Source organism: Schistocerca nitens, chromosome 1 (assembly GCF_023898315.1).
Source record: "Schistocerca nitens isolate TAMUIC-IGC-003100 chromosome 1, iqSchNite1.1, whole genome shotgun sequence".
NCBI lineage: Eukaryota > Metazoa > Arthropoda > Insecta > Orthoptera > Acrididae > Schistocerca > Schistocerca nitens.
This window is the reverse complement of record NC_064614.1, coordinates 1125985349-1126245118: the sequence shown is the minus strand read 5'-3', so window position 1 is coordinate 1126245118 and position 259770 is coordinate 1125985349. Positions and strand designations below refer to the sequence as shown.

Genomic DNA, 259770 nt, shown 5'->3' with positions numbered 1-259770 from the left:
TTATCATACAGGCCAAACAGAGTAATTATGGCTGTTTTTGTCATCTTCTGGGGTGACTGGTATTTGTTAGTAAATTTTCTCACAGTCAATGACGCAAATTATCTGGGTGTTTCAGTTATGTTACGGTAGTCTATTACATTGCAGAATTGGGTATATATACAGCACCACCCTTGTGTCGAGAGCTCTGTAGTTGGGGCACAAGCGCCACATACTGTTCTCTTTTAAAACCACATGGAGTGATGAGGCACACTAAATGTCAAAGGATGCCATTATGCCAGCCTGTATTTAACGATTTATGTCTTCTTAGGCTACTAAAACTTCTAGGTCGTGAGCTGACAAAGCTTTGTTGATACTGGTCGGCTTGGCAACATCCTAACATGAATGCAGGGTGTAGGGTTTGCATGTCCCCACTGCCTTCGCAGCGAATGTGAGCTCTGGGACTTCTTTTACAATGCTGTATAAAGTAAGGTTTACTTGCACTGGCGCCAGCTCTGCTAATGGCAGAAGCGCTCTATTATTGAGATCAGCATCAAGTTGGTCGTTGTGGTGGAAATCGGCCCCTATAAATGGCCCCATGACATGTTACTATGAAGCACCATCAAAATATATTCAGCATGTTGAGTTACAGCTCCATAAATTTCATTCTCTACTTATGAATAGACGAGCTGTTAGCTGCTGTTAATATCTGTATCATAGTTGTATCCTCTATATCAATCCAAGCTTTTGTTCTCATACTCCTTCATAAAAGTGATACAATGGCCCACTGTGTTTGTAGTTTGGGTTAGTCCACCTTTCATCATGGTATCAGACCTGTGACAGGACTAAACTTCTGCAGGGCAGTTCTAGTATTTGTAGTCGAACTGCCAAGCCCTGAACTGAAGAGGGTGTTTCCAGGCAATGTAGGCATGAAAATAGATTGGGCTGTGTCAGTCCAAACAGTTCGCCCCCTGTAGTGCCCGTTGATATTCCAAAGCCATACTTTATTTTGACCAAAGGCACATTGCAGTGTAGTATCCATGTCTTCTGTCATGACAACTTGACCAAAAGGGAGGGGTAATTGTGATGAGTGATTTATGCACATCTTTTCGCATGGTGCAACCAGATGCACTTCAGGGGTGTGAGTGCGAACAAACGTCTCCTTTAAACCTGGCGCAATAGTCCCAATTTTTGAAAAGATGGGACAGGGGGAGGGGGGGTTGCTACCACGGTGTTTTTGATAGCCGTTGGTGCCCATTAATGGCTGTCTGTGACGTTTGGGTGCCACCAAGTTGCTACACTTTCATGTGCTTGAATTGTTGATGATACCAGCACTAGTTACTGCCCTTTTCCCTTCCCTCGTCATCCTGGTTTAGAGAGAAATGTTTGCTGTGCTACTTGGTTGTGTGCTCTTGCTGCTGTTTGTTGCACGAGTTTTAGCACTGCCAACTGTACTTTCAGTTCATTCTACTGACTGCCGGCTGACCTTTTGTTGCTGTATGTGTTGTGGTTACACATGGTTCAGGTCCATTGAGCTGCCACATTCCATCATGCATGTTCCTGGTCCATCCGCCTTGTTGTCATGTGCCTCCACACAAGAAACACTGTTTTGTGGGCTGTTTGCAATAGCTTCAGCTTTATCCACAAGAACTCTGAAAGACATTTTCCTGTTTGCTACCAAAACCATCTGAACGTTAGGCAGTAGCTGCTTAAGCCACAACATGTGAATGGAATCTCAGGCAGCAAATCTGTTCCCACCGATGTCCTGAAGTCCTTCAAAAATCGTTTTAGGGACTTGCCTACTGATATTTTGTCACCGAGAAACTTTTGAAGGCGTAGCTAATGTGTCAGTGTGAATTGTCAGATTAGACAAACTTTTAATGCTTTGTAGCACTGATAAGGCAACAGTTCTCCAGCTTGCATAACTTGAGTTTTGTTTAAGTGAGCTGCTATGTACTGAAATTTGTCCACAGTATTTCTGGCACTGTGCTATTCAAACATGCTTTTGGTTTGCATGAACCATAATTCCTATGTTTTCGATCACAATGGTGGCTGTGAGACCTGTCTAGTATTGCACTGTGAAGTTGCCACAGGTGCTACAAATAATCATTTGTCCAAATTTCCTTGGTTTTCTGCATGTCTGAAATGCCCGGTCATGATTGCTCCTGCTTGCGAGCTTTGCTTGTGGCCTCCGCTTGCGGCAGTGATTGTCAGTCATTGATGGTCCAACCGAGTAGTCACATATTAATGTGACTGCTTCTGGACTGGGAGGCATGCTGACCCCAACTGAACCTGCCCAGCAGATTAACAAAGAGCGATCAGTGTGCTGACCAACTTGGATGTGGATTTTAGGTGGTTTCCCACATCCCACTACCTCTGCCTCAATTACATGCTATGCTGACATTTAGTACGCTTTCTCATACTTGTACTCACAATTTACTGTAAACTCAGACAGACTGGGTACACTGCTTCTGGCCTAGGGGGGTGGGGGGGGGGTGGGAAGGTGAATAGAAAACTGATGTCCTTGACTGTTTAGTCTCCATAAAGCAACTGCTGAAAGTTCTGAATTAATGTCATGCTAACTTTACAGGGTCACTATTTTTGTGTGCTTGGTAAGCAATGAATCTTCACAGAATGATTCGAGAGCAGTTTGAAAATCGCTATTATTTGCACATTCTGTTTGTCCTTTACATCACATGACACAAAGTTCTGTGCTTAGGACGACAGGACAAAGAACTGGAAGAAACTAAAGATATCATAAACTGAAACAGTTACCACTGTTCATGACCGACGTGCCGAGGTTTATACAAGTGCAACATTACACTTCTTTTCTATAATTCTCCTCAAGTCATCACTTACAATGAACACGTCATTTGCAAATGCTACCAGTCCACTTATATTATCTTTATTGTGTAACGAATGTAGTGCAAGCCATAATGCTACATCCCAAAACTCTGGAACTAATGAACAGGACAGCCTGCTTATATAAACTGTCAGTTTGTCAACATACCACTAATGGATGTTTCAATGTTAGATTGTGTACTCATATTTACTGTATGGCAAGAAAGACAGTAAGCCGTGCCTCCACACAGCGACATTGTTCAAACATTCAATTGTGTTTTGTTTGACTTACTCTACCGTCATCCCGTTCCTAAGCCATTACATAAGGAAACTCAATACATCTTTCTTGCACTCACAGTGCCAGATTTGCACTTTGTGACTGAAATTGGTACTAATTTTTTTCCAATGTAAATAGGTTCTGCATTAAAGAATCAAAATATACACCAAGTTTCACTGCCATGTGATAGTTACAGCTAAAACTGGACCTCTGTGAGTAGCTCACTTTAAATGTAATCCCAGATCATGTAAGAAACATGATCTGGGGTATAACCACCCAGTACATTCAGTATTGCCAGTTAATCCTGTTTGCTCTGAATCCCACATGCTTAAGCAATATATTGGGATAGGACACCTGAGTTTTTTGTAAGCAGTCTCTTTTAGAATGAATGCATTTTAGCAGTATCCTAACAATAGATCTTCCACATGCTTTAACTATGACTGAACCTAAAATATCATTCAATTTCACTGTCCCAAAAATTGCTACACCCAGATATTTGCACAAGTTGGCTGATTACAATTTTGACTCAAAGATACTGAAGTCATATGGGACACTACATTTTTGAATTTTGTGAATTGCACAATTTTACATTTCTGAACATTTAAAACAAGTTGCCAATCTTTGCACCACTACAAAATCTGAGTGAATATTTGTGCAGCCTTTCTCAAACAGTATTTAATATACACTACCGGCCATTAAAATTTCTACACCAAGAAGAAATGCAGATGATAAACGGGTATTCATTGGACAAATATATTATACTAGAACTGACATGTGATTACTTTTTCACGCAATTTGGGTGCATAGATCCTGAGAAATCAGTACCCAGAACAACCACCTCTGGCTGTAATAACGGCCTTGATACGCCTGGGCATTGAGTCAAACAGAGCTTGGATGGCGTGTACAGGTAGAGCTGCCCATGCAGCTTCAACACGATACCACAGTTCAACAAGAGTAGCGACTGGCGTATTGAGATGAGCCAGTTGCTCGGCCACCATTGACTAGACGTTTTCATTTGGTGAGAGATCTGGAGAATGTGCTGGCGAGGGCAGCAGGTGAACATTTTCTGTATCCAGAAAGGGCCATACAGGACCTGCAACATGCAGTCGCGCATTATCCTGCTGAAATGTAGGGTTTTGCATGGATCGAATGAAGGGTAGAGCCACGGATCGTAACACGACTGAAATGTACCGTCCACTGTTCAAAGTGCCATCAATGTGAACAAGAGGTGACCGAGACATGTAACCAATGGCACCCCACACCACCACGCCGGGTGATACGCCAGTATTGCAATGACGAATACACGCTTCCAATGTGCGTTCACCGCGATGTTGCCAAAGACGGATGCAACCATCATGATGCTGTAAACAGAACCTGGATTCATCCGAAAAAATGACGTTTTGCCATTCGTGCAAACAGGTTCGTCACCGAGTACATCATCGCAGGCACTCCTGTCTGTGATGCAGCGTCAAGGGTAACCGCAGCCATGGTCTCCGAGCTGATAGTCCATGCTGCTGCAAATGTCATCGAACTGTTCGTGCAGATAGTTGTTGTCTTGCAAACTTCACCATCTGTTGACTTATGGATCAAGATGTGGCTGCACGATCCGTTACAGCCATGCGGATAAGATGCCCGTCATCTTGACTGCTAGTGATACGAGGCCATTGGGATCCAGGACGGCGTTCTGTATTTCCCTCCTGAACCCACCAATTCCATATTCTGCTAACAGTCATTGGATCTCAACCAACACAAGCAGCAATGTCGCGATACGATAAACCGCAATCGCGATAGGCTACAATCCGACCTTTATCAAAGTCGGAAATGTGATGGTACGCATTTCTTCTCCTTACACGAGGCATCACAACATTTCACCAGGCAACGCCGGTCAACTGCTGTTTGTGTATGAGAAATCAGTTGGAAACTTTCCTCATGTCAGCACGTTGTAGGTGTCACCACCGGGCCAACCTTGTGTGAATGCTCTGAAATGCTAATCATTTGCATATCAAAGCATCTTCATCCTGTCAGTTAAATTTCGCGTCTGTAGCACGTCATCTTCGTGGTGTAGCAATTTTAATGGCCAATAGTGTACGTAATTAAATCATCTGCAAATAATCTATGATTAATTTTAGTATTATCTCTTTGCTCATTAATATACAACATAATGGCAGACATACGAACACACTTCCCTGGAATGCTTCTGAAGTTACTTCTACATATGTCAATTAATGTTCATCCAAGATAAGAGGTCATGTTGAGTAATCCTTATTCATGTTAAATTGTACTTTTACATGACAACTGTTGCCACTCTCTACAGTGTAAACTCTATATGTTTGTCTACAACTCTCTATCCTAGATCACTTGTTACATTCTCCTTACCAAGAAATCTCAGTCCAACTACAAATTTCATTTAATACTCCAAATATGTATACTTACATTAATAACCATTGCTACTGAGCCAAGATGAAGGCCTTCTGAAAGTTAAGAAATACTGCATCCACCTGATATCTGTGATAAACGGCTTTTAGGGTGTTGTAAGGAAAATGAAAGTTGGGTTTTGCACAACAGATAACTTTGGAATCCATACTGGTTGACATGGATGAGGTCATTCTGTTTGAGATCCTTCATTATACATGAGCTCATAATATGTCTAAGAGCCTACAACAGATGGATGTCAGTTCTATTGGACAGTAATTTTGGGGATTACTTGTACCCTCCTTCAGGTAAGTGACAATATCTTTTTTTCGACTGCTAGACACAGCATTTTGTTCAAGGGATCTACAGAATATTTTGAATAAACATTTGGGTATCTCTGCTGCAATTTCTGTACAGAATGTGACAAGAACTCATTCAGGTCTGGAGCGTTGTTTAGTTTTAACAATTTCAGTTGCATCTCAACACTGCTGACACAATATCTATATTACTCATCTTTGATTATTAGGAATGCCTCCACATTTGATCATTGGAACTTTAATAGTCTCATCTTTTTGGGGAGGGGTTGGAGTAGTGGTCCTAGTTTTCTGATGGTATTATTTCCTGAAATAAATGGTGATGTTTAATTATGACCAAGAATCTGCATTTGTTTCTGTCAAAATTGGAAGTTTTTATTTTGATGTAGGTCTCAACGTACATGGATTAGAATTAGTCCCTTATTTTGTCTTTATGGATGGATGTGCTAAACCTGCCAGGAATTAGCTGGAGGTGGTGTACTGCCGGTTATTACATGTTCCCAGCACAGGAGAGTAAACATTTTTCCACATAAGAAACTTATCATCTGCACAATTCATCGTTGGTTTGATTGGTCAACATGCAATGGAAATGCGCAGCAAACTACAGATGAGGACATTATAAAAGTGACAATGTGTGTCATGAAGAACCTTATTATCAAAACTCCAGGTGTGCACATTTGGAAATGAGTGAAGAAATGTACAGCTTCATCCAACATACATAATGAATAATGATGTAGTGTTAAATCTAGACAAATCTGAGACCCTAAGGATGGGTACCAACAACTTTTCTTCCTGTGTACAATCTGTTATACTTAGGAGGACAGGGTGGGGGAATGAATCTCGTACAGTATGTGTACTCCACCACTACACACCGAATGCTGGCTTGTGAAACACCCATGTTGATGCAGATGTTATATTGTGTTATGGATTAATTCATGAGATATCACAAAAGGATACACACATTATATCTTGTTCACTGTAGTCAGAAATAAATAGCATCATCTACGTTGAACTTAGTAAAACTCTTATTGAGTCTTGAGATTCTAGAATAATTAATTCATATCAGGGAGATGCTAAGTCACAGATAGTCACAACGAAAAGACTGTCATAAAATAAGCTTTCTGCCAACAAGGCCTTTGTCAAAAATAGATGACACACACACACACACACACACACACACACACACACACACACACACACACACACTTACTCACGTGAATGCAATTCATCACATATGACTGCACTCTCTGGCAGCTGAAGTCACACTGCGAACAGCAGCTGCAGCACTACTGCATGATGTGACAGGCAATTGGGTGTTTGTAAGGAGGAGGCTGGGGAGGGGAGGGACAGCAGAGTGGTGTGTGTGACGGTGCAGTGCTGCTGGGGAGCATGCAGGGACAAGGTGGAGAGAGGGTAGGGCAGCTAGGTGCAGTTGGGAGGTTAGACAGAGTGCAAAGGAGAGGTGAGGAGAAGGAGAGAAGGAAAGAGACTGGGTGTGTTGGTGGAATAGAGGGCTGTGTAGTGCTGGAAGGGAAACAAGGAAGGGGCTGGATGGGTGAGGACAATGACTAACAAGGTTGGGCCAGGGGGTTACGGGAACGCAGGATATACTGCAGCAAGAGCTCCCACCTGTGCAGTTCAGAAAAGCTAGTGTTGGTGGGAGGGATCCATATGGCACAGGCTGTGAAGCAGTCATTGCAATGAAGAGTGTCGTATTGGGTGGCACAGCCTGCAACGGGGTAGTCCAGTTGTTTCTTGACCACATTTTTTCAGTGACCATTCACGGGGACAGACAGCTTGTTGGTTGTCATGCCCACAGAATGTAGCACAGTGGTTGCAGCTTAACATGTAGAACACATGACTGGTTTCACAGGTAGCCCTGCCTTTGATGGGATAGGTGATGTTTGTGACCGGACTTGAGCACTTGGTGGTGGTGGTGGTGCTGGGAGTATGTATAGGACAGGTCTTGCATCTAGGTCTATTATGAGCCATGAGGTAAGGGGTTGGGAGCAGGGGTTGTGCAGGGATGGACAAGTATATTGTGTAGGTTTGGTGGATGGCGGAATACCACTGTGGCAGGGATGGGAAGGATAATTTCTCATTTCAGGGGACAATGAGAGGTAGTCGAAATCCTGGAGGTGAATGTAGCGCAGTTGCTCCAGTCCTTGTTGGTACTGAGTTACAAGGGGAATGCTCCACTACGGCCGGATGGTGAGACTTTGGGAAATGGCGGCAGACTGGAAAAATAAGGTGTGGGAGATCTCTATTCTATGTGGGCACGACGACCAAAAAGTCTGCATGAATGGCCACTGACAAACTGTGGCCAAGAAACAAATGGACCACCCTGTTACTAAACATGCTGCCCAACATGACATTCTTCATTTCAATGACTGCTTCACAGCCAGTGCCATATGGATCCTTCCCACCAACACTATCTTTTCTGAATTGCACAGGTAGGAACTATCCTATGTTCCTGTAACCCTCCTCACCTCAACCTTTGTTAGTCATTGTTCTTGCCAATCCAGCCCCTTCCTTGTTCCCATTCGAGCACTATAAAGCCCGTTATTCCACCAACATACCCAGTCTGTTTGCTTCTCTCCTTTATGGCTACCCCCCTTCCCCCCCCCCACCTCTCCCCTGCCCTCTGTCTAACCTCCCGACTGCACCTAGCTGCCCTACCCTCTCTCCACCTCGTCCCTGCTAGCTCCCCAGCAGCACTTCACCATCCCTCACCTCACCCTGCTATCCCTCGTCCTCCCTGCCCTGCTGGCCAACTCCTTACCCCCAACCAGTGGTCTCTCCCTTCAGGCACTGCTGCTGCTGTTGCTGCTCGCAGTGTGGCTTCAGTTGCCAGAGACTGCAGTTATGTGTGCGAGTTGCGTTTGCTTGTGTGTGTGTCAGCATCTCTGCTATATGGTGAGGAGAAACTACCCTTTTCATAACTGTGTTACACTCCCTCATAGGTTTTCGTTGTTCAATTCATATGGGGTTAATTATGCTAAGGAAGTTCAAACCAATATACTGATCTGAATGCCTGCAGGTCACTACAAGCCATTTAAAACATGCTACAGAGTGATGAGAAAAGACAAATATTGGCTGGCAGCTAAGAGAGCAATAGTTTCCTAGTGTGTTTCACATGGTCACAATGGAGACTCACGTCATTAATGGGTTATTTTCGTTAGTGGACTGAGGCTTAAGAAAAGGAAGAATGTTACTGCCTTCAGAGCCCAGTTGATGGAGTGCCATGCAAACACAAGAGGGCTGCGCACAATGGGGGTGACCTGCAAAAAGAGCTGTCTCTCTCTTCCTAGTTTTCACTAGTGCAGTGCATTGCAGAGCATCACCTTGACACTGTAAGCAAAAGAGTCTGGAAGGTGTGGCACTGGAAGACTTTGGTTACCATCCCAAAGCAGCAGCAGCAGCTAGTTAGGCATCTTCAATCCAACAGAGAAGCACTCTCTTTGCTAAGCAACCTTCACCAAGGCTTCAACTGAACACAGATATATGTGACACTGATCTTCCCCAAGGCTCCAAAGTTTTCTGCTGCCCTGGCTCTCCTTCACCCATGGTTTACTCTCACTGGTTAAATAACTTAATATTCTCTATCCAGTTGGGTGTGGCATTACAAACACAAAGTCATCCTTGTGCCAGTTTGTTCATTCGATAAACAAATTCCCCAAAACATATTTGATTGCTACATGCATCTGACAACGGAAAAGTATCTTTCAGGAGATGCAAAATTTTCTGCAGTTGCCATTTCCTGTTGGCTTCTTTTGTGTACACATGACATCCTGATGCAGTTGTCCTCTAGAGACCATCACTTCTTGTATCAAGGTGGATGGCTGGATGACCAAGTGCATAATAATCAGGGATCAATTTCAGCCATGTCCCTCTCCCTTCTCAACCACTGTTTCCCTTCCATGCCCCTTGGCTTTTATAACTACCACCTGGTTTCTGTTGTACATAACTTTTCACACCCTATGTTTTAACACTGTTATCTTCATAATTTCCAAGGGTGAATTCCAGACACTTTCTTGAAAAATACAAAATCTGTAAATGAGAGGAGTTAGCTATGATGTAGGTTTGCCTTTCTCTAACCTATCTTCTAAGTTAAGTCATAAGATAAGTATTGCCTTGTGTGTTCCTTCATTTCTCTGGAATCCAAATTGATCTTTCCCGAGGTTGGCTTCTACCAGTTTTACCACATTTCTGTAAATAATTTGAGTTTATATTTTGTAACCATGACTTAGGAAATTGATCATTTGATAATATTCACACCTGTCAGTACTTCTTTGGGACTGGAATTATTACATTCTTCTTGAAGTCTGAGAATACTTTATCTGTCTCATACATCTGGCATATCTGTTGGAATAGTTTTGTCATGGCTGTCCCTTCCAACAACATCAGTCGTGCTGATGGAATGTCATCTACTCCAGGAGCATTGTTTCAACTTAGGTCTTTCAGTGCTCTTTCAAATTATCCTCACAGTATCATACCTCCTTTCTCATCTTCATATGTATCCTCTTCTCTTTCTATAAGATTGCCTTGAAGTTCATTTCCCTTGTATAGCCCCTCTATGTACTCCTTTCACCTTTCCCTTTTTTGCTTAGTACCTATTTTCCATCTAAGCTCTTGATATTCATACAGATGCTTTTCCTTTCTCCAAACATATCTTTAATTTTTTTCTATGCAAAGTATGTATCTGCCCCCAATTATAGATGCTTCTATATCCTTGCACTTGTCCTCTAGTCACTCCTACTTGGACATTTTACATTTCCTGTCAATCTCATTTTTTCAGATTTTTGTATTCCCTCTGACCTACTTCATTTTTATGCTTTCTCCTTTCATAAATTAAATCCAATATCTTATGTATCTCCAATGGTTTCTATTAGACTTTGTTTTATTACCTATTTTATCCTCTGATGCTTTCACTATTTCACCTCTCAAAGCTAACCATTCATCTTCTGCTGTACTCTTTTCCCCCCATTTTACTGGACCATTGCCTAATGCTCACGCAGACTCTAATTTCCTACCATTTTGTAGTTTCTTACTCTTTAATCAACAGTTCATAACCAATAAATTGTGGTCAGAGTCCACATCTGTCCCTGAAATTGTCTCACTGTTCAAAACCTGGTTCCAAAATTTCTGTCCTACCATTATATAATCAATCTGTAACCATTTGGTGTTTGCAGGTCTCTTCCATGTGTATAACCTTCTTTCAGAATTCTTAAATGAAGTGTTTGTGATGATTAAATTGTGCTATGTGCATAATTCTAACATGTGGCTTCCTCTTTCATTCCTTTCCCTCAGCCCGTATCCACCTACCATTTTTCCTTCCGTTCTTTTTCCTACTATAAAATTCTAGTCTCCCACCACAATTAAGTTTTCGTACCCTAAACAATCTGAATAATTTCTTGTACAAGTTGGGATCACAAATTTACTCCAAACTTTGCACACTTCTAGTAGACCATTAAAACAACATAATGTGCAAGTAGTAAGGTGCACTACTCAGGAAATTTTGAGAAAATTGCAAGAGAACTTTCATGCATCTACAGTGTAACTGATGTATCTGTGCAAAGATGCTGGCCATAAGAAGTCAGTGTGGTTAAGTGGTTAGCATTAATGCTTTGCAAGAGGGTCGTGGATGAGGTGACGGTTCGACTCTCACTCGAACGTAATTTTTACTCTATATTTTTTTCATCACTGTTCATATTATTTAATGTGCGTGCGGTAAATGCATAATCATGAACTTTGGCGATGTTATTTCAAATGTATTCACGCAGGACTAAAATGCTATTATTCTTTTCTTCACTACCAAAGGGCAAATACCAGTAGACATCCATCAGAGAAGAAAGAATGAGTATGGGGCAGCATGTCTGCCAAAAATCACATTTGTGCAATGGTGCACAAGTTCATGCTAATGCACATCCCTACATCACAAATGTTGCAACGCAGAAGGTATATTGAACTCAAGTAGGAGACATTCTAGTAACCTCGCTATAGTCATTTTCTCTCCCCATGTGATTGTCTCACCTTAAGAAAAACACCTTGAAGGTTCGACGATTTCATTCAGATGAGGATGTGCAGCAGGCAGTTATGGACTTCTTCACACAACAGGACACAAGTGTTTTATGAAACATGTATCTTCAGCCTGGTACATTGATAGGATGATTGCTACAATTCTCGCAGCAATTGTGCCCAATTGATTTACTGATTCTGAACTATGTGACCTTTGAATGAAAACTTTTTGATCATCCCTTATATGATGGTTCATTGACATATAACAACATTCACACAAATGACTCACTTTGACAAAGTTGGAAAGATGCAGTTAATGTTGTATTCACAGGTAGTTCACTGAATACTCTCTCTGCAGTTTCTACGTAAGTTGATTGTAAAACCACGTCTTCCAGTGATAATTCATGATTGTGTCTCTCAAATGAATGTGCACTTCTGTAGGCAATTTCTCTTGATTCTGTTGTTGAATAGCATTGTTCTGCCTCTACTTCCATGTACAACTAAAAACTGTTGAAATAAATGACAGGAATTGGTAACATGATTGTATCTCGTCTGATTATGCGATATGAATAAAATTCCTTCAAAGTTAATTTTTCTGTTTGTTACTGCACCAGTATGAGGGTTCACCTCTTTTAAATTGAAATGGCAACCATCTACTGCTCTTACAAAAATTAGTAGATCCACAGAATTGTTCATGTTCTCCAACTAATCTTTAGTTGGCTTGAATCACAACTTTAATCTTACTGGATATCATTTAATCCTGCATGTATTGAATATGTGGCCCAATTGATTGTGCTTATGTAACATCATCTGCAGTTTTCAACAATTTCCCATCTCAATCAACTTATTTTTCTGCAACATTGATTGATTTCCATTTGTTTCTTGCCAATGAAATACATCTCCAAACACTTATACAATTCATTTCTCAATGGTAACTATGATCCCACTCTACCGCAAATTTGCCTTTTCACTGAAAAAAACAGGACTGACTTTATGTTCTTTGCTGAACATGGAAGTAGCACCTAATATAATCTTTAAAAGTAAGCACTGTATGTGCTCACACTTTGTAGAAAATGTTTTGACTCCATTGTTTCTACAGTGATGAATGATATAATTCTGGTGGGGGCACTTCCAATGCTGCTCATCCATTTTTTTACTCTTGCACAAAATATTACTGGTTTTTTGTTCTGAATTTCTTGTCAATCCAGAGTTGACATGCTTGATCCACTTTGCCAATGACAACATGTTTGTTGTACTCTTTAGTGAGATCATAACAGAATGTTTCATCTACCAAATTCTACTCTCTTTTGTTTCACATTTGTACTTCTCATACACTGATCTTTGGTTCCTGCACTTGTGATAATCTTTCATGAAACTCACTCATTGAAATCCTACTTACTTCATTTCACAATCTTTCTTCAGCAGTTTCTCTTTTTCTGCTGGCTGAGTGTCACTTTTAATCCTATTCTCAAATTTCATCCCCTTCATCTATTAACTCTTCTCTCACTCTGTTCATGCTCCTCTGTTGTGAAGTTAAAACTCTCCTCGCTCCTTTCTTCATTGTTCTTTCTGTTTTCTTCTTTCCAATTTGCCATTGGCCAGATTTGCTCCACTTTTATGTTTTGTCATCCTGTTAAATGTTAGTATTGCTTGAGCTGGAACATATCCTGACCACAAGAGTATAATTGAACATTCTCAAACATCCTGGAACAATTTTCAAATTTTCTGGAACAGTCTGTAACATTTTTGAACCTTCTGGAAGATTCTCAGGCATTCTAAAGAAACAATGCGGCCAACCTCTGTAACTCTGGCATTTGATTGCTAGCTGCTTCACTGACTCCCCATAAGAAGTCCATTGGTGTTATGCCCTCTTTTAATACCCATATCTTTGAACCCAATCACTGTAGCTCCAAACTGAAACCTTATTCATGGATGGGAGATGGAGGGCTACATAATTCCCAAGGAGCTGTGGGGGTGTGTTGCAGAGTAACACTGGTGCATACAGACAAACACACTTACATTTATCATACATACACTGACGAGCCAAAACATTATGACCACTGCCCGCTGTGATGTTGAATGTCTCCTGATGGTGTTGTGGGCACATGATACAGTAAGGAAAGAATAAAGGTGAAAGAGGAGAGGAATGAGCAGTCACTATAGTGAAAATACGGGCCACAAATGCAGAAATCCACCGATATAAGGAGTTTTGACAAAGGGCACATTGCTGTGGCACTGCAGCTGGAAATGAGAATCTCTGAAATGGCGAAGCTGGTTGCCTGCTGGCTACTACAGTCATGAGCACCTATGGAAAGTGATTGAAGGATGGTGAAATAACGATTAGGCTGTATTGTATTGGATGACCACTTCTGATGACAAAAAGTAGTCACAGGATCCCCCACTGTGTAACCTTGGATAGGGAGCAATCTGTGGCTTATCTGACAACAGAGCACAATGCTGGTGCAGGCACAAGTGCTTCAGAGCACACCATTCAAAGGCCGTTCTTGAACATGGACGTCCACATCACACGACCCCTGTGTGTCCTCGTGTTGATCCAATGACATTGTCAGTTATGACTGCAGTGGGCACAATACCACTGAGTTTCCATCAATATGTCAATGGTTGGGTCCTTACATGCCGTAAATATGCACTGCGCCACAAATGCAGGCCAGTGAGGGCAGAATTATGCTCTGGGGTACATGTAATTGTGCTTCCATGGGATCTGTAATGGTTATAGAAGGCATTATGACACTAGTAAACTACAGGAACAATTTTGCAAACCACAAGCATCACTTCATGCTCGAAGTCTTCCCCTACAGCAATGACTCCTTCCAGCAGGATAACTGTGTTGCAAGGTCAGAATTGTGCTACAGTGGTTTGAGGAGCATTATAGTGAACTCATATTAATGTCTTGGCCAGCAAATGTGTCTGGTCTGTACCCACTGGAACACCTACTGGGTGCCAGCTGTGCGCCTGTAAACCACCATCTCATAATTTTCAGTGATTCTTGACCCTTGGGTAGACATCTCATGACATGTACTTCTGGAATCATGTCAAGGACTTATAGAATTCATGCCAAGCATAATCTCTGTTGTCCTGTGTTCGAAAACTGGAAGAAGACACTATTAAGCAGGTGGTCATAATATTTTGGCTCATCGGAGTATTAACACTGGTGTTGCGAATGCTATAGAAAGTAAGTGATTTTTTCAAAATCTTGCATAGGTTCATTAATTTTATTCCATGTTCCTAATTACACAGTAAGTTGTTTTTTTTTTCATTGAGATTTACAATGCCTTGCTTGTCACAAACTTACATTGCACGGATAGAAAACATTTGTGTTATTTTTTCTATATTAATGAGTAGACATAGATGCTGTTCATGGCCTATGGCCATCTGTATACTGATAACAACTTTTGTTACTCTTCAAGTTCCAGAATCTCCTCCGAGGTAAAGAGTGACGCACGAGTCCAGCAATGTGCACCTAGGGAAACAGTACAGCAAGTGACAAGGCATAGTTACCAGCCACTGCCAGACAACCTGATGGAGGTCTCGAAACATCATCAAGGAAGGATGTGTACAGTTTATGAGTCCATGCAGTGGCATCACAATACCCATTTAATTACATAAGAACTCTTGAACAAGATCACAAGAGTTCAATTTGTATACTTCTGGCAATTGTTGTTCAATCTATAAACTGTTCATCTCAATTGTGGTGCAAGTTACTGTCAATAGAATAAACTTGTGGTATATTAAATATTTTTAAGAGTCTGTGCGAGGAAGTATGAGGAATCAAATTCCTGAATAAGAGATAGGTGCACAGTGTTGATAATAGGATCTCAAAAAAGGAAGAATACTTTGAGAACTGGATACAATGAGGCTGAATCCATGCAACATGACAATAACAAGAAGCTGCCTATATTATTATTATTATGTTATTATTAATTATAACATTATGTTGACAGGAATGTCTACTGAAACAAAAGTACAAGATCTCAGCTTTCCAAGGATGATCACAGAAACTTGCCATTCCCTTACAATTAAGGGAGCAATTCTGGTTTTTGCTCTAATTCATTCAAGCACATCTAATGAACTGGTGATTTACCCTGGCATTTCTAAAATATGAATTTTTCCACAGCATCATCTCCTTTGGTAATGCTTCTGTGGTTATCAGTCTGAAGTACCTCTTCATGCTGGTCTATCCTGTGCAAAACTGTTCAGTTCTGTTATAACTATTGTAGCTTACATCCACCTGAGCTTGTTTTCTGTGCAAATTTTACCCCCACCCACCTCACAACTGTCCTCCATTACCAAATTCACTATTCCTTGTTATCTTAGTATGTATTCTATAACACTGTTATTTCATTTGGTCAAGTAGCGCCGTAAAGGTCTTTTCTCCCCAATTAGAAAAATACCTCTTCATTAGATCTGCCCATCTTATCTTCATTATTTCTCAGTAGCATCAGATTTCAGGTGAAACAGACTTGTTTGTATAAGTGCTTTGAATCAGTTAACTGTGGTTAATCAAGTATGGTGGTATCGGTTCTCGAAATACACTGCTCCTGATTACCAGTCCATTACACCAGTGTGCAAATTTAGTCTGTAATGTGCAGTTCCTCACAGAAATGAAACCCTTACACTAAAACATTGACTTATATTAAATCAAAAAGAAAAATTAAAATTATGGCATGATGATACAGGAGAACAGAACACAACTTAAGCAAGACAAATTCTGCAAGTAACTATCATGGAGTTCCAGTTCTGACTCTGTTAATAACCAGTGTAATAATGACTTTAAAATCATTTTATTAAAAGAAAAACTCCTGACTCCACTTTAGTTTTCCTCTCCCTGATAGCTAGGGGATAAGGTGGGGAGCAGCTCCCCCCTCTTGCCCCCGGGGTTCACTTGTTTAAGAGTATGCTAACAAATGTCTCCAGAATTCCAGAAAATGCTAAATTAAGGTAACTGCAATTCATCCTAAAATACTGTATGACATAACAAATCCATTTGACTGGTATTCAGAAAAATAAACCAACCCATAACTGTTATAGCAAGATTGCAATGTAATTTGGATGATAAAAGAAAGACATTCTTCACCACCATTATAAAATGTTTCATTAACATGGGCAGTATTAGTCTCTTCCAGGGCATGCAGACAACACAAATCTCAACACTGAAAAGTGTGTGCAAGGGTGTGAAATCAAGATATCACTTCCCAAACTTTTTGATTATGTGTAGGCAAGAATTAAACTGAATTCTGAAACCAGCTCCTAATTATTAATTGAAGAAAGAAAGATAGATTAGAGTGTAATGTCCCATCGACACCGAGGTCATTTGAGATGGAGCACGAGATCTGAATGGTTAAAGGATGTGGAAGGAAATCAGCTGTGGCCTTTCAATGGATCCATCTTGGCATCTGCCTGAAGTAGTTTAGAGAAATCACAGAAAACCTAAATAAGGATTGTCATATGAGTAAATAACTTACAGTTTAAGGGGCAACCACAAATTACGTGAGGCGTTTTGAGGGGATAGGGTTGACCCAAATCTCACCCAGTCTCACTTGGGGGAGAGGTGAAGTACTGGGAAATACCACACAAGTTTTTCTTTCCACAAGAAATAGTGTAAAATTGCTGAAAAAACTGGCTTAAATTATGTAAAACATGTGTCTCCACTAAAATATGGCTATATCATGCACAATAATATTCATCACAGTTTGTGACTGCCACAAAGTAGCACAGTAGCTCTTCGATTGTTTAGCCGCTACCGACCATCCAAACGTGAGCCTCAATGAAAGCTGCACTGTATGAGCTGGATGGTAGTGACGCATAGACAGGTCCCGCCCATAAACGTTTCATTACTCGACGGCTCACTCAACACTGTCACTCACTCATAACAAGTTAGCATGATTATTATGTTGCATACGTGAAACGACATGTCCACAAAATGAAGAAGTGCTGAAACGAAGAAGTTACAAAGTTATGGAAAGCAGTGAAGCAGAAGTTCTCGAAAAAGGAAGATTTGATGCTGTACGTTCAGCATGAGCTTGAACAGCTCCTAAGAGAAGCAGCAGAGCAAAAGGCCCGTGCTACTCTGAAATTCTTCAATAAGGTATGCTAAACACCTCTTTCTAGTGAGCTTCTGTGTGCAAGTGACAATGGTTTAAAGTGACTAAATCAGTGCAAGGTTGAAGGAGCAGATAATCTTATTGAAAATTACATGGACATGTTGGTTCCAGTAGTCATTCTCGAGACCACATGTATCGCCGTGGACTGAAGTAGAATGAATATTGTTTAATGAATTTTTGTAGTTCCTTTTACATAAGCATTTTATTGTTCTATTTCCTCACTGTGATTCTAGTCTACGTTGTGTCTTAAATACTAGCATCAACTACTCTGAGATAAAAATAATTATGCAAATTATGTTCTTTAAATAAATCCAATGCAATTAAGCACAGATTAACATATTTACACTAAAAATATGTATTCTGAAAAATCTCACATGAGGTTGTGGGGGCGGGGGGAGGAGGATGGGAGGCACCGATCCAAATCTCACACCTCACAAGGTGGGCATGTGGAATCGAAAAAATGCCGAAACTGCCTCACGTAATTACAGATGCCGCCTTACCCCAATATCTCCAAATGTTAATACACATCACAAAACAGTATAAAATATTTACAAACAATATTTTATTGCATCACTTGGCGGTTTGACAAATAATGCAGTTTAAATATTTAATGCTCTTTACTAAAAAAAAAAAGTCATAGTTCATCCAATAATCACATCCAATTTGGTTTAGCAATGTGACCTTTGTATTTCTTCTTATATCTGAGCCCAGTAACTATAGTTGAGCTTAATGGAAATGCGCTTACACCGCCAAACATGGTGTCTGTTTCTGTAACAGAAAGTTCATGAATCATTATTATTAACAGCAATCTATACAGCATAAAAATATTACTCAATGACACTCATAACATTCATTTTTTTCTAGGTCACTGTTTCAATTTTATCCAATGATTCTACATCTGTTCTCCACATTACCTCCTCTTGCTTCATTTTTACTGCGTTAGCTGCTGCTTAAAATCTCCCTCCCAAATTGTAACAGTTTTGTAATAATTGGATATGAAATACTTCTATTAGTATTTCTACAGAAAACAATGATAAGTCTTAAACAGTCAGTAAGAAATAAATGACAACAGTAGAGTCACTTTCTCCTGAAATATTCATCACACAAAACAGGGTGGAATATATATTATACTAGAAAAGTACTCAAAAGAATTTAAGAAAAGGTTTCTGCCATTTTAGAGTGTGTAACTGAATGAAATATACATCACAGCAGGTTATTTACTTTATTCATTACAATTGTATGTCCATACCAACACCAACAAGGGATGAGTTGCCCAAGAAGTAAAGTCCTTTCTATTTTGAAACGTTCAAAACATCAGAACATCGATTACGAAAAATGATAGTACATAGAGAAGCATGTAATATTGTCAAATGGTTCATACTCATAATACTTGTATCAAATGGCATAATGAAACAAGTTTACTTATCTATTTAGCTTACAGAGTCATATTTTGCAACTACAGAGTATTAAGACGATATAAGGTAAGATAAAATGATGTGAATAGGACAAGCAGATACAGCCGTATGCAGGGTGATTGTAACTAAAGTAATGATGAGAATGAGGTTGAATTTGAACGAAATATCATCAAAGAAGGGGCAAATGTTATGGAAAAAAATTACTTTAATGAAAATTTTAAGTGGTACAATATGGAAAATAAAAGATGTGGGATACATGACTGTTCCTTAATTTGAGCCTGAGACACTCAGCACAACTGTCTCAATGCCAGATTGCATACTACTAGTAAAACTCTTTTTAAAAAAACAGTGATTGTGTGCCAGTAGCTACAGTAACTATGTGCCAGTAGCTCTGCAGAAGTTCCTAACACTCAAGGGTACGAAAGAAGGCATTGGTTCAATGTCTGCCAAGAGTCTGGAGAAAATAATTACAAAATTCAAAAAGACAAGTACAACATGTGACATAGGGATGAAAACAATATATCTGGCATCAGTAGAAAATGTGGTCACAGCATTGCAAGAGAGGTCAAGCGGTGGCGTGCAAAGGTGCCGTGCATGGAGAATTGCCCGAACTTTGGACATGCCTGTAACTATGGTGCATAAAATTCTATGAAACATCCTGCATTGCTATCCATACAAAATTATACATATTCAGGAGTTGCTACCAGTAAGACACACATCTGCTTCAGAATTTCTTGCTTGCAGGGAAGTGGACAATAACAGAATGGCCATGGAACTTTCTCTTCACAGACGAAACCCATTTCCATCTCAAAGGACAAGTCATAATACACAGAATTGCAAAATATGGGCAGCTGAAAATCCACTTGGATATCAGCTGGTGCTTCATTCCACAAAGATAACTGTGTGGTGTGTGATGATACCATTGTTTATTGTGGCACCACATTTTTTTTGAGGAGGTGGGTCCTTGTTACCTGTATCGTCATTGATAAATGGTATTAAGAGTCTTATGTGCACCAATGTCATTCCAGCTCAACAGGGTGGATGTGTGGGTAGGATTATTTTTATGCAAGATAGTGCAATAACTGCTGCAGAGGCATTTTGGAATTGCTAGAACTATAAGTCACCATTTCCCTACAGCGTGGCCATCCACATAACTTTTTCATTGCTGCTTCTTATTCGGTTTTTGCCCTCAGAACAATTAAAAACTGATGTCATTGTTGTTTTTTATGCAGTTTTTGGCCTCAGGACAGTTGAAAACTGATTTTTCCCATCCGATTTGATATGACCTTGCAGTGGTGGTCGGTCTTACTTAAATAACATTGCCACAACTGTCGAATGTCCAACTTGTCTGGTCATGCACACTGCACAGGATTGTTAGTTTAATGTGCAACTTGCTCATAACTGTTGTATTACGATTCATCTGTTATTTATAGCTGAACCCATTTACATTACAATGCTTACAGCACCATCTGGTGAGAAAATTTTCATTAATTTTTTTGTTTCCATAACATTTCCCCCTTCTCTGAATATATTCAATTCAAATTTGACTTCATTCTGACCAGCATTTTTTCTGTTTTTCTTTCTTTTATTTTTTAACACCATTTTGTAACTGGAACTTTAACTGTAGTCACCCTTTGTATGTAAGTATGTATGTCTAGGTAATAAAGAAAGCTGGAGAACAGGCAGTAGCTAAAAGAAGTTCAGATATCCATTTTTTTTTTATTATACTTGGATATCCAAAGACTCCAACCAATTAATTGCTGCAGGTGCTGCATTTACGAAGTCTTTTCAGATAATGATGAATTTACTTTTTGGGCAGTCATGCAAAATGTGCTCTTAGTGTTTGTTCTGATGTTCTGCAGTTGCACTGGTCACTATCTGTCAGTCCCAACTTGTTTGATATTGTTGGAGATGGTGCAGTAGTTCTGACAGAATTGAGAAAGCTCCAGATTTTTCTTGTTTAGTTCACTCCTGGGAGGTTGGATGGTCGGATCTGTTTTACCTTACTTCTTATGACCACGGACAGATGTCCACTGGGGAGAGGGACATCAACTTAACCTACCACAAAGGATGTCTGCTTTACCCTGTGATATAATGGTGTTGCTGCATGTGACATCAGATGTGTGCAAACAGAAAGAGAACAGATCAATATCAATGACAATTTTTTTGTGTCTATATTATTTTTTGGAATACAGGCTGTGGTGACAGACTGATCTGTAACATAGCCTATACTATAGGTTAGGTCGAAAGCTGACAAATATGGTTGTGAGCTGGCCAAATTGGAAAATGTGGACTGAAGTGTACTTGTAGTGTACTGAAGCTTTTCCAGTCATGCTGGTGTTAGCAATTCATTATAATTTTTGTAGCCAATCGGGTGATAATATGTGGTAGCAAATGAGAGTCACTGAATCTAATGACTGTTTTGATGGAAGATACAACCTGATTACTTCTGTTTTCAACATGGCGCACCAGGTTGATGATTACTGATCTGGGTATTATGAATTATAAGGTTGGTTACTGGCTTTTTTTTATTGACAGTGGAATAAATGGAAATGGCACTGGATGGATAGCATGAAATGCACCAGGGATGACGAAGTAAGTGTCGAAATATTGAAGCTGGTGGGGGGGGGGGGGGGAGTGGTAAACAGCCTGTATTGGCTGTATCGGTATGATGAGAGTGGTGTGGATTGAGAGAAAGACTTCAGAAGATTGGAAGATGGCACTATTATCCCTATATTCAAGAAAGGGAGTAGGAAGGATTGTGGAAACTACAGAGGAGTCACACTGATACCACACTGTGCCAATGTACACGAAAACATACTGGAAAGCAGAATCTGAAAAAGTATCAACAACAAGTTAAAAGAGGAACAAATGGCTTCAGACCTGGGAGGTCAACTGTTGACTTCATGTTTGCGGCGAGACTGCTCTAGCAGCACCACTATGAATTTTGGGAATACCTCGTGATAGCCTTTCTCAATATGGAAAAGGCATTTGACAGTGTCTGTAGAAGAAAAGCCCGGGAAGCACTACAAAAGAAGAGAGTGGAAAAAGAAACAACATGAAGACTGGAGAAGATGCACAGTGTAAGTCTGAGTTGTGTGAAAGTGGGAAATGAAAGGACCAGCAAACACAGCATGTGAAACAGGGAACTGCATTGTCACCTCTCCCTTTCATTGTGGCCTTGCCGAGATAAAGACTAACATAGATGGAAAAGGCTAGATGAAAGCAATGGTGTTCATGGATGACTTGATGATTTGGAGGAACAGGGAGGAGAAGATTCAAGAACAGCTGGATGCTTGGAAGAAACTGTGAGAGAATATGGAATGAAATTTAATTTAAATAAATGTGAGATCCTCATTACAACCAAAGAAAGATACACCAACTCGCAGAAACTGTTCAAAATGATAATGATGAATGTGAATTTTCACATTTTAAGAAACTACGCAATACATATATTTATACACTACACTGAAATCAACAATGTGCATGGCACAATGTTGCTTATCTTTATAACTCAATAAAGTGTCAGCACACTGCTGCACCAGTGACACTTAAGTCTACTATTTTTGTAGTTTGGAAGTTATATAAGAAATATATCCTGCACCAAAATAAATATGGTATGTGATGCACTGTTTCCAAATTGTGGTTTTGAGAAGATGTCATCATAGCATTGCATTGGGACAAACCAGCTGCTACTTAAATGCTGTCTGACAATGAAGACGTATATCAAAGGAACAAATCCATGGTATCTGAATCTATTTTTGTATAAAATGCATGGTTGACCATCATCTGCTTTTATTATAAACTCAATGATAACTGGTTTCAGTCATGGACCATCTTCATGGATAAGGGTTAAAATGATTTAACCCACCACATTACATTTGTCATTACTTAATAATGTGTAGAGCATGTCATGAATATCAATATAGAACACAGGACTTTTAGAAGCAGAGATAGTAAGTGTTAGTTTTAACCATTGTAAGGTGATTTTTATCATTCATTTTACCTACCAATCTTCTTCCTGGTCTTCTTTACTTGGATTTTTTAAATTGAAATTTAGTTTACTGATGTGCGTATACTACTCAAGTTGACATTTTACATGTTCACATTCTTATTTTTTAGTTACTGCCATATTCTTAGTGTTGTTTGTTTCAATTTTTGGTAAGCCACAAAAAATGTCACAATTATTTCAATACGAAGGTTGTGCAGAACAGACAATAGATTGGTTGGTTGGTTTTGGGGAAGGAGACCAAACAGCAAGGTCATCGGTCTCATCGGATTAGGGAAGGACGGGGAAGGAAGTCGGCCGTGCCCTTTGAAAGGAACCATCCTGGCATTTGCCTGGAGCGATTTAGGGAAATCACGGAAAACCTAAATCAGGATGGCCAGACGCGGGATTGAACCGTCGTCCTCCCGAATGAGAGTCCAGTGTCTAACCACTGCGCCACCTCGCTCTATGACAAGGAGTGGAGTGTACAGAAGTATTAATCCAGACTTGTGTGAGGCTTTAGTATACGCTGACATGCCAAAGAATGTGCCAAAGAATCCTACTTTTAAAGGCTTCATGGTTAGTATCACTGGCCACAGTACACCAGATGAATGAAAATTGTGCAATTATTATTTCGAACAAGTGTGTGAAAAGGCTATTACCAGTATTAAAACAGGCATTGGTGACCACTATATTAGGTTTTCAGTCAACAAGACCACTGACAGATGTGGCAGATTTATAGCTAGTGTCATGGCGGGGAAATAAGATTCCACGGCACGAGTAAAGCCCCTCTACTCTGATGCAAAGAACTGGAGAACATGAATCACAGTATTGTAGTGTGCATTGTCAGGGATGCCGTAGACATCCTACGGCCAGGAGATAGTAGGATTGAGAATTTTTAGCTATTGGTGACAGACTGAGCTGCTTATAATAAAGTGGGAACAACAATGAAAAAATACTGTCATAGAAAGAATTCTATCCCATTGCTCCTGCCTTGCCCACAATAAGCACCACCTAGCACAGGAAATGAGATATAATTTTCCTGATGTTAATAGTACCATTCCCTCTGTTAACAAAGTATTTCTCAAAGCTCCTAACTGCATTCAGTTATTTAAGCTAATAGCTCCACACAGTCTACCACCCATCTGAATCCCTACTTACACACTGGCACACCTGGGTCTTAGCAGTGTTACACAATGACAAACACTACCAGTCAAAGACTTATACAGTAGTGAATCAGCGTTTACTGAAAAAAGCCAAGAGAGCCCTTAAGAATAGCAAAAATGTTGCATCATTGTCATTTTTAAAAGCTCACATTCAACATCTGTCTGTTGAAATTCAATGCCTGGATTCCGCATCTCTGCCACTGAAAGATGCTATAATGTGATCTCTAAGGGCAAAAGTATCTGGAGGAAATATCTCATTCAATGGGTACAGCATGTTCCACTAAACTAAGGACTATTATTCTGAGGAATCCTGGACATGCAGAAAGTGTCCGCCATTATGGGAGGACGAGGTGGAGAGTTTAAAGGTGGAGTGTGTTGGGGACCATGAGCCATTATGATGATGAAATATGCACCACTGACATCTAGTGCTGTGGAGGGATCTTTTTCAGTCTATAAAAATGTACTGAGAGAGAATGTTTCACTTTCAAAACTTAGAAATGAGGTTAATTGTGTATAACAATATCAGAATGAAAGATAAAATTTCTTGTTAGTTACTGTGGTCTCAAGTGTGTGTTTTTATGAAAGTGACACACAAAATAAATATTCAGTAAAAGTCATTTTTAAATATTATAAAACAGAGAAAATAATTATAGGAAGGGTAAATATCTCAAATTTTTATGCTTTTTTCGAGTACTGATATAAGGAATATCTAATTGTTTTATTTTTCACAAAGAATGAGAATAACCATATCAAAGTTGTAATAAAATTTTCTACATTTATTCCAAAAAGGCTAAAATAGTTTACCTGAATTAAAAAAAAGGCAATTTCAAGAAAATAAAGAGCTGAAATCCATTTCATAAAAACCTACAAATCTTGGCCCTTGTCATAACATAGGTACTGATCTGCAGGTTGGTTTTACAGTTTACAAAGCACTGTTGATAACTTTTAATCCAAAAAGGGACCTAACATAACCGCAAACTCTATACAGAATCTAATCTGGATTCTAGCAGGCCCTAGAGATTTGTTAAATTTTAATTATGTTAGCTGTTTTTCAACATCACTGACCCTAATATCAATATTACTCATATTTGCAGTAGTTTGAGATTTGAATTTGGACAGTATTTCTGAATATTAATGATCACTACATGAATGAATTACATGAGACTGTTCTACTAAGTCACTTATCTATGCAGAGTTGACAATAGCACAAAATATTTTATTTGCGCTTTCTGGGAAGACTGACAGCTGATTCTCAATTTAAATAAATATAATACAAATATCTATAAAAAAGATACACTGTAACTCAACAAATAGATGATTCAATGAGCAGCACACAGGTAAGTAAAATGAAAGATTTGTAGGCGATGCTCAGGCAAATACCTGGTTCAAATTAATTTGAACACTTCTCAAAAATATCACCTATAAAGGCTTATTATTGTTCTCCATCTTGAATTCACTCCAAATAGAATTCGTAGGTTTGTAGCAGTTCTAAAATCTTTACGCAAGTCATATGCAGACAATCAACAAATATTTATAAATTTTGGCCTGAAAATTAGATTTTGGAATTTTCCAAGTAGGTTTCTGCAATGTGATAGCTGTTTTTCCTCAAAACTGGCCATATGAGAATTTTCAGTGCTTTGCAAAGTTCCATGAAACTTCAACCTGATATGAATTCCACTCACTTGAGCAATACTCCACTATAGGCAACAAGTGTCTCATAAGCAATTTCTTTTTCAAATAAATTCCATTTGCAATTAACCTGTCAATAAACCCAAGCATCCCATTTGCTTTACTCTCAACTTGGCCAATCTTTCCATTATATCTCATATTCCCATACATTTTTACAAACCACTATTAACTCTAGTTATGAAACTTCCTGGCAGATTAAAACTGTGTGCCCGACCGAGACTCGAACTCGGGACCTTTGCCTTTCGCGGGCAAGTGCTCTACCATCAGAGCTACCGAAGCACGACTCACACCCGGTCTCACAGCTTTACTTCTGCCAGTATCTCGTCTCCTACCTTCCAAACTTTACAGAAGCTCTCCTGCGAATCATGCAGAAATAGCACTCCTGAAAGAAAGGATATTGCAGAGGCATGGCTTAGCCACAGCCTGGGGGATGTTTCCAGAATTCAGGAGTGCTAGTTCTGCATGGTTCGCAGGAGAGCTTCTGTAAAGTTTGGAAGGTAGGAGACGAGATACTGGCAGAAGTAAAGCTGTGAGACCAGGCGTGAGTTGTGCTTCGGTAGCTCCGATGGTAGAGCACTTGCCCACGAAAGGCAAAGGTCCCAAGTTCGAGTCTCGGTCGGGCACACAGTTTTAATCTGCCAGGAAGTTTCATATCAGCGCACACTCTGCTGCAGAGTGAAAATCTCATTCTGGGAACTCTAGTTATGTCTCATAAACAACGTCAGCAACTACTGCAAATATTTTTGTCTTGTTAAGAGCATTAAGTTCTAACAAGAGAAGAAAAATACATAATTATCTTCCACAAGTGCATTACACACTGACCAGAATAGCATATTTTGTGCAGGTGGTATCTCATACCTCATAAATATTTGAAGTGAGAGATATTCCAATACTGTCAAGAGCTACTGACAAAAAGTATTTATTTACTACTGGTTTCTGATTATCTTCATGTAGGCTTCTGTAAATAATTTTATGGTACTGAAGAGGATCAGATAATTGAAAGTGGTGGTAAACACAGAATCATACCTATCTCTACAAACAATTGTCATTCTGGAGAATCTTTGAATTGGCAAGACGCCAAATTACACTACAATATTACACAATTTCACATACAGGTTGTGGAGTATAAAGGCACAATGTGAATATGCACTATTGCTTAAAGTGTTAAACAATTCTGAACACACAGCCTAACGAAACTGTGACACAGAAGATCATTTGCACTAACCAAGCTCTTGTAAATGAGATCAATGGTAACAAACTATTCGGACAGAGAATGTGTGTGTGTGTGTGTGTGTGTGTGTGTGTGTGTGTGTGTGTGTGTGTGTTTTAGGGGTGGGGAGTGCAAGTCAAATTCCAAGCAGTACAAGTGTATAATCCTTGTTCAGTGAGCACCCAGGAACCAATCTGTGATAGTCACTTGCCAAGCTAGTAAATCTAAACACACTGCCTGACAAAAAAAGTAAAGCACCCGGAAGACATGGCCATGGTCAGACATCAATGTAACTTTGTATGTACGTACATGTGTGTGCATCTACACACACACACACACACACACACACACACACACACACACACACACACACACCATCAGCAGGCAGTTAAATGAATTTAAACAATTAGATTGGCAGTTGTATGTGGCACGTAGAACGGACACCAGAGTGCCCGAGTGTTGTTCATGTTTAGTGCTGTTATCTGGCCTGATACGATTTATAAGAGGCCGCGTACTAGTATTTCACACAGTTTGAATGGCCCCACTGTGGAAATCTACATTTGGCCGGATGGGTGTGCAATATCCATATCTGTGCGGAATTAGGACATGACAGTGAGCTGATGTTAGAATGCATGGGAACATGAAAAAAAGCACCTTTGACAACTAGGTTCCCATCAACTGCATCTAACCCACCTCAAGAGAGGATCACAATATTGTGCAAAAAGCAAGTGTTAATTCCTTCACTTGTGCACCTGTCATCCCAAGGAGGGAGGGAGATTAGATTTTAAAATCCCTTTATTAAAGACAAAGCACACGCTCAGAATGTTTCATGGATGGGGAAGGAAACTGGACGTTTTCAATGGAACTATCTAAGCATTTGCATAAAGCAATTTAGGGAAATAATGGAAAGCCTAAATCTGGTTTGCCAGACACAGATTTGTAGCATTGTCCTCCCGAATCAAGTGCTAACCACTGAGTCACCTCGCTCAGTGTATGAGAACAAGTAACTGACGCCCTGCAACATTCTACGTCATGGCCCACCATTAGCTGCAGAGTATCAGCAGCTGGACTAGGGAATTACCACCCATGCATAAGATGCTGTTAACATAACAGCTCAAAACAAAGGGCTGTGTCTGGAGTCGTGTAAAGACCAGGAAGCAAAAACTGCTGATGAACTGTACCATCTTATGTTCAGTGATAAATTGTGTTTCTGCACTACCCCGGTTGAATGTCACCGGCAAGTATGGAGGTGACCTGGTGAGAGGTCTCATTCTTATAATGTTTTGGAGAGGCACAGTAGGGTTACTACCAGCATCATAAGTGTGAAGAGCCACTTGTAGACTTCAGATAATGGCTGGTAGGGAGTGAAGGAAATCTTGACAGCACATCAGTAGGTCAATGACATCCTGTGTTCTCCTGAATTGCATCTCACATGACTGTAGTGTGCCGTTGTTTCTCAACACAACAATCTTCGTCCACCAACACCACAGGTTTCTGTGAAGTATCTGCATGATATTTTCAACTTTTGTAGTCCTGTCTTTCTCAGTTGCGTGTAATATTACGGTATATTGATAATTTTCACCTATGGACCATCTGACAGGAACTGAAAAAAACACAATTTTAGTGTGGCACTAAAATTGTGTTTTATTCAGTTGCTGTCAGTCGGTCCATAAGTAAAAATTATCCATATACCATAATATCTGCATAATGTTGAGATAATCTTATGGCCAGCAAGATCCTCAGCTCTATCTCCAGTACAACTTCATCCCAGTGCCATTATCCTAAATATCAAGGCTCATTTAAACAGTTGTAGGCCAACTTGCCTTCAGAAGAGTATGCAACATCTTTATGATAACCTTTCCAACTAAATCAGTGCATATACCCAGGCCAGAGAAGTGCTCATACTGCAAAGTTCTTTGTAAATTTGACTCATCTTTGATACTAACTGAAATTTCATTACATACTCTCTCAAGCGATGAAATTCCAGTCTGTTTCCTCCCCTCTCCTCACTGCTACACTTTTTTGCGCGTAATGTATATTGAAATATCATATAAATGAGCAAGAATAACTAAGAAAACTAAATTGCAGAAACAAAACTTTTTGATTGGTGATGAGAACACATTATTTGAAAACTATCATGCTGGGAATAGGAAATCCAGGACCTGGCAGCACATAGTAATAAATTTATCGATGCTTCATATGCCCCATTCTTGCTGACATTATCTCACCACAATTTTCCCACACAAGCGGTCTATGCACCACTTTCCCCACAGATGGTAGGCTACTTCTAACATTTAACTCAAATGGAGTGCTTATAGCAAAGAAACTGCTTGGGCATATTTGTATTTACAAAACTGAATAAAGCTGTACATCTATTCACTTCAGAACATTTTCTGTGCTCCATACAAACCTCTTTGTTAAGTAATTCTCTCATTATAATAGAAGTATTTCAGTAAAGAATATTTTCCAAAAATTGAAATTCAGTTCTTAGTCCATACATAACCTGTATTCAGTAACAAAGTCAGAATAGTTGTATAAATGTTGATCACCTGGGTGAAATCTGTGATATTCATACTGTATATGAAGGTTCTCTGGCAGCTCCACCTTTTTCAACGTATCAAATGGAATAGTCACATCTACAGGTGTTTCATAGAAATTTATTACATCATCTGCAAACAACATACAAAATCTCATTTACTAACAGTGCATAATAGGCTTATAAAAGCTCTAAAACTAACATTACTGGAAAACATGACTGTTTCATTTCTCAATGTTTTAGAAAGGCCCCCTTTAAAATCACAAAAATGTGCAATCTCAGTTTTGCAACTTGATGTTAAGGAACATAAAACTTTGCAAAAGCAGGCCTCACAAAATTCTATTACAGTTTTTTTTTTTACATAATTAGTTACTTACCAAGTGACTCTATTGTATGCAAGAGTGAATTAGGCACTCCGTGTTGGAATTCTTGGTAGCATTTTGCCAACAATCTGAACTTAAATTCTGAATCTGCTACTGGATTGCTGTGTTTCAAGATTTGTTTCTTATCTTGCCATACTGACTTACAGATATCGTCAATTTTTTTCTTAATGTCACCTTCTGGGATGTACTGTTTCTGTGGCCGCGCGAACCTAAAGATAGTCATTCGATAGACATCATCAAACTGCTCTATCTGTAACGAGATGATAAATATTCATCGTGTGTCAATGAGTACCCTCGTGAAGCAAGAGATTCCCCTGTCGATTCAATTGTTCTAGCTCTAGGCCCCTCTTTCTTCTTATTTTTGGAGGCCAGAAGCTTTTTGCTAGCTATAAACTAAAAGCAAAACAGTTTGTTTACATACACAATTCTTTCAACATGTCTCGGACATCGATTACAAAGGGGCTACCACACAGTTTTCACTCGGTAAATGTATTACATATCTCTCAATAACCATACGTAAATATTACTACCTACCATACACATCACATTTCCAAAGCTATATTTAATTTCGTCCCCTTTCATCAGCCCATGCCTCGCGAGCGCTGCCATGATACAGTTACATGTATACCATGTGACCATAACAAGCCAATAGAAATCACAGAGTCTCTGCGCTTGTTGTTTCCCATCCGCCATTTTACAGTCGCCATTGGAACGTAAAAACCCTTCAGACGGTACGTGTATATTATCAGATTTTATGTGGTTCTGAGTAGGCTATCCGTGTGGTTGGTGATTTAAACGAAATATAAAACGATGGAGAAATCATGACGCATTTGAATCATCAAACAAACGGCGCAAGTTTGGAGGACTGCCACACGAATTTCTTTGCACTGGTAAGTTGATTTCATAAGTGTTCCTGTTTCATTAAGAAATTGAAGTCAAATTATTACTGTGTAATTTGAGTTATTGTTTCACATGGAAACGTTATTTTAGTAATATGCATAATTTTCTTATCAAAATTTGAAACATTTTAAAAACGTAGTAGGAAATGAGGACAGTGAAGTTTCATCTGTCTATAGTGTCACGCTTCGTGTAGCCCGGTACTTGAGTACGCAATTCGCACCTTTTTGGTACATTGCCCCAATTTGTCATTTACATGTGCATTTGTTACTGATAACAAAGTATGAGACTCCGATACGAGCGATACACTTACTGCTTATATTATGACCTTCGTATCACGAAATAGGTAAATTTAATTTTATCTGCAAAGTACAGAAATATGTTTACTGATACTAATAAAGATATACAGCAAATGTCACTCACAGAGAACATAATGTGGGAAACTCCTCTACGTTAACTGGGGAACTTAAGACCAGCTTTCAATATAAAGTATGACAGGTATATTGTTTGCTATCACTTATGACAGAACAGTATGTCACGGTTTTATACTTTCGGACTGGTGCTGTGGATAGTTAAATTGTAGGAAGTTAGATCATCGTTTCTTCCTTAATTATGTGAAAAGTAGGAACTCAAAGCGGTGACAAATAAAATTAAAGTTTAATTGCAATATTATGTAAATAATACGACTCAATTATATTTGATAGAGCTGTCTAGTTCGAATACGTAGGAACATATATAGCGTATTAAAAAAATCTTACACAAGCGGCAAATTTTATGGAGTACAATTAACGTCCCATTTTCGAGGACCTGATTTGTAAAAAGAAAAATACAATTTTTGTTTCATACAGAAGAGCACATATTTATACCTAAGTTGTACAAAATAAAACAAAAACGGAATACAATATTCATTTTAATTCTGAAAAGGTGTACTTTTATTTCCTTGATGAGTTTAAAGTTCTCTTTGAGCAAAGAACCCGTATTTATATAAAAAAGTGTGTGAGAGAGTATTTTGATTCTCTCGTATTACGCTTTTTAACAGCGCCAGATTTGTCAGTTGCGTCGCAGTGAGTAAAGTGATATTTAATGCATTACGAAGCCGCGAATGGAGGTTGTACCAACCATTAGTTTTCTGCTTGTTTGGTAGTACTGCAAGGAAGTGCTGCCTCCCGTCGGCCCTTACGAGAAACAGCACAAGCGATGGACAGCGGCGCAATGTTGCAAGATGACCTCGTCCCATGCGTCGCATATGTAAGGCTTCTAAATAAACTGGCAACCACTTCGCCTCGTGCACACAGTGGGACGGACGTTATTTGTAGGAAACGTCAGAGGTGTTCATGAATGACACGTCACTCAAGTCTAGTAAAATTAGTACGCTTGGCAACACTGCTTCCGACTGACAGCAGTGCCGCAGCAGAATAGTGGCGGGAGAGACAAGATTTGTAAATTGATGTCCACATTGAATTCAAGAACCGATAGAATATGTAATTTTTCAGTGGTTAGAAACTCGTAAAGACGTGCATACGGGTTGGCAAGGCCTCACTGATTTAGATCTAACGCACATTGTTTTAGGAGCAACTATGGTATCTAATTTTGAAACAGGGATCTTTCTAACAGAAATTCCAGTTGTAAAAATTGGACGTAAAAATTATACGCAGTTAGAACAATCTCACGCTTTTGTAGGTTGCTGGATCCAAGTGCGTAGGCAAACATACCACACAAAGACGTTTGCGGTAGAAATAAATCAAATTTTACCTGTAGCTTATGTTTATGAAGCATGATCGACTCAAAATAGCCGCAATCCTTTTTTATACTTACGGTACATTTCTAGTTAGAAATTTCTGATAACATCAATTAACGAGTCTTGGACAGTGCGTCAATAAATACGAGTGCCCACCTAGTGGGTAGTGAGTTGCTTACATTTGATGTTTGTAATGGAGACATTTTCACGGATCAAAGGATAAGCTTGCACAGTTTTTGTTAACACTGACCTTAAACGAAAAATACTTGCATCTACCATAACACTAAAAAAATTTCAACGCTTTTACATTACGAGTTTGAAGACTATGAACAAGCTCAATTATTTCAGATTATGATATCTTTTTTTTTTTAATTTGCATAAGTATATACTACCCAGCAAGTGTTTGTTTCGGAAGCGGGAGTTGTTTAGGACGTTTTCCTAGACAGCTTGTCTCAGTTCGGGCTGTGACTCGAGCCTCTTGCCATCAAGAAATGCTAGCTCCATAAAATGTGTGCTATACTTTCGAGTGAGCATATGAAGGATGGGAGCGAGAGTCTTGAAAAGTTTATCGCTATTTGGCTAACCCAGACTAGCATTGTCAGTTGAAATCAGCCACGGGAACTCGATTGTGTGCCTACTGAGGGATCCTGTATCAGATTTCAAAACAATTCGTGTGCGTATCGCCTAATGAAATTTTGAACTAGCTAAACTCGGTTTGAAACGATGCGTTAAAATTCGAACAAAAGAAAATAGTCTTTAACGAATGAGTATAGCATCACCTTTTTTTATAGGAGTTAATCTAGCGGTGTTCACAGGGACTCCGCGCATTACATACTTAGCTTTAAGGGAGTTTACAAATCGTGGTATCTTAATTTTGCTGTAAATCGGACACAGTCACTTGTGGTTTGTCTGTTAACTTTCTAACAGGTCACTAACTTTAACTGCACGCGGGGCAGGAACGCGGTTCTCCAGTAACGCAATAGTACTTCCCAAGACTGCACACCCTATAGCCATAAGAGTTCTTGAGTACAGCTGAAACGGTAACCACATCTTCTCCTCCATAGTTGATAGTGGCTACTGATTGCGCCCCTTTTTTTTATGTAAGTCGAAGTCTTTACTCATAAACGGGACACATTTCTTCGGAGATATAACCTTTACTGCTTTCATGGTTGGTAAGATTTGAAGTTCATAACACCATAATGTCGTGCCGTGCTAAAGATCGTAGCAATAATTAAAATAAGTTCGAAGTTTCGTTGCTTAAACAGCAGACCCAAGATGTATCCGATGAGTTCAGACTTCATTGTCATTAGAGATGTTGTTGTCCCAATTTGCCTCAGGAACCCGGCTAGGCGTTAGGATAAGTTTCTTACCTCTTGAATTAAGAGGACCTATCTTCACATTACCAAAAACGCAAAATATGCAATTTGCTATCAGCAGTGTGTTTATGTGGTATCCATCACAACACATTTAAACCTACTAGGGTCAGGCAGACATTTGTCTTGACTCACTCCCTTTTTCTTTTGTAATGATTATTCTTATCACTGTCAGTCTTTTTTTTATTTCTTGGAAGTACGTACTATGAGCAAGGTGCCTTTGCAAAGCAAATTTCTTAATACATAATCCTTCAGTATTTAGAAGCGCGCCCAGAGGCAACGCCTGCCAAAGAAAGGTTATAAGAGATCCCCCTCGTAAAACTATGTTATATTTGTCTTAGTTATGACAAAAGAAAGGATTGTTTGTGATACAAACATCTCGTTAACGCAGGTGCTGATATGTGAATACAGGGAGTGGGACGATTAGTGATTGCTATGTCTGCGGACAAGGCGGCCTTATCACAGTGAACACTGTGTACAGTTCGCAGATACGGAGTGCTGGCGGAGAGCTAGCCAGGAGGGGGGACGGCATAGGGACCCTTTGCTTTAATTGATCTACATGTACATGTATATACTCCGCTAGCCACCAAGCGATGTGTGGCGGAGGGCACAATTGGCGCCAAAGTCATATTCCCCCGCTCTGTTCCACTCACGGATCGCACGAGGGAAAAACGACTGTCTGAACGCCTCAGTACGAGCTCTTATTTCCCTTATCTTTGAATGATGATCATTGCGCGATTTGAAAGTTGGTGGTAATAATATATGCTCTACATCCTCGGTGAAGATTGGATTTCGGAATGTAGTGAGCAGCCCCTTCTGTTCAGCGCGTCGTCTATCTGAAAGTTTGTCCCACTTCAAACTTTCTAAGAGATTTGTAACGCTCTCGCAATGGCTAAATGTACCAGTCACGAATCTTGCCGCTCTTCTTTGGACCTTCTCAATTGTGCACATTTTTCCTTTTTTTTCACGTGGGTCGACTCTGCCGAAAATAAAGTCAAGCATACATAACTTAGGCTTTTTATTTTCGTGAACGTCTCAAGGATTTCAGTATTTATTTCAGCAATTATCGTGATCCGGAGCACGCAGAGCATAGGGTTTTCTTTCCGCTTGTTACCGATTGTTTTACAAACATCTTGTTCGATATCGAGAGTTTCATTGTTCTCTCTTATCGCTAACTCCTCAAGTGATATCGTTTATTGCGTAGTTCCTCTTCGTGTTATGACATTTCGTAGAATCTGTACGCCTTGTCACTTTCTCCCCACAAGCGATATTCTTTGCTTAATGTTTCTCGTGAATTTATGAAGTACGTAGCCGTGCAGTCAGTTTGATCAATATGACAAACGTTTGCGGCTTGTTTCTAATTGGTAAGCTACAGATGTTTCAGGCACAATTCCTTACATCACAGAAATGACCTTGATAACACTCTCTCACTGTCTCCAGTCCAGCTGAACGACTGTATAAAGATCTTAGATTTGTTGGCCGGTTGTCATAGCTAGAGCCGATCTTGGCTGACAGTGCGGTCCATTAATTATTTTGATAACGATAACGCGAAGAGTGGCATGACGGAGAAGGAAAAAAAATTTAGTCTCTCAGAAATTACCAAGAACCCTGTAACGCCTCTTTAAACTGTGATTATGAAACGACAGTGTAACGCTGTATCAAAATCTGCAACACACAAGAACCTTTATCAGAAAAACGCTCCGCTACTGTACCTTCCGTCCTGTCATACAATTTAAGGGACTGATATAGAATAATGCTAAACAAATAACAAGCTTTTGCTGGTGCTGCTTCTACGGGGTAAGAGTCATGGGAAAATGCTGGTATAATAGTATTGACAACATGCCCAGTTCTTATTTCGTGTGATGGGCTCATATACTACATCAGTTGCTCATAATTTTCGTCAGCAGTTAGTCTTTTGTGAAAAACAAAATAAAAAATTTCACGTATTTGTTGTACCCTCGCTAGCACTGTAATTCGGCTGGTGTGTTTTGAACCCGGCAAAAAATACCTTAAATTTGTTCAGCGAAGCATGAGAAGTCCAGTCTTTAGGCTGATGTCAACGATTTCTAATGGTATCTGTCTGGTTTTATTTTTTTTATGGCAGCTGACCTTATCGTAGTTCTGGTTTATGTGCAGTGCTGATATTTTGAACTTGGTATTTGTAGAGCTATTGAATGAGAACTGTAGATATAGTGAGAGTGACAGTCCGTTGATAGTAATGTGGAATTTACGAATCGAACTTAGAGCTCATTTGCGGCCATCAAATTTCTATGTGCAGCATAGAACAACGACAGACAATTGTTCAGGAATATACCGGATGGCTGTGCCTTCCAAATTGCATTAGTTGTTTGAATATATGCCTTACCCTGGCAAGCTCCCGTGGAACAGGGTGGCTGCAAAATTGTGTGTGTTCTTCCTGGTGACACGGAAGCAGAAGCAGTTTGCAAGGTTCAGCAAGCTTTTGTTGACAAAGCCAAAGGGTTACTCAATTCAGTGAGACAGTAGGCAGAAACCTGATCCCACAGCTCCTGGGGCGAATCTTTAGTGATGAAAGAGCACAAAGGCAATGGACGTGCTGTTCGACCAAGAAGCAAATTCTGGGTAGCACCCGTACTTAAAAAAAGCAAGTCTCAGTTTGTCAGAGGAATTACTTAGAAAAAATATTACAACTAGTCAGCCAGTCAACATAGTGCTAATACTATTGGCAAAGAATTCCGGAATGCATCCAGTAGAAATAAAATCTTTCGAATATTTTGAAGGAAAAAAAAGCACATGCAGTTAGGAACTCAGTGCCCAGCATGTAATAAAGAATTAGAAGTCAAATAAGAATAACGAATACATGTAAGGATGATGACAGCTACTGACTGGGCATACTCGAAAAGTGTAGATCAAGCATATACAGACGTGGCGCTGAAAGGATCGTGCAGATCACGAGTTGCAAGGCTGGATGGAAAAATATCTGCGCTAATCTGCTTGCACGTGTTAGATTTAGCCACCTGAAATTTCGTGAATGATTATTCGAATTTGAGCTAAATATATCTGAATTTGTAGATTTTATGTGCTTATATAACTCGTCACTTTCAACATATGGTCTGATTTAGGAATCCTGTCACAGCATTAAACAAGAAAATGTTGTTGATCAGAACTAGAATACGTTCGTTCATTAAATTTTCTCTCTCTGTCCTTTTTTTTTTTAATTGCTAGAAAGTTTCCTTCAGATTACTTGTTGTTGTTGTTTTTGTCTTCAGTCCTGAGACTGGTTTGATGCAGCTCTCCATGCTACTCTATCCTGTGCAAGCTTCTTCATCTCCCAGTACCTACTGCAACCTACATCCTTCTGAATCTGCTTAGTGTATTCATCTCTTGGTCTCCCCCTACGATTTTTACCCTCCACGCTGCCCTCCAATGCTTCTTTGGTGATCCCTTGATGCCTCAGAACATGTCCTACCAACCGATCCCTTCTTCTAGTTAAGTTGTGCCACAAATTTCTCTTCTCCCCAATCCTATTCGATACCTCCTCATTAGTTATGTGATCTACCCATCTAATCTTCAGCATTCTTCTGTAGCACGACATCTCGAAAGCTTCTATTCTCTTCTTGTCCAAACTAGTTATCGTCCATGTTTCACTTCCATACATGGCTACTTACTGACACTTAAATCAATACTCGATGTTAACAAATTTCTCTTCTTCAGAAACTCTTTCCTTGCCATTGCCAGTCTACATTTTATATCCTCTCTACTTCGACCGTCATCAGTTATTTTGCTCCCCAAATAACAAAACTCTTTTACTGCTTTAAGTGTCTCATTTCCTAATCTAATTCCCTCAGCATCACCCGACTTAATTCGACTACATTCCATTATCGTTTTGCTTTTGTTGATGTTTATCTTATACCCTCCTTTCATGACACTGTTCATTCCATTCAACTGCTCTTGCAAGACCTTTGCTGTCTCTGACAGAATTACAATGTCATCGGCGAACCCCAAAGTTTTTATTTCTTCTCCATGGATTTTAATACCTACTCCGAATTTTTCTTTTGTTTCCTTCACTGCTTGCTCAATATACAGATTGAATAACATCGGGGATAGGCTACAACCCTGTCTCACTCCCTTCCCAACGACTGCTTCCCTTTCATGCCCCTCGACTGATCGACCACATGAATGTAACATGATTTAAAAAAGGCAAATACTGTAGGATCAGCAGAATTTCTAAATGGAATATATCTGCTAAAAAAGTAACGCCAAATTAAAAACTGCTGAGCTGATTATATATAGTGGTGGAGAGAGGCAAGCAATATAACTCAGTTGCTAAAACAATGAAACATAGTGAAACGAGCGAGGCGACGCACTGGTTAGCACACTGGACTCGCATTCTGGTGGAGGACGCTTCAAAACCGCGTCCGACCATCCTGGCTTTTGGTGTTTTCCCTAAGTCGCTTCAGGCAAATGCCGGGATGGTTCCTTGAAAGGGAGCGGTCGTATTTCCTTCCCCCATCCTTCCCTAATCCGAGCTTGCGCTCCGTCTCTAATGACCTCGTTGTCAGTGGGGTGTTAAACATTGGTCTCTTCCTCTGTAAAGTGTTCATATTCCCATCCAGCCAACGTGACTTATATTTTCAGAGGTTCCCGAAGCCAATAAAGGAGGTGAATGTGCGATAGTTCCTGAATCAAAACCGTGGTAGGCCGTATCGAGTCCGACGTAGGGTTCCGTCTCGATGGAGTGATACTGCCGTTCTTTCCTTGTTCCAGGGATAAATATTTCAAACTGGGTGCTGTGCGCCTCGCCAGTGACTCACACACTCGAGAGATGATTCTTCGAAAGAAATGTTGTCTAGGTCTCTAAACAAGAATGCCTGGTAAACTATCAAAGCCGGTGATGTTCTTTGGATACCAAATGTAGTTACACGAAGTGAAATGAGATAGAAGTAATACCGAAAATCCGTAATAGAAGAGGGATAACACGATACCTTTTGGGAATATCTTGAAAAGTGCAAGGCATCTGTTATGGGAACCACAATTAAAGACTGAGATGCGACTTACACCTAGTACTACTCTGGTGCGTCGTTTTTATATCTGGTGGGCATGATAGCAGACATCGAAGGAATTCAGAGACTCACTATTAGGATCGTAGTACATCTATATCAATGTTTCTCTACGGAAAGTTTCGCAGAGACGCTCTAGGAAGTTAGTGGAACACAGAATTAGTTTAGGAAAGTGGTATTAGAGATGGATTACACAACAGTTCTCCAGCCTCCATTGTGTATCTCTTTTAAGGCTCTTCAGAGCTGTGCAGGAGTAAATAAAAGCATGTACTAAGGCGTCAACACAATAACTTTCTGTAGTTACATGAGTAAGACAGTGTGTTCAATACTTGTACGAATTATCTTCCAGCATGAAACCTTTTTTGCAGACACACATGGGCATCTGCATATGTTCCAACAGGTATAGTATGCTGCAATGTATTAAATAAACATGTTTGTGGAGTACATTTGTTACTCATATGGCAACATATCAACGGCAATAAAAACAAAGGAGTCACACGCATAGCATTGAACACCGAGAATGTAGCGTTGTTTAAGAATTACGTGGCTGACACGTATTTTATTGCTGTTAATAGGTTGGAGTGTGTGCAACAAATAGACTGCACAAATATATTATTAGTAAACACATGGCAACACACTATACAACGTGCCGGCGTCTTTTTAAAAACATAATGCTTTTTACTGTCTATGACCGTTGATAACTAATGTTCTGAAAAGATTCTATAACATCTAAAAGGTGATGAACGTGCCGTCTTTCAAAAATATTCTCGTTAACTGCGACGCGCTGTGTCTAGAAAACTGTGTGTGTAAGAGGACCTCGGCGACAGCCTAATAAGTTATTTCTTACATGAAAATTGTCTAGTACTGTAATGGAGTGAGGAGGAGGACGATTGTGAAGGTTATTCTACATTTGTGTAGTAGCTCAGTGCTATTCAGGACGGACAGTGAGGCAAAGCGCATCCGTAGATAGGAAAGCGGCCATGGTGCGCGACGCAGCGAGGCAAGCGAGGGCAAGGCGCATTCCCGGCCCCGTGGCGCTTCACGCAGCGCAGCATCCCACGGTGGTCGGCGACGCCGACGCTGGCACGGACGCCACGTATTGATTGTTCGGCCCGGCGCGAACCGCCGCCCGCGCGTCTTCCAGCGCGCCGGCGAAAAAGCGCAGCGGCAGCGACACACAACACGCCAGCAGCGTGCGCAGCCGCCGCATCATACCGTGCGGCGTGAAGTGCGTGCCAGAGGGACTTCCACATTGTACCACTTATTATAGCTTCTTCCCGTCGCGTTCTCGTATGGAAGATTGACTGCTTAAATGCCTCTGTCCGCACTGTAATTAGTCTGACGTTGTGGTCTTCGTTGTCCTACGTAGGGGAATGTTGCATATTCCTACATCCCTCACTTAATACTGACCCTTGAAACTTTGTAAATAGGCTGAGGCAGCATGATTGGTCTATATCTTCAGGCGTCTGCCAGTAAAGTTTTTTCAGCATCTCTGTGACGCTCTTCAGTGGGCCTAATAAAACATGTCTTGAACCAAACCCACTTGTGACAATTCGTGGTGCCCTGTTTGTTCAGTGGCTCCTGTTAGTCCTGGGTAGTACCGATCCCAATATTCTAAGGTTTGATGTACGGATATTTCGTAAGCAGCCTCCTTCGTACATTGAATTTTTTACCTGTATCTGCCATGCACCTCCCGGTCATTTGTAGGGTACAGATGTAGAAGAAATTAACCAAAGTCTGTTACCTACAATTGAGCATATGTGATCATTCCACTTCAAATTTATGCAGATTGTTACAACCAGGTATTTTTAGTAGTTGACTGATTCCAGTTTTGATTCATTGATATTGTCATAGGATATTACTTCCTTGATTTTGTGAAGTGCAAAATTTTAAATTTATAGGCATTCAGAGCAAATCACCAGTCTTCTCGTCAGTTTTAAATGTCATCAGGACCTGATTGCATATTTGTGCAGCGTTTTTAAGATATCACTATAGATTACAGCAGCATCTGCAGAAAATCCAAAGTTTCTGTTAATATTTTGTGCCAGACCAGTAATAGACAGCACAAACAACAAGAATCCCATCACAAGTCCCTGGGGCCATCTAAAATTACTTCTGCATGTTTTAATGACTCTCCAGCCAAGATAACATGCTATGTTACCCCTGCCAAGAACACTAATTTCATTAGATACCCAACATGATTGTATCTGGTTACCTTATTCATGGCTTTCCTGGAGTAGTTGAAGAAAAGTGTGATGTTTTCAGAATCCGTTGATGTTGGCTTGGAGATCATTACGTTTGAGTCCAGACTATGTTCTGAGCCTATACAACAGATGGCTGTTTAGTGCGTGTCAGAACTGGGTGAACAATACTAGAACATTCAGTGAAAAATATGTTAGGGCATAAGGTGGATGGAGAATATACTAGAGAGGTTCGGAAGGCACCCTGCGTTAGTGTGTACTTCATTAGAAAAATCTTAACACCCCTTTGTAATATTACTGTACATAATAACATTTCGTGTTTATGCATACACCATATATGTCTTAACGATTTGACAGATTCCCTTTGCACAAATTCTGCCGAGTGTCATCACAGCCAGTTTTTTACATTTTTGCATGTTGCCATAATTGTTTAGTAACGATATCATGCAAAAGTTTGATAAATCTGCTAAGTGTTGTTCTGTAGAAGGTATTTAGTCAGTTGTCTGTCTGTCATGTTGAACATTTGGTCTTCCACTCTTAAACAGATGAAATCATTCACGCACACCACCTTCACTCGTCAGATTCCTTCAGTTTAATGCGATGTGAATGTCAATGGCTCTGAGAGTTGTTGCTACTAAAAACAGTTTTATCGAACGGATTTCACATCTTGCCGCCTTTTCAACTTCAACATTTATTTTCAATATTTGCTGCTGAAGGTAGGTGAATTGAAGCTCTTGGCACACTGACCTGTTGCATGTGCAATTGACCAACTATTCAGTTACTCACTGCTTCCCAGGCTACATAGAAGCTGAAGGTGTGTTATGGGTATGTCTCATAATCATGAATTCTACACAGGAAAATGCAGTTTCATGTTTATCTAAGTACAGAGAAAGAGTGGTGCAGTAGCCAAGTGAGTAGGTGTCAGGAGTTCAGTGTACAAGGTCTGGGGTTCAATCTCGAGTCGTTTGTTTTTTTTTTTTTTTTTTTTTTTTTTTTTTTTGTTACTGACTGCTTCTTTCACCTCCAGAAATTATTTATGTATGTGAGAAATGTTGAGGTGCTGTGCTTTGTAGCTTACATTAAACTGGAATTCTGTAACTGAGTGCTCGAGTCTCTTCAACAGCCTATGGCATATCCCCGTCCGCAGGATCAAACCTAGTAAAAGCACTCTGGTGTTCAGACCAAGTTTCAGTTTGTAGACAATTCTATTTACATACAGAGAATGTGTTGCTAGGACGTTCGGGTATGATGGCAGATGATAGACATGTCAAAGAAAATAGTGACAGGAGCATTTTCATCATCAGAAAGCATGTTCGATGATTACAATTCTAGATCGATGGACCACTGTTTCGATGGATCGTGCCAGAGAGGTGATCTAGGTATGGAGGGGAGCAGTGGAAAGCAGAGATGTAAGGAAGCAGTTAATGGGAAGAGGTTATTTTGTTTGCAACTGTCTTTTCACAAAGCACATGCATTTATATGGACTAAGCTTTAAGATAAGCACTTGGACAGAGCTTAGATCTATCGGTAGCAGTATCTTAGGAGACGTAATACTAGTGCATACACAGGTATTTTGTCTCTTAATGTTAACATTTCAGATATTTTAAAACTGTATGATAACATAGTCTTTTCAGGTGGACGTACTGGTGAAATGTTTGTATGCTGTCTCGTCGGGGTATCATTCTGATTTCAGGGGGAGGGGGGGGGGGGAGGAAGGAGGATAACTCGACATTTCTTCGATCCATCAAAGTACCACAGAACTGCGTCTCGGTCTGACAGAGCAGTAACGTGCTGTTTCACTATTTCGAAACTAACTTGGCGAATATTACGATTATGGATTTTCTACAAGTAACGGCCTAGTTGTTGAGGCCAAGGTCAAGCGTTATTGAGAAGAGGGTCTGCGCTAAAGGACAACAACCTGTGGTTTGTGAAGTTAACATCCTTACCGTAACTACTCCTGGCCACTGAAGTGAGGGAAAGTTCACCCGACCGGGCACTCTCCTGTGAAGTATGGGTTCTTTCTGCGGCGATAGAACTCGCCAATATGCAGTTTATGTGGACGTTGCGTTTTGGAAGACTGCGTCAGGTCCCAGTTTGCTAATGACAGCAGATATGAATTTGGCTGAGGACTTGCCCTTGTTTCAGATGAACAAAGTATTGTAATTACATCGCTGCAATAGCTCTGATGGGACATTTTGAATTGCCATACTTGCGACAAATACCTAATGTTTAAAGCAGTGTTTAAAAAGCAATGATCGCGAAGTTACTTGGGTCACGGAACACCAGAGGACATCACAGTATTTTCAGGTTCATCTAGAAATGTGAAAACGGCGATATTCGTAGATTGGTCAGTATTTTACGTATAGACATGGTACTGCAGGAGGCGCGAACTTCACACAGACTAAATTAAAAGTTTTTGCTGGATTTTGTAGTAACGTGAACTTTTGAACAAGTGCGTATCAATCGGAACATTTATTTTCAATATTTACTGCTGAAGGTAGGTGAATTGAAGCTCTTGGCACACTGATCTGTTGCGTGTGTCAGTTTAGCAACTGTTCAGTTACTCACTGTTATTTGACACTTTCTAAATAACTGCTTGCCCAATGGCCGATTTAAACGCAAAGTATCCGACCCAACTATGATCTATCAGAGTCTATTACTGCTCCATCAATTCGTCGTATAGTGCAGGCATAAGAATTGCGTTTAGTCAACAGGATCGTTTATTATGATGAAATTCTAAAGTTTATAACTGCATTGTAATAGATGATAATGATGATGAGGAACTTCCGAAATAGAGAGTACTGTGGAATCCAAGAATGCTTAAGCAAAGACGATGTTTATAAGTTTTCTCCGATTTGCGTACATTTTGACGCAGAGCAAAACACAGCGTGTGAAGAGATGTCTCTCCTTGACGGCATGGCCTCTCCTCCAAGGATGCAAGCTGGCGCGAGGAAACGCCCGGCCGTCACGTTATGCGAGGCGGCCTTTGCCTCTAGTTGCAGCGTTAGTCGCCGGAAAGCGCGCTAGTGAAAACATCCACCACCTGTTGCTGCCGCACTCTAGCCACTAAAGAACGCGTCGACGCTTGGCACTTCTGTCAATTAATATGCGTCAGACATTACTTAGGACGCCCGTCTGTACCGAGTGCCCGCGTTTTGGCGACTCTTCGCAGTATGTAGGTACTAAGGGAGCTATCGCTGGCGGCCAGCGTTGGAAGGTAGTCTGAACCGACCTCCAACGAGTCGGCCGCGGCAGTTGTTTTGGCAGAACGCTGTATCGCGTAGCCTTGACTGTGTCGTGCCGAAGGTAAACATAGCGGCTGCAGTCGGCGTAGCTGGCGAGGTACGCCGTAGAAAGTTCCGTCACCGCTGGTGTATTTAAACGTACGGCTGCAGCGGTTTGCATTCCGAGTAGTAAGAGTTCCCCTGCATGAGACATTTGATTGGGGTTCTGCGTTATCTTGACTGTCGGCACTGTCGAATGTCCCTTCATCTATTTAACTTTTATTCGCATACGAGCGGAAACGCCGCACGCATATTTTGGGATCCCCGACTGCTCTGGATTCACTTTTGCGCAACGTATTGTAACTAATTGCGTGTTTATTCTCTACAGACCGTGCTAGCTAGGCACTAGTTAGCACATTTAATTCACATTTTGGGAGACCGCAGTTCAAATCCCGCTTCCAGGTTTAGATTTTACGTAGTTTCCCTACGTCGTTGAGACAAATAGCAGAATGTGGTTCTTTTGAAATCCACAAGGCTGATTTTCGTCTCCCAGTGGGAACCAATTCTCCATTCTAATGACTCCGTGGACGTGACATTACATCATAATTTATTTTCATATTTTATTTTTATTTATTTTGTTACATAGCTACAAGGGTTTTTTGCCGCAAATGGTTGTCAGACTAGGACAGTATTGTGTCTCATTAAAATTATAGGAAAATTAGCTCTTTGGTAATTCTGTTGGGCAGTGAACTTTGAAGTGTAAATAACAAGATGTTATAGTCACGATTCCTATTGGGAACGAGTCTCATAGGTCCAGAACTGTTTTTTTAAAAAAAGTCTTACGTATGTACATTTTCGTTTATATTGTCGCTTTGTGAAACGAGCATTTCTTGTAAAGTTCCTGCTTAACTATTTTATAAAAATCCCCACTTTATGTGACTGCATGATGTTATAATATGGATCAATTTCTGCTCCTTCAGGGCCCTGATATTCACTCGCGATGCTAACCAAAACATCATATTACGTCAGGTTTCTACCGATGTGTAATGAGCACGTAAAGAAATACAGGGTGAGTCAGGTGGAAAGGCACATGCTTTGAGGGGTGATAGTATTAGTGATTCTGAACAAAAAACTTCATGTGGACATATGCCCTATACCGAATGGTTTCTGAGATAGAAAACATTTAATTTCACTTTTGTACGTTTTTCTTGAATAGCCCGAAAACCGCACCCTCCACCGAAAACTTGTCGCATTACAAAATTAAACTATGTTAAATTTCCTACAAAACAGCTCATATTCATTTTTTTCTCTGGAACTAATGGTTTGTGCGAAGAGAGTGCGAAATGAGAAACTCACTCGACGCGCATACGCTGTAGCTTACGTAGTTCTTGTAGGCCAATTTGAGATAGCACGTTGAGACGAACAGTTTGATAGGGTCACTTGGGGTCTATCAAGTCGAGAAACTACCCGAAATTGGTCTACAAAAACTACATAAGCTATAGCGCATGCACGTCGAGCGAGTTTTTAGACATTCTCGCGCTCTCTTCGCACAGAACATTGGTTCTAGAGAAAAAAATTAATAGGACCTTTCTAGTAGGAAATTTAATGTAGTTCAATTTTGTGCTGCGACACGTTTTCGCTGGAGGGTGTGGTATTCGGGTTACTCAAGAAAAACGTACAAAAGTGATATTAAATGTGTTCTATCTCGGAAACCATTCGGGATAGGATGTACGTCCGTATGTAGTTTTTTGTCCAGAATCACTAATACCATCACCCCTCAAAGCAAGTACTTGTCCTCCTGGCTCACCCTCTATATTTATGCTCACGTTAATGTTGAAGAGGAACTGCGCTTTAAGGGAGACATTTCAGGAGGCAGTTTCTTCCGTAAGAAACTCACATACCAAGTAATACTTAAAAAAGGTATTTCATAATAGTGGGAAATAATTACTATACAACGTGTACCAAAAAGAATCATCCGATTTTACAGGCATATATTGCTGAATCTAAGCAAAAACAATGAATTTTGTTTTTTTTATGACCGGGAAACTCAGTTTTTTAGGTGTTCAATATACCCGTTTTTGACATGCACAGCATACATCAATGCTGTATTCACATTGTTCCCACATTGCAGCGAGGATGTCTAGAGTTACAGCTTCCACAGCTGCTGTTATGCGATATCTCTGTTCATTCATTGTTGGTAACGGAAGCACATAAACAAGTTTTTTTAATATATAAACCCTCACAAGAAATAACATAGTCAGGTCCGGTGACCTTGGAGACTCGTAATGTAAAGCTGAATCATTCGATCGAGTCCGACCGAGCCAACGTTCAGTAATCCTTTGATTTAAAAATTCCCGCTCTCCCAGATGCTGGTGTGGCGATGCCCTATCCTGTTGGTAAATTGATTCTTTCGAAACAGTCTCCAACTGTGGAATAGCAGGTTCTCAAGCTTATCGAGGTATGTGCTTCCAGTAACGGTGTTCTCGACAAAGAAAAATGGACCCTACGTCCTTCCCCGGAAACTGGACAAAACACATTTTGGAGAGCCCCTCTCATGTTGTACAAATTCATGTGGTTGTTCCGTACCCCATATTCTCACATTATGACGGTTTACCTTTCCATTTAAATGGAATGTTGCCTCGTCACTAAACAATAAGCGTGAAAGGAAACTGTCATCCTCCGTCTCGCCAAGAACGAAATTACGGAACTCCACACGTTGTTGTTTGTCACTTCACGAAGAGCTTGCAGTAGCCGAGTGAAAACGTCGACACAACACACGCAAGACGGACATCGGAGGATGTTGAGCCGTCGGGCTGCTCGGCGAACGGATTTCTGCGGATTCGTGGAACTAGGCGGATGCGTTCGGCGTCTGTGCCAGACAAGGGGGACAGCCCGGCGATTTGCCTTTACAAAAAAAAAAAAACTATTTCTCGGAATTGTTCATGCTAACGTCTAATGCTCTGTGCAGTAGGAGGTTCTACACAATACGAAAGTCATGCTGAACAGTTATTACTGACCCGCACTGCGCGAGACGTAGAACACAAAACGTTTTATATTGTCCCGACACCATTTTTATTAGAACTGATATGGGAGCACATTGCTTCTGGGCGCTACAGTCTGGAACCGCGCGACCGCTACGGTCGCAGGTTCGAATCCTGCCTCGGGCGTGGATATGTGTGATGTCCTTAGGTTAGTTAGGTTAAGTAGTTCTAAGTTCTAGGGGACTTATGACCGCAGCAGTTGAGTCCCATAGTGCTCAGAGCCATACCTAGCGGGAACCGTGTAAAACTCGAGAGTTCGCTCTTTACAGAAGTACGCTGTTCACGCTCATATCTCAAATAACATAATTACAATTTTTGTAGTCGGATGCTTCTTTTTGATGCACTCTGCATTTTGTATCTTGAATTGTTCAGATTGTTTTATCATTAACATGAAAGGTCGCCTATGTTATGTACACACGTTTCATCCAGATTATTGTGTGTTAAGCAGATTCTGATGTACACATCTGTCAGTTCCTGTTGTCTTCTAGACAGACACACAGATCAGTTCACTTTCACAAGCTGCGACACTGTCGCGAATAAAACAGTGACCCATATATAGAATAAATTTCCTTTACTGTACGTCTGTGGTCACAAATTTTTTTGTCAAATCTGTTGACAAAAAATTTCCCGACAATAGACGTAAAGTAAAGGAAAGATCAATTGACTGCTCTTGTCCTATGTATCGGGACGCTAAATAGAAGTTTGATTGTTACAGGACGACAGTTTTTCCCGATACAGTTAACATAAATATTGTTCTACTATATTACCCCACGAAAACACTAAACACATGGATTGTTGTACGGGTTGTGGCAAAAGCTCTTAGCCAAAACTTCACATTGGTAGTTCGTTTCGTTGTTCCTTTAATTTGTGCTGACGGTAGTATTGTATCCACTGGAAGCGCTGGTAAACAAAATGTTACCTACACAGATTTTAACATGCTTAAGAGAGGTACAGTATTGGAAATAATCCATTATTAGATTCGTTGACGTAATATCTTGATGAGCATATAGAACTGCATGAAGTAAACAATCGTGCGATAATAATGCAATGCAGATTGTTACGGCTTGCCATCATGCAAAATAATGATTAAAATGGCTCTGAGCACTGTGGGACTTAACTGCTGTGGTCATCCGTCCCCTAGAACTTAGAACTTCTTAAACCTAACTAATCTAAGGACATCACACACATTCATGCCCGAGGCAGGATTCGAACCTGCGACCGTAGCGGTCGCGCGGTTCCAGACTGTAGAGCCTAGAACCGCTCGACCACTGCGGCCGGCCCATCATGCAAAGGAATTGTTTCGAAATACCAGTCCTGTGGGGAAGTTGATGCACGGACGAGAAGTACATTTTCTTCACCGTTGATGTTTTAATTTGAATGACAATGCCAAACAATGGGAGATTTGAGTAGAACAATCCCGTTAATTATACCCATAAAAGACTATATTATTATTCCTTGTTTACACCTCTCCGTTAAATGCGATATGACGGAGTTGTGGTGAGATGATCGTGTTCCAGAAGCATTGTGTTCGCCACGTGCCCGGCCACAGCGTAGGTGATTTGTGTAGCACAAGACGCAATGAAATCGGCAGTAACGAGGCAAGTAACCACGGACGGCAGGAGCACGCGGCGCGCGGACGCGGCCTTGGCTTCTGCGTGACGTCACATGGCGGCACTCTGCGCAGGCGCACAGTTCTCCCGCCCCTCTGGCTGGTGCGCCGTTGATGTTCGAATGACATTCCTGCGTGTGCATGCACGTTCGCAAAACGTAGTCGCGCTGTCTACTCAGAAGACACTATTTCTTCGTATCGGCGGCTACTGAGATCGTTGTATTGAAAGCTTACATTTTTTCCTCGTTAACCTAATTGGTATAGCCCGCATCTCGTGGTCGTGCGGTAGCGTTCTCGCTTACCACGCCCGGGTTCCCGGGTTCGATTCCCGGCGGGGTCAGGGATTTTCTCTGCCTCGTGATGGCTGGGTGTTGTGTGATGTCTTTAGGTTAGTTAGGTTTAAGTAGTTCTAAGTTCTAGGTGACTGATGGCCATAGATGTTAAGTCCCATAGTGCTCAGAGCGATTTGAACCATTTGAACCTAATTGGTATCACGAATTCAATTACATGTTATCTCGGCTATTAACGGCGTGCAGCAGTCTGTAAAAAGCATTCGGTGTAGTGGGGTTAGGAACTTTTTCAGAAAGTACCTAGCCGAGTTCGGGATTAAGTTTTTCTTAGCCACTTGATGAAGTTCTTTCGACTATGATTAGGAAAGTTGTTGTTGTTGTGGTCTTCAGTCCTGAGACTGGTTTGATGCAGCTCTCCATGCTACTCTGTCCTGTGCAAGCTTCTTCATCTCCCAGTACTTACTGCAACCTACATCCTTCTGAATCTGCTTAGTGTATTCATCTCTTGGTCTCCCTCTACGATTTTTACCCTCCACGCTGCCCTCCAATGCTAAATTTGTGATTCCTTGATGCCTCAAAACATGTCCTACCAACCGATCCCTTCTTCTAGTCAAGTTGTGCCACAAACTTCTCTTCTCCCCAATCCTATTCAATACCTCCTCATTAGTTACGTGATCTACCCACCTTATCTTCAGCATTCTTCTGTAGCACCACATTTCGAAAGCTTCTGTTCTCTTCTTGTCCAAACTAGTTATCGTCCATAATTTTCATTAATTTACTACAGTACTACGTCCGATTCGTTAACTTCATGTCAGATATATTGGCTTAATTAAAATGTGTTTTATAGTGAGTGTTCCGCAAGCTGCAATATCAAGCGTTTACTCATTAGGAAAAGTATATTTAAGTAAAAATATTTAAGACACTGGAATCGTAATCGACTTCGTATCTGCTGAAGTCTCTTTACAGTTCATACCTTCACAGCATAAAACATATCGTTGGCCCATACAGTCAGTTCGACATGCATACAATCTTTGTCGTGATATTGGGCCTCCTTACAGTATGATTTCTAGTGTTACAGAAGCATTAGTATAATATCTAATCGGGGAAGTAGCTAGCTAGGCTAGCTACTTCGCTGCCTTTAGGTCACTATATGAAACCAACAACGTAGGTATACATCGGAAATTCCAAAATGAGCCTCCTCTTACGCATGTACGGGCTTGCAAGCGGTCCATGGTACTGTAACCTCATGTTACAGCTAACTGCGAGTCATGTCAGCGATAAAATAGTCTATATCTGCGCTATAACTGCAGTGCGACGTGGGTCGTCCCTGAGCAAACGAAGGAGGCAGCCTCCCTATATCTTTCCTCACTAGAACCAGAGTAAGGATAAGTGATCGTCGTGATAAGATAATGTTGATTTGTCGTTTAAATTTCGCAGCCTAGACTGAATCGGAAAAAAATCTGATATTCCTATTTGACCTAGTCAGATCGATGCTCAAGACTGTCCTGAACTTACGTAATCAAGCTATTAACCTTAAACTAGCTTCGTGATTTGTGTGATATCGCTCTCTCTCTCTCTCTTTGGGGGTGATTGTCTCTCTAATTTGTTTTATCTTCAATATCATTCAACTTTTATTTTAATTAATTGTGGTATTAACCATTAAATACTGTATAGGAAACACTTACGGTAGAGGCTGTACGTATGAACAGTACCATATCTGTTTTTCGCACACGGAGACAATAAGTTCACATTATGGGCCTAACATAAAAGGAATAACTGCGCGCAAACGTGTTTCAGGCCGAGTCCGTGTATCTCTACACACATCTTTTAGCCGCAGATGTTGCAGCACTGTACAGTAGCGTGGGAAGTATTTCCTCACGATTGCACACGGCAATCTACTGAGCTCAGTCTACGAACAACATGGACAGCCCTAACAAAAAGAAAAGAAAAGCTAACTATATGGGTGACGGAATACAAATCCGAAGGCTTGGGGTTTAGTCTTCGGTAAATGTTTTGGATTTTCCCTGTCACCGCATATTACACCTATCGTAGTGATTTGCACATGTGAAAAATGCCAAGTTGCACCATGGTTGGGAGTCCACTTTAAACAGTTAGTTTCCCAATATACGGCCGTATAAGTAAATTCAAATTACGCGGGAAGGTAGAGGCGTATCACCACCAGTTGGACTATGCCGAGTAAAGCATCGCGATGTTCAGACCACCCTTCGTATTGATGACAACTTTATCCTTACCTAAGCTGTGGTGACAGGACGTCACGAGTGTTCATGGACCTGCGCTCACATTCGTCAATTCGTACGCCACATAGAATACCCAAATGCGATCTAGTGGATTTTTCATTCATTCGTTAGGTTACGCGCGGCTAAAGGCAGGTGTATCGGGGGATTATGGAACTGACGAACCTCCAGGTCGCGTCAGAGACGAGTTAGCGTATAATATGTTCGTTGACACATCGGAGCACGGCAACTGCGAGATGAGGCAGCGATGGCTGCAGCAGTGACTTGTCGGTGGAAGTTTTCCGTTGCAGACGTGGCAGTAAAAGTCCGCGCTGTGGGCCTTGTCCCGCTGACCTACTGCTCAGCGCGCGCTCTGGCCCCCGCCTATTGATTCCACGGTATACAGCGCCACGCTACAGCGCGCTACGCCCCCGCTGCTGACACCGACCCCCTCCATCCTCCCCCGCGTGTAAGTAGTGGCCCACGTGTGCAGCTTACACGCCCGCGGGCCGCTACGTTGACGCGCGTTAGGGCCAGCCGAAGCCTGCCCGATCTTCTTATCGCTTATATAACGTACAACGTCATGCTAAGACTGCTATACCAGTCTGCCGCTTCGTGTACCTCTGGTCCAAGATCTCTAGTGTGGCGCTCTGTTGTTGAATTTATCACTTTTTTTAAAGCTGCGTGAAATGGTAGGGGTGAATTTTATTATGCAGTAAGATCACAGATAATGGTAAACCATCTACTCGGCTACTGAATATCTGTATTGATGAGATCGGAATCAAGATTATAGACGACAATGATGTCGACACACATTATGAAAGGAAGCCTATCATTTGCCCGAGTTCGGTAGACTGCTCCAGTAGAAGTAAGACGAAAGAAGAGGCCACCAGAAGAAAGCTATACAGCGGGCCGCAAACGGCTATACTGCTTGACCTATTCTGGTGGTGATGATCGTTTCGAAATCACTTTCATCGGGTGAGTTACGAAAGTCGGTCGGTCGATGCAGGTTCTAGTATTAATAGTGGGACTGTTAAATTGTGTTCTCGAAGATCAGGTCCCTGCACCAGAAGGGGGTTGTCTAAGAGCTCAGCTGTGTTTAAAGGCGAATGTCCTATTGTGTAAAGCTCGATCACCTGTTCTCAGCACGACAATTTCAGTCACAGCTCAATGTTTGTTACTAATCTTTATACGTTTTCATCACAATCTTTTTACAGATTTAAAAGTTTCTGTTTGGAAAACAAGGGCAGGGACTCAGGTCATTTCTCTGTATTTTATGAGGTGGTGGTGGTGGTGGGGGTGGTGGTGAGCCCAAAGAGTAATGTGGTGCATCTTGTCCCCCTTTGCAAGTATTTTCATCTGCTTAACTGCTGCATCCTATATCCATGTGAACCTTGTTGCTGTGTTTAAATATCAGTCTCACTCTAGCCTATTATTTTTACTTCCCGCACTTCTTCGTATTACCAAAATCACAATTCTTTTATTTCTTGTGTCATGTCATATTATTTTATCCCTTCTTTTAATCAAGTTTTACCTTTAAGCTATTTTCTACCCAATTTGGTTCAGTACCTCTTTTTCCTTTACTCCATCTACTCATCAACTTTCTTCTGTTGCGCTACATTTCAAAATGTTTTTTTCTCCTCATTTGTGCTGTTTGGCATTCACATTTCACTCCCATAAAAGACTGTACTCCAAAGTAATACTTTCATAAGACACTTTCTAATACTTAAATTTACATTCGATTTTAAAATACTCTTTTTCGTACACTCTTATCTTTCTTTTACTACTTTGCAATTTTATATCCTCATTGCTTCTGCCATTTGATTGCCTAACTAGCTAAAGTCATCCATTACTTTCCTCGTCTCGTTTCTTAATCTACTTTCTTGAGTATCGTTTGATTTAGTTGACTGTATGACATTAATGCTGTTTTACTTGTGTAATATACTATAAACTCTTTTTCAAAACAGTCAATTCCGTTCAGCTCAACTCCCATATTCCTTGTCATCTCTTTACAAAATTACAGTGGGATCAGTAAGCTTAGTTCTTATCCCAACAGTTCGAAAGTTCTCTGCGTCTTCTGTACAAGTTTTACACGCTCTTTTGCCCATATATTTTATCAGTAGTAATTTCAGATTTTCAAGTAGGGTATTGTAAGAACATATATGAACTATATATGTTTCGATGTGCATATTCAGTATATACGGTGATGTGAAAAGCTAAAAGATCAGCGATGCCTATCGTTGCTTGCGTCTCTGGTGATGATGAACCCACTGTAGGGGCTCGATCTTACGCGCTGTAGCATACTTTTAATGGGTAGACAATTCCTCTGCCGTCGCAGTGTGCTTAGCGCGGAGAAAGATACGGGTTAGGCCGGCGACGCGCGCTGGGCGAGTAATTGCCGGAGGCAGCTATGGACCCGACCTTGGCCCCGTTTCGACCGCGCGCCCAGTTCAGAGGAAAGCAGGAATCAAGAGCACGCGTGCCACACCACAACTGCATCGCGTCCTTTCACGTCTCCGTCCGCTGATTCACTCTACAGCCCGCAGATTGACGGAGGCCCCGGAGGGAGGTAGAAAAGTAGTTTCCCTTAGACTGCGTTTCGTAAAGGCGCATTGGACCGCGTAATTGACTTAAAATACGGTGCCTATCCGAAATATACTAGAGTAGGTAAAGCAAATTTATTAGAAAAATTTTAAAACAAACTTTTGTATTACTTCTCAGTATAAACACAGTTCACATTTGAGCATTTAACGGGGTTTTTACGAGCTGACCAATTCCCTGTGTTGATTGAGAAAGCGCCGAGCACAGAAGTTTCGAGATCCTTGTTGTTTAGTCACGATCTTAGCCAAAACCCTCAGATGAATATCCACTAAGTTGTCTGGAGTTGAAATCTCTAAAGTGCCTGTATTGTTAATTTTCTGTACCAGTTTGTTGACACTTTTGATATGAACATTCGTCGTTTCCTCTTAAACTACGTAATTGATGCACATCTGCACCCACCTATTCAGCAGAAGCTTCACTGCGCTTATCAACAAGCTTTGAAATTTTTTTGCTATTAAAACGCGTGTATCACGACGGATTACACTTCTGACGGGACTTTAATTTGCAACGCTCGTTTTGAACGGCCAGTGCAAAGAAACAAGTAGGAATGTGGCTTCCTCGCTATCGCAAGGTTTGTCCTCCAGCTTCCCGCACGTGGCATTACTTTGGCATTACTTTCTATGCTACATGAAAACAGAAGTAACTTTGCGGATTGCCCTTATATACTGATTTCTTAGATCGTCTAAATAAATTGCCTCAAAGAAATGACATTTACACGCTACCGTATGTACAAATAAAAAATGTCCTACTTTAATGCACATATGATGTCTCAGCTTCTGTCTTAACACATCGTCTTCCGTCCGTTATTAAAAAAAATCCTCACTTGTTTACTGTGATAGAATAATAATTCAGGACACGTAGGCGTCTAGAGCAGTGCGTTTATCAGGTCTTCAACGGCAGACTTTCAGGAGACTGTAAGCGAAAAGGTGGAAAATTATCTTAGAAAATTATTATTTAGCGTAAATCCGTATTTTACACTACACAAATTTAAATGTTTAATTACTAACAATGTAGTATTGTAATAGGTAGGTACAATGATTTAACGTTTTTGCATCGTAACTCATTTATGGGAATTATTTTTTGGTAAAATTAAAGTCGAGGAATGAGCCTTTGACTGCCATAGGTCTCGAAACTGTTAAATTGGCTGCAACTCATATTGTAACAGCAACTAAAAATGTCCAATAAACGTCTCGCCTTAGTCCAAATGGGATTGTTTTTATGCACTGCAAAAGATATAGAAAACAATTCTGTGGTTTGTTTCGAAGTCACAGGTAGTCATATTGGAAATTTTTACCATGATTATACAAGGTGTACAACTTTGCTTCCACCATTTTTTCCCCCAACATTTGAAGCTTTAATGAAACAAGACTGGTTACACATGTATCATTCGAAGTATTTTCCATCGCTGGCCACAGCTTTCTCCCATCTTTCGGGCAGTGTACGAATCCCGCATCGAAAAAAATGTTCGTCTTTTGAAGCGATCCACGAATCGATCCAATTTGTGACTTCTTCACAATTTGTGACTTCTTCATGAAATCGGAAGCGTTGGTAAGCCAGACCATGCGCCATTGATCTAAACAGGTGATAGTCAGAGGGAGCAATGCCTGGAGAAAACGGCGGGTGGGATAGGACTTGCCGTTTTAACGTTTCCAAGTACGGTTTGACCTCTTTTGCAACGTGGGGTCGAGCGTTGTCGTGCTGAAAATAACTTTAGAGTGCTTCTCGCTGTATTACGGCCGTTTGTCTTTTAATGCTCAGCTCAAACGCATTAATTGCGTTCGATAACGAGCACCCGTGATTGTTTCACTTGGTTTTAATACCCCATAGTACACGACGCCGAGCTGGTCCCACCAAATGCAGAGCATGATCTTGGAGCCGTGAATATTCGGTTTGGCCGTTGACGTGGCAGCATGGCCGGGATATCCCCATGATTTTTGCGTTTAGGGTTATCATAACGAACCCAGTTTTCATCCTCGGCCACAATGCGATGCAGAAATCCCTTCTGTTTTTGCCTCGTAAGCAACTGTTCACAAACGCCGTTCAACGTCTCTTGGTTTCGGCTCATACGGGACCAAAGTTCCATCTTCCTGAATCATGCCCATAGCCTTGAGACGTTTTGAAATGGCTTACTGTGTCACTCCCAATAATCGTGCCAATTCTTCTCGAGTTTGACGCGAGTCTTCACTCAGCAATGTCTCCAATTCGCATCTCGTGGTCGTGCGGTAGCGTTCTCGCTTCCCACGCCCGGGTTCCCGGGTTCGATTCCCGGCGGGGTCAGGGATTTTCTCTGCCTCGTGATGGCTGGGTGTTGTGTGCTGTCCTTAGGTTAGTTAGGTTTAAGTAGTTCTAAGTTCTAGGGGACTGATGACCATAGATGTTAAGTCCCATAGTGCTCAGAGCCGCCGTCTCCAATTCTGCATCTTCGAAAACATTCTCTCTTCCACCACTATGCTGGTTACGACGTTAAAATCATCGTTCTTGAAGCGTGAAACCACCCACGACACGTTCTTCCGCTAATAGCCTTCTTACCATACGTACTTGAGAGCATTCCATGAGACTCAGCCGCTGTTTTCTTCATGTTGAAACAAAACAGTAACACCTCCCGCAAATGACGAGAATTAGGCTCGTAAACTGGCATTTTCAATTAAGAACAACTTTATGATGCCGACACAAATATACTAATGTTTGAATGAAGTTATGTTGACCGAGGTCCAAGCTAACTGCCTGACGTCTGCGATCTGTTTCTTTCGACCGCTACTTACCGTTGTCGCCACCCATCGGCAAACGGCGGAAGCTAAGTTGTACACCTTGTAATTAACTGTTGGTTGCAATAAGTATGTTGAACCACGATTGATACTTCATGCAGACTTCAAGGATTTGAAACGAGCTCTTCCAAATCTGTCAGCGTGTTTTTACTGTGTGACCGATCGACGTCTGTAAAGTCTGGTATCTTTCTCAATCTATTTCAGTAACGAGCTGTTGCTTGGGAACATCGCCAGTACAATATTTCGAGATACTGCTTGCATAGTGTGATTCCCACATTGAAAGACGGCCAAGTATTCGTAATATGTAACTGAAGCCACTATCGTGGAGAATTCTTCGTAACTGCTGCTTAGGTGTCTTACAGCAACATACAATTACAAACAGCCGTTCTCGCTACGTCACTACATGTCGAATAAATAATAGACTTAACACCTCTTTATACCTAAGAATTCACATTTATACAGACAATAAGGCGTGGGTATTTGTGGCTAAGATTGTTTTCAAATATACCATTCCTTATAACAGCTGTGGGGATATTTAGTTGGTTGCTGCAGCTGCTAATTCCCTCCAACATACATCCATCGTGTACTACCCCACACTTTATGCCCAGCTTGCGGGGACCTATTAGAAAAGAAATAAAAGCTGTAATGCAGTTTTCTCGCTCTATTTGGCTAAGCAATCAAATGCGCATGAAAAGAGAACAAATTTTTTAAAAATGCAATTGAAGTTTTCATTGAGTCGATGTAACTTGCATAGTAACTTATCGTAATTCGCTATGCGAAAGTAATTTACTTCCCCGCAAAACATATGTAAATAAGTAGCTTCTCATACCCACAGGTTAAAACGTTTCCAAAATTAAGGATACCAGATTCAACCTTGAATTAACAAAGGGCTCGCTCTCAGCGTTTGCGATTACAATCCACGTACGACACGTCTAGTACTAAGCCGTTTTCCATTAGAACTTCCGTTCATAAATGAAAAATGTCTGTAACTCACTCCCTATGATAAAAGTGGACCAGTACATTAATAAAATCTTATTCCACTGAAAAAGCCTTCCACAAAGTAAAATTCACCAACATGTGTTTCTAAACATGAATGCAAACTATCTTATTTCTAACATATATGTACGAAATGGGAAATAGAATATCCGAAAGAAGTAATTGGATTTTAGTTTTGAAGAGAATGCTTAAAGATATAGAAAATCGCAACATTATCTTATACATCATTTTCAGTATCTTTGGTAATCTGCGCGTATCATTGTTTTAGCTGCAGGCGATGTTCTTCATGCAAAGAGGCGGTGTACTTGCTTGGGACTCGTGTAGAGAACGAGCGTTGTTATGAATGAAATATTTTTGGATGGTAGTATTAAATAGTATCTAGAAACGTATCCGTAAGTTTGAAAGGAAATCAGACCACAAAAATATCTCTTAATTTATCCTCCTTGAGCTAATCTTTGTTATTAAGTTGTGAAAGCCGATGTAATTGAGGTAGATTGCTCATCTCCCGTTCTCTTATCAAGAGAGATGCGTATTATCTTGCGATATCTCTTCAGAAATTACTCGCAGTATCTATTTTGACAGCCTTGTGTTGAAAGTACGGTTCAGTTTGGTGCTGCTGCTGCTGGTTTTTTCACCTGCATAGAAAGTATTACAGAGAGAAAATACCCGAAAGTTGAGACAGTCTACTGTTTTTGTTTTTAGTTACTGAATTTACTAACATGGTGTGGAATTTTACCTCCCATCCAGGATATTATTGCACTTTCCTGCTACCTTCAGATCAGTTGTGCATGTACGATGAACCTTAATTACGCGCTGACTCACGATAAGGGCCTCCACTCCCAGGTGCAATAATATTGTGGGCGAGTAACAGGTGATTCTGGAAAGAGCTTTCCGTTCCTGTAACTGTTTCACATACAGGAGCTGTTCATTCATCATTCGGCGGATGAGCAACAGATTTCTAATACCTTCGTGAATGTCATTTTCTTGTTTATAAGTATGCATCCAGTCGACAAATGCTTGCAACGACTGTATATTGTTGCAAAACTGCGTTGAACTAGTTGTAGTTATATAACTTTTTCGTCACAGTAGAAAACAGTTGCCTAATATTTAGACCCAAAGCTCTACAAGTAGCAACACTTTCATTGGGGGAGCAAGTACGTGATTCCTCTACAGTGGCTTAGTACAATAGCCACAATTTTCAGAATGTCGACCATCGCGTTTGGATAAAACGTACTCGCAAACTAAGAGTTATGAGCATGTCATTCGTTCCCTTATTAGCGGTTGAAATTGTGCTTTGGCAACTTTACAACGAACGTAATTTACACTTTTTTTTTAGATGTGATATCGTTGCAAGATGTGTATACAGTTTACACCAGATCAGATTTGCTGATCAATTTAGACTGAATATTTCGTTGCGTTTAATATATCTTCTGTGCTATCGCAAGGCCACGGTCCCGTATCTTATTGTAGCTTCGACCTCATTTAGGCGAAGCAGAACTTTTGACACAGGTTCCATGTTAACTTTTGTCATATGGAATCCCAAAACCATAGTACTATTGGAAATTGCCTATTCTCAGCCCTGCTATATGGAGACGAGACGTAAGATTTAGTCAGATAATGAGAATAATGTATTCAGGGAAGAAGTTAGAAGACGGAGCGGGAATGATTGTTTATAGTATCGAAATTGAATAGAATATGAACATGGGACATAATACGAGGTAGAACAAAAAATGAGAAGGGAAAAAATTACGTAATCGTATCTACTGCAGCAATGCGAGAGAGAGAGAGAGAGAGAGACTAGATACGGCACATGCGTATAAAAAGCGTGGGAGACAGCGAAGTTACAGATATTGCCATCGAGCCGCCGTTGTCAAATCTGGCGGGCAGCCAAGACGGCGCATGCGCACCAACTAATATGCCGCCTGTCGCGGGGGTGGTTGACCATCTGCGCTCTTGCTCGAAACCGGCCCCAGCAAAGGGAGCGCTGCGGGCACCTGCGCCGACAGCTGCGCCTTGGCGGCTGGCAACGTATCGAACCACCCAAGAGCTTAAGTTACGTCGCAAGCGTGCCACTTTATTTCATGGCCAACGTCAGAGCCCGGTACGTAGTCTTCTCCTACGAACTTTTGACAACGCAACGTTGTGTGTGTCACGATTAGATGTAACGGAGCCTCAACTATTGCTTCGAAAGCTCGGAACTTCCGATTGAAATTGTACATAGGGTTCCGACTCATTTAGTGTTGAATAGAAGGTTTCGCCGAAGGTGTAGGTTCAAAATTTTGAACCTCAAACATAAAATATCAAATAACCGCAGCAATGTTACCATGTGTTTACGTCACACCAGATACATAAACAGATGTTAGATGAATGTGACACACTGTGAAGCAGCAGTTGTTTTGTTTCTGATTGCGAATGGAACATTATACGAGAACTGAGATCGGCTGACGTGAGTTGTACCGTTCATCAGTTATTACTTTGTAGAAGAGAGTCGAAAATAAATAACAAAAAGTAAACAAATCTGAAAGCTGTTCCTTAAAATTTCGGGTGTGCAGCCGCATCAGTTCAGCTTCTTCTAATATTTCGGCTGAATACCATCCAGCCATCTTCAGAGTGAGCTGAGGTGACTAACGCTCCAGCACTTGTTCCGTCCTTTTAAACCCGAGAGCCGAACCACTGCGTATGCGGCCAGAGACGGTGATAGGCGGCAAAGAGGTGTAACATATGCACCGAAATTAAATCTATGGCTGCGCAGTCGATTTCAGCCGAAATACTAGAAGAAGAAGAAGAAGAAGAAGCATGAATTTATGCGGCCGCACGCCCTAAATTTTATGGAACGGTCTCTGCACCGCAAAAACATGAATATGCAAATCTGACATCATTTGAATCATTTATGAAGAACACAGACTGAACTACAGAGAAAACAGAACAACTCAGCGAAGCAGCTTTGGGCGCGGAGCACTAGTGTTAACACGCGGTTAGCTACTAATTACAATTTCGTTTTCAGGTTCAGGACGGGAATAAAGACAGATCAGGTTCAGTAGCATTTGGACAACTATTTAATGGATCAAGGTTCTTACATGACCCGGGATCAACTCCGTCGGGTTTGTTTCAACTCATTCGGCAGGTTTTTTTTCTTTGTTAGTGTTTCTTTTTATTTAAATAACACTCATTTCCATTACGACATGTCTTGTAATCGTCAATTATATAAGTAATTTACGAAAAAACTTATTTTGTTATATGAATAAATAAATTGTTTTACAGTGCTGCTATTCAGAAACGTAAATGCCGACTGCAGCGAAACAGTTATGCAGTCTCCAGTTTCGGTAAAACCAACTCCGTCGCATTCGTAGTAATGATCAATTGGGTAACTTGCGTACGAGCTCGTCTTTTTCATCATAGTTTTTCCTCGCTGCGTTTAGTTCTTGCCCATGTGGTGTCAACGTTGAGAGAGCCGATATCTTATTCCATAGAGTTATTCCATTTTCCACATTATGTATTTTCTATTCCGTGACTGTAGTACCCACGCAATGGCTTACATTGAGTTAGTAGTAGATGAAAGGCTACACGAAACAATCATGCTGGTTACAAATGCGTAGTTCCATATGTAAGACTTGAGGGCGCTTGTCTACTGTATAAATCTTTTTGTCTTATTGTATTTAAATTATTATCTTTAACAAAACATACACACTTGTGATCAAAAGTATCCGGACACATGGCTGAAAATGACTCAAAAGTTCGTGGCGCCCTCCATAGGTAATGCTGGAATTCAATATGGTGTTGGCCCACACTTAGCCTTGATGGCAGCTTCCATTCTAGCAGGCATGCGTTCAATCAGATGCTTGAAGGTTTCCTCGGGAATGACAGCCCATTCTTCACGGAGTGCTGCACTGAGGAGAGGTATCGATGTCGGTCGGTGAGGCCTGGCACGAAGTTGCGTTCCAAGACATCCCAAAGGTGTTCCATATGACTCAAGTCAGGACTCCGTGCAGACCAGGCCATCACAGGGGTATTACTGTCGTGTAACCACCCTGCCACACACCGTGCATTATGAACAGGAGCTCCATCGTGTTGAAAGATGCAATGGCCATCCCCAAATTGCTCTTCGACAGTGGGGAGCAAGAAGGTGCTTAAAATATCAGTGTAGGCCTGTGCTGTGATAGTGCTGCGCAAAACAAGGGCTGCAAGCCCCCTCCATGAAAAACACGGCCACACCATAACACCACCGCCTCCGAATTTCACTGTTGGCACTACACACGCTGGCAGATGACGTTCACCGGGCATTCACCATACCCACACCCTGCCGTCGGATAGCCACATTGTGTACCGTGATTCGTCACTCCACACAACGTTTTTCCACTGTTCAATCGTCCAATGTTTACGCTCCTTACGCCAAGCGAGGCGTCATTTGGCATTTAGCGGCGTGATGTGTGGCTTAGAGCAGCCGCTGGACCCGAAATCCAAGTATTCTCACCTCCCGCCTAACTGCCATATTACGGAGGGTGTTCAATAAAGAACGATCATAATTTTTTTTTTACAAGGTATCTTTGCTCATCCTCATACCTTTGATGGTCCTTCTCAAAGAACTCTCCCATGTATGCGATGCACTTGTCGCAGCGTTTCCGCCAGTCTTCAAATACATGGTGGAAACCATTTTTTGAGAGGACCTTCAAAATCGCCTCCGCAGCCTTCACCACTGTTTCTGATGATTGATAATGCTTCCCACGAAGGCGTTTCTTCATGTTAGGGAATAGAAAAAGCAACATGGGGCTAAATCCGGACCATAGGGAGCGTGAGGGATGCACTTCACGTTGATTTTTGCAAGATATTCAGGAACGACATTGGCTATATGCGACCGCGCATTATCGTGGTGCAGTATCCAGCCTACTTCACGGAAAAGTGATGTTTTGCGCCTTATATGGACTTGCAATATTTTCAGGACATTCCTGTAGTATTGTCCTCTTACTGATGTGTGTGCAGGTACAACGTGCAGATAAACCATTCCATGAATATCAAACAACGAGATGACCAGCAGAAGCAACCGCTTTTGCTTTTTTGGAGGTTGGCGATGGAGATTTCCACACTGAGCTTTGCTGTTCGCTCTCAGGATCAAAATGATGTAGCCAAGTTTCATCAGATTTGAAAGACGCTCCGGATCTTCCTCTAACACTAACTTAAACTGCATGCAGACCTGCACACGAATGTCCTTTTGTTCGGGAATCAACAGTTTTGGAACCCATCGCGCTCAAACACGTGTCATGTGTAATTTTTATGTCACCAACGTGTGGGTGACACTCTGAAATGTTCTGTATTTCAGAAAGTGATCTTAATGTAATTCGTCGATCCTCTCTCACAACGACAGCCGCTGTGTCAATGTTTTCTTCCGTAAGAGCAGTAACTGAAGCACCAGGTCCACCTTCCTGCCGCATATTGTTCCTCGCGTGTTACCACCGCTGCAGCGGTAGGCGATGCTGAACATGTCTGACCTTGCTGCCTCTCCCCGCCGGGAACCAGGAGTCCCAACAATGAAACTACTGCGGCATGTTTGTTGCACATTAAGCTAACATAAATCATAAGATTAAATTTTAGCGCGAGAAATTATGACCATAAAAAATTATGATCATTCTTTATTGAACAGCCCTCGTACTTACAGTGTCTCCTGATGCGGTTTGGAATTCCCGTGTGAGGGTCTGGATAGATGTCTGCCTATTACGCATTACGACCCTCTGATCAACTGTCATCGGTTTGTGTCAGTCAACAGACGAGGTCGGCCTGTAAGCTTTTGTGCTGTACGTGTCCCTTCACGTTTCCACTTCACTATCACATCGGAAACAGTGGAACTAGGTATGTTTAGGAGTGTGGAAATGTCGCATGTAGACGAATGTCACAAGTGACACCCAATCACCTGATCACATTCGAAGTCCGTGAGTTCCGCGGAGCGCCCCATTCTGCTATCTTACGATGTCAAATGACTTCTGAGGCCGCTGATACGAAGTACCTGGCAATAGGTGGCAGCACAATGCACCTAATATGAAAAACGTATGTTTTTGTGGATGTCCGGATACGTTTAATCACATTGTGTAATATCTCAAAATACACTCTCGTGGGTTAGCACTTTTACTGGCGACTCATTTAGTTTTGTAAAATTGGCATACGGAACTAAGAGCTCACACACAAAAAATTGGAAACACGGCACATTGTGCGAGATCATCTAAAATGAGCTGGCTGTTTACATAAGCGGAAATACAGTAGTGTGAAATTGTCTGCCGGGGTCCTTCCGTCGACGGAGAGAATGGCGCGCAATGACAGCGCTCCGAAACTCGAATCCAGTCAGGGATCTTGGATATCTTATCCACGGATAATTGGAAGACCGTACTATACTATACTATAACATTGTAATATTGCGTTCTGTGTGACGTAATGTCTCTGAGTTTGTCGCAGGTTGTGGCGACGATCATGTTTACTTCGTATGTTTCCTAAATTTCTCTACCCTGCGTATCGTTATTATCTGCTACGAACTATCATTGGTATTTTGTGTATATTCCTCTCACGCCTCCGTTTACGCCAAGGACACAAAAGCGTACTTAACAGGTTAGGGGGCCTCGCGAGTATCAGTGGTTCAGTAGTGTTGCTATTTAATGGGCGTTTTTAATGATATTGAGAATCTTACTTTCGCCTAAAGTACAGATAGCCAGTTGACTAATTAGCTGTAAAATAGTAAGAGGCTCTGGATATTAGATTCGCATGCTTTATATGTATTTTCGGAGACATCAGTGTACATTGCATTCTCTCTCTCTCTGTTGCATTGAATATGAATAAGATGCAACAGAACCTTCTAACTAATGGGAAGACCTATCGATGACCATCTTTGCTTCTTACTAACTTGTCTTACTCTATTTTTATATACACTGAAAAAAAAAAATCATACCACCAAGGAGGAGTTGTACGGCATAAAATGATGTGTAGTATGCACGAGATACCAAATGCATCCATCGCCCTGAGTGGAAAGCACAAGTTCGGAATAATGTTCAACTACCTGCAGTCTTCTATAGTTGCCCCCTGCGCAGAAAACAGCACGTACATCCTGATGGTGTAACGAACTGGTGTGGTATAAATAATTAAATTTTGAAGTGATATGTTTAAACTGGACGGAACTCATTTTTATTAGCAGAATACGAGAAACTGCACAATTACATACCGCTGTTCTAACCCAACATGCTCTACCAAGTGTCGAATTGTTTTCGTGGCCTACTCGATCACCAAATCTGTCTCCAGTCGTGCTCATATCGGACATCATTGATCATCGGACGACATCTCCAGCTTCATCCACAACCAGCATTAACCGCCGCTGTATTGACCGACCAAATGCAACAGGCATAGAACTCCATCCGATTAGCTGATATGCAGCACCTTTACAAGACCGAACGAGGTGGCGCAGTGGTTAGCACACTGGACTCGCATTCGGGAGACCGACGATTCAAACCCGCGTCCGACCATCCTGATTTAGGTTTTCCGTGATTTCCGTAATCGCTTCAGTCAAATGCCGGGAGATTCCTTTGAAAAGGCACGGCCGATTTCCTTCCCCATCCTTCCCTAATCTGCTGGCACTGATGACCTCGCTGTTTGGTCCCATCCCCCAAACTAACCAACCAATCTATCTACCTTTAAACAATGAATGCATGTCTGCATGCTTGCACTTAACATTCTGGCGATTACACCAGTTATTAATGTAGCGTTTCACGTATCTGACGGCTTACCTCGCCCTTACGTTAATCTGTGATCTTGCAGCGTCAATCACTTAAATATGACACCTAGACAAATGTATTACCGAAATGTCATTACTTCATATTAATTATTTTTTGGTATTGCAATTTTTTCCATCTGTGTACGTCGGTGGGTGAGAAACAGCATACTGTAATAGAGTTTCGTATTCGAAGAATTCGTCCACACATGGGCACCCTCTTCAGCAAGACAATGCCAGACCACAAAGAACGCTGGGACATCTGCAACAACCCGACGCCTTGGGTTCACTGTCATCTATCGTCCTCCGTACAGGCCCGACTGGATCCCATCCGATTTTCATCTCTTACCGAAACATAAAAAACGCCCTGGAGAACTTAATTTGATAGTGAGGAAACAGTGCAAGCCGAGGTGAGATTGTGACCTCCGTCAACAAAGCCAAGTATTCTACAGTATTAACAAATTGATCTCTCGTTGGGAGAAATGTGTTCGTCGCCAGGGTGACTATGTTGAGAAATAAATAAGTAGACAGGAATAATAAAGATGTAGAGTGTTAATAGTGTTTGTCTTATTTAAAAAAGTCTTATTAGTTTTCATATAAATAATTCGCGCGTATTTCTTTTCCACACGCCTTCGTATAATTTACTCCGCAATTACTCAGTCCTACCCATTTTCGACCGAGCATGGTGGCGCAGTGGTTAGCTTACTGGACTCGCATTCGGGAGGACGACGATTCAATCCCGCGTCCGGCCATTCTGATTAAGGTTTTTTGTGATTTCCCTAAATCGCTCCAGGCAAATGCCGGGATGGTTCCTTTGAAAGGACACGGCCGTTTTCCTTCCCCATCCTTCCCTCATCCGATGAGACCGATGACCTCGTCGTTTGGTCTCTTCCCGCAAACAACCCACCCCATTATCGAAACGTGTAGTCACAGTTTTATTGTTGTAGAATGTGTCATACAAGTAACTGTCCGTAGCATAAGCAGACGGAGCATTTGAAAGCAAACCACCACTGTACGAACCTTTGCTCGGCACATCAAAAGTGACATAGTCCTTTCAAATGCCAGGGTTTAGGGGCACAACCCAATTTGTAGAAGTGATACAGTCACTTTCTCCTGGGCCCACCTAGGGAATATTTGTGTCGTTTGATGACACTTCGTCGTGGACAACGTGCTGGGTTCGGTCTCATGAGTGAGAATGTACATCCGCAACAAGGCTGTGAGCAGCGGAATTGTAGGAAGTAGCGACTACTGGCACTGTGCTGTTGTTGAAAGGAGAGGTGCGGCGCTCAGCGCACCACTTTCTCCACGGAGTTCACAGACGGCGGGAAGATGCCTAGGCAAAAGCGAGGGGAGCCCTTTGCCGTTGTTGTCAAACTGCGCCGCGCTCTACCAGACCGCACCGCACAGCTCGGCGCGTCGCGTCCTCCAGTCTCCCTGGCGATCGATTCCGCCGGCGCGCACCGTTCCCAGCCGACGGCCGCCGTCGGCTTGTCTGCCGCCTCCTTGTTAGGCAACTCGGATTGCAGCGCACTGGAACGGAACTGCTACTGTCTCAGTTCTATTTAACTGAGTTCTAAAGGGAAGGAAACGAAGGTCTTGTAGGAATTGAATGAGGAAAGGCATTTTTGTATGGACGAAATATTTACTTCAAAACTTCGAGAGAACATTGCAGCATCGATGTTGGGCCAAAGCTGTAAGAGACGGCCACAAAATGTTGCTTTGTATTGTGGTTTTCAGTCCGAAGACTGGTCTGATGCAGCAACTCACAACGCTGTTCTTACTTTGTTCAAACCTCTCACCTCTCACCTCTGCATAACTGCTGCACCCTACAATCATTTGAAATTGCTAATTTATTCAAGCCTTGCTGTCTCCTAGTACTGTTACTCCTTAAAATGCCAAATTTCCTATTCCTTGATGCCTCCAGATGGTCTTAAGAGTGTGCTCTTTTTTTTTTTAAGTCAAATTATGGTATAACAACGTTGTCAATGTAGAGATAGAACAACCTTCTCTATTGTTACCTCTTTTTAATGTTCTGAGACTCGTAGTCCGGTTTCTGTAAAAGTTGTAAGACAGCCATTTGGTCTCTCTCTTTTATCCGCGGTAACTTCAGAATTCCGAACAGTGTATTTGTCAACATTCTCCAAATATTTTTCTAAATCTACAGATGCTGCTGTCAGACTATTGTACAATGATAAGCAAAAAGATTGCCCGGTCCGAGTAATTTAGAATCGGGGAACAGAGTATTGCGCATGGCCAAGTTCAGAAGTGCCAGTGTTCACAACTCTAGCTGCGGCTCGGTGTTCACATCGTGAAATATAAGCAACATATTAGTTAGGATACAGTATATATCGAGATTCATTGCAATTTGACTCATCGTACCATGTCTTTTGAGCCATTGCTCGAGCACGTAGAAACGGTTGAAATACAAGAACTCCGCGTCGGCAGAATTACTAGAACGACGAGCGTTTCACTTCCATTTCAATGGCTGGGTGGATAGGCTGACGATTTACGAACGTAAAGCACGACAGTTCTAATCGAACTGGAGTCACTTGTCTTTTTTTATTTATTAACTTAGACCTATGCAGTTAATACATTAAACCTTAATTTGCTGCAAATTGTGCAGTTGTAGGCTTTTCTAGGTTCCACATTCATTCAAGCGAATCCATTTTATAGCAGTATTTAAGCAAACAGAAAATTGCTCGTAGTAAAAAATATTGAAAATAGATTTATTTACTTGTAATTACTTCGAGCGCCACCTGATGTCTATAGTTGTCAGCTGACAAATATGTCATAGGTCTGTTTCAAAAGGGCTGCTGTGAATGTTCGCGAGCGAATAATTGTTCTCTCTGAAAACGGTGTTAGTGCAGCTGAGGCAGGCCGTCGTTATGGTAAAATTTTACCTGCCCAGGTGTAAATAAAACAAAGCAGTTGACTCCTGTTAGATCCGAACGCTCGTCCTATACGTTCGTAAGCCGTCAGCCTATTCACTTAGCCATTGAAACAGAGGGGAAATGCTCGTCATTGTAGTAATTCTACCGGCGTGGAGTTCTTATATTTCAACCGTTTCTGCGTGTTCGAATAATGATTTTCAAAAGAAATGGTAAAATGAGTTAAATTGTAACGAATCTCGACATATAATGTATCCTAACCATTATATTGCTTCCATTTGACGATATAAACACCAAGACCGCCTCAGCTGTGAACACAAGCACTTCTTAACTTGGAACATGCACAATGCTATGTTCTTGGGCTCTTACATTATTCGGGCCGGGCAATCTTTTGGCCTCTATTGTATATTCCTGTTCTAGCTTACTAATGGCATGGAGTGCTACTTCTTCAAAAATGGCACCAATTCCCTCGAGAGACATTTGAAAGGAAGTTTTTAGGTACTGACAAAGAACACACAACCACATTGGTACAATGGTATAGCAGTAGGAGTCTTGTTGTTGCCGATAGTCGAGTAAATTGTAGTTTAGGATATGCAAGATGCCATTTTCTATGCTACCAAAGATACAAGGAGAATAAGACAAGAGGTGCCTGGTAGTCAGTATGTAGAAAACAAAATGTATGGGATAGTCAGACGAAAACTAGACAGACTATATATAACCTTCATTGCTCGGACGTTGCTAACGCAGGTAGGAGTGTGTATAGAAGTGCTCTCCATTGAGAATCAGGAAACAACATCGCGAACGTTCACCGCTAATTTGTTTCTTAGGTCAACTCTGTGGGAGGTCAGGTAGTCGTGTGTGCGTTCGACTTCATTATGGAGGCCGGGAAAGAGGAACAGCGAAATGCAGTGTTGTGTTTGCCTGCGAAAGGAGTGTCTGGGGGAAATTCATGCCCTAATGTCTGCTGTGTATGGCGAACACTGTATGTCACGTGCGCATGTGTTTGCGTCCAATAAACTTTTAGAGAAGACCGTCGCCACTGAAAGACAGCAGTGAGCGAGGACAGACTCATTTTGTCATTACGCCTTCTATCATTGATGCGTTGGGTGCTGCCGTCATAAATGACCGTTGGCGGACGGTGAAAGACATTCGGCTCATGTCCATCGTCAGTCACATTACAGATAAAACCGTCATGGAAGAGCATCTGAAGTTCCGGAAAACATGTGCGCAGTGAGTTCCCCACAACATGACGGAGGAGCAAAAGTTGAACAGAATTTGAAACCACAGCAGCAGTTGGAATGATATCACGATGGAGAACATAGTTTTCTTTTCCGTATTGCCACGGGAGATGGAAAATGGTGTCATCGTTTTCAGCCGGAGAGCGAGCGTCAGGGAAAAAAGTGGAAGCATATGAATTCACCACCACCGAAAAAATCCAAAGCCTTGCACACCAACTTCGGGGAAGTCATGATGACCTTTATCTTTGACTGAAAGTGTCCGCTAGTCATTGACTTTCAAGAACACGGGGTCACTATTAACGCACAACGGTCCATGAACAGTTTGCAAAAATTGAAGGGCATCATCAGATCCAAATGCCCAGGAATGTTGACGGACGGCATTATTCTGTTAGAGGATAATGCTCACCAACATGTTGAAAAGTTGCTTCGATTACGCTGTAGAAGTTCCGCTAGGAGACCGTAACACGTCCTCCGTACAGTCCCAATCTCTCCCCATGCGACTTCCATAAGACCATGAAAGACTCGTGGCCATCGGACAAAAGGGTGCGCCCCTGAGTACAATCATGGTTCCGTAGGCAACCGCAAATATTTATTCATGAACGCATTGAGATCTTGTCTCACTGTGAAATAAAAATATTAACAGTTATGGCGATTATTTTTGAAATGATGACCAGTTTACATACTTTTTCCGTCTGTATCGTTTTCATTTGAATACCCTTTGTACACTGAAAAGCCAAAGAAACTTGTAAACCTGCCTAATATCGTGTAGAGCCCCCGCGAGCACGTAAAAGTGCGCAACACGACGTGGCATGAACTCAATTAATGTCTGAAGTAGTGCTGGAAGGAATCGACAGCATGACTCCTGCAGGGCTGTCCATAAATCGTTAAGAGTACGAAGGGGTAGAGATCTCTTCTGAACAGCACATTGCAAGGCATTCCAGATATGCTCAATAATGTTCGTGTCTCGGGAGTATAGTGGCCATCGGAAGTCTTAAAACTCAGTAGAGTGTTTCTGGAGCCAATCTGTACCAATTCTGGACGTGTGGGGTGTCACATTGCCCAAGTCCGTCGCAATGCACAATAGACATGAATGGATGCAGATGACCAGACAGGATGCTTACGTACGTGTCAGCAGTCAGTAATACCTAGACTCCAACTGCACACGTCCCGCACCGTTACAGAGCCTCCACCAGCATGAACAGTCCCCTGCTGACATGCAGGTTCGTGGTTTCATGACGTTGTCTCCATTCCCGTACACGTCCATCTGTTCGTACAATTTGAAACGAGACTAGGCAACATGTTTATCCAGTCATCAACAGTCCAATGTCGATGTTGACGGGCCCAGGCGAGGCGTAAAGCTTTGTGTCGTGGAGTCATCAAGGGTACACGAGTGAGCCTTCGGCTCCGAAACCCCATATTGATGATGTTTCTTTGAATGGTTCGTACACTGACACTTGTTGATGGCCCTGCATTGAAATCAACAATTTGCGGAATCACGCTGAACGATTCTCCTCAGTCTTCGCTGGTTCCGTTCTTGCAGGATCTTTTTCCGGCCGCGGTGATGTCGGAGATTTGATGTTTTACCCCCGATTCCTGATATTCACGGTACACTAGTGAAATGATGGTACGGGAAAAGCCCCACTTCATCGCTACCTCGGGTGTGCTGTGTCCCATCGCTCGTGCACCGAATTGAACACCACGTTCAAAGTCACTTAAATCTTGATAACCTGCCATTGTAGTAGCAGTAACCGATCTAACAACTGCGTAGCCGACCGCAGCGCCGTATGTTGCCTGTTCCATATCTCTGTATTTGAATATGCATTCCTATACCTGTTTCTTTGGCGCATCAGTGTACTTACAAGTAGGATACAGTGAGCTGATATTCGACAGTGTTAACTGGTTACCAACTGTAGTGGAAACTTAGTTACACGACCACATCCAGTGACCATCCAATTCAAAGGAGCTTGCTCGCCGCCCTGACAATTTGCTGTTAACGTCATTAATTTTCTTGACAGTGAGGACGAGAAATATGGTGGTAGTGCTCACGACTAGAAGGCGACGGAATGTGCAAGCAAGTTTTGACAATGAAAAGTCAACTCAGTGATGTGCAAATTAAATGGAGAAAACTATATTAGATGTAGCGGACTCTATATTTATGCCTATTCCGCAAGCTCCATACGGGTCATGACGGGGTGACGGTGTACTACTGCTAGTCATTCTCCTACGTGTTGCACTCGCAAGTGGATTGTGGGGAAAAAGCTACTGTATATAACAAGTTTGTTGGTGTGACCATTATCCATAATAATTATGCAGGTATTCGTTTCAGTTAGTGAAACAGTGATCTGTATGCCGTCGACGATCCATGATTTTTCTTATTTTGTCTTCGCAGTCCTTACTGGAGATATACATTGGTGCCAGTAGAATCGTTCTGCAGTCGGCCGCAGGTGACGATATCCAAACTTTAGCAGTAATGTTTTGCTAAAAAGAACTCCCTATTCCCTCCAGGGACACATGTTTTATTGCACGGAGCACTTCGGCAATTCTCGCGTTTTGGTCAAACATGCCGATGAAACATCTAGCAGCACGCCTCTCAATTGCTTCGACATCTTCTTGTAATGTTTTCCTGGGTGGCAATCCCAGACACTCAAGTAGTTCCCAAGAATGGGTTGTATACGCACTCTTTTATATGGATAAGTTATACTTACCTAGAATTCTCCCAATAAACCGAATTCCATCATTCAATTTCTTTACAACCGGTCTCATATGTTCTTCAATTTCTTGTCGTTTTGTAATGTTACATCTAAATATCTAATTAACTTGAATGTGTCAGGCAGCAAACCAATGATCCTCTGTTCGAACATTACAGGATTTTTTGCTTGCTTCTCTGTAGCTTACATTCAGAGCAAGCTTCCATTCATTACACAAAGAGAAATTCTGTCTGTGTCGTCCTTTATGCTCCTGCAGTCACTCAAAGAAGATCGTTTCCCGTATGACTTAAAAAGTTTTCGAGCTACATATCTGAAAAATTATTCCCTATGCCCTGACCATAGCTAACAGTCTTCTATGGGGCACCGTGTCAAACACTTTCCGTAAATCTAGGAATATGGAGTCTGCTTGTTTTCCTTCATCCGTGGGTCTCAAGATATCATACGAGAAAAGTAGCCTAGCTGAGCTTCACACGAGCGATACTTTCTGAATTCGTACTGATTGTGGACAAGAACTTTTTCTTTCCGGAGGAAATTTTTTTTATATTCGAACTTTGAAAACGCTCAAGAATTCTGCAGTTGGTCTGTTATACTGCAGGTCCGTTCTTTTAACGACAGAAGCTTATAAGTATTACGGTATCTACCCTAAAGTAGAATACGTAAAATGCACACCAGAAATATTCCATTGATGATATTGATAAATGTGCTGTTAGACCGCAATTTCTGCAATTTTATGAACAATACAAGAAAATCCTATCATTGCAAAACTATACAGCTTTTGTCGCAGAGAACAGGACTTCTACGCTGGCAAAAAAAAAAATCCTCTGAGAAAAACTGTTCCGTCAATGGGATTCGATTTCAAAAGCTGTCAGAGCAAACGAGTCATAAGAAATGACTCGAAAAAATTAGAAGCACATAGAGTGAAGGAAACCCGAACTGCTGGCATCAATTTATTAAGGAAATCCAACCTTTTCCTTTTTATTCCACTGCCAAAATGGTTCAAGAAAATGATCACCTACTGCGAAAGCACAGCCTATGCTTAAAGCCAAAGCCTATACAACTGGTCTAGAATCTTGCAAAGAATAAAATCCTTAGACGTAATACATGAAGCATCTCGCTCTCTAACCAGAAAAAAAAAAAAAAAAAAAAAACGACGGCTGATGCTTTCGCTGCGGATAAAGAAATGTCATCTAGCGTGGTCCAAGCCTTTCGATGTGACGCTACTTAAACAAATTGCGTATCAATTCCGCTGCCTTTATATTCAGGCGGTTTTTCAGTTGGTTTCACAAGGTTGAGTGCACCTCCTCCTACACCTTTTCCTCCAGAGAAAAATATGGATGGGTCGCCGGGAACCGAATACGGCATCTCGAGCCAGAAACGTTTACTAGACCACACGGTAATTGTGACATTAACTCTTACTGTTGTGACATTTGAAGGCTTGAAAGGCCGTGCATCACACCAAAAAGGTATGTCATTACTACTGGAGAAACTGAAAATATAATAAAAACACTCGGCATAGATTCAAAGAATCGCCATTAACAAATGCTACTGATGCAGCAGACGACGAATCAACAGACATAGCTCAGGAAGATAGCGATATAATTCAGGGACGTAGTTCTACGAATACTGCTAGCGAAGCGTCGTGAGCAGGCAGTAAAGTGTGGTACATGGCGACCTGTTTCTGTTCTTGTTATTAATAGGCCCTTCTCTCGGTAGCAGGTACAGAAGTGTAACGCGTGGCAGTGCTTCCACTACTGGAGTGTAAGCTTTTACTTCCTTCCGTCCGTGTCTCTAGAACCTAAACACAACGGTGCTGCCACCTTGGACAGGTACCAGTTAGCTTTGCAGGGTAATACAACAATGATTAGAGACAATTAGACTTCATTTGCTACGCTGTTATCGAACAGTGAAGTACGGGTGACGTAAATAACAACAGGGGACAAGGTAAATGTGTAATACGTAATAGCGACAAAGGTCAAGGTAAATTGGCAATATGTAATTGAAGTCGTGGGGATAGTTGTGATTTATTGAAAGAGAAGCATCTGCTTTTGTGCGGACACCAAAGAGAATGAATGAATGAATGAAAGTAGGTGGTCGAGGATTGTTAATAAATAGAAGGCTAAAAGGACGCACATCTAGAGCCCGGTATGATGACGTTTGTGAGGTAATTATCCCCTAAAAACTCCAAGGAAGAAGTGTGAAACACAAGGCACGTCAAATACTGTGATTGAGTGGATGTGTGTCATACTGTATATAAAAAGGTGGTTCGGGGTTCAAACCCCAGTCAGTTATAGGATGTTTCGCGACACTTATCGCTTCTTTTATATCTGGTAATGATTTGTTTATGTAAAAACTCAAAAGCTGCACCGCGGTTAGAAGCCCACGCTAAAATGCGGGAAGACCCTCTAAGTGACTGGGTAAGTCAGTTGAGAGACTGGAAGAAAGTAAAGGATGTAACACCAATACGACCGTGCCAAGTAAAGCACTGTGATGTTCGAACTAGCGTTCTGGTGAAGGACCGCATTGTCATATGATAAAATAACGGGTGTTGGCCGACAGTAGACTGCTGAAAGATATATTGTCTCGGACTAGAAGGATTCGAATAGGTACTGAATGATATTAGTGAATTCTCAACTACGTCCTTTCAGTCTGTTTATCAATAAGTCCTGTGCGTATTTGTTCAGAATATTTGGATGTCATTATAGAAGCGTGTTCGTGTTGTCGCCCGAATTTCTACCAATCTTCCATAATTTTGTGTGTTTTGAACTATATGGTCTCCAAGATCATTACCGAATACAGTAGGAATTGATTTCTGTTCTGCCCATCGCGCGCCGCGATATTTAACTGTATCCTACCGGAACGTCCTGGTGTGATTATTTTTTCGGATCTCCTATAGCTCCCGATATATTCACGCAGAAGCTACAGCAGTTTATCGCATGTACTGAAAAATGATTGTACCCAGGCATGCATCTCTTCGTCGAAAGCAAATCTATGGCCATAAATGTATTTCTTCAGGGCTCCAGACAAATGAAAATCGCGTAGGGAGTGATCGGGACTGTTAAGGTCTTCCCAGCGAAACTCCTGCAGTGCAGTCGAAACAACCTTGGCAATATGTGGGCAGGCTTTATCCTTCAACACTGTGATACTGTGGTCAACATTCCTGGACGTTTCGATTTGTTGGTGCGCTTCAATTTTTGTAAAGCGTTCACATACCGATGCGCGTTAATTGTGGAGCCATGTTCCAGAAATTCAGTGAACAGCAGGCACTTGCTGAAAGAGGTCGTAATTACATTTCCCCAACTGATACGCTTGTTTCGACGTCGCTGCAGATCTTTCGTTGGGGTGCCCCTACATATCATCCATTCAGGTGCACGCTTGGGTACAGCCATGGTCCCGTAGGCAACCGCATACATTTTACCATGAAGGCACTGACTGTATTGTTCCGCAATGGGATAAATGTATGAACAGTTAAGGCGATTACTTTTGAAATGATAAACAGTTTGCATACTTTTTCCCTATCTGTGTAGCTTTCATTTGACAGCACTTTTTTTTTAAATTTTTAAAATCTTATTTCTAAAATGACAATGACTTCTTCCTTGATTGCAGTTATTGCGCTCCCATGGTATGTGACATCTATTCAAGATATAAACGGGCTAAGTAATATTTGCCATCACTCATTCTTAGCTACACTTCTGTGATAACCGATTCTGCAGCAAACTTCTGCAAGTTTGTGCGGGTGCAGTATCAATGTTTAGTCTTCGGCATCAACTATCAGCTTGTGGCAGATTACGGACTTTTAAATCTAACTAGTAGTACGAAAGTCAGTAATTGGCGATGATATTTTATGAAGCTTTTAAGTAATTGTATGATAAGTTGCTAATGGTAGACACCGACTTGTTGTAAACACAAATTTGCAAAATAATTATTAGAGGGCGATGTAACCAAAATATAGTAGTATACTTAAATAATCCATTATTCAGTTATACACATCTCTCCGTAACACCTCATTGGATAGGAGCGTGCATTGATTCACTTGTAAGTCGGGTGGGAGAAGTAAACGGACTTAGTCTCTAGAATGATTAAGCACTGTGTCCGCCGGAAAGATTTGGAGGTACAACGGAAGTCTAAATCAGGGATCTGAATGATACTGCTCCCAAATACGACTTCAGGGTATTAACCACTGTGCCATCTTGCCCGGTTTTTTTAATTTGTTTGACAAAAAGTGTTGTCAAAACTCCTAACGTTAATATAATTATTCCAGTGATGGAGTACCAATGCTCCCAAGTTATCACTTATAGCACCCAAAAGTTTGAAAAGTTTGTCGTAACATGTATGCTCATAGATTGTAATTCTGTCAACGGCAAAGGTCTTGGTGGATGAGTGAACGAAATGTATGATTACCATGATAAAAAGAGGATATGAGATAAACATCAACAAGACAGTGGTAACAGCGTGTAGGCGCTTTAACTTGCATTACGCTGAAGAAATTGATTAGAAAATGAAACGCTGAAAGTTATGGACAAGTTTTGCTATTCGGGCCAAAAAATAGCTGACAACGAAAGAAGTGAGGTTGTCAAATGAAGACTGACAATAGCAAGAAAAGCGTACTTCAAAAAGATTTGATATGAACGTAATTCAGAATGAGATTTTCACTCTGCAGCGGAGTGTGCGCTGATATGAAACTTCCTGGCAGATTAAAACTGTGTGCCCGACCGAGACTCGAACTCGGGACCTTTGCCTTTCGCCCGAGTTAGAGTCTCGGTCGGGCACACAGTTTTAATCTGCCAGGAAGTTTCATGAATGTAATTGTTATGAAGTCCATTCAAAATGTGTTTGTATCGAAGGTACTCTTATTCGAAAGTGAAACGTGGATAAGAAGCAGTGTAGGAAAAAAAGACCTTAGAATTATTTTGAAATGTGATGCCGTATTAGAACGCTGAATAGATGAGTATCCAAATCCGGGATAAACTTGACTAAATGAAGCGATACGTTGTTAGGACATAGCCAAGTGCAACAAGGAATAGTTAAATTAGTAAAGACGGGAAATTTGGGGCCATGAAAGTTGTAGAGGGAGAACAAAAATTTACTACAGTAATCGGTACAAGCGGATGTGTGTTGCGGAAGTTAGGCAGATAGGAAAAGCACTGCACAGAATCGATTAATCTGAAGAGCACAACAGTTGATACTTCCAAATTTATATGTAATTTCACACCGTTAAAGTCGGCACATCTTGTGTCAGTACTCAAAACATTATTTAACGCTTTAATAGAAGATAGAAGAATTAAAACAACTCACTGTATCCTCCTGTTCCTGTGATACCTACAAAGTGTTCTCATTTACACATATAAGTTGCCCAGCTTTCAAGTAAGTATGAGAAAAGGGAAGACTTTACCAGTGCTCCAGACATTTTACATCTCAACATTGTCAGAGGAACGGAAATGGTTGCCGGCTCAGCGTTTGGACAGGAAAGCGACGTTCGCGCGCTGCCAAGTTGCCTGCCTGCTGCCTGCCGCCTGCCGCCTACCTTGTTGGCCGCCTGTGAAAGTGGCGGAAGGCGGCAACGGCAGCGGCACAGCCAGGGTCGATGTCCCGTGGCTGCTGCCCGCGAAGCAACGCACGCCACGCCGCTGCCTTCTCGGCTCTCTGCAACTTCACAGCTTGCCTGCATATTTACACAGTGCCACTTCCCAAACGTGACACTGGCCATGTCTGACGTCCACAATAGGCAAGCCACAATCCGCACGCTGCTTAATAAATATGGCCAAATGATCTCAACTGTTCACAATATACAGGGGAACCCGAAATCCGCCGACAAAATTTCTGAGTCTGTGGCTTAATTTCCGGGTAGTTGGATACAAGGGACCCATGGCACGTAATTACAATAACGAATAACTTGGAATGCTCACATAAATGTTTTATAGGAAAGAGAACCAAAGACTGCGATTTATTGGCTGAACACGTAGAAAATAAAATAGGTTTACTAAAGAGAGTGCCTACATTACGTTTATCTGTCCTCTTGTGGACTATTGCTGCGCGGCGTGGGATCCGTATCAGGATAGGATTGACGGAGGACATCGAAAAATTTCAAAGAAGGGCAGTTCGTTTAGTATTATCGCGAAACAGGGGGGGGGGGGGGGGGAGTGCCTCGGATATGATACGGAATTGGGTGGCAGCTACCGAAACAAAGGCGTTTTTCATTTCGGGAGGATCTTCTCGTGAAATTGCGATCACCAACTTTCTCCTTTGAATGCGAAAATATTTTATTAGCTCGCACGGTATGATTTAAGTGTTCGTGTTTCCCGCACGCTGCTCAAGAGCGGAACGTTAAAGAAATAGCTTGAAGGTGGTGCGATGAACCCTCGGCCAGGTATTTAATTGTGAATTGCAAAGTAATGATGTAGATCTGTAGACGGTCAGTGGTGGATTATTACATATAAGCATTTCTTTTGATTTCTAATCTCCATTTACCTTCCAATCTCAGTTGCACAGAAAATATATACACAATACTCCAAATGTCGATGTTATGCGCTCTGTGTTATCAGTGGAAGCATACAACGCAGGTAGCTTACAAAACCCGTTTTCGGCTGATTCTGACGAATTGCTACTCAGCGCGGCACGCTCAGCAAGTAAAACTGACAGAGGAGATGGACAGGAGCAGCACGTTTCGTCACGGGTTCGTATAGTAAGGGCAAAAGCACTACGGAGTTCCAATCCAGTGGCAGACGTTAAGAAGAGACTTGTTCCGTTACAATCTGGAGAGCGTACGGTCTCAGAAGAGTCGAACAACATATTGCTTTCTCTCGTGAAAATACCGTGAAGTTAAAATTATGGACATTGTAATTCACATGGAGGCTTCCAACGGTTGTCCTTTCCTCGCACCACTCGGCACTGGAGAAGGAAATGGTGGACGTGGCAGACGGAATAAATATGTAAATTTAGAGCAGTTACTTTAGGTTGTTTCTGACGGCTTCTTGCGTTAGACGAAATACTGATAAGCTTGAGTGCTTGTGAGGATATTGCCGAAAGCGTTTCATTGTATTCTTGACGCAGCACGAATTGTAACGAATCCGACGTGTGATATTTTCTCATGATCTACGTTGGAGAATGAGCAGTGGAAAGGTGTTTTGTTACGGAGTTTAGAGCGCGGGGCGTTTAAGGCACTGAACTCTCTTCTTAAATGAGCGTGGTTCAAATCCACCGGTCAACGTTATTGTGGCAATGTGTTCATTCCCTATGTGCTTGTTTTCAGGGGTACATACTGCCCTGATTTCATTTTTATGGATAACAGTGCGAGAGCGCATCGTACAGCGCGGGTTAGGAGCTATAGGAACGAGAAGATGTTCGGTGAATGGATTGGCCTGCACGTTCCACCGACTTAAATCACATCGAGCACATATGGGATGCGTTGGAGAGACGTATTCGAGCAGGTTCCACCTGCATCGACGACCATCCAGCAGATGTCAATCGCGCTGACGGAGGAATGGAACGCCGTGCCACAAGAACTCCACACCATTCTTGAGGCCAGCTTTTGAGCACCTTGCAGAGCATTCATTGCCGTCCGTGGTGATCGCATCCCTTATTAAGGGGCTCTGACAATCTCGATGTTGAGCGCCTATAAAACAGCGCGCGCGCGCGCACACACACACACACACACACACACACACACACACACACACAGTCGTGCCTTCGATAATGTCCAGAAGACCATTATAATCGCGGTGATATTAGTGCAGTTATTGTCTTTGAACAAAAGTGGGATTAATGATAGACATGTTGCATATTTATTTCAGTTATCCCTCTGTACTATACTGTAGCAGTTCTATGTACTGAGCAGTGACACATGTTGCGAAAGTTCTTTTCGTCTTTTAAGTTTTACACGCCATTGTATTTAGCATAGTTCACGAAGTGAAAGGTGGAAGTCACACATCCTGCAAATTGAAGCTTGTTACTCCAAACCAAACTGAACAAAGTTATTCTATTGTAGAATGTTATTTGATATACAGGTTGATTCATGAAGATATGCAAATATTTTAATATGTTATTCTACAAGTAAACCTAAAGATAAAAATTCATATAAACCTAGGTTCACAAATGTTTAGTTACGGAGTTACGGCTGATAAAAGCTTTTGCTGAAATTTAGCAACTTCGGTAACATGAAGCCATCGCGAAACTATACGAGGTTAAAGTAAAGCACGATTTCCATTTATTTTCAGAATGAGATATTTTCACTCTGCAGCGGAGTGTGCGCTGATATGAAACTTCCTGGCAGATTAAAACTGTGTGCCCGACCGAGACTCGAACTCGGGACCTTTGCCTTTCGCGGGCAAGTGCTCTACCAACTGAGCTACCGAAGCACGACTCACGCCCGGTACTCACAGCTTTACTTCTGCCAGTACCTCGTCTCCTACCTTCCAAGCTTTACAGAAGCTCTCCTGCGAACCTTGCAGAACTAGCACTCCTGAAAGAAAAGATATTGCGGAGACATGGCTTAGCCACAGCCTGGGGGATGTTTCCAGAATGAAACTGGAAACATCCCCCAGGCTGTGGCTAAGCCATGTCTCCGCAATATCCTTTCTTTCAGGAGTGCTAGTTCTGCAAGGTTCGCAGGAGAGCTTCTGTAAAGTTTGGAAGGTAAGAGACGAGGTACTGGCAGAAGTAAAGCTGTGAGTACCGGGCGTGAGTCGTGCTTCGGTAGCTCAGTTGGTAGAGCACTTGCCCGCGAAAGGCAAAGGTCCCGAGTTCGAGTCTCGGTCGGGCACACAGTTTTAATCAGCCAGGAAGTTCCATTTATTTTGTTGGTATTGTGTGGTGAATTTAGTAAAACACTCCCCAGACGTGTATCTGCAGTAGTTTTCCAGAACATCGAGAGAAGCAAAGATAACACTTGGAGGAAGGGGGGGGGGGGGGGGCGAGCAACTAGACAGCTGATGCACTGGGACTAAGTCTTTAGTATGCATACGCACCATGTTAAGGCTAGAATAGCGTGTAAACAAAAAGTATTCCTACACGGTACTTGATACATTGATGTCGGCTTAGTTTGATATCTATTAGTTAGTAATCAGATCATTGTTGACATAGTTTCTTAACCACTAAACTGTTTCTAGGGTCTGGTTGTGCTGTGAAGGTTGTCGTGCAGTTATTATTTTGTGGTTGTACTCTGTGCAAACCTCTCTCTCAATATGTGCAGATTATACACTTTAGCAACATTTCCATTGTGTGTGACTCATTTGAGACCTTAGAAAGTTTCAAAGTGTTTCACTCAGCTTCTACACCCAAATGGACAGTCGTTCTGACAGACGTTGCAGTTACAGTTGGAGACTTTCAGAAGTGCGATGGAGTGCTCACTACAAACCAGTAAGTCAGTGCTCCAGTGCTGTAAAAAGTTTGATTCCAATGAGGAATTGTCTGATTCTTTAGAAACGAGAGGTGAGCTCTTCTTACCTGCGTTGCATAATTCCTATGTTTTGGTGTTTCTTACGTTTACGAAGTATTCTTTTCGGAAGACGTCAGCCATGCTCAAAAGTATTTTCAGTTTCACGGAGTCATCTTCGGAATGTGTATTACAAATATGGTAAGTCTTCAGCTCTTTTAGAAAGACTAGAGAAATTACTGCGTTTGCGAAGCACTTCGGTTTGTGAAGAACGAGACGTTCATTCCTGTGAAAAAAAGTAAAACTATCAGGAAGAAGAAAATGACGCATAGAGAGAAGGCTGCAAATGAGACGCTGACTTTGCATCAGGAACTAAGGAAGTCAATGTTAGAGAGCATAGACAGGTTTCTGCAAGAAATCGCGACACGTTAAAATCATGGAACGTATAACAGATCGTTCGTCTGCTGTAGAGCCAACAGTCTCATTAAAACCACAGAAACGGAACTTTGCACGATCGTAAAAAGTCTGGTTGACAATTATGAGATTTCTGAAGATCGTATCCTTGCATGCCTAGGAAGATTTGTGTAGGCTGCCAAAGTTCTAAAAGAAGAGTCTCTTGGTTGCACGTCTTTGATGTTCTTACAGCTCGGTGATTGCTGTGAATTTTACAAATTTGTTACCTATTTTGACATTAAGATTTTTCTTAAGTTCGTGTGTTTGTACAAACTCAAAGTGGTAAAGGAGTATCTTAGGCCCATTATTTATCAGGCACGACTCTCTAGTTTGGCAGTCTTATCGATCGAAAATAATGAAGCTAATGATATTGTGCCGATGACACATCTTCAAAATTTTCTCAAGAAAAACTTGGAAGAAAGAGGTTGGAAGTTACACTTCAGTCCCCTATCAGTAACAAGAGGTTTGGTTATTTGTACTGCTTCATTAATAACCAGTTCATTGTTGCTTGTACAAATGCACTGAACTTTTTCTACATACTTAACCACATGTATCAAACTGCATCCGCAAAAAAAGTTATATATTTTTTGTGTTTTTTTTTTTGGGGGGGGGGGAGGGGGAGAGACTGACAAGGTAAAACTCTGCACCGGTTGCCAGCTACGCCACTGTTAGTAATGTCGGGTCATTTTTTAATAGATAAAATGTTTGCCCAAGATTAATGGGAAGCTAAAGTTTTGTAATTGGTGTTACTGTTTTAGTAAGAGTTAAACAGGGTTCAAACTGCGGAATGCGATAAATTTTTTTCACCGCGTCATTGTGTTATGCGACTTCGTCTTTTCTCTACACTTCACAAGCCAGAATGAGTACTGAGATCTATTTGAAATATTTCCTCGGAGCAATACTGATTGTCCTTAACGGAGAATAACACGATGACTTGCATTACATGTGTGCCATAGCTGCAATCATATGTAGTATGACGTTTGCTGAGATTTAATTGATAAACCTATTAGCTTTCATGGAATTCTACGTTGATCGTGAACATCAAATCTTGCCCCTGTCAATATAATGAACCAGTCAGTATTTGGGCCATTTCTCATGAGCACATTTCTTTGTTGAAGGTAGAGTAGTGCTTTGAAAACTGCCTTTCATAATACTCATCGTAGTTAAGCCATTCACTGTTAAGTTATGCTTGATTACCTTATGTCAAATTACGCCTTGATGAAGGACGCATTAGTCTTGGGAGTACTAACACTTAAACAGTTGTCTTCGTTGTTCGGTGTGATATGCTTGTGGCTGGACGATATTTCAGAACACGTTGCTTGATTTACGAAGTACCGTTAGTTGCGAAGCTTGTGTCAGGCATCAAACTTGCCAATGACACTGTTCGCCGTGAGAGAAGCTTCCGGTACTAGGCAACAGGAAAGAAGGCTAACGACGTTAGCTAGCCGCGACGCTCTGCGGAACTCCAAAGCGGGAGGGAAATGTAAGCTAAGCATAGGTGAACGTTTACAGAACGGGGCGACAGCTGACGCAGATCGAGTGTGTCGACGGAACGCCGCCAAGCACACAGAAAGTGCACGTGTCACGCATTGCGTCACGGGCTGCGGCGTGAAGCTGCAGCGACCGATTCGCGGGCCAGTAGCGCAGCGCTTGTGTACACAAGACGAGGTGGGTCGGCGCTGCGAACGTCTCGCGGGAATGCGGTGACTCACGGCGAGAGGCCGCTAGCGGGCAGTCGCCTGTGGAAAAAGAAAGCTGCCCAGCGCACAAGTTTCGGCGAAGATGCCTCCTCGTTAGGTGGCAACACTCATTTACGATGACATAAACAGCAATTAACAACTGCTTCCAAATGCTCAAGGGAAAGCTATTCTTTCTTCGGTAGTCTCTTCAGACTTGAAACTCCATACTGTCATTATTGGTTTTTTATCCTCTCCTTTGACGTTCGTATGACCTCGGTCCCCAAGTTTTTGAGTTTTTGGTAAAAATATTGAAGGATAAAATACAGGGCGCGAAAAGTACTTGTCAAGAAACTAGATTGCAGTTATAAGTCGAAGGACATGAAAGGGAAGCAGTAGTCGAGAAGAAAAACGAGATAAGGTTGCAGCCACTGCGTGATATTGTGTGTGAGCACTGAACAAGCTGTGGAGGAAATTCAGGAAAAATTTGGAATGGGGAATTAAATTGCAGGTAAAAGAAATAAAAACTTTTAGTTTGCCGATGACTACGTAATTCTGCCAGAGACTGCGAAGGGCTTTGGAGATGAGTTCAACCGAATGGGTCGTGTATCAATATCAGAAATGTACAACAAGTATAATTGAATGTAATACAATTAAATCGCGCCTTGCAGAGTTGGAAAAGAGACTCAAAATGTAGCAATGATTTTTGCTATTTGGGTAGCAAAATACTGATGAAGGCAGAAAGAGAGAGAGGAATAAAATGTACACTGGCAACTGCAAGAAAAGCGTGTCCAAAGAAAGAAATTCGTTAACTTGTAATTAACTTTAAATCTTTGGAAGTCTTTTCTGAAGGTATTAGTCTGGAATGTACCTTGTAAGCAAGTAAACCATGGACGATTAACAGCTCAGGAATGAAGCGAACAGAAGTTTTTGAAGTGAGATGCCGCAGAAGAATGCTGAAGTTTAGGCGGGAAGGTCGAATTAATAGTGAGGAACTACTGAAGTGTATTTTGATAGAAAGAAATTTAGAGCACCATTGGACTAAAAGAAGGTATCAGTTGATGGGATACAATCCGAGGTATCAACAAATAATTAGTTTGGTAATGGAAGGAAGTGTGTGTGAGGTGTGTGTGTGTGGGGGGGGGGGGGGGTAGTAATTATGCAGACTAGCGACCCGTTCCGGCTTCGTGCGAATAGCACTAAATGTCTACAGCCGGACGACTTAACTTATATTCACAAGGTTTACCTGTGAATCAATGTATCTAACTGTTGAAAACAGTATCAAAGTCCCTATAGCAGCTCAACATCGTACTGATGAAAGTTTGGTCACTTTCGCCCGTATATGATTACTAGTTTTCGGGAACAAACTAATCAGCGTCTTACATTTCGTGTATTTACTCTCATTTACATCCTACGGCAGAAAATGTTTATTGCCCATAAGCGATTAGTGAGAATAATGTGTTGTGTCCGCCCACAGTCATCTGGCAGACAGCTTTTCAAGGAGTTTGGGATTTTAAGTTTTCTCTTTATATATATGTATTCGCCAATTAAATTCGTTTAAAATAAATCATTGCCTTTTTAAAAAAGTAGTTATGTTCACAGCTACAAGACTAGAAGGAAAAAGACCTCTGTTATTCATTATTGAAGCTGTAAGCGGATGAGAAATGAGTTCAGTATACTGCCACAGAAATCTTTGGTTTCATTTTCTTTTTGTTCCGGTGTACCCAGCTCTTCTTTTCAGATTTTTCTGTGTTTTGTTTCTGGGTTTATAAAACCTATACTTCGTTCCCATATAGTAGAGCAGGTATCGCCATAGATGCGTAAAATTTCATCGTGTTCTCTCTTCTTACTATACATTTCTGCAGTTTTGCCATTAATATAATTGAATGTTATTTTTAATTCGATGCCCGCTTCGTTTATTAAAGGCAGATTGTATCTACAAAATGTGAATGAATTCAGCCTTTTAACTTGCGTGTAAACTCCTAACTCTCGACAAAGTATTGCTATTGAACGGATTCCAAAGCCCTAACCACAATAAGCAAGGAATTTTAGTTAGTGTCCTTATTCTGAAAGCTCTTCACTAACACTACATTCACTTTTTGAAACGAAATGAACAGACTATGCTTTTTATACCTTTGAATGTTTACACTATTCTTTACTTTTGGGAACCTGAATCCTTCTCTGTTCGCCGTTTAGTTAAATTTGTTAAGTGACATGAGTCCCATGCTGATTATCAACATATTTGTATGGATTGTGGGATACAAATGCTTTGATATCACAATATTATTTAGAGATTTTGCGTGATAGTGCAGTTTAGCTGTTATCTCTCCACTGTTGATAAACCTAAATTGACAGCAACCACGTTCATAATTTATCTGGATAAATCACGTGATAACACAAAGATGAACTGTGTAAGTAAAGCAAGGATGTGCACCAATGTTTCTTCCATCGCTGTTCTTCCAGCTTGAATATTCTGTTTCCTTCTTTAGCCCGATGACCCCGCGCGTCACGAAGGAGCGGTACTGCTTCAGCAAGTATCCCGAGAAGATTAATATATGGGACAAATACAGTTTATTATTTTCGAAAAACTGTAAGTATGCTAATCCGAACTTCATTACACATCTTCATAATTGTTAGCGCTCTACGCAAATTGGTGTGTAAATAGGGTAGATGGTTTGCAGCGACCAGTCACTAACCCTTACGACACTTCTTTCCTTATGTATACACAGATTTGAGCATTGCCTTAAACTCTTTGTTTACTATATCCGAAATTAAATTTTATCGTCACGCTTGTTGAGAAATAACTACGCTAGTGGCAGTCGTGGTTATAAGTGGTAAAATAACATCGTAGTACAGTATAGAAGCAACTCTTATACGATGAACAGCGGTATGGCACCAGCAGGCACCGCTAACTGCGGAAGTATGTCAGCCCACATTCCGCCACCGGGGCAACATCTGGCCGCCCGCTCCGCGTCCACGCCCGTCTACATTATCGTTCAGGAAACACTGACTTAAATCGCAGCTTCGCACGGAATTTCGATTTTCACGATATATTCGTTAAATTTAAAGTTCAGCATACCATACATTTCATGTCATTCCATCCTCATTAATTGATTCCTTTCACGTATCTTCCTTCTGACAGCGTAACCACAGCTTTCACTACTCCGTTTGCCCAGTGGTGTTATTTCCACATGCCCCGTGGGATACCATCGGAAGTAGTAGATGAAAACAGTGATGACTGTGAAAGTTTGAGTCAAGCCTAGAGGCGTTCTCAGGTAGCCTAACGTTAAGGCGAGGAGAAAAAAAAAATGAAATTTCGGTTTATCGTTGTTGGCACATTTATTATCCTTCTCCCGCTAAGGCGTCTCCAGTAAACTACTGAAGAAGCAATGATGCTGTAATAGGATCACTTCCTCTTCCTGCTAATTTTAGGTTTTTTTTTTTTTTTTTTTTTTTTTTTTTTTTTTTTTTTTTTGGAATATGTAGTTAGATCAACATAATATTGTTACTCCTCTGCTACCTACTGCACATTTATTAATAACTTTACAAGTGTACCATACAGCTTAATTTGAATCGCTGTGGTATGTACTCATGAGAATATTGTAGGTGTTGCTGTTGTAGAAATTTCTTTCGCTTCTTCGTAATGTTAAATTAATAGGGAATGTGTTTTCTCTTCTAAAAATGAAAATATTCCACAAGGCAATGATGAAACCTTCGCTTTAAAATATACTTGCGTTTATTTTGTTGAGGCGTTTGTACGTAGGCATTTAATTTAATGCATCTTTTGCCAAATCGGCTTTAAACATTACAGAATTCCAGGAGCACAGTTCCTGGAAATTTATCTGTGAGTACAAAAACGTCTTACTTTAGTAGCAGGGTAATTTAGTGCTTCAGTTAGATGACACAGCGGTTGAGATCTCCGCCCCTCGACATTGTTTTGTTTTCTGTGGTCTTCGTAAATCGCTTGAACCTATATGTAACTTGTTTCCTAGCTTTCTTTCTTTGTTCATACCTCTTCTTCTTCTTCTTCTTCTTCACCTCAGATATTACAGATTTGCTTGTCACGGTGTCAATCTCTTCCTTAATAGAGGCAGCCTTAAGAAGACTCGCAATTACTTTGTATGCCGATATCTTTCCAAAGAAGGTGAAATAAAAATTGAATTCAAGAATGCATTCCACGGAAGTATGCTAATTTAACCCTCTTTTTAAACACAGACAGCAGATCAGTTAGTCGACAAATGAAACACAGTGTTTTAATAAACATATGGGTGGTTCGTAGTACGCTGTGTGCGATGTTTATTTAATCGTGCTACTTGCTAATTTCGACTAAGCGTCATTGACAAGCACATTTGTAAATACGTATTTCATGTCATTTTCAAATCACTCCTAATTACAAAAAAAGTAGCCGTATTCCGTCATTTTACGAAAGGATCCACACTACAATGACACCTTTTAAGATCGTATTCTGAACTTCGCTCCATGTACAGCATGGTAACTGACATACTGCAAAGGTGTCACTGTAGTGTGGATCCTTTCGTAAAATGACGGAATACGGCTACTTTTCACTTGTAATTAAGAGTAATTTGAAAATGATATGCTTGACTATGACGCTTTTTCGAAATTAGCTAATCGCTCGATTAAATAATCATAGCATTACAGCCTGCTACGTACCACGTTTACATTTATTAAGTATCTAGAGGCTATGGATCCCCACAAATATATATTTTTTTTAAAAATAGTGTATTTCTCGCGTTTCTTTCCAGATAATCTGGCGGCAAGAATTGGCAATGGTTGCAACCAAAGACAGCAACTGTTTGGTAGGCGGCATTTTATTTCGAATTATCTGCTGCCTGCTTTCTCGGTCAGTTCCTTATGTTGTTGGTTCAAATGATCAGCGTTGAGACATTAGAACTTTGCCTGTGTTCTGCTGTAGATGTTGTTCTTGTAATCCCAGCAGTGCTTATATTAGACTTTCGGAGACGTGAACTGCTTAGACTTCAATAGCTGAAGTTCCCGAGAAATAAAAAGAGGGAACGATTTCTTTTTCATTTTGGCGCAGTTGTTGCTCTCATCGTCTTTTTTGCCAAACGTAGCTACTATGTAATGTTAATGTGTTTACTGTAGGGCTTTGTTGGGTTAGCGTATGGAATGGACAATAAGTTATTAACAATTTGTTCAAACCAACTTTTTTTATATTTGAAAGTACAGTAGTACGATTCGAGAGATCTGATATTCAGCAACCCTGACACGTGGCAATTTCTGCCTCTCGTAGTGGGTGAGTCAACTTTGTTTTGCGCAGCATAGGATGTACGTAGTGGCAGAATACTAGGAGGTAACTGTTGTGACAACTGAGAAGAGGGCGGGAGGTGCAGGCTTGCCGTGGCTGTATTTTTAACGGCTGCGTCACGCCGTGGTGTCTCTTGCGGGCGTCGTGCTCTGCTTCCGAAGGTCGGTCCGCCGCTTGGTTTCCGGAGCCGATCCCGTCGTTGCGCATCAAACGAGGTAGCACAGTCCGATGCTGCCTCTGGAGCACGCCGTGGGCGTACGGTTCGATACGGCAACTATCTGAGCGGTGCATCACGCTTTACCAGTTGCGGCGCAAAATTTGTTGCAATTGGCTTCGGACGTCCGTTTACATTTCTCCCCGCTCCAAATTTTTGGTTTATGTACTACGTATGTCGTCCCTGTGTTATACTTTTATTAATCGTTAAATTCAGCCCTACTGAAAACCCAGCGATAGGGCCGCTGTGGGGAAAATCGGTTAGAGATACGACCTGCTTATATTTGAAATATTTTGTTATTGAAGCGTGAGTGATACAATGGGGCACCCCAAAGCATTGTAAGTCTTCAGAGGTTTTGCCTGTTGCCATGATAACCCATGTGATTCCTGCTTCAATTCCCATTCAACAGTCGCACCAGTATAGTCTTGTCGTTCATATACATTATGAAATTGTTCCGTGTTCCGCGGAAACGTTAAAAAAGTGTCGAGAAATGTCCATTCTCTTTACAAACGGAACGAAATTAAATTTAAAGTGTTATTGTTGCCCGCTGTTCGCTATTTACCTTCATACGTGGAATTTGACGTTTTATAGTTCGACTGTTAGGATACGAGGCTGTGAGATAAGCTACTATTCTCGACTGGGCTTAGCTTACGTTTCGCGTGAAGGATAAACCAATGACGTAACACACGCAGATAAATACGTAGCGCGAGGTTGATTACCCACAGTTTAACTTAACAATGGAAGTGTGCCTTTTCTCTTGGGAATAAGTTTTTGAACTGATATTTTATTTAGTCGTCGTCTTTTTACTTGTAGACTATTCTAACAACAAATTTCTCTTCAGCCTCGGGTGAGAAAATTTAAGCGCTTATCCTGGCCTGTTCAGTTTATATGAGGGTTAATCAAATGCAAACCGAACATGGGCCACAATGGTACCATGGAAGGGTTTCGTAGAACGCGATCGGCACAACCGCACTCACTCGTCTGATTGAAACAGACGTCCACGCATATCTTTCTACAATTCGCCAACGATGTGAAAGATCGGGGCTGTACCGTGACTTTTTCCCAACCAAATCGCTGAAGCGTAGCCTTCGTCCGATTGGCAGTGTGGTGGCGGGCATTATTGTGCAACAGGGTGATTCCGTTAGATAGCAAACGGCAAATCCAACGGTGGAAAGGTCCCACATCTCCCTCGCCAAAGAAATTCAAAGCTGTTCCACAAGTTTTGGTAAGGTCATGATGAATTTCTTAGATTTCAGGGGCCCTCTACTTGTGGTTCCTCGAGCGTGGAAACAGCCATGGCACAGTGCTATGAAGACACTTTGCAGAAATTGCGACGAGCCGTAAAGTCAAAACGCCCAGGAATGCTGCCAGATGCAACAATCCTGTTGCAAGATAACGCCCGCCCCCACACTGTTAATCGGACGAAGGCTGCGTTTCAGCGATTTGGTTGGGAAACACTGCAACATCCTCTGTACAACCTATGCGGTTTATTTTACATCTTTGGCGATCTGAAGAAAGACGTGCGTGGACGTCGGTTTCAGTCGCGCGAAGAAATGCGGTGTGGACCCGTCAACGTTCTACGAAACAGGAATTGATCGTCTCTTCCCTTACTTTTACGTATTAAAGTCAACGACTGGCTAGTAAGTCGAAATTGCTATGATACAATTTGTGTGAACCGAGACTGAAAAATAAACAAAAAACGTCGTTTACAATACGGTCACTATGTTGCCATAAGGGATTACACTTTGTCCATATTTGTCTGAAGTAATAATAAACACATTTAGGAAATCTCAACTAATTCCCGGAGAATTGTATTGAATTTTCGAACTCTCTCTTCCACTGAAGCACCACTTCAAGCTTTCCTTTCGCAATATGCTTATTTTGCTTGGTCTACGCTTCTAGATTTGGGAAACGTAGTTAATGTGAAGCGCATTATGGAATGCTTAAGAAATTTACTTCTCCAGCAGCAGATGACAGTTGAATAGCAGTCTGATGATAACACGTCTTTACACAGTTCTTTCCTGATTCTGATAGTCCCCATCCTCTCCCCCGTCCTACATAGGGCGCGCATGATTAGTAGTAATGTAATTTTGATTCTTGAAGAAGGGGAGTTACGAATCTTCCAAACCATTTTAACATGCAAGAGAATGTTGTTCTTAGGATATATCTCATCGTAACTAAAGACAAATTATAAATATTAAATGTAATAATTTCGTGTGTGTGCGCCCCAATGGCCTGGTTAATGGCGATTCAATTAAAATACGCTAGACAGGTTTTTTACGGATAATATTACTAGCGTACGAACAGTACCACAGCTTCTCTTATATTCAGATGGTCGCTGACACGTATGATACACCACTCCGTTTTGGGGAGGCAGAATAATTTAATGCTTTGTACATTGGATGTATCGAGCTATTGCAGATTCAGGCGGCTCTGTAAAGGGAAGCTTGAGTGCTTATCAACGACTTTACATGCCTTTCGTTGTTATTAGCCATGCGAAAGTTGCCATATAGTGGGACCCGGGTTCGCTTTGGTGAAGGGGTTGGTACGGGCTGCACCCAGCCTTGTGAGGGCAATTAAGAAGCTATTTCACCAATTAGTAGCGATTTCAGGGTCAAGAACCTCCAAAGCGACCGGGAGAGCTATTGAGAGAGTCCTCCCTGGGGGGGCGCGCGCGTTTGTGTGTGTGTGTGTGTGTGTGTGTGTGTGTGTGTGTGTGTGTGTGTGTGTGTGTTGTTCTTAGCATGACCTCAGTAGTTTGGTCCCATAGGGATTCACAGACATTTGAAAGATTACACCGAGGGTAATCATTTTGAAAGACTTTTATATAAATGCAGTTATTCTTGTGAATAATCATAGTGTAATGAACTTTACAAAATAATAGAACTGCCCAGCTGCAAAAATTCTCTTTTAATGATGCACAGTGTTGCTGGGGAAAGGCATTAAATAATGGGGAGGACCTGTTTTTACATCGGCTGGCTTTCTCGAAGGCAGTCATTCCCACGAAGTCTTTCTTCGGGAGCAAATAATCTGTTGTGCTTGTGAGCGCAACCACCACCCGCCGTTGGTTGATAGTTCTTTCCCTACGGAGCCGCGAGTCCAATTGTTGACCCAGATAAGCGAAGCGGACGTTGTTCCCACGGCGGACGAGGCTTGGCAACGCCGACAAAGAGAAAACAGCACTTTCCGTCGTACTACCTGTGGCCTGCCGGGCGGAGCCGGCTGCTGGACTGCTATACACGGGGCGCGGACTGGAGGCGGTTGCTATTGCTGCAACCTTCTACATCTACATACACACGTTGCTAGTTCGAGGGTGCTGATTCTCTGTATTCCTCTGACAAGCTCTTAACTCCATTATTTTCTCGTTACAGTGGCCCCAACAGCTCGCCTCTGAATTACTTCGGTGTCTTCCTTTAACCCGGCATGGTGGGGATACCAAACGCTCGAACGGTATTCAAGAATCTGTTGCACAAATATTCTGTACGTAGTATCCTTTATATGGTTACTACACTTCGCCAGAACGCTCCCAATAAGCCTTAGTCGGCCATTCACCGTCACTCTGAGGTTTTCTGCTCGTTCCATTTCCAGTCGTTTAGCAGCTTAAGCTATTTAATCGAAAGGACTGAATCTACATATACATCTACATACGAACTCCTTATGCCACAATGTTGTGTATCACTTGTACCACTACTAGTCATTTCCTTTCCTGTTCCAGTCGCAAATGAAACTAGGAAAAAGACTTTCTACGTTACAAGTTTGTTGGTAGGCCGTTATCCACAAGTATATAAGTTTCACTTTATGAAACACACGAGCCCTAATTTTTCTTATAGTGTTATCAGTCTTTACACGAGATGTACATTGGTGACAGTAGAATCTTACTGCGGTTAGTCGCAAGTGCCGCTCTCTAAACCTTCTCAGTAATGTTTTGCAAAGAGAGCTCCATATTCCCTCTAGGTATTCCCATTTGAGTTCTCAGAGCATTTCCGTAATTCTCGCGTGTTAGATTAGATGGGTAGATCACATAACTAATGAGGTGCTGAATAGGATTGGGGAGATGAAAAGTTTGTGGCACAACTTGACTAGAAGAAGGTATCGGTTGGTAGGACATGTTCTGAGGCAACAAGGGATCACCAATTTAGTATAGGAGGGCAGCTTAGAGGATAAAAATCGTAGAGGGAGACCAAGAGATGAATACACCAAGCAGATTCAGAAGGATGTAGGTTGCAGTAAGTATTGGGAGATGAAGAAGCTTGCACAGGATAGAGTAGCATGGAGAGCAGCATCAAACCAGTCTCAGGACTGAAGACCACAACAACAACATCAGTTTATATGCCTCCGTAAGAGTTCGAATTTTTCTCGTCTTCGCGGTCCTTGCGCGAAATGTACGTTGGCGGAAGTATAATGTTTCTAAGGTCGGCTGCAGATGCCGATTCTCTAAATTTTCTCAGTAGTGTTTCGCAGAAACAACATTGTGTTTTCTCCAGGGATTCACATTTGAGTTCGCGAAGCATCTCCGTAATAATCGCGTGCTGATTGAACATTACGGTAACAAACACCGTAGAACGCCTCTGAGTTGTTTCGATGTCTTCTTTTTATACTACCTTCTGGGGATCCCAAGCACCGGAGCAGTACTCCACCCAAGACTGGATCGCACTAGTGTTCTATACGCGGTCTCTTTTAAATATAAGCTAGGTATCCCTAAAATTTTCTCGGCAAACTGAAGTCGACCACTCGCCTTCCCTACTATCGTCCTTAAGTATTCATTCCATTTCATATCGCTATGCAACGTTACACCTAGATATCTAATCGACGTGACTGTCAATCAGCACACCAGTAATACTGTATTCGAACGTAGTTTTTCCTACTCGTCTGTATTAACTTACATTTTTGTTCATTAAGAGCAAGCTGCCATTCATTACAACAAATAAAAATTGTCAGTCGTCATGAATCCCACTAAACCACTCAATCATGACACTTTCTCGTTGCCAGCAGTGTCACGAGCAGTCTCAGATTACTGTCTACCATAACCGACAGAGCGTTAATGTACGTAAGAAGCATAGAGAGCACTTTCGACGTTACGTTTGTGAATAACACTATCCGTCTAGGACGACGGGCTGGGCTGCAATAAGTAATGTAGAATGCCCCGGATTACTATAGTGGAGGAGCGGCGATTCCGTAATCCTGCTCTAGGTTTTACATGGTATCAGTATATCGCTTGAAGCGATTGATGGAGTGGTTCAGACACGTCCAATCTCGTTATCCATCCTAGTTCAAACCGAGCTTTTGCTCCATCTCCAATACCTAGCCATTGACCGGGCGTTAAACGCTTAACTTGCGTCCTTGCTTATTCTTAGCATTTATTTCTGCAGTTACCTAGCTAACGTCAGTTGGCAAGTTATTAGCAGATGCCAGCGGAGAGTTAATGATTTATTTTTGTAAATACATATGGACGTACCAAGTCGGACAGCTACAATATGTAACGACAGAAGTATCATGATGTGTGGGCGTATTGTTGGTAGAGGCTTTAGCATATTAACCGCCCGAGCCGTTACAAGTGTGAACAGAATGCTTGTTTGAGGACACGTCGGGGCTTCCTTTTTTAAAGAATGGTGTCTGGATTAATGTGTATGGTCTCACGTGATCCGACCACGATTTTCCTCGTTCGAGCCTGTGAACTCCATTTGAAAAATCACACGATTCCTTCAGGTTGTAGGTCTTTGATTCTCTTCTGATGTTCAGCATATCCAGATTGTTTTTCGGTTTTAAGGTAAAACCGGTCTCAGCCAGAACACTACAGTGTTGTACTAAGCATGGTCTATTGTTGGTGGTACATACTCACCTTCCTGTGCCTTTGAATTGATTCAGCCAGTTAACAGCGTGATCTTCATTTTGACGAGCCAAGGTGCATTCTTCGCTGTAACAAATTATTTTCTGAGGGGAAAACAATAAGTTCCGAAAAATTTCTTAGAGCACGCGGAGAGTTGAACTCCCAAGTCTCTAGATTTGTAGTCTTGACATTAACCTGCTTGAACGCCGATTCACCCCAGTTGTATCGCTGTCGAGATTGAGATCCGAGACAAATCGATCACTACAGGCCGTAGTCCTTATCCCCTTCCACTTCCTGTCCCATTCACGCTAATTATCAGTAATTGTCAACGGAATGTGTATAACACTCTTTCTTTATACTCAGTTAAGCGATGGGTATTGCCTTCCAACACGGATAATGCCTGATGGGGGATAGCGATAGTTATACTGTAAAATGTATCGTTATATCCTAAGTTCAAGACTTTTTTCTTGTAAGACTTCGACTAATGAAATTTGCTGCTCTAGCTACTCTGCAACCACAAAGCACACACGTGCATTGTGAGTGAGACCAGGTGGGCAGGCAGAGTTGTAGAGCGGGAACATAGGATGCCTGGATGTTGCACCTGGTTGCGCGCACGGCTTGTCTTGGCGCAACCAACGGTACAGCGAGCGCCACAGACCCAGCCGGCCTCCTTCCGAAGCGCGCGCTGAAGGCTCTGTCCGGAATTGCCCTTCCATTCGACATAGCCGACCAGTGTATCTCTAGGATCCATAAACACTGCCAGTTCATTAACCTTCATATGTGAAAAAGGAGTCAAACGGGGAGAGATCGCTTTGCACACGTTTTGATGTAAATTATGGCACGTAATTTTGCACAGGACGATGTAATCAATACACAGAACGTAAATATTTAAGTATTATACCGTACCTATGATTCTTAAATTCGCCCATATTACAGTGTAACTTGTTGAGGGCATGATAAAAGCTATATTATGAGGCTAGATACCAAACTATATGCTACTGAAACTATTTTAAACGTCCGAAAGCGCTCCACAAGGTCCCACGCACTTCTTACGGTTCACTTTAAACTATCTATACATGACGCGTGCCTTGGCCCGTGGCATATGTCATATACGTCTGCAAACATAGATGAACAAAACACTGCTAATATTTACTTTGCTTCTGTATTATTTTTTTTTTTTTTTTTTTTTTTTTTTTGGAATGCAGCTTCTGATGACATTGAGCTTACCGTGGATCTTTCTCTGTAAGAAAAGTCTGGTTATGAGCTACGGAAGGCAATGGATGTGATACCATAAAAAGACAATTCTTGTTATGACAGGTATTTACGTATTTTTGATTTGTTGCGTGGTTTATGTCAGCCATTTTGAAGTTCTGTGCCAAAGCAGAAAAGTGGTGTGAAGAGCCAATGCCTGAAATCTACAACAGCTAGCCGTCAAGCATGTCGACGGTGTAACTTGAAGCATAAAGTAAATATCAAATGTCATCTTCAAACTGCGTTCCCTGTTGAGGATCCCATTACCGTAGCAACGTTCTGATCTCTGCGCTAATCCCTAAATAAGTGATATTAAAAATCACTCCTAGGCATTGCAAAAAAGACATAAATTGCTTGAAGAGGACAGGGCGTAAGGGTTTGGGGAATTCCTCATGGTTTGTATTGAATACGCTGCGGAATTAACTATTTTCATATCTCAAACAATAATCCTGCGTAATTGAAAAAACCGCAAACCACAGCAGTTTTATATAGGGAAATGAACTTGCGTTCGGAATTGCGTACCAGGTATGTCCCTAACGTCAGTCTCTTGCAGGATCTTGCCATATTGTAATCTCGAAACATTATTGCATCCATTGAGCTCTTTCGATGTACCTGCTCATATTAAAGAAAAAAGTCTTGTATGTAACTCAGATCTTCTCCAGAAATCTATACCTCCCAATAACTTTCAGAAAATAGACGCAAATTAACAGATAAAGTCTGTCTTCCTAAATTTCTTAAAAGCATTGGACGCTTAACGACAGTCTAAACCGATAACCAAGGTTCTGCCCATACCGAATACCTTCACATTTGTTAATATTTCGATTATTTTGTTATCAAATAGTCAACTAAAGCGAAAGTAACTTCGGGTGCCTCACAGGAAATTATTATGGGACAAGTACTGTTGTCAGTGTGTAAAACGATATTAGAGATTTCACCAACTAATTTGTTATTTAACATGTTCACAAATTACATAATTATTTTATGTACTTAAGGTGAGTTTCCGATACATCGCTCTCATCGTCCTGAATTACCTATCGTCTCTCCATAAACAGCAACATATATAAACGTTATTACTTTTCTTTCAACTAATGTACGTACTACTTTATGCTGAAGATGTTAATTATTAACTTTGCGTGGCACTGGTAGTAAGTTTTATGGAATCCTTCATTAACAGACACAAGAATTAACATTGTAAAGATAAAAAATCGCTTAATGAGTAAATTACAGCAGATTGCTTCTTCCAAGTCAATCGAATTAAACTGTTGCTGTCACTCTGTACTCCGATATGTCCGTTGCTTGAAAATACGAGGGTTGGAACTTTAATAGTGGTAACTATTTATTTACAGCTCATACGAAATAGATACGTGTTTTCAACGTAGTCACCAGCATTGTGTATAACCCGTTGGCAGCGATGTGGAAGTCGTAAGATACTCTTAGCAGTACCAGTTGTGTTGACAGTTCGAGCGGCGCGGTCTATTGCCCGACGAATTCGTAGCAGTTCTGAAGCGAATGCCGTGAATGTTTCCTTCAGTTTAGAAATCGAGTTGAACTCAAGAGAGCGTAAGTCAGGGGAGTGCAGTAAGTGGTATAGCACTTAGCAGCCCCATCAGTCAAACAAATCAATAACACCTTGAGCATTGTCCTGCAAAATGATGGTCAGGTCCTGCAGAAAGTGTTTTCACTTCTGTCTCTATGCTCAAGCACGTACAGTGCAAGCTGTTACTGATTTGTCTGACTAATGGGGCTGCAAAATGCTATCTATCTACATCTACATCCATACTCCGCAAGCCACCTGACGGTGTGTGGCGGAGGGTACCCTGAGTACCTCTATCGGTTCTCCCTTCTTTTCCAGTCTCCTATTGTTCGTGGAAAGAAGGATTGTCTGTATGCTTCTGTGTGGGCTCTAATCTCTCTGATTTTATCCTCATGGTCTCTTCGCGAGATATACGTAGGAGGGAGCAATATACTGCTTGACTCTTCGGTGAAGGTATGTTCTCGAAACTTTAACAAAAGCCCGTACCGAGCTACTGAGCGTCTCTCCTGCAGAGTCTTCCACTGAAGTTCATCTATCATCTCCGTAACGCTTTCGCGATTACTAAATGATCCTGTAACGAAGCGCGCTGCTCTCCGTTGGATCTTCTCTGTCTCTTCTATCAACCCCATCTGGTACGGATCCCACACTGCTGAGCAGTATTCAAGCAGTGGGCGAACAAGCGTACTGTAACCTACTTCCTTTGTTTTCGGATTGCATTTCCTTAGGATTCTTCCGATGAATCTGTCTGGCATCTGCTTTACCGACGATCAACTTTATATGATCATTCCATTTTAAATCACTCCTAATGCGTACTCAGAGATAATTTATGGAATTAACTGCTTCGTGATGGCTGGGTGTTGTGTGCTGTCCTTAGGTTAGTTAGGTTTAAGTAGTTCTAAGTTCTAGGGGACTTACGACCACAGCAGTTGAGTCCCATAGTGCTCAGAGCCATTTGAACCATTTTTGAATTAACTGCTTCCAGTTGCTGACTTGCTATTTTGTAGCTAAATGATAAGGGATCTATCTTTCTATGTATTCGCAGCACATTACACTTGTCTACATCGAGATTCAATTGCCATTCCCTGCACCATGCGTCAATTCGCTGCAGATCCTCCTGCATTTCAGTACAATTTTCCATTGTTACAACCTCTCGATACACCACAGCATCATCTGCAAAAAGCCTCGGTGAACTTCCGATGTCATCCACCAAGTCATTTATGTATATTGTGAATAGCAACGGTCCTATGACACTCCCCTGCGGCACACCTGAAATCACTCTTACTTCGGAAGACTTCTCTCCATTGAGAATGACATGCTGCGTTCTGTTATCTAGGAACACCTCAATCCAATCACACAATTGGTCTGATAGTCCATATGCTCTTACTTTGTTCATTAAACGACTGTGGGGAACTGTATCGAACGCCTTGCGGAAGTCAAGAAACACGGCATCTACCTGTGAACCCGTGTCTATGGCCCTCTGAGTCTCGTGGACGAATAGCGCGAGCTGGGTTTCACACAACCGTCTTTTTCGAAACCCATGCTGATTCCTACAGAGTAGATTTCTAGTCTCCAGAAAAGTCATTATACTCTAACATAATACGTGTTCCAAAATTCTACAACTGATCGACGTTAGGGATATAAGTCTATAGTTCTGCACATCTGTTCGACGTCCCTTCTTGTAAACGGGGATGACCTGTGCCCTTTTCCAATCCTTTGGAACGCTACGCTCTTCTAGAGACCTACGGTACACCGCTGCAAGAAGGGGGGCAAGTTCCTTCGCGTACTCTGTGTAAAATCGAACTGGTATCCCATCAGGTCCAGCGGCCTTTCCTCTTTTGAGCGATTTTAATTGTTTCTCTATCCCTCTGTCGTCTATTTCGATATCTACCATTTTGTCATCTGTGCGACAATCTAGAGAAGGAACTACAGTGCACTCTTCCTCTGTGAAACAGCTTTGGAAAAAGACATTTAGTATTTCGGCCTTTAGTCTGTCATCCTCTGTTTCAGTACCATTTTGGTCACAGTGTGTCTGGACATTTTGTTTTGATCCACCTACTACTTTGACATAAGACCAAAATTTCTTAGGATTTTCGCCCGCATCTCGTGGTCGTGCGGTAGCGTTCTCGCTTCCCACGCCCGGGTTCGATTCCCGGCGGGGTCAGGGATTTTCCCTGCCTCGTGATGGCTGGGTGTTGTGTGATGTCCTTAGGTTAGTTAGGTTTAAGTAGTTCTAAGTTCTAGGGGACTGATGACCATAGATGTTAAGTCCCATAGTGCTCAGAGCCATTTGAACCATTTTCTTAGGATTTTCTGCCAAGTCAGTACATAGAACTTTACTTTCGAATTCATTGAACGCCTCTCGCATAGCCCTCCTCACACTACATTTCGCTACCTCGTGATGACTGGGTGTTGTGTGATGTCCTTAGGTTAGTTAGGTTTAAGTAGTTCTAAGTTCTAGGGGACTGATGACCATAGATGTTAAGTCCCATAGTGCTCAGAGCCATTTGAGCCACTACATTTCGCTTCGCGTAATTTTTGTTTGTCTGCAAGGCTTTGGCTATGTTTATGTTTGCTGTGAAGTTCCCTTTGCTTCCGCAGCAGATTTCTAACTCGGTTGTTGTACCACGGTGGCTCTTTTCCATCTCTTACGATCTTTCTTGGCACATACTCATCTAACGCATATTGTACGATGGTTTTGAACTTGGTCCACTGATCCTCAACACTATCTGTACTTGAGACAAAACTTTTGTGTTGAGCCATCAGGTACTCTGTAATCTGCTTGTTGTCTCTTTTGCTAAACAGAAAAATCTTCCTACCTTTTTTAATATTTCTATTTACGGCTGAAGTCATCGATGCCGTAACCGCTTTATGATCGCTGATTCCCTGTTCTGCGTTAACTGTTTCAAATAGTTCAGGTCTGTTTGTCACCAGAAGGTCTAATATGTTATCGCCACGAGTCAGTTCTCTGTGTAACTGCTCAAGGTAGTTTTCAGATAAAGCACTTACAAAAATTTCACTGGATTCTTTGTCCCTGCCACCCGTTGTGAACGTTTGAGTCTCCCAGTCTATATCCGGCAAATTAAAATCTCCACCCAGAACTATCACATGGTGGGGAAATCTACTCGAAATATTTTCCAAATTATCCTTCAGGTGCTCAGCCACAACAGCTGCTGAGCCAGGGGGCCTATAGAGACATCCAATTACCATATCTGAGCCTGCTTTAACCGTGACCTTCACCCAAATCATTTCACATTTCGGATCCCCGTCAATTTCCTTCGATACTATTGCACTTCTTATCGCTATAAACACGCCTCCCCCTTCACTGTCCAGCCTGTCTCTGCGGTATACATTCCAATCTGAGTTTAGGATTTCATTACTGTTTACGGCTGGTTTCAGCCAACTTTGTGTCCCTAGTACAATATGGGCGTTGTGACCGTTTATTAATGAGAGCAGTTCTGGGACCTTTCTATAGACGCTCCTGCAGTTTACTATTAGCACATTAATATTGTTATTCCCTGTTGCATTTTGCCTACTCCTACCTTGCCGCGTCTCAGGAGGCGTCTTGTCGGTCCTAGAGAGGGAATTATCTAACCTAAAAAACCCCCATGTGCACTCCACACGTGCTCCGCTACCCCTGTAGCCGCTTCCGGCGTGTAGTGCACGCCTGACCTATTCAGGGGGACACTACATTTCTCCATCCGATAGCGGAGAAATTTGCACCCCAGATCTCCGCAGAATCGTCTGAGCCTCTGGTTTAAGCCTTCCACTCGGCTCCAAACCAGAGGACCGCGATCGGTTCTGGGAACGATACTACAAATAGTTAGCTCTGATTCCACTCCGCGAGCGAGGCTTTCCGCCTTCACCAATTCCGCCAACCGCCTGTACGAACTGAGGGTGACCTCTGAACCCAGACGGCAGGAGTCATTGGTGCCGACATGAGCAACAATTTGCAGTCGGGTGCACCCAGTGCTCTCTATCGCCGCCGGTAGGGCCTCCTCCACATCTCGGATGAGACCCCCTGGCAAGCAGACAGAATGAACACTGGCCTTCTTCCTCGACCTTTCCGCTATTTCCCTAAGGGGCTCCATCACCCGCCTAACGTTGGAGCTCCCAATAACTAATAAACCACTCCCCCCGTGTGCCTGCTCGGACCTTGCTGAAGGAGCAGCCACATGTCCACTCACAGGCAGAGCGGGCGATGCCACACGGCCAGCCTCCACATTTACCCTCCGCCTCGTGCGCCGCGAACGCCGCTGAACCCGCCACTCCCCTTGGGGAGATGGTGGTCCAACCGCGCCCGGTACCCGCGAAGATGTCTCGACAGCAGGGACAGTGGGTGAAGCATGTACCACCTGGGGTGTACCTTGCGACGCACCAGACTCCCCACTGCCGCTACACTCCGAGGCAGCAGCCTGAAGACGGCTGACCGCGGCCATCAACACGTTCCACTGTTCGCGAACAGTGGCCAGCTCTTCCTGCGTCCGTGCACAGCAGTCACACATCCTATCCATCCTAAGGAATCAATTTACTGAAGAGAGTTAATCAACTTTCAAGTAGACTGCTAATTCACTAAAGGCGGCTGATTATTGACTAAACTGCGATTGATAGCGACTTCTTGTAGAAAACAATGAAAATAGCACTACCTGTCTCTGGACTGTATTGAAAACAAATACTAGCACTACTGGCACTATGGTTAACTAAAGGGACTCTCTCTGTATTCAAAACAAACACTTGCGCACTGCTGACACACTGCTCGGCGGCGGAAGGAGACTACGCGATTTTACACTATTCAGGTACTAAAACGCGATGCTACAACTCTCAAATACTATAATACGCCCGAAATTTATGAATTAAACAATGCAAATACCAAAAACACGCAAAGAAATTAAGAATTAAAATATGTAACAAATAAGTGAGCTAAGAGTATACGACTTGCTGCTGCAGCTGCTTATCCAACGGCGGCAGGGAGCACACTGCACTGCACTGCCATGACTGAAGCCCTCGTAAGTTCAACTCGATTTCTAAACTGAAGGAGACACTTCACGGCATCCGCTTCAGAACTGCTACAAATTCGTCGGGCAATAGACGGCGCCTCCCGAACTGTCAACTGCCTCTCGAACTGCTAAGAGTATCCTACGACTTCCACGTCGCTGGCAACGGGTTATACACCATGTTGGTGACTACTTTGACGGTCAGTAAAACTTTGAAACACGTATCTATTTTGTACGAGCTGTAAATAAATAGTTGCCACAATTAGTCCCAACCATCGTATCTTACGTTGAGGATCTACGAGTAGATTTTAGGCTATCGAGCAGGGATCGTGACACTCGGGGGCAGGAGAATTTCCAGTTTGACGATTAAGGGACGATTGCCTTAGCCTTAGAATATGGTCTGCTCATTTGCATATCGGGAACTACTAATACACTTAGGTTTTGTGCCGCAGGTACGGGGCGGGGGGGGGGGAGGAGACAGGACATGTGATTACGATATAACTGACGGCTGGTAAAAGACAGGATATTGCCCTGTAGTAGGATACTGTCCTGTTAGTAACATAACACAGTTGAGCGTTGTACACGTCTCTGAAATCACTGTCGCGCTCAGATTCGTCATATATTGTTTTGGTGGGCAAATCTTGATTGAGCGAAACTATGTGGTTCAAGCTGCGCGCCGTTGTGCCTGCGGAGCGTGCGCCGGCCGTGCAGGTGCGGGAGCTAGCCGCTCGGCACGACATATTGTTTGCGTGGTGGTCGCCTTTCTCGCCGCCACGGCATGGCGGCCAGAACCAGTGTCGCTTGACCTTGGGCGGGTGCGCGCGCGCCACTGCCAGATCTACACTGGCCGTGGGAGCACCGCTCTAGCCCCAACGCCGACTCATGAGTCACGGGCTCGAGAAATAAAGTTTTGAAAAATTAACTGTAGCAATTCCTTGGTGCCGCACTGAATTCAGCAGGAAAGCCGCCTTAAATCTACCGTAGCGTACTATACTAACAGGCTTTTTTAATAACAATATTCTGTCTTCAATCACAGTTTTTTAAATATCTGCTCTAATACAATGTGTTTGGAGTTACAACTCTCGTTTCAAGAACTACACTCTAGTATGGCGGCGCTGAAGTACATGATGCAGGTGTTAATTTTACGAGACTAACGAACTAATAAAGTATTGTTAGTGGTTACTTTCATTGAACCAGAGAATGTTCGTCTTCTGTACGAGGGTAAAAAAATACCGCGTCTTAGTAATTTCATCACGTATATAAGCGAAAATAATTACATTTACTACATTGATTTATAAATGAACACCAAATTAAGTTGAAACTTGAGCCAAATAATAAAACAACAATAATAATAATAATAGTTGCGTGTGGCCATGTCCGAATGTAAGTCTGTTAGTTTGGCGCCACCCCAGTTATCCAACTGGGTAAAGAAGACCTAAAATTTGATGAGGAACCCGAGTGACATGTCGTTCTGGCGACAACTCACATCGTTGAGAAGTAAAGGTTAGATTTATTAAACGCAGACTGAAAATTTTCCTGGTCAGACTGGGGTTCGATCCCGCAGCCCCTCGGTTGACGCTGATATGAACGCACTTTACCGGTAGACCATCAGTGTATTCATAAAAATGTTAACTAATTTAAAGTGTAAGAGTGGATATCAGTTTTTACCAATACAGAAGACTAACATTTTGTGGCAAAATGAATGTGATAATTAATGATACTTGATTGCTCCGTCAGTCTCGTCTGAGACGCAGTAGTCGTGAAAAAATTATTCTGTTGTTCGGTTACTGTTTAGATGATAACAAGAAGCAGATATAACTCTCAAAAACGGCTGTATAGTGTTTGAAAATCATGATGTAGGTCGGAAACGCATTGGAAAACGGCATGTTACGTTGAAAATATCTATACCCTATAAGCTAGTCATGGACAGCCCATGACGAACTAAACTACCAAACTCCGCACGGACGGACCTTAAAGGCCCGACGATACCGACCGGCCGCCGTGTCATCCTCAGGCCATAGATGTCACTGGATGCGGGTACGGAGGGACATGTTGTCAGCACACCGCCCACCCGGCCGTATGTCAGTTTACCGCGATCAAGTAGCTCCTCAGTTTGCCTCACAAGGGGTGAGTGCACCCCGCTTGCCAACAGCACTCGGAAGACCGGATGGCCACCCATGCAAGTGTTAGCTCAACCCGACAGCGCTTGACTTCGGTGGTCTGACGGGAACCGGTGTTGCCACTGCGGCAAGGCCGTTTGCATCCCGTGACGAAATAGCTGTTAATAACGACTTACTTTACTTTCTTCGGGATGCAGCTGTCATTTCCTACTATCGCCCACTCCGTGAAAGTATTATAGAACTAATAACCAGAATATTGTCCTCGTGATCACTGCTGCAATGTCGTCTTTAATTTTCAAAAGGAGTGTAGTGAACAGTGTCTAGTTTCTAAGAGTCTATTCCACAACATGTTTAAAATGCACATTTTTCGTTGCATCTTCCTGTTTGTGAAATATATTTCGTAACTAGAATGTTCTAAATGGATCTGTTGGGGGCCGAAGTGGCCGTGCCGTTAAAGGCGCTGCAGTCTGGAACCGCAAGACCGCTACGGTCGCAGGTTCGAATCCTGCCTCGGGCATGGATGTTTGTGATGTCCTTAGGTTAGTTAGGTTTAACTAGTTCTAAGTTCTAGGGGACTAATGACCTCAGCAGTTGAGTCCCATAGTGCTCAGAGCCATTTGAACCATTTGATCTGTTGGGTTGGTACATAAATTCGTAGCATTTTTCCATAAGTTTAATAAACACAAAAGATGCACATAAGAGACTTTAGTCAACAGTAATATATTGTCCATCATGTTTACAATTGTCTACAAACCCTGGGGTAACTTTCCGATTCTGCGACTGTAGAACTCACGTTGTTTTGGGGCAAAGAATTGGTCGAGCCATGTTCGGAGCGCATTTTCATCCGGAAAGGAAGTTCATTGAAGAATGATCGAAAGAGAGCGGAAAAGGTAAAAATCTGAGGGCACAAGATCAGGTGAATAAGGTGGGTGCCGAATGGCTTCCAAACCCAACTCCTGTAGAGATTTTTGCCAGTCTAGCGGAATGAATGTGTGCGCAATGGTGGCGTATAATCACTAGATGCGGTTTTCCCGGTCGTTGTTCTTGGATTGCGTCTGCAAGACGCCTCAATTGTTGGCAATGAATGTCAGCAGTGATGGCTACATCGTGGGTGGGGGGAGCAATTCGTAGTACACACACCGTCGCTATTCCACCAGATGCGTAACGGCTGGCCAAACAGGCTACACGGAAACCGCTTCTGTAGATCGGCATCCCCGTAACTGACCTGCGATCATTATTACCCCGCAAGGTTTTTCAGCTTTTGGGAGACGGAATGGCATAATCTCAGTACGCACAACAAACTCCTTGCCATTAAGGAGACTACGAATGTGTGGAAGACCTCCATGCGGGCCTCTCCCAGGGACACTGTTCTCTACCGGCTCCGCTTTGGCCTTACGTGGCTAACACATAGCTATCTCCTCCGTCGCGAGGACCCACCTCGGTGTCACCACAGACTGGTGTCACTGTGGCTCACATACGACAGCCGTCCACTCTTCCCGGACTGTCCACTTTTAGCCCATCTGTGGCGGACTTTTAACCTTCCCAGCACCCTGCCTTCGGTGTTGGGCGACAATTTCTCAACAGCAGATTTACGTTTTATTCGTGAGAGGGGTTTTATCGTACCATCTAAGCGTGAGCATTTAGCCTTCTCTCTGAGATCGCCACCCTCTTTCCATTTTAACTCTGTCGCACTTTCTTTGCATTTGTTTGTCTTGGTGGTCGTCTTTTCCCTACATTTCTTCATCTCGCCTTGTCTTTTTGGGGTGGACATTTTAATGTGTTGCAGAGAGACTTGCTCATCCTCTTTTTTTATTGTGATCAGCCAGCCAAGACCGTATGCTCTATGGTTTTAATACCTTCTTCTGCTTTCTCTTGTGGTATATATTTTCCCCATTTTTTGTTCGTGCTATTCGTTTTCTTTTTAGGTGTGGTGTTGGGTGTTTTTGTACCTTGAGCCTTGCTTGCGTCAGAAAAAAGGGACAGATCCCTTTGTACCCCAAACCAACCAACCAACCAACCAAATGCATAAAAATAGTTTTTGTGTATGCCCGCAGATCTTCATACGGGGAGTTCCTGCTTTGTGTAGACTGAACCATTCCATTCTTCTCCTTGCGTTAGCATAAAGACATTTCTCGTCACCGATAACGATACAGGATAGGAAAGGTCGGTGTTGTTCGCCAGCCAATTGATGGCGAGCAAGGTGAGATGCACGTATGGCCACCCGCTTTTTGTGATTTTGGCTTAGAGCATGTGGTACCCATACACCCGATTTTTGAACCTTTCACATTGCATGCAATTTCGCACAATGTTGGAACGATCACAATCCATCACATTTGCCAGTTCTCGAGTACACTAGCGTGGATCTTTGTGGATTATTGCTTTTAAGCGATCTTCATCAAACCCCGTAGGTCTTTCTGAGCATGGAGAGTGATTAACGTCAAATAGACCCTCTTTAAGACGAGATAACCATTTTCTTGCTGTACTCTGTCCAACGGCATATCCTCATACACGGCGCAAATGTTTCTGGCTGCTTCCGCTGGTGTCACCCTTCTGTTGAACTAAAACAAAAGACTATGCCGGAAATGTTCAGATTTCTTCCTTGGCACTCCATTTTCTAGCGTCCACAGCTCCACTCACCAAGTCCAAATGACAAAATGGCAATATGTAAATTGAAATGGTAACAGTGAACTACAAATAAAAATGATAATCGACAAATAAACGTATAGTAACCGGAATATCAGCATTCAAACAAAAACGCTACGAACTTATGCTTCAACCTAACATATTTTTCAGTAATTGTAGAGAGAACTCAGCTGGTACTCTATTGTTTATTACGTAGGAGTTATTCCAAACTTGAAGGTGACCTGTTAGAGAACACTCTCATGTTGGATATGTCTACGTATTTGTATCATCTAAAAATATGGGTTTTCGTAACAGCTGTTTTATATTGTCTAACCATATCTAAGAATGTTACGAGCGTTGTGGCATGTCATCTACGAATCCGAAAAACGGTAAAGGCTTTTTAATTATATTATTATTTTTTGAAATGCAGGACAGGTTGACAACGACAAAATCATAAAGTCAAGGAATTAATTTATCATCTAGTATTTGATTTCGTAGTAATTAAGTGGCAGATGTGATAACAGCACGGGTGGATACAGCGTACAATTGAGACTAAACACCATAATCACCAAAGTGTAAGAAAAATTCGTGGGCGACATAAATGAGTATTCCCAAATAAAATGAAGTCATACGCAAAAAACTGACTAGCGTTTCAACGGCGACTGCAATAACTTTCAGAGTTATGTAGTTCTCTCTACGGAATGTTACGTGTTAACGTTGATTCGGCAGCAGTTGGGCGCTGGAAGTTGGCGGTAGGCAGACGGGCGAGTAGCGGAAGCGGCTCGCCGACGCAGGCGTTTCCCCGCCGTACCAGCTGGTCTCGACCTTGTAAGCTTCGTAGATGGTTCGCCAGATGTCGCGGGGCGCTGCACCGCAGATATTACGGTGTTCCGTTGGCAGACCGCTATCTGTAGCAATTTCTGACAGGCGCCAAATGTAGGAATGAGCTATCCCATGTCTCTCTCATTTTCTAATTGGTTACAGTTTGCTAGCTTTGATAGAGTAACTTTTTACCGGAATGAAATTGGGTATTTGAGACGTTATGCACGACTAGTGCTATTTTCCATGTCCCAAGAAGCTTCTGATAACACTCTTACGGAGAATAAGATTGTTAAACATGAAAATCTGATTCACTTTAACACGGCCAACTTTAAACAAGTTCTTAAGGCATTGCTGACCCGTCGTAATGAGGTGATCCAGAAATGATACAGCCTTGTGTGTCCCATTTCCTTGTAACAACGTAATTGCTCTCGATGATTCTTTCACATATAGTTTTTATTGATGTAGGTAATTCTATGTGACCAGTGTACAGAACAATGGCAAGGCTTTAACTTAAAAAGTTTTAGACAGACAAAACTTGAAAAATTCGCATTAGCAAGAGGCACCTTAACAACCTGAAACGAGTACCATGTCCTCGATGCGAGAGAAGGGCACGAAAATTAGGCATTTTTAAAGATGATGCGAAAGGTGAGATATAAGAGCTACATGAATTGCCATACTATGTGAAATTAGTACGTGATATCGAGAATTAGCTGTATTGTCGACACGTAGGTCATTTATAATACGAGGAGTGGGGAATCGGGCCGTGACTTTTAAAGGACCAAATCGTATACAAGAATTCAGAATTCAAACTTGTTTTGTCCTTGGACAGAACGAAAGGCAGGAACGGAAAACGCTTGTCATTCTCGTGATAGTGTAGAGTACTCGACCTTATCTTCTATCTCGCTTACGGAAATAATCACTATAACAGCAGTCTTGTGTTGCTGATGCTATATTTACACGCATTGTTGAAGTAAGACAGTGAAATATTTTCTTAAAATTAGTTTTTCCTCTGCAAGTGGTGGTGGGTCTTTTTTTTCTCGACGCTATTAACTCAATGGTTTCCACTCCTCCCTGTAACTCCAACATAACGAAACTACATTGCTAGACTGGCCTTGTACGACGGCACGGTCGAGACATCGCTTTTACACAAACATTAGTTTGGAGTATACCTAGATAAAACAGCACTCGAGCATACTTTTACCACGAAGATGACTACTATTTTGCGGAACAAGGAAACTCAGTAACAGTCTCCACTAAAGTTCGTCAAATGCATGGTTAAAAAAGTCCGCCTGCCCCACCTGCTATACTTTCTTTAATTTACAATGTTTCCCACCAGTCGGGTCGTGCGGCTGTTGAAAACGTCACACACACACACACACACACACACACACACACACACACACACACACATCGTGACTAACTACTCACAACGGCTGATAAGCGTAACGGCTGAGATGTCCACACGCCCGTAAACACAGCAGCAAGATTGTACCGGGTGGTTAAAATTAAAGTGCAGCAACTATGCTAATACGTTAATGTGGAACCGATTTACGCTGGAAGAACTATTAGTTCCAGTTGTGGCCACCGGGTGCAAATCTGACACTGTACACTATTTGACGTTGTGATTTGACAAGCCATAACTTGGGTGAACGGTATGGCTATCGAGAAGAGAGACCGTACGTTGCTAATGAAACTGTTTTATGTGAACGGCAGCAATTACAGTGCGGCATTTAGATTGTGTCGCCGATTGAAAGGTCTGAGAAGAGTTCCGATGTCATTAAATGGTTTTAGAAGCTGATGATAAAATTCGAAAACAAGGATGAGCTTGGTGTGACATCTGAAAGAGGAAGGTGTCCTATCCCGGTGGAAGTTAGTTGCTTTAACTGGCTATGCAGCACGGCGACCTCGTGTAGTGTTCGTCTATCGCGTGGCCAACAGTACGGAAAGTTTTGTGGTCTACTAGACACTGGTACCCGTACAAGATCCAGGTGGTGCAGCAACTGAAACCTCTCATGATCCGCAACGACAAAGTTGATGACATGTGGACGGGCAAGATTCTAGGGAGTGATGCACATTTTTCACTACAGGGTGTAGTGAATACACAGAACTGCAGATTGTGGGGTACTGTTAAACCGGGTGTTTTGCACGAGGAGCCATTGCGCTCGCCGTATGTGAATGTGTAGTGTGGATTCACAAGCGCCTTTATTCTCGGCCCGTTTTGTGAAGAGAAAAAAACCTAAGGACCTGTCAGGTGTACCGTGACGTCTGCACGTTATCGAGACAACGTGTGGTTCCTGCTTTGGAAGAGCGCAACTGTGTGGAAACCACTGTTTTCATGGAAGACGGGGCAACAGGTCATGTCGCTCTTCTCGTGAGAGATCTGCCTAATGCAGCCTCCCATAAACGAATTATATTCAGAGGTTTCCCAGAGGCATGATTTGCGAGGTAACGTGATCTGAATGGATGTAACTTTTGCCTCTGGGGATATCTGAAAGGACGCGTTTACCACGGACACATTGAATCTGTACCTACTCTGAAAGCCAGTATACAGGAACATTTGCTTAGATTCCACCTAAACTGTTGCGAAAAACAGTTGATCACGTCGTTTTACTGATGCGGCATCTTGTCGACGTCTCCGGTGCTCATATTGAACAAATTATGGATGCAGCAGTTAATAATAAAACGAGCATTGTGCCTTTCTCGTTTATTTGACCTTTCCTGCCCACGTCCCGTTTCTAATCCATTACATGTGGAAACATTTCTACAAGTCTTTCGTGGATGCACGATGTCAGATTTGCACCTTGTGACCAAAATTGGAACTAATTTTGTTCCAGCATAAATCGATTCCCTACATCAGCATAACTACCGTGTTTCGCTGCCATACGATAGTTAAAGCCCACGCGGGACCTCTGTGGGTAGTTACACACCTGGTCGAAACTTTTTGCCGAGGATGTTATTGGGGACCAGTGTTCGATGTGTCAATGTCAAACGACACCGGTAGAACACATTCAAAGAATATTCGCCATTTGCAGAAACAGAGAAAAGAGAAACATCACACACGTCCGTTCGTGTAGCGTGTGGGTAAATGTGTTTTTGTCTTGTGTGTGTGTGTGTGTGTGTGTGTGTGTGTGTGTGTGTGTGTGAGAGAGAGAGAGAGAGAGAGAGAGAGAGAGAGAGAGAGAACATGTAAAAATATTTGAAAACGAACTGTAGTGGTCATAATGGTAATGGAAAGTCTTATATCACATTGCACCACTCGATATTTGTCAAACTTAGTTGCTAGTCAGATAACGCATATTGTATTACTGGACTTCATTACTTTCGGAACTGGCCCACCACCATCAACGTCAGTGTGAGCTGTGACCCACACTGGTACGGATACATTCTTGTATTTATTCTGGCATTGAAGCAAACAACCTCCGAATATCAACTTGAATTTCTTGCCATGCCTCTAACAGTGGGTGTGTCGGTTGAAGAGGTTTGTTGGCTTCCTATCGCATCCCAGACATGTTCTACGGGTCACGAATCCTCAAGGTGTTTGGTACCGATGGGTGTGACAACAGGGCTTAACCACTCTTGCCACAAACTGGCCCCTTCAATGTACCTTGCACACTTGCCAGATAAGTCCTGTTTCGTATCCAGTAGCCCCCCGCAGCATGATTTTCAAGTTAGAGAATTCTACCACGCCGTCCACTGGCGTGTTGACGTCGGTCCGAGCGCCTCAAACTGAAGCGAAACTCGTCGTTGAACACCAGATAATGCCACTCAGTGTCCCAGTTGACTTGTTCTACAGAACGTAAGTCCCTGTGGTCTATGGAGTGGTGTCAGCGGAAAGATTCATGGCAGCTCGATATCTCTGACCAGCTCCCATTAATCTGTTACAGACGCCTCGCTTAATACTCTACCTATAATCACTGTCCGGATTTCAGCTATTGTCATCCGTCTGCTCGGCAGACCAATCGAACAACGTTATGACTTCATCGTGTTGAAGTCCAGGAATTACTCGTGCCTTCCATTCTTTGTCACCTGTTGCTCAGAGTTCACGTCGTCAACACTCATTCTGCATTCATTTCTCTACAGCCAACTGCCTGTGCGATCAGTCTGTATGTTGCTCCCACGTCCCTTCTCAAAGCTAGAAAGATGTCGGTATGTTGCACGTGCACGTCCTCCGGGCATTTTGTGTTGCGATCTCCACTTGTAAAGTTACAGCCACTCACACCAATTTTCTATCTCTAGGAATGGCTTATATCTGTACTGAAGATAAGCTCGCATAAGAATGAAATTTAGTACCGTTTGATAGTGTTCGCTCAAGGTGTTCATGATGTAACACTTTCCATTTCCCTCAGTGTACAGAATCTGCAGTTTTCGGGTCGATGTTCCCATATAAACTTCAGAAGCTTGTCTTTCGGTACTCAGTTGGCTAACTCTCTGCGCCCTTAAAGTAACATAAACATAAAATCATTGAATGGGTTGTTAATTAACGTAGTGTACATCAAAGTATTTGAGAATGACATTTTATTTAAGCAAATTTGTACAAAGACATGGTCGCATCTCCAGTTGCGTAATTTAGTTTCACAACCACTAGAAGACAAATTACACCTGCATCTGCATTGTTCATATATTTTAAGACAACTGAAAACAAGACGGCAGCTTAGATATTATGCTCAAGTGAGCGCCTAGTCTATAGTAATAGATACCCATCGAGAAAACTAAAGTTGGAAACGTTACGTAAAACCATGCAACTAAAGAGTAAAAGTTATGATACATCCGAGGGAGGCGCGATACTTTACACGGGGATATTTAACGAGGTGATGGTAAGAAGTGGTTGTCATGCGAACAACTCCGTGACGCTGGAAGAAATAAATATATATATATATATATATATATATATATATATATATATATATATAATATGTGACCTACTCTTTAGCAAAAGATAGATGGGGGTAAAACACCCGTGTAGTTGAGGGTGGTGATATGGTGACGTGTCCTCTAAGTTATATAACGCCTGTAGTAGTTTCAAAACACTGGTGGAAATGGGATGACATAAAAATAGATAACCGGGAACGCCGAATAACCAGCTGGTTGGCTTAAAATAATTATACTGTTTATATACCTGGATCAAAATAACAAAGTTAGTGATAGCCAGTTGTTAAAAGGACAGCTATCTTAGCAGCAAAGAAGCATGTCAAGAATTCGGTTACACCTTCAGTCCTGAGCAGAGTTGTCATGTCCCTAAGCTGCCGGTTACTAGGCACCTACAGACAATTGCAGTCTGTTACCTAATTGTGATTTATTCTTATACGCGTTGTTTCGCTGTGCGGCACGTTTCTTTCGCGGAATGTATGACACTGACTGTGAAATAGCTAAGGAGATTCATAAAGATTATTAACATTCTGCAAAGTGAACTAAATACTGTACTCTAGTTGGGAACCTATGAAAATACTAGGCATGAAATCGCACAGCTGCTGCTACCAGAACCTTACAGCGCTTGGACGTGTAGGCGAACCGACATCTTTTCGTTCCATGCTCCAGTGTCAATCCCTTTGATATTTTGATCCAGATAGATGTCCTTGTATACCGAGCGGCAGACAGTTGAGCACGATCACCGGCTGTGAGCGTTATCCTGACGGATGCACCTGTTCGTCCGCAGACGGAGCTATGCGGCATAAAATGGCGTAAGCTGACATGGGGCGAGTGCGGCTTCAGCAGCGCGGAGCCGCTGGAGGACCCGGTGCTGGCGAGCTACGCGCGCTGCCTGTCGCACGACATCCTGTGCGTGTGGCGGCGCGTGGTGGCGCCGGCCGGCGGCCAGGGCGGAGGCGGAGGCGGCGGCGGCGGCGGGGGCGGCGCGACCCATCAGCACCACGGCCACCACGCGGCCCAGGGAGCGCCGCACCACCAGCACTTCGACGGTCTCGGACTGCCGCCGCATGCGCATGCCCCGCCCTCCACGCACCCGCCGCTTTCGCTGCACGCCGCCAAGGAGCTCTGGATCTTCTGGTACGGCGAGGAGCCCGACCTCTCCAATCTGGTTGCGCCCGAGCTCATCGCCGCCGGTGAGTACCTTTCTCACACCCATCGCACAGGCAATCGTCAAAATGCAACAGATTTTCTGCAATTTTTACAGAAAGAAGGCTGCAGTTGTGAGAGGCGAAGGACATGCAAGAGAAGCAGTAGTTCAGAAGGGAATGCGACAGGATTGTAGCCTATGCCCCGTGTTGTCCGTTCAGTAGAATGAACAAGCAGTAAGGGAAACCAATGACAAATTCGGAAATGCATCTAAGAGATGTGCCGATGACATTGTATTTCTGCCACATGACAAAGTACTTGGAAGATCTGAAACTTCCTGTCAGATTAAAAATATGTGCCGAGCCGAAAGTCGAACTTGGACCTTTACCTCTCCCGGGCAAGTGCTGTACCAGTTGAGCTCATGACCCGTTCTCACAGATTTGCTTCTGCCAGTACCTCGTCTCCTACCTTCCAATCTTCTATCCGGCATACAGTTGTAATCTGCCGGTAAGTTTCATATCAGCGCGCTCTGATCTGCAGAGTGTAAATTTCATTGTGAAAACCCACAGGCTGTGACTAAGCCATATCTACGCAATGTCCTTTCTTGCTGGGGTGCTGGTCTTGCAGGTTTCGCAGGAGAGCTTCTGTGAAGCGTGGAAGATATGAGACGAAGTACTGGCGGAAGTAAAGCCGTGAGAACAGGTTGTGAGTCGGTAGCCCAGTTGGTGGAGCACTTGCTCACGAAAGGCAAAGGTTCCGAGTTCGAGAGTCGATCCGGTACACAGTTTTAATCTGCCAGAAATTTCGCATCATCTCATCCTGCGCATAAGAGTGAAACATTCACTCTGGAGACATGGAAGATCGGTTGAACGGAACAGTGTCTGGAAAGGAATTTATAAGTATCAACAAAAGTAAAACTAGGGTAAAGGAGTAGATTTGAACTGAATCAGGCGATGCTTTAAAGGAATAGCTTAGGACTTGAGACAATGAAAGTATTCTGCCATTTGGGCACCAAAGTAAGTACTGATGGCCGAAGTAGAGACGGTTTACGAGGGTTTCCCAGAAACAATGCTACGATTGCGAAACGTTACGTACGTATTATTTTAAGTCTTCTGTGTTAGCGCGCCAAGTTTCTGTCACTTCCGACAAATAGCGTAGCTGTGAACAGTTTAAAAAATGTACGTTACAAGAACCCGCCATCATTGAATTTCTCACTGCACAGAAACAAACTGTGGGGAACACTTACAAACGCTTCTGCAAAGTCTATGGAACATCTGCTGTCGACAGAAGTAGAGTTAGTCGCTGGGCACAGAGGGCGAGGCCATGAGAAAGCGATTCGCAGGATCTCCACGATGCAGCGGTCGGGGAGACCATCCACGGCTTTGTCACACCTGACGTGTTGCAGCGAGCTGATGTCATTCGCGAGGACAGGCGCATTGACTCGGTAATTTGCGTTGCATCTGTCAATCAGCAAAGGAAGTTTACCCAGTGAAGCACTGGCTCCGCCACCAGGACAAGGATTGGTGCCGACAAGGCATACACGCCCTTGTTTCTTGCTGGAGGAAGGCCATAGAACGGGATGGAGATTACGTGGTGTGCAGATAAAGCACCATTCCATCGTGTAATTCTCATTACGTTCCATAAAGAATTGTTGGAGAACTCAGTGCCTCTTCAAATTAAATATTAGTGGTTGTGATTACTGTTGTTTTTGGTCTGTTATAACATTTCATCAGAGCTGATTACAGTAATCTGCTCCGTATTATTGAGGTCCCTTTTGGTCGGAATGTATCACTGTTCTTCATCTTCTAGCACCTCCTCGTCTTACACCACACGTCCACAGTCGATTATAGCATTCACTATTATTCCGACGTGTCCAAGTATGTGCACTGAGAGTTCTCTGCGTGCCAGAAGAGAGCCAAAGGGTATAATCTGTTTTCTACTTTATCATCTCCCCAGATGATTACTTCTGGCTTACTCAATTGCCATAAAATTCTGACAACGCTTGCCTGCATTTAACGCAATGATTAGTGTATAATTAATTACGTGGTACAATCCGTTATCGAAGCTTTCTCGCTCTTTATGTCAGCAGTAAGATGTTTACGTTGTATTTAGTGGTATAAACGTGTGTTTATAACGTCCCAAAGTATTCTTTTGCTGGAACATAATCGAAATGCAGACAAAATAGTTGGCTAAACTCAGGAAAGAAATTCCACAATAATTTAAACCACCTGAAATGAAATGGTGGCGTAAGCTCTCGGAATGCGTCGGAGATAAGAAGAAAGCTACTGACAGACAAACGGCTTCAATTGGCATAAACTGTCGCAGTTCCCAAATGAGAATGCAACATGAAAACAGATTGTTAAATTTTGTTATGAAAAATAAATTTGCTTTGAAAAATTTATTAAAAATATTGTATTGTTTATACTATATTTGTATTAACAAAACCCCCAGAGAATACACTAAGAATTTAAAAAACTTAATTCAGAAGCGAATTAGCTATGGTTCGTATACATAAACTAATTTCTTTACAGACGCAACATAAAGACATTAAACTCACATATCGACGCAGGCACGCTAGCTAGATATACAGGTTAGTTCTTATGTACGGCCGTGGTCTCACCATGTCAGTTTTCGACAAAATAGCAGTTAGACATACATCAGATACCGGAGCTTGCTGTGTGGTCAAACGGACGGAGCCCCTAGCAGTTAGGCTGTATTCGTAAACATTCTCCGCCTTGGACGTAGGCTTAATTCTCGATTCTTTGTGAAAGTCTTGCTTCTGCCCGCGACTATACCGAGCACTAAAAAAGTCATCGTTAGCTAGGGGAGGAGATAGAACTGGTTATAAAACGATTGTCGACGTGTCGGTGGCTGCTCCGTGTGAGGCACGGGCAGGAGCATACGTCAGGCGAGCAGACGAATCGATTGCCCGGAGCGGAGCGGGCGGCGGCCAGCGGCGGAGCTGAGCGCTAGCCGTCTTGGACGCGCTGTGGCTGTCTCGCGGCCTTCGCGCTATCGATTATCGCGGCCGCGAAATCGCAAGGCTAGTGCTGCCGCCCTCCTTTGTTCGCGGCTTCGCGCCTCCTAATTTACGTATTTGCGTCCAGGTTAATACTCTCACTGCGGAGAAAGCAACAACTTTTTGTTCTTTGCTGGTTGTTGTTGTTGTTGTTGTTGTTGTTGGTGGTGGTGGTGGTGGTGGTGGTGGTGGTATTCAGTCAGAAGACAAACCAGTGCAGCTCTTCAAACTAACAAGTCCTGTGCACGCCCCTTCTTCCGAGCATATCTGCTGCAATCTACATCCATTTGAACCTGCTAAAAGTATTCAAACCTTGGACTCCCACTAATGTTTTTACCCCTTACATTTACTTCCGTAATCTAACTGACGAAATCTTGATGCCCCACGATGTATTCCATCAACCCATCCCTTCTTTTGACAGAAATTTATTTTCTCTCCGATTCGATTTTACAGTGCCTCGACATTAGTTAGACGAACCATCTAATCTTAAGCATTCTTCTGTAGCTCCATAATTCTAAACCTTCTATTCTCTTAGTGTCTTCTGTAAAAGTCTCCTTTCCAGCCAAATGCCTTCAGAAATTAATTAATTAATTAATTTATTTATTTTTTCAGATAAGCATTCACTATTGCTATTGCCAATCTCAGTTTTATACACTGCTACTTCGACCATCATCAGTTGTTTTGTAGCTCAAATAACGAAACTCATTTACACTTTTAGTGCTTCATTTCCTAATGTAATTCCCCCGGCATTGCATAAATTAATTCGACCCCATTTCACTAACCATCTCTTATTTTCGTTGTTGTTCATTTTGTAACTTATTTCAAGACTCTTATCTGTTTTCTGCCCTCATCGTCAGAATATCCTCGGTAAACCACACAGTTTTCATTTCGTGTCCTTGAACATAAATTTCTTTTGCTGAGACTCCTGACTGTTCTAATTTTTTTTGTATTTCACGTGTCGAGATAACTCAAAGTGCATAAAGTGCATAAAATAGAAGGCTTGCGTTGTCAGATCTGGTGTCACAGGTTGGCCTTTTTAGAAAAAATGCCGTCTTTCACGCAGGAAACAGTTGGCATTATTTGGGCCTTAAGCTAAAACTAAACAAATAAAAAAATAGTTTCACCAAGAATTTACGAGCAGTTTCCTTTGACCGGTTGTAAACTTGAAACGTGCGACCTGTTTGCTCGTTTAGTTCAGTGCCAGGAGAGTGATCCAGATAGCAAAAAAGTCTGCAGTTGACAATTTTTTCGTGTAATTCAAGGTATTTTCGGCGGTTACAGCAAAAACATACAAATAATGTTTTCATGCCTTTAAGAGTTTTCGCATAAACTTCAAGTGATAATCGTGGATTACAGTTATGAGTACCGAAGCGGCATTAGTTGTGTACGTTTGCATTGAGTTAGCCCTGCTCCGGTGCTTGAACAATTTGACGTGCAGCCATAGCGGTCACCAATGTGCGTGAAAATATCATCTGCATTCTTCTTTGTGAAATAAATAATTGATTTAACGGGCATATAAATTGCTGAATGGGCATTTCATCTCCGATAGAACCGTAACTACTATTAAAGTCCTTCATACAGATCTTTGAATTTAATAGGGAACATTTTATTTCGGATCTAACCGTGACTTAATATTTCAATCGAAACGTAAATTAGCAGTAAGGTGCGTTTCAAAATACATCTTCTCAGTGACCAGTGAGACTTATTGTTAGTTTGCTGTGTATTATTTCTTCGTCATTCTGTTGACAGTCCTTAGTAAAAACTGGTGAAAGCGACATCAGTAACAAACCGTTAGATCCAATGATATCGGCCAAGTAAATTATCATAGCTGTTCAGAGTGATATGAAGTGAATGAGAGAGAGGCAAATGGAATGTTGTAGAGTGTTCGGGCGATTGTAGTTATCTGTCGTCAAAACTGACGTTTCTTTTATGGTTGACAGCTATCCTCTAACGTCACCATTTCAGCAGAAATAATGTCTCACACCACCGACGATCTGTGTTAAACACTCGTGTACTAACGATACTGTCCTTCCAGCTTATCTTCAACGATACTTTTCAAAACGACTCGTGTGTTAACCAGCGCCCAAGTGGGACCCATAGAAAAGCGAAAAATGGAAGGAATCAGAAGATCCCAAAGAGAGGCTGTATTTTGTTTCTGGTAGTGCTTTGCGCAGATTCGCAAGAGATGTAGTAGTAGACTAAAAGAAATATAAAAGCCGCTTTCAAAATTACGGAAATATTGTTTGACAGAGGTAAAGGATTCTGAAATCTTATTTTTCCATGTAGAGTATGTTTTGCAGGAATTATCAGTAATCAGATAACATTGCGCCATGGGAACGCAGAATCTGTCAGTTGAATGGGAAGGCAAATCATACTGTTACCAGAGACCCCCTGCGGCTCACTTTGTCAACATTCCGAATGTAAATAAATGTAGCTGGTAAGGAAATAATCTAGTATGTAATGGGGTTTAATTATTACGGACGGACGACTGCAACTGACGCATTTGAGGTAGCATGACCTCGACAATGACGACACAATTATATTGCCCGAGGTACAAGAATCATTCATCTTATGAATGACCTCGAAGGACACAGTAAGTACGCTCTCCGTAAAACTACACACACGGAACTTTCAACGCCAGGCATTGGTGAAAGTGGTTGGACACCGCTGGCATCCGACCCACTTCTGTATGGAGCTATCATAGCCTTCTGGTGTTCACCTCGCGAGCTGAGTGGTCGCCACGCTAAGGGATCCGTGTTCGATTTCCGGCTGGGTCGGAAATTTTCTCCGTCAGGGACTGGATGTTGTGTTGCCTTCACCATCATCTCATCATCCTATGGACGCCTAAGTCGCCGAAGCGGCGTCAACTAAATAGACTTGCATCACTCGACGGTCTACCCGACGGGAGGCCCTAGCCACACTTTTCATTTCATAGCCTTCTGGCGTGGAATCGGAACAGTATACGGTAGGAGTTCCATGAAATTTAGTTGACACCATCGAGCAACATGCGTAATTGCGTTTCACTTATATATATTTTCAGTCTGTTCTGTGACTAATTGCAAGTGAATAATAGCAGTGAGTACGAAAACGACGAGCTGTTTCCTCCCTGGTGGTCCGTACAGTTCAAATGTTGTGCCAGACGCCACGACTTCTTATTGAAGAAACCTGGTGCGAAAGCACTGGGCTATGTGGAAGATGATTATACAAATTTTTATGTAAATGAATACGACAAAAGTAGTGCGAGGTGTAATTGGAAACGATTCCAGCTACACTATTGATGACAAACAGCTGGAGACAGCGTCTGCCGTAAAATATAAAGGCGTAAATATCCAGAGCGACATAAAACAGATGGTGGAAAAGCCAGAGACCAGACTAAGATTCATGGGAAGAATCTTAAGGAAATGTAGCTGATCCACGAAAGAAGTGGGTTAAGGCATTTGTTCGCCCGATTCTTGAATATTGTTCATCTATCGGAGATCCCTGTCAGGTGGAATTGATAGAGGAGACAGAGAAAAACCAACGAAGAGCTGCGCGTTTCGTCTCGGGATCGTTTAGCTCGCGTGAGAGCGTTACGGTAATGCGAAACAACCTCCACTGGCAGAGGTTACAAGAAAGGCGTGTGCATCACGGAGAGATTTACTATTGAAATTTCGGGACACCACTTTTCAGGAGGAGTCGGACGACAACATGGATCATGATCACACTTTATATTATGCATTAGTTTTTGTTGATCCATGTTCAGTCTCTGGAATACACAAGGTCACATGACCGAAATGCTCCATATACTATCTAGGACAAACAGGCCGAAATTTCAACACCAGGTACGCAGAACGCATTAAAGCCTACAAAATAGTTCAAATGGCTCTGAGCACTATGGGACTCAACTTCTGAGGTCATCAGTCTCCTAGAACTTAGAACTACTTAAACCTATCTAACCTAAGGACATCACACACATCCATGCCCGAGGCAGGATTCGAACCTGCGACCGTACCGGTCTCGCGATTCCAGACTGTATCGCCTAGAACCACACGTAAAGCCTACACACACTACATCAGCCATCCCAATACACATACATAATACAGGACACCCATTTGGAAAAATAGTGGAAAATGTCAAAGTACTCCACTGACTAAATAAAGGACATCAAATGGACTTCGTAGCAGAACTGGAGATATACGCACATTACAAAAAACACGAAGATAAAATATTTAATGAAAAACTTGAAAGTGGATCAGTTAATTTCTTCAGATGTTTCGATAATATACTTAAATAAAAATAGTAACGCACAGAAATAATCACAATTGTAAAATCGGTATAAGTAAACTATGATCCAAATTGTTAAATATAAATAACCTCTATATAAAAGCATATCATAATCTGTGGAAGACCTATAATGTTATCTCTGTGGACTACTTGTAAGAACAACTTTGCAACTGTTTTGTTTATGTAAGATATTTTCTATATTTAAAGTGTACAACAAATTGTGTATGATGTTCAGTGTGTGTGAGACTCTGCACAAATGGAGCATTAGAAAACTGTAAGCCCACAAAAGAATCGGTAACCAACTAAAAAATCGCGTTTCTTATATGTAGCAGTAAAGCCCAGGAAATGAAGCTGACTCTCACATATCGACAACACCAATAGAAATGACATAATACACACAAAAAACGCACTTGAAAATGGGACTCATTAACCGAAAAGCGTCTTGTGAAAAGTAAATAAAGAAAATCGTGACAGGTTGCAGAAGATTATTCATTTATAAACAAACCCATAACGAATTTAGTTTCACATTTGGTATGATACTCCATAGGCACGCATTGTGATAAGGAAGCCTTTAGGAAATTCAGAAATTGGAACCAATTTGAGACTGCCTCCCGATAGCACTCACTACTTAGTGAGAGAAGAAAGCGCCAGTCGTGCTTCACAAGAATGATATTTCCTGAATCAGTGCTTAATATATATGTCGAGATATAATTTTCCTCGAGGTAATTCATGATTTTCGAACACAGTATATGTTACAAAAACCTACTGCACATAGATGTTAGTGATATGGGTCCGTAATTCATCGGATTCATCACTCCTTCTTCCTTTCTTGAGTATTGGTGTGACTTGTGCAACTTTCCAGTCTTTGGGTATGGATTTTTCTACGAGCGAACGGTTGTCAATAATTACGAAGTATGGAGCTATTGTATCAGCATACTCTGAAAGGAACCTAACTGGTAAACACTCTGTGCCGGAGTTGCCTTTATTAAGTGTTTTAAGCTGCTTCGCTACGCCGAGGATATCTATTTCCAAGTTCAGAAGGTATCTACTTCTAAAGTTACTCATGTTGGCAGCAGTTCTTGATTCTAATTCTGGAAAATTTACTTCGTCTTCTTTGGTGAATGGATTTCGGAAAACTGTAAATAATTTCGCGTTAGTGGCACTATTATCGGTAACATTACCATTGCTATCGTGCAGTGAAGGTACTGAATGTTTCTTGGCACTGGTACAAGCACCTCACATTGAAGTTCGCACTCAGTTTCGAACTTTTCCACTCTTGTGGATTTTGCATTATTTTAAATTTTCCGGGTGTTTTTTCGTCGCTTCTGCGACAATGTTCTTACTTGTTTTGTGTACCATGGGGGAGGGGGAGGGGGGGCGTCAGTTCCACCTGTTGTTCATTTTTTTCGTATAACACTCTCTACTACTGTCGACACTATTTGCTTTAATGTAAGGCATCTGGTTTGCACTTTCATAGATAATTCTGAAGAATAGAGGTTGTCTCCTAGGAATGCGTCAAGTGACTTTTTATTTGATTTTTTAAATAGATATATTTTGCATTTTTTTGTGTGTTTGGTTGTTACGGTATTCAGTCTCGCTATAACAACCTTGTGTTCACTAAGCCTTGTATGCATCACATTGCTCCGTATTTGCTGAGCGCATTGCGTGAGGCCGCGGAATATAATCTCCAGATTACCTCAAGGGAGGTGAGAAGGTGGAGAGAATGGCTGTAGCCACACGAGAACAACAGTGTACGGCGTGTGGCAGCCCTGTGAATGCGGTGGTGGGGATTGCTGGTCGCGCTATCGACCGATACAAGCAGCAGCAGCAGCAGGCATCAAGAGCGCGGAGCGGGACCCTCGCCCCTCCAACGGCACCTTGTCTCCCGCATATTTACAGCAAGCGACCTGCGCGCCCTCCGCCACCTGCTCCCCAGCTACGACATTCTGCTCCTTCTCCTAGCTCTGTTAGTGGTGATACCAACATGTCGCATCATTACAACATTGTGTAATTTCTGCATCCTACATCATCGACCATCTGTTTGATGTGTTCCTCTCTCTGTCTTGCCGCTTGTTTTCTATTATTCCGCCATGCCTTCAGCTAGAGTTCTCAGTTACAACTAATATCGTTGACGTCAATCCGTTGTAGAATTATGGAACATGTTTCATGCTAAAGAATTATGTCGTTTTTGGAGAACTAAAATCTCGTACGTAAAAATCGGCGTGAATTCCACTAAGATCTTGCGAAACTCAGCTCGCTCTGTTCCTCCATGAGATCCATACAGTTGTAGACAAAGGCGCTCAGGTTGATGCTATGTTCCTTGACTTCAGGAAGCCATTTCACACCATCACTGCCGTTTAAGCGAAAAAATACGAGCTTATCGAGTCTCTGACCAGATTTGCGACTGTATTTGAGATTTCGGCCTTAACGGAACAAAATCCACAGTTACAAATATAATCTCCAGATTACCTCAAGAGGATATGATAGGACCGTTAATGTTTACAGTGTATATAAATGACCCAGTGGAAAGCGCCGAAAGTTCTGTAAGACTGTTCGCAGATGATGCGGCTGTCTATAAGAAAGTAGCAACGCCAGAAGACACTTTCGATTTGCGTAATGACATACAAGGGGATTTTGATTCATATGAAAAATCGTAAGAAAATACAAGCCATCCACTAAGGAAGTGGTTTATATGATACTTAGGCGACCGATTCTTGAATATTGTTCATCAGTCTGGGACCTTTCCGATGGTAGGACGGATAGGGGAGAGAGAGAGAGAGAGAGAGAGAGAGAGAGAGAGAGAGAGAGAGAGAGCAACAACGAAGAGGTGCGCGTTTCATCACGGGATCCTTTAGTCTGCCCGATGGCGTTACGAAGATGCTCAGCAAACTCCTGTGGCAGACACTGCAAGAGAGGCGTTGTGCATGAAGGAGACGTTTGCTTTTGAAATTTCGAGAGAGCGCTTTCCGGAAAGAGTTGGTCAACATATTACTTCCTCCCAGATGAAAAAAAAAAAAAAAAAAAAAGGGTTCAAATGGCTCTGAGCACTATGGGACTCAACTGCTGTGGTCATCAGTCCCCTAGAACTTAGAACTACTTAAACCTAACTAACCTAAGGACATCACACACATCCATGCCCGAGGCAGGATTCGAACCTGCGACCGTAGCAGTCGCACGGTTCCGGACTGCGCGCCTAGAACCACGAGACCACCGCGGCCGGCCCCAGATGAAAATTAGAACTAATGCAGAGGCTTACCAACAGTCATTCTTCCCACACGCCATTCATTAGTGGAACAGATATTTTTGGGGAGGGGGAGGAGGAGGGGAGAATCAGTTGGTGGTACCAGAAGTACCATCCGCCGCACTCTGTCCGGTGGCGTGCGGAGTATTGAAGTAGAGACAGTGTCATTATGTTCCCAGTGATTCTCTCTTGTCCATTCGTTATGTACTTCATATTTTTTTGTAGTTGTCTTGTTGCAGAACATCATTTTTACTTGGTTAATCAGTTTGATCTTACAGTGTCTTGTAACATCACATTTAAAAGGTTTCTAATCGTTAAATTTCTGTCTTCTCCATTGTCGGTGTTTCGAACTAGAACCTATTTATGTTCAAAACATAGCGCTTCAAGGCATTTTTTCTCGTTTTTCACAGGTTTGGCTGTTAGCAGCCGATTCTTAAAAAATAAAAATTCCTTCTGCCATGTGCAATCCTTGGTACGATTTCTTCCTTGCATTTACTTCTTTATTCTGTTTCCGAGATAGTCAAAGTTTAACATTTAGCCATCCAGCACAGTCGCCTGCTAAACACACCATTACTGTAATCTTCTTTCTGTTTATTTGTATATTTGTGCCATCAACTAGCACACGCTCCATTTCATTGTACACTATACGCAATTTCTGTTTACTTTCGGCTACCATCGCTGTGTCATCTGTGAACCGTATCAGACTAATTTTCTGAGACAAAGAATTCCCATAGTAATATATTTCTTTATTTCATTCACTGCGTCTTCAGTATACAGTGGTGTCAACGAAGCGACTGTGCTTTACATCTTTCTAAAATCGACCACTTCTATCATTTCATCAGTTCTGGCTACTGCAGTCCTCTCGCAGAGAGAGAATGGAATGGATTACCATTGTACCCTTTAACTGATACCTTAACTGACACCACACTGGCTGAGAATGGAAAAGATTTTATTCTATTCCACATTATCAAATGCCTTCTCAGAATTTACGAAAGCTATTCTTCCTTGAGTGTCGTAAATCTGCCTTCCATTAGTAACTGAAGTGCTGAAACTGCTTCACGAATACTCTTTCTTACTTCTTCTGAAACCAAAAAGGGCCTAACTTACTTCCAGTTTCCCCTTGCATATTTCAATAAAGTACTTTCGTCAGCTTTCTTTGTGGTTGTGACTCTAGAAACTAGATTGATTGTACGGTAATTTTCAGATCTATTGACTCTCGCTTTCTTAGGAAGTGTAATTAATTTTAACCCTTCAGAATATAATGTAAGTACCCAAGTCATTTACATTTGTCTATCGAGCTTTTGTAGGTCATGTTCGGCATGTGTTAGACTACTGTGTAATCAATAACTCGGCATTTGTTTCCGCGGGAGCGCGTCCAAAGTTATTTGTTTTTCAGAAATGAGTAAATGAATCTCCCCTAAGATTATATTCATTATTTAAAAATCCGCTGAAAATGGCCAGAAAATATAGCTGATATTGTAGATTTTAAGGAAATTTGGTCGAATTTTTTCTGTTCATGAATCAAAGCCGTATTATTCTATGGGGTGATGTTGAATTAGGTCGGTGACTGGAACAGTGTCCCTCCCGTTTATGTTCGTAATTCTACTATGCCCCTTCACTAGTGCTTCTAGCAAAGTTCCTCAGCTGCTTAGTTTCTATCCTCAAAAAGATTACTGTTTCGGGCTTCTCGGTCGTAATTGGAATATGAGAGGTTCGATGAGTGCCTCATTTCCACTTCAGTGGTATCTTTCTTTTCTACATAAGATGTTTCACAAAACTAGATTAGAGTCTTCATTAGGCATGGAGTATGATGTTGAGGTCTGCTAGATAATCTCTTGTCCATATCGTCTTAACAAATATTCAGTTGTTTTCCTTCGTTTGCAGTTTGTCAGCTGGCTGCACTTCTCTGGGCACGACTTCACTTCAGCTTTTTCCCCTTTCATGAACTCTAATCCAAACTTTACTATCTTTTTCCAGGTAGGGTTCCCTGCCTAAAGTTCTTCGAATTCCTGCATTCATATATATCTTAGACATAAAACAGAAGTGGTGTGTAAATTGCGAAGGGTTAATCGACAGTAGTAGTTTCTCATAACGGCCTGTCGTTAGTACCGCTCTTAGAATATAATGCTAACGGGAAAAGTTTTGTCTAGTCCCATACCAAACTCGTTATTGCTGAAAATATATTTCGGTATGTCCAGGTGGTGCACGATTCTGGGTTGTATTTTCACGACTCGTCCTTCGTCGGGTATCGCGTAAGATAGGTACATGATTTAAAAATTGGTCAGGTACGAACGGGACTCGCGCTCTGAGGGTTCCATACGAACTTAATTATGTACATACACAGTTCGTCCATCCGGGAATCGAGAATTTCGACTCCCTTTGCCTATTGAAGACATTGGTACTGGAAGTACATCGGTACTGGGAGTTCCAAAACATTCGAGAATGATTTAATTGTAAGTTTGCAATTGGATAACAAATGACAAAAGAAATGTAATGACAAATTAACAATTTTGAATTTTTTCCTTTACTCGTACTATGAATCCTTGTTTCCTGCCAAATTTCGTGATTCTAGGCCAACGGGAAGATTCCTACAGGTTTTGATGAGTGATTTTGCGTGTATCAAAATATGAGAGATCCCGTATCTTTTGATTGCTTTGACTTCGAAATTTCAATTTTTTACACCTTCAGAGGACCGTAGGCCTTAATATGAGATGTAAATTTCAGATTGATACGTCCACGCTTTACTGAGAGGAAGAACTTTTAACAGTCTGACAGACAGACAGACAGACAGACAGACAGGCAGGCAGGCAGGCAGGCAGATGGAGGGACGGATAACAGTGATCCTATAAGGGTTCCGTTTTACCGATTGAGGTACGGAACCCTAAAAATCATATTAACCGCGAAACTAGGTGGAAAGGCGGCTGCCTCCGTTGGCGCCGGTGATATTACAATGATTTTTCACATTTTTAATGTATTTTTTGCCCGTGGTATGTGCACACAACAATGACCTGCGGCACTGACAGGCATGTAATACCTTCTCAACGTGTATGTTCCTGTTAGCGGGTGATTAATACAAAGCGTACATAGCGTACTAGATTTGAGAGTGGTCTGCATGTAGGGTGTTTTTATAGACCAGCAGCATCCGCAACAAACGTCGCAGAACGTTTCAGGGAAAGTCTTGAGTACATAGTCAATCAATACCCAAATTATCCATTAGTTAGAGGTGGAGACTTTAATCTGGCATCCATTGATTGGGAAAATTACACGTGTATCACAGGGGGTAGAAGCAAAGACTCCTGTGAAGTTGTTCTAGGAGCGCTCTCAACTTACAACCTTGAACAATTGGTTAGAAAACCAACTCGGGATGGGAACATATTAGATATCTTTGCGACAAACAGACCTGATCTTTTTGAGGAGGTTAATGTAGAAGAAGGTATTAGCGACCATAATGTTGTGGCTTCTATGCCAGAACATCTTTGGTCGGAATTTAAAGGTATTGTCCACCACGCGCTAGAGAAGTATGTACCTAGCAAAAATATACGGGAGGGAAAGAATTAACCTTGGTACAACAGACATATTAGGAAGTTGCGGAGAAGGCAGAGAATTTTATATCTTCACCTGCAGTTCGCCTATTTGGGTGAGGACACTTTCCGGGGTATGTCATCTTCTTCCGTTGTCTCCTGTCCTCTTTTGTCCCCATGACAATATTGGATTTCTTTGCGCCCAATATCCAGCACGGTAGCCAGTCCGTTGTGGTGGGGCCGCCATGTACCCATTTGGTGGTAGCACCCTGACAACACAGGGATTGCACTGCTGATGCCGCCACCCTCCCTCCTCTTTAACTCTGTTGCACCTTCTTTGCATTTGTTTGTCTTGGTGGTCGTCTTTTCCCTACATGTGTTATCTCGCATTGTCCTTTTGGAGTGGACATTTTAATGTGTTGCAGCGTGGCTGCCTCATCCTCTGTTATTATTGTGATCAGCCATCTGCTCTATGGCTTTAATACCTTCTACTTTTCCTTGTGGTGTATATTTTCCGCGTGTTTTTAGGTGTGGTTCCCCATTCCTTTCCCCCTTTTACTTTCTCAAACGTACTTTGGTTGTTTTTGTACATTGAACCTTGCTTGCGTCAGGAAAAAGGGACTGATGACCCTGTAGTTTGACCCCTTCATACCCCAAACCAACCAATCTTAGTACACGTACCAACCGGCAACATGTGCTGTTTCCGTCCGGTACTGCCCAGCGATCCGATGTGTCAGGATAATCGTTGGTCATTAAACGCCTGTAGTTTTCCCCTCTAGCAGTTACGGGGTGAGTTTTGTGCAGACTCGCTAGGCTGCAGCGTTTTGCCATTCGTCTCTCGTAGTGGCGGAGCCTTTTATAGCGGAAGCAGCGTTTTGGCCGCTGTGCGGTCTATTAGCCGGTTTTTAAATGGACGGTGCGCTGAGCGGCGTGGCTTGGCGTGTGTAGACACGTGCTGCAGACATGATAACGATCGGCTGGCTGCTCCACTGTCCGCACTCCTCCACGCCGACGCATATTGATTCACACCGGCCGTGGCTTCCCTCTGCGCCCCATGCGGTCACCACGCAATAAACACCGACAGCTTTGCATCACTGGCACTCATCCGTTTTCTGTGAAGTACGTGTAACAAATAATTTCTCCTGTTCGTGAAATCCTAGCAGTTTGCCCTGTGTAATTGTAAAGTTTGCATCGTCTTTGCTGGCATTTCATTTCTGAGAGCTGAAGATTTGGCAGGTAAAAGAGACTGCGAATAGAATTGCCACAGGTCTGCCACTTTCAACAAATGAAAACATGTAAAGCAGTAGTTCCCAACATGAGGGTAATTCACCCCGCCCCCTCTCCGGGAGGTTAAAATTAAATTGTTAAAGTAAAAACGAAATAGATCCGAATTTTGTTTTGTCGTGGAGCTAAATTAATTCCAAGAGTATCACATACATTACCGCTGTTTCATTAGAGTATAGTGTTTTATTAGCTGAGTGATTAATAGTGTAGCGCGATGGCCAGACTTCAGATCCAAAATATATTGAGCGTTGATCAATCCTAGGAATTTCATCGATCACGTATTACTTCTTTCTTCGCCCGTTACTTCTCTAGCAATGTTTGTTAATATGAAAAGCGCTAAGTTGCACCGGAATTCGGAGACGACGTTAAGCTGCACTCTCGTCCCCCCATAACTGCATAAGGCAGTTAAAGGATTGGATGAAGGCAAAGGCATACAATTCCAATTGGGGCATGCCTAATAAAACACCATTTTTCAAACCAACCTCCGAATTAATGGCAACTTCACCTTCTAAGTATCCAATAATTGTTTAACATTTTCAAATTCGAACATTTGCTCGTGACGCAATGTAGCGAAAGACAACTTGCAAAACGAATGTGTGCGCAACACTATTTGTGCTTCGCGCGCAGTTAGTGGTGCTCACAAGAAATTGATTGCAACCAGTCGGCCAATTGCTTGGTGCGGCGTCTCCGATCGTTCGACCTAGTCTTCGCTGCGCTTGTTGCTCATTGGTTCGCTCATTATAACAGCTTATTTCCAATCTCACATGCCCTATGGGTGCAGTTGGAGAATTAAATAGGATTAACATCGGCTTGCAAGGAAATTGGTTAATATTTTGACAGCACAAAATAAAGTTGTCAGTTTCGTTGCAAACAGGAGCTTTACCAATGCAAGATTGGAGTTACGAACATTCGGATGTTTCCAGAACTGACAATGATCATCGAAGCAAGAGAGAAAAATGAGCATTCAATGGCAAAATAAATCCGCACTTGTCGTAGGTTATAAATTCTATTAGCAACTGTCTTCCTGATTTTGCAAAACAGACATGTAAACACTTGGCTTGTAGGACGCTTTTCAGTAAATGAAGGAAGATATTCAAACTTTTAGACAAAGTACATTTACATGTTCCTCACAAAGAGAACGTTTTGAAAATAGGCTTTCATGTAACTGGCAATATTTTGGCTGTATATTTAACATCAGTAAAAGTCTTATGAATAATAATCCCATTGCCGCAATTTACAAATGTGTAAGTTGGTTGTCGTCTATGGTTGCAAAGAAAATAGAAGCGAGGAACCAAAGAACTTGAGAATAACTAGGACGTTGGCTTAGACGCAACCGAATATTAAAAGAATTGTGAATTACAGCCAGTAGCAACTGCTTTATTGATTCATTATTCATGGTTCCAAAAAAAGTGAATATTTTTTATCGTTGACTAAATAATATTTCTTTTAAAAAATACCAATCTAAATATTAGCTAACAAACTTTATTCGAGTGTTGGCTCACATCTGCTCTCATTCAGGGGATAATTGTCTCAGAATGGTTGGGAAACATTTGTAACATAGGCTTTATATCATTACCATTTGCCTCCATAGCTCCAGTATGGGACTGAAGTCTACCTGTCTTGAAGTAAAACACTTTTGTTTATTTACTTCCCCAAAGTAGTTCCAGTGAAATACCACCTTCATCAGTAGGTTTCTGTATTCCCATCAGTAGGTTTCTGTATCGGTAAACGCGCAAAAGTTAACATCGTTACACAACATTACGAAAAATGTTATTGCATGTGTACCGTTTGGTTCCAGACCTGTAGTGTAAGAACAGTTTTACAATACCTTTGTAGCTTTGAGTCTTTTCGCGACTTCTTGGCATGTAACAGACCATCTGCAAGGCATACGCGGCTGTTATTAACAAATATGAGAATCTGCGCTTACGATCGTTTCGTGTTATTTTCGATAGTGTTGAGAGTAAAGTATTGGTGCGGGCTAGGTTGTAACGTAATTATGCCGTGTACTCACGTTAGTTGGTCTGTTTTTATTACTCTAAAAACACAGAAAAACATAACGTTTCTCACTTTGTTAATTCAAAAATTCACGCCACCTTGCTGTTTGTGTGTTTCACGAGATGTATCGCATATCGCTAGAAGATTTTGAAAGCTGTTGCGGGATTGACAACTTTGTTCGTTACTTAGATCTTCGTGTGTTATGGGAGAGTAATCCTGTACTTTACTGTCAAGAAGGAAAAACTGTTCTTCCCAAGGAAATATAACGATAATAACAGAAACAATTTAGCAAACATTGGTGAGCAATAATTCATTACCTAGCAGAGGTCAGATGGCGAAATAGCCCATCCAATGGCCGTAATATCCGCAGCATGTGTAGTGGACATCGTATCCTAAGTGGGTGTCAGACTAAGATTCCGGGGATCCGATGTCCATACCACAGCACCCCTAATGTCAAGAGCAAGATGCTCCGGAGTCAGCGTTGAACTATGGGTTCCCCTACAACTGATTGTGTGTAAGTTCAGAAGTCGGACGAAAGAATGTTGAGCCAACCTTAGAGTTGAGAACGAGTTTACGTTATTTTATTTCGAAGTGATTTTCAGTTTTCACACGAGAAAGGATTCAGCCTTCATCGACGCGGACGGAAATTATAATGAAAAATAATTTGACATTTTACTGTGTATCTAATTGGATCCCCACTTTGTTCGTGGCAGTGTCGTCGTTGAAAAGCCCTAACCTAAATTCGTAGTTCCTTTATGTTGCAACTCTGGCCCGATATTGGCTATTTGTGACAGTAACTTTACAATGAAACCTGTACGTAAATTTTAGGTTATATACAGGGACATCGGTCATTGTCAACTGTTTTGAATATTGTGAACTATGGAGTAACAAGGAACAGCCACAAAGGAGTTTACAGAAAAGCAACATCTCGTATTGCTGCGTTGTCTTCTTCTCACGTAATACGCGGAAATGCATTTGTAAATCGTGAAGATAATATCACGGTACCCCCGTCGTCTTCGTCATCGTTGGCAAAAAAGGAGAAAGATTTAATAATATATAAAAAACCCTCGTGTCGCTCATCGTTTGAAGGTAAGTTAAACTGTATAAAGGATTCCAGTTTGATCCCGTCATCACGTTACATTTGCTTGGCCCTGATATGCAAGACTTAAGTCAGAGGTTCCTGATAATTTTGTCATTTTTCCTGCTGTACTTGAGTCGGTGATAAGCTTGCAGAAAGATCATCCTGTTTTTCAGAATATTATACATTTTTCTTACTGTTGAGAATGGTAAGCCCCTGTTGTTTCCCGTAATAGGGAGGGAGAGAGAGAGAGAGAGAGAGAGAGAGAGAGAGAGAGAGAGAGAGAGAGAGAGAACTTGTGTACGACGCATGCTGTGACATTTGAGAAGGAGCCTACCTGAGGGGCAGTGTCCTATTTATTTACATTTACTTTTAGAGCGTATAAGTACGGCATTGTTACTTAATGGGTCAGTGTTGGAGCTTGCAAATTGATAGGTTCGTGGTTCGTAGAACTTTCCAGCTTTTACAATGAAATGTTATGTGAGAAATCCCAAGCTGCACCGTGATTCTTAGTCTACGTTAAACTGTAGGTTTCCCAATAACTGAATGGGAGAGCCAGTTTTTTGTTAGTATCTGTTAAGTTTGAGTGCATAGGACTCACAATCTACATTGAAATGAAAGTGATAACTCGGCGTGTCTTGAGTTTTGTGCGGAATCGTAAGATCACAGTACATTTGTACATGTGTTCGATATCTACCTGTTGATACCAGAAGCGCGTGTGGACTGCCTTTTCTGAAGGTCAGCGTAAGGATCCTCAGTTAATGTCCCCTTAAAGTGCGTAGCGGCATCGCGCTCGCCTCGAGCGAGCCGCCGTTACGTAGTGTGACGTCACGGCCTATACGTCAGTGGTGACGTACGGTCGTGTCATCTCCGTGGTAGCGTCTGCGGGCAAGCGTTGGGAGGGGGCTGTCGAAGCAAGTGGTGGGGATAGAGCGCGGTGGGAGCTACTGCGCGCGCGCTCACCCACGGCGTTGCCAAAGCTAATGCAGTGTGACCACTACACTTTCCCTGTGCCGCCTACCAGTTAAACTGTCACAGGCGTCAGATTCCAGCTCCTGCATTCCTGCAGTCTAATTCTGTGACATTGTATAGTCGATTCGGATTTTTTTTTCAAATATGTGGAATCTCGAAACCTCAGTAGCTGTTATAATTTTTAATAGCGGGCAATTTAAACATTTTTACAACGTATCCTGAGCTGCCCTAGTGACATAAATAGCTCTCCTTCGAGGTGACTCAAACAAGCCGACTACGAGGAAACCGAGTGAGATGACGCAGTGGTTAGCACGTGGCTCGCATTCGTGAAGACGACGGTTCAAAACCGCGTCCGGCCATCCTGACTTGGGTTTTCTGTGATTTCCCGTAATCTCTTCAGGCAAATGCCGGTGTAGTTTCTTTGAAAGAGATCTTCCGATTTCCTTCCCCATCCAACCCTAAACTGATGGTACCGATGACATCGCTGTTTTGTACCCTCCCCCAAATAAATCAATCAGTCAACCAACCAACCAAATATGGGGAAGGGTTACGTTTTCCGTCCATCACACCACTAACCACAAGACGAAACATAAACAAATATGTGGAAAAGACCAGTAAGGTGATAGTTGAAAGGAGGGGAGGGGAGGAAGGCCACCTAAATCATCACCGACGCAACTTCAAGGCAACACATAACAGGAGTTGCTTCTAGAAAAGAAGTAATATAGGCGCCGATGGCAAAACTACAAAGGCCCGGCAGACAGAGCTGTAACAGACAAGCTTTCTAGGAAAGTCAGGAAAGAACTGTGGACACACCGAAGCAACAGCTGGGGGAACTTTCTAGTAGAAGGGTATCGAACTCTTACAAGTTTTGGAGACTAATCAAAAACCATAAAATTAGCTAATCATCAAACCACTGCATGGCCGTAACGAAGTTGCTTGTGACCCACAAGGCAGAGCAGAAGCCGTGGCGGACACTCTTGGACTTAAGATCGCAGCACCAGTGACTGAAGATCAAGAAAGTGAAGGTCATGAGTAACACGTCCTACGACAAATCAGCAGAATTCTCAGGGCTTCATGTGAAACATCATTCGAACAAGTTGAGGTAGAAACAGTTTATACCTTAATCTAGTGCATCGGAAACGAAAAGACGCCTGGTACAGACAGCATGCGCCCGTTGTATTTAAAGCACCTGTCCCCAAACACACTGGAATTCATTACAGCAGTAATTAATGCATGCTTAGCCCAGCACTAATTCTGCCAGACATGGAAACAACAAGAATAACCACGTCGGCAAATCCCAACAAGGACCACCTTTTATCCCAAACTAACAGGCCAATTTCCCTCCTGTGTTTCTGGTAAAAATGTTATAAAGAATACCTTGACCTTCGGAAACTCTTAAAGGAGAAGAATGTTCTTATACTACAATGGTTTGGCTTTATTGGCGAATACAGCACAATCCACCAAGACATGAGACGCACAGCAGATAAGCGTACGTGGAATATAAGATACAGCAGTAGCCACAGACGATGTTAAGATTTATTGTTAAAAGAATCAGTTTACATTCAACTTGATTGATGCAACAAAAGCTAAAGCTTGACAAGCAGATCACCAATTTTATGACATTTCCAACTTGCCTTACACTGTTGATGTTTCTTGAAGTGTTGGGGAAAATATATCTGACGTAGTAACTAAAATTTTATCTTCATAGCTGGTGAGAAGCTAAGTTAATTTTCTTTTTACTGCAGTTCCGTGGAACCGTCTCACGTACTATGGGAGGAACATATTTCTCTTTTGTGTGCTAGTGTTTGTTTCTTGTTGAAGACAGGAAAAGATATGTTTTCCCTTTTTAATACTCATTCCAAGTAGTATATTTATACACGTATTTGTTTGCTTGGCCATCTTCCGCAGCAGCTGTTAACACCTGTTACTGTAGGTTATCTGTCTTGAGTTGACTTCATTCAGATTAAAAAGAATTACACCAGCGCGCGGGATTAGCCGAGCGGTCTCAAGCGCTCCAGTCACAGACTGTGCGGCTGATCCCGGCGGATGTTCGAGTCCTCCCCCGTGCATGGATGTGTGTGTGTGTTTGTCCTTATGATAATTTAGGTTAAGTAGTGTGTAAGCGTAGGGACTGATAACCTTAGCAGTTAAGTCCCATAAGATTTCACACACATTTGAACATTTATACCAGACGCGTTTCGCTTTTATTTATGAAGCATCTTCCATGATTATTGGTGTTTCTTCATATATTCTGCTTCTTCCCTCCTTGCTAGCAGCTTTATTTCACATCTGCGCTTGGCAATTTTTGGCATTCTGCAGTATTTCCTGCGCTGCACTATGTACAATTCACTTTCTTAAACTGTTTCTCATGAGAAACAGTTTAATTCATTTTAGTTAGACTGCAGTCAGTTCAAGACGGCAACGTACAGTAACAGATTATACTATGTATTTCGTTGGGAAGGTAGGCTCAGAGCGCAAATTTCTTAATGATAACTGCAAGAAGACAGGTCTGTAGCGCTGCGCAATGCTCTCCTTCCGCCGTTTTGGAAAGTCGTAATTCGTGAGTCATTGCTTTTGAGAATGGGGTATTATTAACAATGAAGAAGACATCGCGTAAGGTAAATATCTGTGTCTCCAGCTAATCACAGTTTACAGAATGCGCAGCTGTTTGACGTGCAGGCGAAGGCAACACAGGCGCCCCTACACGGACAGGCCCTCAACGGGTTGCCGTGCGATGCTCCCGCTGTAACCCGATGTTTTGACGCAACGGTCCGCGTCGTGACGTAAGCGTCTGTCCGCGACGAAGCAGGTCGCGCCACTCTGCGGTAGCGGCGCGTACTACGCACGGACACCACCATGCCCTACTTACAAGACAGCCATTTGATGTCAGCGTCGTGAATATTAAATGAGAGAATATGCCTCGTAGTATTTCCTTCAATTTCCTCACCGATTTTCTGTTTCAATCCATAACATTTTGTGCGAACGGTTGTTAAAAGCGAAATGCATTCCGTTTCGTACTTCCGATAGTGTATATAGAATGTTGCTTATGTGTTGGATCGACTGTAATGATGCATGCAGTTTCAGTCAGAGATATAAATTCAAGATTGCAAATTGTTGTCCCTGCTTATTGTCGCACAAGAGGAAATAAACACTGGGTATTGTGTATGTAAAATTGCTGGTGCTAACAACCATTATCTTTTAAATTTCACAATTCGTGCGCATTAATTCCACAATTATTTCTGGGGCAGACATAGCGTTAGTTAATGTCATATTTTCATTGATTGTCATATTTTTATAGATTTTATGTACCTACATAAGTCAGCATTAAACTACAGCTACTGAGAAGGATTTCAGTGATATTTTCCCCCCTACTCATTAGATGGGTGCCCTTGAAAAAAGCCAGCGCAGTTTTCTTGCTCTCTGATTCACACTTTTGGACTTAACCTGCTGTTAAGCTTTTTCCACAACTACCGTAGACAGGGAAGGATTACATCATTAGTAAGTGGTTGTATGATTTTCATCAGACTCCCTAAACCTCGCGCTTAGGATGTACTGTTGCTTTAGCGCAGGTTATGTTTCTGAGAGAAGACACAATATTATGACTTGAACCGAAAGTAAACAAGTGTATCTAGTGAGCAATGACATGCAAAAATTTTCCGAAAAGCAGAGAACAAAAGTAATGAAGCAAAGCTGTCATTGTCATACCGTGCGACAAGTGCAACCACTAAGTGCAGCCACTTACTGGTTGGTGTCTTTGGATATTCGTAGAAAAATTCACGCCCGAGAAGAAAGTAGTGGGCTTAACCGAAAAACATTGTTTTGGGTCTTGTTATATTGAAGGCAATCTGTCGATAGTTTCAGCCTACTCACCTCGTGAAGTTTTAAGAATACACAAGCGTGTTCGAGTTTCCCTTCGAATCTCTCTTACTCGTGTAGTGTAGTGGTATGGCAGGTGTGCAGCTAACAAAGTGTCATCAACGGAAGACGTTCACCGTAGGCGACTCAAACTGTCCAGTTACAGATACAGTGCATCTGTAACTGCATTCCTGGCTGTGCGTGCATGGAGGCGCAAGTGAGAGAGACGCGACAGGTGTTACTTTGCTCTATTTGATGTGTATTCAACAGGTGTTTGCCAGATATTGTTTGACAAATAGCATACGGTTGTGACGTGAACAATGGCTGTATATATAGATACAAGATAACAGAACGTGATAAATTAAAACTCTTCCCCCATCTGAAGTTGATATTCTTTTTGAGATATATTTATAGACTAACATTGGAAATTACACTTCGCTTCTGTGCAGAGTGAAAACCTTGTTCTTCCCCATGTCTTAGGTAATTGGAATGTTTGGTTCTCCTTAGGTTGCAATTGAGAACAGAAGACTTTTAAAAAGTATTAAATATTACTTGCAACACCTTGGACTGCGTTGGCCCAGTGGTGACAAATTTACCTAGAAGTCGATCGCACGAAACTGTATGTCTGACTAATTTATCAGATATGGCCATATTAAATAGCAGTGGTTCTATTCTGTTCGTGCAGTCATACATTATTGGACTTAGTTTAGTATAACCTGTACGGTTATGACACCTTTATATTAGGCTCAGACGTAACAAAGCACTTAACTTCTAGGCACAGTAACTTGAATGCATAAAAATTAGGTAGGTTACGATCCAATGGTAGACAGTTTTTTAATATTCCATCTTTAATGATTCTGGAGTTGACAGGATGATGAACATTCTAACTTTAATTCCTGCCGATTTCTTGCATCTTCACGAAGTGGCTATATAGTTGTTGTGGTCTTCAGTCCAGAGACTGGTTTGAAGCAGCTCTCCATGCTACTCTATCCTGTGCAAGCTCCTTCATCTCCATGTTCCGATTAGTTGTATATGATAAATGCGTGAACCCAAGAGTCATATTGGAGCAACTGAGGAAAAAGAAACACACATGGAGATAGCCCTTACTGTATGCCAAATCTAAAATTAGAAGAAATGCACCAGAACGATAGTTTGTACAGCTGCATGGCACGAGTACACTCTGGCATACCACTTTGCATTAGTGTCCGCCAACAACAGATCTGAAGACAGGCAAAATTACTATTACAACACTCCTTTAGAATCATTTCAGGCTTAGTTGCCACTAGTCCCAATGGTCACGAGTTTAAAGGCTTGCTTAAGCCATTGACGCCGATCCATACAAATGCGAACGTTTCGGATGAGCGTTGCGGACAGTTGTAATGGACGGAACCTCCGTGGTGAACTGACCAGGCCTTGTGCCTTTTGTGCACAGCAGCTCTGCTCCGTTAACGCGACATTTGAAAGCGCAATTTTAGCACAACGAAATGGCCACAGTGCAGACATGATGATTCGTGCACATTGATGAGGGAGAAAATGGAATATATGGTTACTATGCGAAGAGATTCTACCACTTAGGTATTTCTTAAATTTGTAAGGCGTTCAGAGTTGCCATTCAGTACAATGTGAGGGTTCCACCTTGAGTTTATTACAATCGGTGAAAGTAAAATATGATTTTGGAAGGATTCGGCAGCATCTTGAGATCACGAGAAACAGTCGTTTGGCGATAAATTAGGTGAATATGAAAAACGAGACTTAATTCTATGCTTGTTCACCTTCAAATCAATTCTTTCATTTGCAGCGATGCCCGGCATGCTAGGGTTTGTGAAGCCTTAAGAAACCACTCGCGTCCATTCAGAAGAAAAAGTCATGTAGCCATTTTATCGAATTTTTGTGCATAATTTACATAAGATATGTTACTTCCTGGCAGATTAAAACTGTGTGCCCGACCCAAACTCGAACTCAGGACCTTTGCCTTTCATGGGCAAGTGCTTATCATCTGAGCTACCCAAGCACGACTCACGACCCGCCCTCACAGCCTCACGGTTTTAATCCTCCAGGAAGTTTCATATCAGCGCACACTTCGCTGCAGAGTGAAAATCTCATTCTGGAAACACCTCCCTAGGCTGTGGCTAAGCCATGTCTCCGCAATATCCTTTCTTCCAGGAGTGCTAGTTCTGCAAAGTTCGCAGAAGAGATTCTGTGAAGTTTGGAAGGTAGGAGACGAGGTACTGGCAGAACTGAAGCTGTGAGGACGGGTCGTGAGTCGTTCTTGGGTAGCTCTGATGGTAGGGCACTTGCCCGGAAAAGGCAAAAGTCCCGAGTTCGAGTCTCGGTCGAACACACGGTTTTAATCTGCCAGGAAGTTTCATATCAGCGCACACTCCGCTGCAGACTGAAAATCTCATTCTATATATGTTGTTATTGTTATGGAGCCAGAAGGGGACAAAGTGCGAGGATTGATTGATCACGTACTTGATGAGGTCTAAATTCCGATGATGGAGTGAAGAGGATGCTATTACTGTCAGTGATCACGACATATCATTAGAGCAGGAATGGGGCGAAAAAGGATGAAGATGAGGTCAGGTGATATTATTATCTGGGAAAAGATGGAACGAGGAACTGGAGAAAAGAATTTTCACTAGAACGAGGTGGAACAATATTATTACTCATGTGCTAGGCGTCTTTGGTGGTGCCAAACAATGCGCCACGCCATAAGAGTGTTTCAATCTCTTTGTATTTTCTGATATTATTGAAAAAACTTATTGTTTACACATAATCGCATGGTGAATCAGATAAAGAAGTATTCATATGGGAACGCACTAAAACTTATAACGAAGCGCCTGTATTTAACAGTAACCTACAAGGGAAGTAGATTGAATTAGGAACAACCTGAGGCATGTGATGAAACAGGTAAAAAGATTTTTTGGGGTGCTGTGTCCCTCCAAAGATTAAAATTACTCTTGCTCTGTCCTCGTTTTAATGACAGATACTCGAGGAGCCAGGAAAGAAGTAGAAACATTGACATCAATTAGAGACGCTCTTGACCAGTTTGTGATTAAGTGCAAGAAACTTTTCTCTGTCAGTGAATATGTTACATTCAATGAGAAATTGGAGTGTATGACTCAATATTTGTAATTGGTATGTGACTAATAATTAATAAATATTATTCGGTTTTATTATTGTCACTATATATTAATAACATACAGTAATATATGGTAATAACTTACACTTGATTAAACCACTAATTTCAGTGTTAAGATACTCCAGATATATATTAAAAAAAATAGATGGGGTGTGCAACAAACCATAGTTTCAGACCACACCACTGCCAGTTTAAGGCGTTGGGTAGAAGGTGGTGATAGGAAGGTGTGACTGTGTGAAACTTAGCTTTGAGGAATTTCAGCCTTGTTTTGTGTACTCTGTATGAAACTGGAATCAAATACAACCGGGCGGCTTCATACAGTTGTTGAGATACGTTTGACATATGTAATAACGTTCATAAATTATTAGTCCGTATTAGGCTACGTGTCACTGGCGTACTTTTATTCCAGGGTAAACAAAGCATGTTTGAATGGTAACTGCACAGATACTAAGTCGACGCGATGATACACATGAAATCGTGTGTTACAACAGAAGTGTGACGGTCTGTCGAATGCCACCGCCAAGCGATCTGGCTTCATTGTGGTGGTGTTGCGTTCTCGGAAGCGTTGGCGCTACGGAGAAGAGGCGCGCGGGTGGGTAGCAGACTGGTTGTACGCAGCGACGCTAGGAAGTGTTTGCATACGGCAGTGGCGGCGCGCAGCCTGTCCACGGATAATCGCAGGCAGTAGCGTGAGAGTGCGGCACGCGCAGCCGGCCGCGGCCGTTCGATACGGCTGCCTTAAAGCGGACCAGCCAGGCCGGGCCACGCCACGCCGCTGCCTGCCCGGCCCGCGGCTAATTGCCCGATTACAGGCGGCGGCGGCAGCGGCGGCGCGTGCCCGCGGGTCGATAGCCGCTCTGCATCTGGACTGACACAGGTACCGTCTGCCCCCGGCGCTGATTAAAACAACACGTGTACCGTTTACGAGTCCCTAGAGCGAGCGAGAGAAATGTGATACGCGTGGATGGGGGCTGTCGTGGCAGTCACGGCGCGCAACACACATACGGCGTTTTTCTTAAAGCGTTTCAGTTTTGAAAGTTTTCAGCTACCTTTTGAAAGAAGAATTACAAACAAAATACCTTTACTAGCCTTCAAAGGTAATCACAGTCAGCAACAACGCGCTTCAGGCATCAGTTGGAAAGTTGTTAGAACGGTCACCAGACGCTTCTTTTGGAATAACGGTGGTCACGCGCCTTTGGACATCCGCGTCATTATACGAGATGAGACCTAGTTCTGTCAATACGACCCGCAGACCAAGCGACAGTCAGTGTCATGCTGTTCGTCGTCTTCCCCGCTTACCAGAAAAATTCGACTGACAAAATCCAAGATTGACCCTTTCAGACCAGAATTTTTTTTTTCTGGAGGCAGGGAAATTTTTCTTTATGCCCTAATGCTCTTAGGTTAGGTGATTTTTTAAAAATGGGTTTAGATGTAAGATTTATACGCATGTATGTACCCGTTTTCAGAATATAATTTGTACACTTGGCTTCACTTCATGGACTAAAATAATTAATTTTGCAATATTCACTGTTGTAATAAATAAACTGATCATTCAATAATACCACTTCATTGTATTCTGGCGGCCACAAGTTGCTGCATATTGCTACATTCACTTGTTGATATTTTCATTGTTATGCCCAACAAATGACAGCAGTTGTGCATTGTGAGAAGATTGAACATTCACAAACATGTACAGGAGTGTTCCATTCAGGAAAAATGTTTTTGCCACAGTTAATACACAGAAAACATTAATGTAGAAAATTGTAGCCAGATGGTCAGAAAGGGTTAAGACGAAGTAGATCGTCTTTATGGACAGCACGCGCTTTATTCATCGTGAATTTGTACCCGAGGGAAATGGATGATGAACACAATGCCATTGACTGTCGCTTTTTCTCCGGATCGTATTGGCAGTACCAGGCCTCATTTCCTGTAACGATACGGATATCCAAAATCACATGACCACCGTGCTTGAAGCTATTCCACAAGAAGCGTCTGCTGACCATGCTCAACAGCCTTCAACCGATGTCGGAAGTGCGATTACTTTGACCGCCAGTAAAAGTCTTTCTTGGTTTTCTTTATTGTCTAAGACCGTTCACCGAACTTTTTAGACCCACCTTTGAATAAGCATAGACTGCATTTACCGAACGTAGCCAGAAGCGATTGAAAGTAACAGTACTCACCTCATTTACACGCTCGCCCAGTAATAATGTGCAGACCTGTGTTCACACTTTCAGTGCTTAGTGTCGTGCTAGTGATGATTAGTGTACACTTCGATTTTAAGTCGTATCCATTATGACGTTGTCGGAGGTTACTTGTTGCTATTGTTCGTAAATCAGTTGCAAGGCGCGCGCACTTCTCAGATTTTCACACAAATGCTTTTCATATGATGTACTTCTCTGACCTGAAATTTCTTTGAAGTTATATCCAAGCGATGTAATATGTAATGATGCAAACAGATTCGTATTGTATTAAACATATAATAATAGGAACAAAAAGTTGAATTCTCGGAAGCTGTAGCTCGTTAATAGTGGGAGTGACAGTTATATTAGGGGAACAAGCTATGATCTTCCCCTCCACCCCCTTCCCTAAAGATTCGTACCCTTGATCTGCGCCTGCATGTGGGTGCCCACTATGGCCCAACTCTCTGGTTAGAAATCCCATCTTTACACAGTAACCCGTCTCTAACCCCCATTCACCAGCTGTAGACCTTCCTGACAGATTAAAACCTCCGATAGACCGGGAGTGATTAGCTTCTTTCCACACAGCTCAAGACATGTTAAATTCAAGATTGTCAGAGTTTGGGCTCAATGTACTCACAGCCTAAGAGGTTTCGAAACTGCGTACAGTTTACTTCAGAGTAAAAGATTCATTCGGGAAACAACTTCTAGGCTGTGCGTGAGCTATTCTTCCGCGATGTTGTTTGTTTCTAGACTGCTAGGCCTGCATGGTATGCGGGAGAGCTCCTGTAAAGTTTGAGCGGTGGAAAAGAAGCACTAGCTGAAGTGAAACTGCAAGGGCAGGTGAAACTGTAAGGGCAGGTCGTGAGTCGCGCTTTGATAGCTCAGTCGATAAGACTACCGTCAGCGGCGGGCAGTGACTGATCCGAGTCCCGGTGCGACACGGGCCTGATCTGTCAGCAAGTTTCGAAACAGCGCACGCTGCGCTGCGAGGTTAAAGAGTTACTCTGGATACAATGATTCTCAGGATGTCAGGCTCAAATCAAACTATAGCAGTTGCTATAAATATAAAAATAAATAATCGCCTCGTTCCTGTTCACAACAAGGTTTTTTTTTTTTTCGGTCGGGTATACTTGGTCTTATAGTAAAAGTTTCTCTCTTAAGAGTGGGAAATGACAGTTATCCAACCTCCCATCTATGGTACCCAACTATATTGGTTATTGTAACTAGTAAATATGCGGTGCTTTTAAAAATGGTTCAAATGGCTCTGAGCGCTATGGGACTTAACATCTGTGCTCATCAATCCCGTAGAACTTAGAACTACTTCAACCTAACTAACCTAAGGACATCACACACATCCATGGCCGAGGCAGGATTCGAACCTGCGGCCGTAGCGGTCACGCGGTTCCAGACTGGAGCGCCTAGAACCACATGGCCACACCGGCCGGCGCGGTGCTTTCTTAGATACTTAGGCATTTCCGCTGATAGCTTCATTCTGGTGTACAGACCCAATGAACAGTATTAGGTTTGCTGGTTCCTACTATTTGTTGTTATATACGTTATTCCTGAATGAAACTTCCGTGCTTCGCAGTGTGCACTCTTTTCTTGGGAATCAAATCACTGTAACGTTGTGTGGTAGCGTTTATTCGTTAAGCTGTAAACGTACTAGAACTGAGGATTCATTCATTCATTCTTTCTGCACTGTTCTCCGAAATTCTGCGGTGTATCTATTTAACCTTCTCTCTATTTCTTATGCGATTTGACCTAATGTAAGCGTGTATGAAGACCAAGATAGCGTAGCAAGTGCTGAGTTTTTTTTTAGTGTGTCTTCGATGGACGCTGGTAACTGCTGAACGTACGTGGTAGAAGGTTGGAAAATGTAACGGTGCTATGGGAGATAATATTATTTGTGGTTGTCTACTTGAGTTCGAAATACTCCAGCTTCATGTAACATTAAAAGCAACGATTTTTACTGAATGCTAACATGACGTAAATCAGTCCCCGCCGCCTCCTCTCAACCAAGCACCATCACGTCTAACTTTTTTGTGTGCTGAATTCAGAGCAGCGAATGTTGCACTTTTAACTTTGAGTGAGTGCTACTTTTATTTTCATGCGCATGCTAACCACCGACATTCCGTCACTACAGTGTCCTTGGTTTATTGAGACTGGCCAAGCTGGGAGTTTTCCGTAATTTGTGAACGGAGACTGTCGTTTTCTCTCGCTGTGGCAAGGTCGGCCAAGTTGTTATCTTATCTCGGTACGCACGCAGATTTCTAGTGTGCCCCGCTTCTCCAACGGAGTTGTCTTGCAACGCTTCACTTTCACTGTGATGGCAGAAATCGTGTTAAGGAAAGCCTCCAAAAGGCTTGCACGACGCAGGAATACGGTGTCGGCGTTTTTAGTTTCCGACAAGCAACTTGAACATTGCTGGAAACTAGTATGTTCCCTGTAACTAAATAGAGAATTTTAAGTTAAGAATGGGTTTGTAGTTCGCATAAACTGTCGGAGTCCGCGCCCATAATGCGGTAAATAAAATACTTGACACGAGAATTTTCCGTGAGAGAGTTGTTAAAAAGATACAGCAATTTTTTTTAATATCTACTATTAAACTTGGCTCAAACCAAAAGTTTCTGCTGATATTTTGTCTCTGAGTTGTTAGCACACTGGACTCTCATTCGGATGGACTCCCATCCCGATTTAGATTTTCCTCGATTCCCCTAAATCGCTCCAGACGAATGCTAGGATGGTTTCTTTGAAATGACATAGCCGATTTCCTTCCCAATCCTTGAAACAATCAGAGCTTGTGCTCTGTCTCCAGTGACTGTCTTGTCTCCTGTTGGGGTACCTTACTCGCCGGATAAAGGCATTGGCGAAGAGAGACCATTTTGACAGAAGAAATAACGCTGGCGAACCTTGATAACAGATTACCACTAGACGGTGAGTTCTCACTGTTAGCAGGGGGAGAGGGTAGGCCTGGGTGGCACGAGCGCGGCAGAACCGGTCCGGCAGGCAGACGGCGCGTGCGGAACCTAGTCGCTGGAATGCAACTGGCTCACCGCGCATGTGTTATTTCTTCCAGGAAACTACTCCCATGTGTCGTTAGTTTGGCCTTGACTTGCCAATCTCTAATATACGTCGATATCTCTCCATTGGCGTGCGGCACACAATTTTATTTTCCCCCCTCCTTGTAAGTGATCCCATTGTCACTGTTCGATGATCGAGGTAGCCGGATGGCCAAGGTGCTGTCTCGATATTGGGATGGACGCGTGCTCAAATTCCCGTTCGACCATCCTGATTTAATTTTACATTAGTTTCTGGAAAGCTCTTGGAAGGCACTCATGTATATGCCCCATAACCCACTATACACTGTATGGCGAGAGGTACACCTCCGACTTGAGCAATTTTCTGTATGCACCCTAATTTGTTATATCCATGATCACTACGCGAGATGATATATGATGGTGAGAGCACACTTCTTCTTCTTCGAATGCTGATTTCAAGAGTACTTTGTGGTATTCCCTCCAAGAATTCCTGTTTAAGTTTCCCTGATATTTCTATTACATTCAGTAAGTACTGTTAAAAACTGTTACGCTCTGCTAGCGAGCCTCTAAATTACTTAGATGTCTGTTGTCTCATACGTCGCAAAGACTCCAAACACGGAAACACTATTCTATAATTGGTTGCACTAGTGACTTGTATGTGATTTCTTCGACAGATGAATTCCATTTTCAAGTGCCCTTCCAACAACTCTTAGGTCTTCCGTTCGCCTTCGGTAGTACTGATTTTGTGCCCTACCCACTTCATACCGCTTTATAGTATTACCCACAAATACTTAAACAGTGTTTGTGGGCTCCAAATATTTACCACTAAATTCAAGGACAGTTATTTGAAACAGACTTTGGCTAATTCCTTCCGCCGCCCTCCGCCTCCATTGACATCGACGGCCATCCGTTCGTTAAATGTTTCTCGGTCCGTATTCGCAAGAACTCAGACTTTCCCTGCCGTCATCAACTGGAGTCCGCTGTCATACTAACACGCCGTGTGGTACGCACATCAAAAAACGTTTTGCATCACCTTGGTTCCGAGAGTTCCGGAACCTGTACAGAAAATTGGAATAGAGATCAACATAAACATCATTTCCGCCCTTTTTATTGCTCATGAAAACAGCACATTGCATGTTGTACCCCCATACAGCGAGACCTTCAGATGTGGTGCTCCAGATTGCTGAACACACGGGTACCTTTAATACCCAATAGCACGTCATCTTGCATTGTGCATGCCTGTATTCGTCGTGGCATACTATCCAAAAGTTCACCAGGGCACTGTTGGTTCAAATTGCCCCATTCTTCAACGGCGATTCGGCGTAGATTCCTCAGAGTGGTTGGTGTGTCAAGTCGTCCGTAAACAGCCCTTTTCAATCTATCCCAGGCATGTTCGATAGGGTTCATGTCTGGCGGACATGCTAGCGTCTCTTCTGGAGCGATGTCGTTCACCAGTAGGAAGTCATTCGCAATATGTGCACGATGGGGGCGCAAATTGTCGTCCATGAAGACGAATGCCTCGACAATATGCTGCCGATATGGTTGCACTATCGGTCGGAGGATGGGATTCACGTATCGTACAGCCGTTACGGCGCCTTACATGACCACCAGCGGCGTACATCGGCCCCACATAATGCCACCCCAAAACAACAGGGAACGTCCACCTTGCTGCACTCTCTGGACAGTGTCTAAGGCGTTCAGCGTGACCGGGTTGCCTCCAAACACGTATCCGACGACTGTCTGGTTGAAGGCATATGCGACACTCACCGCTGAAGAGAACGTGATGCCACTCCTGAGCGGTCCATTCGGCATGTTCCTTGGCCCATCTGTACCGCGCTGCATGGTGTCGTGGTTGCAAAGATGGATTTCGCCATGGACGTCGGGAGTGAAGTTGTGCGTCATGCAGCCTATTGCGCACAGTTTGAGTCGTAACACGACGTCCTCTGGCTACACGAAAAGCATTACTCAACATGGTGGCGTTGCTGTCAGGGTTCCTCCGAGACATAATCCGTAGGTAGCGGTCGTCCACTGCAGTATTAGCCCTTGGGCGGCCTGAGCGAGGCATGTCATCGACAGTTCCCGTCTCTCTGATCTTCTACATGTCCGAACAACATCGCTTTGGTTCATTCCGAGACGCCTGGACACTTCCCTTGTTGAGAGCTCTTCCTGGTACAAAGTAACAATGCGGACGCGATCGAACAGCGGTATTGACTGTGTAGGCATGGTTGAACTACAGACAACACGAGCCGTGTACCTCCTTCCTGGTGGAATGACTGGAAATGATTGGCTGTCTTACTCCCTCCGTCTAATAGGCGCTGCTCATGCATGGTTGTTTACATCTTTGGGCGGGTTTAGTGACATGCCTGAGCAGTCAAAAGGACGGTGTCTGTGATACAATATCCACAGTCAACGTCTACTTCCCGAGTTCTGGAAACCGGGGTGATGCAAAACTTTTTTTGTATTTTCTTAAGTAGTTGACTGAGTTTATGTCGGAGAGACGTCTTGAAGTCATGGAACTTTCATATGCTACCAGAGATTACGCCGATGTCTACATGGGCCGAAAACAGTAACTAAGCTGATGTCGTTAGATGGTAGATAGCTTATTTCTCTGTAGCCTTACAGCATCGAGCGTTCGCGTCCATGTACCCTAAGGGTATTGCCGCTGTCCCAGTTAAAGGAGTTGTTGCGGATTCCATATTTGAAGCAGTTGTCCAGCGCAGGTAAACGAGATAAAAATTGAAAGGCATTCGTTTACACTTTGTGTAAAGGACACGTAATTCACGAAAATCTTGATAACTGTTCGTAAATAACGTATTGAGAGTGTTTGTTGGTCACGTTCAATAGTTACTGTGTCTGTAATGTCGATTCATGGTTGAAAAGCGTTTAAACACTATTACGCTTGTATGTCTCTACTTTCCGTTGACGGCAAGCTCAGACACTAAGCCAAGTTCAGATTGGATAAGTGTGGGGAAGGAAGTCGGAGGTGAGGCATTCGCCCCAAGTAATGGCGGATTATCCTGAATAGAGTACCGCATCACCTCATTCAGTAACAGCAATGCCTCTACAGAGTGCATTTAGTTTTCCTTGTTCAGAACATACTTACTCGTCTAAAACGGTAAAGTTTGATTTTTATCTATTTATTATTTAAATGTGACGTAGACTTCTACATATGCCATTGTGTTAACGTTATGCAAATACAGTATCCGTAGCAAATATTAGCATCTGTAAGTATTAAAAATGTTGATACTGAAAATGTCTTTTAAGTATTTAGTATGATGGTCGTCGTAATGTGGGTTTTGTTAGCATAACATATTACTCCTCAAGTAAAATTTGGACATGAAATCATTGTTCATGCTTGACCAAAATAAACATAGGAACGACGTATTTAATTTTGCTCTTTTCTCGTGAGGTAGTTTTGGACTTAAGAATGCAGTCGCGTTTAGGAAGTTTAAGAGAACAATACCTTTAAATTTGATTTTCTTATGTACGTTCTTATTCTGAATCATTCTAAGAGAATGAGAGGTATATATACTGTCTGCTTTTTATTAAAAAATTGAGAAAAACAGTTGTACAGTCTTGGTGAATTTACAGCTGGCGACTTGGTAGCACATTCTCTTAACAGAAGACCGGAAGTCTTCATAGAGGTCTGTGACTATGATACGCAAAGTCAAAATTGTCTGTGTGGATCGCACATTTCCTCAAATGGATAATGCGTTTCGGCAACCTGCCTTCACCAGATCAAAAACTTTAAGAATCAAGACATCGTACTGCATGAAATAGTACAATATCGTACCCGGTATAAGCGCATACTGACTACTGAATTGACGAGTCATTTGCTGCGCTGTGGCGTATCTGTTAGCCCGCGCAATCTGTGCTATAATCCGTTCAGCATAAGAACAACCCTGATGTATACATTGCACTATGTATTCTTCCGTGTTTGCTGGAACCTCATTCAGTTTCCGTTTGACGTGGGACTGCTGCCAAGCTGTGTCGAGACTGTCAAGTACGATAATGATACATTTTGTGCTGTGCCTTACGTGCACATCGACTAAGCGATAATACGGGACAACAGCTTTACCAGCGCATTTAACTAGCACAGCACTGGCCGGTCGTACAGCGAGCCTGCAGTGACGTGACCAGCTGCAGTTTCACACGTAAAAAGAGAGGAGCAGAGGAGCAATACAGCTTCGAATGTCATTTAATTTTTAAGTAGAATGAAATAATACACTGCAAATCTCTCATAATTCGCTCCTAAGACGAAAACCGTAACACGTTATCGTTATTGGCTAACGTACTATTGTAATTAAAAATAAGAATGATGAAAATTCCTGACTTAACAACAGGATAATTTTTCTGCATAAGATGTGTGTAAAATAAGAAAATATTGAAGGATTTCGCGGTATAGTTAAATATTGAAGCCACTGAAGATATTGCTTAGTCAGTCATCTGGTAATATCTTAGCTCCTTCCGTATCCGGAACCGAGAAATGCATTTAAGTTCTGGAGGTGTCACCTGCTACGTTGATAACGGGCCTATCTACAACAGGATCCACGAAGCCAACCAGCCGTAGCATTTTCTCTTCTTCTGTTATGACAATCCGTTCTAAATCCCGCCAGCGTTCGGCAGTGACGTGTGAAATAGCTGAATGCGTTAGTTCCAGTACGTCTGGGGCTTAGTCTTGTTACTTCTCGGGCCAAATCCGGCAGCTTGGCTCCAGAGCAGTTCCGTTGGATTCATAGTGTAATGGTACAGTAGCAAATGTAAATATGCAACATTTGTATGTTGTGCTCGATGTTGTGAAAATGATTGTTTTTCATGTTTCTGCGATACTTACCTACCTCTGTGGCATAAAACGATGGACATAGTCCAAATAAAGAGAATTTGGTTTTTCATTTTGGCCCTAAAAATTAAATTATGTTTACCTAATTTAAACAACTTTTATGAACAATTTTTCATGAAACATCGATGATTAAGAATTTGTATTTGAAATGGAAATAGGAATTTTGCGTCGAATATGTAATTAGAAACAAAAAGACGTGCATTATACATAAAAAATGATGATTTTTATAATTACGAGATGTAGGTATTTAAAGTTGAACGAGAAAAAAATTATACAAGAGAGAATTGAATCAACGCACGAATAACAACAGCGCGACAATCAGCGCACAATGCTGCAGAGGCTGTAACTGTACACGATTTTTGAAATAAAAATTACGTAGCTTGATTAAGAAACACGTTGATGTCTGTTAATACGTTTGAATATCTTACAGTTAACGTTACTTAGTAATAAGATATCTAATTCATAAGTAGGACCTACTGGCATCTGACCAAACATCGCGTTTATGTTTGTTTACATCAGGTTTATTCTTATGATGAACGGATTATAATCATTGGCGACCCCTGTTGACAGGTAGGTGTCCACGGCCTGTGAAAAGACCATTTCTGTATGTTTCTGGGGTGGGGGGTGCCATATGCGTCAGGCACCCTAACTGCGGTCAACTTGAACAGAACGTTCAAAAGTATGCTTAAAGTTCCTGCAATGCGTGCCATTGTGGCGTGTACTCAATGCACAGAAAGAATAATGCAATCATTCCGTCTTAAATCGTCCCTGCAAAAAAAAATCTCATAAATATTTCGTTGCCACAGATAGTGTAATTATACCCGACGATGGAAGTGAGTAAAGCGCAGTCCAAACATTTTTCAGCCAGTAAATTAGTCCACGTCTCAGCTTTGCACTCTTGTATCAGACCATTACGAGGAAAAATGCCGTAAAGAAACCAAGTGAATCGGGGGAGGGGGGAGATTTAACGACGGAAGCTCTATGATGCTGTTTGCGGAAGAGGAGGATATCTGTGGGAAGATTGCAACACCGGAAGACTATAGCGAAAGACCGAGGTTTGGTTCTAAATGTAACGAATCACACACAAGTAGGCAGAGAGCTCCATTAACGTTCAATTTGTTAGCGATGTATCACTGGAAACAATAACCGCTTTAAAATACCTCGGGGTAAACGTCCAGAGCAGCCTAAAGTGGCGTGGTCACTTTAGAACTGGCCGCGTGGTGTAGGGCTTCTTGTCACGGCCCCCGCGGCTCTCCTCGACGGAGGTTCGAGCCCTCCCTCGGGCATGGGTGTGTCTGTGTGTTGTCCTTGGCGCAAGTTAGTTTAAGCTTACGGTCCGATGACCTCCGCAGTTTGGTCCCAGAAGACGTTACCACAGATTCCCAAAATTAAAACTAGTTGCAGGAAAACAAATCCTCAAGCTGACATCTAATTGCAGAATCTTAAGGTAGACGTTAATTCACGATGAAAAGTGGCTTAAGAAACACACGTTCGACTAATTCTTCAGTACTGCACTATGTAGCACGACGGGGGAAGAGAGAGATTCGAAGAAGATGGCTGCATTTCGTTACAGGTTTGTGTAGTAAGCGCGAGAGCATTATGGGGCAGTTCACCAAATAACGTTGCTGGCGCTGTGCATTACGGAGAAATTCCTAAATGAGTGGAGCAACAAATTTCTTCTTGTATACTCGTAGATCTCGTTACATGGCCATGACGAGAAAATAGAGAAATTAGACTTCATTCCGAGGCTACAGCAGTGCGCAATTGGAAGAGGAAAGGAAGAAAGTGTTAAAAACTTCAATTAGATAGGTGTTAGTCTGGTCATGTTTTATCAGTTGTATTGTCGAATAGTGTGATGTTAGCATTTGGTTCAAATGACTCTGAGCACTATGGGACTCAACTGCTGAGGTCATAAGTCCCCTACTTAAACCTAACTAACCTAAGGACAACACACACACACACACACACACACACACACACACACACACACCCATGCCCGAGGCAAGATTCGAACCTGCGACCGTACACACACACACACACACACACACACACACACACACACACACACACCCATGCCCGAGGCAAGATTCGAACCTGCGACCGTAGCGGTCGCAGACTGTAGCGCCAGAACCGCTCGGCCACCAGTGGCCGGCAGCATTTGGTTTCATATGTACCGCTAGAAAGCGGTGTGTAGTATGTAAATAGTTTCTATTATTGAATTTATGTTATTGTATTTGAATTTAACCAATCATATATATGCAGTAACACATTTTTATTGTTAAGCACTTTCTTCCGCCGACCCCTTCAAATTATATTGGTACGGAGAAGTACGCTACGCCACACACCGTAAGGTGGCTTTCAGAATGTAGGTGGAGGGTAGATGACAGCAACGTCAACGGACCATTTGAGCTTTCTGGGTTCGGTGTTTATGGACTCGGGCGCTCTGTAGCGTCTTAGAAAACGTCCTGTAGCAGCCGCAGAAGGCGTCACGGTAGCCGGTAAGCAGGTGCCTGCTCAGAGAAGAGGCACGGTGCCAGAGCTCGCGAAAGTGTGCCGGGCGGGCGTTCGCGACGCGGTGTGGCGCGGCGCGGCGTAGCGTGGCAACGTCGGGGCGCGGGAGCGATGAGCGCTGCTGCGCTGCTCTGGAATCCGCTAGCCCGGCCGCGGCGCGGCAAGGCGCGCTGACCTTCCAGCAGCGGGTCATTGTCCACCCCGCCGCCGCGTCGCCCATTCAGCGCCTCCCGTGGACCAGTCTTCTGCCAGCTTCCCACATATCCCCAACAAATTGAACTTTTGTTCATTTTGGAGTCGATGAGTAGAAAACTTATAGTGTTATGCCCATAAAGCAGTAGGACAGGTGAATGGGTAGATTCAGTCTTCCTAGATTTCCGCAATGCAGTACCGCATCGTCAACTACTAACCGAAATCGATCGTACGGACTATCTTCACAGATACGTGAAAGTCTCGAGGAATATTAGACTAGTAAAACCCACTGCTTTGTATTGGACGGAGAATGTTCAATAGAAACAAAAGTAAGAATGGGTGTGGCCCAAAGAAATGAAGTAGGAACTCAGGAAATTACCGTCTTTGGACTGTTCTCAGACTTGGACTAAATTTCCACTCGATGTAATGGCTGCTCTCTTTAAATTTGGATAAATGCACGATAATGCCTATAAAGAGGAAAAAAAGAACCAAATAGCTGCCGATTTACCGAGCAGGTCTCATCGCACAGTTATTTAGGTGAAATACTAAGAATTGGGACGGTCACGTAAAATCAGTAGTACTAATGGCAAATGGCGGACTTAGGTTCGTCGGAAGGCCTGTGTTGGGAAAATGCAATGCGTCTGTGGAAGAAACTGCGAACGATATACTAATACAGCAAATTGGAAAGATATTATATGAATTTGGGTAATTGCAGGTAGCGTCGTAACAGGACAATATTGCCCCTATGAAACTGTAGCAGAAATACTCGGGGAACTTCCCCGAATGAGAATCCTTGGACAAAAACCATCTTCATTCTCGCAGGACCCCATTGTGTCAGTTCAGAGAACCTGCGCAATCATTATGCTCTCGGCATAGTATATGTTGTGTAGAGACCGTGAGAATATGATAAAGAGAAATTAGGGAGTGTACAGTGCTTTGTAGACAGTGATTCCTTCCTTACTAAACACTTAAATGGAATGAAAGAGAAAGTCTGTAATATTGGTAAAATTCGCCATGCACTGGGCACTCTAAGTGGCTTATGGAGTTAATATGTAGATGTAATGCATAAGTATTAAATTTTTTATGTAATTGACATAAAAAACTCATGTACCTAGAAATTTCTCATTTGCCCATGTACATAACACTTGGATTTATGTTTGTACATTTTATGGTATGACTGTTATTTGCATTCTGTGTTAAACATTCACTCTTTCTTCTGTGCTGCAGAAGGGGAGCAGGGCTCGTGGGAGAGTGGTCTGTCCTATGAGTGTCGCTCACTACTCTTCAAGGCACTGCATAATCTAATAGAGAGGTAAGTAGTGACATGAAAACTAAGTTTTGATCCCAACTACTCCAGTGTTCACAAGACTGTGCCCAATGATTGTGTAAATAAACTACAGAGGCTCTTTAGAGTGATTCTCAGAAGTTTATTTTCATGGATACGTTAAAAATGTATCAAAGTTAATTATTTTCATATTAGTCATTTGAATCTGTCAGTTGTACAGCGTGAGAAAAAGTCACGCCAGTAGCTTAAAACTTATATATGTAGCACTGATCCTGAATTTGCTGTTGTTTTTTAGAAATTTTCTTGGCTTCACTGCATTGTGCAGTTGAAATTTATAAAATAATTGACCTTTCAATTGAGACAACTTGGAAGGCAAAAATATTTCTAGTATTTTGTCATAAAACGAGAAGCTTTATTTCCCATAATGAATAAAATCTATGTAGTTGAAAAATGAATGAATTTTTGCCTACTTCAATGCAGGTAGTGTAATTATTTTGCAAAACACTTTTTAGAAAGTTCATTTTATCATCAGAATGGCACTGTTTCCCAAACTAATGACTGTAAATGCAACAAAAAGCAAATGACTAAAATTGAATGTAGATGTGGATTTCAAAAGCAAGTGAAACTCAAATGGGTGAAATTGAATATGTGATGTGAGTCATGATTTCAGTAATATGAAACATATTTTTCTTTATATTTTAGGATTTTTGATATCTCCATGTATCTGAAGAGACCTTTAAAAAAAATACAAAACTATCCTGTGTTCAGTTTCTTCTGGGTCATTTCCGTAATAGTCTTTATCTGCCTAATGGATGAAGACAGTAACATTAGTAAATGAGGGAGGATGCTCAAGTTTGACAAACCATGAAACTTTCTTTTGGTTAGCAGTGACATGAACTGGCACAGATATGAAGAAGGTAAAACGAAGGACCAGGCAATGAGTCTGTAACCATGTTTCCTGAGTATGTATTCAGCTGTAATCTTTTATCGAGCCAAATTAATGTTCAAACCAGTATTCTCATTTGAAGAGGCCTAGCTGTTTTGTATTTGAAATATGAGAATAGCAACACGTTATTTTGAAAGGGTTAAACAACAGAAAATACAACAACAGAAAATACATTTTAATTATTTACTAAAATATTATTGCCATAAAATATGATAAATTGTAAATCTGCATTTGAGTATTGTCACATTTTAGTCAAAACACAATGAAACAATGTATAACTGCAGTAGTACAAAAGGAGACACAGCAATAAGACGCTGAAGTTGTAGATGGTGAAACACTGGTCCAGTTGCAGGTGGAATAGATGCACAATGTGACCTTAACAACAGGAAAAGAGGTATTTACTGAGGAATGGACAGTACTGAAATCGTTTTAAATACCCTTTTCAAGAAAATGTCTATTTTTAGAAACTGACAATTACTCAGTCAAGGTGACGAGTCATGTAGAGTGTTGCACATGATGGATTTAGTCCATTTGTAAGCAGAAGTATACTGCTTACATGTTATTGGTTCAAGCTCAGTTATGTGCAGACACAGGAATATCCCTAGATCCTATATCTGTACCATTTTATTCATTACTCAGTAAACATAATTTGTCTGAAATGTAACAAATAATTACACACAGATATGCTGTTAGATGGGTTATAAATATTTAATTCCGAGTGTGTTTACATGTTTCTTAATATTTTCTGTTACAGGTGCCTGTTATCACGCGATTTTGTTCGTCTTGGCAAGTGGTTTATACAGCCTTATGAAGGCTCAGAAAAGATGATAGGTGCCAGGTGCGTAATAAACCTTCCTTTACTCCAGAAATAGTACCTCTGATATTTGAGTGAACAGAAATAATTGGTCATTTGTTGATTGTATTATGTACGGTTGAATTTACTAAACTTAAAATTCCTAAGAATAATAATGTGTTTTTTCTTTTGGACATGTCTGAAAGAACACACAAATGTATGTGCCTTGACAGCAGTTAATGATCCTTCAGTGCAGATGCGCTCTTCATCTGACCTCTGGAGTAATCAGCATGAGGCTGCGAGCAATAAGGATAATGGACAGGGGATGCTATGTACATAGTGTACAACAAGTTAGGAATTTGGGTTGGACACGAAGTGTGCTCAAATAGCCAAAGTAGTTAAGGTGATCTCATACATGAAGTGAGAAATCTGGGTTTCTGCATCTATATCTTCATCTGTACTCTGCAAACCATCGTGGGGTACATGGCAGAGGGTATGCCCCATTGTACCAGTTCCTAGGGTTTCTTCCTATTCTATTCACATATGGAGCACGAGAAGAATAATTATTTGAATGTCTGTATGCGTGCAGTCCTATCTTCACGATGCCTATGTGAACGATATGTAGGGGGTTGTAGTATATTCCTAGAGTAATCATTTAAAGCCAGTTCTTGAAACTTTGTTTGTAGACTTTCTTGGGATAGTTTACATCTACCTTCAAGAGCCTTCCAGTTCAGTTCCTTCAGTATCTCCATGACAATCTCACAGTTTGAGTCCTGGTCCGGCAAAAATTTTCGCTTGATCCCATCAAATTTATTTGAATGCCCAAATGCTTCTAAGTTCAGAATTTCAGTTTCATCACAAATACAAATTTTGTGTTATGAAGTCAGAATTTAAGTACATAATTGGTGTGAATAAATTGATATAAGGAATAAAGGAAGTAAAAAATGAAATCCAAGGTATTATTTACGTAGGAGAAGCATCTTAATTTCTGTTTGCTGAAATACAAATCAGTTAGACAAGCCTGTTAAAACAAATATTTATGAACATATTTATCTAAACTTTCTGAAATTCGTCACCAAGATGAAATCTAACAGTTTCGGCACTTCAGTGGTGCCACCCTCTAGCTCCTGAGGATTAGAGCATCGGGTAATGCAGGTGTGCTGTACCTGTATTATATCTTGTTTTATGTATATCTTGTGTGTGAGTGTGTCGTGTGTCTGTATTGTATGGTCAGGGGCCTGAGGGTGGCACCCGTGAAATGCTGAAACTAGTAACTTAAGGAAAAATAAATAAGAACTGATTGACACAGGGCTGTTGCATGTTTTTCGTTCTACATAAGGTATGATCAGCTTCTATCTCAAGTCCATGACACATCCCTTGCTTCATGACATGTGCACCTAGTCTTAAGTGTTTGTTGTGCATTCATGCCTCTCTAGACATTTGTGAAAGCTAGGAGCAATTGTTTTTGGATTTGGTTATTGGTTGGCCTTGCTCCAGGAGTCCACATTGGAGCAGGTAGAAGAGGATCATGTATTGTAAATATTGTAGGAACAGACACCAATATATTCTTACTGAATGTGCTGTATACATACCAAATGTTTTTAAGACTGTGGTATTATTCAGTGAAAAAAGATATTGCAATTCATCCAATGGAAAATCTAGGATGGAATGTAACAATATTATGAGTAGGAAAGTTGCTACTCATCATATAGTGAAGATGGTGAGTCACAGCAAGGACTATCTGCGACTTAGCATCTCCACTATATGATGAGTAGCAACTTTCCTTCTCATAAAATTGCAATTTTATTGGGTTTCATTAAATGTGATGTGTACTGACTTGCATTGTTCTATTTTCAGCACACACTTCTCTTTCTCCTTCGCATTTTTTGTCCACGGTGAGAGCACCGTGTGTGCAAGTATCGACGTTCGCACTCATCCGCTAGTTCGCAGTTTAACTTGGCAACATCTTCAGCAGGCACAGGCTTCTTCATCAGGTATTCCAGGTAATGAGATTGACCTGTTCCATGTTCCACTACATATCACTAGTATCTACACAGAATTAACTGCATATTTAATTATTATTGTCCTTAAGATACATAATTATGACAATACTTGACTAAAGAGGACCAAATTTACAGTGATTCTTGCTCCGTATGGTATGGCTGGTACCCTAACTGGCCAGGTTTACAAGAGCACCGACGTGCAAGTCCAGCGACACTTAGAAGACTGGCGGCAGTTTTTTCCCCTTGGGCCAAAGTGCTCAAGTCGTGACGGAGGAGGTGAAGAGTCTGCACTTCCCCCTGCAGTAGAGGTACTGGTGGGTGGCACAAAAATGCGCTATCCCAGGTGCTATGTGCTTGTCACTGACATGGATGATCCATCTGCGGCTCCAAATCGAGCAACGTTGGGACTGTCTCCTGCGGCAGCTGCAGATGCAGTTCTCCGCTCCGTCAGCCTTCCAGCGACCACTGCACCTGCAGACACTTCCACCCCACCTCCGCCACCTTCACATCAGAGTCCTGGTCCAGCAGCATGCCTGACTGAGAATGTGTGGCAGGACAATGCTTTGAATCCCACACAGCATGAACAACATGAGCAGGCATCGCCCGCAACAGGCCTCTGGGAGTTTGCAGACCCTACCAGGAAAGCTCCCTGCAATTGTTCTAAGTGAGTCAAGGTTGCAGAGCAACATTTTACATTCATTGTTTCTACTTCAATCTCTGCCTGTTTTATGATTTATATGGTAGTAAAAATCTCACCAGGCATAAAGTAACGGTTGTCTAGACACCCCTGTAAGCATGTCTAAACTTAATGTGCATTCTTAATGTTACCATAGATGTTAATGTGTACAATAAAGATTCCTACATGTGATACTTCAGTTAATAATAGTCTCGTGACATGGGAATACTGCTGTTTCTTGCTCGCACTATTTTTGTGTTTAGAGTGAACAGTTTCTCTATTCAATACGCTAAACGTATGCGACGTGATACAGTTGTTCCTTTTATTCGGTGTATGTAGAAATAGAACATGTTGATCTGGTGATTGCATGACATTATTTTGATCTATTATTGCATTCATTGCAGGTAGCATGTTTAAAACTTCGAGATTTCCTTCTTTTAGCTTTTGTATCCTAAGTTGTCAGAGATACTTTGACTGGGTTGTTATTGCTCATTTGTTGTACTGTAGATTTTATCTTCATTTCTCTTTCATGTAATCTTAGTTTTCTATTTGCATTTCAATAGAGCTTGCTGTGAAAGTTGTAGCTTCCTTTTTACCAAGTTCACAGGACCAGGAAAGTTAATGTTATGTTGTAAGTAAGTAAAAGCTATCATGTCACACAAATGTAATGCTTCCGAACTTGCAGGTATAAAAAAGCTTCTGGTGCTAAACAAATAGCCCTGATCAAGGGTGGAGCTAATTCTAGCGGGGGTATGAAAACTCTGAAGGGTGAAAAAAATGAGAAGGGTGTCCGTGGGTGCGGGCGGGGTGGTGTGACACCTTTCCATCGACGCCCACCCCTCGGCGAGGAGGCGCCTTGTCCTCTTGAAGTAGCTGTGCCCCTTTCGAGGTTCGTAGACGAACACTACAGGCATTATCTTACTTTAAATTTACCGTAACATCCAAAAGTTACTCTAAGACTGTTGTGAGTGATCTCTTCTCGAGGTACGTTTTGGAGTGTTTTTCAGAATCACTTTTAAATGCAGTCATGTAAATTGGGCCATTGCTTATGGATTGCACATTCCGTGTTTTTAAATGGGATGAGTATTATTTCATGCACTGAGTGGGTGTTAAATGTAACTTCTGTGCAGGGCATATCAATGACTGTGATTTATGCTTGTCAAATGTATGCAAGTATTTGTTCAGTCACTATTAAATGGATGACTGGCTAAAATACGATTGTTTGCATTTGAAAGTTGTATGTATTTGCTTCTGTTTGTAATCCTAACACGAATTAAAGTAATTTTATCAATTACCTTCACTGTAACAAGGCGTGTGACAGGAAATCTAGTCAGTGCTTTAATTTGTGCTTCACGTGTTGTGTGTCCAGGTATGTGCATATGTTTTCACTGGATTTGTTTTACTTTTTAAAGACCACTGTTACATATTCATGTTAAGAGTGCTTTAAGCTGTTTACTTATGGGCAAGAGAGAACATTCTTGGGTGGAATTTTAAAGAATCTTGCCTCAAACTGGAATTATTTTTTATTCAATGAATCAAACATGCAAAATCTGGAATGAGAGAAAACTGGCGGCTTGGTAGCACGACTTCTAGAATCTGCTTTAGTCTGTAGCCTTATGGGTAATTAAACTCTGATCTGCCTTCTTATTACTTATTTGCCATTGGGTGCCTTTTAATGAAGGCAGAGACACACTAATCACTTTTTTTTCCCTCAGTTGGCAGGGTATGTATTTAACTTAACAATAACTATTTACTTGTTTGGCATAGAACTTCAGATCACAATCCTGATTTGTGTTTCCAGTATGTTGTGTTTTATTAGAAGTTTCATTTTTGTGCTTTTACTTCTATGCTAGGCTTAAAATTATTGTTACTTGAATGTGCGTTATTAGTACTTGTGCATGGCACAATGCATCCTATTACTGGTTCTCAGAAGTAGTAATATTCTGGAATAGTGCATGCTTTGTTGCTTTGATATTGTTCTTGACAATATGTTGATACTCTTGGCGTTTTGGTATAATTTGAACATGTCATAAAATTGTGCTACTAAACATTGCTACGCAGGACATCATGACAGTGTGACTGGGGCTGTGTGTGTGTTTCCCCCCCCCCCCCCCCCCACCTTTTGTTTCCATAGTTTCATATTTATGAGAGAGAATTTGCCTACACGTAAATGTTGCTTAATAATGCTGTAGTTTTAGTAAACTGTGGAGTTCCTTTGTTTTGGTGCTATTTTACTACTGTTACAGTGAAACCCCACTTTTACACTTTTTCAAATAAAAAAAAAAAAGTGTAGATGGCGGGAAAATGCAAAACTTGGGAAATAACGTTTTATGGTTTAAAAGTATAGGATACCTCCGTGCACATTATGTATGATATATGTACATAACAGGCATCAGAATACTTGTCAGGGATTTGTTTATTATCTAATGAAGGTTTATCATCTAATGAAAACCGCTGATATAACTAGAACTTATAACTGTCTGGGAAGTAGGAACGTTTGACTCAATTTCATGTGTCATAATCGATGTTTTTGAAAGCCAGCAACTTACACTCATTATTTAAAGAATGAAATACTGCACTAGTTACAATTTTTTTTTTTTTTATGCTTAGCACAACACATTTCGAGAAATTTTTCTCGTTAAGTGCAAATATGTACATAAGTATTTTGTACGGTGTTTGAATGTGCGTTATTCTGCATCTCTTGCGCTGTAGTCATCTTTTTGAGGTTATCAGGTACTGTGCCTCATCAGTTATGTAGAAAACCACACACTCACGCAAACTGTCACTCACATTGTTTGTGTAACATCACAAAAAATACATATGTAAATACTGCACTTGACAATGAGAATAAATTCTTGAAACCTGTTTTGCTCAGCATGAATAAAATACGTAACTCGCTCTGTGTTTAAACTAAAAACATCATTTGAGCATCACAAAGTGAATGACGGTGTCAACCAGTGCTCCAAGTGGCCATAGGCCGAAACATGCTAAATATGGTTCGACAAAGGTGTTACAATGATCACAACTATCATGAAACTGCATTTGTGCAATAGACACAGTTTGGAATTGATTGTGATTGGTCATGACATCTTCATTCGAAAGAACTTAGTTACTCCCATCAGCTACCACACCAAGCAGAGCTTGGCAACGGCGGGAGATATAGCACAAATTGTTCAAACTTTTACACATTTACTGGCTCAAATCCACGGAGTGGAGTGCTGTGGTGTCAAGAAACTTAAACACATAATATTTATAAACACTACTGGATGGCCAGAATTGTGCCATTTCTTCTTCACAAACATTTTTTCGTAATGCATAAATCACGGGAAAATGATGAATGTGTTGGCGCAAAATCGGGTGCAAATTAACATTGTGGACATAGGAAATTTGATGGGACCAGGAAAAAAACGGGGGCGTAAACGGCAGGAAATGCCAATTCCCGGAATGTAAAAGTGGGGTTACACTGTATTTTCAAAAAACCTGAAGAGTTCCAGAAAAAATAATATTGTTCTGCACATGTCAGGACTTGTCTTTCTGCTTTATTATTCACATTTTTAAGTAGATCTACATAATACAAACAAACTGTAGATGTCTGATATGAAGCAAGTAATAATCCATGATAAAACACTCTTGCTGCCTTTAAGGGAGCCTTGTAAAGACACACATTGAATATATTCAGTAACTATACTAGTCTCATTTGCTTTTGATATCAGTAGGGAAAAGTAAGTGTTGCCGGAGAAGTTTAATTTTGTATAAAAAGCAGAGACCCATTAGCAAGTTTATTTACTTTCGTAAGAGACAGACGAGCTGGCTTTTTATTTACTTCCGTAAGAGACAGATGAGCTGGCTTCCTTTCCACCTTAGACAGGGATGGTTCCTTTAGCGTGGGTTCTGAGTGCCTCACCCATTCCTTTCCCACTTAAATGCTGACTGTATATTTCTCCTTTTTTGTCCAGAAGAAAGAACCTATGGTTCCAGAAAGCTAGGCGCACTGGCTTTATTTAATGTTGTGCATGTTGATCTCCTGTGCTGGGTGTTGCAGTGCTGAAGGTAAGTACTTGCCAGCCCATCCTTCTCTTTTGGAATTTATTTTGAGCAGTGGACAGATTAAAAGTCTGTCATTGATTCAGTAGGTATAACACCATATTATTAATGGACTTTTGATCTACAAGTGCATGAGTGCACTCTCTCTCTCTCTCTCTCAATTTAATGGACAGGGTCAACTTCATCACCCATTTAAGTAGTAAGAAAAAATTTGCACCTTGAAATAAACAGTGTTAATAATACACCAGTTTCTCAGTTCATATTGAAATGTATCCCTGGATTTTGACCTTTTGTTTGTAACTCACATCTCAGACCAGCAGATAGACTTTGAAATACTACTGAAGTATTGGCTACTAGCACAAGACAAAAGAATGATTTATTAATTATTTTTCATTCTTAGCTCAGACGATTGCTTTTCTTTGTTTACCTGTTACACAATTTGTATACTTCTTTCAGGCTGGCTGGTTCCGGAACTCCTTCAGGTGGCCCACCTTCCTATCCACGGGGTCAGTCGATGACTCCAAACCCGCTGCCCAACTTGCACAGTGGTGGAGGTCTTAACGATTCTCTGCCTGTGCCGTCAGTTGGATCTCCTGCATCAGCTGCTCCGTCCCCTCTTCCAAATCCGCATTCTCAGCCAGCTTCTGTGCCCCCTGCTGATCCCACAATGCCTACACTGAGTCCACATCCACCAACATCAACTGGCGGTCAGCCTCAGCCAGCAACACCTCTCGAATCTCAGGACAAGATAACACCGGCAGCCACACCTTCGGACCTCAATGGTCCAAAATCTGTTTCTTCTGTTTCTAATCAGGTAAGATATATTTCTAAAGCACATCTTTCTGCAATAATTGATAAACTTAATGGTTGATAATATTAGTGTACAGTTTAAAATTATAATAATTATATTTAATGTCAACTAATATCATCATTTTTGAAGCTGGAAGATGTGACTGTTGCTGTGTTACTTGCAGTTCCCAAAAGAAAAATTGTATAGAAGTGCCCAGACTTCGTAAATTGTATGCCACACACCATGTTCTTCTACCGTAGCTGCAACAGTATCATGCAAGGAGGAAATGAGAACAACTTGTAAAAGCTAGGCCAAACTTTTTTGTTTGTTGATGTTAATTATTAGTGTGCTAACTTCAACACTCTGAATTCCTTAAGACAGCATTAAATAGATAAGCAGGTCTACCTTGTTTAAAGTGAAAGACAGTCTGTGGCATACACACTTGACCGTTAGAAAACCACATTAGTTACCAAATTGTCAGTCAGTATTTTCACGTTTTTCACAGCTGTTGCTCTTTATTACCTGAAAACAGCATGAACATCCTAGTCAGCCTGCAAATTTCAATGTTGGCTAAAAAGTTGTGAACCAGTTTGTAAATAATGAAATGTAATCAGCTTTTTAAAAAAAAGTTATTAGATTTTGCTCTACCCCCCCTACCTTTTTTAATATTAAAAGTATGATCAATGATGGCAATTTTTATTCATTTGTGTTGTGTTTTAAATGTTCAGTGATAAAGTTTATTTGGGAGATAATGGATTGATAGCACTGCTAGTTGCCTAAGCTTACCGTATTTACTCGAATCTAAGCCGCACCTGAAAAATGAGACTCGAAATCAAGGGAAAAAAATTTTCCCGAATCTAAGCCGCACCTGAAATTTGAGACTCGAAATTAAAGAGGAGAGAAAAGTTTTAGGCCGCACCTCCAAATCGAAACAAAGTTGGTCTATTGTAATATGAGATACAATTTAGGTCGAATGAATGACGATACAGCTACAGTAGTTTGGTTTGAGTCGTAAGCTTAGCAGTTAAGCTTCACCAGGTAGCCACTGCTATGCGTCAGGCGCTCCGTCCGTATTTATACGGGTACCCTTCCTTTTTTGCATACTTCGTCTGGTTTGAATTGATTGTTTATTTTTCTTTGATCTGATAAGTGCCGTTCTCTTTATTATAGGTGCTTACATCACACTAAGCTGAAAATGCATTACTGTACTGTGTCGTGCATTGTTTGTCGCCGCATGGCTTGCTTTTGTGCGCGCTACCGCGGCTTAAAGAAAAAAAGAGGAATTGTCTCATTAGCGAAACAATGCCAAGAGACTGGTATTTGTTGTTACTTACACTGCTGCTTTCTTTGATAATGATCAACAAGAACTAAATAATAGACTGCGTATGATGTTCTGAATGAGAGTGTAGCTAAAAATTTTCTCCGTTTGAAAATCTTTGCAGACGCCTCTCGTGTACATTACATTCTGCACAGAAATTAGTGATCTTAGATTTAAAAATCTAGTCATTTCTGATTGTATCACTATTAGGCATAAGAATAATACGGAAAAACCGGAAAAAAGTGCGGCTTAGATTCGAGTAAATACGGTAGTTTGGAGTATGTTTGTGGTCATATGGCAACCATTATTCTTGTTGCCATTTTTTGTGAAATGAATACTATCTGTCCAGTCTGAAAATTATTCTGGTTCTGATGAATGAAAGTGTGCACAGTAATCTAAAATTAGCAGTTATAGTAAGAGAAAAAGTTACTAAACTTTACCATTTAAGATAAACTCTAGACACTCTAGTGGACATCAAAGTTCTTATTGTGATGCCCATCCAGGAAGTTTGAACTTCTTTCTTGTACCTTTCTCCAACTTTCCTGTAAAATGACCTATTTCCTTGTACAGAACTTTAAATAGTGTTCACTTTCTGTGGAATATGAAGGAAGTGAGCACACTGTAATACAAGCCTGTGAAAACATGCCTTATAAAAGAATTGTATGAACAGTGCAAGGGTAAACATATCTGATGACTTGTCAAATAACTGGCTTCTTCTGTGCAACAAACAAGATCAAGACAAAACTAAATGCTTCCTAATCCAAGGAATGACCAAACATGTTACATCGATAAACTTGAAAAATTGGAGAATAATTCTGAGGCAAAGGGATTGAGACTGCGACACTATTTATTCTACTTTTTAAAGTCCCATTTGCTTATATCAATTATATCAGGCAACATCTGTCTGTCTGCCTATGAATCTTTAACACATTTTGTTATCAAGACATAATTTCATGTTATTGTCAGCATTGGCTTCATATAGTTTGTTGCAAATCATCAACAATCTTGATGTGTCTCCTATTTATTCTGCAACACTAGCAGATCATTATGGTTAAGGGGACTTCAGAGATATATTCTTTTGCTGTAGCTTCTAAAAAGAAAACTGTTCTAAATATGCTCTAATCTATTTTTCATAGTGAAGTTTCTCTTTTTTATGTAGTATGCTTTGTCCACAGGTGTTTTCACCATATCCCACTACATCAAGTGTTGAACCTGCAACAAAAGCTGTTGATAGTGTGGGAGGCTCGCAGGGCCCTGCAAGTGCCCACTCCACAGCACCCTCACATCCAACAACTACAATGCAGGAAGTTCCACTTCTCAAGCGACCCATCCTTACTTCAAAGGAATATGAAAATATACTTATGGAAGAAGAACAGCCTCTGAAGTTGTTGTATGATTACTCTGCTATTGATGCTTGGTGAGTGTGCAGTAAAAAATGAGTATGAGGTTTTATTCTGACGCTCCGTGTTAATTTTTTTAAGTAGTTTCTCTCTCTCTCTCTTCTTCTTCTTCTTCTTCTTCTTCCTTTTTTTTAAAAAAAAGATGATGTCGAGAATATATTTAAAATTTTATCATTTATTTTATTGTCTCAGTTGCACATTTATTTTTTTATCTGACTAGTTTTGGTAAAAATTGATCATGTTTGGATCATTATAGCTGTATACGCAACTTGGCATGACCATATGGAACTGCATATAATAATACAGTATGACTTTATGGCAGTATTCTTCTGTGTATTTCCTTCTGGGCATGATGAATTGCATTTGCAGCCAAATAGATCTGGCGATGGGAAACTTTGAACGAAACTAATCATATGAGAAAAACAAATGTGCACTGAGATCACAAAATAAATGATAAAATTTTAATGTCAAAATGGTTCCTGAATCCCTTGCAATCAGCATGTTGGCCATAGTGAGAATATATTTTTCGGAAATCTGTAGATCATTTTATGTTTACTATTCACATATTGTTTTCTTGCATCAGAAGAATAGCAAATTGGATACAGTATAACCCCACTTTTAAGTTCCCAGAATTAATGTTTTCCTGCCGTTTACAACATTCTTTTATTTTTCCTTTCAACTTTCCTATGTCCACAATGTTAATTCACACCCAATTTTACATTGATGTATTTATGATTTTCCCTCAATTTAAGCTTTATAAAAGCAAAGTTCTTGGAGAAAAAACAGACATACGTGACGTAATGTGACACAGGTATGGCATTGGCCTTTAAGCACTGTGTGCAAAGGTTATTCGTTTCAAGTTTCTTGAAACCAGAAAACACTACTCAAAAGATCTGAATCGGGAAAAATTGGATCAATTTGTGCTTTATTCTCTTCTGCTGCCAACTTCTACTTGGTGTGGTGGCTGATGGGAGTTGTTGTTGTTGTGGTCTTCAGTCCTGAGACTGGTTGATGCAGCTCTCCATGCTAATCTATCCTGTGCAAGCTTCTTCATCTCCCAGTACCTACTGCAACCTACATCCTTCTGAATCTGCTTAGTGTATTCATCTCTTGGTCTCCCCCTACGATTTTTACCCTCCACGCAGCCCTCCAATACTAAATTGGTGATCCCTTGATGCCTCAGAACATGTCCTACCAACTGATCCCTTCTTCTGGTCAACTTGTGCTACAAACTCCTCTTCTCCCCAATCCTATTCAGTACCTCCTCATTAGTTATGTGATCTACCCATCTAATCTTCAGCATTCTTCTGTAGCACCACATTTCGAAAGCTTCTATTCTCTTCTTGTCCAAACTATTTACCGTCCATGTTTCACTTCCATACATGGCTACACTCCATACAAATACTTTCAGAAATGACTTCCTGACACTTAAATCTATACTCGATGTTAACAAATTTCTCTTCTCCAGAAACGCTTTCCTTGCCAGTCTACATTTTATATCCTCTCTACTTCGACCATCATCAGTTATTTTGTTCCCCAAATAGCAAAACTCCTTTACTACTTTAAGTGTCTCATTTCCTAATCTAATACCCTCAACATCACCCGACTTAATTCGACTACATTCCATTATCCTCGTTTTGCTTTTGTTGATGTTCATCTTATATCCTCCCTTCAAGACACCATCCATTCCGTTCAACTGCTCTTCCAAGTCCTTTGCTGTCTCTGACAGAATTACAATGTCATCGGCGAACCTCAAAGTTTTTATTTCTTCTCCATGGATTTTAATACCTACTCCGAATTTTTCTTTTGTTTCCTTTACTGCTTGCTCAATATACAGATTGAATAACATCGGGGAGAGGCTACAACCCTGTCTTACTCCCTTCCCAACCACTGCTTCCCTTTCATGTCCCTCGACTCTTATAACTGCCATCTGGTTTCTGTACAAATTGTAAATAGCCTTTCGCTCTCTGTATTTTACCCCTGTCACCTTTAGAATTTGAAAGAGAGTATTCCAGTCAACATTGTCAAAAGCTTTCTCTAAGTCTACAAATGCTAGAAATGTAGGTTTGCCTTTCCTTAATCTTTCTTCTAAGATAAGTCGTAAGGTCAGTATTGCCTCTCGTGTTCCAGTATTTCTACGGAATCCAAACTGATCTTCCCCGAGGTCAGCTTCTATTAGTTTTTCCATTCGTCTGTAAAGAATTCGTGTTAGTATTTTGCAGCTGTGGCTTATTAAACTGATTGTTCGGTATTTCTCACATCTGTCAACACCTGCTTTCTTTGGGATTGGAATTATTATATTCTTCTTGAAGTCTGAGGGTATTTCGCCTGTTTCATACATCTTGCTCACCAGATGGTAGAGTTTTGTCAGGACTGGCTCTCCCAAGGCCGCCAGTAGTTCCAATGGAATGTTGTCTACTCCGGGGGCCTTGTTTCGACTCAGGTCTTTCAGAGCTCTGTCAAACTCTTCACGCAGTATCGTATCTCCCATTTCATCTTCATCTACATCCTCTTCCATTTCCATAATACTGTCCTCAAGTACATCGCCCTTGTATAGACCCTCTATATACTCCTTCCACCTTTGTCCTTTCCCTTCTTTGCTTGGAACTGGGTTTCCATCTGAGCTCTTGATATTCATACAAGTGGTTCTCTTTTCTCCAAAGGTCTCTTTAATTTTCGTGTTTCTACGGAATCCAAACTGATCTTCCCCGAGGTCAGCTTCTATTAGTTTTTCCATTCGTCTGTAAAGAATTCGTGTTAGTATTTTGCAGCTGTGGCTTATTAAACTGATTGTTCGGTATTTCTCACATCTGTCAACACCTGCTTTCTTTGGGATTGGAATTATTATATTCTTCTTGAAGTCTGAGGGTATTTCGCCTGTTTCATACATCTTGCTCACCAGATGGTAGAGTTTTGTCAGGACTGGCTCTCCCAAGGCCGCCAGTAGTTCCAATGGAATGTTGTCTACTCCGGGGGCCTTGTTTCGACTCAGGTCTTTCAGAGCTCTGTCAAACTCTTCACGCAGTATCGTATCTCCCATTTCATCTTCATCTACATCCTCTTCCATTTCCATAATACTGTCCTCAAGTACATCGCCCTTGTATAGACCCTCTATATACTCCTTCCACCTTTGTCCTTTCCCTTCTTTGCTTGGAACTGGGTTTCCATCTGAGCTCTTGATATTCATACAAGTGGTTCTCTTTTCTCCAAAGGTCTCTTTAATTTTCCTGTAGGCAGTATCTATCTTACCCCTAGTAAGATAAGCCTCTACAGCCTTACATTTGTCCTCTAACCATCCCTGCTTAGCCATTTTGCACTTCCTGTCGATCTCATTTTTGAGACGTTTGTATTCCTTTTTGCCTGCTTCATTTACTGCATTTTTATATTTTCTCCTTTCATCAATTAAATTCAATATTTCTTCTGTTACCCAAGGATTTCTATTAGCCCTCGTCTTTTTACCTACTTGATCCTCTGCTGCCTTCACTACTTCATCCCGCAGAGCTACCCATTCTTCTTCTACTGTATTTCTTTCCCCCATTCCTGTAAATTGTTCCCTTATACTCTCCCTGAAACTCTGTACAACCTCTGGTTCTTTCAGTTTATCCAGGTCCCATCTCCTTAAATTCCCACCTTTTTGCAGTTTCTTCAGTTTCAATCTGCAGATCATAACCAATAGATTGTGGTCAGAGTCCACATCTGCCCCTGGAAATGTCTTACAATTTAAAACCTGGTTCCTAAATCTCTGTCTTACCATTATATAATCTATCTGATACCTTTTAGTATCTCCAGGGTTCTTCCATGTATACAACCTTCTATCATGATTCTTAAACCAAGTGTTAGCTATGATTAAGTTGTGCTCTGTGCAAAATTCTACCAGGCGGCTTCCTCTTTCATTTCTTAGCCCCAATCCATATTCACCTACTACGTTTCCTTCTCTCCCTTTTCCTACACTCGAATTCCAGTCACCCATGACTATTAAATTTTCGTCTCCCTTCACTATCTGAATAATTTCTTTTATTTCATCATACATTTCTTCAATTTCTTCGTCATCTGCAGAGCTAGTTGGCATATAAACTTGTACTACTGTAGTAGGCGTGGGCTTCGTATCTATCTTGGCCATAATAATGCGTTCACTAAGCTGTTTGTAGTAGCTTACCCGCGTTCCTATTTTCCTATTCATTATTAAACCTACTCCTGCATTACCCCTATTTGACTTTGTGTTTATAACCCTGTAGTCACCTGACCAGAAGTCTTGTTCCTCCTGCCACCGAACTTCACTAATTCCCACTATATCTAACTTTAACCTATGCATTTCCCTTTTCAAATTTTCTAACCTACCTGCCCGATTAAGGGACCTGACATTCCACGCTCCGATTCGTAGAACGCGTTTTCTTTCTCCTGATAACGACATCCTCTCGAGTAGTCCCCGCCCGGAGATCCGAATGGGGGACTATTTTACCTCCGGAATATTTTACCCAAGAGGACGCCATCATCATTTAATCATACAGTAAAGCTGCATGCCCTCGGGAAAAATTACGGCTGTAGTTTCCCCTTGCTTTCAGCCGTTCGCAGTACCAGCACAGCAAGGCCGTTTTGGTTATTGTTACAAGGCCAGATCAGTCAATCATCCAGACTGTTGCCCCTGCAGCTACTGAAAAGGCTGCCGCCCCTCTTCAGGAACCACACGTTTGTCTGGCCTCTCAACAGATACCCCTCCGTTGTGGTTCTACCTACGGTATGGCTATCTGAATCGCTGAGGCACGCAAGCCTCCCCACCAACGGCAAGGTCCATGGTTCATGATGGGAGTAACTAGTTTTATTTGAATAATGAACGATCACAGCAGATTTCCGTTTCTACTGTGCATACGCAACTTCATGATTGTTGCTCTCGTTATGGCAGCTCAGAAGCACATTTCGCATTTCATTGTTTGATGTCTTTTAGCACAAGTTGACACCTTTGTGTTGTTCAAATGTTTCTGGTTTCAATAGTGAAAGCATTCCTGGATCAATAATTAAAGCGTTCACCAGTACAGTATTTTATTTATATAAATATTTTGGTGGTATTTCACATACACCCAAACCATGTAAATAGTGTACTATTTCAATATTTGAACAATATCTATGTTTTCAACAGTTGTGCTTCAGTGTGGTAATTGCCTTGGTAGTTGTGTTTTCTTTCTTTCAACATTTTAATTCAGTGAAATGGCAGTGATCTCAACTGATTATGGAAAAGTCATTAGAACTTAGTGTCATGATTTCTGGATTTTGCCAGAATGAAAGAAAGGAAGATGAAGATGAAGATGATGAAGAAGAAGAAGAAGAAGAAGAAGAAGGTGTCCAAGCTCAAACTGGGAGCATTTAGTCAAAAGTTTTCTGTGTATTGTACTGCGTCTTAGTGGGAGAAGGAGGGGGGGGGGGGGGGGACCACCACTGGAGAAACCAGCACAATGCAATACTTGGAAAACTTTGATGTTAACTGACACTGGTCGCAGAAGCTTACGCCATTGTATGGGAATGGTTAGTTACAAACCACAGACCATTCCGTTCAGCTTCATGATGTCGTTGCATTATCAGATTGAAAAATTCAAGCAACCGGTTTTCGCAGACTGTGTGGTGAAAGTGCACAAAAGAAGGGTAAAAAATACAAGGGGAAAGAATGAAGAATGTGATGAGATTTACTCTGTAAGCTACAGACACCAGGTACAGAGTAAAACCATAAAAAGGACTTATTATTTTCTTTATTGAGTGATTTGAGACAGACTTGATTACACAAGGACCAAGGCTGGCACATGCAACAGTGCTTTTTCCCAGGGACAACACTACAGTCCATAATGCTGCAATGTCAACAATGTCCATGCATCAGTCAGTGTCAGTGCATCAGTTGAGATCCATGTATGTTCCTGATCCATTTTATTCTCCTTCTTTGAAGCTATTTGCATACAGTAACAGTTTTGACTTCGTGTCAAGAAGCATTGTATATTACACACAAGGAAGTTTTAAGTGTAAGGCCATATAAGATGTCAGAAGTCCTTCCAAACACAGCTATCACATTCTCAGGATTTATCAGTGTTCCGTATTTTAAGATTCTTGTTAATAATAATGCAGCTAAGCAGTAGAAAATATCTGACATTGTGCTTTACTTTCTCTATTATGTTACAATAAAATCTGTTGCTGTATATTGGTTCTTCGTAAAGAAACTTGTTCTCTTGACGCAATTAAGCTATTATAATGTCTCTTTATGTATCGTTCCACTGCTCTATTGCTACTAAAAAGACATTTCTGCATGTGTGTGGATATTGTGAACATGACACTAAATGAGCAATGTTGCCAAACTGTATGTATTTATAATTTGCCAGGTACATTGAGCCTGTCACATATTTTGAAGTTTCGTCAGCGTTTTTAGTAGCCTCACATAATTTTATTATAAATTCAGTAGCAGATGATGATTGGCTTTTAATATATTCTTGTTTATAAGTAACCGTCGGGCATGCACAGCAAGGCTTTAAGGCCCAGCCATTATAAGCTACATAATGGCTGATATCTTTTCCTTGCAACATCATGTGTCCATCAAGTGAGCTCAGGCGGGTGCCCAAAATTACCTGCAAGCTATGATGGAACATTGTTGGAGATCTCTCTCTAAGCCTTTTGCTGCTAGAGACGTGCTCTCAGCATTCCCGGCTGAGGGCAGCTTTTGTTATGGCTGCATTCCTCGTCAAATGTTGGTGCCTGCGCTGAGAAAAAAATACTTATCCGATTTTTTAAAACTATTAGTGGAAGAAAATTTAATTTTTTACATCTTACAGTGTGATATCTTTCCTCAATAAGGTACGGAAGTTCTTTTCATTATATGCTGCAGTTAGTGTGCGTCATGAAATTAAGTAAACCATTGCATGAAATTTTAAAGATCTTTCTGAGAGAGAAACACCTTGCATAAACTTTGCAATGATTGATTGTACCTCATACATTGCCATGTATGAAATGTAGGTCAGGTATCGAAATTTTATTTAAAATTGAAGGCAGAAAGATGTTTCATTCTCGAGTCACAGAGTTTTATATCTGACGGATAGTTGCACGCAATGCGCCCATTCACCTCCTTGTGCAACACAAATCACGTGCTTGTAACAGTCGTCATATTGAATAATGATTCAAGATATTGAAACGAGTTTCTTTGCAAATGGTAGCAAGCAATGAGGCACACATGTTGCATGATAAAAACTTGAAACTTACTTTTTAATGTGTAACTCGTCCACAGCAATGAGGGTTCGGCCGCTCAGGACGCTTACAGATGTCCATAACATTGTAGGTAAACCCAAACGGCATATGCACACACATCCACAGCACCTAGGGAATGTCATAGCAGGATGTGTATACATGTCCACACCAGTGGTAGGTTTAAACCATAATTACTAATCATGAATTATTATAGCAACATTGATGTGAAGAATATCACACACTTAAGATGATAAACAGGTGTTGACTCGAAAGTTATTTCCTTATTTACTAATACATTTATCTTACTTGCAGATTAGACCTTGAGTTCTTTTCTCACTAGATTTTGAAACTGACAAAACTGCTTTCTTAATATACTACGTACATATTTATCATTTCATATATGTGAAATTTGTGCATTTTGCAGCTTTGAGGCTGTCTATCAGAGTGATGACCTGAGCGCTATTGATTTCTCTTAAGTTATGAAAATTAAAACAACAAAAAAGTAAATCTTTCTAATAAAAACTGCATACTTTTTGTGTTGACGAATCCTACCCTATTGACAATTTAATGGGATTGAATAAGGGGCATATTATTTGTGTGTAGGGAATTACTCCATAACAGTAGTATTTATAATGATGTGTTCTCCAATCTGAAGATTCGTTTAATGTAACTCGCCACACTAGTCCATCCTTTGTGCCGCAAGATATGTCCTGTCAACCTCTGTTTTCTTCTAGCCACATAATGCAATACAGCTTTTCCCTCTCCATTTTGATTCTATACCTCTTCATTATATATTTGACCTACTGTGCTGCCTAACAAATCTTCAGCATTCTTCTGCGGTACCATATTTCAAAAGCTTCTATTCTCTTCTTGACTGTCATCTTTATTATCCACATTTCATTTCTGTGTAAACCTACACCCCAAACAGTTACTTTTGGAAGACATTTATATTACATGTTTTCTTCCCTCATGCACCACTCCCTCCCCTCACTCCATCAAAGAAAGAAAAAGAGAGAGAGAGAGATGTTTTGTTTTGCTATCGCAAATCTGCATTTTCTATCCGTTTTCTTCTGTCATGGTTACATTGCTAAACAAAGAGTGAAACTAGTTCACTGCTTTTAGTGTCTGATTTTGTAAGCTAAACCCCACAGCATCACAAAGTTTAACTTGCCTGCACTCCTTTACCATTGTTTTACTGTTGTTGGTGTTCATCTTCTATCAGTGTACTTTACAAGAGATAGCATGTCTCTCATAATTATTAAGTTTCTTTAAATCACTATGCATTCAGAGTTTATAAATCATTTTGTTCTACTTTTTGCAGGTTGAACCATCCTGTGAAACGATTTAAGCCATGTGAATCGAAGTCAGGTGATCCCAGCAGGCATTCAGCTTATACTCGCCGGATGAGTCCCAGTGACCTCTACTCCTCGCATCAGCATGCTGCGTCACCACCTAATGGCATGTCCCAGCCATTTATGAGACAAGAGATTAAGCAGGAACTTGGCTGTGGCATGATGGTTTGTACTGTATCATGCTCACTGTATTCTTCTTTCTCCTATGGTAAAATGTTAATTTATTCAGCAAGTGAGATGGTGCAGTGATAATGCACTGGCTTTTTTGTCGGGATGATGGCAGGTCAAATCTCTGTAGGCCATCCAGACTTAGCTTCTCCCTGTTCTAATCACTGGAGCTAAATGATTAATATAAAAAGGACATGGACAAGAGACTTTATCCTTCCCAGTTCTAAACTTGTGCTCAATCTCTAATGAGCTTGACATCAGTGGGATTTTAAAACCTAATTTTCTTTCATTTAGTCCGATAATAGCCGTTAATTATTATTTGGAAACAACATTAATTATATAAAGATTTTGGAAACGAAGAAGATACGTTCATTACCTTTCAGAGAATTAGTCATTGTGCACCATCAAAATGTAGTGCTGCAAGGTTTACTGTGGTGCTCACGTGAGGCACACACAGTAAGGTAAAGAGAACTCTTAACAAGAGTTACTGCCTTCCATCTGTAATGTGTTTATGGATTTGTCGTGAAAAGTCATTTCCCTCTGCACATTAAAGTGTGATAGATCATCATGGTGTACATTTCAGTCTCTTCTCTAAAATGGAGAAGTGGCAAGAAATATGGATATAACATACAAGCAGATAACTTTAAATATGAAAATAAGAAAATCTTTGCTTAGAAATTATAATTCATTGCATGAAAATTTGTTAACAATTATTCTGTATTGCATGGCGCTATTGTATTTTATTATTATTGTTTTATCTATCCATTTATTTTCTTGGGAGCATTATGATCACGAGACCCTCTATTTTCAAGTAGGCATTCTTTTGTACCTCACCATCCAGATTCCGTTCAGTCACTTTTGACCTGATTCAGTTCTTTCTCTCTCTATCCTCCCAGTGAAATTCTTATTGTCTGTTACGCCAATGTAGTTATAGTAATATGTACTACTTATACAATTATGTGCTTGCTGGTTAGTTCCTAAATTATATTAATCATTAATTGTTGAAATGCGGTAAGAGTTTCATGCAATGAATTAGTGGTGAGAGCGCTTTTATATATATATATATATATATATATATATATATATATATATATATATAAAATAGAGGGAAACATTCCACGTAGGAAAAATATATCTAAAAACAAAGATGATGTGACTTACCAAATGAAAGTGCTGGCAGGTCGACAGACACACAAACAAACACAAACATACACACAGAATTCAAGCTTTCGCAACAAACTGTTGCCTCATCAGGAAAGAGGGAAGGAGAGGGAAAGACGAAAGGATGTGGGTTTTAAGGGAGAGGGTAAGGAGTCATTCCAATCCCGGGAGCGGAAAGACTTACCTTAGGGGGGAAAAAAGGACGGGTATACACTCGCGCGCGCACACACACACACATATCCATCCACACATATACAGACACAAGCAGACATATTTAAAGACAGAGAGTTTGGGCAGAGATGTCAGTTGAGGCAGAAGTGCAGAAGCAAAGATGTTGAATGACGAGGTATGAGTGGCGGCAACTTGAAATTAGCGGAGATTGAGGCCTGGTGGATAACGGGAAGAGAGGATATATTGAAGAGCAAGTTCCCATCTATGGAGTTTGGATAGGTTGGTGTTAGTGGGAAGTATCCAGATAACCCGGACGGTGTAACACTGTGCCAAGATGTGCTGGCCGTGCACCAAGGCATGTTTAGCCACAGGGTGATCCTCATTACCAACAAACACTGTCTGCCTGTGTCCATTCATGCGAATGGACAGTTTGTTGCTGGTCATTCCCACATAGAATGTGTCACTGTGTAGGCAGGTCAGTTGGTAGATCACATGGGTGCTTTCACACGTGGCTCTGCCTTTGATCGTGTACACCTTCCGGGTTACAGGACTGGAGTAGGTGGTGGTGGGAGGGTGCATGGGACAGGTTTTACACCGGGGGGCGGTTACAAGGGTAGGAGCCAGAGGGTAGGGAAGGTGGTTTGGGGATTTCATAGGGATGAACTAAGAGGTTACGAAGGTTAGGGTGACGGCGGAAAGACACTCTTGGTGGAGTGGGGAGGATTTCATGAAGGATGGATCTCATTTCAGGGCAGGATTTGAGGAAGTCGTATCCCTGCTGGAGAGTCACATTCAGAATCTGATCCAGTCCCGGAAAGTATCCTGTCACAAGTGGGGCACTTTTGTGGTTCTTCTGTGGGAGGTTCTGGGTTTGAGAGGATGAGGAAGTGGCTCTGGTTATTTGCTTCTGTACCAGGTCGGGAGGGTAGTTGCGGGATGCGAAAGCTGTTGTCAGGTTGTTGGTGTAATGCTTCAGGGATTCCGGACTGGAGCAGATTCGTTTGCCACGAAGACCTAGGCTGTAGGGAAGGGACCGTTTGATGTGGAATGGGTGGCAGCTGTCGTAATGGAGGTACTTTTGCTTGTTGGTGGGTTTGATGTGGACGGACGTGTGAAGCTGGCCATTGGACAGGTGGAGGTCAACATCAAGGAAAGTGGCATGGGATTTGGAGTAGGACCAGGTGAATCTGATGGAACCAAAGGAGTTGAGGTTGGAGAGGAAATTCTGGAGTTCTTCTTCACTGTGAGTCCAGATCATGAAGATGTCATCAATAAATCTGTACCAAGCTTTGGGTTGGCAGGCCTGGGTAACCAAGAAGGCTTCCTCTAAGCGACCCATGAATAGGTTGGCGTACGAAGGGGCCATCCTGGTACCCATGGCTGTTCCCTTTAATTGTTGGTATGTCTGGTCTTCAAAAGTGAAGAAGTTGTGGGTCAGGATGAAGCTGGCTAAGGTAATGAGGAAAGAGGTTTTAGGTAGGGTGGCAGGTGATCGGCATGAAAGGAAGTGCTCCATCGCAGCGAGGCCCTGGACGTGCGGGATATTTGTGTATAAGGAAATGGCATCAATGGTTACAAGGATGGTTTCTGGGGGTAACGGGTTGGGTAAGGATTCCAGGCGTTCGAGAAAGTGGTTGGTGTCTTTGATGAAGGATGGGAGACTGCATGTAATGGGTTGAAGGTGTTGATCTACGTAGGCAGAGATACGTTCTGTGGGTGCTTGGTAACCAGCTACAATGGGGCGGCCGGGATGATTGGGTTTGTGAATTTTAGGAAGAAGGTAGAAGGTAGGGGTGCGGGGTGTCGGTGGGGTCAGGAGGTTGATGGAGTCAGGTGAAAGGTTTTGTAGGGGGCCTAAGGTTCTGAGGATTCCTTGAAGCTCCGCCTGGACATCAGGAATGGGATTACCTTGGCAAACTTTGTATGTGGTGTTGTCTGAAAGCTGACGCAGTCCCTCAGCCACATACTCCCGACGATCAAGTACCACGGTCGTGGAACCCTTGTCTGCCGGAAGAATGATGATGGACCGGTCAGCCTTCAGATCACGGATAGCCTGGAAGGTTTGGAGAGGGTGATTTTGAGGAAGAGGAGGTGGGTCCCGCTGTGACGGAGGACGGAACTGTTCCAGGCAGGGTTCAATTTGGATAGTGTCTTGGGGAGTTGGATCATTAGGGGTAGGATTAGGATCATTTTTCTTTGTGGCAAAGTGATACTTCCAGCAGAGAGTACGAGTGTAGGACAGTAAATCTTTGACCAGGGCTGTTTCGTTGAATCTGGGAGTGGGGCTGAAGGTGAGGCCTTTGCATAGGACAGAGGTTTCGGATTGGGAGAGAGGTTTGGAGGAAAGGTTAACTACTGAATTAGGGTGTTGTGGTACCAGATTGTGTTGATTGGAATTTTGAGGTTTTGGAGGGAGTGGAGCTGGAAGTGGGAGATTGAGTAGATGGGAGAGACTGGGTTTGTGTGCAATGAGAGGTGGTTGAGGTTTGCTGGAAAGGTTGTGAAGGGTGAGTGAGTTGCCTTTCCGGAGGTGGGAAACCAGGAGATTGGATAGTTTTTTGAGGTGAAGGGTGGCATGCTGCTCTAATTTGCGGTTGGCCTGTAGGAGGATGCTCTGAATAGCCGGTGTGGATGTGGGAGAGGAAAGATTGAGGGCTTTTATTAAGGATAGGAGTTGACGGGTGTGTTCATTGGCTGAGTTGATGTGTAGGTGAAGGATTAGGTGGGTGAGGGCAATGGATTGTTCAGTTTGGAACTCTTATAGGGACTGATGGAAAGAAGGGTTGCAGCCAGAGATGGGAACTGTAAGTGTGAGGCCTTCGGGGGTTATGCCAAATGTCACACAAGCCTGAGAAAATAAAATATGCCAGCGTAATCTGGCTAGGGTGAAGGCATGTTTGCGGAGGGAATGTAAATAAAACTTAATGGGGTCGTTGTGGGGGTGTTGTGAGGGTGACATGGTATTAGGAGGACACAACTGTCTGTATATGTGTGGATGGATATGTGTGTGTGTGTGCGAGTGTGAGTGTATACCTGTCCTTTTTTCCCCCTAAGGTAAGTCTTTCCGCTCCCGGGATTTGAGGGAAACATTCCACGTAGGAAAAATATATCTAAAAACAAAGATGATGTGACTTACCAAATGAAAGTGCTGGCAGGTCGACAGACACACAAACAAACACAAACATACACACAAAATTCAAGCTTTCGCAACAAACTGTTGCCTCATCAGGAAAGAGGGAAGGAGAGGGAAAGACGAAAGGATGTGGGTTTTAAGGGAGAGGGTAAGGAGTCATTCCAATCCCGGGTGCGGAAAGACTTACCTCACACACACACACACACACACACACACACACACACACACACACAGATATATATATATATATCCTCTCTTCCCGTTATCCACCAGGCCTCAATCTCCGCTAATTTCAAGTTGCCTCCACTCACACCTCACCTGTCATTCAACAACATCTTTGCCTCTGCACTTCTGCCTCGACTGACATCTCTGCCCAAACTCTTTGTCTTTAAATATGTCTGCTTGTGTCTGTATATGTGTGGATGGATATGTGTGTGTGTGCGAGTGTATACCCGTCCTTTTTTCCCCCTAAGGTAAGTCTTTCCGCTCCCGGGGTTGGAATGACTCCTTACCCTTTCCCTTAAAACCCACATCCTTTCGTCTTTCCCTCTCCTCCCCTCTTTCCTGATGAGGCAACAGTTTGTTGCGAAAGCTTGAATTTTGTGTGTATGTTTGTGTTTGTTTGTGTGTCTGTCGACCTGCCAGCACTTTCATTTGGTAAGTCACATCATCTTTGTTTTTAGATATATTTTTCCTACGTGGAATGTTTCCCTCTATTATAACTATATATATATAAAGTCAGTAGTTTAGAGAATCATTGGAGTATTTAAGTTGTGTAAAGGATGAAACCTTGAATGTGAATGATGCATTCTGTGGAAATTTGCATGGGTGCTTTTTTTTGGGGGGGGGGGGGGGATATATGTTTGACGCTTTCCAGTAGTATTGTGTTCTCATTTGAAACTTGATGTTGAAAGGAATGCATTTTCCCTGCATGTTATACTGATTTTCATTTTAGCCCCACAGTTCCTCTGAATGTCTGTTTTTCGAATTCTTCATGCTTAGAGTACTTCTTGTTCAGTCTCACACTGTTTCTTTGCTTTAACTTTGTAAAACTATGGTGGAAACTGTATGATAAAACATATGGGTAAATTCTCTGTGAGGATTTAATAAACTTAGATACTAATTGTCCAAAACTTCACTGTTCTAACTAAATCATTATGTAGAGAGAAATGTATTAGTCATGGTTTTTATTACAGATGGAGGTTGAGAGTGTTCAGTTAAGTAAAAGGTCTGATCCGTACGAATTTGATGATGATATGGCTGCCCCTTCTGTCAGTATGGAAGGGTTTAAACGAACTAATTCATTAAAAGTAAGTGAAACAGAAACAGTGATACACTGTTTTCATCTTTTTACTTCCTTCAGAGTAAAGCATTACTGAAGTATAGCATTCCAAACCACTGAAATTGAAAGACTCTGCCTTTCCTCTGCATAATGGTGCAATTTCATTTAGAACTCTCAGTTTTGCCATTTAATAATTTTTCCATTTGTTCACAGGAAGAAGACAGGAAAAGTGGCAACTCCCTTGGTCCTTTCGATCCTGTCAATGCCAATGGGCCTACAAATAAAGTCCCAAATAGCCTGTTTACAAATGAAGGTCTTCAACCCTCATACAGGGACCTGGACCAGATATTTGACAATGATGATGAAGCCTCCTGTGATGAAGCGGTAAAAAATTGTGTTTCATATAAAAAAAATTCAGTTACTGACTTTACTATTGGTCATTAACATTTTGTGTCCTAATGCTACATGTTATTTGCTGTAACCCTAAATGACAAATTCAAGTTAATATCCTTTATCAAAACCCTGTCAGCAGTTAATGTATCTCAAAACTTAGCACCAATTCATGAATTTGAAAAGCATTCTGTGCTACTTTATTTTTTTTCTTCTCCTCTCAAATTTTCTCAGTAATGGAATTGTCTTCTTTAAGTTGATGCAAAGTATTCCAACATTTTTTTTTAGATGATTAGTGTGCATATAGTAATCCATTAATAAATATTCCAGTCAAATTGTATTTTTATCAGGAAAGTTGTGGGGTAGTTTTGATTTCTTCCATTCTATACTCCCCCCCCCCCCCCCCCCCCCTGAATCTTTGGTTTGCAAACAATATTATGTGATGTTGAAAAAATCCAAAAAAAGGAGTAAAACATATAATTTTTTCTATCAGTTTGTTGCTTATACCTCAGAAACACTTAACTTCAACTCCAAAATTCTAATTTATTGTTAAAGGCTCTCAGTAATACCTCCCAGTTCCCTGCATGTCCCTTATTTAGGTATTTTGTGTAAAGGTAAGAGTCAATTTTTTTTCCAAAAAATTGCATGATGTTGGTTTTTTAATGAAGCTTGAAATTTTACAAATTCATTTACAATAAAGTTGAAATTCCAATGGAAAATACTGAAAAATTATTACTTATTATTATGTGTTACATTGTTATTATGAGCAAAAATTATATGTGCATCGTTATTTAGAGGGTCCCGGCTGTTTTTCTTAGTAGGTGGCAAGTCTTGGTATAGGTTCGGATTGTTCAGTCATTCGTGTCTAGGCTTACACCTCTCAAAAATGAAAGTAGGAAGAATGAACTAACTTATAGCCTATAATAATAAACTAGAGTTTTTGGGGCGGAAAAAGTGGGCTTTTGTGGAGACAGCCAAAACAAGCCAGTTTTCAACTAGCACTTGTGCCCCAGCGGTTCATCAGACGGAATAACCTAAATAGTGAAATATGTAGGAAATTTTATTTACTTCCATTTTGAATGGGGGATGCTTTTTACGAAAATTTGATAGTTTCCGAGTTACAATCGAAAAATATTTTGGATCACAAAATTTTGTTGGCAAACCTTAGATTCGGATTCAGATACAAAAAAACATGTGAAATGGAAGAAATCAAAACGAACCCACAACTTTCCTCCTAAGGGCTCTTTTGCGCACAAATTGCCTGTATTTAAAAATAATTTAGAGATTAAGAAGGTGTGTTTGAAAAGCATCTTCAATAATGAAGCAGTTCCTTCCTAGACTGAATGGGAAAATCGGATGCTTGAGGGCACAATATTAGGTGTCCATGGCGGAAGTAGAGTAGCCTCCAACTCAAGACCCCTGTACAGCTATTTTCTTAATGTTAGCAAGACACAGGCATGCTTTATCGTGTTGCATCAGCCTTTGAGACAGTCTGTCTGATCAGTCTCGAAGCATTGGAATTTTGGCAGTAATTGCTACATTTAAATTCTTGCAAAGTAATTCATAGTAAAGGATTCTTCTTTTTATGCAATAGTTCACATCATTGTCACCTGCTGATGAATAATTTTTTTAATGAAGCACAGCTTAAAACTACTTCTTTTTGTAAATATGGTTCATGGGCGACATGTCTGATATCATTGTGAAATTTTCACAATATTTTGACAGCGAAGCTGACTGACATCTTCAGTTGTGGCACACACGTTGTTCACCGCACCTAAAAATGTCTGTCAGTTGCATCGACAAAATAGTGTTGAAATTTCCTGATGACATCTAACGTCTCGCCTGAGAAACATACTTACAACTAGTCTGTTGGGAAAGCCTCAAGAAACATATTACTATTTCCTATTGTTGACATGATTGTTTTATCATAATTAACAGTTTTGGGGGGAGGAGTAGTCGGTGGTGTTCATGAACTTACTGGTGGCAGTTCAGCAGGTTCGTCAGTGATCAAATTACTCGTCTCAAAAGTACTACTCCGTAGAATGTCACAGTTGTTGTCTTAATAATTTAATTGTATTAAAAACAAAGATTCCATGACTTACCAAACGGGAAAGCGCTGGTAGATAGGCACAGTAAAACACACACACACACACACACACACACACACACACACACACACACACACACACACAATTTTGAGCTTTCGCAACCAACGGTTGCTTCATCAGGAAAGAGGGAAGGAGAGGGGAAAGGTGAAAGGATGTGGGTTTTAAGGGAGAGGGTAAGGAGTCATTCCAATCCCGGGAGTGGAAAGACTTACCTTAGGGGGGAAAAAGGACAGGTATACACTCGCTCGCTCGCGCGCGCACACACACACACACACACACACACACACACACACACACACAAGCAGACATATTTAAAGGCCGCTCCCGGGATTGGAATGACTCCTTACCTTCTCCCTTAAAATCCACATCCTTTCATCTTTCCCTCTCCTTCCCTCTTTACTGACGAAGCAACCTTTGGTTGCGAAAGCTTGAAATTTTGTGTGTATGTTTGTGTGTGTGTTTTTTTATTGTGCCTATCTACCAGTGCTTTCCCGTTTGGTAAGTCATGGAATCTTTGTTTCTAATATATTTTTTCCATGTGGAATGTTTCTTTCTATTTTATTTATATCATTAATTTGAACCTAATAATTTAATTGGATAGATAAAAAAAATCTGCGCACCAAGTGGTGGCAGAACACACACACAAAAGAAAGTTATAATTAGGCAAGCTTTTGGAGCCAGTGGCTTCTTCAGGCAGAAAAGTCGAAGGGGAAGAAAGAGGGGCGAAGGAAAAGGACTGTAAAGGTCTAGGAAAAGATGTAGATTTCAGGAAAGTCACCCAGAACTGCAAGTCATGGGAGACTTAACCAGATGGGATGAGAAGGAAAGACTGATTGTTGGGGAATGCATCAAACAAATTTGAAAATATGAGTGCATGAGTTAATAAGAGTAAAAGCTAAGTGTGTAACAGATGTGAGAGGGGAGGGGTGAAAAATAGATGGGTAAGGCAATGAAAAATGTGTAAAACTAAAAAGGAGTGAAGAAAAGACTAGTTACTGTGAAGAAATGCTGAGACTGAAGGAATTAACATAAATTAAGACCAGGTGGTTGGTGAGAACGAAGGATATGTTGTAGCACTGGTTTTCACCTGTGGAGTTCTGGGGTCTGGCGTGTGTGGTGAAACAAGCACCGAGCTCACAATTGTGATCTTCTAGGGCATGCGCTGCAACTGGATATTACATGTATGCCGACATAAAAAGCGGAACAGTGTTTACGTAACAGCTGGTTATAAGGTGTCATTTCACAGGTGGCTCTCCCTTTGATAGTATATGTTTTGCCAGTTACAGGGCTGGTATAGGTGGTGGTAGGAGGGTGCATAGGGCAAGTCTTGCAGTGGGGATGGTCACAGGGTGAGTAGTGGTGTGCTGCAAAGTTGTTTTTTGGAGTGGTGAGCATTACCACAATTGGACATGATGCCCGGGAAATCTAGTTTTGAATTAGACTAGTGGAATAGTTACATCCAGTGAAAGCTGAGGTGAGAATGAAGGTATATTGCTGGGAGTCTGCATCAGAACAAATATGTTTGCCCAAATGCCAAGGCTGTATGGGTGGGAATGTTTGACATGAAAAGGATGGCAACTGTCATAATGTAAGTACTATTGTTTGTTAGTAAGTTTAATGTGGACAGAAGTGTATAGCTGGTCCTCAGTGAAGATGAGGTCAACATCAAGGAAAGTGGCATGGGATTTGGAATAGGACCATATTAAATTTAACTGGGAGACGATAGAGATTCCAGGAACTTTCACAGATCAGCCTCACCATAAGTCGATATGGTAAAAATGTTATCAGTGTATCTAAACCAAACCAGGGGCTGAAGACCTGTGGTTCGCAGGAAAGCCCCTTCCAAGCATCCCATGAAAAGGTTGGCATAGGAATGAGGCATCCTGGTTTCATGGCTGTACCCCTGATATGGTAAAAATGTTATCAGTGTATCTAAACCAAACCAGGGGCTGAAGACCTGTGGTTCGCAGGAAAGCCCCTTCCAAGCATCCCATGAAAAGGTTGGCATAGGAATGAGGCATCCTGGTTTCATGGCTGTACCCCTGATATGTTTGTATGTCTGTCCCTCAAAGGTGAAGTAGTTGTTGGTAAGTATAAAGTTGATTAACGTGAGTTGGAAGGATGTCACAGTTTGGGTATCAGGTGGGCGCTAACTGAGAAAAATGTTCAGCAACAGACAGACCATCTACATAGGGGATGTTGGTATAGAGGAAGGCGGCAAGCAAGGTGTGTGGTGGTAGTGGGACAGGCACGAATTTCAAATGAGCCAGAAAATGGTTGGTATCTTTGATATAGGAGGGAGGTCTTTGTACTATAGGTTGCAGGTGCTGACGAACTAAGGCAGATATATGTTTGGTGGGTGCTTTGAAGCCAGCAGCTATAGGACAGCGAGGATGATTGGGGTTGTGGACCTTAAGAAGAAATGGGGGTGCGTGGTTTAGGTCGGGTGAGAGGTTCTATGGATTGAGCTGTTAGTCCTTGCAAGGGGCCTGATGTTTTAGGGAGGGACTGCAGGTCAGTTCGAATCACAGGGATGGTATCTTGATGGCAGATGCTGTATGTAGAGATGTCAGACTTTCACAAACACTCCTTTTGGTCAAGTACCACAGTGGTAGATGCTTCATCTGCTGGGAGGATATTGCTGGCCGCGATGGTCTCGCGGTTCTAGGCGCTCAGTCCGGAACCGCGCGACTGCTGCGGTCGCAGGTTCGAATCCTGCCTCGGGCATGGATGTGTGTGATGTCCTTAGGTTAGTTAGGTTTAAGTAGTTCTAAGTTCTAGGGGACTGATGACCACAGATGTTAAGTCCCATAGTGCTCAGAGCCATTTGAACCAATTGTTGGGAGGATAATGATGGAGTCATCAGCTTTTAGGGAACACAGAGCATGGAGTTCTATAGACGAAAAGTTTTAAATCTTTAGCTGCCTTCTTCTATGATATTCTCTGCACATGTGTCACCGCATTCAGAAAGCTGTCGATAATATTACTTTTGTTCTGCTTGGAGCTTTAGCCCACAGATAGGATAATCCTTATTTAAACTGCTATAATTTGGGATATATTTACAAATTGTGCACTCCAAATAACAAATGACAGCAGATGATGACCAACATTAACTAAAAAAAGCTAAAACTTATGCACAATCTAATAATATTTTTGCATATTTGCTTAGAGTTATCAGTGAACATATTCATAGCTCTCCATAAATTAAACAATGAAAATTTGTTGGCAGTTGCAGGTGCAGACTCCTCCAGGATCAAACAAGCCTGCAGGTCTGTCAGATGATACAGCATCTACCAGTTTGCTGGTTAAACCCCCAAGAGGAAGTGGAGGCAATACATCATTGAACAGCTGTGGAGGATCTGGAATTCTTCGTCCTGAAGAACTGTCTAAAATGTTTCCCACACCTCCGTCAATGGAGCACAACCCTATTGCTTCACCTTGTGGTCATTTATCAGATGGTGCTCTTGGTGAATTAACTGAAAGCCTTTCAGTTACGTGTAGTACCAGGTTCAAACAAGAAATTTATCCTAATATGGGCAGTCCACAAGAGGAAAATATTGAGGACTGGTCTTACGTTTTTCGGCCTCCAACAATTTATAGATTTGTTGGCTCATCAAAATATGCACCTCTGACAAACTTACCAAGCCAGAGTTTACCCCCTGTGAATTTACCAACGAACTGTGTCTACAAACCGTCGTGGCAATATCCTCCTGTACAGCAGGTCAGTGAGAAGTCAGCATCATCGAGTCATTCAAATAACATCCCGGTTTCCTCAAATGCTGGTACAAATTCTAGACCTAACTCAGTTTCTAGCAATCCGCATACAACTCAGGTATCCCACCCACATCATCCACATCCTCACCACACCCAGCTTCCGCACCCGAGAGCGATATCTCCAGCTGGCCCCTTCCCTCCGAGCCCAATGACTCTTGTTGCCATGAGCAGTGGAGGGCTTCCTGTTCATATGCAGTCACAGTTCCGTGGAGGTGGTGTCAGGACTCCTTGCCCTCCTCCACCACCTTATGAACTTCCCAGTCCGGCTACTTCCACTGCATCTTCCTACCTCAATAAAAATTTGAATTCTGTTGAGCCAGTTCCCACACCTATTATGGCCCGTGCCCCTGAAGCCAATTCGCTTGTTGTCAATATATTACTCAGTGATACTGCACTCAATATATTTAGAGATCACAACTTTGACAGTTGTACACTTTGTGTGTGTAATGCTGGTCTCAAAGTAGTTGGGAACATCCGTGGTGCTGATGCAGGGATCTATCTGCCAGATCCACCTTCTCAGCCACCTGCTACTTCTTTACCATATCCTCCTACATCTCCCTTCTTGTCAATGGGAAGTATAGGAATGGGTGGACCACCTCCACCTTACGGAATGATGGGTTCATCTCCAGGACATCACGGTGGAACGTCTGTCATGAATGGAGCTGCTGAAGAGGATCCTATTCGCTGTAGTTGTGGTTTTAGTGCCGTTGTGAACAGAAGGCTTTCTCACCGTTCTGGTCTGTTCTATGAAGACGAACAGGAAATTACAGGAATCGCTGAAGACCCGAGTGAACGTCGGAAGGGGTCAATTATGGCCTACTTGCTTTCTAGTAGTGAAAAATCAAGTACAGAAAATGGTGGTGCTAGTGATTTAGTGGACCAGGTACCGCAGAATGTTATAGAACTCGTAAGGGAACAGTGTGTTATCGTCCAGAGTTCCAGTAACTCACTTTATCGTGCGTCGAAGCAGTTCCGTGGAAGTTCAGGCCCTGCCGTCCCATATGGTACGACAGTGAATGTGCTAGAATTTACGGACAGCAATGAAGTGACTTGCATGGCACTAGAACAAGGGAGGCAAGCGCTATTGGAAAGTACAACTGTAGCAATGTGTAAGGTTGAGGAAATGCAGCAAAGGCAGCAGATGATGCAGAACAGTGGAAAAGGGGCTAATGTACCTTGTGTACATCGGTGGCCATATTTGCGTGCAATGGGACCACAGTGTAATCAGGACATAGTGAGGGTGATGAAAACTCTGCAACCTCTGCTTCAAGAAGCTATCCAGAAGAAATGCACGACAAGATTGTGGGAAGCACCATACACAGTGTCTGGGCCACTCACATGGAGAAAATTTCATCGTCTAGCAGGAAGAGGTGCAGTATATTTTTGTACCTGTAGGCTTTATATTGTTCTGTTATTCAGATATTGAAACTAGTGTTTGTAGTAGAACTATCTTTCAATTTGATGTTCCATTTAATGTTTAGCTAAAAACTTTCACTTGCTTGTATACCTTTTGTGCTAAGTTCTGTTATGTGATTCATTGAAATTGGGTTATCTTTGATACAGTAAGCATGCTGTATTCTCTCTCTCTCTCTCTCTCTCTCTCTCTCTCTCTCTCTCTGTGTGTGTGTGTGTGTGTGTGTGTGTGTGTGTGTGTGTGTGTGTGTGCACGCGCGCACATTGAAGCACCTCCCCGCGTGCGCGTTGGGGGGGTTTAAAGAATCTATCTTGATTGTTAACCAATTTGATGAACCGTAGTTTGCAGATAAATACGTGCTGAGATTGCACTAGGGATGTCCTGGACTGTAACTGTAATTAATTTATTCTTCTGAAAATTAACCGTATATTACCATGTTACACTTCTAGTATCATTTATAATAAACACACCATTGTTTTTTGTAATCATGTTTTCGCATAGTTTTCAACTTCACTTATTTGTGATCATTATAAGTACATAATGTAATCAATTTTGGAGTTGTCTAATACCATCCTCAAATGCCACTATGACTGTCCAAATCAACGAACTAGAGAATACATTGAGCAATTCAAATAGCATGTGCACAGATCATCTAATATCAAACCAACTTCTGACACAGATGATTGGAGAAGACACTAACAATAATTAATCATTTAGACAGGTACAGTTAACAGAAGTTGAAGGTGTTTGATAAACATCTTTATACAGATTTATAGCATAGTACTCTGCTGCTTTATCGAATATGTTTAGTTTCTGTTACAGTCCCATATCTCTTGATGTAACTATAACCATTGTTGTTGTCTCTGTAAATCATATTCTACTAAATTTGGCTTGCACCCTATGTGTGTATGCTTTTTGGGTTGATTGGTGTACTTGATGGTAAATTTGTTTGGACAGCCACATGAATGTCTGTGAACTGACAAGGAATCACCACCAACATGACCTCATATTTTAAGGAGGGGAGGGGTGTACACTTGCGAGATATCAGCCCAAGGAAACGGCCCTATGCAAAAATTTAGGACATTATTCTGCTACTATGCTATTATGATCTTCTGAATGTACAACTTGTAAACATTCCTGTACACCAGTTGGCACTTGCTCTACCCTCCTGCAGTCACCTAATGCCCATACGCAAAGTACTATACAGCAGAATGAGTAAGAGGTTTGTGTTCATAGTGTCTGTGAACCAAAAAGTGATAGTGCTTCCTTGTTCATTGTCAGAGTGCAAGGTTTTTAACCTGTAGCAGGTGCCAGAGATCTTTTTGCTATGAACTCTTCTATGTTGTGATTCACAAACACAGTGTAAATTAATGACATGATTGAATGTGTCACGCGATTTTCATGGTATCAGTTGAAAAGTGCCAGGCGATTTTGTAGTGAATTGCAGAAGTTTGTCAAACTTACCATAAAATCTGAACTGTTTATCATAGGACCTTAATTTTTTTCTTTCAGCTACAGAAATATGAGCAGAGTACACCATTAGGCCTCATACTTCTAAAGAAAACAATATTTGTACTAGAGTTTTTGTACGGAAAAAATTAAAACTTTGGTTTTAAGTCATATTTAGCCACATGTGATATAATTGATCTTAAAATTTGTGTTCATATTATCAGTCTACACAGTATTCTGAATGATGTAATATTTGTTTGTGTCTTTCTGTCACATATTTTAGAAAATAATCCACCCTGAAATAACTGATGCGAAAAATGGGCAAAACATCTCTAATTTTGTCACTAGTTCCAACAGAAAATAACATAATACCAATTAAGTTGTAGGATCATTTGTTGACACAAATGTTTATTGACACATAAATCTTGACCAACACATTTGGGATATAATCCCTTCTTACAGAGCACACACAGTGTTCTTGATCGTCGCCTCGTATCTTTTGTAGAGCACACAACACAGGCTCGCTCCTTCTTTCCCGGTAGTATTTCTACACCAAACACTGTAGGGGGTGCTGCGTTTGCACTTGATGTAGGGGGTGCTAAGTTTTGTATCTTGAACCACTCCTCGGACAACGTGCAGATGATTTTGCTGTTGAATTTCAGATGTGTGAGTGGTTTCTCGGACGAAGATAGATTTTCTTTATAAAGAATGCAAGCATTCAGAAACATTCTGCCAATTATGCTGAAAACCAGGTTCTTCCATAATTTCAGTCTTCCTCTCATCCAGATAACAGTACGTCATCAAATCTGAGGAATAACTCACTCCCATGTATTTATTATATTGAAATATGACATCAGGTTTCTTCAAAGGTTGTCGTTCGTGAGTACTTCTCTCTGACACTGTTGCAGTAGAGGAGGAACTGATCAACAGAACTGGATTTTTCTGTGACTTCTTTTCCCTGAAGCCAAGAGAAGCACAAAGGCCCTTCTAAAGAATTTGACCTGCCCAATGTCAAATTTGGAAAAAGATTAGGTGGGAGAAATTTTCTGTTCCTCCATATTCTGCCAGTGAGGAAGGTTCCCATGGAATACAGTTTCTCCACTACTGGAATTGATATGAAAAAATTGTCACAGAAAAAGTGGTACCCCTTGTTCATGTAATTTCCAAGAGCAAGTAATTTTGTAATAACTACATAGCCTAATCCATGCTCTTTTACCTCCACTCTGTCAGCTTCACTTCTTGCTCCACAGTACACATAAAATCCAAGGCAGTAGTTCACCACAGAATCACATGGCATCCAGAACTTTACACCCCACCTGTGGTGATATTTATTAGGGAGATACTGGTTGAGTTGAGAATGAGTTTTAGAGCTAACAAGACTTTTGTCAACACTCAGCTGTTGATGAGGCGTATAATGGTGACAAAGCACATTATTGGCAATGTTCAGCATAATATCAAACTTTGCAGTGGGGTCATACACTGGATGCCCAGGAGAGTGCAATTTTGTATTTTCTGTCAAGCGGAAAAATTTTAGGAGCAACTGAAATCAATTTCGCGAAAACATTTGGGAAAACCATGGGGTTGCCATATTTTCATCTGTGGACCAGTAAATAAAAATTGTTGGTTTCTTTACGAGTCCCATATTTAGTATTACTGCCACAAAAGCCCTCATTTCTGGCACTGAGGTAGGATACCACTTTCTCACATGAGAGTTCACTGATAAATTTACGTTTGCTTCGAGAAATTGCCGAGCATATCTGTTTGTTTCCATTGCCATTATCGTAAACAGTTGCACTGTAAAAAACAAGCTGTTAAAATCAATTGTCGTAGCATTTATTGGTACATTTTTGGGGCCTGGTAATTCCAAAAACGTGAAGTGGTGAGGAGCAGGATTGTCCAACTCATCAGTTCCAGTTTCAGCAAACGTGTCGCTGGCTGCAGTCAATTCTTCAAAATCGTCTTTGTCGGTGTTTGGTGCAGATTCAGTTATTGATGACTCACATGATGAGATATAACCACTAGACCACTCATAGATCGATCCACTGTGCGAAAAACCTGCAAAATTGTTCTCGCCTTCACTACTTTCCGCAGTATACACTGCACTCAAACGAGACTTCTTCCTTGGTGGCGCCGTAGTACCTTCGAAATGAAGGAAAAACAACCTTGTGTTTGGAACTCGAAAATATCTTATTATTGGCATCGACAATCGAAACGAAGTACTTGACGACTATCTTTCGACCTTGGTTTGTCTTCACGACATCAATATACCACGATATGTGCCATAGTTTGAAAGAAAAGTGCGCGAAAACGGCTGTACGATTAGATCGTACGTGGCACTTTTCGTGCGATCTGATTAGATCGTATTTGGCACTAAATGCTTAATAATTAATATCGTCGTTGTGCGTTATTTTCATCGGAGTTGAGAGCTGCCACTGTTAAAAAATACATTTGCAAGAGTTGCACTATTCTTCAACACGATTGATGTAGATAAATTGATTTTCTTAATTTTGATTTTGAGGTATGTATACAGAGTGATCCAAAAATATATATACACTGTGTAAATGTCCAAAACTTTCAAATTAATTGATGGAAACTTTACATTTGTGCTAGTTCAATTAGTTTTTTTTTTTCCTGGAATTGCCACTTGGTTGTTTTGTTTTGTTTTGTTTTGTTACCTGATAGTTGCTACTCCCTGTGTGTGTGTGTTTAAAAATTATTGTTGGGGTTTTAAGGCTTTGTGGCATTTATTATATTCAACTTACAATTAGAAATAATACACCAGAGCAAAGAGAAATAGACACTCTAATTCAGTCCACACATTCTTCACTCACTCTCTGTCATCCCGTACTCTTCCCTTTGCAAATACAGCTAGTATTTTCAAACATCTGATGGTGCCCTCTATAGATTTTATCATCACTTATAGGATTACAGTGGCACTTAACACAGTTCACACGTTGCACTGTAATAACAGATTCAGTCCTTGCAAACTGTAAAACACTATTCTCCATCTTACCTACTAATGCTTTCTAATGGAAGACACAGGAACCAAGACATGCAGATAGGTATATGAACAAAACTGTTTGAGTTGCTCTTTCATTTTATGTATTATTTGTAATTGTAGGTTGAATGTAACAAATGTTACAAAGCCTAAAAACCCCGATATTCATTTTGAAACACGCATTGTTGAACAGATATGTGCATGAGGTTGACATATTATGTACTCATATTGCTTACATCTTTTTGATGCAGAACATGTTATTGAATAAGATTGTAAAACATGTTCAACAGACGTGTTTCCCTCCCTCCTAATGTTCTTTTGTCATCAATATGCGAAAAATAGAAGGGTGCTGGTTGTCACTCCGATATAAGTACTTCACACTCGGGCATTAAGACAGTTGCAGTGGGTCAGAGCAACTGACATACAACCTGTACATGCAAGTTTAAAAGCTGTACATTTAGAAGGTCATGACTGCTTACTAAAAGAATTATGGTCCAAATTTTCTCTCAGGATCGATTGCAGGGCTGATATATTGCTATTGTGCCTTTTTCTCCCTAAAATATGAGCTCAAGTTGATGATGTTTCCTTGTGCATCATATAAATCCAAAATCAGCAGCAGAATGTGAACAGAAAGATCTTAAATGCCATATTTACCAGAGAATAGGATAACACTGATTGGAAGACAACAGCATCCCTTCTTTTGTTCAAAGAGCCACATTGAAAAATTTATTTTTAACATATTCTGACTAATCAACATTACAAACTTTTTTATTGGCGTAAAGTATCTGCCTAAATTCTAACTAATCAAAATTACCGTTTTATTGACGTACAATATCTGTTTATAAAGTTAACATAATATTTATTCTAAATTTATGCCATTTACTGGTTGTCTGCATTTTGATAATACAAAGAGAAACAAATTACACAAAAAGAGAGTGCTTACATTATTTCGCAGACCATTTCCTTTTCTATCTCTTTTGCTTAAGGATCCTGTTGTTACTTGAATCACCACCCTAATAGCACTGATGTGAAATTTATATATTTGGTTATCACAAATATTCGACTGTTTCTTCCAAATATGTTGCAGTTTCCGAGGTTGTGGTTTTATGATGATACCTGAGAACACGCCCCCCCCCCCCCCTCTCTCTCTCTCTCTCTCTCTCTCTCTCTCACACACACACACACACACACACACACACACACCATCTCTGCCGAACATACATCGTACTTCACTTCTCTACTGATGAGAATGTAAAGACCTCCGCACATGATTTGTCAGTTGGCCAAACTTTACTATGTTTGCCAAACATATGACTGTATACAGTGCTATTTGACATGTTTGTCAGCATGGATCATATTTGAAGTGTTTGCAAGAAACTCTGATGGAAAGTTTAATGTTGTTTGTGTCGATGTTTTGCTGCAGGTGTTTAGTGAAAAATAGTTGTATTATAATTTATCTCACTGCATCATGACTTCCCACAACTGTGGAAACTTTGAGCAAGGATAAAAATGAAATATCACTGGCAGTTACCAAAACAGTACCAATGTCACATCTTTCCAGCCAAATATTACAAAGGGAGAGGTTAAGAAGAAAATCAACATCCTGCACATTAAAGTATGATTGGAATGAAATTTAAAAAATCAAAATTCTCAGAGTTCTTCCAGGGACAGTGGGTGCTTTTCTTCCCATGTTGTGGAGCAAGTAGGAAAGAGTAAAATTTTGCATACTTGGGTCTTCGTTTTCAGTGTGAGGGTGAAATAGCTCTAAACAAATTATTGAAAGCATCACAGTCCATCTGCAGAAAGTTGATGTAGCTATCAGACTCTGAGTGTAACATTTTTTAACAGGTTTTCGTGTGTATATTTATCTCTAATTTCCTGGACCAGTATCTCGTTTACTACTACTTTAAACTCAGTGCCAGTGTCCGTGTTAGAAATGCCTTATCTACATCCAATCCTTCCATTGTGATGTGCTGAGCAGCTGTGAGACACAGACCGCAATGTCTTCTAGAGTGCAAGTTATATGTAACAACAGCAGTTAATACATAAATGAAATATCACAATCACGATTGAGTCCAGTTCTCGAACTTTCGTTGGCCTTTGATCTACTGACGTCTGTTGGTACTTTATCCATGAACGGTCTTGCCACTGAAGTAATATATTTCATTCTTTGTTTCATATGAATGTTGCCATGATGTTCTAAAGTTGGCAACATTTCCAACTGTTGTTGTAATATATGAACATAGACTGAATTTCTAATTAATAACACACTTAGTAAATCATTGCCCTCTCTCATAATCAAATAAAATGTTGATCTGGGCTGAGAATCAAGTAATGTATCCTGAATTAAAACATTTTTGCTTTTGAATGTTGGCTTTACATAAAAAGAAGCGTCAATGTTTGTATGTGGTATCCATAGATATATAGAACCACTATTGCAAATGTGTTCAAATATAACAGGAGTATGTTACATGATAGAATTTAATTATGTTTCGTCCACTGTTTCACAAATTTGTCATACATTAAGCCAAACAATAGATTGTTGTTGTGGCTAGTTCATAGTTTCTCACGTAGCCCTTGCAAAAGTGCTGCAAGAGTCAGATGTCACTTGATTGTTTGAGTAACATTGATGCTGTATCAAGTGCTTCAGTTTATCAGGAAATTTCAAGCCTATTTGAATGTCAGTATTGTTTTCCCAGCCCTGTCATTCCATGTTCGTCAAAATACATCTGCACATGACCCCAATAGCCAAAGCTTCATCTTTATGGGAAATAAAGTTGAGAGAAATAAGCTAAACATAAATCGATGGTAGGCTATGAAAACTTCGCAACTCTGTCTGTGAAAACTCATAATGTTGCTAACCAGAAACTCTGTAATCAAAGAGAGATTTGAAAGCACATGTATTTCCCTAATCTGCCAATAACAAGGCTTTACTACACAGTTACACATGTAGCTACTTTCTGTCAAGTTTGGAAGTTAGGAGATGAGGTGTTGCTGGAAGTTAAGCTGTGAAAGCAGATCATGATTTGTGCTTAATAACTCAATCAGTAGGACACTTGTTAGTGAGAGGTAGAGATCCCAGATTTGAGTCCTGGTACGGCACACAATTTTGATCTGTCAGGAACGCATTCATTGTATTTGATAAATATAAATTTTGTTGGCTGCAACACTTAACTAACTACTACCGACTTTGACAAAACACAGTTACTACAGAGGCATCTCTCAAACTGCTGTTTTATGTTTTGTATGTGAAACTACTATATTGGTGAATATATATCTTCATGACTTCAGGTTGTTCATTACACTTCCTGGAAGTAGACTTCATGTAAATTTTGATTTTTTTTTTTTTTTTAAGAATACGTGATTTAAAACAGACAGTTAAAACTTAGCAAAATTTGCAACTTATTTTTATTTTAAGTATTACTAAAATAACCGTAGATAGCAAGCTCTCTAATTACTCACTGTTCATCATCAGGGAGCTAATAATATAGATTCACAACAAAGCTGTATGGAAAAACACACATTATTTATGAGAAATTGTGTGTTAAATCAGTTTTGAGTTTACTGCTTATCATGTCAACATGGAGCAACTATTGCACTCCACAAGTCTATGAAGGGAGAAACTTTGCTTCACTTTCATTTTAAGTAATTATTTATTCCTATGAGGATCCAAATCATGTTTTAATCACTTTCAGCATCCAAGCATTTCAGAGAGACTAAGAACCATTCCAAGGAAATTGGAACACCACACTATTGACACAGATATCTTGTATTTACTTTTCAAATGAAGAGCACAAAAGGCACATGGTTTCTTTTCTTTTCTTAAAAAACAGTTATTTCAAGAAGATGTAGTGTTGCTTTGTTCTTATTTAGCTGGTGGCTGCTATTTTCTCCATAGAAGACATCTGTACTTACAGAACTAGTATGCTTCTCCATCGTCATAAGCTATGACATCTTCATTGTTTTCAGTTTCCTTCTTCAAGTAAGTGTCACGATCATTAAATATTTTGAAATTTTGAATTGTTGCTGTCACCCAAGTCTTCATCTGAGACATTCTTGAGAATTTTCTGAGGCACTCTTCAAAACCCACATCTGTCTCGCATAAAAAGTGTTGCGTGGGTCATTCCATGTCAGTTCAACCAGGGGCTCCAGCACATAGTCTCAGATTTGACTGAAATTCAGTACACTAATTCTACCATGTGTGGAACACTTGTGTACAAAGTATTAGTTTCCCCTGCCAACTAGTTCCAGAATTATGACTTGTGAAAGAAGGTGGCGTGACCCGGAAATTGCAACCCGCATCTGGCAATCTCTCTTCAGACCCAACTTCAGGTCTTAATAACTTTGGAACTATTCCATACAGTCCAGTGAAATTTTTACAACCCAGTAATGTCCATTTAGAGAACACACTCCATGAATCAAAACACCAACAACATATTTCTGAGGGAAAATAAAAAATTCCAAAATGTGATTAAAAAAATGTAGTACGTTAAAAGGTACATATTGTAGGTGCCCTCTATGCCAAATATAATTCACTCAAAAAGGGTATAATTTTTTTGTGGTAAGCTTAATGTGGCCTAAACAGACACAGAACTCATCATGTCCATATCAGTCACAAAAACTGAGTTACATGCACATGAAAACACAAAAATTTGAAAAATTACCTGAAAAACATGGATTTTCGAAGTGTGGTAGCACAAAAGGGACAAGTGGTATCCAAACCAAATTTCACACACTGCATAAGTAGACCATAATGATATATATCTCAAAATTTCAGCATGTTATTGCAAGACATTTGTGTACAATGGAAGTTGACAGATGTGTTTGGTGATGTGGCCATTGTTCCACAACACAATTTTGTAAAAACATGTCGTAAACTGTTCTGCCTCTTCTTATCCTCTCCCACAACTGTTTAATCACTAAGCAACAACATATAGACAGATTAACACAACCTATCATTAATGTTTACTACACCTTAACTGCTAAAAACAAGTTGATTGTGCTTCGAACAGAAGTTCTCCCACACCTTAGCTACTGTACTCTGTACATTATGTGGCAAATTGTACTGCCATCCTGACACTGTGGTAGGAACTGGAACTGTCTTTAGAATATGTTCAAAAGGAATCAAACACCTGTCTGCCAAACATGGCCAATGAAATGATCTTGGTGGTCCTGCTGGTGCCATGAAGTTCACAAATACATCACCTTCTGCTTCACAGTCCGCTGGAGAGAAGTGATGATAGCTCCTTGTGCCTGCAACAGTTTTAATGTGTTCTAGTCTGCTTTTTAGCAACTCTTCGACTGATTTCACCTCATCTTTCAAAACGTAGAATGATTGTATGCCAGAGATATTTTTCTGTATCCAAGTAAATAATTGAAGAGGTGTTAGAATGTGACTTTCTGTAGGGTGCTGCAGACTAGCTCATGATGCCACGCGCTTAATGGTAGCACCAATACCATCACATACATTTTTACCGTGACTTGTTGCGAAAAAATTCCATTCTGCGTGAATCTGAAAATCATGGTAATGCATGCATAAATTTGAGATTTTTACAGTTTTTGTACTGACTAGCTGCACCATCACTGAAGTATTTTGCAAAGTCTATGTGAGGCAACTTGTTTTTCACATATGCCGTGACAGTGCGAATGTGGGCATGAACTGCAATGGTATCATGAATTAAACAGTAACTAAAAACGCACAGGTTCATGACAAACACATCACCTGATTCACCTCTATAATAAATCGCAAATGGCTGGAGAGTTGTTTGACTGTTGTCCCAATGATATCCTTGGATGGCATCTTGAACTATAAATGCATAATTTTCAGAAAAGTCTAGTATTACTATAATTTCATCTTGTTTCAAATTATCCTTACAAAACTGGAGATAAGCCGATTGTGCTGTTGCTGTGAAGAAGTGTGTGGTCAGTTTGTCCGTTTTTTGACAACACATTTCAGCAAAATCTTCCACTGTACTTTGCTTTGTTTCAAGACTTGTGCGATCCATGTGTGTCCATTGTTCATGAGAAACAAGTTCATCGTCATCCATAAGGAGTTCACCATACAGTTTGTTACACTTTTCGCATCTGTGTATCATGCACTGGTAGGAACTGATGTCGTACACTAGCAGCTTCATTTCACCTTTGTAATCCAGACCAGAATCCTTTATAGCAGCAAACATCAGCTTAGCATTTTGATGGGTCACATACACAAACATTGTGTGTGCCTGTTGCACTTACCACAACCCATTTTAGCCGAAGATTGAAAAAAGATGATAAACCTACTTTGGTATTGGGATACTTTTCCTTGAATTCTACATATAGTTCTGATATGTTGCATAGCAACAGTCTTTCTTGCATCTGTACACGTACATTTCCCATTTTCACCATTACATAGTCTTTTTTTCCAGGCATTATTCGGCTGTAGTCATTATTTTCATAAAACTCCGACACTAGCACCTTTGTTTCTGAACTCAATTGCTTACCCTGAGCCTGCTGAAGTTGTGGAAGCACTCTGGGTTGTTTTTATTTTCCTAACTTGCTTTACCATCTATGTGGAAACATTGAATTCATTTGCAGTGTAGTCAGTAGACCAGCTGGAAGGTGCAAGGGTAAGAATAGCTACTTTTTTCTGGTGTGTGGATATGGCACATTTTTCTTTTTCTTTCAAATCGTGCACAATTTTGTCCAAATCAGAGCATTTCTGGCATGATTTCTGTTCCTTTGGACCAGATAGTTCTTGCTCTTCCACCATTAGTGTGTCAGCTATTTTGTGTTTTAATTCCATTTGAGCTTCTTGTAGTTTTCTTCTACTATAGCTGGGCCTGTCTCTTTTTCCCAACTTTGTGTGTCTTCGTGGGAGACAAACCAAGAGCAGTCACTGAAGTATTTAATTGCTCATCCGCTGTGGTTGTAGGTGGCTGATACTCTTCGTCACTGTCACGTAAATTATCAGAATATTCTTCATTTTTAGCAGTGTAACACACCTGGAACATAACTTTTGTCCTGGTTTCATGTTAAGTCCCATGTGCTGATTCACTTTCAATACTGATTTTATACCAGTTTCTCTGAGGCTCCACTTCACTGTCTTCTTATGAATCTGAAATGGATCAAAACAACTTCTTTGTAGGAAAGAATACTTATCCAGAAACACTTTCATATGTTGATAACAAACACTAAAGTTTCCTGGAACTGTACTTCTTGTGCCCACAGGAAGTATCCCAGATCTCCATAGCAACAAATCTTGGTCCAATTCATCCAGATCGTACAGTACAAAGCGAATGCCATATTTTGTTCCATAGGTTGTTTTATGACATTCAGATGCTTGTGCTCTACCAATACTGCAACCTGTTTGAACAAAAGCACCACTAGTACACTCTTCTGCCTCCATACTGACTTCCCACAACAGTACTGACCACTATAAACTAGAATCTTAAAAACTCGAGTAACCTGTAGTTGTTGCTTGTTTCCTTTGTTGTTCCTGCCTAACAGTGACTCATTCTGTCCCTGAAAACTACCATTGTTTAACTTTCTGTTACTAGTGGTTCCCAACAATTGCTGCAGATTTATTTGAAACAAGCTGTCTGCATCATCACTATTACTTGCTAAATCGTGTTAAAAGAAACGTAACCAAATACATCTCTGTCAACGTTTATTGTACACAAATGCCTTGCAATAACAAGTTGAAATTTTGCTACATATAATATTATGGTCTACTTATGCAGTGTTTGAAATTTGGCTTGGATATCACTTGTCCTTTTTGTGCTACCACACTTCGAAAATCCATGTTTTTCAGGTAATTGTTCAAATTTTTGTATTTTCATGTGCATGTAACTCTGTTTGTGTGACTGATAAGGGCATGATGAGTTCTGTGTGTGTTTAGGCCACATTAAGCTTACCACAAAAAAATTTATACCCTTTTTGAATGAATTATATTTGGCATAGAGGGCACCTACAATATGTACAATTTAACATATTACATTTTAATCACATTTTGGAATTTTTTATTTTCCCTCAGAAATGCGTTTTGATGTTTTGATTCATAGAGTGTGTTCTCTAAGTGGATGTTACTGGGTTGTAAAAATAGTTCCAAAGTTATTAAGACCTGAAGTTGTGTCTGAAGATAGATTGCCAGGTGCGGGTTGCAATTTCCGGGTCACGCCACCTTCTTTCACACGTCATAATTCTGGAACTAATTGGCAGGGGAGCTTAAAATTTTGTACATGAGTGTTCCGCACTTGCTAGTATTGGTGTGCTAAATTTCAGCCAAATCTGAGACTATCAGCTGGAACATTTTCTCAAATTGTTTGAATTGACATGGAATGACCCGCATAGGAGCTCCAGCTTCCCCGTTATGGGGAAACTGTAATTAAAAAAAAAACACTACTTATCAATATGTACATTTTATGGCCACTGTACCGGATGGTACTTTTGATGAATCTGAGCTGGTATAGACTTTTTTGCACCCAAAAATCGAATTGCGCTTACACTTTGCAGATGGAGGGAGCAGTGTTTTTTTTTTGAAAACCCTGTTGCTTGCTGGCAACCTGATTCAGTTAACTACTGAATCAAATCAATGATTCCTGTAACAACATTTACTTTCCTTACATGACTGACATTTTGCTCTTTGCTGGTTTTCGGAAATGAATTATCAGAAATTTCGATCATATGTGTTGTTATGTAGAAACATTATTAACAATCCATCATTGCAAATTTCTGTGTTAAATGTGAGTGAATGCTCTATTTAATGTATTTATTGATGTATTTTAGGTACAAATGACCGTTGTGAACCACAACCTATTCCATCGCTCATGGTTGGTTATGACAAAGATTGGCTTTCGCTGTCACCTTATGCCATTCAGTACTGGGAGAAATTATTACTGGAACCATATTCATATGCTAGAGATATAGCATTTGTTGTTGTTGCACCAGACAATGACTTCGTCCTGCAGAAAGTACGAACATTCTTTAAGGAGCTCAGTGCAACTTATGAGGTAAACAGAATTTATTAAATTTCATATATTATGTCCATAGAAAGTTCAGGACAGAAACTACTAACAAAAATGAAGAAACTGCAGCTCTTTAATCATATATAGAAACATTAACAGCTCAGAAAATTGCAGTGATTGCACTCAGTCACTGTTATTTTTCTGCAAGTTTTGGGAAAGGTGGCTTATGGGACAATTTTTGGACTCCCCATTTGCTGTTACTTTGTTTTATTTTCCTGTACAGCAGTTTTTGAGTAAGGGTTATTGCTAATTGTCATTTAGTGTAGCTCAAATGCCTTACAACAGTCTGTCAATTACTGTTGATGCTTCTGAGACTGAAGGATTGGGGTGAAAAATGGGACTTCACTTTCCACCGAGAAAATATGTTATATTGAAGTTGTTTCGGTTGTATAAATGTTTAATTTGCCCAAGGTGCTCTATTGCAAAGGTGTAAAGTCTGAGACTGTTAGACATGCATCTTATGTTTCTATGACAAGCCTCATTTCTAGCACCTGTACTGCATCTGGTTAGCCATCTTTAATAATTAAACAGTGGCTCTTCAACATTCAATAGCTTCACTCACCCACCAACAGAATGACTGATAAATATTCAGCCAAAAGTATTAAAATCGTTAGAGAAGTGAATGAAACACCTTGTTGATGATCATATTGTAGTAGATAAGAAGATTCTCCTGCATTATTAGTGTAAGCAGCTACTCTGCTTGATTAGTGGCCTATACAGTTCTTAAGGTATTTTCAAGGCATGTACAACAGCTTTTCGTTTACCAGCATTTGTTCCACTGTATATTAAATATATCCCATGCCGATTCAATGGCGTACACTGGTAGCTCCGAGCAAGGCCAGTTTATAGTTTTCTGTGTTATTTTCTAAGAAAAACAATCCCATATACACATTTCAAGTTAAATTTTATTTATTTTCTTATGCGAAGTGATATGTGGCCCTTGTGGATCACAGACTGGTGAAATGTGACAGTGCACTGAATTCCCCATGTCTTATGATTCATCAGGTGCCCTTTGGGCTGTCCAACAAAAGAACCTGCCCCGAAAGGTTTATCAGTGCATGGAGGATACTATTGCCTCCTTCCAAAATGAGGGTAGAGAGGTGTCACACTGCTGGTTGTTGGGACATGTCCATAATCCACACTTGATGAGATAGCAGGAGTGGCATTTAAAAAGGCTTTAAATGTGCCACCCCTTATATTTAATTATGTTGCAATTGAAGAAAGTATTCACAGGGGGGGGGGGGGGGGGGAGGGGAGAAAGAAGTTTGATGTGAAGGACAAGAAACTTTGACTGGTTAAATCAAACATTCAATTGAGCCATTGGTACAAAATGATAAATTCAAGAAGAGTGGTAATAATGCTTTAAAGAATCAAACTCCCATGTATAAATGAACTTAAAACATCTGATTATTTTATGAAAGAATTAATATGTTAAATATTTGACATTAATGTTAGTGAGAAAGAGGTGGTTTGAAATTATATGAAAGTTTGGTCGAAGCTGTTAAGTGCTCTCATTCTCATGTATTGGATGGCTGTTGTCTGGATAATTTGCGTACCGTGTGTTGCACTGCTTCAAGACGTTCATTGTTCCTAACAATATTAATTATCTTACTGTGATAAGTCTTTAAATAAGATTATACATCTTAATGAGTGTATTACGACAGCCTTTTAAATTTTAAAATTTGGTCAGTAATGATATGAAATACGAAAATCTAATTTTTGTTGCTCCTGGAAACCTGGGACCATATCATGCAACATGTTAGCTGTTTGGTAATACAGGTATGTTACAGACCTATGATGTATTGTAATTTCACGCAGAAAAGAAGAGTTGTAGCACTTCTGTTAAATGGAATATGCAGGAAAATCTCTCTCTCTCTCTCTCTCTCTCGCCTCTCTCTCTCTCTCGCCTCTCTCTCTCTCTCGCCCTGATATATTAGGGACAAATATTCTGGTACAGTGTTCACAACTATAACCATTAACAACTGATTAATATTATAAGGACTTTAATATCTTGTAACATATTAAAGGAAGTTCCACTCTAAGTGGACAGATTAATTAAAATTGATTCTACATCACTACACTATACGAACATGTTGCCCACAACAGCCAAATAATGTGCTCATTGCAGTGCTGAGCCCTTCCTGCAGCCTCTCCATGATGTTACATCTGCTTATTTCAGAGCTTTTATTCAGTACCCTACTTCAATTTTAACAATGTCTGAACACACATTTAATTGCTTGTTAAATTTTGATAGGGGCTGGGATTCGTATTGTCACACTGTTCTCCAGATTTTAGGCATGTGTCAATGTTCTTTCAGGTATGCAGACTTGGTAGGCACTGCCCTATTACAAAACACTGGAAGGATGGTATCCTCCGTGTTGGGAAGAATACAGCTCATACTATGAAGGAACCAGTTGACGAGTGGTTTTCTTTACTTGGTGATACTTCCACAACCAACATGCTCAAACTGTATGCTCAGGTAAGCATTTCATTTCTATGCTGTCATTGTTGCATTGTGTCATTTGGTAATTGTTCATAAAATCCAATAGACATATTATTTGCTTCATAAAGAAAACATCCATATACTGTTGCTTCTTTGCCTACAGTCTGTCCTTCATCCACCTCCTTTGCCATAATGCTGCCCCCCCCCTCTCCCCCCACTCCCACGTGTGTGTGTGTGTATGTGTGTGTGTGTGTGTGTGTGTGTTCCCCCACACCACTCATCCTACACCTCTGTTTTACATCATATTTTGTAACGTGCCACTTTAATTTTCCTGTCTCCATAACATTAACATAACATTTTCCTTTTCATTTCCTCCTCTTCATAAACATTTCCTTAAATCACTGTATGTGCATGCTTACAGTCAGAAATTTTGAAAATTTATGAAAATTCAGTAACCTTTTTCTGATTTTTGGCATCTTTGTACAGGTGTGCCGTCATCATTTAGTTAACCTTTTCACGCAAGTACCTCTTGATAAGACATTGCTGGATCCACCAGAAAATGCTCAGTTATCTCGCTCTTGTGTGGAGAGGCCTATGCCTTCCCCTATGCCGCCTCCATCAACTCCAGAGAACAATCAAGGGCAAATTCCAGATAAAGCACCATCCACTCCAAAATCTGACCATGGTAAGAAATACACAGCATACAGGTAGTTATTGTTTCACATTAATGCATTGTACTTAGCTGAATGATTCTAAATCGTTCCTGTTATTACTTTACAAAATGTAAACTTTGGTACTGGCTGTAGAGAGAACTTAGTTTGGTGACATCAAAGTACATCTGTGTTTTTACAGAGGTGAGTCAGAAAAAAGTTTGCAAACTGGCGTAGTGACATCAGCGCCATATGTTCCAATCTGAAATTTATTTTATTCTTCAGTTTATTCCTCCTGTAAATTTAAAACACATACACCATTGTTCGATAAGGCATTAAAGCCTGCATGGAATTGTTGTGGCAACATTTGCATCCAACAATGACCATTAAAGCTATAAAAAATTTATTTCATTCCATAAATTGTTGCAATCTTAAAGATTGATGTGTCCCAGGGTTAATGAAACACCTCTAAATGTGGAAACAATGTGGTGTCACCAGATAATCATGAATTTTCTTTTTTGTGATTTATTTTCCTTGTTCTTCTTTGAATTCCTTTATCCAACTGAACACAACTTTCCATGCAATGCAGTTCTAAACGTATAAGCGATGAATTTAGCTGTGAACATCCACTGCTGATGTCCCTTGGCATACGAAAATCGTGCTGTTCTAGTCAGGTACACATGGCACACTTGCCATCTGGCTGCAGATCACTGTGTGTTAGCCACAAATACTGATTATCAGCTACCTTCTACATGAAATGTGCTTCCATTTTCTAGATACGTTCTAGTGCATAATTTAAAACAATATGTGCTATTCCGGCTCGTGAGACTTATTTATTGACTCACTCTTGTATAAAGTGGTGTTCAGAAAGAGCAGTACAGAATTTGATTACAGGAAATGCCGCCATGAACATTTGTCAGGGCATCTTGCCATTACTTATACCAAAAGGAAAATTCACTGGAAAAAAATATGGAGTATGAAATAGTAGACACAAATAAAAGTACAGGAAATCATCCCAGCTTTAAGAACTGTTAGTTCATTCCTCAGGGAGAAAAGAGGGTATGTTCAGAAGGTTATAAAGGAGGGGCATGTCACTCAGACTACAGGATGAGAAGGATCCACATGTTGCATGAGTGAGAGGACCCCTCATCCTCACATCAGGTGGCATCCCTCTCACCCTGTGGTCTGTATGACCTGCCCAGCCTTAATTATATTCCCCAACCTATTGCCCTTTATTCCGTGAAGGAAAAAAGTAACAGTTCCTGAACTAAGACAGTTTGTTATACTGTTAGCTGCTAACATTGTTAAGTTTCTTGATCGCCAGACAAAAGAAAGATAGACTACTTACCTAATACGCAACAGAATGTGCACCAAGAAGTGCGAATTATGTAGGCAAGGGTATTGCATTATGGTAAATATGCTAATACAGAGTATTTTTTTACACATATGTTAGTGGGTAAATGAATACTTGATTAAGAGAACTCATATGTTACACTGGACAGTGAATGTGCCAAAGTACAGTAGGACATCAGATGTTGTCAGTATATGTAAAAGATTTATCAGAAATGATCAGCAGCACAGTAAGATTGTTCGCTGACAACACTGTTGTCTATAAGAAGGTACTGTCATTGAATGATTGTAAGGAAATGCTTACTTGATTTAGCGAAAGACAACTATCCTCAAATGTGGATAAATCGAGGATAATGCTTATAACAGGGAGAGAACCTGGTTGTTTCTGATTACCAGATGAATGATAAACATCATGAGCATGTCACATTATGTACAAATTAAGAAGTGACGTGAATTGGAAAGATCTCATAAATCAGTGTTAGGTTAGGTGACTGAAGGACTTAAGTTCGTTAGAATGGATCAAGAAAAAAATGCAGTGCATATGTAAAATAAAACACATTCAAGATGCTACTGTAATCAGTTCTGGAATATTGTTCAGTGTTTGGAGTACTGATGACATATGCATGACAATAGACATAGAGTGAACCCGTACACACTACTCAAACCAGAATGGCTTCTTGTAGTCCATACGTAAGTGCAGCAGAAATTCTTGGGAAACTTAAATGTGAATCCTTGATGGAAAGATAATATAATTTTCACAAAACTCTGTTGAGTGAGAGTTTTGAGAATCTGTCTTCCAGGAAGACTTAAGTGCCAGAAAATAGCAGTCCTTTGGAAATTACAGAGATGACCTAGTTTTTGATGATAGTAAATTATAATTAGGAAATTCTTTAAAGTTCTTTTTTGAAGTACAGTAAAAGACAAGTGGCAAAGTAGAAGCAGGAGGTGGCTGGTAAAATTGTAGTAATTGTAATTTTACAATCCTGACACATGCCCCGCCCCGCCCCTCCCCTCCCCAATACAAGTTGTTTGCTAAACTCGCTGGAGGCCAGCTTTTCTACAAAATTGGTTTGTCTTAAGCCTATTTATCAGTTTCATTAAATGTGGATTCTAAACAGCTCCTTGTGGTTAACATGCCCTATGGGTTACAGCAATATCAGCAACTCCAGTTTGGTGTGGCTAGCGTCCCACTGATCTTTCAGTATTTTTTACGATTGACAGTGTCCAAGGGGGCACATAAACTGTTTTGATGACATTGTCGTGATGGGTGCATCCATGGAAGAACATTTACATAACCCACCTTGTTCATAGTCTTATGTACTGCAGGGTTGAAGTGTGACACTTTTTTCAGCCATACCTTGTGTATTTGGGGTTTGAGGTTTATCAGTATGGTGTTATGCCTTTACATTGTCATGTTGCTGCAGTTACAGTTCTGCATTACCCTACAAATGTCAAAGAAGTGTAGCGATTTTGAATTAAAATCACTTACTAGCACAAATTTACTCCGTAAGCTGGTTGTGCTACAGATGCCTCTCATTGTGGATTCAGTGCCATTCTCGCACATTGATATGAGGATGGTTCTTAAAGTCTGACAGATTATGCATTAAAAATGCTCAACTCCATTCAGTAGTGCTACTCCAATTTAAAAATAAAGCGCTTGCTTTTGTCTATGTCCTCAAAAAATTTCATGTGTTCTTGTATGGGTCCCAGTTCGACCTCATTACTGATCACAAGCCCTTGGTTTCTTCTTTAATCCTTCTGCTTTGTTGTTTGACAAAGCAGCACATTGCCTCTGGGATTGGGCCTTGTTTCTGTCTCGCTACAACTATGAAATACATTTTTGGCCTGCCACACAGTGCCAGTGCCGATGTGCTGCACCAGCTTCCGATGGGGCCAGATCATACTATTGATCGGGATGAACTCCTGCGCTTTCACTTAGGTGTTGAGGCACAATGCACAATGGAAGGGTTATGAGCTCCTGGATTGCAGCTGTTATTGCTGCTGATCCGATTTTGTGTCAAGTTGTTCTCCTCGTTCAAGCATCTTTAGCACAACTATTTTGCCCCCATTCACTGCTGGTTGCTATTTGATGATGTTGTTCTCTTAGTTAAGGATGTGCTCTCGCCTGGGGTTCTGATACTGGCCACCCTATGGCGATATGTGCTTCAGCTCCTACATCAGGGACATTGGGGGGGTATCGCGTACCAAGTTATGGGCCTGTCTCACTCATATTGGCTTGTCATTGATGGTGACTGTGTACATTCTTCCTCGCCATTGGTTGTCGCTGCTTCACATGTTATCCGCTCTCCTTATATGTCACAGCTATGATTCAGGCCTTCTCCAAATTTTTTTCTATTGAAGGATTGTGTGAGATATTTATGGCAGATAATGATCCACAATTTGTCTCTCATATTTTCTGGGATTTTTGTGCCCCTAAAGGGATTTGCTACAAGAGAGTCCATCTGAGATGGTCTATGATCGCCAGCCACGCTTTCTCCTGCATCTGCGTATGCAGATTCGCCGCTGCTGCCTCCTTCCTCAGCACCTGTCCTGGCCTTGTAGGATGTCCCTTCTGCACGGATGTCGCCGCTTCCTGCCTCTCTTCTCTCCTCTGGGGTCCAGCTCCTCACGCCCCGCCGCCTCCAGCACCTGTTGCCGGGCCTTCCCACAAAGCTTTACTGCCACCAGCAATTTCGCTGCCAGTGTGGCCGGTGCCTTCACCTTGGCACAGTTCCACCACTTGGAGGAGCTGGATGTCAAGATGCTGCCATCATTGCCTGTGGCATCCGCTACTGTTGCCAGGGATTTTTACACAGTCACCCTGATGCCCCATCAGCATAACGCCTATTCTTTATAGTAATTTAATAAATATTTTTAGAGGGGGGCTGGGAGTAGGGAAGGGGAGAAGGACGTGCTATAAATCTGTGCGTAGAACTTGAATACAAGTCGTGGCACCAAGCAGCTGGTGTGCTACGCTTTGAATATTCAGCCAACAGCATCCATGTGGGCCGGCCATCAGAGACCACCTGCAGTGGGCCAGGTGACTTTTGCACACAGATGTCATTCTCTGTGCTATCTACCAGAGCCCTCGTCTTTATAAGTGCAGTGCAGCAGGCACTCTCCCTCTATTTTGTTGTTACTGATTCTCAGCAGCTGCATATTATCAGTGCCTGAATTGTTTCTGTGTTTGTGTCTGTTTGCAGTTGTAGTTTGCTTGTATATGGAAGAAGAATAAACTTCAGTTCATTGTGGCCATTCAGTTGTTTGTGTTTTACAGTATGATAGAAGAATTTAAGGCAGTAACTAAATAAATAATTAATTTTATCCTTGCTTGTATGTACAATTTGTTTTATGACCCGGAGTAACTTACTTTGAATATTGGAAACAGTTAAATTTATGATCACTATCCATGTAACACACCCATTTCAGAGCTATGTACCTTCCAGACTTAGTTTTTTGAAGGATGAAACTGAAATTAGGTACTGTTGGACTGCAAACATGTAAGATTTATCACTACCTGTGAATGAAACAGAAAAATATGACGGCACATGATATGATATATAGATCATAAAAAGAAAATAGTGGCACAAATACTGCTGGCAAAACTTTCTATAGAGACAACTGCACATGCTCATTTTGAATTTTTATAGTAAGTCGACAGGCATTTGAGGCAAATTTACTTGGTTAATGTGATATTGTTCTATATGTAATGGCAAAAAGATTCGCTGAATTTATTGTGTAATACATGGAATGCTATTTCACATAATATTTGTGTAGTAGTCTCCTGCATGTAATTTGATTTCTTGGATAATAATTGAATAACAGAATTTGATTATATAGCATACATTACAAACTGTACAGATCCGAAAATTCTGAATTTACCTCATGTTAGTACTTATTTGTCTTACTCTTTCAACATATTCTTAAAAGGCATAATTTTATATTTGCACTTGTTAGTATTAAATGGTCTTGTAATTATTGTTTATCTTCTGATTGCTTTGGCAGATAGTGACACAGGATCTGGTGCTCGTGATCCATTGTTATCTGGTGGTTCAGTGGGTGGTTCTGGTGATTGCAGTCATGATGATGATGATTCAGATCCCCCAGCAATAGTTGTGTACATTGTCGATCCTTTCACCATCGGAAGAGACAGTCCAGACCTTCAGCGCCTCTCCTGCCTGGGCTTATTAAGATGCTTCATTGCTGTGCAAAGCAATGTGCCAGAGAATATGCGCAATAATATAACTGTGCAGGTAAATTGTGTAAAAAGAAAACCTATTCTTATTAAATATGAGTAGAAAAATATTACAAGACTTATAGGTGCAATCAAAGATTGACACTTTCTGTGAGAGGGTACAACAATAAATGTTTTTTGGTAATGTGTAGATGCTTATTTCTGTTGTGCATTAGAGATCCTTTGTTCTTGAAGTATTATTTCCAGAGTCAGTGTTCTCTTGGGTCGTAGATTTGACTCGTACTTCTATTTTGTGCCTTTTTGGCAGTTCTTAATAAAATTTCTGGGAAAATGGTTATTCGCTGTTAGCAGTTTCAACCATTAACCACTCGCTGCCATCTCCATATAAAAATATTGATGTGATGACACAATCAGCACCTAGCATGTTGAGGTATACTCTTTGTTTATGTCCATAGAAATTGTTTTAATCATTGACAGGGATGAAATTGCTTGTAGCTTCATAATAAATGGTCTAGTTAGAGTTTTTACTTCCTGGATGAGTAAACAATAACTATTATTATTATTATTATTATTATTATTATTATACATGACCATCTTCCTGTGAAAATTGATCCTTGTATTGAACAGTATGGTTAATGTGGAACAGTGTGCATAGATGTGTGCAATGTCAGAGTTGAGACAGTATATTTGGATCACTCCCCTCCATAGAATTACATCAACACCATTCGCAAATGCCATTTATTGCTACTCATCATTTAGTGTTGTGTTCATTTCTTCATTTATTGACCAATCCATGTGACAGACTATGATTATGAGTGGGCAGGCGATCATGTATTTCCTTACCAATTATCATCAGCTACTAAATAATGCTGCTAAAAAACAAATTTATCACATGCGCTGGATCACATCATCATTAACTTCTGAGAATATATTGTATAGAATATATAAAACATTGCTGTTTATTCCTAAGACCTGACAGTGGAGATAGCTCTACTGTTCTGACATTTTTCATCTTTGACTGTGTGGAGATGAGTTTCACTTATTTGAGATACCTGTAGCTAACTAAATTGTTCTCTTGCCTTACCAATGGAGCTCAATCGACACATATCTCAAACACACAAATGGAATTTGTAGAGGAGAATGTGTTGTTCCCACGGATATTTCTCTCCTCCCTCACTCCATCTTCTCCCCAATACTCCCCTCCACCCCCCCCCCCTCCTCTACGTATGTATCTTTTCTGCCCTCTTCTTTTCCCCAACCCTCTCATGCACACACAACATTTTCACCTTTTAAGAAACCACTTTGCTTATCTTTAACTTACTGTATAATTTCATTGTTCTTTTGTGCAGTGTTTTTATCCACAGAAATGTGGAACTCACATGTTGTGACCACAGACTTAAATATCTTCCTCTAAAAATTATAGCACTTTCTAAAAAAATATTGTTCAATGAAATCAGTGTGAATGTAATACCTGTGAACTGCTGAGTTCCATGAAATTTTATAACAGTGTGGCCAAAAATGCAAAATCCTTGCCATTGGTGGGGAGGGTGGCGTGCCTCAGTGATACAGATGGCCGTACCGTAGGTGCAACTGCAACGGAGGGATATCTGGCTCCTGAAGAGGGGCAGCAGCCTTTCCAGTAGTTGCAGGGGCAACAGTGTGGATGATTAACTGATCTGGCCTTGTAACACTAACCAAAACAGCCTTGCTGTGCTGGTACTGTGAACGGCTGAAAGCAAGGGGAAACTACAGCCGTAATTTTTCCCAAGGGCATGCAGCTTTACTGTATGGTTGAATGATGATGGCGTCCTCTTGGGTAAAATATTCCGGAGGTAAAATAGCCCGTCCCCCTCTCCCGGGCAAGGACTACTCAAGAAGACGTCGTTATCAGGAGAAAGAAAACTGGCGTTCTACGGATTGGAGCGTGGAATGTTAGATCCCTTAATCGGGCAGTAGGTTAGAAAATTTAAAAGGGAAATGGATAGGTTAAAGGTAGATATAGTGGGAATTAGTGAAGTTCGGTGGCAGGAGGAACAAGACTTTTGGTCAGGTGAATACAGGGTTATAAATACAAAATCAAATAGGGGTAATGCAGGAGTAGGTTTAATAATGAATAAAAAAATAGGAGTGCGGGTAAGTTGCTACAAACAGCATAGTGAACGCATTATTGTGGCCAAGATAGACATGAAGCCCATGCTTACTACAGTAGTACAAGTTTATATGCCAACTAGCTCTGCAGATGATGAAGAAAGTGATGAAATGTATGATGAGATAAAAGAAATTATTCAGGTAGTGAAGGGAGATGAAAATTTAATAGTCATGGGTGATTGGAATTCGAGAGTAGGAAAAGGGAGAGACGGAAACATAGTAGGTGAAATGGATTGGGGGTAAGAAATGAAAGAGGAAGCCGTCTGGTAGAATTTTGCACAGGGCATAACTTAATCATAGCTAACACTTGGTTCAAGAATCATAAAAGAAGGTTGTATACATGGAAGAATCCTGGAGATACTAAAAGGTATCAGATAGATTATATGATGGTAAGACAGAGATTTAGGAACCAGGTTTTAAATTGTAAGACATTTCCAGGGGCAGATGTGGACTCTGATCACAATCTATTGGTTATGGATTGTAGATTAAAACTGAAGAAACTGCAAAAAGGTGGGAATTTAAGGAGATGGGACCTGGATGAACTGACTATCCAGAGGTTGTACAGGGAGAGCATAAGGGAACAATTGACAGGAATGGGGGAAAGAAATACAGTAGAAGAAGAATGGGTAGCTCTGAGGGATGAAGTAGTGAAGGCAGTAGAAGATCAAGTAGGTAAAAAGATGAGGGCTAGTAGAAATCCTTGGGTAACAGAAGAAATATTGAATTTAATTGATGAAAGGAGAAAATATAAAAATGCAGTAAATGAAGCAGGCAAAAAGGAATACAAACGCCTGAAAAATCAGATCGCCAGGAAGTGCAAAACTGCTAAGCAGGGATGGCTAGAGGACAAATGTAAGGATGTAGACGCTTATCTCACTAGGGGTAAGATAGATACTGCCTACAGGAAAATTAAAGAGACCTTTGGAGAAAAGAGAACCACTTGCATGAATATTAAGAGCTAAGATGGAAACCCAGTTCTAAGCAAAGAGGGGAAAGCAGAAAGGTGGAAGGAGTATATAGAGGGTCGATACAAGGGCAATGTACTTGAGGACAATATTGTGGAAATGGAAGAGGATGTAGATGAAAATGAAATGGGGGATATGATACTGCGTGAAGAGTTTGACAGAACACTGAAAGACCTGAGTCGAAACAAGGCACCGGGAGTAGACAACATTCCATTAGATCTACTGACGGCATTGGGAGAGCCAGTTCTGACAAAACTCTACCATCTGGTGAGCAAGATGTATTAGACAGGTGAAATACCCTCAGACTTCGAGAAGAATATAATAATTCCAATCCCAATGAAAGCAGGTGTTGACAGATGTGAAAATTTCCGAACTATCAGTTTAATAAGTCATAGCTGCAAAGTACTAACATGAATTCTTTACATACGAATTGAAAAACTGGTGGAAGCCGACCTCGGGGAAGATCAGTTTGGATTTTGTAGAAATGTTGGAACACGTGAGGCAATACTGACCTTACGACTTATCTTAGAAGAAAGATTAAGGAAAGGCAAACCTACGTTTCTAGCATTTGTAGACTTAGAGAAAGCTTTTGACAATGTTGACTGGAATACTCTCTTACAAATTCTAAAGGTGGCAGGGGTAAAATACAGGGAGTGAAAGGCTATTTACAATTTGTACAGAAAGCAGATGGCAGTTACAAGAGTCGAGGTGCATGAAAGGGAAGCAGTGGTTGGGAAAGGAGTGACACAGGGTTGTAGCCTCTCCCCGATGTTATTCAATCTGTATATTGAGCAAGCAGTAAAGGAAACAAAAGAAAAATTCGGAGTAGGTATTAAAATCCGTGGAGAAGAAATAAAAACTTTGGGGTTCGCCGATGACATTGTAATTCTGTCAGAGACAGCAAAGGACTTGGAAGAGCAGTTGAATAGAATATACAGTGTCTTGAATGGCGGATATAAGATGAACATCAACAAAAGCAAAACGAGGATAATGGAATGTAGTCTAATGAAGTCGGTTGATGCTCAGGTAATTAGATTAGGAAATAAGACACTTAAAGTAGTAAAGGAGTTTTGCTATTTGGGGAGCAAAATAACTGATGATGGTCGAAGTAGAGAGGATATAAAATGTAGACTGGCAATGGCAAGGAAAGCATTTCTGAAGAAGAGAAATTTGTTAACATCGAGTATAGATTTAAGTGTCAGGAAATCATTTCTGAAAGTATTTGTATGGAGTGTAGCCATGTATGGAAGTGAAACATGGACGATAAATAGTTTGGACAAGAAGAGAATAGAAGCTTTCGAAATGTGGTGCTACAGAAGAATGCTGAAGATAAGTTGGGTAGATCACGTAACTAATGAGGAGGTATTGAATAGAATTGGGGAGAAGAGGAGTTTGTGGCACAACTTGACTAGAAGAAGGCATCGGTTGGTAGTACATGTTCTGAGGCATCAAGGGATCACAAATTTAGCATTGTAGGGCAGGGTGGAAGGTAAAAATTGCAGATGGAGACCAAGAGATGAATACACTAAGCAGATTCAGAAGGATGTATGTTGCAGTATGTACTGGGAGATGAAGAAGCTTACACAGGATAGAGTATTATGGAGAGCTGCATCAAACCAGTCTCAGGACTGAAGACCACAACAACAGCAACATTCATTTAATTGCATTTTTTTTTTTACAGTTGTTATTAGGCTGTGAGTAGTGCAAGAAGTGACTGATTCTGAATTTGTGTACCCATACTATCACTTCATTGCTCAGCTGATGCCTAGAATCTTTAGCTGCTTTTTTATGCTTATCAAGACAAGATCACATATATTACTTGTTTTAACCGTGTTCTTGTCATTGGTTTTGTTACAGATAATATCTCTGGAAAGCATAGTGGAACTTGGGAAGATGGGTGATCACATCAAACACAATGATCAAATGAGAGCGCAGGCGTTCTCAGTATTTTCTCAATGCCGACGTCTGCTTACACATACATCAAATATAAAGTCATTAACTGGTTTTGGCACAGCAGCTATGGCTGATCTATTCTTGAAGAAAAAAGATGTGAGTTTCTGTTTTTATTTATTTTCATAGAACTTTGTGGTATACTTAGAAGCTGTAGTTGAATTTGAACAACTGTTTAGTAAACAGTAACCGAAAGCATTTGTTTTGCAGGAAAAGAACAGAGCTCCCTATCGTCTCTACACACCACCCTATGTTCTTGCACCAGTTAAGGAGAAAGCAGAATCAAATGAATCATTTGGCCAGTCTAGTGGAGAACAGTGTTCTGTGTTGTATGTGAGTTATTGTCTGTCTGAAGACCAGCGCTGGTTGCTTACTGCAGCCACAGATGAGCGTGGTGAAATTTATGAAACTTCAGTTATAAACATTGATATTCCAAATAGAAGTCGAAGAAGAAAGGCATCTGCAAGGCGTGTAGGGCTTCAGAAACTTATGGACTTCATTTTGAGTGTAATGTCACAAAGTGTACAGTCGTGGCGGTTAGTGGTGGGTCGCATTGGCCGAATAGGGCATGGAGAACTTAAAGGTAACATCATTATTTTTAATTTATAATAAATGGAAATACTGTAAGCAAAGAACAATGATTCATTGTTACTAAAATTACTCCTCGTTGTTCTGTAGTTACATAAATCACAGTGTCTCAAATTAACAATTGTTTCAAATTGTTAATGATCAGTCTGGCATAAAATACATGAGCTGTTCGCATTTCGTATTACATTTCTAGATGCTGTTGACAGGAATAGATATATAAACTTCTACACAAATACATGTCTAAAAATTGCTCATTTTATGTATTACAATTACGACAAAACTTAATTTAGACTAATGAGATAGTTCTTAGATAGGTACATAGCAAGCTGCTCAATAAAATGACTACAGTATATGTTGCACAAATTTCCCAATACGTTCTGACCACTAAGTTAAAAATACCAGATGTGTAGTGAATCAATTGTAACATATCAATAACATGTACACCTCTGACTATAGCGGCTTCATAAACTAAGTGCATCACCTTGTAGTAGTCTGAAGGAGTTGCACCTTTGTCAAAGAAATTTGATGGTGTAATAGGGAACTTTGTCAAATCTCATCTGTTGTCAAACAAATTTGATCAAATCTAGGGCCTCGCTGTAGATTTCATCAAAGAAGTCGCTTGTGTCCTATTCACTGCAATGTGACATGTTACCACGTGGAGCGCTAGCATTGCTGCAACGTTTTGTCATTGTAGTGTTTTTATAAACGTTGCCAGTAAATACAATTTGTGTGTACTGATAACTACAAAATTAATAGAGATGTATGAAGCTGATAAGGCGCTTTACAGTGTGAGGCACCCTGAATACGAAAATAGATAAGCAAGGAATCGGAGTGTTAGGTGAGACTGTCTTCTGCAGATATAGCAGTTGTTGAGTGAGTATTGTGCTTTGTGATATGAGGATACACTTCACTGAGCACATACTGAAATGTATACTCATCCATTCTTAAGTAATTGATGTACGACTTGACGTCCTCCACTATAAGCTCATGTAACAAGTATTGTTGAATGCTATTATCGTGTCGTCAAACCCCACGGCTTCACCCAGTACGTTTCCTTTTTTCCCCTTGCTTCTCTTCCGCAGTGCACACAGTGCAATTGTGGTACATGCAACTGTTGCGGTTAAGAACAAGTTGTTGTTGTCAGCCATCTTGAACTTTGACCAAAAAATATGACGACAGTGTAATACCCCTTTTTAGCGCCACATCAAAGATCTTTGTCAAATATATTTGATGAATGTTTGATCAAATCTTTGACAAAGAAATTTGATAGTGTAATACCGGTCTTAGTTACGGCAGTCTGCTCCGCTGCAGTGGCGCCACTGATCGGTGCAGTGTGCTGCGAACTGTGCACGTTGCACGTCAGTACGCTGATGTGCAGGTTACCTTATTTAAGTGTTACATAACAATATATTCCAAGATTTTACAAGTATTATAAACAACAATGCAATTTGGGATCATTCAAAAGATTCTTAATAATGTCATCATCATCAGTGTTCTGCCTAAAGGCAGGTTTTCACATGGTAGATCTCCAGGCTGTCCGGTCTTCTGCCATCCTCTTCAGGTCTGCATAATTTCCTCTTCCCTTTGTCGTCTATCACCTTGTATCTCCTTCTTCCTCTCAGTCTTCTTCCACAAACCAATCCTTCCAGAGCATCTACTAGCAAGCACTCCCTTCTCAATTAATGTCCCAACCAGTTCTTTTTCCTTTCTCTTACAACCTTCAGCAGACATCTTCTCTCACCAACCCTTTCCAATACTCTTTCATTACTCACTCTTTCCATCCAGCTTATTCTCTCCATTTTCCTCCACATCCACATCTCAAATGCTTCTAATCTTTTTTCATCCTCTAGTCTCAGTGTCCATGTTTCTGCCCCATATAGTGCCACACTCCAGGCAAAACATTTACCAAGCCTTTTCCTTAGTCCTTTATCTAATTTGCCACATAAGAGTAACCTCTTTCTGTTGAATGCCTTCTTCGCTATGGCAATTCGAGTTTTCACCTCCTGGTGACATCTCAAGTCTTCAGTTATTGTGATTCCGAGATATTTAATTTCACTTAATTGGCTAATGGTAGATTGTCCTATTTTAATATTGGACAGTCTGCGTCTTGTACTGATGACCATACTCTTTGTTTTTGGTGTGTTTATTTGCATCCCATATTCCACATAAGCTTCATTCAGATCTTTGAGCATGTTATTCACTGTCTGCTCACTTTCTGCCACTAATACGATGTCATCAGCAAATCTTATACATTCTGTTCTCTTTCCACCAATACATCTTTTCCCATATAAACTTTTTGCAATAATCTCTTCAAGGTATACGTTCAACAACAGTGGGGAAAGGCAAAACAACCTTGTCTAACACCTCGTCCAATGCTGCTTCCTTCTGACATTTCATTTCCAATCCTTATCCTTACTTTCTGGTGTAAATATAGATTCTGTATCAGTCGTCTCTCTTTGCAATCTACTCCTTTCCTTTTCAATATATCCATCAGCTTGTTCCACTGAACTCTGTCAAACGCCTTTTCTAAATCTATAAAAACAGCAAAGATTTCTCTACCCTTTTCCATATATCTTTCCCCTATAGTTCTTAGCAGGCCAATAGCATCTCTTGTTCCTTTTCGTCTTCTAAATCCGAACTGCTCCTCTGCAATACCTCTATCCAGCTTGCCATATAACCTTCTATTCAACACTCTCGGCAAGACTTTAGCTGCATGAGAAATTAGACTGATGGTCTGGTGGTCTTCACATTTTTTAGTATTTCTCTTTTTCTCTATTGGTATCATAACTGTTGCAGCGAAGTCCTCAGGCCATTCCCCATTGTCATATATCTTGTTACAGAGGTAGACTATTTCTTTTCTTACCTTGTTTCCCAGACTCTTCAACAGTTCTGCTGGCAAATCATCTATTCCACATGCCTTCCTGTTCTTCATCTTCTTCAGCACCTTTTCTACTTCTGCTTCCAAGATGGTAAATCCCTTTCCATCTTCCGGCACATATTGCTCCGCTTCAACCTTAATTTTGTTTTGCATTTCATCCCCCTTACACAGACGTTCAATATATTCTTGCCATCTGTTCAAAACCTCCTGTGGTTCTTCTGCTAGAGTACCATCCGCTCTTTCTATTTCCATGTTATTCCTCTTTCTTTTACGTTCAAAAACTATCTCATTAGCCAGTCTATACTTAATAATGTAATTCAGTATTATTTGAAAACAAGGGTCAACACACAAACCCACATTACAGTTTTTACACCTGTACTTAGACTCTTGTCTTCTGTCATTTGCTCTGCAAACAACACACTTTCTATTTCCGTTTCCTCCTGCCAATTTGTAAACCTTAGGAAAATGTCTTTCTGTTAATCTCGGTGGATGATTATTACCTGTTGGATGTTTACATTTTATACTTTGAGGATACTTTTCCAGTATTTCCAAAATTAGCTGCAGTTGAAATTTAGCAATGGATACTGGTTCTTTCCTCTTGTGTTTATAAAGGCAAGATGCACTCCACATACAAATGTCCAACATATGAAAGAAATATTTGCGATACCATTTCAAAGATTTCTCTGTTGATTCCACAGTGCTTATAATGATGTCAGATTTATATACTGCACCTATTGAATAGGCATACAGGTTTTTGGGTAACTACTTTCCCCCACCATTCTTGATTATTGTATCAAAGTCACCAGAGTTCATGGTAGAAAGCATATAGACTTATTTTTTATCCATCCACTTTATGAGTAATAAATTTTGGCATGATCGAGACGCTGCCTGTCCTCCTTTTATTCGTTCATCTATGTTGGGCATTCCTTTCCTTCTCTTTCTTACGGTCCCGTATGCATTTGTGCAATTATTATGTAGCATTCTAAATAAAGCTGGACTAGTATACCAATTATCTACTTAAACGGTATGGCCCTAGGAAAACAGGGCTTCATAAGTGCTTCAACTATTGCTCCTGACTTTCCAATATCCATATTTTTGGTATCCACCAGGGTAGATGATACGGCATAAACAATTAAATCTTGTACAAATCCTGTCTCTCAGTCACAAAGAACAAAAAGTTTTATTCCAAAGCTGTTTCTTTTCGATGGGATGTATTGTTTTGAAAGACAGCTGCCCTTTATATAACAGTAAATTTTTGTCTGTCCACGGCTTTTATAATGATTGAAATGACGGACTAAATTTTTTTCGTAATAAATCAGTGACATTCTGTATTTTGTACAAATGATCATTGGTAGAACCGACATCATGGTTGAAATGTAGCATTTGTAATAATTTGAAATAATGGTCTTCTCCAAAAATATTGCTACACAGAAGTTTGTCTTTACTGAAATACTCAACCAATGATAGTGTCTTGCTGTGCATCGTTAAAAATGATTCAGCAGAAAGACAGTATAGTTCGGCTACTCCAGTTCCTTCTGAATTGTTTATGTTACTATTATGTTTCTGAAACCAATAGTGATTTGTTTCATTTATAATTAATTCTATGAGATCTTCAGATAAGAAAATCTGAAAGTGATCTAAGAGTTTTGCTGATCTAGTTATGTTTACTTTAATCCCTGAATTTTCTGACGCTAAATTGTGTATTTTAGGCACGAATATTTCTGATGTCCTTAGTTCACCATCACTGCTAATGATTAAATATTCTCTGCTTCTCATTCTGAAGTACTACATACAGCTATTCTCTTCTTAGTTTTTGTAGGTGATGTAACAATATGTTGATTTTTATTTTCTGAATCAGTGAGTCTGTTAGTGAATAGAATTCTTTTTGAACTCCTCTGTAGCATTTTAAAAGGGAGGTAAAATATTTTATAAAACTAACTAAACTTAGCCACAAATACAATTTTCAAATTAATGTTACAAACCTCGAAAGAATTAATAACTGTTTTCCAGTGTCCTGTAACGCTTGAAGAAAGTTTTATGGTGATGCCTTCTATATATGTTGCTCGTACACGCACATCAGCGTGTAGATACCGGCAAACTGCAGCGCTTGTAAACACAGCTCAGCGCGTGGATGTCGACTAAATACAGCACCCATATATACAGAGCATCGCTTGGATGCTGGCAAACTGGCGCTCACACACAGAGCAACACATGGATGCCAGCTAAATACGGCGCTCGTAATGAAAGGGTTAAATGTTGGTGGGGAAGTCTCAAATGGAATTGACTAAATGGTTTGATCTGCCACTGTGCTGACATCACCTTTCTTCATGAATTTTCAGTGACACAACTTCCAATAACTCCACCTATACAAGTTGCACAATGCTTCAGTGTAACTAGACTCATTATGTGGTATAGAAGTATTTACCATAGAAATGTGCAGCATGGGAGGTAACATCATCCACATGTGGCTGTTTTAAATGTTGAAAATAGTGTCCTTAGTGAAATATGCTTTCAGTACAAGTAATTAGACTGTAAAAATCAGGAATGTTACTGATGTAGGAACCAAGTACACATGCTGGCATATGGCTCAAAAACTGGTGGGCTCACATAATCTTTTGGTGGTGGTGTTGCTGTCTACGCAGAGCACACCAGCCAATATTGTGAATATCCATTTCTCCTCTGGCAAAAAATTGCACAAGAAAGCGTCTTGTGATCTACATCAACATCTCTAAAATTTCTGAATGATTCACAATTAAGTGCCTGCCAGAAGGATCTCAAATCACCTTCATGCCACCTCTCCACCATTCTGACAGCTCGTAACACCTCTTGGGAAAAATAAAGTCTTAAATCTTTCTGTGCAAGCTCTGATTTCTCTTATTTTATTGATCATGTATCCATGTGTAGGTGGGCACCAATAAAATATTTTTACACCCTGAGGGAAAGTTGGTGATTGAAATTTCTTGAAGGTTCAACCACAATGAGAAATGCCTTTGTTTTAATAATTGCCACAAGGATCCCATACCACACAGCAATACTCTAGCCGAGGACGCACAAGCATAGCGTTGAGCCAGTAAAATGCATTCATTTGTTTGCCTTCCCCACAACATTAAATATGCGATTGTTCCAGCTTAAGATGTTCATAATTGTAATTCCAAGTCATTTAGTTAAACTGACAGACATTAGGTTTGTGTGGCTTATCATATAACCAGAATGTAGTGGATTACTTTTAATAGTCATGTCGAGGACTTAAACTTTTCGTTATTTAAAATCAATTACCACTTTTTGCACCATACAGATATCTTGTGTAAATCATTTTGCAATTCATTTTGGTCATATGATGACTTTACAAGATGGTAAATGACAGCTTCATCTGCATTCAATTTCAGAGGGCTGCTCATAGTGTCCACTAAACCATTTATGTACATTAGGGACAGCAGATGGCCTATAGTACTTCCTTGGCAAATGCCAGATACGACCTCAATTTTTAGAACACAGTATATGTTCCAAAATCCTACTGCAAATCAGCATTAGTGATATGGGTCTGTAATTTCCTTTCTTTAGTACTGTTTTGATTTGTGCAACTTTCCACACTCTGTCTATGGATCTGTATGTGAGCGAGTGGTTATATATGCTTGCTAAGTATTGAGCTATTGTATCAGCATTCTCTGAAAGTAATCTGATTGGTATACAATCTAGACCGGAGGTGTTGGCTTTATTAAGTGTTTTAAGCTGCTTCAATACACCAAGAATATGTACTTCTAAATTACTCATATTGGCGTATGTTCTTGATTCTAATTATGGAATACCGTATTTACTCGAATCTAAGCCGCACTTTTTTTTTTCCAGTTTTTGTAATCCAAAAAACCGCCTCCGGCTTAGAATCGAGTGCAAAGCAAGCGGAAGTTCTGAAAAATGTTGGTGGGTGCCGCCACAACTAACTTCTGCTGTCGAATATATGTAGTGCTACACAGGCATGGTTTGTAGGCACAAAGATAAATACTGGCGCCTAAACCTCTGCGTCAGTAAATAAACTAAAAAAAAAAGTGTAAGACGAGCTTTTTTCCTCCGCCCCGAGTTTCGACCACTGTATTTTCATACATTATCCAACTAAGTAAATACAAATTGCATATTGTTCATCTTCGAATGTAGCAGCATTTCAATGTACTACAAAAATCCGACTGGCAAGACTGTTTGGGATGTTTGTCAATATGGCCAACTCTACGTTCTGAATTTTTTCTTACATGTGAGAGGAGATGGTTGCTAATAGGAAATTTTATGAATTGTGAATCACATGCAGTATTCTCTTCACCATAAGAATAATACGAATATAAACATTTTGACATGTATTGTTTCGTGTTTGCTGCTATCTCATTTAAATCCTGTCTGCTTAATAAACTACGAAACTAGAGTGAGACAACAGCAAATGCGTAAGAATATACATATCATGTCATGTTTATATTTGTATTATTCTTACGCCTAATAGTGATACAGTCAGAAATGAAGTATGGAAATTGACTAGATTTTCAAATCTAAGATGACTCTAATTTCTGTGCAGAATGTAATGTACTAAAGAGGCACCTGCAAAGATTTTCAAACGGAGAAAAATTTTCGCTAAACTCTCGTTCAGAACATTTTCTATCATACGCAGTCTATTAATTGGTTCTTGTTGATCATTATCAAAGAAAGCAGCAGTGTAAGTAACAACAAATAGCAGTCTCTTGTCGTTGTTTCGCTAATGAGACGACTCCTCTCTCTCTCTCTCTCTCTCTCTCTCTCTCTCTCTCTCTCTCTCTCTCTCTCCCTCTCTCCTTTTCCCTTACCCCCACCCCCTCTGTAAGTGGCGGTAGCGCGCACAAAAGCCAGCCATGCCGCGAGCAGTGACAGGCCGTAAACACGCACTATCAAAATGCGACAAACAATGCATGACACAGTACAGTAATGCATTTTCAGCTTAGAATGATGTAAGCACCTATAACAAAGAAAACGGTGCTTATCAGATCAAAGAAAAATAAGCAATCAGTTCAAACCAGACGAAGCACGTGAAAAAGGAAGGGTATCCGTAAAAAATACGGACGGAGCACCTGACGCGTAGCAATGGCTACCTGGTAAAGCTTAACTGCTAAGCTTACGACTCGAACCAAACTAATGTAGCTGTATCGTCATTCATTCGACCTAAATTGTCTCTCATATTATAATGGACCAACTTTGTTTCGATTTGGAGATGCGGCCTAAAACTTTTCTCTCCCCTTGAATTTCGAGTCTCAAATTTTAGGTGTGGCTTAGATTCGGGAAATTTTTTTTTCCTTGATTTCGAGTCTCATTTTTCAGGTGTGGCTTAGATTCAAGTGCGGCTTGGATTCGAGTAAATACGGTATTTATTTAGTTCTCTTTTGTGAAAGTATTTCAGAAAATTGTGTTTAGTTGCTGTGCTTTAATGACACTGACTTCAGTATCACCACTATCATTACTGCACAGTGAAGGTATTGATTGCACCTTGCCACTGGTATACTTACATACAACGAGAGGTTTTCTAGGTTTTCTGCCACATGTCACGAGTGTTTCATTGTGGAAAGTATTAATAGCATATCACATTGAAGTTTGTGCTAAATTTCGAGCTTCTATAAAACTACACAAATCTTAGGGATTTTGCATTCTTTTAAATTTGGTCTGCTTTTTTTCATTGCTTCTGCAACAGTGACTTGTTCAGTACTGCGTCTTATTAATTTATTTGGTATATATTTCCCAATTGCCGTAGACACTAGTTCTTTCAATTTAAACCACATCTGATCTATACTTAATTATTCAAATTGGAAGGAGTGGAGATTGTCTTTTAGGTAGTGTGTTTATTCATCTGCTTTCTTAAATAAATGTAGTTTGTATTTATTTTTGGGTTTGGATATTGATATTCATTCAAGCTACCACATCCTTGTGGTCACTAATACAAATATCTGCCATGATACTCCCTATTTGTTCAGGATTATTTATTGTTAAAAGGTCATGTATGTTTCCACAACCATTAACACTTCGAGTGGGCTCCTGAATTAATTGTTCAAAATAATTTTCTGAGAAAGTATTGAGTAAAACTTTATACATACCTTTTTGTCAACATGTTGAGTGTAGATTGAAGTCATTGCCAACAGTAATTGTATGAGAGGGAGGGGGTGTATCTATTTGAAATGATACTCATGTTTCCTTTGAACTATTCAGCAACTTAATTGTATGAGAGGGAGGGGGTGTACCTATTTGAAATGATACTCATGTTTCCTTTGAACTATTCAGCAACTGTTATCATCTGAGTTGGGTGGTTGGCAAAAGGAACCGATTATTAATATATTCCAGTTATCGAGTATAGCCTCTCCCCATACTCACAGGACCTATCTGCTTAAATTTCAGTTCAAAGTAAACTACTTCTGACAGCAAGAAGCACTCCATCACCAACTTATTTAATCTATCCTTTGTGAACAGGGTTAAGTCCTCTGTAAAAATTTCGGCTGAACTTATTTCCAGATTTAGCCAGCTTTCTGTGCCTATAACAATTTGAGATCCAGTGCCTTCTTTTAGTGCTTGGAGCTCAAGTTCTTTCCCAACACAGCTATATGACACTTTACAGCTACAATGTTGATTATTGCCATATCTACCCCCTTCCTGTGTTCATCCTGCATCCTTTGAAACTGAAGACTTTTCTGTGCTTTCCTGAGATTCTCTAACCTAAAAAAGCCACCCTAATCCCCTCCACACAGCCCCCACTACCTGTACAGTCACTTCCTGTGTGTTTGGGACCCCTGACCTATATAGTGGAACCTGGAAACCTATAATCCTACAGCGCAAGTCAAGGAATCTGCAGCCTGTACAATTGCAGAACCCTCTGAGCTTTAGATTCAGAACCTCCACTGGGCTCTGTACCAAGGGACCTCACTCTTTACCTGTCAATGATACTACAGACAGTGAGCTCTGCTATTATCTCACAAGCAAGACCAGCTGTCTTTATTACTTCAGCTAGCTGCCCAAAATCAGAGATAACAACTTCCGATCCAAAGTGACACATATTGTTAGTATCGACATGGACTACCACACACAGTTGGCTACACCGGGTGCCCTTCAAGGCATCTGGAATGACTTCTCCTAGTATGCACACAGAGCACGCGCTGGATTCCTTCCCCTTCTTCATGGCCATATCCATAATGGGGCTTCTCATTACATGCCTAACTTTGGAGTTCCCAACTGTCAACAATCTCACCCTCTTAGAATACCCAGACCTTGCAGGCCAAGAGGTTCAAAACTGTCAATGTGGGTACTGTGTTTATCTCAAATTACATTATACTTAACTGTAAATTAACAGTATTTTGATATTGCAGTATTTTGATATTGTATTTGGGCATACTAAATGTGATACTGAACAACCTACATCAGTAACTGAATGGTAAGTGGTGATAGAATAGGTGATGGAGCTTATAAGTAGAGAACAAGTAATAATACCCATTAAGCACTCGGTATTGGTACCTAACCATACAGGAAAATTATGTAACAAATATTGGTATGCAAGTTTGTTTTCTCTTCTTTGTAACATGGAAAGTGTGTTCAGACATCTGTTGCAATCCATAACATTGTCCACTATCTGAAATGGAAGCTTAGTTTCCACATAGCATGGGAAAGTGTGTGGGAAAAGGATCAATTTTTTCACTTACTGCCACAGCAGGTCAGTGCGCTTAGAGCTGTTGTAGCGAAAAAGCCGTATTGCTTCATGTTTGCCTACAGTAGCCATGCAGAATGAACATTGCAGTTAAAAATCTTACCGAATGTGAAATTCGTTCTCTAATATGGATTTAGTGTCAGAAATCTCATTCATTGAAAAATCTGTTTTTTACCCAGACCAGGTATAATGTGCATCAGTGGTGTCATTTGTTTAAGAATGGAAGAAGTATGTTCATGACTGAAGTGCCTGCCTATCCTTCTATAGTCAAACACTGGCATAGTAAATGACAAAAACTTTGTGATAAATAGGATTTCATGACTTGGCACAGTGATTTTTACCTCTTCAAACACGCAAAGACAAGGCTTGGTTCCCAGCAGTCCTATAACAAACTTACAAGATGCTATCATGGGCCGGCTGATATCTCAGGTGGCAGAAATTTATGCAGAGGTTTTATAAATGTGTGATAAGAAATATGTTAAATGCTTAAATCTGAATAGCAATTATACAGAGAAGGTGCAGTTTTTTATAATTTTGAAATAAATTTACTTTAATTACCTCTGTATGTTATTTATAGCTTACTGGAGATTACTGTTGGATAGCTTTCTTATCTTTAAATGTAATTTCAAAGATTGTCATTGGCAAAGTGTATATGGGTGTGATTATGAAATTGGCAAAGTGTATATGGGTGTGATTATGAAATATTACACAACAACTTTTGTAGAATCCAGTAAATAATTGGTAAGGTAAAATCACAATAATGATACTTCATTCATTCTAGAAATTTGCCATAAATATCTTATGTACTTGTTCTAATGCAGAAAGAGACACACAATTCTGTGGTACCTTTGAAAATTTTCTTGTTAATTTATTTCTATGTAAACTTTGCATCATTAAGACTGTGAAAATTGCTGTCATTGTTCTATAATAAAGCTTTCTCATTACAGGTTGGAGCTGGTTGCTTAGTCGGAAATCGCTGCTGAAAGCATCGAAACATCTCAAAGAGATATGCAATCAGTGTAGTTTAATGTATCCAAACAATGTTCCTTGTGTGTTGAGTGCTTGTCTGGTCTCTTTAGAGCCTGACTCTGCTCTTAGGCTTATGCCAGATCAATTCACTCCTGATGAACGCTTCAGCCAAGCATCAGTCAATTGCCAGCTTTCTACTCCGCAGGATGTTTCGTGCACTCATATTCTCGTTTTTCCCACATCAGCCACCACCCAGGTAATTGTTTCATTAAAAAAAATGGAAATTACATCTGTAGATATTCTTTTTTCTGCCAGTGTAGAAGAACAGTTACTCCTTTTTTAAAATAGTGTCTCAGATTAAAACTGTGTGTCTGGTATTGGATTCATCCACATGTGTACTCATTTTTGTTCATATGAAATTGCTGAAATATACTAGTAATTACAAAAAGTTAAACATTTTGACAAACATGTACACACATTAAAATTTTAAGGAAATATGTGTATATAGTTCAGACAGTGGAATAACAACAGTATTATCAAAAGCTTGATGTTGAGCTGTGGACAGGCGCGAAAGAAAGATCCTAAACAAATAAGCTTCTGATGTAGACCCCCCCCCCCCCCCCCACACACACACACACATTCGCATAAGCACAACTCGCACACATGATCACCATCTCTGGCTGTCGAGGCTGGCTAGAAACAATGGTGTGACCAAGTGAGAGACAGAATTTGCTCTGCTTATATTGTTGTAATGATATTTAAAATCTAATCAGTTAATAGATGTCTTTTAAGTTCATGAAGTGTGCACAGTACGGTTCTGAAATTTAGAGCCATTTGCACTAGTTTTCATTTTTCTATTTCAGGCAGTTATACAACTAGAGGAAAATGGGTGGGGGGGTGGGGGATGGGAAAACCATTTTCATCCTTCCTAGCTGTATGTTCCCATGTGAAAAAAGGAGATGAACAAGTAGTATACAGAATTCCACAGAGAGTAGTTAATTACACGCTGTCAAGCTGCACTTAGCAAAAATCACTGAAGTGTGGTGTGCAGTTATTCTAAAGGCAGCAAAGTTTGTAATTTTCCAGGACTAGCACTCTTGTTGGGTACTGCTCAATATGTTTGATTCCTTCATCAGTGTTATATATGCTGTTTCAGGAAGGGATTGTAAATTTAAAGGTAAAGTATTAATACTGCATTCAGAATTCATAAAACAAAATTTTTGTGATATTAGTTCCAATGATGAAACATTGTATGTAATACTTATTTGCTGAACAATTTCTGTGTGATATTGCTGCTATTTGTGTTGTAAGTCGTAGGCCGTGGCACAAGGTGTAATTTTGTACATTTTATAATTTCTATAAAATAAGCATCCAGTGATATTCATTGCCATTCCAGTAGTCAAGCTCATTAGTGTGTTTCCATAATATCAAAATATTTTGTAATTTCCTTTCAGTCATCGCAGACAGCATTCCAGGAGCAGCACATCAATGGTCCCGATCTAGGAGACGATGAGCTCTTCTCTGCCCTCAACGATGACATGCCAGAGGGTATAGAGGAAATGCAAGATTTTAATGACATATTCACATGGCCAGAGACAGGTCCTGGTGGTGTTCAGTCTCCCACAGGTAGCCCCCACAGAGATTCTCCATCACAGCCTGGCAGCCCATCCTGTGGTATGGGAGGAACATCAGACCAGCACAGTCCCTTCCCGTGCAATGCATCATCAAGGGTGAGCATATCAGTTATTCCAGGAGAATAATGTTTATAAAAGTTTCTTATGGATGTTTATTGAAAGACTTAAGTTACTTTTTCTGTGTTTGTTACAGTAAAACCCCTTTTTAATTAATGTCTGGTAACCCAAATATTTTTTTCCTGTAATAGGGGTTTTCCTTAAAAGGGGGTTTTGCCAGAGTACATGGAAGAAGTGACCTAGTTGTTTAGGTTTATAAGTGCTATTTCATTACTAAATTAACAATATTCTATGCTACAAATTTAAATACAGTAAATATATAATTATTAATGACTGCCGGCTACCCTGGTTATGAGCCCATCTAATGGTGGTGATGTAATATTCTTTATTCTTCCAGTGGTTTACACTTTCTATTATCAGAGCCTCACTTCCTCCACTTGAATAACAAATGCTAAACTGAAAACTTAAGCTTTATGAAGGGGGATCAAAAAGTATCTAGCCTAACAAATAAAGAATGACAGAAATTCCATAATACCAATTTATTTTTCAATATAATACCTGTGTACACTAATACACTTGTGGGAACGCTATTATAACTTCTGCAGACCATTCAAATAAAAGGTTTTCAATTTTGAGTCCAACTAAGTGTTCACAGCATCAATCACTGCATCATCATTGTCAAATCGTCATCCTTTGAGGTCTTTTTTTAGGTTTGGGAAAAGAAAAAAGTCTGATGGAGCCAAATATGGAGGATATGATGGACGATATAACAATTCGAATCCGCAGTCACACATAGTTTCCAGTGTTGAGGGCTTTGTGTGCTGGTGCATTGTCATGATGCTAAAGAACTCCATGTACCAATTTTCTGTGCCTTTTTCCCTTTATCTCTGCTTTTAAACAGCGCAGGAGGGTGCAATAGTATGTTGTATTGAAATTTATGCCCTTTTGCAAGTAATCCACCATAATTATCCCTTTCTGCATCCCAGAAGAACGATGCCATCACCTTACTGGATGATTTTTGCACACACGGAAATTTTTGTGGTAGGGGATGAAGGATGTTTCCATTGTTGTGACTGTTGTTTTGTCTCAGGACCAAAGTGGTGAACCCACGTTTCATCCTTTGTCACATACCTTGCAAGAAAGCTGTCTTCGTCCACTTCAAATTGGCGGACCATTTCTTCACAACAATGCACACGCTCCCATCTCTGATCTGCAATTAAGTCTTTCGCGACCTACCGAGATGAAACTTTCTGCATTCCCAAAATAGCCACAACAATGTCATGAGCTCGGCCATGGGGGAGTCCAAATGTGGTTTCAGTGTTCTGCGATGTTGTTAGACTATTCTGCAAAATCATATTGTGAGTTGCAGTCAGTTTCGTTAGTAGCAACGGAGACAGGCCTTCCACTCCTTGGTGCATTTTCCACAGTTTAACGTTTTCCACGTTTAAAGTCGGACACCCAGTTTTTCACTGTTGCATGAGACGGAGCACTATCCTTGAGTGAATTCCGCATGTTGTGTGCAATTTCCTTAGGTATCATTCCCATCAAACGTAGATATTCAATTACAACACGGCTCTTGATTCTCACAGTATTTGCCATTTTGCTTTGCAAAACCAATGAAGCTTGAGCCGCAAAATTAGATTTGCATACTGACAAAGGGTCACCATAAAAGTTGGTGGTTGTGTTTGTGCGAGACATTATGGCAACTATCTCGGGCTTGAAACTTTTCGACCACCCTTTGTATAAAGTGAAATGGTTGAAATAACAAATAAAACTTTCAAAATTGGATTTAAAACTTAGTTTCAAGGAAAAGTTCGCAGGAGAGCTTCTGCAAAGTTTGGAAGGTAGGAGACGAGATACTGGCAGAAGTAAAGCTGTGAGGACCGGGCGTAAGTCGTGCTTCGGTAGCTCAGATGGTAGAGCACCTGCCCGCGAAAAGCAAAGGTCCCGAGTTCGAGTCTCGGTCGGGCACACAGTTTTAATCTGCCAGGAAGTTTCATATCAGCGTACACTCCGCTGCAGAGTGAAAGTCTCATTCTAAAAGTATTTCAGTTTTACTCTTTTTATCATGTTGAATTCCTAATAGTCCTAATATTTTTAGAAATGACGTATATCATTTGTTATTGTTGTTTACGTTACTGTTGCTGCTACAGTTATTGGATCCAAGACCTCTTCATTGCTTGTTGGACAAAAAACACAAAATATTTAATAATAAATTATTCTAATAATTTTCACATAGAGAGAGAACAATTCATTCCTAAAATTGCTTAGTATGGCACACTGGCAAAAACATTTATAATGTTGCTGCCTCAACTCTCACCTTCCAAAACTAACTCTCTCTCTCTCTCTCTCTCTCTCTCTCTGTGTGTGTGTGTGTGTGTGTGTGTGTGTGTGTGTGTGTGTGTGTGTGTGTGTGTAACATTCTAGTGGACAGCTGTCACAACAGTATTCTCATTAGTGTAGCTGGTATTGTCAACAAACGTACTTCAAGTGGATTCAGAATTGATAGAGTTATAGGTGGTATTGAAGAAATTGTAAATTAGAAAGTGTTTTTCTGCAATTAGAGAAGGAGTTCATACAAGTAAAGCCTTTGTAATTGCTGTTCAGTGTCAGTATTGTTGCTTTTAAATGCTTTTACAACCATAGAAGAATGAGAAAATGTGCTTTGGTTGTAGTACCAATTCTAAAAGTTATTAAAACTTGATAATTTGGTTAATAGGAATAAGAGTATGAGATAACGATATTTTAATTTGAATAGGTCCTGTGTAGCAGGATTAAATGTGCATAATTAATTTTACATACATAATGATTACCTCTAATATAAATTAAACTAATTGTATATATCGTTATTGCTTGCTCTCGTGTCTCCTTACTCAATCCTCTGTCCAACACTATTTTGGTTAAAATAAAATATCGCCAACTTCTGCTTTCTATATAACAGAAGTAATCAATTTTTACATTAATGTATTGTGTTTCAGGGTGGAGCGAATATGGGAATAGATACTCAAGAAGAAGTGGGTACATTACACCAACAGCCTCTCGCATTGGGATACTTTGTATCAACAGCTCCAACTGGTAGGATGCCTCGGTGGTTTTGGGCATCTTGTCCTCATTTAGAAAATGTTTGTCCTGCATTCCTAAAGAATGCTCTTCATTTGCACAGTCCTGCCATTCAACAGAATTCTGATGATATCTTGCAGCAGCAATCAGCTGTAACAGTGCATCCACTGGATTCCCAATATACAACAGATGTGCTTAGGTATTTTAAATATTTCTGTTTTGCATGCACTCTTGTTTGTGTAGTGTTCATGTATATCATCTCTCTCTCTCTCTCTCTCTCTCTCTCTCTCTCTCTCTCTCTCTCTGTCTGTGTGTGTGTGTGTGTGTGTGTGTGTGCTCGCAGGAAAATATACCACATTGTAAGCAGTGTCTGTAATTGTTAAATAAGTGCATCAGTTCCTGAGCTGAATGCGGTGTTGCATACTATCCTTACTGTTTTCACTTTAAGCTGTGTAGTAAAATATGAATCAGTGATTTCCAAAGTTCTTCTTCCAACTATATTTAATATATAGCTTCCTGGTTTTCCTTTCAGGTACGTCTTGGAAGGATACAATGCTCTCTCCTGGCTTGCCTTGGATTCAAATACACGTGACCGTCTTTCCTGCTTACCAGTGCATATTCAAGCTTTGATGCAACTGTATCACACAACATCGGCCCTTGTCTGACCTACGTGGCGGCAATGATAATTTTAGGCAATATTAATTTAGTATCGACTCTGAAAAGAAGTTCTACGGATCAAGAATTTAATGCAATAGTGTTGTATAGTGTGTTCGTAAATCAGCGGGCTCTAGAGTCCTCATTATGTTGCCACAGCGACAATTGTGGTTCCGATGGTAAGCGGTTGCACATTATTAGCATTTTGTTATTTGTTGGCAACAGTGGTTCATGTGGTTGTGTTTTATTACTTAAGGAGATTATGTAGGTAACAGAATGTTGGATTTGAATAGTGTATCAGCAATAACCTACTTCACTACAGTGATCAGAAGTTTTAGGTTCATGGTTTAAAGACTTGCGTTTTTGTCATTTAACTTACATGCTGCTTGTGGAAAAATGACAATCAGTTAAGCATGTGAACCCGAGTGAAAAGTTTATTGTTACCGCAAGAATGATATCGGTGAAGTAGCCAAAGATTCAGCTATAGCTTTCTATGCCACTTTTATAATTTGTAATGAAAAAATTGAAAAACAAGAGGATGATTAAAACAATCCACATGCTGTGAAAGCTACCAAAGTCACGTTATACATACGTCAAGATTCATTTTTTATATATTTACAAAGTGATAATTATTGTGTACTATATAAATATTGTTCGGAAAATTAACCACAGCATAAAATAGTTTCTTTGCTCATTTTTATTATTTATTCATAAAAGTACATATGTGCGTTAATAGGATTAATAACTCTTGATATCTGAAGCAGGGGGCCAAGTCAATTTTCTGTGGACTTAACAATTCTACTCCAAAGTGCTACCAGGCTGCCAATTTTAAGATGCGTTGTAAGATTATTTTAAAACATTTTCATTGACTGTTGTGATTTATAAAGAAGTATATTGTGATGAAACTTGAAGATAAATGAAACGACATTTATTTGTAGACTATTTATGTGGAATCAAATGTGTGAAGAAATCGGAAAACAGATGATGATTCGTGATCCTTGTGTTCTTTCTGGCTCCAACATCAACTAGACTCATCAGTGATACTCATTAGCATTTGTAGCTGTTATCAAAAAATTGTGTTAAAAAAGAAAAAAATAAGCCTACTGATAGTAGGACCATAATAAACAGGGAGAGCAGGCTTAAGTTTTTTATAATTTAAGGTAAAGGGACATGTATCATAAATGCTATATAAATATATCTATATCTTTATATAAATATAAATTGATTATATATATATACTTATATATATATGAAAATTGAAATAGTACAAACTATTGCTCTAGAAAGGGCATCACGTAGTTGACCTCTCGGGGTGTGCCTGTGTACAAAGGACAGTGTAATTGTGTGAATATATATACATATATATTTGTTTTGATTTGAAAGAGTGTACATTTTGTACAGGTAATGTCTTCTAGTTCTGAAACCGTGTAATATTGTTAATATCATATGAGGTTGGCTGTAGAACAATTAAATTTTTAAGTCATCGGGCATTTTTTAAGTCACATTTGTGTATTTTAACGTTTTTAAAGAAAAAGACTGTAATTGAGCACAGGCTAAGTTTACTTGTGCTGCTGTTGACACTGTCATGTTATCTGTCTCTTTCTGTTATTCCCCCCCCCCCCCCCCCCTTTCCGCTCTCTCTCTCTCTCTCTCTCTCTCTCTCTCTGTTATTTTCTTCTTCCCAAGTACAACTATAGATTTATTGCACTATTTCATCATAAATTTCAGATGAATTGTAATAAGTTTTGTGAAAAGGCCAGCTATTGTGATTTGCAGTAAATTATTTATTTTGTATATAGGCATACAAATGCAAGATCAAATAGTTGGTCTCTTCATTCCCGTTTAGTGTAACTTTGAGGTAACAGTGACCAGGAATCATTGTATCATTATAATACAAAAACGGGAATAATTGGATTTGTTATGTATACATTTTATGAGGAGCATATGTCACCTAAGGTGATAATACTCCTTTTGTTATAAATGAATATATATGGATTCTTTTACAGTTGACCCTTTGTGGTGAAAAATGTATATAGTCTTTTTTTTTACCAACTGGCATGTTTTAAAAGTTAACAGCCGTCTCAGCTGTATTTGTCATGTCTTTTGTGTAAAGAAGTCATTGCAGGGATGTAACAGGTATTAGGAACTTTTGTGTAGCCCTGAATTTCAGTCTTGTTGAATATTTTCTGAAGTCTCGTGCAAATGTGTACCATGCAGAAACTGTTACAAAATTGCTGTAAAGGCTTAAGGTTCTTGTTGAGTTTTTCATATTGAATTGATACATGCCTAAAACATTCTAAAATATTTCAGAATCCAAAACATCAAAATTTTATACATGTTATTGAAAGAAAAAAAAAACTGAGATTCAGTTCATACTAAAGACAGATTTTGGTACAAGCATCATTAGTCTTTGGAAGCACAGATATATGTACCCTGGACCAACTCTGAAGTCACATTTGTTTACTTGTGTGATCTGGAAGCAGTTTTTATGAATATTTGAATATTTTTGTTACACTAGTGTGACAGTTAAAAAATATTGATAGCTGTTAAACATTTTCAATAATATTTCTCTACCAAAGTTAAATGGATTTTATGCTCAGATCACATAGTAAATAATTGAAGCTTCAATTCCCCTGTTATGTCTTTATTTTTTTCAACAGGAATACAGATACTACTTTGATACCAAAGTCTTGCTTTGTTCTGCATCTGCATTTCATCATATGAATTTCTAAAAATGCTGTTGTGATATTTATTACCTAGGTAGAAAAATGTGGGAATGCTATATTAGTAACATTGTTGACAGTGGAAAATCCAGGATGGAATGTAACAATATTATGAGCACATATACACAGAAGACTTTCATGCATAGGAAATGTACCAGATGATTTCAGTCTCTTCTTTCCCATTATTCATAAAGTTGACGACTAAAATCTGTCGAGTCTTGTGAATCCAAATATATTCCTTTTTAGGTTTTAATCAGCGGTCCTAATTGTCAACAACAATGCAAAATTAGGCAAAACAATTATTGTGTTTAGAATAAATGCATCTCATAGTACTGGATGAGATGTCCATTGTTTGTGGCTGTCTTGATAAGCTGCAGCTGTGTTTATAAACGTTTACATATTTAACATTATATATGATACTGTACACACTCAGTTAAAGGGAAAGTATAAGTTGTTGATGGAAAAGGTAGGTACTGGAAATGTGATCTACAGATCTCTTGCTTTAAAATGTTCCAGGCTGTGCTTGAATTGAAAATTATTATCTCATCACATGCGCACTTAAACAGTTGCAAATAGAATTACTTTTATTTGCTCGATGTTAGAAATGTTATTGATACACACTTCATGTGTGGTAATGTGGTTGGAATAAAACTAAAAAGTTGTTCAAGTAACTAATTTTAGTATCCAACCACTTATTTTAAGGAGCTTCATTCTCATGCTGTTGGACAGCAGTCTAGTTGGTATTAAAACATTGATAACAGAGATATACATTGTAGGTATGCTGTATGGCACATGTGTTAATTGAAATACTAATAATGGAAGAAATAAAGGTAATGACTCACCATATGGTTGAGAGTTTGAGTGGTAACTTAAAAACTTTGCTTAGCGCAGTGTGTGTATTTTCCATGTTAGTTAGCGCTGAAGGGGAGGGCGTTGTTCAAAAGCTTAAGAAAGTTTTCACTCTCTTGTATATGCCTGTCAACCACAAAATCCCTCAACTATATGGTGAGTGGTCACCTGTGGTTCTCTTTACTCCTTCCATTATTTTATTCCACCCAGGACTTATTATTATATTTAACTGATACCTTGGAATTATTACCAACAATTTTTTTTGTGAGGTGTTCAGGGTGTATACACCACAGGAAATCCAGGAAAAATGTGAGAATTTTTTCATCCAGGAGAAAACGGAAAAACCTGGGGAGTTTTTCATCAGTTTAGTTTTGAGTTAAAAATTTGTAATTTTGACTGGTAAGAACTGATGTACAAACAAAGAATTATACTTTAGCCTGGCACTGCAGCAATAAAACATAAACAAGAAAAAAACACCAAATGAAATGTAAGCAAAGAAAATGCACCATTTACAACAAAAACACATGGTGTACACGCAAATGTTGGACGACAACAAAATGTGTCAGAGGCTTTAGGATGAAGACTATGCAGTACTTAATAAAATCAGACTGCTTTCAATTAGTGTGGCATCATGAGTGTTTAAAACTAGGTTTGTCTGAACAGTTGCCAGTGCGCTCATGCACATGTGCAGAATTGATGTCGCAAATAAGCAGTACTTTCTTCCGCTTCTCGATGCTTGGAAGCATGGCTATTACATGTATAGCTGCAAGCAGCGAGTTGCTCTCTGGAAAAATTTTTCTGATTTGTTCAAGCGTCCAGATTCGCTCATGTGCAGAGTTGTAGTGGGGGAGTAGTCTCCACATCGCCTGTGTTTACATTTTGTGATTATGGTGTCCTCTCTCTGTTTTCAGCTCTCGCGCCAAATGAAAACAAAGAGATTATTTGGCTGGGATTTGTCAACTACATTAAAATACATTTACATAATTATAGAAGACAAATATGTTATTAATTACAGTTTCCTGATTTTATTTTATTTCCGCTTTATTGGCAATCAAACATTAATCGCACTGCGGGAACAATGAAGTTATTTTGGTCATTTTGCTGAAGAAATTTGGTTTTTATATATCTTTTCCCCAGAGGCAGTCAATTTATTTGAAATGAAAAGTGTTTCATTCCACATTATTATCTAATTTCAACTGGTCACTGAATTTCAAGTGCACGTTTTCATCTTCTGGCACTTATAGCTCTATACCATAATAAAGTAAACAGGAGATAATACAGTGATGGTACTCCAAGAAATGTAGCTTACTGAAAAGCTTTAGCAGAATTTTACATATCTGCCTTCTGTGAAACGCATTGTTCTTCGGTCACAAGTTCCTTATAGGCTTGATGTTATTTCTTAATTTGTTTTGTTTACGTCGGAAGTTTACAGAACTTGTTCTTCAGTAGGATATAGCAAGGCAGCATAGGGTGTTTTATCATTGTAACCGACCACAAGACTTTATATTTACTCCTGGAGTAGAATGTAAACTACCAGTTACACAGTTTCTTGACGTCATAAGTAACCTTGTTAATTTTTACACAGTTTGAAAAAATCATGAAAAGCTCATTATTCTTAGTTCCGGTGTATACAAACAACTTTTTTCCCCAAGAAATTTGTATTCTTTCTTACTAGCTTTTTGCAGTGGTGTCTGAATGTAAACATGATTCTAAATGCTACGCAACAGTATGGCAGATTATGTTAAAAAAAGAAAATATGTGTCAAAGTTAGAATATGGCAAAATATTATTGTATTTTGAGTTGCATTGTATAGTTTTGAAATGAAAGTTGTGCCAAGGACTTCTTTCTAATTTTGGTTTCCTTATCTGTATAGGGTATGATAAAACTTTTCCTTTAATACAATAACTCTTTATGTCTCTTACGAACAACATGTCGCACTTATGCACATGCTCACTTGATGCCTCACTACACATGAAATTCCAAACAGAAATGCCGCAAGAGGTATATCGTCAGGCACAGCTTTCCTAAGTCACCATAGCTGTGCATGTGCAGTAAAGCCTGTCTTCTGGCGCTCTCTGGCAACTGCTCAAATTACCGTGTTTCTGATAAGTTATGGGGAAATATTGCAAATGGTGGTCTGAGAAAAGTTATTTTCAAAGTAAATTTCCTTTTACGCAGGATGAATTATGTTACTTGTGAGAACATGCAATGAATTTTTTAACTCACAGTTGACCCTCATTCAAAACTGAACCCTTTGAGGGCCACCTACATAGAAAAATTTTTGGCCCAGAAGACCAGGCATTTATGTCGTAATTTAAAATTTTACTGGCACATTTGTGTTTGTTATATCTTAAAGGGTAACACAGGCAAAAAAAGACCAATGTTATATGTGAAAGCTTAGCTTTCCTATATAAGCCGTGAATGTTTCCTATTTATGTGTTTGTGCTACTTAACAGTGATGTTGCTGTTGGCTGACTACATCACTCTGAATATCAGCTGTCATTTGCTGGTGAGATAGCATAACCAGTGCTGTGACTGGCTGACAAAAGCACATTGCAGTCTCAATTTCAGTGCTTTGGAGACTAACGTGCTGAGTTTAGTGGAATTCATATTACCCAGCAATAAAACGACCTCCCCTTTTATGAGGTCCTTTGAGAAATTTTTATTTGATACTGTTTTACTGACATAAATTGTCACTAGGTCCCTCATAAGAAAGTTAGCACTGTCCATTGTAAACAATCTTGCTGTTTTCTTAGATTATGTGATTCTGATACTCAAATAGTTTTTCATCAAAAGCCATGGGAAGTCACTTAGTTAATGTTATGCTTTAAATATAAGCCTCATCCTCTTCATTGTCGTCACACACCAGCTTGTAGTTGCTTTAGATTCTGTGACCAGTGTAGTGTAAAGTTTCTCTTTTCCTAGCAGCTTTATTATGATAATTTCTTCAGTAATCACATAGCTTTAAATGCATTTTCTCACACCTCCCTTGATTGGTGCCCGAAAGTAGAGCTAAGCCATTTTTAATTTATTCTTCATCTGATGCCACTGATGAAGATTCCCTTCTGTGATATCAAATTTTCTTCTTGCTACACAGTTGTTTGTGGCCTGTGCATTATAAAATAATGACTTCCAGTTAGTTCCATATTATCTGTATGAACCAATTGTGAACTGCAAACTCGTAGATACACATTTATCAACAGAGTCACGGCTGTGGTTTGCATCGATTACACTGATCAACAAAATTAAAGTTTCTTAATGTTAAAAGAAGTGTAATGGGTGATTTTTATTACATTCTGCTGCTAATTTCAAATCTCTTAACAGAACTTTTCCATCACCCAGAGTTAATGAGTTATCACATTAACAACATTTCTGGTAATTATACTTTGAGTAAATTTGGTTAGAATACATTTTACTTACCTAAAATGCATGTGAAGTAGATTTCCACCTATACTTTGCTTGAGGAACATCTCTCTTGAATGTCCAACGGTAGTCTGCCAAAATATTTGGAGTCAATTGTCCCTGGTAGGATTTTCCCCATTTCAGTGATGCCCTCATCGAAATGCTCTGCATGTTCATCGCTGACTGTGCTGAGGTTGTCATGGAAGAATCAAGATGGCATTCAGTGATATATTGTACCCCGTGATCTTTAAGTTTTCAATCAGCTCATTGACTAGTTATTTGTAATTATGAGATCTGCAGTTTACTAGAAAGTTTATGACAACATTTTTGAAAGAGAATCATGCAGCAGATTCTTACAAGGGGAGGCCAAGAAGTTTGTGGGTCACAGATGTACTTCAAACTTTGTACACCTTTAGTAGGCCACTAAAACAATATAATGTGCATATAGTAAGGTGCACTGTTCTGGCAGTTTTGCAAGAGAAGTTTTATTTGTAAATAATAGATTTCAGCTATCAGCCCTCCTTTGGAATTTTTATTGGCAGATCTAGATTTCAGCTAGAAACTAGCCGTTCTCAATGCAGTATCATTTTTGGTCAATGCATGTTACACACATTGACCAATAGTGCAATTGAGAATGGCTAGTTTCTAGCTGAAATCTAGATCTGCCAATAAAAATTCCAAAGCATGACTGATAGCTGAAATCTATTATTTATAAATCAAAATAACGGTTGCTGCATGCAACATCCTCTGAATGGAGGGTAACGTGAAGAGAAGTTTTATACGCGTATTATGTGGCTTTGTGTCTGTGCGTAGGTGCCGTACGTTAGAGTTTACGGTGGCCAAGTGATTAGTGTTTGAGCTTCGTAAGATGAATATGTACAAGGCAACGGTTCGAATCGCCCCTCAGACTTAATTATTAGTCTATTTTTCCATATTATTTATATCAATATAATAGAGGGAAACATTCCACGTGGGAAAAATATATCTAAAAACAAAGATGATGTGACTTACCGAACGAAAGCGCTGGCAGGTCGATAGACACACAAACACACACACAAAATTCAAGCTTTCGCAACAAACTGTTGCCTCATCAGGAAAGAGGGAAGGAGAGGAAAAGACGAAAGGATGTGGGTTTTAAGGGAGAGGGTAAGGAGTCATTCCAATCCCGGGAGCGGAAAGACTAACCTTAGAGGGAAAAAAGGACGGGTATACACTTACACACACACACACACACACACACACACACACACATCCATCCACACATATACAGACGCAAGCAGACATCTCACAAGCAGACATATTTAAGCATTGGTCTTTAAATATGTCTGCTTGTGAGATGTCTGCTTGTGTCTGTATATGTGTGGATGGATATGTGTGTGTGAGCGAGTGTATACCCATCCTTTTTTCAATTAAGAACAGCTTTATGATGCAGACCCAAATCGACTAATGTTTGAATGAGGTTATGTTGACCGAGGACCAAGCTAACTGCCTGACGTCTGCGATCTGTTTCTTTCGAGCGCTACTTATCATTGTCGCCACCTATCGGCAAATGGTGGAAGCAAAGTTGTACACCTTGTAGATACAGGTGAATTGCAGTTTAAACATGGTAAATGTTTATAGAAAGCAAGGTATATGAGATGCAGTGGCAGTATGATGAAATTTGCTGCCTACTTGCCGTTACCCTCCCAACATTTGGCAATGCTGGTGCCACTGCATACCATCTCCCCATTCTTTCATCATGTTGTATCTGCATATGACCTCAGGTAGCAAAGCTTCATCTAGGAATGAAAGGTAACCCCCCCCCCCAAATTAAGCTATTGCACAATGTAAAAACATTGACCTCAGCCACCTAAGCTTCATCTGCGCGTATAAGATGACCCTTCATTTTTTCCAATTGACGAATTTGGAGGGGGAAAAGCCTCGTCTTTTGGTCAGCTACTTATGATCGCTTCAGTATAAGAAATTTATGTGAAATTAGTATTAACAGTTCCTCACTTTCACGGTAACAGGAAGGTAGATATTATGTATGACAGTTGTTTGGTAGACTCACCCCAGGTCAGTTGAGTGAAAGCTTGACCTTAGGGGAGGAAATAAGTGGTGGCAAAAAAAAAAAAATAAATAAATAAATAAAAAAAATAAACTGAGTGAATGTTCAACTCAAGTTTCCCTTGTTTTAGCCATGAGTATGGCTAAATATGTGCAACAGCATCAATCTTGAAACATTGCACTCACTTCAATCGAGATCTAGTGAGTTAGGAGGGGACTCAATATAAGGGAAAGCCCATGCACTGACCTTGAAACTATTGCTGCATAATTTGCTAGTCAAAGGCTTACCTTGATTGTTAATATTGTAATTTGTGAAAAATGAAAACATTGCGAGATGTGCAATGCTTGTTCTTGCAATTTAAACCTGATTTACACCTTGGAACAGCCTACACTGTGAGCATAAGTGTGCAATGTATCTATAGTCTCATATAAATGACAATTAGCACAAGCATACATCTAGCCTTGAAATTAATGTTATAACTAGTGAAATCAACAGACCTGTTCTCAGCAGTCTTTGCTATTTGTGGTGTTAATGCCAAAGGACATTAAGTATCCACCTGCCATGGCTTCCTGCCATCCTTCTATAACGTTCTGAAATGATTATCATAATAAACTACCTGGCTGTACAGTCTGAATAATATAACCCCAACACCTATCTAATGTGATGACATCACAGTGGCAAGGATGTAATTTTTCTAAGCACCAAAATATCACTAATTTTTAAGTATAGAGCAGTTGAAACTCATTTAGTGTCCACCAATCTTAAGGAACAAGAGCTTGCAATTAACAGAAATTGTGCCATTTCCAAAATGTGAGAGAGACATGAAGTCAAAACCCAAAAGTTAATTCTTTGCAACTGATGTGGTGGGGAGTTTTGTTTGTTCTGGGATGAAGAATTATTATTACTACTTAGTTACATGTGTAAATGTTGTTGAAAAATTTGGGGTGTATTTGGTTGACTCTCTCTCTCTCTCTCTCTCTCTCTCTCTCTCTCTCTCCCTCCCTCCCTCCCTCCCTCCCTCCCTCCCCCCCCCCCTCTCTCTCCCTCCTTCCCTCCCTCTCTCTCCATCCCTCTCCCTCCCTCCTTCCCTCCCCCTCCACACACACACACACACACACACACACACACACACACACACACACACACACACATTACTCATTTATAGCACAAACATTTAGCATAAAGTGAAAGACACCTGAAAACAAATCTGAAACAGTGTAGAATTGTTAGCTGACTAGTTAATTGTAGATGTATAATTCCAAGAAACAAGTTTCTGTAGTATTTACTACAGGAAATAAAAAAAGATTAGGTTTACAAACTGTTCAGGCTGAGTATGCAAGACCTCAACATTTCTTTTGAGACATTTGTAAAACGGAGTGGTAATAATAGTAATGATGATAATAATAATAATAATAATAATAATAATAATAATAATGGAATTCACTCTGCAAAATTCTCTGCCCAATGATTTTGCATACAGCCAAAGTGCCTCATCCACTTGTTTGTTGTCAAGCATTATCCCATGCCCTGAAAACAGTCATTTAATAATTATACGAAGTTGTAAAAGAGGGAAAGTGACACACTGCTCTAATGGCTGTGTGATTTACTGAAATGTGCAATCTTACACTATGTGACCACATTGGCCTAAACACTCTGCGTTCATTTCAAAGAGGCCAACCATATCACTACACTCGTGGAAAGTGTTTCATTCCAACATTGTACATTAATGGCTGAATTTCTGCCCATCCCTCCCTCCCCGATCCTACTTTAAGGTTTGTAAATATGTGGCCAGGTTTGCTACAGGTTCTCCAGGTTGGGTAAAGGTGTCTGATAGTTTTAAGTACTTTGAAGAGGCTAGGTCAACAGATGCACTTATTCTGTGACTGTGATTTCATAGTTCTTACTTTTAAGTATATTATTATTGTATTGATACAGTAATCTTTTTCTACTTTCGTTGCAATATAGCACTGACAAAAATGTGTTTGTATCAATTTTGCTACAGCCAAAAATGTTGAGTTGAATCCAAACTAGTAGAAACAACTCAATTTGTTTCTAGACATTGTCTTGGGGACAGTAATTTAAGACTTTTCATCTATGTTACATCTGTCAGGCTTCTTTCCCTATGGGAGTTTCTGCCATATGTCCTCATTTTTTATTTTGTCTTAAAAGAGGAGAAAGAAGAATTAGATCATTCTTTGTGAATAAACTGCTAGCTTAGCTAGTGCAGTCATTATCATGATCACTTCAGTGTTACTGTTGCCAAACCACATATCTGAAATAGAACCAGGTGTGTTTTTGTAAATTGTGATCTGGAGGTAATGGGAAATTTCTGTCGTACAGTAGCTAAGGAACACAGTGGTGGAATTTAGAAACTGGTTGCTTTCTGTTGCAATTTCCCAATGTATTGTATTACCTGAAGAAACAAAGCTGCCTAAATATTTGAGGTGGTTGACTATGTTGATTTATTTAATTACCAGTGTCAGATGAACTGTTCTAGGGTTTGTAATCACTGTAAAGCAAATGTCTTCATTATGATTCAACCATTATAATGATAAATGGTGACAGGCAATTTTCGTCCTGGACTCAACATCAAATATTAGTTATCTGCAAGTTCCAGGGACCATAACTGCAATCTCTCAATGTGGTGTGGAACCATTCAAGTTTACAGTTACAATACACTTTCTAAGTGAAAAATATGGCAGCATAATGACCATTTACCACTATTGTCTTTTACATTCATCTTAAGCTCTCTGGTTCAATCACGCACACAGACAGTAGTATTATATATTCAAAACTTTCCTTATATGTTACGAAGAATTGTGAAGCAGACATGATTTCAGTCTGTGTTCATTTCACTATCTATAAAGATTCTTGACATAATTGGGTAAGTAGTCAGAGTTTCGTGGCTATCTCTCCTTTCTGTGACTTCATAGCTATAGCCAAGTGATGTAGAGATTAGTGAATGAAAACATGAAAGGTAAGTAAAGTTTCATATCTTTGATACCCAAGGGCTGCCAAGTTGCAGTGCTTAGACATTTAAATTTATCTATACAGTGACTTCCAGTTAAGGTTCATATCAGTATAAGCTTTTTACTCTGTGAACTACACTTCCACTGGTTCCCAGACAATGGGGCCGCACGGTTAGAGGTGCCACGTCACTGATTGCATGGCCCCCTCCCCCCGGAATTTCAAGTCCTCCTCCGTGTGTGTGTGTGTGTGTGTGTGTGTGTGTGTGTGTGTGTGTGTTTGTTTTGTTCCCAGTGTAAGTTAGTTTAAGTAATGTGTAAGTCTAGGGACTAATGACATCAGCAGTTTGATCCCTAAGAAATTCACACACATTGGAACTTCAGACAATGGGAATGATGATAACGCAATTCACCTATGCAGCCGGCATTTCTGTGTGTTGTCTTTGTCTTTGGCTTCTAAATAGCAGAAAGACTGAAAATAGAGTTCTGTTGTTTATTGATACATTGTCTTTACACCTGTACGTGAGCTCAAGGGAACTCACTTTCACCAGCAGATAAGGGATAGCTCCAAAATAGTATTTCAGTATGCTTCTGACCTCAGTGGCCCTTTTCATTTAATTTAGTATGTCTACCAGAGTCATGGCCAAGTTTATTGCTTCTGTGGCTTCACTTCCCAATAACATTTCTGAAAGTGAAGAAACATTCAGAACTTACTCCCTTCAGTGATGGAATGTTTGAAGTTAAGAGTTTCTTCCATTTGTAGCCACGCAGGCCTCTTTATTGACTCATTCTGAGAGAAAACGTACTCATTTTGATGTACTTCTACCCTCTTAGCTGCTACATCTACCTATATAATCTGTAAGCCATTGTACAATGCATGCCCAATATTACCAATTTTCCATTTATGTATTGAGCAAGGGAAACGTTACTGTGCATGTGTAGCTTTATATTACACAGAGCATGTTCATGAACATATTTGGCTTTAAAATTTTGGTATATGAGTAAGGTTTCGCAAATGGGACTCTCTCTAGACTGTAGGTCAGCTGCAAATGAAGTGGAATTCAGTAGTATATTGAGCATTGCTTAATAACAAAACAAGTAAAATTTAATAATAATAAAGTGCTGATTTTCCTCTTAATTACTTCAAATGACTAGACAAAACATATTTTCATAGAAGGTATTAAATGGAAATGGTCACTTATCATAAAATGCAAAGTTCAAAATCTTAAGATTTATGAAACTATAGATAATACATTTTTATTTCACAAGGTTTCTCTTGCCTGTTTTCATTTGGATAATTTCTATAGCTTTGATTTTGAATTGACTTTTCACACTTTGTGTGTAGCTCCTGAGTCAGAATATACCATGTTGAATAAGTAAATAGTCTCTGGTGCAGGTATGGTGAAATATCCATTCATGGTTCTCTGATACACTAGTTTTGTCCAATAATGGCTATGTTGTTGTCTTTGGTTTACTTGTCTTTGATCATGGATGTAATAATATAGTTGTCGAGTATTTGGGATTCATCATGTTCCCTAGTTCCCATCAAGAACTACTTTCAGAGACATAGAACAAGTCAAGGTATGCATTGATGAAAGAAAATGCAAGGAGAAACTTAACTTTATACTGCATTAACAATACATTATCACTAAACTGCTTGGTGCTATTCACACTTAGGCCATCTAAATTTAATCAAGTGAATTATTAAGGAAGCTCCTACATTGAAATATGCTGCAGGCACCTCAGTTTTATTATAACTGTTGTTCATATGCTGTCAGTAGCTTCATAAAGATGCACATACACTCTGATTTGTACATTCGGAATCTAGATATACAAATAATTTGTAGAAAAAGTTGCTGATGAAGTATGTTTTTAATTTCCTTTTGAGTTGCTTAGGGATTCTCAGTTTTTGCTTTGTGTTAGATGGGAGCCTGAATATTTTCGTACCAGAATAAGTAACTTCACTCTGAATCTGAACAATGAAAATTGTTTTTGTCTTGCTTTTGACTGTGTAAATCGCATTTCACCTTAAAATGATTTTTGTTATTGCAACAAAAACTCTTAAGGGAAAATGTATTGGAAAGTGAGTGTAAAAATTCTGAGATCTTTAAAAAGGCCTCTGCAAGGTGTACAATTTTCCATTGTACACAATATCCCCACTGCTTGATTCTGATGAATAAAAAATTTATTTACTTTAGGTACATTAATGTAAAGGCTCTGGGACTTTCCTGAGCATTGCCATTACATTGTTTAAATGTGGCCTTTAATAATAAAGCGCGTCGAAAGTGAACTAAAATATTGATATGGATGTAGCTGGTCCAACCCACAATGAATTGGTACTGTGATAGATCGGATATTGTAATATGCCCATATCAGAAAAAGAAATTGCTGCCTTATAGAATAGTGTGATTAAGGAATTTATATAACAATATTATGAGAAGGAATGTTGCTGCTCATCATATAGTGGAGATGCTGAGTCACAGATAGGCACAACAATTTCCTGAGACTGCAGTCGTGTGTGATAGTCGCGCTTGCATGAGTGTGTGTGTGTGTGTGTGTGTGTGTGTGTGTGTGTGTTTTTATTGTTGAAGAAGGCCTTAATGGCCGAAAGCTATTATTATGAGCTTTTTTTTTGTTGTGTGTGTCTGCAACTCAGCATCTCCGCCCTATGGTGAGTAGCAACTTTCTTTCTGATAATTTTGTTACATTCCATCCTGGATTTTCCATTGTTAAAAATTTATATAGCAATATTATTTTATGATGTGAACTTTATAATTTATTTTCAGTTGAAAATGTGATATTCATATGGAAATATGGGTTTGGTACAAGTGGGTTGCAGTCAGTCTTATTAAGTGGATTACTTTTTTATTGGGAACTCATTTTGTTCACTAGCTGATGGCGCAGATCTATGAGCACTGTCCACATTCAAGGGAAACTGCATCAGTCTTGGTGCTGCTATTTACTGTCTTCTAGATGTCGGCAAATAGATTGAGCTGAGTTTCATAAGATTCCAGTTTGTGGAATCCGTGTTGACTGCTATGGAGGAAATTTTTGGTTACTTGGCATTAAATCCTGAGCTTTCTGGGCCCATGGCTCCTTAAGTCATGACACGAAATATTTAGGGCTGCCACTAGATGTCACACCCAACGAGTTGTTCTTTTGCAGAGGTGAAAATGACTGGAGTGTATTGGGTAACACATCAAAAATATATTTATTTGTTGCATGACCAAAAACACTGTCTTACACTACTGCACAGACAGAAATGCAAAGCACTTTTGTCTGACATTTTGTTTCACTTTTGGTCCTTATTGTTGTCAGTGACATCCATATATGTAATTTAGAGTAATTTTGTGTTGGTGATGCGATGGTACATGAAAGCTAGAGATGATTAATAAGACTGTCCTAACAATTTTCAACATATTTCAGCTCAGTCCGCCAAATTAAAATTCAACCACTCTTTTGTACTGTCAGAACTGGATATTCAACTTAATGTTTGCTCACGTTTGAAATTGAAGTGTGTTTTTCTTTACTGCAATTTATTTCCATCTGAAAGAAAGTTTGGGCTCTTTGTATGTCAGAACTGATTCATCAGGTTTTGAAGTTTACAGTTAAGTACTGATTGGCTTTCTAAAACAAGATACAGAATTTAGATTTGCAATTTGTTACAATATTTCCAGAATAATTAACAAGCCAAACTATTACAGGGATCATCACTAAATTACATGAAATACCTTCTCACAGTAATATTTCATTTAGAAATAATAACTTTTTAAACAGAGGTATGATTTTGATATGAACACGAATCCTGCATCTTTAAACTTAGCTGAACAATAATTACAATTGTGTTTCTGTGTACATATTTTATATGTAGAAGTTTTAACATTTTCTGCACATGTTTTCAGATACTAGATATATTTCATCCCATTTTATTATATTTCATTGTAATTACATTCCAGGTATTCTAATCACATCAACATATTGAATTTCTAGTACTAAAATGCATGCTCGTTTGTATATACTACTTCGAATAAACATCGCAAGATAGTATCAGGTATTTCTGTATAGTCAGAATCATTGGTTTTGCTAATAGTCATTCATTCTGCTATTTACAAGAGGTTGGCAAGAATAGAAATTCCTGATGAGCCACATCAAACCAGCCAGAAAACTGGTTGGAGAAGTGCGCAGGGGGGCTGGGGGTGTGGAGAGAACCATCAAATATGACCAAAATTCTGTCAGTAATAATTTGCTATGGTAGCCATAAAAGGCTTCATGCATTGCCCTCTTGGCAAACAAAAGTATTTCATTCAGCGTCTCTCTCTCTATATTCCTGTACTTTGTTTTACTCCTACTGTGCAGCAATCTCTTAAGTAGTTTCTTTATAGTGGCTTTATGCCATGGAGGGTCCTTCATATCATAAACTGTTTTACTCTTTGTGCTTCTTGTAATCGCCCTTTGTACTTTGGTAGTCATTGTTGCTACAACTGCCTCATGGTCACTTATACCAGATTCATTGTGAACATATGTTGGGTCTGTTTGTTGCCATTAGATCCAATATATTTCCATCATGAATGGATTTCGAACTATATGTTCTAGGAAGTTTTCAGAGAAGGCATGTAGTAATGTTTCATAGGATGTACCTATCAATTACTGCAATTATTCAGATTGATTACTGGATGATTAAAGTTTCATCAATAATGACAGTATTGATTGGAGAACTTACGTACTAGCAAACTGGGGTTTTCTCTAATATTTTTGGTTACATCTGGAAATGAGTCTGGCAGTTGATAGAAAGATCCAACAATAGGTTATTCATGTCCTTGATACTGAGCATTGCCCAAACACCACAATACACAGTGCCTCTCTTCTTGTGACCACAATTCGAATCAAGTGAACATCTCGGTGACCCTTTCACACTTACTAAATGAACCTATGATGAAATGAATTACTCACAGTTGAAATGAACCTATGATGAAATGAATTACTCACAGTTGGACCTTCTTTATTTCATGTATCAATCCTGTTCAATAAAGGTCCCAGACAGACAGACAATACCGAAATATTGGTTCAACAGGGGTTATATAAGCTAACTCTTTTGTTTATAGGTGACACTTCATGAGGATTCTTCCATTGAATCTGCCTAGCACCTGCCTTTACTACAGTTGGTTTTTTGTGGTCATTCTACTTTAAATCATAGAATATGTATACTCTCAGATATTTGGAGACGAGGCTGCTTTTGGCGACTGTTCAGCAATTGTGTGGTCATACTGTAATGGCTCTTTTTGTCTGTTTATGAGTAATGTGATACATTTGTTAATGTTGAGAGTCAATTGCTAATTTCTGAGTCAAGCACTGCTCCTCTGCAGGTCTTTCTACATTTCACTAAAATTTTATAGCATTGCGACTTCCATACAACAGAATCACTGTTGAACAGCCTCAGAGAGCATCCAACATTATCCCCTATGTCATTTATATACACTGAGGCGACAAAAGTCATGGGGTACCTCCTAATGTTGTGTCGGATCTCCTTTTGCCTGGCGTAGTGCAGCAACTCGATGTAGCATGGAGTCAACAAGTCACTGGAAGTCCCCAGTATATTGAGCCATGCTGTCTCTGTAGCCATCCATAATTGTGGAAGTGTTGCTGGTGCAGGATTTTGTGCACAAACTGACGTCTCGATTATGTCCCACATACGTTTGATGGGATTCATATTGAGCACTCTGGATGACCAAATCGTTATTTTGAATTGCCCAGAATGTTCGTCAAACCAGTCACGAAAAACTGTATACCTGTGACATGATGCATTGTCGTCCATAAATATGAAGTCTATGAATGGCTGCAAATGGTCTCTATGTAGCCAGACATAAACATTTCCAATCAATGATCATTTCAGTTGGAAAAGAGGACCCAGTCCATTCCATGTAAACACAGCCCCCACCATTATGGAGTCACCACCAGCTTGCACAGTGCCATGTTGACAATTGTTGTCCATGGCTTCATGGAGACCATGCCACACTCGAACCCTACTGTCAGCTTTCACTAACTGAAATTGGAACTCATCTGACCAGGCCTTAGTCTTCCTGTCATTTAGTATCCAAACCAAATGGTCACAAGCCCAGGATATGTGCTGTGGGTGATGTGCTCTCAGCGAAGGACTCACATCGGTCATCTGTTGCCATAGCTCATTAACACCAAATTTTGATGCACTCTTGTAACGGATATGTTTGTTGTACCTCCAAATTGATTTCTGCAAGTATTCACACAGTGTTGCTTGCCTGTTAGCACTGACAGATGTATGCAGATGCCGCTGCTCATGGTTGTTAATTGAAGGCTGTAAGCCATTGCATTGTCCAAGGTGAGAGTTGAGAGGTAATGCCAGAAATTTGGTATTCTCAGCACACTCTTCATTTTGTGGATCTTGGAGTACTGAATTCCTAACTATTTCTGAAATGGAATGCCCCATCCGTCTAGCTGCAACTACAATTCCGCATTCAAAATCTGTTAATTCTCGTCATGTGGCCGTAATCACATTGGAAACTTTTCACATGAATCACCTGAGTGCAAATGACAGCCCTGCTTATGCATTGTCCTTTTATACCTTGTGTATGAAATATTATTGCCATCTGTATATGTGCATTATCTCATGACCTTTGTCACATCAGTGTATTTTCCACACCTGCCTGTGTCACATGAATCTCAACGCAACCAATCTCTTTTTTTACCATATTTTTGTACATTTCTTACTCACGTGTGTGTGTGTGTGTGTGTGTGTGTGTGTGTGTGTGTGTGTGTGTGTGTGTGTGTGTGTGTGAGAGAGAGAGAGAGAGAGAGAGTTTTGTCTATTTCAGATGAAGGCCTTATTGACTGAAAGCTCACTTTCTGACAGTCTTTCTGTTGTGCCTATCTGTGACTTAGCATCTTACATATCTGTGCGTGTTTGTATGTGTTTTTATGTATTTTCATGTATTTTGCATGTTTTCACATATTTTTCCCATTTTTTCAGTGTCTGTACATATTTTTAAGTATCTTTTTCTGTTATGCAGCTCTCTTCACAACCATGTAATGCTTTCATTTGTCCATTTCCAACCTCCTTTACCATTACCCCAATGACATCTCTGCCACAATGGACCACTGCTCCAGGTCTCTGCCTCATTTCAGGGAAGTATCTCTTTCCATGCCTAAGACATAGTCCCACATATGTTCCTTAAAAGCTGACTAAGCCTTGGAGTGACATCCCCCATGACCCACCCCCCACCTCCAACGGTTTAACCATAAAAATTTCTTTCTCTGGACTCCACCCCTCCTTTCACAATGGCCTTCATCTTTTCGGATTCTGCCAGTCCCTGTTCCTCGCAAACCTGGTACTGCAAAAACACATCTCTGTGGCACAGACATCCCAGAACCTCTGCTCCCTTCGCATGATTCTGCTACGGTGCAATCCCTACTACATACATCACATCTCTGAAGCTGAATTTCCATTGTCTGAACATGCCACATTTTCTTATTTATCTTGATAACATGCAGGCAGAGAGGTATTACTTCAAAAATTACAGGAAACTGAGCATGTCAGTATTTCAGATCTATGTCAGTATTTCAGATCTGTTCAAAGAAGGCAAAAAATCTTTTCTGCAAACAGAGTATGTTGATATTATCTGTAGATGTAAGGCACATGGGGGTTTTTTAGGCTAGGCAGTAGTGCGAGGTGTCCTGTGAACATTCACCAGTTGACGTGCAGGCAGGGAAATTAGGACATGCTCACTGTAAAGACACTTCAGCTATCTAGATATTAGCTGTATATTTTCAGATTGTTCAGAATGAAGTTCCTGAATTTACTGCCCTCCAGGAAGCATGTGGCACACAAATTGTTCTCGGGACTGAGACCTGGCTGAACCCTGAGATAGGGAGTTCTGAAATATTTAGTGAGGGTTGGAACGTGTTTCAGAAAGACAGATTAGACACCGAAGGAAGTGGTGTCTTCATTGTAGTTGACAAAAATATTATGTCTACTGAGGTCGAAGTATAGTGTGATTGTGAAGTTATATGGACATGTTTAACAGGGCTAGGAGAAATAAAGTTAATTGTTGGGTGTTATTACCGGCCACCAGGTTCCATCGTAACAGTTCTAGAATCATTCAATGGAAGTCTGCACTCTGTATCGCAGAAGTACCCGGAGCATGCTATATTAGTTGGAGGCGACTTCAACCTACCTAGTATAGACTGGGATGTCTCTGGATCCATTACAGGTGGTGCAGACAAGCCGTCGTGTGAATTACATTATCCGAAAACTGTCTTGAGCAGTTAAATCGACAGCCAATGCGTAATGGAAATATTTTAGATCTGGTAGCCACGGACAGACCAGACTCATCGACAGTGTCAGTGTTGAGACAGGGATTAGGGATTAGTGATCATGATGTTGTCATTACGACTATGGTTACAAAAGTTAAAAAGTCGGTAAAGAAGCCTAGGAGAGTATTGTTACTAGAAAGAGCAGATAAGCAGTTGTTAGCATCCCACTTAGTAAATGAATCGACTTCATTTACTTCCGGTATGATGGACGTGGAAGAATTATGGGCAAATTTTAAACACATTGTAAATTACGCATTGGAGAAGTATGAACCGAAAAAATGGGTTACGGATGGAAAAGACCCACCGTGGTTTAACAGCGCAATTTGGAGAATGCTCAGGAAGCAAAGACAGTTGCACTCGCGATACAAGGAAGATCGGGAGAATGAGGACAGGTAAAAGTTACTACAGATTCGTGCTGCTGTAAAAAGAGCGATGCACGAAGCATACAACCACTACCACCGTCATACCTTAGCAAAAGATCTTTCTGAAAACCCAAGGAAATTCTGGTCTTACATAAAATCGGTGAGCGGGTCGAAGTCCATCCAGTCACTCACTGATCAGTCTGGCCTGGCAACGGAAGAGAGCAAAACGAAAGCTGAAATTTTAAATTTAGCATTTGAGAAATCTTTCACGCAGGAGGATCGTACAAACATACCGCCGTTTGAGTATCGTACAGATTCCCGTATGGAGGACATAGTGGTAGACATCCCTGGGGTTGTGAAGCAGCTGAATGGGTTGAAAATAAATAAATCGCCAGGTCCTGATGGGATTCCAATTCGATTTTACAGAGAGTACTTGCATTTATCGCGAGATTCCAATTCGATTTTACAGAGAGTACTTGCATTTATCGCGAGATTCCAATTCGATTTTACAGAGAGTACTTGCATTTATCGCGATTCTCTCACCCAATGTAAAGTCCCGAGTGACTGGATAAAAGTACAGGTGACACCTGTATATAAGAAAATTACAGATGAATATCCTTAACATCGGTTTGTTGCAGAATTCTCGAACGTATTCTCAGTTTGAATATAATAAATTTCCTTGAGATAGAGAAGTTGCTGTCCATGCATCAGCACGGCTAAGCATCGCTCCTGCGAAACGCAACTCATCCTTTTTTCACATGATATCTTGAATCATGGATGAAGGGTATCAGACGGATGCCATATTCCTTGACTTCCGGAAAGCATTTGGCTCGGTGCCCCACTGCAGACTCGTAACTAAGGTACGAGCCTATGGGATTGGTTCCCAAATATGTGAGTGGAGACTTCTTAAGTAATAGAACCCAGTACGTTGTCCTCGATGGTGAGTGTTCATCAGAGGAGAGGGTATCATCTTGAGTGCCCCAGGGAAGTGTGGTAGGTCAATGTGCGGCTGTTTGCTGATGATGCTGTGGTGTACGTGAAGATGTCGTCGTTGAGTGACTGTAGGAGGATACAAGATGACTTGGACAGGATTTGTGGTTGGTGTAAAGAATGGCAGCTAACTCTAAATATAGATAAATGTAAATTAATGCAGATCAATAGGAAAAAGAATCCTGTAATGTTTGAATACTGCATTAGTAGTGTAGCGCTTGACACAGTCACGTTGATTAAATATTTGGGCGTAACATTGCAGAGCGATATGAAGTGGGACAAGCATGTAATGGCAGTTGTGGGGAAGGGGATAGTCGTCTTCGGTTCATTGGTAGAATTTTGGGAAGATGTGGTTCATCTGTAAAGATAAGATAAGAGAGATTAGGGCTCGTACAGAGGCATATAGGCAGTCATTTTTCCCTTGATCTGTTTGGGAGTGGAACAGGAAGGGAAGATGCTAGTTGTGGTACAAGGTACCCTCCGCCACGCACCGTATGGTGGATTGCGGAGTATGTATGTAGATGTAGTACATGTTAACTAAACAGATATAAGTTTTTGAATGGTCCCTGTAGCCGAATTAACAACTTGCACACTTTATATGTAAAGTGTCTTATATTCAGTCCATGTGGTTTTTGCACTATAGGCAGTATTTTGGTTCAAAAATTTGTCTATATTATATAAAACACATTATGGTTATGTGGTTAATTTCTCACACAAGACATGACAGAATTTTGGGCATAAATCAGTGAGAGTTACTTTGTGAAGTATGATCTCCATGGTGATGGAAAATTAAATTAACTACTTCTGTTTGACATAATATATGAGAATTAGCCACACAGTGTCACAGATATTACATAGCAGTCAACTGACAGACCATCGTCATGAGTTAGGTCTACAAGTGCACCAGTCATTGCATAAAAGCCAATGACAGTACATGAGTAAGATCAAAACCTACACTGCATCACTTTCAGTTGAGTCATATTATTCATAAACCATTCCTCATCATCCACATCAATTGCTCTTGTGGAGGAAGGGAATTTGAGGGCATCAGGGACCAGGACACGGTATGGCAGTGCTGAGTCCACTACTCAGTGATGGATAAAATGCTATCGAGATCTGGAGAATCCACTAGGTATGTGGGAACTGGACTGTGGCATGTAACTACAACTGTCCAAGATAGTGAATGTAACAACACATCATGGCAAAATCCCTTTCTGGATGAATTGTATTTAGCCAATGTGTGGCCATCAAGAAGCTACATGATGGCATTAAATCTACTGATTAGCATTTTCAGAGGGTAATGCCAATTTTGACTGGCGGGACATGATATTTTCAGACAAATCAGTATTGTCTCCAGCGAATGATAGCCCAGTGTGAGTGCATATGGTGCAAGGTGCCCATTTCAACCCCAAGTATGCCCATGAGTCATCTCGTAGTGGCTGTGTCAGTTTGTGACTAGATGTGTTATCATGGACTTGGAATGCTTCACACCATCTTGATGCTGTCCAATATACCCATATTATGAGTTATATCAGTGTCCTATATGCATATCACTGATAGCGCATGAGCAGTTGAAGAATAAAATGAGATTTCGCTTCCCAGTTGGCCTCATCCTGCACCAAACTTAAACACTATTAAAAACCTATGGGCAAAGACGAAATAGACCACGCAAGAAAACTGACCTAGCCCAGCACCAGGAACCTGTCATGACCTTCAGAACATCGCCTAGCAGCCTGGGAGTAGGTGGCAGAAAATGAGAAGTTTATAACCCACCTAATAGACACTCTTCCTCACTGATAACAGCTAGTCTTTGAATCTGCTGGCCACTGGACAGGATATTAAGTGGTAAAGAAGACACATGCTCTTCCGTTTTGAGGGTTAAAAATATTTTTATAAGAACGATGAACAGTTTGTTCTATTAATTTCAAAATGTATACTGATTAAACAAATTAATGGAGTAACGCAAAGAAAACAACTACCGCACCAAGTCAGATACAAACCAGACCTTGTCACCAGGCAGTTGGCTACTAGACCACTGACCATACCACTGTGTTACGAATACATCATACACTACAGCTGCTGCGATTTAGATACTTCCTACCACTCCTGATTCTCCATCCAAAATGGAGTGTTTCTACTAGGTCTCCAATTTAACAAATTGGGGGGCAGTTTTCATGCATGTTTTTGGAGAGTGCATCCTTCAAAAAGATGTTAATCCTGTGTTTTGATGGTTAGTTTGGATTGTATTGTTAGTTGAAAATGCACATCACTCAATTTAAGCCTAAAAATGTTTGGTAATCATCATTTGTCGGTACTATAAACATTGTGCAACTTTTTACTTCACAGAAGTGGTATGTTGCATCTCGTATCCCTGTCGTTAGATGAATGATGATGCCCTAAATATGTAACATCCATAATTGAATTTAAAAAAATACTATTTTCCAGCAAAATCTTGGTATAATTACACTTTAAACATTAATCTATGATTTTTATCAGATATTTATTTCTTTCAACTTCAAATAAATAACTTTAAATCATGAGCATAGTGCTTAAACTTAGTGTTCATTCAGGTAAGTTCATTCTGATTCTTTTCCTTATATTTCCGATTACGAATGCCAACACTCCATGTTAGATGACTTATTATGTAGCTTAAATACCATATTCATTCAGGCATGAAATATGATCATCATCATCATCATCATCGAATACTTTGGGTACAATCAGTAGCCATACCTTTGTCAAATGTTTAAATTTGTGGCATTGCCCCAGTTTCATACTTAAATTATAATTGTAGCAAGATTTCACCTTGCATCTACTGTATACCATTCCTCTGTTTTGAGATGTGTTGTAACTAACTATACAGAAAATATGCAAACCATTTGCTTTTCTAGCTTCATAAATCCATCATGAACTTTCATGTTAAGTCACTCTCCTCTGGTAATTAGGGCAATTGTGCTACGTTATGGTCAGTAAACTAAACCAACTGCACAGATTCAATTAACCAACCATCCACTAAAATACTTATAAACCTAACCATCCAGTTGTGTATATATCCATAAAATATATAAACTTTCCGAGTACCAAATAATTAACAAATGCATCGAAAGCATGCAAAATACTCCAAAATTGCAAAGGAACCTTCCAGCTATGCTCAGAGGCCTGGTTACTCTTTCATTGTAGAACCCAAAATTTTCAGGTAATTTCCAGGACACATGACAATGCATAAAGGTAAGTTTGCTGTATCCTTTATATAGTATGGTTCAGCCATTAATTAGAGGAGTCACATGCTCAGAACAACTTGTAAGCCTTTTGTCGCTGTGAGACTACCATTATTTACTTAGTATATCTTGCACCATGATTTACTTAAAACTCTCAGACATTTGTCCTTATTATTCAATCATCAAAATTATATGCAATTTGAACCATAAATTCAAGTAAGTTTATCTGCCTTACAACTTTGGAGTAATCTTCAAAATTCAATAGTGGCCTTCCGCTGTAGGATATCAAAAGGAGATGGTTTTGACCAATAAAGCATATTGTAAAGGTTCAGCCAATACATCTTGGGCAATGCCTTATGCTTAACCAAAAGCTAAGTGAGCACAGAGAAAGGAAAGAGTGACAAGTAGGTAAACACTGTGGGGGACAAAAGTAGTGGATCTCCCAGACCTCGGAGAGTGAGTAGGAATATTCCAATCCGGATCTCTTTAGCACAGGAGGAAACCAATGTAGTTCCATAGTAGTGGAATAATCT

The 259770-nt window shown here is 40.7% G+C and overlaps 2 protein-coding genes across 2 annotated transcripts; one reads left to right on the top strand and one right to left on the bottom strand.

Annotated features, from left to right (window-relative positions):
* Positions 1–18502: 18502 nt before the first annotated feature.
* Positions 18503–31128, bottom strand: LOC126199318 (39S ribosomal protein L50, mitochondrial). Its single transcript, XM_049936162.1, has 5 exons — positions 30882–31128; positions 30640–30740; positions 30342–30556; positions 29978–30097; positions 18503–18728 (listed from the first exon to the last, which is right to left on the bottom strand). The coding sequence occupies exons 1-5, from the start codon at positions 31038–31040 to the stop codon at positions 18613–18615; spliced, it is 711 nt and encodes a 236-aa protein (XP_049792119.1). The 5' UTR covers positions 31041–31128; the 3' UTR covers positions 18503–18612.
* LOC126199313 (mediator of RNA polymerase II transcription subunit 13) lies at positions 31099–237765 on the top strand. Its single transcript, XM_049936150.1, has 23 exons — positions 31099–31237; positions 114745–115150; positions 155462–155546; positions 157220–157303; positions 159116–159261; positions 159397–159925; positions 160623–160826; positions 164438–164795; positions 167265–167506; positions 176023–176218; positions 181883–181996; positions 182182–182352; positions 187696–189610; positions 202868–203091; positions 205424–205585; positions 206036–206234; positions 211555–211802; positions 216715–216906; positions 217018–217390; positions 228911–229188; positions 230387–230662; positions 233602–233882; positions 234216–237765. Exons 1-23 carry the CDS (start codon positions 31169–31171, stop codon positions 234346–234348), a joined length of 6885 nt encoding a protein of 2294 aa, XP_049792107.1. The 5' UTR covers positions 31099–31168; the 3' UTR covers positions 234349–237765.
* The last annotated feature ends 22005 nt before the right edge of the window (positions 237766–259770 follow it).

Coding starts and splice junctions, on each gene's coding strand:
- LOC126199313 (XM_049936150.1), top strand. CDS start 31,169: ATGACGCATTTGAATCATCAAACAAACGGCGCAAGTTTGGAGGACTGC. Junction 159,262..159,396: donor TTCTTCATCAGGTATTCCAG/GTAATGAGATTG, acceptor CCAAATTTACAG/TGATTCTTGCTCCGTATGGT. Junction 181,997..182,181: donor AACGAACTAATTCATTAAAA/GTAAGTGAAACA, acceptor ATTTGTTCACAG/GAAGAAGACAGGAAAAGTGG.
- LOC126199318 (XM_049936162.1), bottom strand. CDS start 31,040: ATGGCGGATGGGAAACAACAAGCGCAGAGACTCTGTGATTTCTATTGG. Junction 30,741..30,881: donor TTGGAAATGTGATGTGTATG/GTAGGTAGTAAT, acceptor TTTTGCTTTTAG/TTTATAGCTAGCAAAAAGCT. Junction 18,729..29,977: donor ATATCACAGATTTCACCCAG/GTGATCAACATT, acceptor TTTCTGTTACAG/AAACAGACACCATGTTTGGC.